Genomic DNA, 275,413 nt, shown 5'->3' with positions numbered 1-275,413 from the left:
GCCTTCATTGAAGAGACAGTTCGGTTTGCTGACCTGTTACACTATCAGGTGGTGTTTCTTTCCCACCGATGTTTTTCTTTTTAAGTCAAAGTCAACTTGGAGCAAATCGATCACTGAGTTGCACTTACTTAAGACAAAATCCAGTGTTAGTTGCTCTCCCCAGTTTCCTGCAAAGGGACCCTCGGGGCGGGGGAGCCAAGCTTCGGTGGAGCGGTAATCCCTCGCGGCGGAACCCCTCGCCCGGTGCCTCACGCCGCCGCACTCTTGCCCCGGCGTTCGCACGTTTGCAGCTGGGCAGCTCGGGATGCTCACGTTCACCCCGGTAGTGTCCCGAAAGTTTTGCGCGCCTGCAACCCCGCTCCGGCGGGGCCAGCCGGCCGCCAACGCTCGGCTTCGCGCCTTTCCGGGACAGAACGTTCCTTCCGATTCCGACCCCAGCGGGGCCCCCGGGGCTGAGTGTCGCCCCCTGGGGTGACTCACCGAGAGCTGCCGCCCACGCCGCAGTTCACTGCCTGCGCAAGCGTGCGCGGCGGAACCGACCTGAGCCCTCGTCCGAGACCAGCCTCGGCTCCCTCAGTAAATGCCTCCAAGTGTCCCGAGTCCCCGCAGCCCTACCCCGGGGCGGGTTCCCCTCTGTCCGGAGCACACTGAAAAAGCCAGCCTCCGGTTCGAAAATGTACCGGAGAGACAGCGATGACCCGAGAGGGTTCAGATAACCCCGAGGCCACCGTGGGACCGACGCGTCCCGGCTGTGCCCCGCGCCACCTCTTTGCAACTACCTTGCGCGCAAGACAGCTTCCTACAAAACTGCTCAGGGGGAAATCATCTCGGTAGAGGATTCTCCTGCTGCTTTTCTGTTCGCAGGGGGGGATTTCTTCCCAGCTTTTCTTTACCCCTGTCCCTGGGATGTTGTATTTGTTCTGCAGAAGTGACTTATTCGCCCTTAATTTTAAATTTCATCAGCTAATTGTTAACTTATTTAAACTTAGAAAACACGAGAATGCGTTTCTGAGCATTGGCCCGACCCTTTATTTTAGAAATGGAGGAGGGAAATGGTGTCTCCAAAGGGTGTGTCTTTAATAAATTATTATTATTGAGGGGGCTATGGATTTGCTGACTTTTGAAGATTTGGGGGGAGAAGGTGGTAGTGGTTTATGATTCGTGTGTTCGGGCGAATTGTAGCTCCCTGTGTGGCAAACTTCAGGCCTGGATGGGTGTGAATCTTACAGTTTTGTGTGTGGGTTGTTTTTTTTTTTAAGGATTTTGATACTCCTAATAAAAACGGTCTCTGTCCTGAGGGCTAGAGAAGCCCAGTGTAAAAGGAAAGTCGAGGATTACAAATCCAAGCCGCCGGATATATTTAGGGCTCTTCTTCCGGTGGTGAAAGGAGAGGGAGTGGGCATCGGAAATTGCCCGGAGTGTTCCGCAGAGCTGAGCACCCCAGAGCCAAGTGGCCGCCCGCGTCCACCCGGCGCGCGTTCAGCCCCCACCAGAACAATGGGGGAGTTTTCGGCGCTCCCAGCCGCGCGAGGTCGGCGGGTCTTCTGCGGCCTGAGCAGCGCCTGGGCTGTGACCCGACGTCTTGGCCCTTCCGTCCACTTGGCTGGTCGGTCCACTGGGCTCGGAATGCGCCCCGAAACCCCCATGCCTGCCTACCGCTACAGGCTCTGCCCTGGGCCAACGCCGGCTCTCCCACGCTCCCATTCTGCAGACGCGGAACCCGAGTCTCACCCCTGCTCAGAGCTAGTGGCGAAGCTGACCGTGAACCCAGTTTCAGCTCCTGTCCTTAAACATTGCTTAGCAGTGCTGGGCGGGGGGGAGGGAGGGGGCGCCCACGCACGAGCCAGGCCAGCAGCAAATCGCCGCCACCCACAACTGGAGAAAGGATTGCCTTTGGTCAAATTATTCAGAATGTTTGCATTCGGAAAACCTGGAAAGGAGCGAGTTCAATTTGAGCACCCTGGCATGGTTCATGTTTTATTTTGGTTGGTTTGTTTGGGATTACCTAATGGGGGGCTCACCTGGGGCCTCCGAGGGTTCTAACCTGGCCCCAAAAGGACAAGGCCGCCTCGGGGGGTCAGCCCCTTGTCCTTTTTCCCCCGGGCCCTGCTGCCAACGGCCAGCCAGGTGACCCAGACGTGTCATTCCCGGGCCCTAAAATTCCCCATCGGTAAAAGAGGGAGGACTTGAGCCAACAGATCGCCGCGGTGCTTTCCGCCTGAAGTTTCTCTGCTTCTGGCCTCGGGAAGGGAGGCGCCCGCAGCTGCTCCCTGCGGGGCCGGCACCGGAACCCGGACCTTCCTCCCCTCCCCGGCCTCCCCGTGCCCCCCCCCCCGATCCTCCCCTCCCCCACCCCCACCCCCACCCCCGCACCGCAGCAAGGCGGCCTCCCGGGGCTTCGCAGCTGCAAGCTCCTTTCCTCCTCCTCCAGCGGCGGCCGCGCCTCCAATGCCCGCCCGCCAGGGGGCGCTCTGACAGCCGCCGCGTGGCGGGAGGCGGAGATCGGCGGCCGCCGCGGCCCGCGGGTCACCCGGGCCCTCGGGAAAGTCTCCTTTCCCCTCCGCTTGGGCTTCCGCGGCGCCTCCTGGCGCGCCCAGGAGCTTCGGTGGCCTCCCAAGTCTCCGGGTGTCTAGGAGGCCGCGGCACCCCCCTCTCCTCCGCGGGTGGACGGCGCGGCTCTGCCCGCGGGGAGCTACCTGCCAGAGGCGGGCACCTGCCCAGCCCTGCGACAGCCGCTCGGCCAGGCGGAGGCGGGGTTCGAAATTCCCGGTAAGAGAGGCTGGAGGGCTTCGCCGGAGGAAGGAAGCGCTTCCCAGCGCGGCGCTCCCACTGCGCCTAGGGGAGCGCGAACTGGCCCAGCCTCGGTGGGAGCCAGCGGCCGCCGCTGGGGTGATTGCCAGGCGGCGGGTCATCGCAGTAAAGCGCCCGCGTGCAGGAAGAGCCCTCTGCAAATCACAGACGGTGATGGCTCTTATCTTACAGCTAAAAGAAGGTGGACCCCCAGACTGGTTCGGTGACCTGTGTCCTGGGGAGTCGAGGTTGTGTGCTGATTCTGCAACGCACCTTGCTCCGAGCCTGGAGGTTCCCTTGTCCTCTGGGGGGACGCTGGGGCAGGGATGGTGGGGAAACTGAGGCAGAGGTACTCGTGCCCCGGCTCCCTCTTGGCGGGGCCATCAGAGCCTGGCTGCTTCCCTCCCGGGAAGTCACGGGGAGGCCCTCTCCACACAGCCATGCTGTCACCAGGTCCTAGCACGGCTGTCCCCATCGCCTACTAGGGGGCCCAGGCACAGTGCTGTCCCGGTGTATTCTCGCCTCCTCCAGCATCTTTGTATGTAGTCCTTTTATTACAGGCCCCTCAAATTACCCAGTCGGGAGTGTGTCCTGTCTTTCCTGCCAGGCGCCCGGATACCATACACCAGAGCTGCGCCGCTTTCCCCAATCTGGTTCCCAACCATTTACTGGCTCTGCGACTTTGAGAAAGTTACACAACCCTTCTGAGCCCCGGTTCCACTGTCTGTCGTTGTGCTCTTCTGCAAATGCCTTGCGTCCCTCTCTTCCTCCGGTGTACTCTCCTGGCTATGGAAATCTTCCAAGGCCAATCCGGTCTTCAAGGTTTCTGGCCGGAGCCGCTGAGTTGCTGGAGGAAATCTTGCCACGGAGGTGACTGGACCTGCTGGATTTTCTCTCCGCAAACATACTACGGTCGCATTACAGGCATCTGCAACTCTCCTAAGTGTCTCCAGGAGGCCCACTTTGCCAAGAGACAGCATTTCTCCCACCTTCTTTGAGAACATTGATGCTAATGGGGGACTGCCTACATCGTCTCTCCACCAAACCTCCACACTGACCAACACCCACCCCAACCCCCTTCTTGCCTCTTGTCACAAAGGAGGAAGCTGCAGGCGAGCGGGGCACAGAGGTACCCCACTACTGCTCTGGATCTCAGCCGTTCCTGCCTCAAGGATGTCTCTTTCCCATCCCCTTGCCCGAGGCATCAGCCTCCCTTGTGGTCTTCACTGATGGGACCCCGAAGGCCCTCTCAGTGAAGGACACTCTGCCCCAGCTGCTGGTGTGCCGTGGACCCTTCTGGGACTGCAGACAACTGCGGTAGAGAGAAGCTAGCTGAACATCCCACTTCTTCCCAGGGTGGACACCATCCAGTGACGGGTGCAGGGGTAGAGACGTGCTCGTCCCAGCCAACCCAGACACCTCCGGAGGGCAATCTGAGCTCCAGAGCCACGTGTGGGGTCAGCAAAGGACACCGCACCTTTCTTCTACAGGCATTGGTCCCAAGAGTACTCCCTCAAAAATGTACTATACACAACCCGGCAGAACCCAACCTGTGTCCCTCCCTTCCTATGCTATGGTTCACATCAGCATCCAGACACATTCCTAGTTTTTTGCTCTTCTTCAAAGCCAAACACATGTACAGTTTCTACTTTCTCAGGTGGTATGCCTTCATTATTATGCTAGTTTCTTCTTTTTTTTAAATGATGGAAACATTTATACAAACACTGAAAAAATCAGATTTGTAAGGAATGCAAAATCAGGTATGACTCTCTGACCCCAAACCCCAAGTCACGCTCTCCAGAGGCCACACCTTTGCTAAATATTTTATGCAAATATAAGTATATATTACCCTGCCTTTGTTTGTTTGTTTGTTTGTTTAATGGCACGAAATAGTCACGTTCTGCCAAAATATGGGGGATCAATCCATATCCATTTTTGTGTTTGTGTGTTTTAAAATGCTAACTATAGATAACTTCTATTTAAAAGTAAGGAATTATTGAAGTAATAAATGTTTCTTTATCCCTGGGACTATGGTTTCCTAAAAGGCACCTCTAAAGTTAAGAAAAAACGCATACATTTGGAGTCATTTTTTTTAACAATGTGTTTTATTTATAGAGACGAGATTTATTTATTCACTCCTTGCTTTGAAACATGAGTGACTTAGCACACTTATACTTGTTTTCATCCCTGTAACTTAAAAAAAAGTTAACTAATGTATACTTTATTTTACTTTGCCAAGGTTGATAATTTGACACTTAACTGCAATTCCATAAATTGTCTGCTTTTCATTTTATTTTTATGTGACACAATGGAGCCAAGAAATCTGAAAGCTTCATTTTTTTTAAAAGATTTATTTATTTATTTTAGAGAGAGAGGGAGAGCATGGGGGGGAGAGGCAGAGGGAGAGAATCTTCCGGCAGACTCCATGCTGAGGGTGGAACCTGATGCAAGGCTCAATCCCACAACCCATGAGATCACGACCCAAGTGGAAACCAACAGTTGGACGCTTAACCAACTGAGCCACCCAGGTGTCCCAGTGAGAGCTTCATTTTTTATACATGTTACAGCTGATTGGAACTCATGGAGTAAATAGCTATTGTTGATGTTGTTTTGAAAATGTTCATGGATGCAGTACTTTTGACACCTTGAGAATGTCTATCCATTGCCTTTTTAGACTTGAAGAAAAAAATGTGTCTGGGTATAAAATTCTTGAGTTACACATTTTTTTTTCCACTTAGAATTTTATACTTGTTCTACTTTCTACTGGCATAGATTTTTGCTAGTTCATTCTTTGATAGTATCCATTCTGCAATTCAACACATCTCCTGCGTACTTTATCTCAGTCACTCTCTATGTTTTATTTGGCATATCCAATTTTTTTTAACTGTTTATTGGCATACCTTCATTGTCTAGTTTTTCTCCCTGAGCTCATGCTCTTCAAGGGTATCGGCTGATAATATGTAGCAAGGAAAGGACGAGTGTACCAGATGTTTATGAGGGAGTGCCGTTGGGAACAACATCTGTAGAAGGAAGGGGGTGGGGGGGCAGGCTTGGACAGAGGAAGAAGTCCAGCTCTGTTGCAAGTGCAGTGTCCTTTGCTGACCCCACGGGAAGCTCTGGAGCTTGGATTGCCCTCCAGAGATGCTGGGGTTGGCTGCGATGAACCAGGCTTTTACCCCTTTGGAAGGAAAGCTGGTTTATTTGAAACATCAAATCTATTCTTTGACCTCATTTGTTTTTCAGAAGCATCACATTCATAATTTTTTGTCATTGTAATTTTTTGAGAGTTTCGGAATTATTATTCTTACTCCTCACTTATTTAATTAATAGGCTTTATTTTTTAGAGCAGTTTTGTGTTGACGGAAAACCTGAGTGGAAAGTACAGAGCTCCCATTCATCTCCTCAGCACCCCTCCCACCCACGCTTTCCCCTAATATTAATATCTGGTGTTAGTTTGGTACATTGGTTACCTCTGATGAGCCGATATTGACACATTATTATTATGTAAAGTCCATAGTTTACATTAGGGTATAACATGCTTTGTGTCACACATTCAATGAGTTTTGACAAACGTGTGGCAACATGTACCGAAAACTATGGTGCCATACAGAAAATTTCACTGCCTGAAACACATCCATCTACTCGTCCCTCCCTCCTCTCAAGCTTCTGGTAACTGTGATCTTTTTGCTCTCTCCATAATTTTGTTTTTTCCAAAATATCGCATAGTTGGAACCACACAGCGTTGCTGTTTTAGATCGGATTCTTTCACTTAGCAATATGCATTTAAGATTTCTCCATGTCTTTTCATGGCTCAATAGGTCATTTCTTTTCATTGCTGAACAATATTCTGTCACATTTGGGTATCCAGTCACTGCTTGGACATCTTGATTGCTTCCAAGTTTTGGCAATTATAAATAAAGCTGTTATAAATATTCACGTGCAGATTTTGTGTGGGCATGATTTTCCAACTCATGTCATGTGGTGAGAATATGTTTATTTTTGTAAGAAACTACTGTTATGTCTCCCAAAAAGGTTGCATCATTTTGTATTTCCACCCACGATGCATGAGAGTTCCTGTTGCTCCATATCCTTGCCAGCATTTGGTGAGATCTACTCCTCACTTCTTTTTTTTTTTTAATTTTTTTATTGTTATGTTAATCCCCATACATTACATCATTAGTTTTAGATGTAGTGTTCCATGATTCATTGTTTGTGCATAACACCCAGTGCTCATGCAGAATGTGCCCTCCTCAATACCCATCACCAGGCTAACCCATCCTCCCACCTCCCTCCCCTCTAGAACCCTCAGTTTGTTTTTCTGAGTCCATCATCTCTCATGGTTCGTCTACCCCTCTGATTTCCCCCTTCATTCTTCCCCTCCTGCTACATTTACTCCTCACTTCTTAATAAGATTTCTAAAGTAATTCCTCTTGTGAGGTATGCTTTCTTTTTCTTTTTACTCCTTTTAAAATATATTCGTTTAAATTAGGAAATACCTCAAACATTGAAAAGCGAAGAAAACCGTATCAGAAACATCAATAACTCCACTATCTGGGTATTTTAGCATAATTTATCTTTTTAATAAAATATTATAGAGACAGTTGAGTTTTCTCCTTTTTATTTTAATTAATGACACAGTTAGGCTTAGTTTTATATTGTATTTTAGATTCTATTTTCCATCTTCTATTTTTGCTTTTTTTTCTCATCTCTGATCTTCTGTTGGATTTTCTACATTTTCTCCCCTTATTCTCTTATTGATTTGTAAATTATAGATTGAATATATACATAAAACCATTCTTTGGGGGGTTGTGGCCTTCAGGGAAACATGCCACCTGGTATTTTCCACAAATTCTCATGTTGTGCAGTCAATCTCTAGAACTTTTTTTTGTCTTGCAAAACTGAAACTCTATACTTACTAAATAATTCCCCATCCTCCTTCCCCAGCCGTTGGCAACTGTCATTCTACTTTCTGTCCCTATGAATTTGACTACTTTAGGTACCTCATGTGAGTAGACTCATGTAGTATTTGTCTTTTTGTGTCTGATTTATTTCATTCAGCATTATGTCCTCAAGGTTCATCCATGTTGTAGCAGGTGTCCGGATTTCCTACCTTTTTAAGGGTGAATAATATTCTGTTGCACCTACCACTTCCTGTTTATCCATTCATCCATGTGAGTTGTTTTTGCCTTTTGGCTATTATGAATAGTGCTGTGTTGATCTAGGGTATAGAAATATCTCTTTGAAACCTTCCTTTCAATTCTTTTGGCGATATATCCAGAAATGGAATTGCTGGACCATATGGAAATTCAGTGTTTAATTATTTGAGGAGCCGCCATACTGTTTCCCATAGCAGTTCCATCATTTTACATTCCTACCAACAGTGCACAAAGATTCCACTTTCTCTACATCCTTGTCAACACTTTTCTTTTTTTATAGTGGCCATCCTAATGGATGTGAGCTGGTATCTCAGTGTGGATCTTTTTATTTGCCTTTCACTGATAATCAGTGTGCCTTCACATATTTTTACTTACACTTGGGCCCAGTTTATAGGATAGCAGATTCATCTACAGGAACACAGACGAGGAATTGTCAACATTTAATTTTTCTTAAAGATTTATTTATTTGAGAGAGAGAGAACACGAGTGGGAGGGGCAGAGGAAGAGGGAGAGAGAATCCCAAGCAGACTCCACACTGAGTGTGGAGCCTGATGTGGGGCTTGACCCCAGGACCCTGAGATCATGACCCGAGCAGAAACCAAGAGTCGGATGCTCAACTGCTATGCCACCCAGGCACCCCACCTCAACATTTAATTTTAAAACTTGAACCAAAAATCTAGATTTCCTGTCAATGCCCCCACCCATCTGTATAAAATAGGAACTTTCTCCATTTCCACCATCATAGCTGTAAGGGCAGACAAATACCTGCGTGGATAGGTCCATACTGAAAATCGGCCATCAGAGACTGATGCTTCCTTCTCACAGAGAGAGCATGGCTAGAAACGTGGAAACCACACCCAAGAGTGCAAGTGCCCTATAGTAAATTGCTCAGGGAATTTAAAGAGCTTTTTGAAGTAGCAGGTGGTAGTTTGAGAGCCTTTGAACCAGATTGTACTCACTTATCGGCAAAAAGGAATCTTGTTTTTTTTGTTGTTGTTGTTGTTTTAAAGATTTTATTTATTTATTTGAGAGAGAGAGAATGAGAGAGAGCACATGAGAGAGGGGAGGGTCAGAGGGAGAAGCAGACTCCCTGCCGAGCAGGAAGCCCGATGCGGGACTCGATCCAGGGACTCCAGGATCATGACCTGAGCCGAAGGCAGTCGCTTAACCAACTGAGCCACCCAGGCGCCCCAGGAATCTTGTTGTTTTAATCAAAGAGAAAATCTACAGAACTATCTGGGGGCATCTTTGGTTCTCATAACCCATATCCTGAAGGTCTGCATGCACTTACCAGATATTTCAAAGTGATTCCTCTTAAAGTGGCAGGAAGTGATTGGCCGTAGCATTTGGTTGGCTTTTTGGAGTCATATGGGGATTTCTTTCAAACCAAACCCATTGAAATATAACTAGTGATCTCTTTGAACTCTTGAAATACATTCACCTGGAATGTTCTCTACAGTCAGGTGTTTGGTACCATTTTTGTGAGTGGTCACCATGTTCTCCAACCTGCTTGAGAAAAAAAAACACAAATGTACACTCTCCCATCCTCTGTTTCCCATCCAAAGTCTGCTGATTCCAGAGGTTTCCATACTATGCCTCTCTGCCCCTCGCTTCTCCCTAGTAATGTCACACCGTGTTCACTTTGCTATCGATGTGTCCCTCTCTTCCATGTCTGACCATTCTTTTCCTTCTTCTGCTCTTTCTTCCTCTGGAAATCACCTTTGTAACCTATTCTTCATTTTCAATCATTTTCAATTCCTGGCAGTCACCAAACAGGCTGAAGTAATAGACCAGAGAGTTTCCTGCTGTCATACAAGCTACACCCAGCTCCCTCACTTTGCTAAGTGCATTAGGGGAAAAAGTTGGCCATACAGGGAATGGCTTTTTTTCCTTTGGACTTCCATTAGCACTTTATGAATTTGTTAACTTTGAGCTTTTGGGAAACCTGCCTGAAATCAGGATGCCTGGTGCTTTTTGTGAAGACTGTGAGTGCGAAGTAGTGATGCTGACTTTCATAAGCCATCCATGAAAATTAGTTATGGCACTGAATGGTGGGCTTTATCTCCAGAGTGTCTCGCCCACCCTTTAAACTTCCACAGGCCATGGGCAGACTTTCAACTCCATTTCCATCTGCTAGGCACAAAAGCACAAACGTGATTCTACCAAAAAATGAGGTTGGTTTATAAAACCTGGAGCTGCCTCTCACTTGGTTGGTTTAAGACTTTGTCTGGAGGACGTTAACTGTGTTAAAAGTAACACACTGTATTGGAGTAAAAATGTTCTGCTGGGATTGCTTTTCTAGCCATTACCATTAAGTCAACTAACATTCAGCCCCCAGGCTCTGCTCTACCCGTCCAGATTGGTGTTGCTCACCAACACCAGTTTCAGCCTGCTCTCTCCCCACTCAGAGAGTCTCTATGGGTTTTAGTTGAACACACCTGTAGCTCTCAGCCTTGATTTCATCGGCAGGAAGAGTATTTGGCTCAGTCACCTGCCAACCCAGGGCTCAGAGAAAGCAATTCATTCATCTCTCTATGCCTCAGTTTCCATCTGTAAAATGGGGCTGCTAATGCCAAAGGTTTAGAGCAGTGCCAGACTTATGCCTCAATGGATGCTGGCTCTTCTTGCCATTACGTAAATGATCTCTGCACACGCTTCCCCTGCAATGCTCTCATCTCCACTGTGGCTCATGACATCCGGTGATTCTCAGGTAAGGAAGCGGGAAGAGAATCTTCAGAATCTCTGGGATCGGAAACACACTCAGACATTCTAATCTACCTCACTAGGAAGCTCCCACCCACTGTCCATGGACGTACGTCCATGAAAATCACTTGCCTGCAGGATAAATTTGAACTCCTGCTCCAGATACCTGCTCTGAAACTCAGTCAACAGGCCACCAGGACAGGTAAGACAATTGAGAGCATCCAAAGGAAATGGGAAGGCAGCACCCACCACCTCTGGGCTAGCATTTCCTGGTATTGTCAGATCTTCCCATTTTTTCCAACAAAGCTGGAAAATTGGATTTTTATGTGAAATTGCCTTCATTTTAAAGTGCTGTGATTTTAAATGTTACCCTTTTTGAAATAGAATTTGGAAAGAGCCCCGAGAGCCGTTAATCGTTGAGCCAGAAACAAGTATATTAGGGCCTCTGTAACTCCAGCTTCTAACCTCTGGTCTCTACAAACCCCTGTTCCTTCCAGATAGTTCCTGAAGACAAAGACAAAATGACAATGTTGGAGTTGAAGGGACTTCTGTGTGCACTGAGTCCAAGCATGCCCTTTTATGGAAGAAAGAGAATGCTGCTTTCCAACAACGTGAACTGACTTGCCCAAGGTCATCTAGACTTCAACAAAGAGGCCAAACAGACATGACCCTGACTGTCTCCATTCCACTACCCAAGAGGCTCCTGATCTAGGTCTGCCCTTAAGGGGGTGCACAGACCACTCCTGTGTTGTTCGTTTTCTTCTATTTGTACATATCCTAGTGCACCACCCTAGAAGTGGGACCAACTCTCCCACTTCTTTGTAAATCCTCCCTTCCCCTGACTCTGGTGCCTGCCACAATCTTAGACTGAGAGTAAGTGGCCAGTAAATTGTTGTTGCTCAAAGTAATTGAAGTAATTAAGCATGTGGGGTTATTGCATTAAACCAACAACCGACTTAATATGCATGGATGATGTCAGTTTGTGCTCTGCTTTAGATCCCTCAGATTCCAAAGTAAATGAGTTTTGGGATCCTTCACTAGCTCAACACCTTCATTCATTCATTCATTCATTCATTTGGCCTTTCTTGAGCCACTCCTTGGGCTAGGCACTGTGTTCACAACAGAAACAGAGTCCACACCTTCATATGGCTCACAGTCGGTAGAAGAATCTTGACAGTGTTAAGTGTAGATACTATAAACGTGTATATTCATTGCAAAAGAGAAAAAAACATACTAATTTAAACGTGAATTTGCAAAGTGAATTCATTTTTTTTTTTAAGATTTTATTTATTTATTTGCGAGAGAGAGAATGAGAGACAGAGAGCACGAGAGGGAAGAGGGCAGAGGGAGAAGCAGACCCCCTGCCGAGCAGGGAGCCCGATGCAGGACTCGATCCCAGGACTCCAGGATCATGACCTGAGCCGAAGGCAGTCGCTTAACCAACTGAGCCACCCAGGCGCCCCTGCAAAGTGAATTCAGATGGAAACCGAGACAGCTGCATACAAGGACTTTCTCTCCCTCTCCCCCAGCCCTCCAAGTCCTTTCTGGTAGCTCAGAGACAAATAGTTATTTCCTAAAGCAACTGAGGAAGCCCGAGTAATCCCTGCATGGCGAGATGGCATGATAGGAACAGAGATCCAGAAGGGGCCTTGAGGAAGGATTTGCTGACTTTTTAAAACAGCATTTTATGCCCTTCCATCTGCCTTTGGCTTTAATGATTCCAGAGCATAAACAAGGATACTGAGTAATGATTCAAACAGTTAGATACCATTGCATAATTCTAGAGAACATTTGTCTTAGTGAATCCAGGCTCAGGGGGTCTGATCTGGACACCTTGCAGAGCTCAGTTGGCATTCCACAGTTCCTTTGCTGGTTCACCTCATCTGCTTGGCCTTTAAGTGTTAGGTTTGAGGATTTGGGGCCCCCACCCCTTTTTTCTCTACATGGTCTCCCTAGGTGACCTCATTAAAACCATGGATTGGAATATCATCTATGCTTTGATGACTTCCAAGTTTATATCTGCAGCTCAGTCTTTTTTTTTTAATTTTATTTTAATTCTTGTATAGTTAACATACAGCGTTATATTAGTTTCAGGTGTACATTAGAGTGATTCAACACTTCCGTATATTATTCAGTGCTCATCAAGATAAGTGTACTCTTCATCCTCATGCCCTATTTCACTTGTCCCCCAACCCACCTCTCCTCTGGTGACCACCAGTGTTCTCTCTATAGTTAAGAGTCTGTTTTTTTGGTTTGTCCCTCTCTTTTTGACCTTTGTTCACTGTTTTGTTTCTTAAATTTCATATATGAGTGAAATCATATCATATTGGTCTTTCTATGAATGGCTTATCTCATTTAGCATTATACTCTCTAGATCCAGCCATGTTGTTGCAAATGGCAAGATTTTACTCTTTTTTATGGCCAAATAATATTCCATTGTATATATACACCATATCTTCTTTATCCATTCATCTGTCAATGGACACTTGTGCTAATTCCATATCTTGGTTATTGCAAATGATGCTGCAATAAACATAGGGTGCATGTATCCCTTCAAATTAGTGTTTTCCTATTCTTTGAATAAATACCCAGCAGTCTGATTCCTGGATTGTAGGGTAGTTCTATTTTTAATTTCTTGAGGAACCTCCAGACTCTTTTCCAGAGTGGCTGCACCAGTTTGCATTCCCACCAACAGTGCAAGAGGGTTCCTTTTTCTCCACATCCTCACCAACACTTGTTTCTTGAGCTTTTTTTATTTTACCCATTCTGACAGGTGTGAGGTGATATCTCATTATGGTTTTGATTTACATTTCCCTGATGATGAGTGATGCTGAGCATCTTTTCATGTGTCTGTTGACTGCCTGTATGTCTTCTTTGGAGAAATGTCTGTTCATGTCTTCTGCCCATTTTTAAACTGGATTATTTGTTTTTTTGTTTTTGGTGGGGTTTTTTGGATTTGAGTTGTATAAGTTCTTTATATATTTTGGATACTAACCCTTTATCGGATATGTCATTTGCAAATACCTTTTCCCATTCGGTAGGTTCTCTTTTAGTTTTGTTGATTGTTTCCTTTGCTGTGTAGAGGCTTTTTATTTTGATGTAGTCCCAATAGTTTATTTTTGCTTTTTGTTTCCCTTGCCTCAGGAGACATATCTAAAAAGATGTTGCTATGGCCAATGTCAGAGAAATTACTGCCTGTGCTCTCTTCTAGGATTTTTGTGGTTTCAGGTCTTACATTTAGGTACTTAATCCATTTTGAGTTTCTTTTTGTGTGTGGTGTAAGAAAGTGGTCCAGTTTCATTCTTTTGCATGTAGCTGCCCAGTTTCCCCAACACCATTTGTTGATGAAACTGTCTTTTTCCCATTGCATATTCTTACCTCTTTTTTTTTTAAGATTTTATTTATTTATTTGAGAGAGAGAATGAGAGAGAGAGAGCACATGAGAGGGGGGAGGGTCAGAGGGAGAAGCAGACTCCCTGCCAAGCAGGGAGCCCGATGCGGGACTCAATCCCGGGACTCCAGGTCATCCCGGGACTCCAGGATCATGACCTGAGCCGAAAGCAGTCGCTTAAACAACTGAGCCACCCAGGCGCCCGCATATTCTTATCTCTTTTACCAAAGATTAATTGACCACATAATTGTGGGTTTATTTCTGGGCTTTCTATTCTATTCCGTTGATCTCTGTCTGTTCCAGCTCAGTTGTCTCATCTCTGAGCCACAGTTTCATGTTCTACTCCCTACTCAACATTTCCATTTGGAGGTCTTACAGTTAAAGTGAACAGAGCCTAAGGGACCTGTGGGACACTATCCAGTGGATAAATCAACATCACATTATGGGAGCCCAAGAATGAGGAGAGAGAGAAAGAGAGAGAGAGATGAAGAGGCAGGAAGATTATGTGAAGAATTAAGAACCCAAACCAGCTCAAATTTGATGAAAGATCTGAGCATACAAAGCCAGGAAGCCCTATAAACTCCAAGTAGAGTAAACTCAGACTCACAGCAAGACATGTATCACATGATCTCACTGATATGAGGAATTCTTAATCTCAGAAAACAAACTGAAGGTTGCTGGAGTGGTGGGGGATGGGAGGGATGGGGTGGCTGGGTAATAGACACTGGGGAGGGTATGTGCTATGGTGAGCACTGTGAATTGTGCAAAATTGTTGAATCACAGATCTGTACTTCTGAAACAAATAATACATTATATGTTAAAAAAAGAAGAAGAAGAAGATAGTAGCAAGGGAAAAATGAAGAGGGGGAATCGTAGGGGGAGACGAACCATGAGAGACTACGGACTCTGAGAAACAAACTGAGGGTTCTAGAGGGGAGGGGGGTGGGAGGATGGGTTAGCCTGGTGGTGGGTATTGAGGAGGGCACGTATTGAATGGAACACTGGGTGTTATACGCAAACAATGAATCATGGAACACTACATCTAAAACTAATGATGTAATGTATGGTGACTAACATAACATAATAAAAATAAAATAAAATAAAAAAGACACATTATAATCAAACTGTCAAAAGCCAGAGACAAAGAAAACATCTTGAAAGCCACAGCAAGAGAGGAGAATCAACACATACAAGCAATCCTCAATAAGACCACTTGTTGATTTCTTCACAGAAACTTGGGACACCCGAAGGTGAGGAGATAATATATTTAAAGTGCTGGACAAAAACAATTGTCAAACAAGAACTCTATATCTGACAAGACTGACCTTCACAAATGAGGGAGAAATTAAAGCATTCTCAGACAAACTAAAGCTGAGAGAGTTTGTTAGCACTAGATGTGCTCTGTAAGAAATGCAAAGGAACTCTTTCAGATGGAAATGGAAGAATGCTGGAGGGTAACTTGGAGCTGTAGAAAGAAACAAAGAACTCTGATAAAGGTAAATACATGTGCAAATATAAAAGCCAGTATTATCGTAAGTTTGGTTGATAACTCCGATTTTTATTTTCTACATGATTTTTTAAAAAATACTTTATTTATTTATTTGACAGAGAGAGACACAGCGAGAGAGGGAACACAAGCAGGGGGAGTGGGAGAGGGAGAAGCAGGCTTCCCGCAGAGCAGGGAGCCCGATGTGGGACTCGATCCCAGGACCCTGAGATCACGACCTGAGCCGAAAGCAGACGCTTAATGACTGAGCCACGCAGGCACCCCATATTTTCTACATGATTTAAGAGACAAATGCATAAAAGTAAATATTTATGTTGTTGGACACACAATGTATAAAGGTGTAATTTGCAATATCCATAACAGAAAGAGGTGGAAAAAGAGCTGTATATTATATGCTATTGAAGTTAAGTTTATATCCATTAAAATTAGATTGTTATAATTAGAAAAATCAAACATAATGTCCTAATAACTCCAACAAAAATATCTACAGAATACACACAAAAGGAAATGAGAAGGAAAGGAAAATGTGTCACTACAAAAAAAATCAACTAAACACAAAAGAAGGTGGTAATAGAGGAAATGAGGGACAAAAAGCTATAAGAGATACAGAAAACAAATGCAAAGTGCCAGGAGTCCTTCCTCATCAGAAATTACTTTTAATGTAAGTGGATTAAACGATGTGATCAAAAGGCAGAGTGGATAAAGAAAACAGCATCCAAGTATATGCTGTCTACAGGAGATGCATATTAGACCTAAAGACACAAATAGATTGAAAGTTAAAAGTTGAAAAAAGATATTCTGTGCAAGTAGTAACCAAAAGGAGACAGCTGTTGTGGCCACACTATCATCAGACAAAATAGACTTTAAATCAAAACCTGTTACAAAGAAACAACAACAAAAAAGACATTACATATTGATTAAAGGGCCAGTTCATCAAGATAATATATATAACAATTATATTGATGGAATTGACAGGAGAAACAGATAATTCTAGTGATAGTCGGAGACTTCAATACCTCACTTTCAGTATGGATTGATCAATAAAGAAATAAGGGATCTGACCAACAACATAAACCAATTAGACCCAACAGACAGACAGAACACTCTACCCAATAACAGCAGAATATATATTTTTCCTAAAGAGCATGTGAAAGATTCTCTAAGAAAGACCATATGTTAAAGCCATAAAACAAAACATTTAAAAAGGTTAACATCACGCAAAGTATTTTTTTTCCATCACAATGGAATGAAACTAGAAGTCAATGGCAGAAGGAAAATAGGAAAACTCACAAATATGTGGAAATTAAATAACACGTTCTTAACAAATAGGTCAAAGAAGAAACAACAAGGGAAATTTAAGATACCTTGAGACAAATGAAAATGAAAAACAACATAGCAAAACTTATAGGATGCAGTGAAATTGTCCCTTATTAATATTGATGCAAAAACCCTCAATAAAATAATAGCAAGATAAATTTAGCAGCATATTAAGAGGACTGTACAACATGACCAAGTAGAATTTATTTCTGGAATGCAAGGATGATTCAACATATGAAAATGGATCAATGTAATACACCACATTAATATAATAAAGGGGAGAAAAACTCCTCATGACCATCTCAACTGATGCAAAAAAAATTGACAAAATTAAACACGCTTTCATGATAAAAAAACAAAAAAGTGAGAATAGAAGGGGCCTTCCTCAACATAATAAAGGCCATTTATGTAAAGCCCACAGGTAGCAGCATACTCGATGGTGAATGACCAAAACCTTTTTTCTAAAATCAGGAACTAGATAAAAAATGTCCATTTTCACATGTCTATTTAACATAGTATTGGAAGTCCTAAGCCAGAGCAACTAGACCAAAACAAATAAAAGTCACCCAAAATATAAAGGAAAAAGTACAATTATCCCTGTCCACAGATGAAAAAACCTTATATGGGAAAGAATCCTACAGATTCCACAAAAACATTGTTCGAGTGGATAAACACACCCAGCAGAGTTGCAGGATACGTAATCGACACTCAAAAATTGGTTGCATTTCTATATGCTAATGATGAACAATCCAAAAAAAAAAAAATTTAAAAAAAGCAATTCCATTTACGATATCAAAAAGAAAAAATACTTCAGAAAAAACTTCACCAAGGAAGTGAAAGACTTATAAACTGAAAGCTATAAAACATCACTAAAAGTAATTAAAGGAAGACAAATAAATAGAACATTTTGTGTTCATGACTTGGAAGATTTAATACTGTTAAGATGATAATTCTGCCCAAAGCATTCTACAGATTTTATGCAATCCCTATCAAAGCTCCAAAGGTATTTTTTTTTTTTGCATAAATAGAAAAATCTACCTTCAAATTCATGTAGCATCTCAAAGGACTCTAAGCAGCTAAAACAATCTTGAAAAGGAAGAATAAGTTTGGAGGAGTCAAACTTCCAGATTTCAAAATTTACTGCAAAGAAGTAATCAAAACAGTGTGGTGCTGACATAAAGAAAAACATATAGACCAATGGAATAGAACAGAGAGCCCAAGATAAACCCTCCCATATGTGGTCAGTTGATTTTCAATGTGGGTCCCACACCATTCAATGGGAAAGGACAATCTTTTCAACAAATAGTTATGAAAAAATGGATAACCACATGCAGAGAATGACATTGGACCCTTACATCACATACAAAAATTAACTCAAAATAGTTCAGAGGCTAACCTTAAAAGCTGAAACTATCGAACTATTAGAAGAAAACACTGGGGGAAAATCTTCATGACAATGGCTTTGGCAGTGATTTCTTGGACATGACACCAAAAGCACAGACAATGAAAGAAAATAGATAAATAGATACATCAGACTATATCAAAATTAAAAACTTTTGTGCATCAAAGGACACTATCAAGAGAATGAGAAGACAATTCATGGAATGGGATAAAATATTTGCAAGTCATATATCTGATGAGAATTGATATTCAGAACATATAAATAACTTCTAAAACTCAAGAACAAAAATACAAACAACCCACTTCGGAGAACAGTCAAGGTCTTGAATAGACATTCCTCCAAAGAAGATGTCCCAATGGCCGATAAGCACATGAAAAGATGCTCAGCATCATTAGTCACTGAGGAAAGACCAATCACAACCACAATGGGACCCTACTTCACACACATTATGATGGCTATTTTAAAACAAAAAACAAAATGGCGAGTAACAAGAGTTGGGGAGGATGTGGAGAAACCCAGACCCTCATGCATGGCTGTGGGAACGTCAAACAGTGCAGCTGCTTGTGAGAACACTTTGGCCGTTCCTCACAACACTGAACACAGAATTACCATACGATTCAGCAATTCCAATCCTAGATATATATCCCCCTAAAATGGAAAACAGGGTCTTGAACAGATATGTGTGTACTCGTGTTCACAGCAGCATTATTTATACAATCGCCAAAAGGTAGGAACAACCCAAGTGTCTATCAGCAGATGATGGCAAATTAATGGGGTGTAGACATGCAATGGACTATGACTCAGTCATCAAAGGGAATGAAGGTCTGACATCTGCTACAACATGGACGGACCTTGAAAACATTATGTCAAGTGAAATAAGCCAGACACAAAAAGACACATATTGCACAATTCACTTCTCTGGGGAGGCTAGAATAAGGCAAATTCATCAAGACAGAAAGTAGAATGGAAGTTACCAGGGACTGGGGGTAGGGAGGAATGGGGAGCTCGTGTTTAGTGGGCATTTCTGTTCTGGAAACGTTCTGGCAATGTTTTGGAAACAGACAGTGGTGATGGTTACACAGCATTGTGAACGTACTCCTAATTATACACTTAAAAATGATAAACGTGATAAATTTGACGCCCTTTTAACGATAATGAAGTGTTTCACTACAATGAGACAAGAAGTAGAAGGAAGAAGGTATCTATGGATCTACGACAGGACCGACACAGAGGAAGCCTCAGAGGACAGGAAAGCCTGGGATGGCGATGCTGGTGGAACACAGTGGCAAAGTGGGTTAAATGATCTGGGGAACGGCGCAATGGCGCAATGATGAAAAATGCCCCCACGTTTAGCGGGGGCTCCAGGGAGGTTAAGGGCAAAGCGGGTCGTGTTCCTTGAGCTCCCTTAGGCTGCAAGGGGTCAGGGTGTCCTCACTGGCTCAGGGGACAGGAGTTGGGTGTAAGGACCCCAAGTGCAGGGAGGTGCAGGACAGGAAGTACCCCTCACAGCCACCCACTGCCTCTCAAGATGGAAGCCCAGTTGCCCAATCAGGACTCCGGAAAACTGTCACCCTTACCCTGCCACGCCCCAGGAGTGCACCTGCAGCTGTCTCCTCTGGTCGTCTCTGTCTCTGTTGTCACACCACTGTCCTATCTGACTCTGCACCCGCCCCTCTCCCTACCTTGCAGCTGCTCCTTACCCTGTCCCCCTCCTCCATCACACAGCTCTGCACAGGGATCCTGGATGTTCCCATTGCGCACTATCCCTGCTGGGCAGGGCTGTCGTCCCAGCCCCCCTGGATGACAGGTCCCCATCACAGGACTTGGGGCAGCTTACAGATCTCTCAGTGCATCAGCCATGGTCTGTGCGACAAGCAAGTTCGTCCAAAAAGCAAGCAACTTACCTGAAGAGATGACCAGTACCAATTCCCGCTCAACAGAAACTTGGGGCATAGCCAGCTACAGTTGCAGTTTGATTCTTCTGGAAAACAAAGCTGGATGCTGGGAGTGAGGTGCTAACAAGATGTCTAAGAGGCACAGTCCCACTGAGGTGGGGATGGGCAGCAACGGGGACGTGAGGGGAGGCTCGGGGAGATGGCAGGTGTTACTTGGGTACTTCTAGAAGAGGCTGGGCAGGCTGGTGGGCAGGCTTGCTCACTGGCACATGAGCCTTCTCCAGAAGCGTGGCAGGGGGTCCACGGGAGCAGGGTGGGCTTTATCCATCTGCTCTCCACCTCTTATTTCCCACAGGTCAAGGTTCATCATCTGGGAGCTATTTCCTCACACCCCCAGATCCCGTCACCTGTCCCCTTGTTGACTGCAGGAAACCAGGGTCCCGGCCCTCCAGTGTGGCCTGGTTTTCCAATTTGAAACTGGAGAGATGCAGTGGTTTGAATGGGGGTCTCCCAAAAGATTTGTCCACCCAGCCCCTTGATTTGGAAAAGAGCTTTATTTGGAAGAGGGGTCTTTATAGATGCAAAGATGAGGTCATTCTGGGTTAGGGAGGGGCCCTAAGTCCAATGAGGAGCATCCTCTTAGAAGGCGGGGAGGAGACACAGAGGTCAAGGACGTGTGGAGACTCAGGCAGAGCTTGGAGTGAAGCTGCCACAAACCGAGGAAGGCCTGTAGCCACCAGAAGCTGGAGGAGGCAGGAAAGCCCCTCCCCAGCCATAAGAAATGCACACAAGAGAAAGAGGACAGTTGAGGAAATATTAGGTGATCAAATTTGTGTCCAATAGAACTGCTGTCTGGACCTGGGTGCGGGGAAGAGCAGGCGGTGGTAAGGACGCGGTCCCCTCGTGGGTGGCAGATGGGAAGTGGGGCTGGAAGTCAAGTGAGGCTGGGAGGCTGGGAGCCAAGAGATCAAAGGCAACTCCTGGCTCATTAAAAATGGATGTTGTCAATGAGGATTACTGGCCGGGATGTGAGGAGAAATGGAAGGCTAAATACAGGGTGGAGATGATCCCAGAGGTGGAGGTGAGTGCTGGTGAGAAGCGACTGTTGGTGGTGATTATTTGTCGAGCATTGGACAGAGGAGTGGCTTGAATTTCAGGTGACGGTAGCAGGAAGTGGCTGGGTGGCCGGCGCAGGTGTGGGTTCAGCTGGGAGAGCGAGGGGACAGAGTGTGACTATCCATTATCCTGGATGATACAAGGGAGTCCTAAGGAGATGAGTCCTTTTATGAGACAGGTGGAGAGAATTCGTTCAAACACACACACACACACACACACACACACATGATGTGACAAAGGAGGCGGAAATTGGAGTGATATGGCCATAAACCATAAACCAAGGGAAGCTGGTAGCCACCGGAAGCTGGGAGAAGCAAGGAGGGACTCTGCCCCCAGACTCTCCCAAGGAAGCACACCCCTGTGGACATCTTGATTTCAGCCCGGCGGTACTGACTTCATGCTTCCGACCTTCAGAACCGGGAGAACAAATTTCTGTTGTCTTAAGCCCCTAGTGTGGTGGGAATTGGCGACAGCAACCCTAGGAAACTAGGACACGTGGAGAGGGAATGAGGGCTGATGAGCTCCTGCATGGAGAGGAGCCAAAAGAATTTAGGGGGGTGTGTAGAGGAGAGGGAAGGGGGGATCGATCGTGTACGCGAGCATGTGCGTGTGTGCATGCGTGCGTGTGTGTGTGTGTATGGAGGTCTACACAGCACCTACACAGAAACAGAAAAGAGCCCAGATGCCTAGGATGAGTGTGTAAAGCAGACAAGGAAACCCAGCCAGACACTGACACGCAAACTCACACACACGCCCACACCCTACATTTCAGGCACTAGGATTCTGTTTTCCGTCTTCTTCTATTGCACAGCAACTGGCTGTACCTACACGAGGCCAAAGCCACTGGGCCATTCGACAAAATCATTAGACTAAAAGTTCAGTGAAGAAGCACAGCACAGAGCCAAGGATATGAATTATTTACTCCAGTCGTTCGCCCTGACTTCTGAAATGGCTAGGGATTGTTCCATCTTACAGACGGGGAGGCAGGCTCAGGGCTCGCAGAGGTGGTGACACATCTCCTCAGTCACACCGCTGAGTGGCAGACCAGAATTCAGATTTGGATCTGCCCGATTCCTCAATGCGTGATCACCCCATCATATGTGGACTACACAAATAGATGTGCTCTCCGAAGCTTTTTTTTTTTTAAAGCCTTTTTTTTTTTTTAAGATTTTTATTTATTTATTTGAGAGAGAGAGAATGAGAGACAGAGAGCATGAGAAGGAGGAAGGTCCGAGGGAGAAGCAGACTCCCCGCCGAGCAGGGAGCCCGACGCGGGATTCGATCCCGGGACTCCAGGATCATGACCTGAGCCGAAGGCAGTCGCCCAACCGACTGAGCCACCCAGGCGCCCTCTCCGAAGCTTTTGAAGGCAGCTGCCTGGGATAAAAAAGGCACTTGGAAAGAGCAGGGCAAAATTCTATTCAGAAACCACCTCCCGGGCTGCTTGGGTGGCTCAGTCGGTTAGGCATCGGTCTTCAGCTCAGGTCATGGTCCCAGGGTCCTGGGATCGAGCCCCGCATCCGGCTCCCTGCTCCGCGGGGAGCCTGCTTTACCCTCTCCCTCTGTCCCTCTTGCTTTCTCTCTCTAATAGATAAGTAACATCTTAAAAATATATATATTAAAAAAAAAAGAAACCACCTCCCCGATATTAGAGACAGCCTGATTTCTTCCCATGGCCTGATTTCTTTGGGGAATCCACGGACCCTCTGAAATTGTTGCAGAATTTTGTAGGTGTATGTTTGTTTTCTAGGCTGCAGGGGTCTTATCTCTTAGGGGAGTTTCAAAGTATGTTAATCTTCCTGCCCTAGACATAGGAAACCACGGCGGGGTTTATGAGTAACCATCAGGCTTTGTAAGTCTTGTAATAGCTGCCCATAATCCACAAATAAAGATGGCATTTTGGGGAGGAGTCTATAACATTTACATATACAATATGTTTGTTTTATGGGCGCCTAGGTGGCTCAGTTGGTTAAGCGACTGCCTTCGGCTCAGGTCATGATCCTGGAGTCCCGGGATCGAGTCCCGCATCGGGCTCCCTGCTCGGTGGGGAGTCTGCTTCTCCCTCTAACCCTTCCCCCTCTTGCGCTCTCTCTCTCACTCTCTCTCTCTCTCTAATAAATAAATTAAAAAAAAAAATCTTTAAAAAAAAAATATGTTTGTTTTATTTCTCAGCTTAGGCACCTTCTGTCCAGGCCGTTCTGGTCCCATGTAGGGAAGATATAAAGATATAAAAGACGCCCTCAAAAGCAAACGCAGAAGTGACCAAGTCATTCCCAATTACATAAAGACTTTCACAAAATTCCTTGAAGCCTGTGTCTACATTCCCAACTCATTTCACTGGAACTTTCTAAGACGCTAGGATCCCATTTTAGTGAAGTGGCAAAGGTTAATTAAAAGGGTGGCCTCATCTATATCAGAGAAGTGGAAACAAGCAAGGGAGAGAAAGCTTGATTTCAGAGTAAGGCATAGATTTTCTCCTTGCACCTTTGTTCTGCCCAAACCTATCTGCATTAGTCTCTGCTCTCCAGAGAAACAGAATTAACAGGATTGATTGACTGACTGATTGACTGACTGGTTGGATGATTGATTATAAGGGATTGGCTCATGCAGTTATGGAGACTAAGAAGTCTCAAGACCTGCAGTCCTGCAGTCCCAGATAGGCAAGCTAATGATCTAGCAGAGTCAACCAAATGGGTCCAGTGTGAGTCCAAAGTCCTGAGAAGAGGGAGAGCAGATGATGCAGGTTCTAGTCCGAGTCTGAGTCTGAAGGCAGAAGACCAACGTCCCTGCTCAAAGATAATCAGGCAGAGTACGAATTCTCACTCCACCTTTCTGTTCTACTCAGGCCTTCCACAGATTGAGTGAGCCCCACCCACACTGGGGAGGGCAATTTGCTTTACTCAGTATACGGATTCAAATGCTAATCTCATCTAGAAAGGCCCTCATAGACCCGCCCAGAATAATGTTCAACCAGATATCTGGACATCTGGTGACTCAGTCAAATTGACACATAAAATTAACCATCACATGATCTGTTTCTTTCCCCATCACTTTACCCTACTCTTCAGGCCCAGAGGAAGAGGGTCTCGTTCCTCTAAAGGGAACTACTCTTCCTGTCCTCATCCTTGTCCTTCAGCCCCTAAGCATCCTTGAGAGCTGCCTAAAGGAAGGGAAAGCAGGAAAAAGAAAAGTGCAATCTTCCAGGGAAGCTACAGCCCTCATGCAGAAAAAGGCTGCGGATGTTGGGAAGGTCAAGCAAAATTACAGATTGCAAATGATACTTTTGATAGATCAAAACTCATCAAATATGGAAGCAAAGATTCTCTGCAAGCAAACAACACAAAACGGCGTAAGCCCCCAAAGAAATCGATTGGCTCATGTAAGTGGAAAGTCCAAGGGAGACACGGTGGATTCAGGGGCTCGGGTAATGTCGTCAGGAACTAGCCTCTCGCCTTCTCTTTGCTCTGCTTTCATCGGCAGTGGCTACTTTCTGAGAGGCTGTGTCTCTCAGGGGACAAGATGGCAGCCAGCAATACCAGGCTTATATTCTTAAAAGTGCAATTCCAACAGCTCAGTTCAAAGTGTTAGGCTTGAATCACCTAGTCATGAGTCGGACCACACAACCAGTCCTGACCAGACCTCTTTGGCCAAGAGGATGCTGTGCTCCCACTGACCAAGCCTAGCTAACAGGTCACCTGTGGTACCTGGTGGAGAGTCAGCCTCATCCAAACCCTGCTGCCTGAGGGTAGAAGGGGGTGGTTCCACATAGAGAAGTCAGGGAGCTGTTAATGGAATGAAGGTGATGAATGGATGGCTTGGTGATGAAGATAACAAGATAATTTGCTATTTGAGAGTAATTCTAAGACAATGGTTCTCACTGCGGGGGAGGGCGTGGGGAGTGATTACCTCCCCCAGGGCACACTTGGCAATGTGTGGAAACATTTTTGGTTTTCACAACTGGGTAGTGTTACTGCCCCCTAGTGGGTGGAGGCTAGGGATGCTGCTAAAACCCTACGGTACATACAGTATAGGACATGCCCCCCCCACCTACAACCAAGAATTATTTGGCCCCAAACGCCAGTAATGCTGTGGATGAGAAAATCTGTTGGAGGGCTCGGAATGCAGCCAGGGCAGCTGAGACCCATCTCATCAGAAAAGAGAATGAGATTTCTGTCCACGTCCACTGAGCCTGTTTATGTCCTTGAGGATTATGAAAACCGGTTGGCCCTCCGAAATGGGAAAGGGGCCGGGATCCAACCCTGCTTCCTTAACTCTTGAGCTAAACTCCCAGCCCCATCCCTGTATCTCAGGCATTGCAATCATTGAGGTGACCATATTAGATCCAAAGCAATTGGGTGAAAAATCCTAGTGGACATCTTATAAATCAAGATTATAGGCAGTAGTTAAAACAGCAGATGGGGAGCACTGGCCTGTGATCTTGGGGAATATCAGCCAAGTGGCTCAGCATGCTCTATCAGTTCTCCCAGGCAGTGTTTGGAGGAGACTGCCTCCCCATCTGCACTTACCGTCTACTCGTCCATATTGGCTGGTAAAGGAGGGTGCCAGGGTCAGAGCTCCTGGAACCATTTCTTGGGGCTTCCAATGGTACCCTGTGGAAAGGCCATATGTTGCAGGGAGATAGTGAAGGACTGTATCATCCCCTTCATGTTGTCAATTAGGATGCTTTTGGCTGCTGAAGACTGAAATTGTTTTTTTTTTTTGAAATTGTTTTAAATAATAGGCAAGACATTATCTCAAATAACAAGGCGGGAGGTCCTACTTTGAATTTGCTGCAGGTTTTCTGCCTCTGCACTCCCTGGGACATTTGCAGGCATTCCATCCAGGTACCACATGCTCAGAGGAGGGGTGGCCCCTTGTCTTACAAACTAGGGGAGACCTTTCCCAGAAGCCACCTCGCCCACTCTCCTCATGTCTTATTGGCCAGGATCACATCACACACCCATTCTTAAGCCAATTCCATTCATTGCAGGTGAGGTGGGTTTGCAATGGTTGGGTCAAGAGCCTTATCACTTGGAGTAGAATGGATATAAGGTGTCTACCTAATGACCACTGCACCCATTTAGCAGTGGGTATATGCTACCCTTTGCAAACCAACGTTGTCCTCCCTGGCACGTGAGTAGCAGAGTCAGGATTTTATCTAAGAACCGGGTCTGTTGTTCTTGCTGAATCTTGTCTAAGATTATTATTATTATTTTTATGTATTTATTTATTTATTTTTAAGATTTTATTTATTTGTGAGAGAGAGAATGAGAGACAGAGAGCATGAGAGGGAGGAGGGTCAGAGGGAGAAGCAGACTCCCCGCTGAGCAGGGAGCCCGATGTGGGACTCGATCCCGGGACTCCAGGATCATGACCTGAGCCGAAGGCAGTCGCCTAACTAACTGAGCCACCCAGGCGCCCTTGTCTAAGATTATTTACAAGTCCGAGTCACAATGAGATTGGAGCATTATTTAGTTATGAATAAAGAACTAGCTTAGGGCACTTCACAAGGGGGAGGGGTGGGGACAGGCATTTCCTTTAATGGTGTCATATTTGTGAGCTCCTCAAGGATAGGCCTAAGTAGGATATGTAAGAATATCAGAGTTGAAAGGAACTTTAGATTTTGTATCAGATCTATATTTTCATCCGTCCAGCAAGTCTTTGGAAAATAGCCCCAAACTCTTGGCTTCCATAACCCCACGGGCTGACTTCCAAGGTATCAAAGCCAACATTTAACCAACCACTATACTATAACAAAGACTCCCAATGTCTCAACCAGAGATTGAAGGAGCCCTGCTCACTTTGACTTAGATAACTGATTCCACATTGTAGGGAGCGCTATTTGTAATATTCCACTCCAGGTACCAATGACCTTCTTCAGGAGCCATGAGAATTTATTAAGGAAAAAATGATAGCTAAGTTTTGGTATTTCAGGTACATTAAAAAAATGTAGAAACACAAATGAAAAAAACCAATGACCTTGAAGAAGAAGCAAGCACATTTAGGTGCAATCAGCTGTCCTTTATTCATTGTTTCTTATTACCAATCACGAAATAATCTAGGACTAATTTGGACTTTCTACCATGAAGTTAGACCCTTGCAGACTGTCGAGAGCTCTGTAATGCTTATCTGCTTGACACGAAATGTCCTTCAGGTAAATTTTCTTCTTTCAACTTTTTTAACTGACAAACTCCCTGTTAGCTCCATCCCAGTGAAGAGTCTTCCTATGAGCATCATGGGTACTTCCTCCAAGACTTTTAGCCTCTGCCCTTAGAAACAGTGGGTTATATGGGCTGGCCCCTTGGGGAGGCATTTTGAATAGAAGTAATGTGTGACATTTGTGAGCTGGAGCATTGGACTGCCAGTGGGAGACCTTCTAGGGCTTTCTTTCCCTTTGCTATAGTAATCAGCAACATTGAAGGAGGGGGCACCTCTCTCGGTCTGGGTGTCAGAGTTTAGGGACATGAGACAGAGCCCCCAGCTCACCTACAGTGTGCACAATGGTACCCTGTGGAAAGGCCATGTGTTGCAGGGAGATAGTGAAGGACTGTATCATTGGATAAAAGTGAACAAAATCACTTGAACAAAAAAATTTTTTAAGCACATTAAAAAAAAATAAACCAATAGCTTTTGGGGTTGCTTGTTACTGTGGTGTAAACTAGCCCATCCTAACTGAAACACTTCTCAAAGTCCTTTTGGTGCAATATCAGGAGAAACAAGGTCAGAGGAGGGGACAGAAAAGTTACATGGTCCCCATGTTCGCCCTCCGTCTGATCTTCTTCCCTTGATAAGAGCAGATGCGATTTGTGACCTGCTTCTGTACAGATTGTGGCAAAGGGGACGAGACGTCACTCCCGTGATAACCTGATGTCTTGTTTGTGAGGGGTTCTCCCTTGGTGGCTTTGAAGAAGGAAGCTGCCACCTTGTGAGTGGGTCTGTAGAGAAGGCCAGTGATGGGAGGAGGTGGGGGTGGCCTCTAGCCACCAAGAGCTGCCCCACTGACCCCAGTGCTAGAACCACAGAAGGAGAACTCTGTCAACAATCTGAGGGAGCTCGGAAGGTGACCTTTCTCCGGTGAAGCCTCTGAGGGGACCTGCCTGTGAGATCCTCAGGTGAGACCCTGAGCAGGGGACCCAGACACCCTGTGCCCCAACTGGTGACCCACAGAAATCAGAGACAGTAAATGGCGTGTTGTTTTAAGCTGCAAGTTTGTGGTAGCTTGTCAGGCAGTAACAGAAGACAAATGTACTCAATGAAAACAATTTTCTAGTCCGAAAATCCCCCACGCATTCAGTGTCATTCATTTGGTAACACGGTCTTGGGATCGACGATGGGCCTGGCATCGTCTGAGGGGCTTGGGATGGAAGGTGAACTAAACAAAGATGGTGCCCAAAGGCACATATCGTCCGGTGAGGAAAGGAATGGGTGAGGGAGACAGACAGCCCAGGACACATTGTGTTAGAGCACCCTGAGCGCTCTGGGGGACAGTAGGACCAGTGAGGGGACGGTGGTCGGTTAGTCCTGTGGCCGTCTGGAGAAGGAGAGTTGCAGTTGGGAGAACCATCTAGCAAAGACCCTCAGGCCCAAGTGAACCTGGCCTGCATGAAGATGGCAAGGGGGGCGAGGGAGGCTGGAGTGCAGGCTGCAAGGGAAGCGCACCGGGGGGTAGGTCAGAAGGGTCCTGGGGTGTTCATCGTGTAGGGCCTGGTGGGCCGTTTACTCTGGGGAACGACTGCAGGGTGCACGGTGGAGATGATTGAAAATGATCTCTCCAGCAGTGGTGATAACATAGACCATAGAAAGGCAAGGTCGGAAGGGAGACATTGGAGCACCCCCACCTGCCCAGCCAGAGATGCTGGTGACCATGACCATGCCAACAGAGAGAGGTGGCTGGATTCTGACTCCATCCTGAAGATCCAGTCGGCAGCATTTTCAGGAAAATTGGATACGGCAGATGAAGGAAGAGAGGAGGGTGTAAAGATTTTGGCGGAGCGAATGGGGAATGAAGCTCTGGGTGGGAAGATGTTGGTGGGGCGGGGAGATCAGGAGTCTGGTGGGGCGCGTTGGGTCTGCAGTGTGTCTTAGACATCTAAATGGAAATGCCTAGAGGCAGGTGGATAGACAAGCCTGGAATTAGCTAGAAAAGTCAACGCTGCAGAGACACCTTCAGGAGTCACTGGTGTATGGCTGGTGTTTCCAGCCGTGGGACTGCCTGGGATCACAAGGGGGTGAGGGGGGCAGGAAGAAGAGGGTCAGGGATTGAAGAAGAACCATCAGCCCAGGCTGACCTCGAGCACCCAGGGAAGCAGGAAGAAAGCCCAGCAGCCTTGGGGCTACCAGAAGCCAAGAGGAACAGAAAGCACGCAGCTGGGTCCAACGCTGCTAAGAGGTCGGGTCAGGTGAGGATGGAGGATGGAGGATGGAGAATTGCCCACTGGGTTTAGCAACGCGGAGGTCACGGGTCACCTTGACACCAGCGGTTACAACAGAGTGGTGGGGGCGGGAGCCTGGTGGGTGTAAGAGGTCACAGGGGGAATTGAAAACAGCAATTCCAGACGGTTCTCTCTCGAACTTTGCTGCGAAGGGGAGCAATGACACGGGAGGGCAGCCAGAAAAGGAAGTGGGGTCAGGAGGGGGTTTTTGTTTTGTTTTGTTTCCCTTTTAAACGGGAGATGTGGCGTGTTTGTGTGTTTGTGGAAGAGATCCTGCCGAGAATAGGGAATCCGTGTTGCAGGAAGGAGCAGGGAGGTTTTCTGGAGCAACGTCTGCGGAACAGAGGAGAGGGAATCAGATTAATGCACACACAGAAACCTGCCCGCGAGCCGACTCCCGGGAGAAGATGCTGGAAGGTGGGTGGTGAGTCAGACGTCCGTGGGTTGCTCACTTTCTCTGGGAGGCAGGGAGTGGGTTCATCAGCTGAGAGAGAAGTGGGGGAGGCTGGAGCTGGAGGACAGGGGAGAATGTGTGGACCGCACAGCTGAGAGGCAGTGAGGGGACCCAGGCGCCTCGAGGCCACGCCGAAGCCCGTGACCGTGAGCTGCCCTGAGGCCATCCGGGCGGGGGGGGGGGGCGGGCATCCTCTTCCAGTCACCTTCAGCGGCCAGGTGCAGGCGTGAGCATCTGGCTGACGTGCTCGCCAAGTGAGCACAATGAAATGCAAGGAGCACGGGAGCCAGGATGCAGGCCAAGGTGCGGATGGGACCCAGGTGAGGAGGGAGCACTAGCTCTTCATCTGAAGCAAGGAAGCCCAGCCACCCCAGCAGCCGCCCGTCGTGCGGGGTCTGCTTGGACTCCCGGCTCAACGGCCTGCCTGCCTCTCTGCATTCCGAGCTGCTCCGAAGCATCCTATTGAAGCTGGAATGGTCAGTTGGAATGGACGGTCCTGCCCCAGCGGCCTCCATCACAGGCCGCCCAGAAGCACGTGCACACGCACGGACTGACCGTGACGGACGGCACGTCAGCCACCAGAACAAGAGCTATTGGCTGGGGCCACCGGGCCTCTCAAGAGCCACAGCTGGTTCCAAATGATCAGCATGACTGCCCCGTGAAAATGCAAGCTGGGGCGAAGGCCAAAGTGAACGCACCAGTAGGGAGAGGGACGGGGCGGCGGGAGAGGGAGGAGGAAGTCAGGCTTGTGGTGGCGAGACCCCGAGAGCCCTGGGCTGGCTTGGGACCCCCGCAGACGGGGCCGGCCACCCTGACTTACTGCTGTGCCCGACAGCCAACGTATATTGATCTTTTCGACACTGGGGGGCTGCAGGCCTGTCACCGATAACGGTGGTCGTGAAGCGGCCTTCGCCTTGGAGCAGGTGTAGGGACCCGAAGGCACCATCCTCACGACCCTCCCTGCCCGGTCGCCGGCCACCACCCCCTCCCCGGACCTCTCCCGAGACACAGTGGCAGCTGATGGCAGATTAGAGTTGGCTAATTCTTTCCTTCCCCAGCGGTCCCGGCCGCCCGTGTGTGTCGGATAGTTGTCCGCTGGAGTGCCGGATGCACAAATACATATGTTAGGGCCTTTGATCTCCCACTACAGTGACATAGATTTATCCAATGTTTGCCTCTTTCTGCCTCTTTGAAAGGCTGATTTATAGGACCCGGCCTTTTCCTCCCTTCCTTTCTTGAAATATGAAGTGTTTGTGAATGGCCAAGGTAATATTTAATATCCTGCCAAAGAGGCTTTTGCACTTGCTAACAAATGAACTACATGCCCCGCCAAATGGCCCACATCTGTTTGGGCTCCTCTCTTGGGCTCAACAAATTAGCATTAAAATACCTCGCCCAGGGGGGATGCCAAGTGTCCCTTTCTAGCTGAGGGAGCAGGGACAATTCTGAGGGAGAGGGCCACTGCCCGGGGTGGGGGGGGGGGGAACGGGGAGCACTGCACGAGGCAGATGTTTTCCCCCTTTCCGAGGGTCTGGAGGGGGGAGTGGGTGCCTGTGGGGCGGTCAGACAGACCCCGGGCTGGCAGGGAGAGGCCTCACCCTCCGCTCCCTGCACATGCCCAGGGTTGGGGCCTCCGGGTGGTGGTTGGGGGGGAACTGTGAAAAATGGACTGGCTGGCTCGTTTCTGGCTCTTTGATCAGGAAGAGTTTTCCACAAACAATTCCTAAGAAAGCGGAAGTGTCTTCCAAGCAACATCTTATATAGAGAAGAAAGTGCCTAAAGGTGAAAGGTGCCCGTTAGGGTGTACTTTTCAGGCTCTGCCTCCCCCTGTTGGAGGGGGGCTGGCTTGGGAAATCCCAGCGGTGCGGCTGATTTGGTGTAAAGAACAGGTAGGGAGATAACCTGGGTTTCATCTCGTAAATGGCCTTGTGATAAACAACGACCTTAATCTGCACCTGCAAATAGGTATGGTCTTTCTTTCTTTCTTTTTTTTTTTTTTTTTAAGATTTTATTTATTTATTTGAGAGAATGAGATAGAGAGAGCATGAGAGGGGGGAGGGTCAGAGGGAGAAGCAGACCCCCCGCTGAGCAGGGAGCCCGATGCGGAACTCGATCCCGGGACTCCAGGATCATGACCTGAGCCGAAGGCAGTCGCTTAACCAACTGAGCCACCCAGTCGCCCCGGTATGGTCTTTCTTGACAGTGACTCCTGGACCGTAGATGTAATAGGGTCAGGACAACCATATCATAGGCAAAACCTTCAGTTTGCCTCTGTGGTGATGGGTGGGAGGGTCTATGGGTCTGCCCAGCACCTGGGCCCTGCCTTTGCTGGAACCCCTCCCCAAGGCCTGGGGGTTCTCTTTTGGGGCTCCAGCCATGGGCCCACTTCCTCAGTGCCCTGAGCCCAAAGTCTCCCTGAGGCCTAAACGAGAAGGTACTTCCCCTCTCTCAACCCCCTTCCTACCACATTTCCCAAACCTTCATCACGGGAGGGGATCACTGCCTCTGTACATGGTCTCGGATGGACTTGAACCAGGCTGAGTGGGCACAAGAATGGGGCACCTAATCAGGCCAATTAAGGCCAGGGTCTCAATACCAAGACTTCCGACTTCCTTCCTTCTTTTCTTTTTTTTTTTTTTTTTAAGATTTTATTTATTTATTTACAGAGAGAGAAAGGGAGAGAACACGAGCAGGGAGAGCGGCAGAGGAAGAAGCAGGATCCCTGCTGAGCAAGGAGCCCAATGCGGGACCCGATCCCAGGACACTGGGATCATGATGTGAGCAGAAGGGCAGACGCTTAACCGACTGAGCCCCGCAGGTGCCCCCCAAGACTTCCTTTCTTACTAGGTTTGGATAAGAAGTTTGGCACAAGTTAAGTAGTCAAAAAATATTTGTGACTAATAGGGGTTCCCACATCTTAAGGGGAGAGAGCTTGCCAAGAGCTGTGCCAACAGCAAGTAGAGGGAACAAACCACCTCCTGGATGGAGCCATGCCTGAAGCCAGCTTGCTTCTGGACCTTTCAACTACACGAACCAACCCATTTCTTCTCTTAATTAGGCCTGCCGCAGTTTCCTGTCACTTGTGACTGAGAGTCCAAACCGAGATGGAGGTTGGTTAATGGTTAACTGAGGAGGGCACGCTCTGCCAGGAAAGTAGCTGTGGATTTTTCTCCCAGTTAGTTCTGGATAGATCACCTGTATTTTAGAGATGAACAAGTGCCAAGTGGCAGCCTGAGGGGCGTGAACAAATGAATATACTGGTGGGTTATTTAGATTGGAGATTCTCAGAAGGGTGGGGAGAAGGAGAAGGTGCGGAGGAGGTGGGGGGGGGGGGGGAGGAGTTCCTGTTCCAGAACCTTTTGGGCAGAGGCACTGGACTGGAGGGGGGCGGGGGGCTGGGACCATGCTCTCAGCCCAAAGAAAATGCACATCGTCTTGAGCAAGCAGGTTCTTAGAGCGCACTGCGCCATCTCATGTAACTGCAGCTCAGCCTGGCCAAGAAGATTTTCTTTTTTTTTTTTTTAAAGATTTTATTTATTTATTTGAGAGAGAGAATGAGAGAGAGAGAGCATGAGACGGGGGAGGGTCAGAGGGAGAAGCAGACTCCCTGCCGAGCAGGGAGTCCGATGCGGGACTCGATCCCGGGACTCCAGGATCATGACCTGAGCCGAAGGCAGTCGCTTAACCAGCTGAGCCACCCAGGCGCCCCCAAGAAGATTTTCTTGAGGGTCAGGCAGCAGGGAGACTCCAGGCAGAGGCTCAGGCTGTCGGCGGTCCGCATGCCTGTGTGCATGAGGGGTGGGGGCAGGCTGAGGCAGTTGGGTCTTCCGCAGGAGGTCAGCACAGTGGTCAAGGTCATCAGTGAACGGCTCCCAAGCCTGGACCCCGGAATATCCCAGGATCTTCATTCTGCCGACCACCTGACTGGGACTGTGGTCTTGCTTCCCTCTGCCCCGCCTTTGCCCCCTTCCCTTGTCTGCCCAGGTTCAGACCCTTTATCCTCGGCTGGTCTCCCCAGTTCTCCCCGTCTCCTTTCCATGCCATGGCCGGAATTTTCTTTCTAAGGCACGAACCTGGCTTGCTCTCTTCCTGCTACCGTCGGTGGCTCCCCATTGCCCTTTAGGTGAAGACCATCCAAGCGCTCCGGGTCAGAAAGGGGGTGCCCCTGCAACTCCCACCTTGCCACTGCAGTCCCCTCGCCCTGCAAATCTCGAGTGGACCCCATGGGGTCAGGGACGGATCTGGGTTTGTCTCTCTATCCCGCATAAGGCCTGGTGCACAGCAAAATAGCACCCTGGGATATTTGTTAGCTCAGCCCACAAGCGACTGAATAGCTGTTGAGTTAACCCACCCGCTCTGGGTGGGGAGGTGCCTCTCCTCTCTCTTGATGCTTTATTTTGGTTTGTGTTTGTTTGTTGTAGCGGGAAGGGGTGTGTGGGGGGGTCTGGTTTGTGTTTTGCTGATGCCTCTTGGATTGTTTGTCCTGGTCACCTTGCCAGCTTGAGATGTTTGGGGTGGAGCGGGGTTACCCTCCCTGCTTCTGCCAGTCCCCAGCTCTGCACTGGGCTTTGCTTTAGTGAAAGGCGCTGTCTCCTAAGTAGTTTCGGGAGTTGCCCCAGCCCGCAGGGCCTGGCACCCCGTTTTCACCCACCCAATCCGGCCGACCCGCCTTCTTGACCGTCTCTGCGCTTGGGGCCCCCATTCTCTCGGCTCGCACTTGTCAGATGGGTCCCCCAGTGTATGAACCGGGTGGGGCTCCATTCATTTCAGCTGACCCGGGATGCAGGCTGGCTCTCTCTCACATGCCACAGGGTTAGCTGAGCTCACGGTTGCTGGGAAGGAGTCGAAACAGTGACTTTAGGGGAAGAAGGTAGCAAGACACTAAGTATTTGAAAAAGTAAAAAAAAAAAAAAAAAAAGAGGGAGGTGGGGGGGTGGAGAGAGAGAGAGAGAGAGAGAGAGTAATATTGACCAAGAAGTCCACTCGACTAAGGACACTGCTGCTGAGTACTTGAGCCAAGACAGCCCTGAAGACAGAGGAAGTGGTAAAAATGCACCGCAATTCGGAAAACAAAGACTGACTGAAATCAAGAAATGACAGTAACGTTGGGGTGCCTGGGTGGCTCAGTTGGCTCAGCGGCTGCCTTCGGCTCAGGTCATGATCCTGGGGTCCTGGGATCGAGCCCCACGTCTGGCTCCCTGCTCAGCAGAGAGCCTGCCTCTCCCTCTCCCTCTGCCTGCCACTCTGCCTATTTGTGCTCTCTCTTTCTCTGTCAAATAAATAAATAAAATCTTAAAAAAAAAAAAAAAAGAAAGAAATGACAGTAACGCATCTTGGTTCAACTCTGCTGAGCAGGAAGCTGCATCTGCCCCAGATTCAGTCCCACGGGGCAGGTGCCACTCTTCCCCACCCTCAAGGGCTGGTCCAGGACTCCAGCAGAGAGTCCTGTCCCTCCTCCAGCTCCGGCCACCGCCCCCAGAGCCACCCACTCCTTCCTTCCGTCACGGCCCACGGCTGGGGAAGCAGGGCACGGTCTCTAAACAGGTAAATACAACATGCAGGTTGCATACTGATGGGTCCTAAGGGAGACAGACACAGAGGGAATGGTGCTTGGCTGGGTGGCGGTCTCCAGTTAGAACATGCAAAGCCCAGAAATAACGTCGAAAACCCAAGCCGGAGGCCGCAGAGGAGGAGGGTGGTGGTCAGAGTCAGAGGACATTTTCCAGCCAGTGGCCTCCGCGATGGGTCGCTATGAGCAGTGACCCAGGCTGGGCCCATCGGAATGCAAGCTCGGGGAGGTCAGAGGCCGCCAGGCGCCTCGCCTCTCGGATGTTCTGTGATGTGCCTGGTGGGGCCCAGCGACCGTGGGACAGAACCTGAATTAGGAAGTGAGGGCCGGAGGTTCTTTGATCTAGAACATCCCTTCACATCTTCTATTTGGTTACGAAACTGTGGCCTGAAGATGCTGGGAAACTAATATATTTGAGTTTCCAACAAAGACTAAGCAAGTGTATTGGTCCTGCTTACTTCTACTCGAGGCAGATTAGCGGACAGAAAAGTACCTACAGTTTGCAGCTGACGGGAAAGACTCCAAAGGCAGCCTTCCAAGTGTCCATCCCGATGGCTGGACCCTGTTTATCTTCCTCTTGCCTTAGACGCCTGGTTGCTTGACACCACTAACTTGACCAGAAGGAGAGAATGTGCTCCCGGGAGAAGCAGAACCTTGTGGGTCATCCCCAGCGAGCCTCAAATTCCAAAGGAAGAACCAAGGCAACATCCCGATCTCCGTTCAAGTCAAACGAGCTGTTCTCTTGGAACGCGAGCATGTCCTTAGAAGGGACCCTCCTGCGGTCAGTTACAAGTATCCTATCACCTGGGGCGCGTCAGGGAGTCGGCGAGAGGTGGGTCTCAGGGACCCCAGCTCCAGCAGAAACAGAGGAGTGAGCCTCCTGTCACACCAGGGGCAGCAAGCAGGAAAAGCTTTGCTCTGCTCCCAGGATCGCCGCCTGGCAGAGAAGTGCTGGGTCCCCGCTGTTTTCCTAGCACAGCAGATAGGAGGGGAGGATGACGGCGGGGTGGGGAGAAACCAGGGTGAACTAGCGGGGGGAGATTCAGAGCCAAGCACGGCTCTCGGCAGTTTTGCCTTTTCTCTTCCAGAACGGGCGAATGGGGTGCTCAAAGCGCATGTATCGAAAGGTGTTTCTATGGAGCCCGTTTGTACGTTTGAAAGGACAAAAGTGGATCCTGGGAACAGGCAAAGCATTTCCCGGGCTTCCAGAGACAGAACCGTCGGTGAAATGTGGTTTTATCCTTATAACTGATAGAGTAGCTTTCCTGAAATTAAAGAAGACTGGTACAGTTTCCCCAGGGTCAGAAGGAATACTGTGCTAAGAAGCATGCTTTTAAAAAAATGTAATAATGGGGCGCCTGGGTGGCTCAGTCGGTTAAGCGACTGCCTTCGGCTCAGGTCATGATCCTGGAGTCCCGGGATCGAGTCCCGCATCGGGCTCCCTGCTCGGCTGGGGGTCTGCTTCGTCCTCCGACCCTATCCCCTCTCATGTGTTCTCTCTCTCTCATTCTCTCTCTCTCAAATAAATAAATAAAAATCTTTAAAAAAAAAATGTAATAATGAAGTGGCCGGACGTGTCCTTTTTCCCTTTCATTTGTTTGCTGTGTTCTAGAATAATCAGCCTCCCAGTGGAACCCCATTTCCTATCTCAAGCCCCTCCCGCCACCCGTGTGGCCCCTACCCCGTCAGGGCCCCTGGGGGCCTAGTCCTGTGCTTGCAGCCGAGTGGTCTGAAGCACCCGGATGAAAACTGATTAGTCCAGAGAGCATGTCCCAGGCTGTGCTCCTGACCACTAATTCAGGGGCGGGGTGGGAGGCGATCCCCGGGGAGGAGGGTCCTGCACTTGGGAAGGGTAGGCTTGGGAAGTACCAGGGGAAGCAAACAGAGATTTTTAAAATTTTTTACTTAACTTTGGGTCCCACGAGGCCATATTGCGTGCATGTCCTAAGTGACACCCCAAGGGAGTTGTTGTATAGGCAAGACTTCCCAAAGACACCCCATTAAAGAACAGGCTTCACTCACCTGGGTAATGCTGATGAGGAGCATGGAGTCCTTAGGAAAGGTGGTCAAGGTCAGGTGTGAAGAAATGAGGTGCCCCAGGCCTCCGGGTGAGTGAGCAACATCCTGGGGCCTGGGGGACGGCAGCCGGGTGGGGGGGCAGTCACTGGAGCTTGAAATCCACGTTCCACACTGTGACCTACCGGACAGGGGTTTGGGGAGGTGGGGGGGGAGTTTATCTGAGAACAGGGTGTCCTCAGGGAGGTGTGAGGCATGGCGGGAAATCCTCGAGGTGGCTTCACATCGAAGATCCCCGGAGAGAAAACTTGGTCTGAGTGTTGAGAAGCTCGAACTTCATTTGCCTGGTGGGGATGGTACGCAAGCCGTTGGTATTTTCCGAGCAGGAGAATGACAGGCCTAGGAGGCCCTGAGGATGATTTCTGTGGTGGTTTTGAAGGAAGAAGGGAGAGACTGGGGGATTCCAAACTGAAGGGAGGGTGAGGGTGGGTGGGTCATGGCCCTTCTTCTTCTTAATAATCATTAAGCTTATTATTCTTTGGAGTGGACAGGTATTAAAAATCAAGTGTGGGGGCGCCTGGGTGCCTCAGTCGGTTAAGCATCTGACTCTTGATTACGGCTCAGGTCATGATCTCGGGGTCTTGATATCGAGCCCCACATCGGGCTCCATGCTGGGCTGGGAGTCTGCTTGGGATTCTCTCCCTCTGCCCCTCCTCCTGCTCTTTCCCTCTCTCCCACTAAAATAATAATAATAGGGCGCCTGGGTGGCTCAGTTGGTTAAGCGACTGCCTTCGGCTCAGGTCATGATCCTGGAGTCCCGGGATCGAGTCCCGCATCGGGCTCCCTGCTCGGCAGGGAGCCTGCTTCTCCCTCTGACCCTTCCCCCTCTCATGTGCTCTCTGTCTCAAATAAATAAATAAAATCTTTAAAAAAAATAAAAAAAAAACCCCCAAAAATAAAATAATAATAATAAAAAAATCCAGTGGGTTCACTTCCACCACCTCGACACAGAAATGCTGACTGCGTTCTAATCGTCTGCTAGCTCATAAAAGTGAGTCAAGCGTTAGCAAGTCTGCCAGGACTGGTGCAAACTCCATACAAGGTGATTAAAGAAAGAACCTCGCACACGCTTCTGTTCTTACATACCAGTTTATTGGGGCGGGAAAAGAGAATGGAGGCATTTTACAAATTTGAAGGCTGCAACAAGGTGTCGATGTTCTTTGCAGACATTCCTATGCCATGTTCCCCACAGTCAAGAACCTGGAGACAGCCAAGAGGTAATATTGCAGATAAGTAGAAACAGGGGTCAGATGGTGCCTGCAGTCGCTTTAGAAATTTCTGAGAACAGGCACATTGCAGGACCGTCTGATTGTTGCTTAAACTCCCTGAAATGAGTTCCTACGGGGCAGTACAGTGCCCTGGAGATGGAGTAATGCAAACATCCTGTTAAGCATCAAGGCCTTCCGGCAAGTGGGGTTCGACAGCGGACTAGTGGCGTAGGTGAAGGACGGATGGAAGGAACCACAGGTGACTGAGGCCACACCTGGCTACAGGTTAACTCGAACAACTCCCGGAACCGGATGCACCCCCACCAGGAGTCCAGCCCAAGCCTCTGGCTCTTACAGCCATTGGATGTATGGGGGCTGATTTCTGAATTCAGAGGGTACCTGGAGAGAATTGTGTTTTTCACCAAAGGGACAAGAATGTGAGCTATGTGGCTGGTTAGACCGGCTCACCTTTTTTGGGCTTTCCCTCCCTGGTGGGCAGCAGGGGCCGGAGGGGGACAGTAACGGGTCAGAGGCAGATGGACCGTGGGTGTGAAGTCTAGCGCCACCCTTCCAGAAGGAAACGCTCCAGACACCTCCTGTATTTCAAGTGAACTATAAAGATGCCTTTGATTCCTTGGAGTTGTTGAAATGCGGATACGTAATGGGGGTGGGCCGGGGGCTGGCAGTCCTGCCCGAGATCCCCTAGGCAACCGTTTGGAATTCTCCCTTCGAAAGTCGGGCAGCAGTGCATCCTTGGTATTCTATTATTGTTTGGGGGAATATGTGGCTGAGAATATATGTGAGAAAAAGCTGGAGCCGGGGCCCCTGGCTCATTCACAGGGAGGGCGGCCAGTGCGCATGGCCTCCGACGTGGCCCTCCAGGGACCTGAGGACAGGACCACAGACAGAGTCCCAGTGCTCCCTGCGTCTGGCCAGGTGGGGAGTGTGTGTGTGCGTGTGTGTGGCCAGAAAAGGAAGAGGTACACTTGTACATCCACAGGAGGAAGAAGAAAAACAACAGAGGTGTTGGAGGAAGAAATATATAAAGACTCCTCAAGAGAAAAAGATTCTCTCTGTATTCATCACCTGAGCCAACCTATTTCTTATTTGGGGAGCGTTTTGGACGTTATCATTCAAAAAAAAAAAAAAAAAAATCGTCGGGCGATCACCGAGCACCAAATCATTTTACGATCTTGTACTAAAACCCAGCAATTTCCCATTCTGGAGCTCCAGAATTACCAAAATATTGTCTCAGCGCAAAGGGGAAAAAACCAAACAAACAGTGTGCGTCTCCCTGTACGTGTTTTTTGGTTTTGTTTTTCCCCCCACGCGCCCCCGGGGATTCAAGTCCGAGGCTCCCCCCCCGCACCGCCCGCAGCCGGGGGCCGCTTGCAGGTGAGCATGAGCAGCAGAAGCAAGGGCAGGTGCCACAGGCTGCAGAAGAACAGCTTCCGGGAGCTCTTCCGGTCCGCGTCCGTGTAGAACCGGAAGCCGAGGTAGGAAATGTACAGGTTGATGGGGAGGGAGACGACGGGGAAGGTCCACGTGGTGACCTGGAGGACGGGCGCCGCCGCCGCCAGCCCGATCAAGGCCAGGCAGTGGCGCAGGGCGACGCGCCGGCACAGGGCCGGGTGCGTGACCGACATCATGCAGTAGCCGCCGCGGGAGTAGTCTTCGCGGAGGCCCCAGCTCAGGGCGTTGAAGTGGGGGAACTGCCACGAGTAGAGGATCCCTCCCAGGAGAAAGGCTCCTGCATGCGGGTTGCGGGCGGAAAAGGGGGAGAGCAGAGAGAGGCGGTGGTCAGAGAGGCACAGAAGCATCCTTTCCGGCCCCGCGGTGCTCCCTCCGCATCTCCCGCGGCTCCCAGATCCCCTGCCAGTCTCTGTTCTCGCCTCTGCTTGTCCGGGTCAGCCTGGCACCGGAGACGAGCCTCCAGGACCCGCCGGCTTCCTCACCACCTCCCCCCTCCCCAGGACACTGAGCACCTGGGGCTCCCGTCCACGCGGTGCGCACCGCATGGTGACAACTCCAGAAGCCCCTGCACCGGCCGGGGGGACCTCCGTGGGAGGGCTTCGGCTCCCCTTGCGAGCGAGGCGCTTGGGGGGAGGCGCAGGGCCACGTCCCAAGCCGGCCTGGCCTCCTGGACAAGGTCCTTCCCCAGGGTGGCGGGCAGCTCCCTGCTCCCAAGGCCGTACTGAAGGTAGCTCGGGGCCCACGCTCAGCATCCTGGTTCGCGGTGGACTCCCAGCGCTTCCAGGGCAGGGGTCCAGCACATTCCACAGAGCCTGCACCACAGGGCAAGCAGGAGGTACCAAAACAGCATGTGTTCAGTAAATGGAGCGGCATAAGGGGACATGGTCCCTGAGCAGAACGAGAACTTGTCTGTGGCCTTGCAGGTTTTCGAGGAGGACGTATTAGGATCTCGAGCAGCATTTAGCCCCTCTGGCGCAGGGCCTCCCCTCACCCACGAGGGCGGGATGCAGGCTGCCACTCTGGAGCACCTACTAAGACAGAGACTTTCATGCAGTTTAGCTCATTTAATCCTGCCCACAGGCTGTTGGGTTTTATGCTCATTAAGTGAGCCAACACAGCTCAGAGGATGTTAAATTCTACAAAAAGAGGTAAAGGAGGGATTCAGAACAAGCCTCTCTGATGTGGAGACCAGCTCCCCTACCACATTAAGCCACCACCCCCAAGTCCTGACTGCAGGGCTGCTCATTCCCATGCAGGCGACGCCTTGCCCATTTACTCATGCACGGAGTGTTTGCTGAGCACCTCCCTGCCCATTTACTCATGCATGGAAGTGTTTGCTGAGCACCTACTACTAAGTGGCAAGCACTGTACCGGGCACTGGGGGTAGGATGGCGAGCACAAATCCACACGTGCCCCTCCTGGGGTGGGGGTGGGGGTTCACCACCGGGGCATTAGATCAAGAGCCACACTAGCGAATCTACATCACCACTCAGCAGCTGTGCAGGAAGAGTTCGTGCCATGAGGACACAGAACAAGACCCAGTTGAGGCGGGCAGAGGAGCCGTCTCTGAGGAAGGGACGTCGGAGCTGAGCTCTGCGGGATGAGTGACCTGGTCTCCTGGGGGCTGGCAGAGGGAGAGGTCGTCATGAAGGGGCAGGAAGATGCACAGTGTAGTCAGGGTATTAAAAGGAGATGAGAACATGTGTTAGGATTCATAGAACTGTCAATCGAAAGAAAAAAAGGTCAGCTGGCTGAATCATAATTTTAAAAAAATGTATCAAAATCAAAAAAGGAATCGAGTGTGGCTGGAGGGGTGGGTGGGGTCCCCAAGTCTGCAGACTGTGCTAAGTAAGTCCTGGTTTGATCCTAAATACAACAGGGAGCCATGGAGAGATGGTGACGTGTTTAAGGCTGTGTGAATGTGTGCACATGGACACACGTGCGTGTTGGGGGGTGGGGCGTGAAGAAAGGGCAGTGGTGTCACTTGACCAATCTGTGAAAGAATACACTGGAGGGACCCCGAGCAGGTAGGGGAGGCCTGACCAGAGGCTGAGATGAGAGGCGACAAGGGCTGGGATCAAGGTGATGACAGTGGGGTGGAAAGAGGACGGACCTGAGAGGCCTTCTGGAGGCCACATGACAGGGAGTGAGTGTGAAATAAGGAGGGGAGGGAGAGGGAGGTATCAAGACGGGCCCCGTGGAGATACCATTCCTTGAGATGACAAATAGGGGAGACAGGGAGGACAGCGCATGAGTGTGACCTTGAGTGTGTTCAGCCTGACACGCCTTTGGGACATCCAGATGGCAACCAGGGAATCGTGAAGAGGGGTCTGAGCCAGGATGTGTGTCTGGAAGCTACTCAGACCTGCGTCTACCACTGGGTAAACCCCGGTGTCCCATCATTACGTGCTCCTGTGTTTTCTGCTTGAATGCAAATTCCTGAAGGGAACATTCATTTTCCTCTGCATCTCTGGAGTAGAATATAGAAAGTGCTCGATGCCACCACAGTAGAGGGTCCCTCACACGCATCGGCGGGAACCCACGTGTACAAAGAAAGGCTTTACTAAAAGCCACCCGAGGTTGCTGTTTTCCAGTACTGATTTGTGAACCGACAGGGCCAACTACTAGGATTCTGCCTCCCCTCCCCCTTCCTCCCTCTTCTGGGATGCTCTGCCTCTATGCCTTGCTCCTGACACCCAAGTGCCTCCTGGGTCAGGGACCTGAGGGCTCACTAACCCACTGTGTCATCTACCCTGGCCAGCACCGGCCGGCACAGAGGTTGAAAATCTGTAACCACGGTCCTATTGCAGGTAATGAGCATCTTTTAAGCCCCTTGTCTGTGGGAATGTTCAGAGAAGGGTGGGGGGGGGGGTGCACTACTGCGAAAACAGAACTCAGCAGGCGAGAAGGCAGTTTAAATAATTCAGAATCGTGCAGAAAACCAAGCTGGGGCTTCCAAGGTCCTGCAGGGGCCCTGTGGTGCCCACGCCGAGGAGGATCAGAGGGACCGAGCCTCTCTTTTAATCTCTGATCTGTATTCCTCTACAGCACGGCCTGTGCAGCTACAATGGGGGAAGGCTTTCTCGTCCCCTCCCAGATAGAGTGGAGACTTTTACCCATATTGTTCGGGGCAGACACGCGCCCATTTCTGAATTCATTGCATCAGATGGTTGTGGCATAACAAGGAGAACTCGTGCGGGCTCAGACTCGGAGGACTGGGTCAGGTTTCCGATCCATTGATGGGGTCTTGTGGGTTCCATAAGTCTGTCGATTCCTTTACAGCCTTCCAAGATTACAAAATAACCAAGACTCGATGCGTGCATCCCTGTTCCGGTAGGGTTTCTGGCAAATCCCTCCAATCCATTTTAACCCAGTCTATAAATAACCTGATACGTATATATTTTAGTTCATGTAAACATAACTCCAATTTTCGTGGTAATAATGGAAGCAGCCACTGTTCGTGGACTCCATTCCCTTGGTGAATAGATGGAGGGTGTCTGCCATGTGCCAGGTGCCATTCCAGATGCTAACGGGCGGTGGGGAGCAAGACCGGGCCCTGCTGCAGGTCTGGAGGGAGAGACAGACAGGAGCACTTGTGACAGTAATGAGTGCTGTTTACAGTCAGAACAGGGCCACACGATGGGGTGGCTGGAGGCTCACGGCTCAGGGAAGACCTTCTCAAAGGCTGGCACCATGCCCCAACTAAGTGGAAAGCTCACCACTGGGCCACGCGGGCATCTATAGGCTGGATCAGGTGTCATGGGGGTGGCAGGCACCGATCCTCGTACTCAGGTGGGGAACACGGGGGACACACACAGGTGAGTGTGTTCACGGTGGAGGCACAAAGAGCTCTATTTGGAGCTATTTTGAGTTTGAGGTGCCTGCAAGACATCCCAGTTAAATGCCTTGTGGCAGTCACATGCCAGTCCTTGGGTGCAGGTATTATATGTACACTCATGCTCACAACCACCTTCCAGTGGGTGACATCACTCTCCTCTTACAGATGGAAAGATTCCTTAACGGGCCCACCCAGGGATATTCACATATACCAGCACCTTCTTTTAGGAGGATGTTGCCCCCCCCAAAAAATAAAAAAATAAAAAAATAAAAAATAAAAAATAGAAGGATAATGCTCCCACATCGACTGGTAACAGCGGACTGCTGGGCGCCCATTCAAATGTCCATGTTGCTGGGTAGAGACGGGGCTTGCTGGAAGGAGAAACTGCATTTGCCGGTTTATCGGGGGTCCTGGGACCTTTAAAAAAAGTTTGTTTCCATTAGGCACAGTCTCTGTCTCCACAGTGAGTACTGTGGAAAGGGGGAAAGGACAGAAGAAGGTTGGACTTCTCCTTTGTGTGCTGATGGGAAAGGAGATCATAAAGGACCAGTAAAGAGGGGGCGCTGTTAGATTCTCGGGGCCTTGGGGCACTTTTGAGGTCTTGAGCATGAGATAACGGGGAGCAACCGCTCACTGTTTGGGACCGGCCTCACACCCGAAGGGTCTGAACAGATTATGGGCCTCAGGGATGACAACCGGGGCATGGGGGGCGGGGTGGACAAGGCTGAGACGTGTCCTGGCAAGAGAAGACTCAGAACCGGGGGAGGGGAATCGGGTAAGCCAGGGCCCAGTAGCTCTTCTGCCGTTGTGTTTAAAAAGCTGAGGAAAAGCAAAGTCGGCCGGGAAACCAGGCTGGAAATGGTTAAAATGATCCAGGCCCCAATGTGGGCTCTTGCTCGCCTTTCTCAAAAGCCCGCTTTTTTGTGTGCCAACTGGAGTATTCTGTTTTGCTCAATATGCATTTTCGGTTATGCTTCTGCTTAAAATAACATAATTAAAAAAATCATTTTCATAAGAGTAGCATGCTGCTTTCTGTGCGAGAGGAAATTGGGTGTGGGTTTGGCTCATGTCACAAATGAAAGAGCTTTAGAAATCACAGCTTAGCCTTAATGGATTGTAATCAGAAAACCACCCCCCCCCCCACACGGTTCTACTTGCTCTTACAAAAGATGTAAAACAAATTGCTCTTTTCATCAAGATAAGGTGAACTGGAACAGGAAGACTTGGATTAATCCGGGGGCTGTGGTGGAACCCACCTTCCTTGTGGGGTAAGCACAGAGCACTCAGTTTACTGACTCAAAGGCCTGCGCTCAGCCTCCCCCACCCTCCCGCCCCCACCCCCGAGCAGTCTGCTGTTCCTGGGCCTGTCTTCTGAGACCCACGATGTGACGAGAGGTGCAGTGTGTTCTCAAGGTCCTCAGCTGGAGTCTGGCCAGGGAGGGAGACAACACGAAACGGGAGGACGGCCTCTGAAGATCACCTTAGGTGGATAGAGTGTGGGGGGAACAGAGGAGGAAGACCTAAGTCAGCCTTAGAGAGGTTGTGTGTAAGTGATGTGTAAGGCTAGGTGGGGCAAGGCTAACCAGTGTCTTCCTAGCGGCCCTGTGCAAATACATGCGTTTTTAAACCCTCTCAAAACATCTATCAATCATTTTTACACCATACGGACCGAGGGGCGGGGTGGGGGGGGAACCTCAACCACTGCCGCCTCTGCTTGGGTTGAGAAACACCTGTCCACAGCGCCCATCCATCATTTTGTTGGCAAACCAACCAGAGGCAGTTGCCAACCACATGGTTTCCCAAGAGGATGGAGACAGACATCTTCAAGTTGGAGCTCTGAGTCCCTGTGTGTGCTCTCCGAAAACAAAATTCCTTTTGAAACGGGGTGCAGTGGTTTCAGCTTGCTTCTTCTGCTGCCCAGTGGGCTCACGTTCAACCCCTTCCCGCCTCGACCCCAAACCCATTCATTGTCGTTCACTGCCCACCCATGGCCTTGGAAAAGACAAAGAAACAGCTCCAGTGAACCTCGGTGCGGGGCTGGGGAGGTCTGCCCTCCCCTGTACAATAGGCTCCCTCTAAATGTGGCCCTTGGTAGCTGGTCTGTTCCCAGGCTGGTTGTGTTTGTGCTCTCAGGGGTACATGGTTATGTAAACTGGGGGCTGGCTGGGGAGCAGAGCCAAACCCAAAGCTTCATGGTCACAGATTCCAAAGCTTTCCCTTTGAGGGTGAACACAAAGGAGCTTGTGAAACAGGTCGGCTTCCACTGTGTAATAGACTTCGATGGCGCTGGGCATAAAGGGAAGAGGGTGTGGGGGCCAGTTGATCAACTGCGCACTGACAAAAGGCAAGACTGCGGGTCCTCTGAAAATAGGGACCGGAGTAGGCAGTGACAGCTTGCCCTGGGAGAATTCTCTGGAAGTGACTCAGGATGACGAAGAGGCCCAGTGACCAGCACACAGGCTCCCTCCCTCCCTCACCGTGTTGCGCACCACCCACCGTCCCCGTCCTCTGCAGAGTCACCTGTCCCCACAGAGTCACCTGAGGCTTCTATCCGAAGGAAGCACAGAGCTCTTCTTCTTTTTTTAATCATTTCCCTATAGGGAAGTTTCGTTTGGGGCATCTGCAGGTTCTCTAAGAAATCCCAATGTTCGGGGTGCCTGGGTGGCTCTGTTGGTTAAGCGACTGCCTTCGGCTCAGGTCATGATCCTGGAGTCCCTGGATCGAGTCCCGCATCGGGCTCCCTGCTCGGCAGGGAGTCTGCTTCTCCCTCTGACCCTTCCCCCTCTCATGCTCTATCTCATTCTCTCTCTCAAAGAAATAAATAAAATCTTAAAAAAAAAAAAAAAAGAAATCCCAATGTTCTGTACTCCCCCAGCTCACATCTGAGGGCATTTCCGTCTTTCTTATCCCAATACTAATCTGTTCCCTGAACAGTATTGACTAAACGTGCATCTGGGGCCAGGCACCGTGTCTACCTGGCATTATCATTTCCCTCAGGAAGGCACCGGCCGGGCTCCCTAAAAGCCCTGATCAACTGGTCAACTTCGCGGCGCACACTTCCTTGGTCGTACCACAGGTGGCCTCCAATTATACCCAGTCTTGGGTCTAGCCACATACTTCTAGTACATTCTTTCTCAGCCTTTTGTGGGTTTTGTCTACGAAGAGCATAGGGCTCTAATATTGTTTGGTTTGCTAATATTCCCATGAAAATGTTCCTTGTTCACCCTGTCTTTAAAAATGTCATTTGTCTTAATTAATGCGACCCTCTGAGGCTAGTTAGGGAAAACAAATCTCACACAAAATGAACACAGACACTCACTTTCATTTCAAACTGAACCAGTGTTCTTAAGGAACTCTTTGAAAGTGCTTGGGTTCAACAGAGCCAGGTACTTAGGAAGACCTCGATAAATATTTGTTGAATGAGCGAGTGAATGGAACATTCCCTCTGTTCTATTCTCTCTTCTCATCCTGGAATAAAGGAGGTAAATATACTGAAACAGTATTTAACATTTTGTAGTTTACCAGCTGAGGCTAAAAAAAAAAAAACTCCTTCTCTTTTTTTGTTACTAAAACCATCCATCTGCCAAATGTCACTTCCCGATAAGGGCCCACGGCTGAGTCCTCATTTGTAACTGAATGTTGGCTGACATAATTAATGTTTACCACACAACAACATTTGAATTACAAACCCAAGGCAATTTACACATCAACTCTACAAGCCGGTCACCCTGGCCCATTCCACAAACTCCCAAAACCTGGGATTGGGTCAGATTGGGGGAAAATGACCAAATAGAATCAGAGCCTTTTTAAAGCCATGGGGGCGGTGGAGGGAGAGAGATTGAGAGAGGTGGCTTTGGCAGGGAGGAGGGGAAGTACTTTACCCCAAAGCCTCCAAGATAAACGAAGTCGTCCCTGGAGGTAAACACTGTTGAGAAGCCTAATGCGTGTGGCTCCAGGCCCGCTGGGAGCTGGGCTGTCTGCTCCCTGCACTTTATCTGCGGCGCCCCCGCCCCAAAGCGACCCCTTCCCCGGGCCCGTGCAGGTCACTTCTCCCCCTGTTGTCCTGGCCACACCGGGGGCCAGAAAGCAGCCCTCCTGGGTTTTTTATTTTTGCTGGTAAGCATTTTTAATGTTTTCTGCTAATAGCGGTTCAGCTTAAAAAAGAAGGCAAAGTAATTAGGCAGGTGGGAGAAAAGGCCTAACCCCGCGTCTCGGAGGGAAATGGACACAGGTACAGTCCCATTATGGTGATTACCTTTAAGGCCGACTGGCCGCAAACGGGGCTTTCTGAGCTAGGGCCCAGCCTGTGACAACACAGCCCCGCTGGGGACAAAAACCCCACCGCGCGCTGTTTGTGCAAAGCTAGCGCTTTCCAGCTCGAAGAGCATCAGCGGCGAAAGAGCAGATCTCAAGAACTCACATTGGTTTGGCTTTCCCGGTTTCTATCCGGTGATCGCTTGGCTCCCCTCCCACCCAAATCCGGCCTCCCTCTCCAAGTGTTGGGGTACCTATGGGGCGGGGCAGGCACACTCGCTCTGCACCCACGCCGCCCAGGGGGGCAGCTAGAACAATGAGAAAGGAGCCTGGGTGGCTCAGTGGGTTAAGCATCTGCCTTCGGCTTGGGTCATGATCCCAGCGTCCTGGGATCGAGTCCCGCACTGGGCTGCCTGCTCAGCGGGGAGCTTGCTTCTCCCTCTGCCTCAGCCCCTCCCCCTGCTTGTGCTCTCTCTCTCAAATAAATAAGTTTAAAAAAAAAAAAAAAAGAAAGGCTTTTTCACTGTCTGGTGAAGAAACAACAAAGTAGTTATGGGGGGGGGATCAGAACCCCATGGGATGTCCTTATGCTTATTTTAGGTTTTCGGTCTTGACTGGAGGACGGAAGGCAGCATAATCTCTCTCTTCAGGGCTCAGACCCTCTGGAGGTCTTAATTGGCCTTGTAGCCACCACAGAAACCACAAAACGATCTAGACGCTGAGAAGGGGGAAAAGTACTTTGGAACATTAACATTTCCTTACTCCGCAAGCGGTCTGGGATGCAAATCGTTTTCTAGGGCCACTTGTTTTTTATCTTTCTTCTCAACTAGATAGGTCTGGAGGCTGTAGGGTTTTCCATCGCCCATCCACCTCGAGCTGTTCCTCTCCAATCTTGCCGACCACCTTCCGGGCCCAGGAAGGGGCCTTTATGGAGGTTCCCATGGTCAGGGTGACTGAGGGACCAAAGGCATGGAAGGCACTCAGTGGAGTCGGCCCCCTTTTACACACACACCCCGCATCCACGCCCACCTGGAGGTTCACGGGCGTTCACAAGGTGCTCTTGGAAAGGAGGAGCTGATGGATGCTTCACTAAATACTTGAGGGGTGAAATGTGACTAGGGAAGGCAGGAGGGTGGAGGCCAGGCCTAGGATAGGTAGAGGCCTACTGGAGAGGGGGCAGGAGGAGACAGAAGGCACACAGGCTTGGGAGGACCAAGGAGGGCCCAGCAAAGTACTGCTTTCCAACACCACAGAGAACCCACCCACGGCCCACTGTTAAGATAAAACCCCAACTCCGGGCCCAGCTGCTCTCCTGCTTAAACCGCCAAGGGGTCTTTAGTGCCTTTCAATCAAGTCCGAATTCCTCAGTGCCCAGCACACAGTAGGTCCTCACTGATACCTGCACCAGGAAGCAGGCTGATGATCTGAGTGGGTGGTCTCCCTGCCTCTCCTCCACCCTCCTCTCTTCCTTCCTATCACTGCGGTTCAGTGGAGTACTCCAAAGACTTTTCTATTCATATGCTTCTCCAAAGTGATCACTCTTCAGAGGGTCAAAGACAAAACGATTTGGAGATACCACAGAAGGGAAACGTGTGGGGCCACATTTTTGCTCAGCGGGGCGCTCGCTTTCAAAGCAAGCATGTCCCCTGAGATAAGAACCCAGAGGAGAGACCTAACCTCTGTGGGTGTGTGCGTCTCAAATCATGCCATCTACCCACTCCCTCTGCCCAAATCCTGAGGTATTTCCAAGATATCCTGACAGCCAGAGCTCTCTCCCGTTCTGTCTTTTCAGGCTGGTGGTTCTTAAAGTGGTCCCTGGATCAGGGGCATTGGCATCACCTGGCAAGCTTGCTAGAAATGCAAGTTCTCAGGCCCAGGACCTGGGTTTTAGCAAGCCTGCCAGGTGATTCTGAGGTGCACTCAAATTTGATAACCACTGCTTTAGAATTTGTGGAGACCACAGGTGCAGTCTCCTTCGATGCCCTAGGATTTAAAGCACGAACTCACGAGGAAGATGGGACACACAGGTTCATAAGGACATCGATGTGTCCTTCTCGGCAGAACTGACAAATGAACTTTCCGCAAGGATGGAGACGCTCTTCTCTGTGCCACCCCTTCGGCAGCTCCTGGCCGTGTGTGGCCGTGAGCAGCTGAAATACGGCTCCTGGGACCGAAGAACTCGGTGTTTAAATTTATTTAGTTGACACTAAAACTTAAATAGCCACATGTGGCTAGTGGGTGTCCTAATGGATGGTACAGTTCTAGAAGGTGACAAAACTATATATATATATATAATCTTATTCAACCCAGTGTCTTAAAATCCCAGCGATATCAAGGTTGAAACTACATTCTCTCAGATTCTACCTTATTTCTTCGGATCACTTCCTCCTTTATAGGCCCTGGCACATAGCTGAGGCTCAATAAATATTTGGCAACTGACTTGGGATTAACCAAGTTTTGTCAGCTGTAAAATGGAAGGTACTTATTCACTGATTGACTGATTGATTCATTCGTTCATTCAATTTTAATCCAAGACTTGCTGCTTATCTCGAGTTTGCTCTAGCAAATTGTTTTGGACCTTTTTTGGGAAGCAGTTTAAAGCATTATGTAAAGTAACACTCTGTAAATCTGATGAGACTTCAGGTGTAGGACTGGACCCGGGGGTGAATTAGAATTCAGGAGGCAGTACACCAAGCCATAATTGTGTGCCCTGCCATGTGCCTCTAGGATTTGAAGAAAAAGGATGTAATAGAGGTCAACCTTCTTCAACCAACTTCTCTCTGTGGTGACACCAATCTGTTTCAGACGGCTCTGCCTGATGTCAGGGTCAGTTCGGGTAGGTGATGGGGTCTCATTTTTCAAGATAAACATGCATTTTTACTCTGCAACCTAAGTCTGGCCCTTAGCTATCCCTCATTAAGGAATCTGTATACAAATGATTGAATTTGGATTACAGAAAGACCATACCCCAAATTTAAAAAGTTTTTTAAAAATTTTAAGTATGACTATTAGCAGTTTAACCAAATCCACACCATCCCTGAACACGTAAGTGAGAAGACGTCTGCAAAGTTCTTTCTTTCTCTGGCCTCTGGGGATGCAACTCTACCCAACACACACTGAGGCTCAAAATCCTCTTGAGGGAACCGCCTGGGAGTACAATAAAGACCTCTAGCCCTCAGCAAGAATCTAGGTGACCGACAGATGACAGAGGTGACCAAGTTCAGCATGGTCCTGGACCAGACTGCCCCCACCTATCTTCAGTGACACCGGTCTCCGGGGCTGTCCTACTTGGCCCCAGCCCTGACTCCGTCTGGGAGTTCCCAGAGAGAAAAGGTAGTTTTGGGGGCCTGGTTCCTTTAGGCTGGGTTTGAGGAACCTGCATAAGGTTCTGGCACTCCTGGCAGGGTGTGGGGCCGTGTCCATCACATAGGCAGGTGACTTGGGGCACCACATTGCTGCACATGAGGGGTCGCTTTCAGGGGCCCCGCCTCGGACGTCTGGGCAATCACTAGAGAGTTCTGGAGAGGTACAGGAGGGGAGAACTAGGTTTTACTAGGGTAAAAAAACAGCTAGGGGCGACAGCCGTTTGGGTCAAGATTGGGGCTCCAGGCAGAACTAGGAGGAAGAATCTGACCAGGAATTTGGTGGTATGCAGGTGCAAACGAGGGGGGTAATTCAGACACCATCTAGTCTAGGGATATCAAACCCATGCTTCCCACCTTCTCCACCCTCCCCCAAGACAACCATCACTAAGAACCCAGCGGTCTTTCCCACCAAGACCTGGTAACAATTACAAACTGCTCAGAGTTTGCAAATCAATAAAATCTCAGGAGTTTTCTCGATCTGTTTGAATCCATCTACTGTACCAATGAGGAATACTTAATAACAACTCACTTAATCCTCATGACAACTCCATGAGAAGGGACCGCGTGGGAGAGGAGGAGACAGTAGCATACAGAAGCCCAGAACGTTCCAAAGGGCGCACGGCTGATGACAGGTGGAGCTGGGCTCCGAACCCGGGGGCACCCCTGCCCCGCAGCGCGGGTTCCCGACCACCGAGCCGCCACGGCTCCCACACGGACAAGATTCAGGCTTGGGGGCTTATCGCGGAGCAAACGAGCATGTACGGTCTAGAATATTTTATTTGTAGATTCATGAAACTCCAACATTTACAGGACATTCAAACCGTTCTCAGAGACGATCGTGCTAAAGGTGTAATCGCCTTGGTAAGCTTGCCAAGTCAGAGTGCAAGGGCTTTTATGAAAAGCTTCAGAAATGTGGCTTACGGGGCAATGGCTTATGGTCAACGCCTTTTGATCTCTCATGTGACAAATATGTACTTACATATATTGCAGGAAACCTCACCACTTCCTTCCTAAGTGTTGGTCAAAAACACTAATTACGTGGCTAATTAGACTGTGAGGCTTCCCTTACACCTGGTAAAAATGAGCTCTTTTCACCCCGCAAATTTCGTTGTGACACAGCACCAAAAAGCAGATGTGTTTCGAGGGTTTTACTGTAGGCACCATGAACAATTTAAGCAAATCATATAAAAGCAAATGAGAAACTCATGAAAGGGGGTCTGCTCCTCCACCAGGGGGTGAAGAGCCGAGGCAGGGAGCCGCCCACGACGGAGCGTCCGCTTCCAGAGGACAGCTGGAGGCCCCGTCCCAGACACGCCCCCCACCACGCCGGGACACCCCGAAGGAATCACCAGCCCCAACCTGATCCGTGATTTTTAGGTCCCTGCTTCTCATTCCACCTGTGCAGTCACGGCTTTTCCTTTGGCGTCTCCCCCCGACATTCCCCGCCCCGGAAAGCGCACGCTCGCCTGGAAGCCGGACGACACGGTCTCCCTTCCCTCTGCATTCGGAGTCAGCCCGCCGCGCAGAACGAGCGTCTTAATTCTGGAAGCCCGTCTGCCGAGACGCTGAGTACAGACTAACACCGAGCAGCACGCACCAGAGTCCGGAAGCGCCTCTGACTAGCACGCGCTCGCGCCCGCCGGCAGGGGGCGCCACGGAGGGCGTGGCTCGGGCGCCCCAAGCGGACACAGCAGATGCGACATACTCACCGGCGTCGAGGCTGCCGGTAGCCGCCGTCCAGCCCATGACCGGCGGGACGGCCCCGACCACGGCGCCCACCCACGTGTTGGCGATGCTGATCCTCTTCAACGGCGTGTAGCAGCAGGTATACAGGAAAATGTTGAAGACCCCCAGGGCTCCCGTGAGCGGGTTCACACCCCAGGTCAGGAGGGCGACTCCTGGGACAGCACAGCAGGTGGCGAAGGCCACAGCCAGCAACGGGCTGAAAGAGAGCAGCGAACACAGGGCAGTCACTGTCCAGTCCACTCAGGCGCGCGGCGCGCGGCCCGCGCCGTCCGAGCGAACCACCCGCCGGTCAGTGGCGGGGCCGGGCCGGCCTGCTGGCCCGCCCCGCTCCCGGCTACGCGGCATCCTCCCCGCGACACCTGAAATGGGGGGGATCGTGTCTGCAGGCGTTCTGGCTGTGGCTGTTGCAGCTGCCCGCCGGGGATGAAGTTAGCCAGTCGAGGTTAGACGGCCCTGCGCTGCACGCACGCTGGGCCCCTTCCTGGCTGCGGGGGGCGGGGCGGCACTCGGCTCCTCGGTGCCCCAGAGAGGGTGGACTGCTCTCCCCCACCGGCCCGAGTGAGGACAGACCCAGACCCGTGCCTGTTTGGCACAGAGTTCTGGGGTGCTTTTTTTTTTTTTAGGGTTTCATTTATTTATTTGAGAGAGAGAGCGCGCACAAGCCCGGGGAGGGGCAGAGGCAGAGGCAGAGGGAGAAGCAGGCTCCCCGCTGAGCAAGGAGCCCCATGCGGGGCTCATCCCAGGACCCTGAGATCACCACCCGAGCTGAAGGCAGACGCTTAACCGACTGAGCGCCCCAGGCACCCCAACACAGGGTTCCGTTTTACAGTTAACGAGAGGGACGTGACAGCTACAGATAAACCGCCCGCAACACAATACTGTAACATTTGGGCAGGAACGAGTGTCTTAATTCTGGAAGCCCTTCTGCCTGTGTATTTCTATTTTATTGAAAGACATCACCCAATTAGCAGTAATGGATAACGATCCTGTGTCTGGGTGCATCTATCTGTAATGAATGACAGGCTCAGCATGGGACCAGCGCGGTGCCAACAGCGAAACTCCAGGGGGCCGCTCCACGGTGACAGGGCACTTCCAGTGGAGTTTCTTTCCGTGCCACAGCTGGCTTCAGAGACGGGATTTTGAGGGGAGTCCTACGATATTATATACGCAGTGGTAACGGTCAAATACAACTCTCAACTGGCAGTGACGATTCTAAGACCCATTCTCATCACGGCCCACTTTTTAAGGTGGACTTTCTGTGCAATCTTGTGAAAGACTTTTTGAGAGCGTAGTTGAATCGGATCTAGAAGTTCCCAGTTATATGCATGTTTGTTTATTTGTTTATTTTTATTTTATTATTATTATTTTTTAAAGATTTATTTATTTGAGAGAGCGAGAATGAGAGACACAGAGCATGAGAGAGAGGAGGGCCAGAGGGGGAAGCAGACCCCCTGCCGAGCAGGGAGCCCGACGCGGGACTCGATCCAGGGACTCCAGGATCATGACCTGAGCCAAAGGCATCGCTCAACCGACTGAGCCACCCAGGCGCCCCTATTTTTATTTTTTTAAGTAGGTTCCATGACCAACGCCTTGGAACCCAACGTGGGGCTCCATCTCACAACCCTGAGATCAAGACCTGAGCTGAGATCAAGAGTCAGACACTTAACTGACTGAGCCACCCAGGCGCCCCTACTTATTCTTTCTTGAGAAACCCACGCAGGTCCCTCAAGCCTGCCTTCTCCTTATGGAGGCCATAATTCTGCCTCCGAGACAACTGCATGGGGCTCAACGAGTCCACTCGATCAGATCAGATCCTGTGGCCACCACCCCTGAAGATGGAACCCAGCAGAGGGGTAGTTTTGTTTTGTTTTTAAAGATTTTATTTATTTATTTGACAGAGCACAAGTAGGGGGAGCAGCAAGCAGAGGGAGAGGGAGAAGCAGGCTCCCCACTGAGCAGGGAGCCTGATGCAGGGCTCGATCCCAGCACCCTCGGATCATGACCTGCGCAGAAGGCTGACGTTTAACTGACTGAGCCCCCGGGGTGCCCCGCGAGGAGTTTTGATGGAGAAGAGAACATATGCTGATACATTGTTGCCGAGATGCTTGTTCAAGCATGCTCCATGTGAATGGTGAATTTCCACCTTGCCTCCTGGCTACCTCTTCTGGAGCACGGGGTCCCTCTTTCCCACTGCGGCAGTCGCTTGGGCCCCCTCGGACTTTCATCCTGCCTTGTCCTTCCAGTCCATCCCACCCTGACAACTCCCCCCAGTGCCTCTGCTCCTGCCAGAGAAAGCCCACGACCACACTAAGTGGCCCCATTCTCCAGATGAAAAATTGGGAGGATGGCTCTGTGCTGTTGTATCTCACCTATGCCCAGAAAAAGATGGCCAAAAAGCAGTGAAAATGTTACAACTGTTGTCCTTCTTGCAATAAGGTCATTTATAGCTTATAAGAACAGTTGTTTTGTTTTTTTTTCCTATGGGACTGTAAAAAAGCGAGTTTTATTTTGGGTGGGAGAAAAATGTGGCTCATAAACATTTTTATTTTTCCTGAATTGGACCTTGTGTTAAAAAAAAAAAAAAAAAAAAAAAAAGGTTGTTCGCTCCTTCTCCTAGGTCTGTGGAAGCCAGTTGGATTCAAAGGTATTAGTGTTATGAAAAGCCCTTTTAGAAAAGCACACATGAATTTAATTTATTGAGATAGGCAATTTCACATGGAAATTTAGTTTCTGACCCTTGTAGGCATCCCAGAAAATCATGAGGCTTAATTTTGGTGTTTCCATCAGTGTGCTCAGGGGCACGGATGGAAATTGGGGAGACTGACAAGCTACGTAAGGAAAAAGGAGGCTATTTACCCAGGTAGCCACGACCATCCCCAGCACCTGGAGGCTCAAGGGACACATTTTTCCTCCTGGTACAAGGAGGCCTGAATCGGTGAACTTCATGGTTTTCTCACATTATGGGCAAAGGTGCTCCAACTGCAAACTCTGTGACGTTTACTTTCCTGTGATGCTTTTGTTTTTCTAAAACATCTACTATAGAAGTAATATCTGTTCTTTTCAGAAAATTTGGAACTACTGAAGATTACAAATACAAAATTCTAAATTACTCAGTGAAACACACTGGTTTATATCTTCTTTGCCTTTTTTAAATGACATCTATTTAAAAAATAACAGAACATACTGAACTGTGTGTGGTTCTGTTCCCTTCTTTATTTCAGTATTTCTTAATAATTTCCCTGTGCCACTCAGAAGTCTTTTGTATCATCATCATTAATAGTACATAGTGGCCTACGTGGTGTATCTCTGGATATACCACGGTTAATTCAATCAACATACTCCTTCTGGACACTTCATATTTTTCCCTTTTTGAAATTAGAAATAATGTGGGCATAAAGATCTTACAGACAGACTACTGTTCATAGTTCTGATTAGGATAAATTCCGAGGATAAATTCTCAGACGTGAGATAGCTAAGCCAGATGACAGGCACATTTTTAGGGATCTGACTGGTACTGCCAGTCTATACTATACCCCAGAGGGTTTAGACCAGCTTACCCTCCCACCAGCACTACATGAGAAAGCCTATTTTTAGGAACTGTATCAACACTGGGTATGGCGTTAAAAACAAAACAGAAATTAACAAAGTAAAACATGTTTATTCAGATAGGATTATTCCCATTGCACAGACGAGAAACCAAGACTCAGGTGACCTTTAGACAGTGAGGCGGATGGGGTACTGCCCCCAATGTACAGTTGAAAATCCAGGGGCGCCTGGGCGGTGCAATCACTTACGCATCCGACTCTTGATTTTGGCTCAGGTCATGGGCTTAGGGTTGTGAAATCGAGCCCTGAGCTGGGCGCCAAGGTGGGCATGGAGCCTGCTTAAGATTCTCTCTCTCTCCCTCTCCTTCTGCCCCTCCCCCCACCACTAGCACACTCGCTCTAAAAATAAAAAAAATAAGAGAAAATCCACATGTAACTTTTGACTCCCCCCAAACTTAACTACTGATAGTGAGAACGGCAAGAGACCCCTTTTTGCTGTGATTCGCAATTTACTGGAGAGATGAACTGCTCATGCAGAGATGATTAGTGCCACATTTTTTTAAAGATTTTATTTATCTGAGAGAGAAAGTGAGAGATCATGAGCAGTGGGGAAGGATAGAGGGAGAAGCAGACGCCCCGCTGAGCAGGGAGCCCGATGCAGGACTTGATCCCAGGACCCTGGGATCATGACCTGAGCCAAAGGCAGACACTTAACTGACTGAGCCACACAGGCGCCCCTCGCCCAACCCCCCCAACGGCATTTTAGGTGGATGCTCGCAACACTTGAGCTCACCACAACTGCGATGAGAGGCGGTTAGGAAATTATTACAGCAGTTAATTTTATGTGGTTATGATTCGATACTTTTACATTTGTTTACCTTTCTCTCTACTCAAATGGCACCATGTGCACTCTGCAAATGTCCGTGTGGGTAAGTTTTTTTTTTTTTATTTTTTATTATTATGTTAATCCCCATACATTACATCATTAGTTTTAGATGAAGTGTTCCATGATTCATTGTTTGCGTATAACACCCAGTGCTCCATGCAGAACGTGCCCTCCTCAATACCCATCACCAGGCTAACCCATCCTCCCACTCCCTCCCCTCCAGAACCCTCAGTTTGTTTTTCAGAGTCCATTCTCTCATGGTTCCTCTCCTGTGTGGGTACATTTTGATAAATTTTAACTTTTTATAATTGATGTGTATATATTTATGATAGTATATGACAAAGTAGACTAGTATCTACATATCTGTATGTGTTCATGACATACCTAACTTTTCCATTTTTTTGAAATGTCTCTGCTACACGATTCGTCTGTTTTTTCAAATTGTTGCAAATCTCCAAAAAATTTTCTAAGAGATTTACTGAAAAAAACCTGCATGTATGTGGACCCGCGCAGTTCAAACCCATGTTGTTCAAGGGTCAACTACACAGGTGAAGTAACTTGGAAACAGGACCTGCACTCGGGACTTATTTGTTGGCTCATTCGTTTAATCCAACTGATAGGTGGGGGCACACGGCTGTAATACGACTTACTGATTCTCTGATTTCTTGGGTCTGCTGAGGGTCTGGGGCAGCTGGAGTCTTTAGGCTGTTGCCTTCCACTGGGAGCCACCTCCTATGGGTTTAGAAGCTCCTTTGGTTTACCCCGTTGTAGAAATAGCCTAACTAACCCATTGCACTTCCTGAGATGAAAACAATGGGGAGCACTATATTAAAAAAGAAAAAGAAAAAAAAAAAACCAAACCACAGACAGACCTAGGAGAGAATGTGGGCAGTAAGACAGACATGCTCCTTGTCCTGGGGGCACTTATTTAAAGTGAGACAGTTAAAAAGAAAGGCACTCTAGGACCACGAATGGACAGCGTGCGGGTGTCGGGGGTGGGCAGGGAAGGATTCTAGCAAGAAGTGCTGGGTGGGCGGGAGAGGGGCTGGAAGGATGGAGGGCAGTGTTTCAGGCAGAGGGCACAGCACAAGGGGTGGGGGTGGGGGTGTCAGAGAGCCCCGGGAAGGCCATGCTGAGACATCTACCTGAACATCGCCTCTGGGCAAATGCAGGGTCAAAAAAGATTTCTCTGCTTTTTCAACAAGGGAAGAAAATAATCAGATGTGATTTTCACAAGGACCCCTCTGCCTGCCGTTGAGGACCAGCAAAGACAGACAAGCATTTGCTCACCTCACGAGAGAAGTTTGTGTTAGGTATTTTCGAGGAAGAGAATGGCGAGCCTCCACTGCAAGCAGGAAGAGCACTAGCAATAGTGATGGTTCTGGGATGAAGAGAATGTGTCCCAAGTAGCCTCTGGGCTATTTTTTAAAGTCTGATTTACCATGAAATCTTTAGCAATCACGGGGATATTAAAGTGGCTTAAATTCAGCAGTTTTAATAAAGAGATCTCTTTTTTAAGATTTATTTATTTATTTGAGAGGGAGAGAGTGCATGCATGAGCAGGGGAAGGGCAGAGGGAGAGAAGCAGACTCTGTGCTGAGTGTGGAACCTGATGCACCACTCGATTTCACAACTGCGAGATCATGACCTGAGCCGAAATCAAGAGTCAGACACTTAACCCACTGAGCCACCCATGTGGCGCCACAAATTTAGCCATTTTAATAAAGAGATCTATTTCTGATGCAGAAAAGGATTAGTCAAGTGTGTTCCTTTCTCATCTCAGTTAAACACAACTATGATTTTCTGCCTTAGTATACATAAAAGCCTGGCTACATCTCAAAGACTTGAAGGATAATTTTGTTCAAGATCGACTTCTTGTTATTTTAGGTCAACGACTCAATATACTCTTCCTCCTAATCGGAGTGCTCAGCCCTTGATCAAAAAACCCATCTGTTCTCTCCCACTTCTGGATGGGTCTTGGAAAGTATCTCAAATCTGGAGACACACATACACACACACACACGTACATGCCCAGAGTTACTTCCCTTTCTATCATTCACTGTTTAAAAATTTTGCTTAAATTTTTTTCTTGAACATTTTTTCCCATTAGTCCTTTGGCTCCTTTTATCATCTAAATTCCTTAGCAGGTGGCTTCCATTTCAAGTGCTGCTCTGAGGCCTGATTTCTTGAAGCAAAACGAGAAGACAGGCCAGGCAGGCTTCCTTGGGGTTCCCTAGGTCGTGCTGGAACTCTCTGTGGTGGGGCCCGGGGTTCTGTCAGAGTGTGGTCCCCAGACCCACCCGAGCATCAGCATCACCTAGGGACTTGTAAGGGGTCCAGGTGACCTAGAGGCTTGCCAAAGACTGAGACTCGCCACTCTGCCATCACCAGGGTGGTGCTGTCCCATCTGGCCTACATCTGGCCAAGCCAACGGAGGCTGAGCCTACGGAAGGTCTCCATCTCCACTCCACCTCCATCACCAGGGTGGTGCTGTCCCATCTGGCCTACATCTGGCCAAGCCAACAGAGGCTGAGCCTACAGAAGGCCTCCATCTCCACTCCACCTCCATCACCAGGGTGGTGCTGTCCCATCTGGCCTCCATCTCCACTCCGCCTCCGGTGCTGCCTGCAGCTGGCCTGGGTGGGTCGCCCATTTCCCGCTGTCTTTTGATATATGTCTCCTGACATATTCTACGAGGAAAGAATACAGGGAAGCAGCCTAGCTGTTTGCAACTCACGGAGGAACTGTAGGTACATCCCTCTGCCCCATCCACCTTGATTTAACCTAGTCATGCTGCTAAGTGTTTTCACCACGACAAGGGTGAGATGAAGCAAGCACGTTGAAGTCTTGATGATCTTGTGGATTCTGGGTGACAAGTTTGCTGGGGTTCGCTGTACTATCTCTGCTATTGTGTCTCCCGGAACATTTTCATACCAAAAATGTTTTTAAAATGCGTTCATGTTCTTTTTGTAGTAATAGTATGACACTTTGGTTTCCATACCGGAGCAGAACTAACTAAGCATGGTGGACAGGAATCAGGTGGTCTGAGTTCAAGTTCTGATTTGCACTAGCTATGTAAAAGAGGGCAAATTATCTAACCTCTCTGATCCTTAGTGTCCTCAACTGTAAAATCGGGGGTGTCTTAGGGCTCTTTCGATGGCACGGTTGGAGCTCACATCAAAGTGGCTTACACAAAAAGGCTCAGGAACAAGACCACGGGGAAGGCAGGGGCTCTGGCTCATTGAGCTGTATGATCTTGAGCAAATTATTTAACCTGTTGGTCTTAGTTTCTTCATCTGTAGAACAGGAGGTACTTTAGAGTTAAAAATTAAATGCAGGAACGTAAATGAAGCACTTAGCACAGTGCTCACCAAATGAGCGCCCCGCATTCACGCGGTCTCTCATTCATTGATTACGATTTCTCTCACTGTTGGTACAGTCAGCCACTGTGCTAAGTGTGGGTATACAGCAGTGAACAAAACGGGGCGATGTTTAGCCCCAAAAGGAAGGTAGACGTTAAACAAATGCGAGTGCTATGAATTCTCAAACTGTAACATCGGCTACATGAAGAAGAACTGGCAAAATGAGACGGCATTATCTAAATAGGACAAAGGGAGAACTGAAGGTAAGCGCTGATAAACTTGCAGTAAATTGCTCCCCCAATTTAATTTTTTCAAACTTACGAAGACATACGGATACATATTAGAATATGAAAATAGATGTATATAGACTCAAGAATGCATCTCAATTGTGAGTTATAAAAGTACGATGGTTGTGTAGCATCTTTTTTTAAAAAGATTTAATTTATTTTTAAGAGAGAGAAAGAGAGTGAGCATGAGTAGGGGGAGAGGGAGAGGGAGAAGCAGGGTCCCCGCTGAGCAGGAAGCCCGCAGGAAGGCAGATGCTTAACCGACTGAGCCACCCAGGTGCCCTGTGTAGCATTTTCTAATAATAATTAAAATGGCAAAACTATTTTTATTTTCAATAACTTTAAGAATCTAACTTTAGGGGTGCCTGGGTGGCTCAGTCGTTAAGCGTCTGCCTTCGGCTCAGGTCATGATCCCAGGGTCCCCGCATCGGGCTCCCTGCTTCTCCCTCTCCCACTCCCCCTGCTTGTGTTCCCTCTCTCGCTGTGTCTCTCTCTGTCAAATAAATAATATCTTTAAGAAAAAAAAAAAGAATCTAACTCTATTGTATAAATCACAAAAAAATAAAATAAAATAAACCAGCACCAGGAAAAACTAAATGGATCACACGGAAAACATTTTTTTTTTCCCTTTCAAATGTTGGTGCTCTTGCATGTTTGCAACACTCTAATGGCCTTTATTAAGGAGAGGGAGTTCGTATCTCTGCAAATGGTTGTCACCAGAGATTACTGACACGGGAAAGATTAGCAAAGCAGATGAATGGGGTGTAATGGTATTGCAAACAATTTCTAATTTTCAATAAAACGGAATAAAGGGATGAATAAGGAAAACAGCACTATCGGGGGAGGGAGGAAGGTGGCAGAAAAAAGAATCTAGCCATTGAACTAAAACGATTTTTTCATATTCATTCACACAGGCAAATAGGTTCATGGCTCATGCAGAGAGGTGAGTGATGACTTATTTCCAAACTCACATCCAAAACTGAATTATATTTCAAATTGAGAATTATATTTCAAATTGAGATATTTTTCTACTGAGCATTAGCACACAGGTGGCCTTCTCCTTCTCCCTTTCCTGCCCAAGGCTACTCCTGAAAAGAAACAACAGACTAGAGGAAGGAGAATCTGTCCACACATTTCTATGAATTATTTATTCTTCCTTTAAAATACTGTATTTCTTTGTTTACTAAACACCAATCCTTAGTGGCTCTATTGAAGTGGAATTTTCTGTAGAAGTTGGGAACAAATGAGAAAAAAAATATGCAAGCTTTAATTTGATGACTATTGCACTTAATAAACGTAATTTAAATACTTGACTTTGAAATAATGTACCAGAGAGATGTGTTCTTTCTGTTTAAGTCATGTGTCGGAGAGGTCTACGAAATGTTACATTAAGTCAAGAAAGCTTTATACTGTAAGCAGCTTTGTAGGTAATTGGTTTACACAAAAATTAGTCTCATACTTCTTGGTCATTCTTCCAGAATAAATGGTTTTTAAATTACAAAATAACATCTCCTTCTTTAAAAGACAAAAGAAAACCCCAAACCTTAATCAAACCAAGCCAATTTAGCTTTAATTTCCTGTATAAATCCCACATTTGAGCTCTGACCTGAGTTTTGGGGGGAAAGTCTCTACAGGTAACTGTTTTGAAAATGTTTCCCCAGCATCTTAGTCAGGAGTTCTCTATTTCTGAACAAGACTCAAGTTACAGCTACCACAAGGACTGATGAAAATTCAGAATTTAAGGAACAGGTGAAGAAAAGGTGGAGACAAATCATATTTTAAAAGAAAAGAGTCAGCATCTGACTCTCGATTTTGGCTCAGGTCATGATCTCAGGGTCGTGGGATCGAGCCCCATGAGGGGCTCTGTGCTCAGCGGGGAGTCTGCTTGAGGACCCTCTCTCTCTCCTTCCACCTTCCCACCCCCGGCGTGCACTCTCTCTCTCAAATAAATAAATTCAAGAATAAGCATATATGTTTGGCATGACTGTAGTCAGGACGTGGGGCTGTGGCATTATATTAAGAAAAAAATTTCTCCCCCAAGGAAGAAAACGAAGCAGGTCTGAGCTGAATGAGTTTTGAAAATCAACTGCATCTTACTAATCTAGGAGGGAGATAAGCAAGGTAGGCAGGGGTGGGGGGAGTGAAGATGAGCCTTACTCACTGTTGATCTCTGAGATGCAATGCCACCTTCTAATTCAAGGATAAAGCAAATGGGGACTCTTGAGTTATGCTACCTCCATTCAGCCTAAATAAAGGATAACCCATTTGTATGAATTTTCAAGAAGTGATTTCTGTACTTTGATCCCGTCCATGGAAACCAAGTTTCTAGCGTAGGGGGTCCTGTCTCAGTGTATTTCTCAAACTCCTGAACTCCTCCACTACCCCCAGCTCCCGTAACACCTCAATAGTTTTCCTTTTTCCCGGTTGAGCCAGATGGTTTAATTTTCCTACCCCCTCCTCTCCCCTTTTTAATTTACAGGATTCTATTTCAAAAGCGGTTCTGTTCACCTCCGTAAAGTTAGGGTCACTGAATTTTAAGGAGTCTTTGGAAAGCGTTAATAAAACACAATTTATAAGAAGGGAGGGTAGGGAATAAAACTACCCATCCTGCAGCTCTGGAGAGTACCTGGAGGTGCATGCTACCCCCAGACGAAGGTGCAGGGGACTCTACCTCGGGCAGAGCTGCTCAGACCGGAGCCTGTGGCCTAGGGCAGTGTCTGCAGACGCAGGGACGTCCACAGGGACCAGGCTGGCGATGTTAAGGAGCAAAGGGGGCCTCCTTGAAGAAACAGGAGTGGTGACAAACAGTGGGAACTGGTCCTCAGGTCTGACCGGCACATACTATGTGGGAACGTGCAAAGAAGCCCAGAAACCTGGGGCTTTACGTTAGCATTTTCTGCTTTTTAAGTGCTGGCAACAGTAGAAATGCACAGCGGGCCAAACAAAAGAGGTCTTGTCAGGATCTGGCCTGTTGGCTGCCATTTTGCAATAAGCGGCCCAGTGAAAGTTCTCCGCCACCAAGTACAGATCGCTCATTCCACTGCCCTAGAGTTGACCCCTCCAGGACTTTCTTCAGTCTCTTGTGGCCATTTCTTTCCCAGCCTCTGAGATTCGGCCTCCACATCCAAACAAGTCCTCCAGGCACGTTTCCCCTCAGCCTGCTCTCCTTCCTGCCCCCCACCCCGGCCCACAGGTGGTCCTCATGCCCTTGGCTCTCACAGACATCTCAGTCCTTCAGTCCTCCCGCCCATCCCACCACATCCGAACTGCTTTAATGCCTGCACTCTGGACTATTCATCTTTCTGTTCCCCGTATCCAAGGCCAGCGCACCCCAAATGTTGGCTGAGACAGACCTTTACAAACCACGCACATGAAGGAACGAACACCGCCTTCAGACCACCCCCCATGTACCACCGGTCAAGGGGAATGGCGTTCCATCATGCCAGATCTTTTCACCTTGTCTCATTGGAGAAGAGAGATAAAGTGACAGCATGTGAGACTCACTGACTCCAGGTGATTAATGAAAGGTGTTGGCTCCTAGGACTTACTGCTCAAGTGGCCACAAGGGATTGACTGGGTTACTAGGATGTGATAGTTAACCCTTTGTATTTATATTTATGAAAATATCTGAATGTTTTTTGGTTATAAGATGGGACATGGGAACTGAAGACTCCCCCATCCCCAGGACGGCTGGCGAGAAATGGTCACAACTCACGATGCTTCAGAGTAACTGTAAATGCTTTCTTCTTCCTTAAAACAATGAGAGAAAGGAACGTTCCCTTCCAGAAAACACCAGGAAGCACAACGACGTGTGCAAAACCTTTCTGCAGACCCTTCATCCTGAGCGGTTCGTCATGTGGAATGATTTTCAGAACACAACTCTCTACCTTAGCACCACGATTATTAAGTTGAGACGAAATTTGTTCTTCCTGCCACTTCAAATGATTGGCTAACACTAAAAAAAAAGAAATTTCTATACTTATAAAATGTTTATGTTCTTATTACATTTGCAGTATATACACATCCAGAGACCCGTCATAACAATCCTTAGAAACTCTGCGGGGCGTTCGCCTGGCCTGGGTACTTGTCCACCGGACCAGCGGGCCTGGCTGATGAATAATATTCTCAGCTCCCCTGCAGCCTGCAAAATGTTTACATTTGCTTAAGTGCTTACTGGTAAAACCTTCAGTAAATTTGAAAAATGTCTCTTGTAAATCCCTATAATGCTTAAGCTAAACCCCGTTCTTTAAGTTAATAATGCCAACTAAACAACCCATTCATTTCACTTCGAAAACTCCATCTCCGTCATTTATTTAAACACCAGGTACTGTCCGACCCCGACCCCAAGTGTTTTCATTTGTCCTGTCTCGGTAACCTTTCAGTCCGCTCTTATCCTTCTCTCTCTCCCACCTGCAGCCCACACCTACAGCTTCCCAGTTATGGATCACCCTCGTCTGATCCATTAAGTTGAAAAGACGAACGTGGACATGCATTATTTTGCTGTTAGCATCACCAAGCTGCAAAATGGCTAATTCCAGGAGAGGTCATCAAAATACACATGTGTTTCAAAATAACAAGGAAGGAGGCTCGGCCCAGGCCTGCTTTCAGGAAGCTCTTTTGCTATCCAGGCTGTGCTTACCCGGACTTCCTTTTCCTGACCTCCCAGAGCCCTTCGTGTTTGTCCTGATTCCCTCGTTTCACTCAGTGCGTATTGGTGGGCTGTCTCGGCCGTCTGCAAAGCGTTTTATGCATCTGGCTAATTTTTTTACCCAGATTATAAGCCTTCTGAGCATTATAAAAACAGAACTTGCCAGTGCTGGTAACATTATCGGTAATCAATAAATTCTTAATGAATTGAATTAGACAAAGGAATTACTTAATTCTAAAATATACAGAAGAAACACTAGACCTTGACATTCTCAAGAACAATTCATTTGAGTTAGGATAGACCAGGAAAAAGGTTATGACTTAATAAAAAATACATGTTTAGGATACATTAGAAATTTAAGTCTGAGGGACCTCAAAATAGGTAGAGGGCCGATTAAAGGTGTCTGCAACCCTCTGTCTTCTCTGAAAACAAAGAGAACCTAAAACAGAAATGGAACCTTAACAGAACCTAAAAGAGAACCTAAAACCGAAATGGAACCTAAACAGAACCTAAAAGAGAACCTAAAACAGAAAACTCCGGCTTTGACAGAACCGGGCAACGCTCCCACAGACGAGCTGTCAAACACACGGAGGATGGCGAGGGAGGATGCGTACCTCTCCGGACGTGAGGCAAAACACAAGACTCAGGAAATATCAAATCTCTTATCTTCACGGAAAGAATTGGACATAAAGTGTATACACTGGGCATGGGGGAGGTGGGTCATATCTAGAAAGCAACAAAGCAGAATGAGTGCCTGAGATACACATCTGGCCAAGAGCAAGCTCAAGTTCAACGGAAGGAGTAGCCTTAGGTCCTCCGTGTGACTCCCCACTCCCCCCCACCCCCGCGCTTCACGGTCCCTGCATCCTCTTCCCTTGCCCCAGGGGACTGGACCCGGGATGACGCATCTGGCCCAAGCTTGGACAATCCTGTTTCCTCTCACAAGGCTTTGGGACGGGGCAGAGGACTCCACAGGGACACCCGGGGGGCTAAGGCTGAGGCTGCCATTTTGATGCTGAGTCTGTTCAAGGGAAAGTGGGATCAGAAGAGCCAAGGCACCGAGAGAGGAAAATGAAATTGGAAGTATAGAGAAAAGCAGACGTGGACAGTGAGTGAGGAAGCCAACCTGTCACTGAAGCCCTGAGGGAAGTCTGGCGATAAGGAGAGTAAGAGAAAAACTAGATGCAGCAGCTGATTTAGCAGACTTTCCTCCAAGACAGAAGGACCACGTGTCCAAATATGAAGTCAGAAGGAAGGGCCTCAATGGGGTGGCGGGGTTGGAAGAGGTATGAGAGAGACCCCAGGGAGAGTCTGAGCCCAGCACCTGCTCTCAGGTGAGCTGGTCTCTAGGTCTTTGAGCTTGGGGACTACCGGTAGAAACGGGGTCACAAGGGCCTCAGGGGTTCCCAACAACCGCCAAAAAACAGGTATCAGCTTCCACCAGCTATTATCTGCTATGGAAAAATACTTGGTCCTCCTAAGCAGAACTGAGGTGCACCTTAGGAAGAACTACTGGGGAACATCCCCTTCTAACCCCCCCCTTCCTCTGACCCCTCACCTTGGTCATCCTCAAACTACCAGATCCATTTAATCCAATTAGGACACACGTTGCAGGAAGTCAGGGAGCTCCAGTGAGTGGAAGGAGTTCTAGGGCGCTGGATACCTGTGACATGGAAGGGGGTGGAAGGACGGGAGACAGGAGGCTCAGAGGCGTCATGCTTCTTGGTTTTGCCCATGGCAAGTTCCTTTAACAACATGTGTCCCCAGATACTGGAGCTGTAGATTGCTCAGCCCCAGGGGAACAGAGGCAGTTGGCTCCAAGTTCACAAGGGATAAACTCTGTGGTGAGGCGCCACTCAGACCCCCAGGAACCACTCTCTCCAGATGTCCTCGGATGCAAACAGACATGCCAGAGTTCTCTAGCCAAAGGCACCAGGACTCCCGAGTTTAGCCACGAGCATCTGGGATGCTTCCTAAGTGATGTGATGTACAATGTGCTCAAATTCATCAAGTGGCCCCCAAGCCATTAAAGACTCTGATAAATAATTCTGCCGCAAAGCCCCAGGGCTGAAGTAAAAAGCACAGAAAGGCACGGGGTCAAATGTTTCCACAGGAATTACATTTGGTAAACGGAAGCTGCAAAAGGATGTTTCTATTAACCACCTGCAATTACTGTTAAGGCCCCACTGTTCTCTAGAACAGACAATCGGAGTAAATAATCCCTTCTTGTGGGCCTGCAAGAGTTAGGATGGACTTAAACATGTCATCTTAGTACTAAAAAAAAAAAAAGCCATCTTTCTATCCACTAGGACCACAGTTGATAAGGAAGACAGTCTTTCTTTTATTAATGGTGAGTGATAACTTTCGATATACAGACTCGGCATTTTATGCAGGCAATAAAAGAGATCATTAAAAGTACTGTCCTCTGTATCCTCTTTGGGAAAATGAGACAAATGATAGTATAATTTCACAGATTTTACCTTCATTAGATGGTATTGTAGTTGTAAAGACTTTCACCTTTTTTTTTTTAAAAGATTTTATTTATTTATTTGAGACAGAGAGAATGAGAGAGAGCACATGAGAGGGGGGAGGGTCAGAGGGAGAAGCAGACTCCCCGCCGAGCAGGGAGCCCGATGCGGGACTCGATCCAGGGACTCCAGGATCATGACCTGAGCCGAAGGCAGTCGCTTAACCAACTGAGCCACCCAGGCGCCCAAGACTTTCACCTTTGATTCTCAACACAACTGCGGAAAGTTTCTGTTGCCTAAAACGTAACGGGTATGCACATACTGTAACTGGCTCTTTCGAAAACCATCAATTGTCACTATTCCTCGTCTATTAAATGCACGCCAATGTCACTTTCTCCATCACCGGGAACAACGCAGATGAAGCCACGGTGGCCGCTCAGGGAACAGAGGGCAGGCAGTACTGAGGCTGGACATCAGACCCGTCACAGGACCGCATGCATTTTCAGGGTCTGGAGACACAGTGGGGCTGCCGTCTGTCTCCTTTATTTAGGTCAGCCCTATAGTGAAAATACATGATACTCAAAATTATCCTTCAGAATCCCCTGCAGCGATCCAGAAAGTGCATGCAAGGTTACGTATGTCCAATTCTGGGAAATAATGTCCACTCAAGTTCGAGAATCACTGAGTTCAACAAAAGGTGGGTTTATATTTAGATGGCTGGGCGCTCAGACCATTCAGCTTCTATGGCTCCCCGGGGGAGGAGAGATGGGGATTCCTAGAGAGGTCTGTTTCCCTGCGGGGTCTATTCCTTTCTGTCTAAACGTCGGGCACTGGCTCGCAGACTGAACAGCCATGTAGTTTTGCTGTGGTGGCTGGGAGCGCCTGACGGGACAGTGGGGCTACTACTTCTCTGGGGGTTTGGTTCTCATGTCTGCTTTGCTACTCTACTTCCTGATGGATTACATGGTGCCTGCCCGGAGGCTGCAGAATTTAAGAAAGGTGGAGATGCGTGCAGACAGGGGAGACCTTGTGGAAGAGAGAAAACTCGAGAAGGCAGGTGGAGGAACGGGAGGAACAGAGGCAGGGAGGCAGGGACGGGCGGGGTTTATCTGTGGGAGACCCGTGATCCACAGGAAAGACGGAAAGGCTTTGCAAAGCAGACACAATTCAAGTGAATTTGCAGGCAAGGGCGGCCAGCCTGCCTTCTGAATGGAGCAACAACAAACTTCACTTCCGCTGTGACCGCCCGGGTCCACGCCTCGTCCACTCCCCTGCGCCAGCAGCAGGGCTCTGCTCACTCTTGTGATGCTATGGTACATTCTACAGAGTTCTTTTAAACATATAAATGCAGTCACAGCGATTTCATAGTTAGGATTCATTTCCGGCGTCCCACTGCCCCCAGGATTCAAGCCAGACTTCTCACCGTGCTGTACTTCCAACCTCATCCCATAGCACTCTGCTCATTCTGGCCACTGTGGCCTCCATTCTCCTCACCGTGTCAGGCCCACCCTGACTGCCTGGGCTTTGCACCTGCCGCACTCTCTGCATCCTTACCCTTGGAGTCTCAACGCATATGCCACTTCCTCAAGAGCAGCGTCCCTCTACTTCTCCTTCTCAAAGGGTCTCCACCAATTGCTCTGTATTACCCGTTTATTTTCTTTGCACAGCTGATGGCCACCTAGAATGACCTTTTAAAACTTATTTGTTCACTGGTTTACTTTCTACCTCCCCCACTGGACCGTAATGAGGGCAGGAACCGGGTCATGTCAGCCATATTCCAGCATTTAGCCAGAGCCTAACACTCAGAGATGCTCAGCACATGGTTGTTGAAAAAGTAGTAACCACCACAGTGATGACCTAATGGTCATTCACCGTCTGCTTTAGAAGAAGGGTCGTGTTCTCATCTAACCCTGCGAGGTAAGGGCGTTATCCCCACTTTACAGAAGAGAATACCGCAGTTTACTACCATGCTCCCACCTGGTGGAGCAGGTAGAGAAGCTGGATTTTGAGTCCAGGCAGGGTGACCCCAACATCTTATGCTCTGCAATCTACATCAATATGATCCCCAGGGAAAACCAAGTGCCCTGAAAATCCAGTCATTTTGCACATAGTAAAATTCCCATGTTTCAGGCATATGGTTAGTTCTGAGTTCTGAAAAAGATGTACAATTGTGTAACCATCGCCACGATCAAGATACAGAATATTTCTGTCCCCTCACAAAGTTCCTTCATGCTCCTCTGTACTCAATCCCCTTCTTTCTCCCCCAATTCCCGGTCACCACTGATCTGATTTCTGTCCCCCAAGTTTTGGCTTTCCAAAATGTCATACACATGGAATCGTACAGTATGTAACCTCTGGTATCTTTTACTTACAATGCTTTTGAACTGTATCCACATCATCGTACCTATACACACTCACCAGCTGAGGGACAGTTAGGATGCTTTCAGTAATCACAAATTAAACTCTTACAAATACTCATGTACAGGTCTTTGTACGGACATTTATTTCCGGAGACACGCAGGGGTGGGGTTATATGGAAAATCTCGTTTTGCTTTATAGGAATCTGCCAGACTGTTTTACAAAAAGTAACTCTATCACTTTGTATTCACGCCAGCAACCCAGGAGGAGGCCGGTCATTCCACATCCTTGCCACCACTTGGTATTATTGTTTTAAAAATGGTAACTGTTTTCATAGGTGTGCAGTGCTGTCTCACTATGGTTTTCATCTGCATTTCCCCTAATGACTAGTGATACTGAAAACTTTATGTGTTTATTTGGTATCTGTATGTCTTCTTTATTTTTTTAAGTTTTATGTGTTTTACATTTCTTTATAAAGATTTTACTTGAGAAAAAAAGAGAAAGCGAGCATGAGCAGAGGGAGAGGGAGAAACAGATGCCCCTCTGAGCAGGGAGCCCGATGTGGGACCCGATCCCAGGACCCCGGGATCCTGACCTGAGCTGAAGGCAGATGAGCCACCCAGACACCCCCCTGTATGTCTTCTTTAGTGGAGTGTTTGTTTCAATGTTTTGTCCATGTTTTAATTGGGTTGTTTTCTTGTTAGTGGGTTTTAGGGACTGGGTATGTATTCTGGACACAAGATCCCCATGAGCTCCACGCTTTGCAAATATTTTCTCCCACTCTGCGGCTGGTCCAGTCATTTTCAGAAGTGTTTCTGGGAGAGCAAAAATTTTTATTTTGGTGAAGTCTAATTTACTTATTACTTTTTGTGCTTTTTGTGTTTCATGTAAGAATTCTTTGCCTAACTTCGGGCAGCCGGATTCTGTGTCTTGACCTTGCGTCTCATGCCCCCCGCTATATTTACTTGCTAGTTCTTGTAGCTTTTTTGTAGATTCATTTGAATTTTCCGTGTAAACCGTCACACTGCCCGTGAATGAAGAGTTCATTTCTTCCTTTCCAAGACACAGGCCTGTTGTTTCTTTTTCTTGTCTTGCGCTGCTGAAGAGCCCCAGCACAACGCAGACCACGGTCCAATCCCTACAAAACAGCCTTCACAATTTGGTGTGGCAGGCACGTTTTCTCAGCCTCCTTCCTGGCTTTGCTTCCTCACCATGCTCCTTCAAATCCTTCCCTCCGAGTCTGGCCAAGTCATTTATTTTTATCCTTAAACACGTATTTTGCCCTCCCTTCCTTGCATCTTTGCTCCTCATGCTCATCTTGCCTGGTATGGCCTTTGCTCTATTCTCCACCTATCCCATCCAAAGTCGGTTCGTCTGTCAAGGTCTACAGCCCACCCCCCACCCTCATGCTCACACTTTCTCCTCACTGATTGCTCACGCCTGTCCCAATGGCCTCCTCATCCCCTTGATGCCGTGTGCCAAGTATCCCCGTCTCAGAGTCTTCACTTCTGTGTTTCCCTCGCTTGGGAGGTCATTTCTATGTCTCTAACGTCTGTCCATCCGTCTGTCCATCGGTGCACCCATCCCTCATTAAGCAGCAGCAATCTGCCAGGTGTGATGGCCTGAATGCAGGCTCCGTGATGTGAGGGATTCTTGTCCACTTTGTTCCCTCTGGTATTGTGGCATTAAAAATAGGGGGAGAGGGCAGACTCCAGAGTGCTTCTGGGGGCTGGAAAGACACAGTCTAGCCCACAGTCGGATGAAGGGGGCGGGACAGAAAGTCTAGAGTGACTTACAGGCACCTGACTTTGGAATGTGAATGAACAAAAAGCCAGCGTGGGAGAGGAAGTGATGTACTGGGATATGTACTTGCGGAAGCTGAGAAGCCTCCGGAGGCACCCCAAAAGAGACTTTCAAAGGGTCTCCGCCCAGAAGAGCGGTCTGGGCCGGAGGTTTAGACAGTGTAGAGTGCAGTGTCTGCAGAGAAAGAATGAGATCAGAAGGAGGCTAGCGACCACCAATGAAGGTGCGGCCAGGGGAGGCAGGAATGGAAAGAACTCAAAAAAGAACAGGCTGGGGCAGCTTTTGCTCATCCTCTGGTTCTCAGCATCAAGACCTCACCCCTCCGCTAAGTCCACCCTGGACCTCCGTGGTCCGCAGCACAAAGGGTCAGGTTCTCCTCTTTGTGCTGCCACATCACCTGGCAGGTCCCTTCTGCCGCGCTGACCATTACATCTCCGGTGTCCAGTGCGGGGCCTGACTGGCAGGTGCATTCGGAGATACATTTATAGAGTAAACTGTACTTCTCACGGTGACAATTCGTGTCCTTACACAACTGGCCCGTCACCTCCTCCATGCCACCCTAAGAGAATGGAGAGCCCGTCATCCACCTCTTAGTAACCCTGGCAACCGGCACACCCCTCTACTGGGACAACCTTCTCTTACAAGCCGCCGCTGGGTGGTCACACAAACATGTACAACACCTGCCATGTTCTGAGGTCTCTCCCTCCCCACGTGTTTTGCTTCTTTCTCCCTAACCCTAGAAACTAACCTAAATTTCTTTTTTATGTTATTGCCTGATAAGTATTGGAATATTTACATTTTAAAGCAAATTCTGGAAACAGGTGAAATTTCTACAAATAACTCCTTTTTTTTTTTCCCTTGAGTTTTAAACCTTCTTCCCAACAATGCACATGTATTTGCATGATTTTATGGATCTTGTTGTTACCTGCACGGCGATGGCGTGAGATGAACAAGGCCGGAACCGCGATCCCTCCAGGAGGGAGAGGTGGCGGGGAAAGGTTAATTCAGTGACTTGCCCGAGCTTCGAGTCTGTTAGGTAACATTTTTCACTAGACCCTGACTACCATATGAAGAACATCTGAAGCCTGAAATGCCTTCCTATTATACAGATTTTTAAAAAAATTGCTGGTTAACTTTCTCCAGTCACCAAGTTAAAACTGGATCACACTGGATCTGACTTTCAACAAGAAGATAAACTTCTCTTGACATTTACCTTCATTACGTGACTTGCGGATTTGACTCCTTAGGTGAGTTGACTTGCCCTTCAATGTGAGTTCCTGACATGGGACATGAATTCTACGCTCTGTTCTCTGCCAGAGAATCAAAAGGGAGCTTGAAGCCCAACTCCCTCCTGACAAGTCATTCAGAACCATGACATTTTTGCCAGAAATGTCCATACCAGTTAGCTGACCTTATTTATCTTCTCTAATTTATAAACAAATGTAAAGACACCGAGTGTCATCTTTAAAAAGCTATTTAGAGGGGTATGTGTCACGGTGTGTATCTACAAACGGATTTAGACACAACATACTTTCCATTTATGTGCTTTTTTTCCCCTCCCCTAGTCAGAAAAAAAAAGCAACTGGAATTTATAGGAAATAGACTTAAAAATAAGGGACTTCTGTGAACATCAGAGCCATCCCCACCATCCCTTTATATCAGGTGGCACAGAGTCATCATCCAGCCTGGACATTATTGAGAGTGGGACGCCATCAGTAATTGTGGTGTAAAGCAGGACTGTCCTGGGCAAACCGGACAAATGGCCACTCCACCGCTAGCCCACTTCACCATCGTGTCGTGTGGCGGAGGTCATTCCCCACACTACCTGACACACAGGAGACTGGCACCTTCTCTCCTCTCTCTTTCATGGTCTCAGTTTAACCCCAGGATCAGGGCCCTGAGTGGCGGGATCAGTTGAGCGTCTGACCCTGGTTTTGGCTCAGGTTGTGATCTCAGGGTCATGGGATCGAGCCCCGTGTCAGGCTCCATGCTCAGCGCAGAGTCTGCTGTTGATTCTCTGTTTCCCTCTCCCTCTGCCCCTCCTCTCTTTCTCTCTCTCTCAAATAAATAAATAAACCTTTAATCCCTGGATCAAGCTGAACCACTAGAGATGCTCCTTAGGCCAGTATGTCTACCACGAGCTTCTTCCTCCCCACTTGCTTCAAGGAGATTCACTCTAAGCGGTTCTCACAGCAGGAGCCGTTCTTTGGTATTTTCCCCTGGCTTGTGCTGAGAGATGCCTTAGAAAATGATTTGCTTCCTCCATGGAAGTCACAGAGGATATTCTTCTAAGATCATCACCAAGTGTCCCATCTTATCTTTTAAGAATGGAGAGGCAGAAGTTCTGTCTCCCTAGAGTGGGGTTATCTTCTGATGGCCAAAGAGACTTTCGGAGACAGTTATGTGTAGTTGCTAAGAACTCAGGGCAGGGAGTCCAATGGAGTAGGCCAAATTTTGGTTCTGCCACTTCTCTGTAATACACGCAATGCTCACCCTTACGATAGAGCTGTGATTTCACCGGGAATGCAGAATGAAATCCACAGTTCACCCTTATTAACGAGGTGAACTGGAGAATCTTTCCTGGTTCTTACCATTTATCGCATATTCTATTTTCTTTTTTTTTTTTTTAAAGATTTTATTTATTTATTTGAGAGAGAGAATGAGAGAGAGAGAGCACATGAGAAGGGGGAGGGTCAGAGGGAGAAGCAGACTCCCTGCTGGGTAGGGAGTCCAATGCGGGACTCGATCCTGGGACTCCAGGATCATGACCTGAGCCGAAGGCAGTCGCTTAACCAACTGAGCCACCCAGGCGCCCGCATATTCTATTTTCTATAACCCTGATTTTCTATACACGTCTCTCTGCTTTGCTAAAATACAGTCTTACAATACCTCTAATCCTCTCTGGAATAAAGACTAAATTAAACAAGCAAAAAAGCACTTTCTTCTGGGTCAGCTCCACAAAGCTTTCAGTGCCCACCCACCCTAACATGTTTTTCTGGAAGAAACGACGAAAAGTTCAGAGAATGGCAGCCACACACGTGCACAGCTGTACTGATTTCCCGGGTTCTCAAAAAAACCCCAAAAAACCAGAACAAATAGTCCAGGCATGTTTCTTTCCTTAAGTGTATTTCTTTAACTCCTTAGAATATAATTTTATTTACTTCAGTAAAAATTTTCAAAATAAATTGTTAATCACCTAAAAAAATTAATGCTCTCTCTCTCTCTCTCTCTCTATATATATATTTTCCCCCCATAAATGCTCACATTATTTCGTTAGAATGGAGAGGGGCCAACCTAGGTACAAAGACGGAAACAGCTATCATCAGCAAAGACGTCCAAGGATTTCCTTCCCAGACCCGTCAATAATGTCGGGAACTTACACTTCACACACCAAACTGCAAAGTCTATGAAGTGGGAGAGATTCAATAAGGCAGATCAGCCCAAGTCAAGTGGGGCAGTAAATGCCAAATCGAGAATTTCAAAATAAACTGGCTGGGCTTTGCACTTAAATGCCCAATAGCCATTGTGAATGTCAGAACCACCAAAGCTGAGAAATTAATGCTAATGGATGGTCTATAAGACTTTCTACTATAACCCCCAAGGCCACCCAGTTATAAAATATCTGTGTAGTAATCATTTACTAGGTTATAATAAACCCTAAGTGGCGAGATATAAAGTCTTCAGTTTTTTTTGTTTTTTTTGTTTTTTTTTAAGATTTTATTTATTTATTTGACAGAGAGAGACACAGTGAGAGAGGGAACACAAGCAGTGGGAGTGAGAGAGGGAGAAAGAGGCTTCCTGCGGAGCATGGAGCCCAATGTGGGGCTCGATCCCAGGACCCTGGGATCATGACCTGAGCCGAAGGCAGACGCTTAACGACTGAGCCACCCAGGCGCCCCTTAAAGTCTTCAGTTTTAAAACTATGATTCTTAGGGCAAGATTTCTTCTGCCCCAGACTCAAGGAACATCTCCTTTTATCTGTTTAATAAAATACATCCCAGCTCTTCACATAAGTTGGAGTCCTTTTTTCAGCCCTAACATTTGCCCTTTTAGAGGCTATTTTAGGTAGCAATTAAGGTTTATTAGCATAGATGAGATTCTGCCCAGGTATTTCTTGCAAACAAAAGATGAAGGTACCGGTTGAACAAGACTAATGATTGTACGGCAGCCTCTTTCCTGTAAAGGATGGGCGTTGCCGATGCCAACCACAAGGTCGTGTGCGCCTCTCCCTGGAGGCACAGGTCGACTTGGCGTTCCTGGGTGCAGAAGGTGACCACACTGGGCAGAGGAAGATGAGATACGAGGACTATGGCAGGCCTTTATCTGATCATTAGATGCCTAAGGGCTACTTGCTGGGCTCGTCCACATTTCCCTCGGTTCTCGGGGGGGTGGGGGGGGTGGGGAGTGGGATTTCCCTGCAGGAAGGTGTAAGGACTTCCCAGTGATCTGACCAGAGGCATGGGCAGCTTCTAGCTTTTGAGTTGGGTGACGGAGCTTGTATTTGCTCTTCTAGAACAACTCCACCCAGATAAAAGTCCTTCTGACACTTCAAATAAAAACATAGCAGATGGCTCTATTTGTATCTCAAAAAAGGAAATCGACTATCAGTGGATATGAGATATCTGTTCTTACATGTTTTCATTACTCTTTGCAATATAATGGTATTTTAAAGAACTGAACGGCTCCGGACAGCTAATATTAAAAATCATTTTTACATAGACTTCTGACTCTACCTGCATTTGTTCCCTTTATGGTTTTACTGAATAGGTGTGATTACTTGATCCAAAGTTACCCCAATACATTTTAAGCTCCATCAGGGCACTGCTCGGAAATAGGAGAGGATTCACTGATTTAGAATCGTCAGTAAAACCATTTGGTTCTTTTTATTCTTCTTGGCTTATGATATCCACTGGATTTGAAAAAAAAAATTTTTTTTAAATGCCAGTTTTAAGGTCTCCAGGAAGTAAAATGTTTAATTATTAACCATTAGTGATATTAAAATATTTATATGCCTTTTAGTTCTACTTAATTGAATTCGATAGAAAGGAGAGTCATGGGGGTAGTGCTTTATTCGGCAGATAACAGCATTATCAGTTTGTCTGAAAAACTAAGGCTTCAGACAGATCTTTCTTTGGAGACCCTGTATGGATTCGTCTGAAATCATCTGTGTTAATGGAATGTTTTCATCCTCAGTCACTGCAAGTGAAACAAGTCCGTGTTTCAAAATGGAATTTCATAAAGAAATCCATTGCATGAGTTACTCCCACAACAGAACAGCAAATCTTAGATCCATTTTAAGTGCTCTGTAGTACATTTTGGGGAGAGTCGAAAAGTACTGCGCATACAGATCAACGTGTCCCTTTGGGAGGGTGTTACTTTCCCCTCACAACTCAGGGCAAAAGACTGGGACATGATTCAGGATAAACAAGCCAAGGAATGTTCTAGAAGGTGAAAGAGACTTCTATTCATGATTTTACCTGATTTGTCCACGAACGAGAGGTCTGTTCTTTGTCCTATTCATATTTGAATCAAACGGCACCTCAAAAAACTGCAAAAAGATCGAAAAAAAGAAGACGTTAATATAACATGAAACAATCTTCTTTTCTGCTTCAGTTGTATACTTTTGTCCACAGTAAATGTCATTTTAATTTTGATTGTACGAACTCATACTCTTGTCACTCAATGGAGGAAAATTCTCTGGAAGAGACATATTTAAAAATTATATGCAAAAGGGGAGCCTGAGTGGCCCAGTCAGTTAAGCATCTGCCTTCGGCTCAGGTCGTGATCCCAGGGTCCTGGGATTGGGCTCCCTGCTCAGTGGGGAGTCTGCGTCTCCCTCTGCCCCTCACCCCACTCGTGCTCTCTCTGTCTCTCAAATAAATAAATAAAATCTTTAAAAGAATTATAAGCATTAATTGTCTAGAATATGCGTGGTTCCACTTCGATCCACTCTGAAAACCACAGTTAAACATACAGTTGCTTCCTTCAGAGGAAGTTAATTGTTGCGGGTATAAAGCTTTCATGCTCTAGACGATTTCAGAACCTTGCACACACCCCCAAGCCTGTGAATCAACCAGTGGAAATGGGCCACTAAAGTCAAGAACCAGGGCTGAGGGATTAGGAGCCCTGATGAAACTACATAGCCAAGAAGGCGACACTGTGACTAGCGTAACTACCTCTCTCTGCCTGGGGCAGCTCCCCCTTTACCCCTGTGATCCCAGCATCATCAACAGCAACCTTCTCGCTCTCAAAAGCATCCCAATCTGGACGACACACTGGTATGGAAACCCTAACAATGAGGTACTGGATCTGCTCTCCAGAAATTCATACTCTAGGGGCGCCTGGGTGCCTCAGTCGTTAAGCGTCTGCCTTCGGCTCAGGTCAGGGTCCCAGGGTCCTGGGATCGAGCCCCGCATCGGGCTCCCTGCTTGGCGGGAGGCCTGCTTCTCCCTCTCCCACTCCCCCTGCTTGTGTTCCCTCTCTCGCTGTCTCTCTCTCTCTCCGTCAAAATAAATAAATAAAATCTTTAAAAAAAAAAAAGAAATTCATACTCTAACGTAGGGGTTGGCAAACTCATGGGCCACGTCCCACCTGCACCTGCTCCTGGTATGGCTCACAAGAAGGTAAGTTTTTTTTTTTTTTTACATTTTTTTTAATGACTGGAAAAATAAATCCAAAGCAGAAGAATATTCTGTGACATGTGAACATTATCCGAAGTCAGATTTCAGTGTCCATTAGCAGAGTTGTGTTGGAACTCATCCACACCCACTGTCTACGTCATGCTATGGTTGGCTCTCACACCCGAGGCTGGGTCAGGCAGTTGCAACAGAGACAGCATGGCCCACAAAATCTAAAATATTTACTCTCTGGCTCTTAACTGAAAAGGGTTTGCCAACCTTTAATCTAACGGAAAGACGAGGATACAGATGATTATAATAATGTGCCCAGCACAGTGAAAGGGAGATGTGCTAAAACGGGTTCTGAAGTAGCTGGGAGGCAGGCAGGGCAAACATCTTTCAAGCACTCCTAAACAGACTCCAAGACTCTGCAGGAGTCAGATGCTTTAAGGGGACTGGAGGGAAGAAAAGCGCAGTCTAGACGCAAGGGGGAACATACAGAAAGAAAGGCACGGGAGGCAGAAACCTCATGATACGCTCGAGTAGCTAGAAAGAGTTCAGGACAGCACAGAGGTTAAAGGTCCACCCAGGCTTTGCAGTGAGAGACGAGGGTTACATTTCAGCTTTACCAATGACTAGTGGCTATGTGACACTGTCTGAAAGCCCGTTTCCTCATCTGTAAAATGAGGGTTAATAACATGCAACTTGCCAGGTTAATGTGAGGATCAATAAGATATTGATATACAGCATTATGCTTGGCATGGACCAAGTGCTTAATAATGACACATTTAACTACCATTAGCATCAGGGTCACTGGATGGCTGGAAAGGAAGCTCCAGAGGTAGGTGAAGAGCCAGATCGTGGAGAGCTTCACATGCCACGCTAACACGCAGGAGATGCATTTTGGGCAGATCACTGTGACTGCCACTTGGAGGATGGTTTTGGCTGTTAATGGCCCGGGTGGCAGATGGTGAGGGCCTAACAAGGCTGTGGCAATGGAGATGGAGAGAAATCAACATCCTGCTTTACCCTCTAGCCCAACAGCCTTTTATTTTTATATTCTATTTTTTTTTAAAGATTTTATTTATTTATTTGAGAGAGAGAGAATGAGAGACCGAGAGCACGAGAGGGAAGAGGGTCAGAGGGAGAAGCAGACCCCCTGCCGAGCAGGGAGCCCGATGTGGGACTCGATCCTGGGACTCCGGATCATGACCTGAGCCGAAGGCAGTCGCTTAACCAACTGAGCCACCCAGGCGCCCCAGTGTATTCTAATTTTTTAAAAAAGATCTTATCTATTTATTTGAGAGAGAGAGAGCACAAGTGGGAGGCAGAGGCAAAGGGAGATGGAGAGGGAGAAGCAGGCTTCCCACTGAGCAGAGAGCCCCACGTGGGGCTCGATCCCAGGACCCCAATATCACGACCAGAGCGGAAGGCAGAGGCTTAACCGACTGAACCACACAGGCGCTCACCCAACAGCCTTTTAAAGTGTACAGTTTCACCAAGGGGGCCTGCCACTTTACATTCCTACTAGTAGTGTCTAAGAGCTCCACATCCAGACCCTTCGAGAACTCAGTTTTGGGTCATCTCCGGTGCCAAGAACTACAATCGTCTGAGGTGCTTGCCAAGGACAAAGGGAATATGGGATGGCTGGTAGAAAAAGGCAGTTATAAATACCAGCTGTGGCCCTGTGACCAGGGGCAGACACAAGGAATCTGAATACGTTTATTTTCATAGAATCATGTTTGTGTATGTAAACCTGTTTATTCCTCTCTCCCACTCTCCTACCACCGAACGTATGCCAACAGCATTTCACCTGGTGTCTCAGAATTCAGGCTGTACAACATCCAGGGGGACTGTGACCCAGCTTGAAGAGAGAGGAACATCACCCAAAGACACAGAAAGGACTAGTCAACTCTGGATTAGTGAACGTTGGGTTGAGGGATCATTTCATCCTGTTTGGCGTACACACGATTTTGCTATCGCCGTCTCTGGAAGCTAAGTTTGATCGAGACGTGTGCCCAAGGGCTAAGCTGACAAGGGGTGAACCACGCCGGCCGTTGGGTTTGTGCTGCGTCAGTTCAGTTACGGGAACCAGCCTGCCCCACCCCCGCCCCTGCACAACTGGACGTTCCGGAGAGCCACGGAGCCGGCCTGGGATTTGGAAGGTGCAACTGAAGTCTCACACTGCACAGCTGAGGGTCTGCTGGCTGCCCCGGCGGCCTGGGGGGGCACCGCGGCTGCAGCTTCTCCAGCTCCCACCAGCTCCCTGGGCAGCAGACAGTCCCTGAGCTCGTCCACCTCTCGTTCACACCGGGCCAAGGCTGTGGGTCGGTCCACGGAGAACTGCACGCGCTCTTCGGGAAGGCACCTGCGACACCCAGGCTGCGGAAGCAGCAAGACACAGACGCGTGTTCTGGTTCGTTCTGGCCAGTTTCAGCGCAGCCCGCAGACCTCGGTGGCTCCGCCCACCCCCGCCCCGCCCCGCCCCGCCCCGCCCCGCCCCGCCCCGCCCCGCCCTCCTCGCTGACAGCGCTGCTTACCTCGGCCCAGCACCAGGTACGGGCCCAGCAGCTTACCAGACAGCCTCACTCCCAGTCCTCATCGGCTTAATACCCCATAAAACATCCCTTCATCACTCACGGTGGTTCTGACCCGATCAAACCCCAGTACAGCCTTCTTCTCTGTTCCTCTCAACAGTGCCGCTATTTCAAAAGCATTTAACTGGGGCGCCTGGGTGGCTCAGTCGGTTGGGCGACTGCCTTCGGCTCGGGTCATGGTCCTGGAGTCCCGGGATCGGGTCCCGCATCGGGCTCCCTGCTCGGCGGGGAGTCTGCCTCTCCCTCTGACCCTCCCCCCTCTCATGTGCTCTCTGTCTCTCTCATTCTCTCTCTCAAATAAATAAATAAAATCTTTAAAAAAATAATAATAATAAAATAAAATAGATCTTTGGGCGCCTGGGTGGCTCAGTCGGTTGGGCGACTGCCTTCGGCTCGGGTCATGATCCTGGGGTCCCGGGATCGGGTCCCGCATCGGGCTCCCTGCTCAGGAGGGGGTCTGCTTCTCCCTCTGACCCTCCCCCCTCTCATGTGCTCTCTGTCTCTCTCATTCTCTCTCTCAAATAAATAAATAAAATCTTTAAAAAAATAATAATAATAAAATAAAATAGATCTTTGGGCGCCTGGGTGGCTCAGTCGGTTGGGCGACTGCCTTCGGCTCGGGTCACGATCCTGGAGTCCCGGGATCGGGTCCCGCATCGGGCTCCCCGCTCGGCGGGGAGTCTGCTTCTCCCTCTGACCCTCCCCCCTCTCATGTGCTCTCTGTCTCTCTCATTCTCTCTCTCAAATAAATAAATAAAATCTTTAAAAAAATAATAATAATAAAATAAAATAGATCTTTGGGCGCCTGGGTGGCTCAGTCGGTTGGGCGACTGCCTTCGGCTCGGGTCATGATCCTGGGGTCCCGGGATCGGGTCCCGCATCGGGCTCCCTGCTCAGGAGGGGGTCTGCTTCTCCCTCTGACCCTCCCCCCTCTCATGTGCTCTCTGTCTCTCTCATTCTCTCTCTCAAATAAATAAATAAAATCTTTAAAAAAATAATAATAATAAAATAAAATAGATCTTTGGGCGCCTGGGTGGCTCAGTCGGTTGGGCGACTGCCTTCGGCTCGGGTCATGGTCCTGGAGTCCCGGGATCGGGTCCCGCATCGGGCTCCCTGCTCGGCGGGGAGTCTGCTTCTCCCTCTGACCCTCCCCCCTCTCATGTGCTCTCTCTCTCTCATTCTCTCTGTCTCAAATAATAAATAAAATCTTAAAAAAAAAAAAATCTTAAAAAAATAAATAAAATAAATAAAATCTTAAAAAAAAAAAAAAAGAGGGCGCCTGGGTGGCTCAGTCGGTTGGGCAACTGCCTTCGGCTCAGGTCATGATCCCGGGGTCCCGGGATCGAGTCCCGCATCGGGCTCCCTGCTCGGCGGGGAGCCTGCTTCTCCCTCTCCCAGTCCCCCTGCAGTCCCTCTCCTGCAGTCTCTGTCAAATAAATAAATAAAATCTTAAAAAAAAAAAAAATCTTAAAAAAATAAAAAAAATAAATAAAATCTTAAAAAAAAAAAAAAAAAGAGGGCGCCTGGGTGGCTCAGTCGGTTGGGCGACTGCCTTCGGCTCAGGTCATGATCCTGGAGTCCCGGGATCGAGTCCCGCATCGGGCTCCCTGCTCAGCAGGGAGTCTGCTTCTCCCTCTGACCCTCGCCCCTCTCATGCTCTCTGTCTCTCATTCTCTCTCTCTCTCAAATAAATAAATAAAATCTTAAAAAAAAAAAAGAAAAGTATTTAACTTTTCAGGCGCCTGGGTGGCTCAGTCGTTAAGCGTCTGCCTTCGGCTCAGGTCATGATCCCAGGGTCCTGGGATCGAGCCCCGCATCGGGCTCCCTGCTCAGTGGGAAGCCTGCTTCTCCCTCTCCCACTCCCCCTGCTTGTGTTCCTGCTCTCGCAATCTCTCTCTCTCTGTGTCAAATAAATAAATAAAATCTTTAAAAAAAATAAAATAAAAAATAAAAAAATAAAAGTATTTAACTTTTCAATACGCTCATCTTATCTGGAGTTCTGAGTGACAGGCTTCCTGAGACACGTGCATCTATAATTCTTAATGTTTAAAGAGAGCTATGCAAATAGGCACAAGTTATTTATTCAATGAAGCATCAGGGCAAATGAATACATACATCTGTAGATTGTATTACATTCACTTTACAATGATTTATAAGTGTTAAAGAATTCTTTGCCCCCGAAAGTCTCTACTCTTTATTGAACTAGTTCAAGTTACATGTAATTAAAATGTTGTTTAAATTCCCTCCCTACCGCGACATTCAAACACATTCTATAGGTATTTGAAATAATCTTTCCTTCATAACCTATTAATTTAATTTCACAGGGGTAATGAGGATTCCAATTACAAACCGTGTTATTCAAATGCTGGTAAGGTGTTATCTAACCTAACACAGAAACTCTTATATAAATAAATATTTTGGCAGTTCTCAAGTCTTAGTTCAGGAACTGAATGAGTGATTTCATCTGAATGAAGAAAGGATACTAGCTTGTCAACGTTCCTGGCACGCCAGCCATCCAAAGATGGGAACTGGGGTCTAGAATGAACGAGAATGTGCAATCTAACTGCAGGTACCAGAACTTGGCAGGAGCGTCTGACTTTCATGAAGGCTTACATTTAGCAGGACGAGCAACTTCTGGGTAGAAAGACCATGCTAACCATGTGACCCAAGACCGATTGGTCATTTCAGTGAGCGCTCGACAATCCTTCCTAGCCCCAAGGGACCAGAGCTCAGTATGCCACTTGATTCCGTTTTTCATGCATTTTCTACAATGCTTTTCAGTTAGGTTTACTGTTTCCATTTAGATATTTAAAGCACATTTCCAAAACATAAAGTGTAGGATAGTTAGATGAGATATTTAAAGACTTTAGAACCTCCAGCTGGCTTAATCTACTCACATTTCGTTCCTGTGCTTTATAATAAGTTTTTCATAATGTTCTTATCATTTCGCTTGGCTCCAACTACTTCTGAGCAGTGAAGTGAGACTCTTGCAACTTGTGTTAAAACAAAATACAAATGCAGTATTGCTAGCCCTTAGAATATACTGTTCTGTTCCCTTTTCCATAGACCCTGACTACGTCGAATACCGGTAGAAGTAAAATATACCATAGTGAACACAATCTGGACAGCAGCTCAGGCCACACTGGTTCTCTCAGGGGCCAGGCTTGTACCCAACCTGCCTTTGGAAGGCTCTGCTCATTGGATCTCAAATGGCCGTATAACCCAGCATCCATACCTGGACACAGTGATTGGCTTACTGAGCGGGTATCTGATTCAAACTGGGCCACTGAGAATCTTTCCTCGGATTTCACAAACCAAAGCCCAGGAAAATACGTCCTCCCTTCTCTTAGGTTGTGGAGAAGAGACCCAACAGGGATTCCTGGGGTCAAGTTACCTCTGGCCCTTCACAGTTTCCCATCAACCCTGCATGGGACTGCACCTCTGGCCTCCAATGGCCTAATACATGACGACTGGAAAATATTTCAAATGTAGAGCAATGTATTACACAGAAGGGAATAATACTTTGCTTTTTCCTTCAGAAAACAACTTACTTTCCATTTATGCTTATTTTCAAAAACAAGTTTTTCAGTCCCCTTCCTAGTAAAAATCCAGCTGTCTTTTGGAATTCTTTTCATTTTAAACTTTTTCCTTTGTACTCAGCTGCCCTACCTCACCATCTTCCTTCCAATCAGTCATATACTCCCTCCTGCTTCTTCCCCTCCAGAGATCCTATATTCTGTTTTACCCCGAGGGCCCCTGGGGCAGCTAATGGTGGAAAGATAACTCAGAGTGGCACAAAGAGAAATAGAGCTTTCTCTCTGACAACCTGCTTTTAGGAATAACTAGATTTCGGGGCGCCTGGGTGGCTCAGATGGTTAAGTGTCTGCCTTTGGCTCAAGTCATGATCCCAGGAGCCCCGCACTGGGCTCCCTGCTCAGTGGGGAGTCTACTTATCCCTCTCCCTCTGCCATTCCCTTTGCTTGTGCTCTCTGGCTCGCTCTCTCTCTGTCAAATAAATAAAATAAAGTCTTAAAAAAACGAAAAGGAATGACTAGATTCTGTGTCAAATGTGCCACCATGATTCTGACTCTTTCCATCTCTTAAATGTGCTTGGCATATTCCTGCTTGCAGGCTCTTTCCATGGGGCAGCCAACACGGCACTGGCAGTCTTAGACTCCCATGTTCCTGGCAACCCAGGCAGAAAGCTGATTTCCTGACAGCTCTAAAAGAAAAGTCCAGAACGATCCTCATGGCTCGGGGTGGAGGGGACTATCCTATGAGCAGGGGAGGGGTGTTGGTGGAGAGAAACCACAATGCAGTATCTCCTTAAGCCGCAAATGTTATCTTCTCTATAGGAAAGGCAAATTCTATTACCAGAAAAAAGTAGGAAGATGTTAGGCAGACAGAAGCAGTGAAATTATTTATGACTCACGGTAAAACTAACAACCCCAAATCATTTCGTTTCACACGTCATCCTTAGAAAGTAACTTGCCTACGACAGAAAAGGTATTCCTAGCTTAAGCATCTGAAAGGCCTTAATCAATATGAATGCAATAATTTATATTAATCTGTGTCTTGTAATCAGTTTAGGAATCAATTTAATAGTTCTACTTAACACTATGGTAAACGGATCGTTGTTTTTTCCTCATACTCACATGCTGAAGATACGGGACATGCTCACACCAATGGATAAATATTTATTAGATGCCTATTAGGAGTTATTATACCATGCTTTCATATTAGTAATTATTACGACTCCAAAGAGATGATGCTCAGATATAAGATATACCTATTAATCTTCACAGATGATTTGTACTTACGATACTACCGAATTTCACGAGTGAAAATGACACAGATACCAAGAGTGGATAGAAATACAACCTGCCCCATGTGAGGAACTTCCCTATTCTTACTCTGATTAATTAAACCCTGTGCAAAAAGTAGATGTGTTCTAGAGATGACTGGAAGTCAGGCTCAGAAAATACTGACTTTGATAACAAGGCGCAACCTTTTCTTTCCCTACGTTGAGTCACGAGAGCAACATTCTTCCCGAGACTCAACTGAGAAACAAACAGGCGAACCTTGTCAGGAGGTTTGTTTTTCCATCTGTCTTGTCAAAGCTGTCAACAAGTGTTTGTCATTCCAATATGGCTCACAGCTTCCAAGATCCAAGATAATGTCTCAATCAATCTCAGACCAAGTTAAAAGGGATGCTGAAAAAAAAAAAAAAAGCACAGGGCGAGGCCCCTTATCCTGCAGGATTCCACAGGCCATTACTTTCGGCTTACAAATCAGCGAAGACCCCCAGTCAGCCATCCTCTTTGGCTGTTACCAATGCTCTGCCAGACCTAGAATAAACAAGTAAAGCAAGGCTCCTTGTTCCCATGGATTTTTCCCCAGGGGCAACTGCAGCAAGAAGTATACTTGTGCTCCGGTATTCCTCAGAAGTGGCTTTCCATCCCAGGTGGTGACGGGGGCAATGTGCTCCTATAAACATGTGACTCAAGCCATCTATCTCTTACTAAGCTGTATGTGAAGGCCTCACTCTTAAAGGAAAATAACAGGAAGGCCTAAAAGGTTACCTGGCACTTAGGAGAGACCCAAAGTACCACATCCTGTAAGTAACAAAACTCAGAACGTCTCATCAATTTCGACCAGCTTCAAAAACGGTATAGTAGGTCACCCCCTCCCCTGCCCGAGAGACCTCGATTTGTAACACTGCTTTCTGAAAAAACGTGGAAGGAAAATACATCAAAATATTTACAAGATTTGTCTCTGGGTAGAAAGATACGGGGTGATTTATTATCCTTTACCCTTCCGTATTTTACAATTGTCTATAAAGACCATGTGTTTTCTACTTAAGAAAAAAAAAGATAAAAAAATTCTGCATAAATGATAACAAATACATTATCTGGACAGACCCTCTTTAGGTTAACTAATAAAGAATTTCTGAACTGATGTAGCATAAAACCCACACTTACGGAGCCTTAGCCAATTAGAATCCTACCCCCCCCCCCGCCCCCGCCAAAGAATCACAGGACAAAATGTTGATCCTGAGCATTTCTCAAGTACACCCATTTCCCGCCGCATGGGCGCAGAGCCTCTCCCTGAATTCCGGTCCCCACTTCTTCTCTCCTAGGTTACAACAGCCTCCTAGCCACTTCCTGGTGCCAGTAGGGAGCCCTGGGACCAATTTTTCATGCAGGGGCCAAAGTCATCTTTCCAGACACAAGCCAGCCCGCAGGGGCTGCCACTGGCCACGGCTCTGCACTCCCCGCTCAGCCCTCGGAGCCACCTGTCCACCCGCGCCAGGCTGCAGGGCACCAGCTCCTCACTCCTCCCCGCCTGCGTGCTCAGCGGGCCCCAGGCTGCCTCTGCCACCGCCCCAGGATTTGCTGCATTGCCCCGCAGTTGGCTTTTCTCCGAGAGGGTGCTGGGGGGCCTGGGGGTGCGCTGGAAAGCCCGCCCTCCCCACCGCAAGTTCATGACCCCCGGTTTCACATGGCTCTTCCGCGCCTGGGCTGGCCCGCACGACCTCTCCCGCCAACTTGGCCTGCGCCTCTCCACAAGGAGGTTCCACGTCTGGCCGCTCTCGGGCATCCCCCGGTGCCTCCATCCACGCATGACATCTAACAAGACACTGTCGTTTCGTGCTCTCACCCCTGTGGACACAGGAGTGGACACACGCGGCCTCCTCTTCCACCCAGGCTGGCGATCCTGGTCCCTCCCACCTCCCAGGAAAGCTGTCCCATCAACTATCCCTTTTCTCTAGGGCATATTCAGCTTGCGGCATTTGGCTGGATTACCCCCATCTGTACCTAAACATGTTTAATTTCCCCCCAGCCCCACATACACCCTGATGTCACTACGTGACTCTAGCACAAGGTTAGCACCCGGAAGAGCGAGACAACGGTCTCTCTTCCTAGTGTTCGGGAAGCCTGGAGCCCACATCTGAGCCAGCGTGATCAGTAGCAGGGGGTGTCCAGGGTGAGTTAAGAGCCCTCCCAAACCTCCAAATAAGCTCAAAGGAATTTCTGCTCTAACAGCTGCCAAGGACTATAATCCCATCTTTGTAAAAAACCATTTTTAAAATAGTTTATTCTGAAGGCCAGTTGTGAAAAACAACAAATAAATGCACTAAAGCCCACTAAAGGCTATTGACATGAACAGACATTTAGATTGCAAAATTAAACACACACACACACACACACTTTTTTAAACTAGGGCTTAAAAGATGAGAAACTCTTTCCTCAACTAGTGTTATATACTTCATCCTACTCTAATATGGACACAAGGCTATCAGATTAATAAATCCTTGTGGATCCCTCCACAACCGTAAAACAAAATAGGCGTGCTTACTGACAACATGAACAGTGATAAAATAATATGACGAGAGCCTGACCTCGGAAACAGCCCCCTCAAATACGACAAAGAGTTTAAATGCCTTTCTTTAAAAAAAAAAAAGAAAAATGAGGACACGACCATTTTTAAAAGGCAAGAAATAAGCAAAATCATCTTTTCTAGGACTCCGTGGCAGGAGAAGGGTAGGATACTCAGGAAAGGAAAGGTTATACCGCACGCTGAGCAATAAAACTGGCAAGTCTACAGCGGCTGTATCATACATCTGGTCACAACGGGGCGAGGGGCTAGAGAAATCATTAAGCAATCTGAGAACTCCCCAACAAAGAAACTGTAAAATTCTGAACTATAAAGCAAAGGAAACACACTTAATCCCTCAGGAGTTGCAGTATGTATTTCAACTGGGTTATCCTTTTCCTCCTAAGGACACAGCGATACACCAGAACCTGCAATGATACAATATCTCCACTGTACGCATGTGGGCACAAAGCCAGTTTGCTCCAGCAACTCCTGGCACCTGTTGGTTTAATCATCGCATTGCTCTGCACAGCACAGAGAAAGGGGAGGGGGGAGCAAAAGGCAGGCAGCCGGGCGGGGGGGCGGGGTGGTGGTGGCGAGGAATGGGAAAAAAAATACATGTGCCGTCCATTCCGCCTGTTGGAGAATATATACCTTTGAAAAAACAGTTAACACGTTCTTTCTGTAAATTTTCAGTTAACATGTTGAAAGCTTAACACATTTCTTCTAAGATTACAGTTTATTTTTGAACTTCGGAGACTGTGCGACTGAAAAGGGAAAGGGTTTGGTTTGCTAGGAGACACCAACTTTCTTAGCAAATGTTATCTTAGCAAAGTGACTTGAGACCTCTCCTTTCCATGACCCTCCCTGCTCCTTCCACCTCTGAGAGTCGGTGATGGGGGAACACTTAAAATGGATTTCAACTTTAGCAAAATTCCTCTGCCGCCCGTTTCCCCCATGATCCTAATTTTCTTACCGATTCACTACAATTAGTTCAAAATGACTTCCTAAAAATCTTCATGTTTAAAGCAAGTGTAATATAAAATGTGCTTCTTTTATGAATTTCAGTTAAAAAAAACTGTATGGGGAATTAAAACAATGACTATAATGTCAAAATAATAATAAATAAATGATAAGAGAAATAACAATGCTGGCATCAAAGAATAAAAATAGCACATAAAATACACCGGGACATTTTCAAAGAGGGCTTAAGAAAGTGTTATACGGCAGTCACTAAGTGACATACTTCTGACAGATTTTACAATTGTTCCTGTTCCTGTATTCCCACTGTCTTCCCCTCTGCCTGATTTACTGGAAATGCCTTAATTCTGAGTCTGATACGTTCAGAATGTATGTCCAAATGCGGAGCCGGACCATCCGCACGGCAGAGGAGGTTCTAGCATCCCTCTGCTGAAAGCCATGGAACGGCTGAAAATTCCTCTGGTAGGGCCAGACCTTTGTTACACACAGTGCACAGGACATTGGGAAATATCCCAGAACCCTCAAAAGTTGAAGTATGTGGCTTCTTTTCTGAAAAGCCAAACAAAAACCCGTAATGCACCATAAACACGGTCACTGTGTTCTGAGAAGTGTCTACGCGCATGTACCACCTTCCAGAATGATCTGAAAATAACAAAGAGGTCAATCCACATACAAAATATTTCCAGTCCTCCTCCGATCGGGACCAAATTGGTAAAAATGTTTACTTTTCTAAGACATGTGGCTAAAAATTCCTACTTACTAGGAGCTGGTAAAAAAGAAAAGGTACAGTAAGGTTCAGAGATTCGTTCTGAGTTTTCAAGGGCAACTTCCTTTAAAAGTTTTCATTTAATGAATTAAAAATGACATAAAAAGAACTTAAATATTTCTAACTTTTCTGCCAAATATCAGTTGGACCCCAGAAAGCAGGCGGCGTTTCAAAATGCCTATGGATTACAGTAACTGATATGACTATGAATTTATTAGTAAGATTATACAGCTAGATAAGTGGCATTTGGTCCTCAATATTTAAAGAATTATAATAGATGTAATAATGGTGTATGGTGAAAGGCAGTATTAATGTACAGAATTGTTGAATCACTAGGTTGTACACCCGAAACTTACATAACACCCTATGTCAACTATGCTTCAATATAAAAAATTAAGCATTTTTAAAAATAAAGAATTACAACAGATTACATGCCCGTATAGCTCCTGTCTGCATCACAGTTTTCTGTCTCAGAGGCAATTTTTAGAATATTAGGAACACACACACACACACACACAATTTTCTATGTTCACACAACTACCTGTGTAAAGTAGCAATCGAATTTTCTGACAAATATGAGTTAAAGGGAGAGTGTTAATGTCTTAAAGAAATACTTCCAAACATGAAAGGTTTTAGTTTTACTGACTACATTTCTTTTGAGTTTCTTCTTAAATACACTAGTGGGAGGGCAGGTTTCCTAAGAGATGCCCGTCTTCCCTTTCTTACTCTTGTTAAGGGGAGACACAGGAAGCCCTGGATGGGCCCCAAACTAGCAACAATGATGGTAAAATAACAACGGATGAAAAGCTGGCTCTGGACTAAATTTTAAACAATATCCCAAGTCATGTTTTACAGATGAAGCATTTTAAAACTTAATTGAGGGCATTTCTAATGAGAGATGTCACTTTAGAAATGTCAAATGGCCCACAGTTCTCAATGCAATGCAATCTTTTTTTTTTTTTTTTAAGATTTTATTTATTTATTTGACAGAGAGACAGTGAGGGAGGGAACACAAGCAGGGGGAGTGAGAGAGGGAGAAGCAGGCTTCCTGCTGAGCAGGGAGCCCGATGCGGGGCTCCATCCCAGGGCCTGGGATCATGACCTGAGCCCAAGGCAGACACTTAACAACTGAGCCACCCAGGCACCCCAATGTAATGCAATCTTATATTTAAGAAAAAATCTTCCAGATCACGTACTGCTTCTCTTAAGGGAGACAGAGAAATTCTCAATTCGATGTGCCAGGATAAAACATTAAGTAACAACAACCACGATTGCTCCCACAAAATCCACAGCAAATAAAGGTAAACAGGCTCCTTATAATTAAATCTGTAATGATATAAAACGATGCTAGATAATAAATGTCTTTATAAGAAAATAGTCTGCAATGCCAAATTATCTAACCATTACTCCATTTAGCTTAGCCTATCCAGATGCCAGTGACTTTTATTCCATAGTAAGAATAGATAAATTAGCACTATAACTTATAATCAGGTTTGAAAAATCCTAGATAATATCCATGTGTGAGTTTTCAAAAGAATATATGAGGAACAGCAATAAAGCAGAATCTAGTTTAAATCAATTATTTTTTCAAAATGCTAAGTTAAGTATATTTGAGATATCATTTCCTTCATCATTTATCATAATGTGATGACTTAAAATTAATTCTATTAAAAGTTTTCTTTTAAAGAAAATACCACCGCAAGCGAAGGTTTTGAAAGCTGTGGGACCAAGAAACCAGATCTAATGCTGCAATTAAATGAAGAACAGGCTCACTGAAGATTATTGGCTGCATATATTACACATTTAATAATCTAAATTCTGTATGGTCTCATAACAGGTCAATGAGATTACTCTTAATATAAAAGCCTTAAAATTAAAAATAAAAACATAAGCAGGAATATGAAAACGAGAATATATTATTTTAATATCACTTATAAATGAAAAGGGAAAATGTTCTTTATAAGGGCCATGTGGAACTCTAGATTTAATGATTAATGCTTCACTCTAAATTTAATTATAAATTAATGGTTTAATTTATAGTTTACGATTTGTTTCAGAGTGGTGGGTCTATGGTTTTTTTGTTCTCTTTCTAAAGTTTTCTTTTATAATAAAAAAGGAGAGAAATAATAAACACAAAGACTAAATTACACAGATACATGTGGCTACATTCTTTAAAAAAGGATTTGCACATGGTTTGGGAATATTTTAAAGCATTAAATGTTACATCACATTTCCCAAACCACAAAAAATCTTTCAGGTTTTCCAAAAACACATTAGAAATGTAAAATGTTCACCACAAATGCTTTGGAAGGGGAGTTTGAGGGTGGAAGGTCCTTACAAAGATCACAGGTCAAAGAAACTTCTGGAAGAAGCTCCTTTTATAAAAGGTTTCTTCACTTTTAGGAACACTTTTCCAAAATGATATTTCCCAGAGCTTGATTTGTTTATGCGCAGCTGCAGCTTGCTAAGTCCACGTTTCTCAGAGTATTTGTTTTATGTTTATTATTACTGTAGCATGCTCTAGTTTGTTCAAGAACTTACAGACATTCAGACCGTGATCCAGTAAATGTTACAAGCTGAAACCATTTTTGATACTAAGTAATGGAGGTAACAAAGAGATCCTCCCTGGTTTAATAAGGCTTCAAATGTGCACATCTGTAGCTTTTCCACTTTCAGTCCTGAAGGCGATGAACAAAACGTGTAAGTTTGCAATCACTACATCCTTTAATAGCCGAGAAATCCCACTGGCTCATTTAGGCATAAAAAATGTAACTGGGCTATTTCATTTGAAACTTTCTTATGTAACTTCTATTATAAAATTATGAAACCTTTTATTTTGATGAGCTTTCTGCTGGAAAAAAACAGTGCACATTCACAGCTATGGATGTAGTGATGCAGGAAATAGATTTCGTATGGGGTAACCGGCAAGTCTGTTATGAACAAATAATTGACAGATCCCGGTGAATATTGTGAGCGTTCGTTAAAATGCTCGTAAAATGTCTCTCATGATCACCATTCACAGCTTTATCAAAGCAGATGAAAATCTATGGTTAGTTTTGTAATTGAATGAATATAACAGACAAGCAAAATACAGAGCACCGCTGGGACATGCCTTTTTTATGCTGATAAGGCTACAGCAATGCACTGATTCGTTTCTTAAATCAGGAACCATGTACTACTATTAGTTATTACGTACTGAGGGTTGACTGTTCCCACTCTGTATGAAGTGTTCTGTGCATTACCCACTATCTTGGTTAATCCTCACCACATTTCTGGTAGGTATGTAGTACCGTTATCAGCATTTGAAGGATGAGGGAAAGTAAAGTAATTAACCTAGGTCGTAAGGTTTGGGTTCGAACCCAGACAGTCTGACTCCAGAGTCCCTGTGCTTAATCAATACCCTATATGCTTGAGCAAGAGCCAAGAGCCAGCATGAGACTGTAAGGCAGTGAGAGACACAGACCCCGGCTCCAGCTCACAGCCTAGCTCAGGAGATAGGATACTTATGTACAATATAATAAGAGGCAGTATGATAGGATTCACAGAAATGCAGGTAATATCTGACCTGGGAAGTTCACGACTTGGTATGAAAAGAAGAAGTAAGATTATGGCATGTCCTATACAGTATGCCGATTTGTGGGTGTGTACTGAAAAAAGTTAGACAAGAGCTATAAACCAACATAGTATTACTGAGTGATGTTACTTCCTCTGCAAGGAAACTCTATTCCTGTGTCTCCTTTAATGATCATCTCTTTAAGAATAATAGTTGAAAGAACAGGAATCAGAGTATTGAGATTTACTTTATTTTAATGTAGAAAGATTGCTAGGTTGTAGAAATATGTTGAAATATATTATACTGAATTGCCTCTGTCATTCAAGAACATTCTGGAATTAAAAATCTCTGATAGAATTACAAAAAACAAGCCAACCAACCAACCAACAAAACAGAAAATAGGCAATTTCTTGAAGGACATGTCAATTGGTTTAGACTTACAAATTGCACTTAAAACTGAAAATAGCAATGATTTCCTAATTTGGAAGATTTTTCCCCCCAGAATGTTAGGACTCAAATCCTCCCTTCCCTTTGACACCCAATATAGTAGACGTTCCACTCCACCTTAATGCTATTTATTTATCCTCCCTTCATTATTTATCATTGCTGTGACGTATTTTAGAAAGTTCTTACGTTCTCACATAAGCATCCTAACTGTGCTGTTTTAATACTACCCATCCAATTTTCTGTATTAAAACATTAAATATGTAATAACTTGCACAGGGAGAATTACTTTTAATCTCTTCATTTCTACTCAGTGTTTTAAAAAGAGGTGTAAATATTTATTTACTTTCTTTCACTTAAGATACATTGATTTCCAAAAGGAGAATCGTGGGGTAAAAAAGTACAAATATTTTTGGATCTACCACTCAGACATATACATATACATATTTCACATATACTGTTAAAATCTAATATTTTTTTTCATTTAACACACATCAACTTCTTGTGTCATTAAACAGTATTTGGAAATGTGATTTTTAAGACATTGTCGAGCATTCCATTATCTGGAAAAAACACAGTTTACTTTAACCGAACCCATTTTTGAATGTTGAAATTCTGTCTCGTATATTTATAAAGTATTTGCATCCATTTCAGTAGCTTATTGAGAAAAAAATTCTAGAAATGTTAAGTGCTGGGTTGAAGGGAATTGGCATTTTTAAGAATTTTAAACTATGCTTCCCAGATTTCCCTCTAGAAAAATGGCCCCAATTTACACTCTGACCAGCAGTGAGGAGCCCCGCCTTGCAACATCCTCCCAAGCTGCAGGTAGAACAATTTAAGATAAAGAACAACCCAAGAACCTCTTTACGCATGGCTCATGCCCTCATGGAGCCTCAGAGAGCCTTCTTACTGATTTAAAAACAAAAGCCTGGGACGCCTGGGTGGTTCAGTCGGTTAAGCATCTGCCTTCCGCTCAGGTCATGACCCCAGGGTCCTGGGATGGAGCCCCAGAGCCCCCACATTGGGCTCCTTGCTCAGCCTGCTTCTCCCTCTGCCTGCAGCTTCCCCTGCTTGTGCTCTCTCTCTCTCTCTGACAAATAAATATTTTTTTTAAAAAAGCAAAAACCATAAATAAATAAAGTCTTAAAAAAAAAGCGAAAACCAAAGTTCTTAGGACAACTGAAGTAAACGTGAAGTTCAGATGATCTTAAATGAAAAATATAAACACAAATGAAAAGATTTCAACAGAGAATGTACACTAAACCCTACAACTTCGCTTCACAGACCATCTTTAGGTTGATAAAATGCTGATTGTTAAAACACAGCCATCAGCACATGCAAAGATCTGTACGAACAGACTACAATGGTACACATCCCTCTCTGTCCCCTTTCACTGTCCTTACTTCCTAACACCATCAGTCAAACCAGAGCTCTTGTTCTGCTAACCTCATAAATAAGATGACCAAAAAAAACAAAAAAAAAAACACCTAGCAGGAAAATGTTAAGAGATTCACTATAAGCTCTGATGTGTCCGTATTGGGAAAACAGGTAAATATGGTATCTAAATAACCAACGTCTCAACTGTGCTGTATGGCAAGAAATTTCCTAAAACATCAGTATGTCACAGCCAAGCCGAACGGAGAGGGCTACCCAAACCAGAGATGAATGAAAGCAAATGAAGACAAGGTATTTATAATTACCTAGCTTTTGAGAAACCCTTCTCTCAAATCCTATTCTTCAAAAGTTGAGCAAGCAAGTCACACCTCATTTTTCCATCCTCTCTGGGAAGTAAAATGTTGGCGTACAGATGAATTTTCTAGAGTCATGAAGTGATCTTCTGCTTTGAATAGCTACGTTTATAAAATTAAAATCAGTTTTTGATGGAAATGTTTCTAAAACTTCTCCCCGTTCTGAACTTTCAAAACAATTTACTGAGCATCACTTCACCTGAGCATCACTTCATCCAGGGACGCAGGATGCCCGCCTTCACGTGACACTGCTCTAACTCCTAAGCTGTTTAGAATAAATCACCTTTAGTTTTTCTTTGTTTTGGTGTTTGCTACTTTTTCCTTTCTCTCTACCTTCATCTCTAATCCATAACTTATTGCTTTCAATTACTTCTGTCATTACTTTACATTAAAATAAAAAAGGCTTGATGGAAAAACAACACAATCAGCCTAACTTGATTAAATGCAATTATAGAAGGTGGTGCTTTTAGGGCATCTGTCTGTCTCTATCCCTAGCTCTCTTCTTTACTGTACAAATACCTTTGCATTTCCCAAGTTCTTGGCCATAGGCTTGAAAAAAGATTTCAGCTGGAGGGCAGAGGTGTTACCGAGCTGTAACACTAATCTACAAATTCCAGTAAGTAAGCAGACTATGAAAAACAGTTAATTCCATATTTGAACAAAAATCTAGAAAATGAAAATGATGTTCTTTATACACAGGGAAAAACAGAAATATTTTACTGCCTTTACAAGTAGAATGCTGGATTATCTAAGGAAGTGTTTTTCAGAGTGTAGTGTGGGCGGCCACCTGCACCAAAACCCTCTGTGGTACTTAATTATAAATGCAAATCCCAAGGCCCCACCCAGAAGTTCTAGAAAGCAGAGTGGAGATGGGGAGCCTGCATTTTCAGTGACCCAGGTGATTCTTTATAGACAGTAAAATTTGAGAACTAATAATCTAATATATCTAAAATCAGTGATGTGTTTGCTAAATCAACCTTAACATGTTTTCATACCTAACAAAAATGGCTGCATTCGTTCCAAAGAAATTTTGTCATTGTGATATTGGTTAATTACCAAAATTACTGAGATTTCAACTTAATATAATCTATAGATGATTCTGATTTAAAAAATCCAAACAAAATCTGCCAACAGACCAATTAACTATACTGTACAGGAAAGCAAAGAGCATTCCGTATAGAATTTCATAAGATTCAACTATTCAAAAATGAACGGCTTTATCGTATGAATCTTTGTGCCCCCAAAGTAATAACAGAAATCTTACTATGTATTTATTAGGTTAACCTTAAAGATAATTTTTATGTGTATGGTTACGCACTGCTATTCTTTATTCAGAACAAAAGAAAAATAATGGTGCTGTGCTTTGGCCATGTGGATAGATGTAAAAAGCCTTTTCACACATGAGGAAGAGTCAATATCCGGGGTATGTATTTGCTAGAGTTCCACAGATGTTCCCACGGGGGAAAGTGTGGATAGGGACACATGGGCTCTCTCACTTCTTACAACGCACGCCCATCTATGATGATCTCAAAATAAAGAGTCCAATTTAAGAAACCACACACAATGTTTAATTTACTCACGTCTAGTCAAAGAACTACTACTCTGGAAGGCATACTTTTTGCTGGTAAGTTGAATGCACTGCTTTCTTAGCTTATGAATAAGCTAGCTGATTTCAAAATCCTCTCCGAGAGTGTACTATGCCACACATATTCTTTGGGAACAGGTCTGATCTCCTTTTTATGGGCTTGCTACCCCTTTTCGGAGGTGAAAACATCTGTGTCCTACACAGAGAACAAAATTAGGCATCTTACAGAGTGATTCCGTGCTGAAACACTATCTGACAAAGGAGGGTGCTTTTCATCTTCCAGTACGAACGACCATTAAGGTAGTTCTAAGACCCGGTTAATTTTTTTCCAGAAAACATTTTCTAACATAGAAGTTATTTACTGAAGCAAATGGAGATGGTAACTTTATTTTTTATCTCCTTTGTAGTCTTTAAGAGGACATTAACAAGCGTGTAAGTATTCCCATCAATAATATTCCTAAAGGTCAGAGTGTCAGGGACAACTCAGTGAAACATGAAAAACCATACTCTTTAAAGATCTATATGTAATGGATTTTGGAGAATCACTGCTTTTTCCTTCAGGCACTAACGTTTGTTGAATATGAAGACATTATGGAGTCTACATCATGAAGCCTTTAATCACAAGTAACTGAAGGATTATTATTAATATTTATGGTGTCAAAAGGAATTCCTTAACACCAAAGCAAAGAAGAACTAAAAAGAAGTCAGAAACACAGACCCAAAGAAACATTAGGGACACCAGAGTTCCTCTCTATAAAACGCAAGTCACTCAGTATCTCCGCTACTGAACGTATTTTACAAAAAGAAAAGATTTCTATATGATAACAGATAGTCTCACTTATGCCAACTCAGGCTAACACTTCACTAATTAAGGTTACACTGGAACTAATGAACAATTTTAATTGGAGATTTTTTTTTTAAAGGATGTTTCCTTAATTTCAATTATGATAAGAATTTCATGAATTTAGGTGTGCCTGGGTGGCTCAGTCGTTAAGCGTCTGCCTTCGGCTCAGGTCATGATCCCAGGGTCATGGGATCGAGCCCCGCATCGGGCTCCCTGCTCCGCGGGAAGCCTGCTTCTCCTTCTCCCACTCCCCCTGCTTGTGTTCCCTCTCTTGCTGTGGCTCTCTCTGTCAAGTAACTAAATAAAATCTTAAAAAAAATTTTTTTCATGAATTTAAACTTTACTAATTAGTCATTTTTCTCATCATCCATATTAAAATCAGGATGAAACTGATCTCTTTCTCTATAGTATCATTTCATAGTTCTTACAATATTTCATGCTGATAGTGATGGCAGGCATTTGAAATGCATGATAATCAAATGTTTAAGTATCTTCAAGTATCTTTTGTCAAGTACTTTATGTCACACATTGCATATAATTACAAATCATGTTTGTTAATTCAGTTAGTTACACTATTAGCTACAATGGGGTATACAAAAATAGACACAATACCCACACTCAAAGATTACTCCTAACAGTAAGAAACTCTTCAAGGACTTTATGATTTTAATTTGAAAAACAACAATATTGGATTTCTTCAGAAACAGTCCACAATTTGAACCTTTCACAAATCGTTAGTAGATTAACAGATAACCAGAGGCTCCCTCAAAGCTTCCTTTAGTGTATGAGTCACAAAAGTATTTTATTAACAATTCCCTTGTTTAGATGTAAACACACATTTTAAAATACTGTAATTATTTTTAAAAATACATTCAAGAGTTGTTACATTTTGATTTTTTGTTTTCATGAAGAGTACCAAAAGTACCTGCAGCCCAATCTAACTAAATGAACACAAAGCTTAATTACTACGATACAAAGTTTTAAAACAGCATTTCTAATAAAAAACTACTGATTAAATGGCTTATTTTTAATAAATTTGATGGAAATCCCAGGGAATTTTATAAAATCTACATTAACCCAACCTTTTCCTAGTTCCTTTGTAAAGAACTTGACAAACACCACACATCATCTCTATAAATAAGCTACCAAAGTTATATTACAAATTTTTAACTTAAAACTTTCAACAAAACCCTCAAAATTGATTTATACTGGTTCATTGAGGAATTAAATAAACCTAGAATGAACTACACTTATAAAAATAATGGTTAAAGTTCTAATCACACAATTCGTTCAACGTGATTAGATTATTAAATTTCTATAGTTAACAATGCACACTTCTTCTCTAATACTACCTAAGAATTTCTTATGCAATGATTTAACATCAGCATAAACACAGGAAAAATTCAAAATAACCAGGACTGTTTTTTGATATCGATGTTTCTTAAGCAACAGATTTCTTTTCCTCCTTCTCAAATAATTTAATGGGTTAGGAGGTTGACCTCCGTATATATACTACTGAAAATTTAACACTTTATAAACAAATAGTCCGCAACAGGTCTGTATATTTGTCAGACTAAAAAAAAACCATGTAAAGTGGTATTTTTTAAGATTAGGGGAAAACTACGGATAGAAAATACTTAGACACAAACCATTAGGCCCACACACTGCTGCCGTTATTCACTAAAATGCTTATAAACTCAAAGTGAGAGAAAGAGAATCAAAGAAAAGAGTATTTAGTAATATAATAAGGATCATACCTCTGTGTTGTATAAATTGATCCATCAGTTGTTTTACTTCAGATGAAGCGTTCTTAGGCAATAGATTTGAGCATCTACACTTACCCTCCTTCGCATTTAAAAATAACAAAATTACAGAACTTGGTTTCATATACGCATCCCGGGCACAAGCAATCGCACAGCTGTGGAGATCTACGTCTCAAATATCAAAAATTCCTGATATAATAAAACGGTGTAAACTTAAACCACCCATTTCTAATCCAATTACTTTATCTCCTCACCTCATCTGCAATGATTTCATGATGTTTGGGTAAAGAATGATGTGGCATTTTGTTCGTGATTAAATTCTAACGTAGAAAACGAAACCCAAGCAAAAGCCAATTTAAGTACTTTGACACAGATATAAAGAATAAAAATGCACATACTGAAAAGGAAAAGTCTAGTTACTAGGAAATCATAAACAACCCGCTTATTCATCACTTTATCATTTAATCCCCCAACTTCTTTTAGTCAGAAGATCCTCTAAATGAAAAGGACTCTGTCAAAGAGCTACTGGCCGTGGTTTCAGTCTCCTTCCTAATTACTTTCCACGCCCCATGAATGTCTGTATTGCCATATACACATCAACGTTCTTCAGGACACCGGGTTGGTCGGTTTCATAATACTCCCGTGCACGTGCTGGTCTCGGTAATAATAAGGGCTGCGGTATTGTCATTGAAGAGGAAAACTCTGCTTTATACTATTTCCTAATGATACTGCTTTCTAAATGATTTCCAGTCGGATATTTGAAATGGGATGTTTTGTCTGGCTTATTGGCTCCATCCAGTACGGTTCATGGTATAACCCGATCATCCGGTCACATTCGCTTATTTAAAACTGTTTCACAGTGCAAAGCCAGGGCCAGAACAAATCCCCCCACAGGGGACTCACCTTCCTCCCTGAAAATAAGTTGAGAATTGGAACCTCCCCCTTCCTACTCCCCTGGCTTTTGCTACCGGGTTCTGCCAGACACAGAGGTAGTTTTTTTTTTATTATTATTATGTTAATCACCATACATTACATCATTAGTTTTTGATGTAGCGTTCCATGATTCATTGTTTGTGCATAACACCCAGTGCTCCATGCAGAACGTGCCCTCCTCAATACCCATCACCAGGCTAACCCATCCTCCCACCTCCCTCCCCTCTAGAACCCTCGTTTGTTTTTCAGAGTCCATCGTCTCTCATGGTTCGTCTCCCCCTCCGATTTCCCCCCCTTCATTCTTCCCCTCCTGCTATCTTCTTCTTTTTTACTTTTTCTTAACATACATTGCATTATTTGTTTCAGAGGTACAGATCTGTGATTCAACAGTCTTGCACAATTCACAGCGCATGGAGGTAGTTTTAACATCTCTCTAGTGTCCCAGGAGAGGGGAAGAGTCGAAGAGGCAGAAGCTCCCTGTTGTGTACGACTCAAGCCAGGGAACACAGGGGAAACACAAGCCAAGGGAGGAGCATTTTGTGCTTCTGCAAATTGTTTCATAGGCTCCAGAACAGGATGATCATACCTGCCTCTCAAAGTTGTTGTGGGAACTGTGGAGGTAAAGCATCAGTGTCTGGCACGTACTAAGTGCTCAATGAAGGACTGCTGCTATTACCAGCCTGCATTTCCTTCAACAGCGTTTTAGTTGCGACCCACCTATTCTCATGGAACATTTTCAATCTTTCAGCCTCGCGGGCTTATGAATAAATGACCCTTAAATAGTATTTCACCGCTTACATAATGTTTTCACGTATATTATTTCACTTGAAAGTGCCTTTTCATAGACATGTTTTTATATAACCTTTAGGTAGAATGAGATGGGTAGGTGTGTGCCCCTTTTTGTTTCTCTGTATCATACCCTGTTTGGTTACTTCTAGGTTTTCCCTTGGGCTGAGGTTTAATTGCATAAAACTGAGGTCCTTTTTGCTAAAAAGGCTGTTGGTGCAATCTTCTTAACCACAACATGTGATACAGAGCAGGGGCAATTCAAAACATTTAGCAACTAGTATAGCAAGGGCATGGGGCGAATCCAAAGGGAGAGTGGCCCCCTGCTATCGCCACTCCTCTGGAGTCCGGGAGTCCTAAGAAAGTGGGGGAAGGAGGCAGCCTAGGGGTAGGAGCTATTTATCAACCCAATTTGAACAACGGGCAATGGGTGAATATCAGCCTTGTGCATAGGTTTTTGCCCCTGTGTTTAAATGGGACTATTCCACGGTACCAGAGGGATGTTAGAATGGGTTCTGAGAACTCATTGTCCTCATCTCATATACAGTCTTCAACGTCTGTATGTTCTCCTTGTACATTATGCATTTTAAATACACCTAAAGTGGCCTTCTGTGATATGAGTTCTAACTTTTGTACATCGGCTAACAAATAATAAATCTGAGCTATTACAGAGCTCGTCACATTTGAGTTTGGTAGTATTGCTTCTTTGGTCTCAATGATAGGACTGGTGAAATTATTTAAATATTTTATTGAGTCTTCTCTCGTCCCTGCAAAATGAGTAGATGAAAATCTACCAGCGATCAGACAAACTGCAAAGGAAAACCCATGCCTAGAGCCTGCAATCTTCGGGTTTTAGTTATTGGATTAAGCTGGGGGATGGTGTATTCGGTTGTGAAGGAAACATCTGAAATTGTGAAGCGCTGGGAAAATCCCAGCAATAGCGCACTGACTATTGTGTTTAATTACGGTACTGTAATTAAGACTTTAATGATAACCTTAAAGTTTGATGGGAGCTTTCAGAACCCCATCTTACAACAGGCAAAGTAGTCTGTTTATTCGTCATTTAATATATAAAACTTGGGTTTTCTTGGGCTTTAAGCAAGTTTCATGCTTTGTTTTCCAACTGCAAATCAGAGAAAATGGAAAAATAAAGAAAAAAGAAAAGAAAAACCATAGTACTGCTACTTATATATAAAGAGTTAATGTAGATCTCCACCTCCATATGGACTGTTTTGTAATACGCTCTTTTGCTTAGCAATATATAGTGAACGTCATTGGTGTTCAAATATATATACACAGATAGACCTACTTCATCATCTGTAATGGCTACAAAGTCATTCCTTCCATGGACACATCTTTTAGTTTTCTGTAAGCAGCTTTGTGCTTATTCCTCTGAATTATAGCAACTAATCGGACTTTCTCTACAATAAATTGCCATTTTTAAGATGCTTACAAACCAATGACCAGTTGGCCATTCATTTAAATGACTTGAATACATCCGAACAACACGTCACAAGGGAAATCCCAATAGTTCATTTATCTGACAAGAAGGTTATTAAGCATCTGTTGTGTGCCGCTGGGCATACAGTGGGGAGCTAAGTTCCTGATCTTAGGAAGAAGCTACCATTTAAGGAGGCAAACCACAGACCAGCCACTCTGGGAGGGCTCTTCGAACACAGCCCTGAGAATTCAGTTTTCAGCATTGGAAGAGTCCTCAAGGCTCTGGGAAGGTTCCTGGAAGATCTTATGTTTGGGGAGATGATGGGAGAGAAGAGGAGAGGAGGAGGAGGGAGGGATGGGGGCAGGACAATGAGGCAGGGAAAAACACAGCAAAGGAGGGAGGGAAAACAAACAAAGATGAACACAGTGAGGAAGAGGGCCACAAAGATGGGACGTGGCAAAGAGAGCGGTGACCACAGACACAATGGCCAAGAAGACAAAGACAGTGACACAGAAGATGGCAAGACGAAAGTTTTAAAAATTACACTTAAAAAAAAAAATTACAGACTTAATTCTCAGAAACAAGTTCTAAAGGGTAGATGTCAGAGGCCCCAGTTTCTATGTGAAAAAGCTGAGGGTCAACAAGATTTAAGTAGTTACGTAAACCATGTACCTAGTTAGTAAGCGGGGCTAGAATTTGAGCTCAGGCCTGTTCCACTCCCAAACCTGTGATCTGGACCAGTACATTCCCATATAGAGTCTCATCTATTACAAATAACTTAGAGGTTCCTGAGAATGTTTAATTGCCTACAAAGCTCCATTAACAGAGGCAGTGATTGGGCTTCGAATCCCCCAATCATTGACAGACAGGGCTCAGATTTTATCTTAAAGAGGTACAATCACACAACAATAATATATCTAGCGCCTTGACTTGTAAAAATATTTTACAAATATGGGAGCAGTGTTTTCCTAGGAAGAGTGGAATTATTCTGAAGGAAGCAGAATACAGAATACCTGGGGTACTTATTTTTCCAGCGTAATTTAACTGGGGACTAAAAACCTCCCATTTACATCCAAAGGATTTTCCTTCCTTGACTTGTGTTTCATTGAAACTCCAGGCGGCTGACTTCAGCACATCCCCTGTGTTCTCCTGGGAGGCAGGAGCCGCGAGAAGACACTAGGGCCCACAGGTATACACAACTGGGATTAAGGAGTATCACAAGCTAATTTATCTGGGTTTCTTCATATGTGACTGTAGAACTTCCTAGACCTGCTGACGCGCAGGCTGAAAAAGGAGAAGTAGGCTTGCAATCTTGATTTTTCAATAACCAGAAACAAAACTGTATTTGGCCGTGTTTCACCTAGTCTTCCCCGTCCTCTTGCTATCAGAGCTCCGCAGAGGGCGAATTTTCTATAGGTGTGCTTTTCAAGGTAAAGAGGTCTGTTTTGCTGGAGCACAGCCCTCTGCACTTTTGCTAACGGGACATGTAGCCAACAGGGCGTAATTAGAGTGCAATGAAGAAAATCATTGCGAGGAGATTATGAGTTTTCTCAAGAGGCCTTAAAGAAACAGAGGAAAAGCAAACAAATACTACAGAAGCTTGAACGAGCTCGTTTACCCATATAAGACAAAGTAAAAATAGCTCTACTCACAACAGCACTAAGAATAAGATCCCAGTAAAGATTACAAAAGAGGTAAATGCCACAGGAAGTTTTAAGCTGATTCAGACAGTATGTGTACAACCAGAAATCAAACAATGGAATTCAGGTAGGAGAAACTGAGAGCCTGAGTAAATAGTTCTTCATGGCAAGGGGCTCATCAGCTGAGGAAAGGTTCCATTATTTATACATGGCCGTAACAATATAAAAGTACTGTTTCATCAAAGGGAAGAAATTTCATTTCTGCAAACTAAAATTTAAGCATAATGTCCCTAGCAATAGCTTACATCTAAAGAAAAAGATTTATTTTTACTAATGCAAAACAGGTGTTTTAAAAAAAAATAAATATAGAAATACAGATTTTAGAAGCGTACCTTGAGATACGCTCTTCTTAAAGTAAAATGCTTTTGTTTAGATTTTGTGTGCTTGCTGTAACTCGGTCCAGCTGTACAATCATAAATCCCCCCATAATGTACTTAACTTCCCTCTCTCAAAGCACCCTGTTCCCCTCCACCAATACCCTTTTATTTAATTATCTAAATATTTGAGCTGAAAGCATTTTTACAAGAATCCATGCATGCAAAACAATTAGGGAATCCCTACAATATGCACACTCTATTAGGAGGATTCTGGATAATGTGTGTCCTAAGTCACCCAATTTTGATGGTTTATAGCGACCAAAAGAATATTTGAGAGAGAGTATATTTCTGAAATATAAAATAGAAGAACAAGAAACAGGTATTATAAGCAAGTCGTAACTGGAAACAAAAATACGTATCTGGTATTTAGCACTTTTTATTAATGAGTACAGGGATAGCTTTTGTCAAGTAAGCACTGTTTCCTTCCGATGTTCAAAGCTGACATTTTTATCTCGTAAGTATATAACTGAAAACATAAATAACAGCTGAAAATGCAAATGCTCAAAACTGCGGAGTTAAAATAGATAAAATGACGTAATTCCCTAATCCTTTTGAGTTTTAAATTCTACGCAGGAGCAGAAGATAGCTTGTTTTCCTATCTTTGCTTTTTACTAAGAATTCCATTGAGTGAAATTTGCTTATTAAACTATTAGAGGTACCAAAAAGAGTAAAATTAAACATAGAATGTCTACACTTAAAAAAAAAAAGATAAATCAGATTTATATACAGCATCTGCAACAAATTTGAGGTACTGGTAGGCCTTCAAGGTTCCATGCTGTAATTTAAAAACCACACATGCGTGCACAAACACATATATACAGAGTTAAAGATTCAAATTACTATTAAAAATGTACCTTTTGAAAAAATTAAAAACACTTCTGAAGGTGGTACTAACTTTGATGTGGCCATGTTACCAAAATGTTTTGGTACTTGAGAGCAAAAATAGTAACTTCTTAGTGGCATGTAATTAGTAGAAGAACATCTAAGCATGCAAAAAAAAATTATTTTTAAATACAGAATGACAGAGTAACAATATTAACATTTTTAATTTAAGCATAGGGCAAAACGTACAAATTCTCCGGGCAGCACATTCACATATGTACATAAAATTTTTATTTACTAGGACTCTCTAGCTCAATATTTTTTCTTCGTTTTTGACCTACATGACTCGAACAAGTAGAATGCATTTACTACATTTAAAGTTTTGTAAGTGATCTTAAAACTTCCTATGGGTAGGGAAAATTTAAACTGACTTCATCTTATTTTCACTTATAAACTTTAAGACTTTACATCAGAATATATCTTCCCTGTTCTTTGCCAGCGCTACATAAATATTTGAGAAAACCGAGGTACGAATAATAAATAGTGAGATATGCTTATTATTATGGCTGAGCTGTCGCCAACCCCACCAGAATGTCTCAATGCCCTAACTTGACTTAGTGGGAGCACCAGGGAAGTGGATATAGGAAAAATACTCTTCAAAAAATAATCTATTCAAAAACATTAAATTAAAAAAAAAAAAAAGAAGCATACTTCTACAGTAGAGAAGTTGGTTTAGTGAAGAAAGCAAATAGCTTAAATTTATACATTGCTCCATACTGAGTTAAAACTAACTCTCTTAAAAAGAGCCAAAGCTAATTCAAAAGTTTTACCACAGTCTTGGTCAAATTAAGCTATTTTCTTTCAAGATTATATTTCAAAGATTTAAATATGAAGCCTGGGACTTTTGGTCCTTTGCACCAAATCTATGATTCTATTATCTAAGGAAACATGAATTATAGTTATTAACAATTTATTTTTCTCTAAAGTTAAAAACAGACCAGAGACCAAATCAATATGATTTACCATATTTCAATAATGCTCACACTGATTAATACTTAAATATTTCCTTGTAATTTTTAAACACTAATAAAACATTACACAGCAATATATATATATTTTATATACATATATATTATATATATACGGTTTTAAGTCTGCAGGAGCCTGAGAGAATTAAATAAAACACCAAATTACCAAAAGCACATGACCAAGTTATCCCCATCACATGCCCCCACCCGGCTGACACCCCCCCACCTCCTCCCCAAACACACTCCTATCAATGAGCTTAACAAAAACATTTTCATCAAAATAAATAATAAGAAAAACAGAACAGTGACCACTGTCCCCATTAAACACAGTTCAATCGGATGGCTTGAAAACTGTATATATGGGAAAGTAAGAATCCCATTATTAAAATTTCAGCACATCTATACAGTCTGAAAGCTGCAGAGAAAAGTTAGTTTTCAGTTGTTAATTAGTGGTGGCAACGGGAGGTTTCTTAAAGCTGAATTTATTTTTAAAGTGTGCATTCTACATCTTTAAAACCGAGAAGAGGATTACAGAAATCAGAAACTTTTAAAAGTGTGTTTGAATGCAGTAATTCAAAAATTTATACCGAACCTTTTATTCAATGGCTTGACTAAAGGAATTTAAATTAGGGAGACCCAAACGGCTTCAGTTTAAATGGATATTGATGGAGAAGTAAACATTTGGGTACATTTTAAAATAAAGATGAAATGGTAAAGTGCCTTCAAGCTAAACGTATTTAAAATAATAAATAGCAGGTAATGAAAGACGGGATCCTTATAAGGAATGGGGGGGAAAAAAATCCCAGCAATGAATCAACACAAGGACCCTTATTAATCGCGGTGTTTTGTTGGAAGCATTTTTCTAATTGACACTGAATTAGCATTTACGATCCCAGAGAGAGTTCTCTGTGGCAAACACTTTAATGGGGGTTGTCTGATGGCTTTGGCGCGTATTAGAGGTGTAGCAAAACAGATTCAGAGAGCACGGTTAGCCGCAGCCATGCAAAAGCAGCACCACCAAAGAGCCCTCCTCGCCCACAGAACAGGCTCTGCGTGAAGCTCTTGCCCTTGACTAATACATTAGGTCCTCTAAAACAATACATTAATTATGCATTCACCGTGAGTTCAGACACTGTGCTTAATATGATTAGTGCTGCCGTCTACCCTACTTAAGTACTGACGTGTATTTTAAAGACTGAAAGTAAACTGGATGCCTTCTACTACCCAGAACATTAGCTGTGAAGTCTTCTCAGGGATCTTAGATACGAAAAAGATGAATACACATAGGCCTCAACCACTCCTACTTGTAGGAGTCCTGGTTCAGTTCTTTAAACCCATGGCATCTCCCTTTGTAAGCCGTTCTCAAATTTATTTGCCTCTCAAAGGAGCTGCATTTCATCCGCCGGCTCTGAATACTGGCCTCTGAGTATGTTTTAAATTTTACAATGTGGTTTTCAGGATTCAAGTAAAAATGTCTTTTTATTTTTATTATTATTATTTTTTTATTTATTTGACAGAAAGAGACACAGCGAGAGAGGGAACACAAGCAGGGAGAGTGGGGGAGGGAGAAGCAGGCTTCCCGCCGAGCAGGGAGCCCGATGCGGGGCTCGATCCCAGGACCCTGGGACCATGACCTGAGCCGAAGACAGACGCTTAACGACTGAGCCACCCAGGCGCCCAAAAATTTATTTTTCAACAGCCCCAGTGTGTCCCTCTCAGTGGCAGGGAAGGCCCTTGATACCGCACGAGGCTAATTCAGCGACGAGCAAATTTCACACTGCAAACGTTACAAATGGCACCTCAACTTCCTTTCTGGATGGTTGCAGGACTCCATAACATTTTTATTAATAAGATGACAATGGTGGGCAAGAAGGCCATGCTGTCCCTTCCTGTCAGCTGTGGGACTGCAGCCTTCTAATTCAGAGCCTCCATGAAATGTTCCAACTGGAGGTGACAGGGTAAAAACATTCCTGTAGCTATTTTACCAGCGCGCGTTCATCAGTGACAACCTGTGTAAACACATTTAAAGACGAAGTTCACATTTCATTGTTCACATTTCAGGGGGAGGAACCCAAGCGGCATCTCATAAATCAATTTGTCACCTGCTCTTACTGGCCATTCTCTATCTCGAATCGAAGTGAAAACAGATAATGCAAGAGGAAGAAGAAGATTTAAATAATTTTACACAAAAAGGAACATTTCCAAAATTGCAGGATATGCGTTTCAAGCCTAATTTATAAAATAATGGTGACTCGCCATGGAACAAATGATACCCAACACTTGCCACGGACTCGCACAGCATGAAAACACCTAACCCCCACCCATCCCTCCTTAGGGTGGGAACGAAGACTTTCACATTTCGACAGGTCGAGAAACCAAAGTGCAGGGGGGAAGCCGAGGAAGCTGAGGAGGGCTCTCTGCACTGGACCACCGAGGGCGAGAACATGACAGGTCATTTTTTCCCTCTTTATGTAATTCCCATAAGTAATCACCTAACAACCGGGTGTTATGAAATGAATACACCATCTTAATTATCAAGAGGCCCATTAACAAATTACATGTGCACATGAACTGTGAGAACAAATCCACACCAACAAAGAACAGCGGGACTAGCCCAGCACACCCGAGCTCTAATATTTGAACAGAATAAGAAAAATAACAGCCTTCAAATTGTCCTGTGGAAATTTTACTTTAACCTCTTAATTCCGTGTTAATGGAAATCAGGAAAAATCCAGAATGGGGCTTCTTGTGGACGATTCTTAGGAGAGGGCTCTCGTTCACGGCAACTATCCCCCACCTCTCTGTCCTGGGAGAAATGACAACGGAGGGTCATGAACCCTAAATACAGCTCTAAAGCGCGTGTTCACAATTCACAAAGTTTAGACGAAGCAGATCTTGCCAGTGCCAGAAAAGAGCTGCGTGCATCTAACAGAGTGGTCATCCTGCAATACTGGATGCAACAGCTAACCTATTTATAGCTGGGCTGAGCAGAAAGCAAGAGGCAGGTATCTGATTTATTCTTCAGAGACCCACTGTCACGCCACCTGAGTGAGAAATGTGAAACTAACCACCATGCAATCAACTGTAACTGTTGTAAACATTTTATCTGCTTTTAAGTAACAAGAGGCAAGCTTAGTTTCACAGCTGGGTACTACTAATAGGGAACACTGAGGCAAGGGAAAAGTACTTGATCCTGGATGCAAACATGTCTCTGTCTGAACATCATATGGTTTGACTTAAAACGGACTGATTAAAGATACTTAAACTACTCTTGCACATAAATTGTGCACACCTGTTGTTCTCATATTGGTCATATTGGCAGCCCCTCCATGCCCCTGTGAGCCTGAGAACATTGTACGTGGACAGAGAGCCTGCTCGCCGTTGCTTCACGGGGGAGGAGCCGGGATTTATTAATCAATTTCACAGTTTCTTTGGGAAACATTATTTACATTAAAATGTAATACCAAATAGACCACAGAAATAACATTTATGTTCTCCATTTAATGCCTTCCATTATAAACTGCCTTCCTAATTTTATGATTTGTGTAATTTTTTTCTTTTTAATCAGACAAATTAGTTTCATGTGTTTCCATCATGCTCCAGGCTACTTTATCCACAACTGGGGGGAAATCTGGAATTCTTAGAGAAAGTTTTAATTTTCACAGCTCACGCATCAACAATATTGCCTACATGAGTCCATTCTAGTCATATAATCTCAAGAAAATTATTCAGTTAATGCTGCTGAGAAGAGATTTGTGATCTGGAGATCCAGATTCATTACAGCAGACTCTGAATCCACAGCTTAAAGAGAAATTCTGGGAATCACTTCCCCAGATCAGAAGTCTACTGCGTGAGCCGACAGAAGAACCAGTAGGTTTAGTGATAGAAGAAACGGATTCTGAGTTTGAGCTTTGGTACAAGACTAGGCATTTGAACTCTGAGCCTCGGTTTCCTACTGTGCTCACTTGGTGACCCCACGTACCTCAACCTACTGTGCTCACTTGTGACCCCATGTACCTCAAAGATCTGCCACAGGACATAGCTCTGTAAACTGTGAAGTGCTTAGAAATGCAAGGCATTATAGTATTAGTCTCACTCCTCAGCTTCTCTCCACATCCTCTAAGACGTCCTTTGGTTCTACTGCTTAATGGACATGGCTTCAGCTCTCAAGCCCTTTCTCTTTTTTTCTCTATTTATTTCAAGATTTTATTTATTTATTTGAGAGGGAGAGAGAGAGCGAGCGAGCACGAATCCGAGGGAGGAGCAGAGGGAGAGAGAGAGAGGCAGGCTCCCCACTGAGCAGGGAGCCTGATGTGGGGCTCGATCCCAGGACCCTGGGATCATGAACTGAGCCGAAAGCAGACGCTTAACCAACTGAACCACCCAGGCGCCCCTCTCAAGCCCTTTTTCAACCAGGTCCACTCCACGTAGCGGCAACTCCCCCAGAGGCAAAATTATGAAAGGTATTAATTTAACGTGGTTTCCTGAAGCAATGGTATTTTGGCCAATGGATCAGTCCAGGACCAATGTCCAGTACCTTGGCTTCTGGGATGACTAAGGAACAGGGCGGTATATTTTATGGCAATGAGCAGGCCAAGTCTCTCCAGGATCACAGTGCCATTCACCACCTGGCAGGACCTCTTTCAGTTGGTCAAGGGCATTTTTCTTCCTCAGTCTCAACAAAGTCACTGCCACCCACCAAGACTTCAGTCAGCCTGGCACCTAGCAAAAGCTCAGGCTACTGCGAGGAGCTAGAATAGAGAGGCATGACAAGCCTTAAAGCATCATGCAGAAAACGTCACAGGAACAGGTGAAATCCAAAAATCTGATGGCAAAAGGAAGGGAAGAATCGGAACAGACGCACTGTGAGTGAAGGTTTGGTCAAACAAGGTTAGACATCAGGGGGGTACGTCGGAGTCCAGCCACAAAGAGCCCAAGAGTCATATAAAAACTGGAATGACTTCTAGCTCTGCAGTTTGCCCAAACGACCTTAGGCAAAGCACTTAACTTATCTGGGCATCCTTCTCCTTCATGGTCAAGTTGTGAAAACAATGCCTAGGAAGATAAAATCAGATGATGTATGTAAAGTGCCTTGTGACCTAAAGCGATGCTCTCTATTATCATCATCAAATGATTACGGTTATTTACAGAGTAGCTGAGCCAGAAGCAGGGGAAGCAGTGAGTCGCCCAAGGCACAAACCTGGAGGGCTTACCTGCGGTGAGCAGAGCCAAATGGGAAGTTCAAAGCATAACCCACTTGACTAGGAACCAGAAGATATAGGAGACTGGGAGGAGAGAGGACCACCTGGCCAGCGTGCAGATGCAGAGCCCGGGGGACTCCTTATGAAGGCACAGAGCGCTAATGCTGTTCCAGCAGAAGCAGGGACCGATCCAACGGAACCAATCTAGTAACAGATCAGATAGAAGGTGGAGGCAGATTATCAGGCATGTACCTGACAGAAGAGGGTCATGTGTGGACTGGAAAAGGGAGCAGCTCTCTATTTACAACTCTGATAATGGTAAGATTTCGACTTTGGTGAGATCAGGTTTCACAGGCTTCAAGGATGTCCAGAAAGACACATAGGAGTCTCCTCTTGCAAGAGACAGACCGCTGACTATCTCACCCAATCCTTCAGCAAATTGGACAAGTGTCAATAAAAAACGTCTAAGGGAGAAAAATCACCCAAAAGGAAGGATTGGAAGCAACAGGTTGGGTTTATTCTCCACGGATACTGCCACTGTCATCGGACCAGCAACTAAAGAAAGTTCCTGGTCCCACCACTACCACTGCAGAGCTTAAAGTAAGAGTAAGAATTTCTAAGAAATGATCATTAGCCAAGTTTGTTTCACTTGTAATACACCCAAATTCTAACATTTTTGAAATTTCTAGGTAGCAACAAGTTAGGGAATTAATTAATGGAATAAGCGAGAACTAGAAATTTAAATAGAAAGTTTGGCATTTCTAAAAAGAAAATACTTTTTTTTCAGTTTCATGAAAAACCACTGCTAATCCCTCTTCACAAAAGTCCCAGAGAAATACTTTCTCTCACCAGTCTTATTTATAATTGTATCAAATTTACTTGATTTTCACTCCTTAAAAAAAAAACTTTAACCGAAGAAACCATGATAAACTACAAAAAGTAGGCTAGCGTGGATTCAGAAAGACCACAGATAGCAGGTTGTATTTTGGTTTCACTGGGTGACAGTGACTGGTCAGAGGTGTTTGCACGCTGACGTGTTCTCGAAGAAGAGGACACGGATCACAGAATGCAGGCTGCCACCCAGGCCAACGTGTGCATCTGCATAGTAATAAAGTCAGAGCTCAAAGTCAATTAACTTTCTCAGAAGGAAGGCCCCCTTTTCCCCCTCAAATTCATTTCCTCTTCCTTATTATCACCATCATTTCTGAGTTTCCACTGCCTGCACTTGCAGGGACTGTGGTAATCATACCCTCCCGGGTCAACAGGCCTCCAGGCTTTTCCTATGTCAACGGCTCTTTATTTTCTCCTGAATTAAATCCGATCTCCTTCCAGGCAATTTTGACACTCAACAATATGGCTCCAGTCTTATGGCCAATTACTTCCTTTCTGCAACCTGACATTCTAGGTCCTTCCATACCATACACATGCATGTTTGCATATGTGCTTTCTAGCGCCCGTTTGGGCTCAGGTTATTTCTTCTGACCGAAACCACCTGATCATCTTCAAAATCAATGCACCCTCTCCTTTGGAAGCCTGCCCTAACTCTTTCCACCATCCAAGCCAGAGAGAATCTTTCTTCTATGATATCCTATATCGCTTCATTTCCCTTATTTACCTTCTATGCTCAACTGCGGTTACCTGTGTATACAGCTCACATCCCACTAGGCTGCAAGAGTAGAAATAATGTTCTATTTACCTGTCTCCAATGACAGCACATGATACAGGCAGATACTACTGTTACTGTCTCCATTTTACAGATGAAGAAACCAAAACACAGAAAGGCTAACTAATTTGCCCCATGTCACACACCTCGGCTCACAGCTGTGGTCTTAACCGTCATGCTATCCAGCTTCTCTATCAGGACACTGCCAACTGTTGGAACTCAGGATTATTTTCACTTTCATGTTGTTATTGGGCTGCTTAAAGCTGAAGTGGCTAAGCTGGGTCCATTACAGCAACGGGGCAAGGTACTAAGATATGAACCCCTAACCGTTAACCTTGCTTCCGGCTTAAGTTTCGCAATTTATTATTTTTTCCTCGTCATGGTTCTTAGAAAGTATCTGGGAATAAATATATATAGTTTTTTTTTAAATGGATGTCATATTCATTCCTATTCATAACAGAATTCAGATCATAAAGCATGAAATCAAAGGTGAGATGAAGTGCTGAGGCAGGCACAATATGAAAAGGGAGCTGGAAGATAACGAAGGAATAATTTTAAAACTATCATTACAGAACTAAAATCGGCACTAGAAATATTAAAGAACGAAATCCACCATGAAGAAAGTCAGTCATTGGCAGAGTGAGTGTGACACCATGCGCAGAATCCAGAAAGACAGACAGAGGAAAGGGAAACACGACCAACACCTGAACGGGAAGACGGAGTGTTACGGAGATCTTGATTCTCCACATCCTAACTTCTGTACTGCGGACGATCTAAGCTTTACAGATATGAAGCCGTCAGCTGGAGAGACCCAGCCTGGACAAGCCTGAGGACGCGATTCCAGACGGCGTGGTTTTCACTCGTCATTTCCCTGTGAAGTGTCCCACGCTCGCCGCTTCTGTGTCACCTCCTTCTTTTAATTCTTTCATTTTCTGATGGTCACACATCTGCCTGTATCGTGAGCAGCAGGTGGGACACTTCCAGCAGTGGGTCAAGAAATTAATTTACAAAAGCAGGGATTCGGGGAAGCTGCCTGGTCGGAGCCCTCGGGAGCTCACGCACAGATGCCAACACAGAGGAGCAGGAAGGGGACTCCTGTACTACCTACTGAGCGGCCTCTGTAGATGCCCCGAGTGTACCTGGTGGAGGTCACCTCATACACGCAGAACCAGGTGGGGAAGAACATGCCAGTGGCCAACAGCACCACGGTCAATGGGGGAAGACAGCGGGGTTCACTGGGCTGGTATACCTGCTCGTGACCTCTGGCTCCATTTGGCGGAGGACAGGGTCATCTACCACTCTGCCATGGGGATAACACACCGGCCACTTCATCACCCTCTGCCTCTCTTTCCAACCTGGCTTCTTTCCAACTCCTTAAAGTACCATGCACTTTGACCCCACGTGAATGACATCTTCTGGAATTCTGCCCCACTGTACCCATGGCCTCCGCATCCAACACACTATCAAAACAGCTCTTCCTAAGGATCACCAATGATCTCCTCATCACCATCTCCAAGAGACTTTCTTAGTCTCCAGCCCACTAACCTCTGGACAGCATTCTATACCACTGGCCACTGCCCTCCTCTTACTTATGCCCTTCTGCTTCTGTGGTACCCTGGTTTTCTTCCTGGCTTTCTTTTTTTTTTTTTTTTTTTAAGATTTTTAAAATTTATTTATTTGAGACAGAGAGAATGAGAGAGAGAGAGCACTTGAGAGGGGGGAGGGTCAGAGGCAGAAGCAGGCTCCCTGCTCGCGGGACTCGATCCAGGGACTCCAGGATCATGACCTGTGCCGAAGGCAGTCGCTTAACCAACTGAGCAACCCAGGCGCCCTCTTCCTGGCTTTCTTCTTAAGTGTCCTCTGCAAGGTCATCCTCTTCCACGTGCCATGAAATAGTGTGGCTCCTCAGGGCTGGGACTGAGCCAATTGACCTCACTCATGTCCGCAGCTACAATTACCACCTCTATGCAGATGACTCTTAAATTTCCATCTGCAACACATTTTTCTGTTCTGACTTCCAGACTCCATATATCCATCTGTCTACTTGACATTTCCTCTTGGCTACACTGAAGGCACATCAAACTCAACATTTCCAGACTGAACTCAACAGTCCTTCCAGCAAATCTAGGTCCTCTTTGAGTAGTGAAAGGTGGTATCACCATCCACTTGGTTTTACAAGCTACACTCCAAGAGTCATTCTTGACAACTTTTCTCCCCTTTTTCTCCACTGCTTATCAGTCTGTAAGGACTATTCATTATCTCTTAAAAATCTCTCAAATTTGCCCCCTCTAGCACCACCCTGGTGTAAGCTATCACCACCTCTTGCCTAGAGTGTGGCAAAGCCTCCTGGCTGTTCTGTGTCCATTCTGACTCAAATAACAAATTCAATCAGGTTATCTCTCACTGCTAACGCATGACAATGGCTCCCAAATGCTCTTCCAAAAAAAAAAAAAACTTAACATAGCCCCTAAGACCATACACCACACAGTCTGATCTCTGTCCACTTACGCAGCCTCATTTCCCTCCGTGTCCCCGTCCCTGCTTCTGTGCGTTCACAGTGCTCTCAGTATTCTAAACCACACTCCCTTCTGCCATGGGGCCTGTGCACGTTATTCACTCTGCCTAGAACCTTCTTCCTCCCTATTTGCCTGGTAAACTCAACTCATCTGTAGGATCTCAGCTCCAGCATCATTTCCATCACTTTTACCAACTCAAATAGTACCAGCAGTATCTCTCATTTGCAGCACTCACTAAAGCATCTTCTAATTTTCAAACGGTACTTGAGATTATTTAATTTCTGTCCGCCTCCTTACTCCCCAAGAGGCATTAGGTCCACTGAGAGGAAAGATCGTGTCTGTTTCTTGCTTACCGCTGTGAACGCCGTTGCCTAGTGACTGGTATATATAATAGGCGCTCAGCTGAAGACAAAATAGTAGAACATGAGTTGAATACATGAGCCAATTGCTTCACTAAAGCAAACATTAAGACTTCTACAAAATACAGGAAGTGGGACCGGGAGATAAAACACTTCAGGGCAGATGAACAGACTTTACCATCAAGATAGGTGGGAGAAATGTATGCACTGTGGCAAACCACAGGAGTGGAGAGGAGGATTGGAGCATCAAGCCCTGTAGCCTCAAGTAAATACTGCACCATCTGCAGGGGTGGAAAGGCCCACCCCTGAATATGCCTGAGGTCAAGGCTGAATAAAAGGAGAACAAAAACAGTGGGACTGACAGACGTCCCAACAGAAAAGGTGGGAAGCAGCGGAATGTAAATTCGAAAAAAATCCTACTAGGAACAAACAAAAAGTAAATTCTGGAAAGCATTTGTTTTTTACTCTCAATGCCATAAAAGAAGAACCAAAGGAAGATATGACCACATACTTGTATGGGAGAAAAAAAGCTGCCTGAGCGCAGGCAGGTATAAAAAGAAAATGGTTGAAAAATGAAACTATTTTAAATAAACTAAAAATTTAAGAGCTGACTAAGAAAGCTATGGAATGCTCTCAAAAATAAAAGGTATAAGCTCTAAATTTTAGCAATTGCATTTTACTAAAATATATAGCGTGAGCCAAGAGGACAAAATTGGCGTATTTGATTCTATGTGCTTTCCTCCCTTACATTTTAACGTTTCTGAAACTGGAATTCATCTTCACATTGATTAGGAGATCTAATGCTGTCCAGTGTTCTATTAGGACCTTCCTGTCCTTGAGTGATAGCAAATCTTAAAATCTAAATTAAGACTAAAATCTAAGAAACGCTCTTGGATAAGAAATAGTGAAAAGATACCTCTGAAACAAATAATACATTATGTGTTAAAAAATAATACATTATATGTTAAAAAAAAGAAAAAGAAGAAGATAGCAGGAAGGAAAAAATGAAGGGAGGGAATCGGAGGAGGAGACGAACCATGAGAGACGATGGACTCTGAGAAACAAACTGAGGGTTCTAGAGGGGAGGGGGGTGGGGGGATGGGTTAGCCTGGTGATGGGTATTAAAGAGGGACTGAATGGAGCACTGGGTGTTATACCCAAACAATGAATCATGGAACACTACATCAAAAACTAATGATGTAATGTATGGTGATTAACGTAACATAATAAAATAAAATAAATTAAAAAAATAATTGCAATAAAAAAAAGAAATAGTGCAAAGATGTCTACTTTCCTCAAATAAATTTAGTGATACAACACTGTTCTAATTAAAATCCCAATTTTTCTTTTTAAGGACTTCAAAACAATGATTCATCTGAAACAATAAACTGATGAGAAGCACCACAGAAGTCATGAAAAAGAAACGCACTGCAGGAAGCCTCGCTCTCACGGATATTCAAGTGTAGAGTAGAGATACACTACTTAACAGGGTGTGGTTCTGGAAACAGACATCAATCCAGAGTATATAGGAATATAGCTCTTACAAGAGTGGCATTTCTTCCTAGGATAAGAAGCTGACAATTCAAAACCAAAGCAAGTTAAGTCGTACCCCACAACCTATTTTTTAAAAGAATCCACACATTAAGATCTAAGGTCTTTCTAATTATTCTTCTCAAGGAAGAGGCCATCATAAAATGACAGTTTTGAATATTTAAAAATGTAAGGCTTGAACACAGGGGGGAGGGGTGCTGACCCCCAGCACAGCCAAAAATCCACCTTCAACTTGACTCCCCAGAAGCTTAACTGTGGACAGCTTACTGTTGACCAGAAGCCAACTTCTCCATGACATCAATAGTAGATGAACACATTCTGTATGTGGCATGTATTACGAACTGTATTCTTCTTCTCAAGACTTAAAAAAACAAAACGAGTTGCTAGTGTGAAGAAACAGAATCGGGGGCTGGGTGGCACAGTGTTCACATGGGCCTGGAGGGTTTCAGCAGAGGGGGGATGTGATCCCACTTATGTTTTAGAACATCACCCTGAATGTTGTGCTGAGAACCGATTGGAGAAGGCCAAGGCAGAAGGAGCCACACCAGTTAGGTGGTTATTACAATAACCCCGGTGAGGGGGACGCCTGGGTGGCTCAGTCGTTAAGCGTCTGCCTTCAGCTCAGGTCATGATCCCAGGGTCCTGGGATCGAGTCCCGCATCGGGCTCCCTGCTCAGCGGGGAGCCTGCTTCTCCCTCTGCTTGGCACTCCCCCTGCTTGTGCTCTCTCTCTCTCAAATAAATAAATAAAATCCTTAAAAAAAAAAAAAAAAAACCCAGGCAAGGGACAATAGTCCTGGTAATGTGAAGATTGTAAGAATCGGCTGGAGAGTTCAAACATCCTCCAGCCACTCCCCAGAACCCCTGCAGCTGTGCGCGCGCGCACGCACGGCATCACCATAATTTCCTGCAGGACTGAATGTGGAGTATGAAAGAACACTGGGGATCATGAAAGACTCCAAAGTCTCTGACCTGCAACCATCACATAGGATTGGTTAACAGGAGCTGAGAGGCAGTCAGAGCAGGTTCGAGGTAAAAGATCGGGAGTTTGGTTTCAGAAGTTACATTTCATTTTATTATGTTACGTTAATCACCATACACTACATCATTAGTTTTTGATGTAGTGTTCCATGATTCATTGTTTGCGTATAACACCCAGTGCTCCATTCAGTACGTGCCCTCTTTAATACCCATCACCAGGCTAACCCATCCCCCCACCCCCCTCCCCTCTAGAACCCTCAGTTTGTTTTTCAGAGTCCATAGTCTCTCATGGTTCATCTCCCCCTCCGATTCCCCCCCTTCATTTTCCCCTTCCTGCTATCTTTTTTTTTTTTTTTTTAACATATAATGTATTATTTGTTTCAGAGGTACAGGTCTGACAGAGGAGAGGAGGGTGGGGGTATGGGTGGAAAAGGTGAAGGGGATTAGGAGGACACTGATGGTGATGAGCACAGAGTCATGTATACGATGGCTGAATCATCAGATTGCACACCTGACACTAAAATAACACTGTTACTTATACATGAATAAAAAAATTAAAAAAAAAAAAAAGAAGTTACATTTCAGTTATCCTGCAGAAATCCAAGTGGAGCCATTGGGTAGATAGTAGGATATATGGAGAGTCTGGGTTTCTGTATCTCCCACCTAAGTTCTCTGTCTGTAATGACGTTTCTTTCTTTTTATTTTATTTTATTATTTTTTTTAAAGATTTTATTTATTGATTTGACAGAGAGAGAGCACAAGCAGAGGGAGCAGCAGAGGGAGAGGGAGAAGCCGACTCCCCGCTGAGCAGGGAGCCTGATGTGGGGCTCGATCCCAGGACCCTGGGACCATGACCTGAGCCGAAGGCAGACACTTAACGACTGACCACCCAGGCATCCCTGTAATGAAGTTTCTGACAAGGAAATGTATCACTGGCCTGTGTTTTCACTATTTGTCGTAATAACAGAGAACACATAACTCATAACAGTATCTCCAAATCACTTTGGAAGACCGATTAATGAAGAATAATTTTTAAAAACCTTCAAATGACAAAGGAGATGAAATTAATACACAATTTTGTTTAGTATCATGTGAAAGAACCTACTTTGCATCGTAGATAACTTTTACGCTTTTACGTCATTCACTTTAGCTTGATTTTATCTGCTTGCTTAGCATTACCCAATTTTAATTTCACTTGTTTTATTACGATCTCAATACTAATCCTTTCAAAAATGACTAATAAATTTCCCAGAAAATTTGCACAATGAATTATCTTCCTCTTTACCTTGTAAAATGTAATTTCATTTTTAAATAATAGCTTCCATGAAGTTAGAATAACAAAGGAACAATGTTTATTTAGGCCCTTTTAACCCCGGGAACTGGGAATATAGGTTCTCATTTGCTGACTCATTTTCCCATTCATTTATTCAACAGCCATTCACCGAGTGCCAGGGAGTTAGGTAAATAAAATATGTCCTTTTAGCCAAAGAGTGGCTCAGAGGCCAGTGGACCCTGCAGATCTGTAAAAACATAATGTGCTATTTAATAAATGTTGCAACGGAGAAACAGACGAGGAGCTCTGAGATCAGAGTAGAATGTGTCAAAATCCAGAAAAGGTTAAGCCCGGTGTAACACACAAATTTATGGAAAACAAGTGCTAAACAAATATTGGTTTAAGTGACCTTAGTGCAGAAGGTTAAATATAACTCACATGGGAATATTTCTGCGTTACACCACTTACTGATCTAATAACCAAACTTGAGAATGTTTTTGTGCTATACCACTTACTGATCTAATAACCAAACTTAAAGAATTTCCATCTTAGGTGTTTTCTACCGAACAACTAACAATTACACATGACTGTAGTTTTTCTACCAAATGACTGAACTGCACAGTATCCCTCAAACACCTAAGCGTGGCCAACTGAACGAGGAGGCCATTACACCGAGGTGGTTCTAATACCTTAATAGCTAGGACAGAAGCAAACCAAAACCTGAGCCTGTAACGCCTTAAGGTTAAGAAAGAAAAACCCAAGGGCAACCAATCACAAACAGCCAACTTTCCCAAATAAGGCAACCGCTTAAGCTACAGACAACAAATAATTTCCCAAATAATTTCCTTGCTTTGTTTCCCCCTCTCTTTCCTGGCTCCTGGCTCCTGGCTCCTGTCCGTAGGATGCTCCTAATCAATTCCGGTTTGGTGCTGCTGGATTAAAATCTATTGCTGCTCAAATACACTCTTCCAAGATTTTAAGATGCCTCAGTTTATCTTTTCGTACCTCGTTTATAGAGCAGCAGAGTGTCAATGTCACCTGCTGGCAGCTTGAGATACTTTGTAGTAAAACATCAACAGCCTATCCAGGAATATTTCTTTGATCAACGAATTATTAAAAATGAATGCTGAATTCCTTACTATTAGATTCCCCTATGCCGACACTTAGAAAGCAAATTAAGAATTCTACACCAATTACAATTTAGATTTCAACTTGACGGAAATGATAAAAGTAAGGGTGAAAAGCAACATGACAATGAAAACAAGGGTGACATGTTTAAATTGATTGGATTTTCTCTTCTTGCAAAAAAGAGCAGTGAGTGAAATTAATTGGCTGTCTAATTCAAGTTGATTTTCTGTTGCTGTTGTTGTTGTTGTTAAAAGTTCATGTGAATTTTTTTTTTTTTTTTTAAGATTTTATTTATTTATTTGAGAGAGAGAGCACAAGAGGGAGGAGCGGGAGAGGGAGAAGCAGACTCCCCACCGAGCAGGGAGCCTGACGCGGGACTCGATCCCGGGACTCCAGGATCATGACCTGAGCCGAAGGCAGTCGCTTAACCAACTGAGCCACCCAGGCGCCCTCATGTGAATTTTTTAAAACGATGCCTGGAAAATAATAAAAATACTTAGGATATCGCACTTAATGTGTGTGTAGGCATTTGCGGGGGAAGAAATGGGCTAATGAGGGGCAGGATGATTAAGAAATGTGGATGACTATTCAAATACTTAAGCCGAAAAATGTATGGATATGGAATGGCGTGAAATGTAAATGAACTTCAGGATCTGGTCTCTTAATTTGACAGCTATTTGACAACTGCGGGATGGAAAGCTGACCTCAGACAACTGCAAATAAATGAGAGACGATTAAGCCAAAGAATTTCACATGGAATGATACAATATACATTGTAGTAACTCCTCACAGGGGAATAGATCAATGCAGGCTGGGATTTTTATTGTCTTTGAAGGTACTGATACTCAATGGACTTAAATTTCACAAAGAGCTGTGTGTTACTCTATTACGATTAATGGCACTTTCTGAAACATAACGCGCCATCGGTGGAGAAATAATTGTAAACACATTTGAAGTTTCCAGGTGTTTCTTGAAGTAATTTTTACTTGACCCTCCTCGCCTTTACCTTTTGGATGCTAAAGCTTTACCATCCCCCCCCTTTTTTAATTTAAAAATAATGAGCTCCTCCATGGTACAGCTGGAGAAGCCACACATGGCCAAGAAAGCTAGCAGTTTAATCCACAAAGTACATTTCAGCATCCAGGGCTTGATTCTAAGGAAGCTACTGAGATAGTCTGTGCCTCACTCTTCTCGGCATGGTAACGATGAGAGAAAACCACATTTCACTATTTAATCATTAAGAATTCTATTTTCAGAAGGTAGATCTTTCTTCTTTTTTAAAAACAAAACTTTGGTAAATGCTGATAAATTATATAACCTATTTCGAAGGCCAGAACTGGGTGTGTGTGTGTGTGTGTGTGTGTGTGTGTTTGGCGGGGTGGTGGAGCGGGTCCTCCAGGCCAATTTTGTTTTTGTTGTTGAGCCAACATTTAACATTTAAAACTCAGGATATTTCACATGAAAGTCCAAGTGTCCAGCTTGTACTAAAGAAGCGGAGGTTCTAGCAATACGGGACCTGCATTTTGGGCCAATCATAGCAGCAGCTCCCCTTGCTCAGCTCACTCTCCCATTCATCAAGGCCACCACACAGCCCTAAAACAGCAAGTAAAACAGGTAAGGAAGAGAGCCGAGAGCATGTGTCTCTGAAAACGGAAAAAGTCACTGGGGGTGACTAAAATGAGTTCCTTGTGACCAGGGAATAGCTTTAAAAAAAAAAAAAATCTCATTTCTAAGGCTTGCCTATAATCACTTTCCAGCAAGGCTGCTCCCTACAAACACAATTACAGTCCTAGAAACTCAAGAGTCTGAGGGGGGTGGGAGGGAGGGTGGGATGGCTAGATCCGTCCCCAGGGAATTCCCGCCCCACCCCAGGAAGCCATCGATAGGAAGAACAAAGTGAGCAATGAGGGCCAAGCACAGGTCTCCAGGTTGGTCTCCGACCCGGCATCAATCCAGCTGACTCTTCCTCACGGGAGAGGTCAGGCGTCCCGTGTGCCGGAATGCACACCCCTCACCACAGTTGTAATTGGCATCTGTGTGATTTTTTGACTGATGCCTATTTCTCCCACCAAACAACAGGCAACAGTCATGACTCACGTATTCACTCATTCATACGTTGAGCTCCTACTGTACCCCAGACAATTTTCTAGGCACTGGGGAATGAACGATGGATAAAACCAGGTCTCTGCTCTCGCGGTGCTGACATTCTAGGAAACAGACAACAACCAGAAAGAATATGCCAGAGGAGAGGGACGGGAGGGTAGGGAAGGGAATGAGCAGGCAGAGGGCACAGGGACTGGCAAGACTGCAGCGGAGAGTTCTCGACGTCTAGGGGCTGGCAAGGAAACAGTCGGCTGGTGTGGGGAGAACAGGGTGCCAGAGGGAGAAGAATGGAGGCCGAGGCCAGAGCACCCACAATAAGGATGCAGGTTTTATTCTAGGCTGATCCATTCGCACTCCTGTGCCACAACCTTCGTTCCATTTGTCCAGTATCTTTATTTTCCCATCACAGAACACATCACAGATTTTAACACCACTGCGGCTCCACGGGTCCTGTCCTCTCGACTGTCCTTAAGTTTGCACCGCTCCCCTCCTCGCCCCCACTCGTTCACTTTCCTCTGTCAACCAGCAGCTTTATGGGGCCAGCCCTTCACACGCTTATTGTCTCCATCCCCTGCCAAAATCTCCTGGGAGCCACCGAGGGCTCGATTCATCTCCCCCTGGATATACCGGGAGAGAGCACAGCAAACCCGGAACCCACCCCCCAAATCCAAGCTGAATTATTATTTCCTTGCCAAGACTCATTCCTTCTTCCGGATCCCCTGCCTCATGGGATGGCCCTCTACCCATGTCCGAAATCGCCTCCACCTGTCTTTTCCTCACTAGAACCGACATCTGGTTATCGACTGGGCCCTTTCAACTCTGAGTCTCTCCTGATGATGCCCTTCAGGCTCTCAGGATCTTACCCACTTTGTTATCTGGATCGGTCTGTCCTCCAGCTTTGGTTCACAGAATGGCTAAACAAACTTTTAGAGAAAGCAAATCTCCCACCTCCCTTCCTCATTCAATAAATGTTTATAAATAAATAGTAATAATAATTAACATTAATTGCATGCTTACTAAGTACCAGGCCCTTCTCTAAGAACTAAACGTATCATTTCATTTTCTCACCAACCTCATCTGTCAGGCCAGAATAACTCGACTGTCCAAAGTCACAGGGCGAATAAGGGGCGGACACGGATCCTGCCCCGAGGCTGTCCTTGACCCCAGGTCCTTATTGGCCTCCTAGCAACTCCCCGGCGCCAGGCCCTGATTTGTGGATAAACAAACAGGGTCCCCGCCCTCGCTGAGCTTACAGTTGATCGCCGGAATGTCCACTTAAAACCACTACAAAGGAAAGCGGCATGGTGTGGTGCAGGGGGAAGAGATGACAGGTTGGAGGGTCAGGAAGTCTGTGCAGACCCTGATACGGTGGCACTGTCTGCTTTTACTTTCCACACACTCCTGTCCCCCGCTTGATACTTTCTTGTTAATATATTTATTGCACAACTCTTCTTCTTTTTTAAGATTTTATTTATTTACTGAACAGAGCGAGAGAGTGAGAGAGCATAAGCAGGGGTTGCTGCAGGCAGAGGGAGAAGCAGACTCCCTGTTGAGCAGGGAGCCCGATGCAGGACTCGATCCCGGGACTCCAGGATCATGACCTGAGCCGAAGGCAGTCGCTTAACCAACTGAGCCACCCAGGCGCCCCTATTGCCCAACTCTTGCTGTCCTATGTAAAACACCACGAGAGAAGAGATGTATCTGCGTGCCTAGCACTGTGCACCTGGCACGGACCAGGTGCTCAGGAAACGCATGTGGCTAGGTGACATTTTAGTGGAGATCCAGGCGGACCCTGTGATCTAAGGTGTGGGCCGTGGAAGGAGGAGAGGCTGGGGAAGAAACAGGCCACGCAGAGTCTGTCGGTCAAAGTTAGGACTGTCTTCTCTCTCCTTAGACTAACAGAAAGCCACTGGCCGTGTTATGGCCGTACTAACGCCTACCAGTGGCTGCCCAACATCTACAGGGTGAGTCTGGATGCTGGGCAGGCACGCAAGGCCCCGTATGACCTGTCCCGCTAACTTCTTAAGCCAAATCTCTCGTAGTATCCATGGCACCGTGGGCCTTGTTTCTGCTGCACTGTAATGTGTGCAGGTGCCCAAGAGATCTCCTATTCGTAAAATTTCACATGTGCTGTGTCTTTACTCAGGATGTTCTCTCTGCCTGGAAAGTTCTCCTCTCACACACATCTACCTGATAAACACCCACCTAACCTTCCTTCGGAGGCTCCGGTCCCTTCTCTGGGAAGCCGTCCTGACCTCACAGGTAGAAATGACCACTCCCTACGCCTTCTTTTCTACACCGAAAGCACTGCCTGTTTCTACGGCAGTACCAGCATATTTAATTGTTTTATTGTACTTACCTGGATGTCTGTCTTCCTCCACCAGTGGCAGCTTCTTCAGGGCAGGGACAGCTTTTTCCATCACTAGCAAAAGTCATCAATAAATGCGTGAGGATCCTTTCTGTAAGTAACTTTCAGGAAAAGGCCACCATACAGCATCAGCACTTGCTGCAACTTCAATGATGTCTTGCTTTCTGGTCTGAGGAGAATCGAAATTTCTTTCCAACAGGCAGGTAAACGTCGAGGGGATTTCAACAGCTTCTCCTGCCTCAATCATTTTAACCTGAACTACGCAGAATGAACAAAATTCTGTGCAAGTGAGAACGCGCCCAGTCACATTTTCCTGTCTTTCAAAGGCATTGAGGCCAAGTCTTCAAGCCTGAATGTTCACCAAGTACTTATGAAAAGGGTCTTTTTTTTTTTTTTTTTTTACTGTAACCTCACTTTACTTACCCCAGAGGTAGTTGGGATGGCTGAATATCTACCTGTTGAAAGACTTACCAACTGTTGCCCTTCTTGTGAGAAAACATATCAGACCTTGAATCAGGGGACTGCCTAACTGTCCAAGATTAACCGCACACTTATTTAAATAAGCTCTTTTGCTAGTCACTCGGTCCTTCACTCAAGAGTAAGTGAAAATCGTGGAGGGAATCCAGGCTCGGTACATTCTGTTCCTCACCAATACCCCGATTTTCAAATCCCCGAGTATTTTTACAAGAACTAAGAATCTGGCCTTAAGGTATTTTTAATTAGGAGAGGACAACAGTAACTTCAAAGTGGATGGATCTTTATGCACGGAGCTTCGGTGAGCTGCCCGTGGTTAATCCTCCTTACTCGGCTCACCTCATGACAATAGTGTGAACTACAGCACGTTCTAGACCATCGACCATACATGTGCCAAAAGCAATACCAGAATAACATTATTCAGATAAATTACTAATTTTTATTTCATTGTTAGTCTTCTTTCTTATAAGCTAGCAGGTAAATATCTTCTAGTCCAAAAGGAACCTCAGCTGGAATAAAAGCTAGACCTGCATATTATCTTAGTATTTTAAGGTTGCACCGTATATTTTAAGGCATAAGGACATTCTAGATTACAAGTATACATAAATCTTATTAACTACCAAGTTTTCTCTTTTGTTTCATCCTATCTCTACATTCCATCATTCAAATCCTTTAGAATTTCTTTGTTCCCTCTATGATCATTGCTTCCGGGAGAAATCTGGCATAGGATCTGAAGGAAATGCCAGAGTGAAATTTTCCTTAAGATTAATCACACAGGTAAGTAATTTCCCCTTCTTGCCAAACAATATTTTCTAAAACTGCTTAGAAATTCAATAAGACAGAACTGGGTGGTCGTGAAAATGTGAATTTTTAGGGTTTACTTAATCACTTACACACAACTTTTAAAGGTCTAACTGCTCACCTGAAGCAGTCTGGGGCTCTGTGACTGGCTGGAAATAGCAATACAAAGAATTCTCCAAAGCTGGTCTGGGTTAAAGAGCGTGGGTAGAACAATCTGTCCCACTGTCCATCCCAGACACCCCGATTCCTACTCCTGCTCCTTTCAAGTGTCTAGGAGCTCGGCAGGGAATTCAGAATCATCGAATGACTCTCAACTTTACAGTACAAATATCAAGGCATCAAAATTTTTCATGTATTAAACCTTAAAAGCAATTTGTCACCAAGTCAAAGAGAGTACGTATGAGATAAGGTAACGAACAAGTCTCCCGGGGAAAGGCCACACAGTCAGCTTCGAATCCATGTCATCAGCCCTCAGTCAGCTGGGAGTCCCCCTAACGGCGGGTAGGGCAGGGGGGAGTCTGTAGTTCACAGCAGAAGACAAACAGGCTACTGGGATTGAGAAGAACAGACTATCAGCAAAGGCAAAACATAACTAAGACTGAAAGAAAAAAAGAAAAAGAGAGAGAGAGAGAAAAGAACAGGACAGGGGCGCCTGGGTGGCTCAGTTGTTAAGCATCTGCCTTCAGCTCAGATAAGGATCCCAGAGTCCTGGGATCAAGCCCCAAATCAGGCTCCCTGCTCAGCGGGAAGCCTGCTTCTCCCTCTCCCACTCCCCCTGCTTGTGTTCCCTCTCTGGCTGTGTTTCTCTCTGTCAAATAAATAAATAAAATCTTTAAAAAAAGAAAAGAACAGGACAAAAAGAAAAGAGAGAGATCACTTGGGAAGAAACGGCTTGATTTCGTGTTGGAATGACATGGAGCCATCCAGGAAGGGGGCAAGTCTCTGAGTCCCCCAAACCAGGTTTAATCACGACATACTACCCAGAGACACAAGCCAAGAATCGTAACTTCAAAAATCCAAATTGGTATTATTTCCATTATGTCTCAGTTAAACATCTGCTGTTCGATTCATGACCCATTTTTACCAGCACTTCTTAGATTTACCAGAACCAACTACACCATTCCACAGCACCTACGAAATGGTAACCACACTTTCAAATGTGAAGAATTCAAACACAGGTAGATGCACACTCGAAAGAAGTGCGTACGTATATTCATACGCACACACACATATTACAGTTTGCAAGTAGAACCCAAGTCTCTCAGTGCACTGGAAAATTAACACATCTTCCCTTCCCATTCTGTCTTGAGACCCTAACGGGAGACAGCTGATGCATAACCAGATTCTGAAAGCATGGAGGATATGGGCTAAATACAGACCACATGTTCATATTAACATCAATAAAAACAACTACCGTTAATTGAGCACGTAGCTTTCCAAAGGCAAAGCGCATTAAATCCTCTGCTCGGAGTAGAGACGGCTCTATTACCATGCCCACAACGGCTCCTTCACCTCCAGCACTTAGTAGCAACGATGTCCGCAGTTAGGTTGGTAGAAGGAAGACTCGTATTAATGGGAATAACCCTATTCTGCAGTAGTGACTGGACCAGGACATGTCAATCGGGAGGAAAACACAGTGAACCTGGGGTCCGTGGTCCACAGGTTCTGCTCCCGATTTGACCATTTTCAGACATGTGATCAGTATTCTTCCACAAGACTGGAATAATGTCACCTCACGGAGATGTCATAAGAAGCAAAATAAATAAAATGAATTAAACAATGGCCAGTTAACATGGCGCGTAAATTACAAAATACTATCTACAAATCTATGTTCACATTATCATCGTCTCTGCATTTGCTGGCAAAACTTGACCTAGAGTTATTTTGGTTATGAATACCAATGCCAAACTCACTCTACCTTAGATGGATCATTCAGGAGAGGGGAATCAAATGCAATTTAGGAACTATTTGGGGTTATATAAATTCAGGAAGAGAAACTCCACATTTAAAGTGCGTTTTCTTTTGGACATTTTTCAGTAATGCTCATCATTTGTCTTATATAAAAAACATATTTAGTTGGAGACTCTTTCCCACATGCTATTCAAAGACTCTCGGCAGATCTGATCTAGTGCAGTAGCTAATGTGAATCATCTGAATAAGCCACAAGTTATGGACTTCAGAGGCCACTGAATGAATGCAAGTTGCCCACCGGTTAGAACATCAAAGTCAAACAAATTACAACATTCAGAGGAAAAGTATATTTCTCATATTGATTTTTCTTACACATAGGATGTTCTATGAATCACATCACTGATGTTTGCTAACATTGGTCTTATTCTCCTAGAATACGCCACCAAGTTTAATAACCACTTTTGTTCAACAAGGAAGATGAAAGTCAATTCCTATCGCTCAAGGCAGACTGCATAGTCAAAACAAAAGAGACATCACAGAAAGGGAGAATGGAGAAAGATGTATTCCGATATTAATCTCATATTCACTGGGAAAACAGAAAAATCTTTATCTGTTTCTCCTTTCAGAGTTTAAAAGGCTGTGAATTTTCTGTGGCCCTACCCACCCTATAATTCAGAGCTTTTTATCCAAAGCTCTTCCTTTTTACCTTATTTCAGCCATGAAAAGTCCCTCAAGTACTGTCAGTGTCAAACAAAAAAACACATCTCTTCTTGACCTTGCTTCATTCACACCTCTTGATCTCTTTCGTTTCCTTTCATAAAAACTCTTCAACATTCCCAGAGACACTAGAGCCTAGAGATAACATACCCTTATCAGCTTTACTTTCTAATTATAACCTACCTCGCAGATCTGAAAGTCTACTTATGTTTTGTGCCTTTCTTGTAATTTTCTCCAAAATAAAGTCCCTGGGTTCTTAGAGCTAAGTCTAGGTTATGAATTCATTCATCGTTCATTTGATCTTTCAAAAAAGCCATTTCGGGGGGGAGAGGGGAAATCCAATGAACCTAGACCTTAAGCAGATGAGTTGATATAAAATGCTTAGAACATTACTTGGCATATAGCAAGTGCTAAGTAAGTGTGAGCTGCGGTTATTATTATGATGAACACTTCTTGCTACTTTCCCCTGCTTCCCCCATCAATATTCCTTTATTCCCAACATGCCTTCCTTGGGAATTTCACCCTCCTGGCCTGCTACGTGCTTGTGGGGAAGAGGTGCTGGATGTACAAGATAAGTAAGTCGCAATCGTTGGTCTCACAGTTGAGAGTTTTCTAGGGAAGAGACACAGATGAAGAATTATATGGTGATACCACAAGGGCCTATTAACCGTGGTTAGAAAGTGATAGCCTGAAAGTACTGTCACATGGAAGAAGACACAATGAGCTCTCCCAGAGAGGAGAACTATGAGCAACAGGTTGGAGCTATGAGGACGCAGTCTCTGGCTCCGTAGGAGGAAGACATTTCCAATGGTCGTGCTGCCCACCTAGGGAACCAGCTACCTTGGCAATCAGTGATAACCGTGTAAGCAGTATCTGCCAGGGGTATTGTAAAAATGAAAGCAATCCAACACAAAAGAAATTGTGAACATTCTTTTTAAAGATTTTTTTTTTTTTTTTAAGATTTTATTTATTTATTTGAGACAGAATGAGAGAGAGAGAGAGCACATGAGAGGGGGGAGGGCCAGAGGCAGAAGCAGGCTCCCTGCCGAGCAGGGAGCCCAATGCGGGACTCGATCCAGGGACTCCAGGATCATGACCTGAGCCGAAGGCAGTCGCTTAACCAACTGAGCCACCCAGGCGCCCAGAAATTGTGAACATTCTTGAACGATTTACTAACAGAGGAACAGTGGAGAAGATTCTTTAAGCTCTGTTTTCTGTGTGTACACACAGCTCCACCATTCGGCCCAGCTGTGGATCCTGTCTGTGACTACAGTAACAGTGAAGGAGAGGCAGGCCAGGGGGCCCGGCCTGCAGTGAGGAAACCCCCACCTGCCCAGTCTGCACACGGGTGAGGAGAAAAGCCAGAACCCCAGGCCAGGTCTTTGGGTACAAAGGTGCTTTTACCACCTCTCATTTCGAGTAAAAGATTGAAGGCACAGGTGGGCTATGAATAGAGCCCATATAATTTCCTGCCCAAACTGGAACGGTGGAGAGGGGAAAAGGGGGCATTATTAATAATCACGCCAGGAACACAAGCATAAACCAGGACATATGGTCGACCCAGCTATCAGTGGGTAGTTACACAGAGAGAAATGTGAGCCAGAGAACGCCTGCGGCAGAAATCGGAGCCAGGATCTTGGGTAAAGATCTAAGAGTGAAATCAAAAGTAGAAATCATTAAAGCAGTGGTCCTCAATCAGGGGCGATTTGGTCCCCAGGGAACACTTGGCAATGTCTGAAGACATTTTCGGTTGTCACAACTCAGGGGTGTGTTACTAAGACCAGCTGGTGGGTAAAGACTAGGGATGCCAGGTGACACCCCACAAAGCACAGGACAGCCCCTCACAACAAAGTCAGCCAACCCATGCTGGCAAGAGGGCCACGGCTGAGAATCCCTATATTAAAAAGTAAAAGATCTGCCAGCACAAACATATGAAACGTCTGCACTTTGAAAGAAAACTGCGGAAAATATTCAGACCTTACGTGACAAAGAGTTAATAATCCGATCTGCACACATTAGAACGTACTGGAAACACAAAGGGCCAATGAACATTAAAAGCCTCCCCCACCAAAAACAAAAAACTCCACCTCTTAAGTAATCAAAACAACTTGAATTAAAAGGACGCACCTTGAGAGACGATGGACTCTGAAAAACAAACTGAGGGTTCTAGAGGGGAGGGGGGTGGGAGGATGGGTTAGCCTGGTGGTGGGTATTGAGGAGGGCACGTTCTGCATGGAGCACTGGGTGTTATGCACAAACAATGATCATGGAACACTACATCTAAAACTAATGATGTAATGTTTGGGGATTAACATAATAATTAAAATAAATAAATTAATTTAAAAAAAAAAAAAAGGACGCACCTAACGTTACCTGCAAATCTGGCACAGACTTCCTAACATGCAGTGTTGGGGATGAGCCCTTCACATGTGCCACATAGAAGCATATGGTGATTTAAAACAAGCAAACACACAAACAAAAGACCTTCCGGGAAGGAATTTCTCTGCACTTAACAATACATATCTTTTTTTTTAAAGATTTTATTTATTTATTTATTAGAGAGCGAGCGAGAGAGAAACAGCATGAGAGGGGAGAGGGTCAGAGGGAGAAGCAGGCTCCCCGCTGAGCTGGGAGCCCGATGTGGGACTCGATCCCAGGACCCTGGGATCATGACCTGAGCCGAAGGCAGTCGCTTAACCGACTGAGCCACCCAGGCGCCCAACAATACATATCTTGTTTGATTTTAACTTTTTATTTTATTTTTTTAAAAGATCTCTTTAAAGAGAGAGTAAGAGAGAGTGGGAACAGAGGAAGGGGGAGAGAGAATCTCAAGCAGACTCCACGCCGAGTGCAGAGCCCGGCACGGGGCTCAATCCCACAACCCTGAGATCATGACCCGAGCCGAAATCACGAATCAGACGCTTAACTGACTGAACCACCCAGGTCCCCCTTAAATTTTTATTTTAAAAACTACATATCCTTTAACACATGATTTTAGTAATTTATTGAAAGAAATAGCTAAGGACACATTCAAATACTTAGCTATAAGAATTTTGGCTCATCATTATTTACATGGGCAAAAGAGTGGAAATCCCTAAACCGTCAAATAAAGAGAGACTGATTAAACAAATCAAGGTATACCCATATACAATCATGTTATAGTGAATACTGACATGGGAAAGTGTTCATGATACATTACTTAAAGGAGAAAGTATACAGAAGCTATATGTATTATACATATAAATCATTTCTTTTTTTTTAAATGTTTTAATTGTTATGTTAATCCCCATACATTACATCATTAGTTTTAGATGTAGTGTTCCATGATTCATTGTTTGTGCATAACACCCAGTGCTCCATGCAGAACGTGCCCTCCTCAATACCCATCACCAGGCTAACTCAACCTCCCACCCCCCTCCCCTCTAGAACCCTCAGTTTGTTTTTCAGAGTCCATCGTCTCTCATGGTTCGTCTCCCCCTCCGATTTCCCCCCCTTCATTCTCCCCCTCCTGCTATCTTCTTTTTTTTTTTTCTTAACATATATTGCATTATTTGTTTCAGAGGTACAGATCTGAGATTCAACAGTCTTGCACAATTCACAGCGCTTACCAGAGCACATACCCTCCCCAGTGTCTATCACCCAGTCCCCCCATCCCTCCCACCCCACCCCCCACTCCAGCAACCCTCAGTTTGTTTCCTGAGATTAAGAATTCCTCATATCAGTGAGGTCATATGATACATGTCTTTCTCTGTTTGACTTATTTCGCTCAGCCTAATACCCTCCAGTTCCATCCATGTCGTTGCAAATGGCAAGATCTCATTCCTTTTTTTTTTTTTTTTTTTAAAGATTTTATTTACTTATTTGACAGAGAGAGACACAGCGAGAGAGGGAACACAAGCAGGGAGAGTGGGAGAGGGAGAAGCAGGCTCCCCGCAGAGCAGGGAGCCCGATGCGGGACTCGATCCCAGGACCTGAGCTGAAGGCAGTCGCTTAACCAACTGAGCCACCCAGGCACCCAAGATCTCATTCCTTTTGATGGCTGCATAATATTCCATTGTGTATATATATATATATATACCACCTCTTCTTTATCCATTCATCTGTCGATGGACATCTTGGCTCTTTCCACAGTTCGGCTATTGTGGACATTGCTGCTATAAACATCGGGGTGCACGTACCCCTTCGGATCCCTACTTTTGTATCTTTGGGGTAAATACCCAGTAGTGCAATTGCTGGATCATATGGTAGCTCTATTTTCAACTTTCTGAGGAACCTCCGTACTGTTTTCCAGAGTGGCTGCACCAGCTTGCATTCCCACCAACAGTGTAGGAGGGTTCCCCTTTCTCCACATCCCCGCCAACATCTGTCGTTTCCTGACTTGTTAATTTTAGCCATTCTGACTGGTGTGAGGTGGTATCTCATTGAGGTTCTGATTTGGATTTCCCTGATGCCGAGCGATATTGAGCACTTTTTCATGTGTCTGTTGGCCATTTGGATGTCTTCTTTGGAAAAATGTCTGTTCATGTTTTCTGCCCATTTCTTGATTGGATTGTTGAGTTTGATGAGTTCTTTATAGGTTTTGGATACTAGCCCTTTATCTGATATGTCAACATATAAATCATTTCTATGAGAAATTAACATATATGTGGCGATTGTGTGTGTATAAAAAAAAGCCTACAATAATACAAATCAAAATGTTAACAAGTGAATCTATTTGGCTGGTGGGATATAAGCACTACAAAGTCAGAGGTTTCCGTTTGTCCTCTGCTGTAATTCTGAAACACAGAGCAGTGCCTGGCACAAGGAAAACATAAAATAAAGAATGTTATTGTTATTTTTGCTTATTTATATTTTGTCACTGATCTGCAATGGAAATATTATTTGCATAACACATTTTTTTTAAATGTTGCTTTTAAAAAGAACATTGGGGGCGCCTAGGTGTCTTAGTCAGTTACGTGGCTGCCTCTGGCCCAGATAATGAATTCAGGGTCCTGGGATCGAGCCCCTCGTTGGGCTCCCTGCTCAGCAGAGTCTGCTTCTCCCTCTCCTTCTGTGCATGCTCTCTCTTTCTAACAAATAAATAAAATCTTAAAAAAAAAAAGAATAATTCAAAGCAAAACAGAATGTTTTACAAATAGAAATGGCAATAATGCCGCCTACCTCACAGGGTAGTAAGGTTTAAATAATAATTTATGTAAATATGCTTTGTAAACTCTAAAACACTGCATGAATGTCAACAATTAGTTATTTTGTTAAGACCCTACATTCCAAGTGAAATCAGTCTCATGTATGCTTTGGCTGGCAGCCCTCACCTCATCCACGTCACTTCTCCTATCTTGTCCTCTGAAAACACTTAGAAATGTGCGTGGTGGTTTCAGAAGCCCAAAGCTGGGACAACAGAGCACGGATTGCGAAAGTGGGGGCACCTCCATCAGGAGGAAGAGCAGGTCACCAATAAAATGGATCCTGCAGAAATGTATTTATTGACATCCACGCCTAACCTCTATTAAAAAAAAATCACGTAGGATGAGGAATACGAGAAAATGAAGAAATTACTTATGTAACATAAGTAAAACAATCCCAAATACAGTTGATTATAACAATATCTACTACGTCAAATACTCAATTATGCTGATTATTTTCTGACAAGTTCTTATCTTTTTCAATTTTTAAAATTCATTCCACTTGAATTTACTCAGCTTTTCACTCTGAGTCGCTTGTTTCTCAAGATTCGAGCAGTCGAAGCCGTCTACCACATTTTATCTTTCAGTTGCTAAATTTTATGGATGGCTTTCATCCTTGGAAGGCACACCCGCTTTCAGGCCTCACTATGGTTTCAAACGAAGCATGCATATATTTTACAAAACATGGATGTAATTCCTTCTTACGTTTTAATGTTAGTGGTTTCTAATATATATATATATATATATTTATGCACTAGTCATTACTTCATAAATCAGAAGCCGAAGCACATTTTCTCTCCCGAAAACAAATGTAGGAACTGTTTTTCAAAGCTTTATTTTTCCTACTTTCACAGAGAGATCACAGAAGTAGGGTACAAAGAAGAAGCACTCTAAATTAATAACAGCTAAAACAAGTATTTAAAAAATATGAAATGTTTTCCGAATCCTTTTATAAATGCAGACAGAAATTTTTTGTCTCCCACAGAACTCTGTTAGAAGCTGAAAACTTTTATCCATACCAACCACATATATGCATTCTTTAAGTTGGATACCAGCTCCCTAAGAAAACAGCAAGCTCTGGCTTTTCACCAGCAACTATTTCTTTATCTACCTGCTATTCAAAACTCACTTAAAGGTTTGTTGCCCAGTGCTCTTCGCTCTGCTTACACTAATTAAAGGCCCTAGTGAAAATGTTCTCACCTTCCTTTATTTTATGTGACTGCTTAATAATACTCGAACTAAAATCCTTCCAACAAAATTGAGAAAATATTGTAATTTGGGAAGCTTACCGTTACCATAACAACAGTGGAATTCAACAATGACGGTGACCATTGAGATGTTTAAGCACTGTGATGTTTCCAAAGGAAACTGGAGCCCAGGGTGAGTGGAAGGAGGCGATATGAGGAATACGAGAAAATGAAGAAATTAAGGGCCCATGTTACCCACAGCACTGAAGAAGCCTGCAGGGGATGAGCGACTGTGGAGCAGGACGTGGAGTGTTCCAAAGGAAGAAGCGGAGGGCTGAGTGAGTGAGTGCAGAACAGGACTAGGAAGCCGACCTAAGAAGGGAATGCTAACAGACAGAGGCAGACAATGCGATTTGTCGGTTCCAGAAAGAATCCCATCACGTCGTCTGGTTCTTCTCAGTAGTCTGAGATGCACAGACCCTAAATCACCCTTGTAGCCAATATACTTCCTACAGATGATAAAACAAAGCAGCCAAACGCATTTAGACTTTTAAAATTTCTAACACCTTAGCTTATGTTCAGTTTCTGGAAATTTCTGCTGAAATGTAAATCATTCCATTTTTTTCTCTCTAGATATTTTCTCTCTAGATATTTCCTGTCATCTAATGACAGGCCTTTTTTTCCATGATAAGATCTTGAACTACCTTTTTTTAGGGCGGGGGATGGGAGAGGGACGGCAGCTCAAACTCAAGGCAACTCTATTATTTTTTATAATGTTTGGGGACTTCTAAACCATTTGGTGCTTATTAGTTAGTTGTTGCTATTTTTCTAAATGTCTACACTTTCATTTTAAATTTTTATTTAAATCCATATAATTTAAGCAGGAGACAGCAGCTAGTGTCTCAAGGATAAGTACAGCTCTTCACCTGAAAAAAGGGGCCTGAAAACTAGAATGTGTTCCTCGCTTAATCTCATGATCTAGATTTATAACTAAATAAAAGTAATAATTTTAAAAATATTTTGAGAAATAGACCCAAAATAGCAACACAAATCCATTTTGCTTATATTGCTTTCTATTCAAAATTTCATTAAAAACATGTTCATTGTGAAACCAGGATTCTTCTCTTAGCCAAGCAACAAGGGAGGGGAGCAGAAGGAAGAACAGCTTGGAAGAGCTGCCCCGTGGTTTACAAGAGAGGACGGGATGGGACGGTACGTTTGGAGTGTGGCAGGATTAGTTGGACCTCCCTATAAGACTGTTTGGACATTAAAAATAGTAACAAAAAATAAACCTTATTTGAAATAGATCGATCCCTCCCCAAACAGCTGATTACACATTGTGAAAGCATAATGATTTGAGGCATCATCAAATTAAAATTCCCATATTTTACAGAATGCCAACTTATATATCCACTTGACCATGCTGTTTTCCTACTTGTAAGTTGAATTCCTGTTTTAAAACTGGGCCAACTCCTCGTGGGTGTTCTGGTGATGAAAACGACTTTCCTTAAGTTTTAGCCAAGACTTTTTCACTCTGGTATCTGACGAAAAAGGATGCGTGGGGGCACACACCACAATGACCAGGCAGGGGTAGGAGGAGAACTAATTTTTAGACAACTATTTTGATGTTTAAAATAAAAGGGGGACAAAACGATGCATTAAAAATAATATGCTAATTAATTTTTTAATATATTCTGTGATTCCACACACACCAAGTTTACTGAATACTGAATTACTGATTTTTTTAAAAAGCTGGATATGCTTGTTTAGAATATATTATTGGGGCACCTGGGTGGCGCAGTCAGTTGAGCGTCTGACTCTTGGCTTTGGCTCAGGTCGTGATCTCAGGGTCGTGAGACTGAGCCCCACATCGGGCTCCACACTCAGTGCGGAGTCGGCTTGGGATTCTCTCTCTCCTTCTGCCCGCCCCCCTCCCCGTGAAATAAATAAATAAATCTTAAAACAAATACATTGTTGTATATGTAAACACATGCAAACAAATCAAACCAAAGAAAGAAGAACACAGAAAATGATAAGCTCAGGGAAATGTGCATGAACCGGATGAGAGCAGAAAGTCTGACGGCTCTGAAACGCTTCTAACCCTGACTCCTGGTCAGTTGAAGCAGATACACGACCGCTCTCTCACCCGAAAACCATTCATCTCAAGAGATGAGACAGATCAGCTCTGCTACCCAGAGACCTCTACAGGAGACGCAGTGTCCCAAGTTCCTGGAACTTCTCCATCTGTATATGTGGTTTGGTAAGTCTTTTTTAAAAAAATGTGACAAATACCACAGTCTAGGAAAAAGGAGTAATACCACGATTGAGCTGAAAAGTGACCCACTCACCTGATTGATGGAGTTGGCGGCACAGGATGCAAGGCCTGTGCCCAGAGAAGTAAGCAGAAAGCAGGGCCAGTCAAAAGGTCCTGGGGCCAGTGCAAATCCGGCTGAAGTGGTGCTGACGACCAGAGCTGCAAGACAGAAGGAGAGCAGACATCTCATCACTGAAGCGCAGTCCGGACCATAAACGCCAAAACCCAGCCCTCTTCCATACAGACCAATCCATTTCATCGGTGACGCAAACTGCAGGCTAACCCTCTCTCACTAAAAAAATTAAAAAATTCTTTTCTGATTATCAAAATTCTATGTGTTCATTATAGAGAAATGCTAATTTTCCTTTAACGCCACTATATTCAAGAGGACCAAAAAAAAAAAAAAAAAAAAAATTGATGTTCCAGATCCAAGCATTCACTTATTCATTCACAAACACTTACTGAATACCTAATTCGTGATGGGTACTGTGCTGATCAGGCAGTATATGGGATAAAGGTCTGTAAGGGCTCCTTCCTGCTCTCAGGAACTCTACTTGACAGGGAGCTGAGAGTCATACATCAATAATTCTAACACAGGACAGCATATAATAAGTGTCCCAATTCTATGACAAGCTTCGGACCACCTGAGCAGAGGCTCACCTGTAGAGGATGATGATTCTGGGGTCCAGATAACGGTTAGAGGATGACCAGAAGGAGATGATAATCCTACAGCCACCAATGGGAACAGAGGGATAGAAGCAAAACCATGTAATTCAAGCATCTGCTAAGGCTGGTCCTTCCTTTAGGCCCTGGTCCTTCTTTGCTGGGGGTTTACAGAAGCTGACAGGTCCACACTGATACGGGGCTGTAGAAATTCACTGCAAAAGGATCACCAGTGGTAGGCTGATCGGAGAAGACTTCAAGAAGATGGCATTTAAGCTGGACCTTCAGGAGGGGAGGTAAGAAAAGGAGGAGAATGGTAGGGTGGGCGACATCACAGGTGGTTGGAGAGTTCCAAGAACAGGCACAGGGGCAAGAAAGACCAATGTCAGGAGTCTAAAGTAACCGGACTCCATCTGCCAGGATTTCAAACCAAACACGTAGGAAGCACTACTGAGTCTCTCGTCTCTTGCCCTGCTCGACATCCCATCGACTGCAGAGTATTGTGTTTCAAAACCCCCTCTAATGCCACCATCAAGCCCACTGACTCACAACCAGGGATGGTTCTGCCCCCTGGGGACACTGGGCAATGTCTGGAGACATATTTGGCTGTCATGCTGGAGGTGGGCAGACGCTGGCCAGGGATGCCTCTAAACATCCTCCAGCACGCAGGACAGCCCCCCACAACAAAGAATTTTCTGGCCCAGAATGTCAGGAGTGCTGAGGCTGAGAAACATGTCATCTAGTCCAAGCTATTATCTTGTCTGGACAATGGCAAGAGCCTGTCCCCTAAGTGACCTCCTTGCTTCCACCTTGCCTCTCTCCCAAATGATATTTTATTTTTCTTTATTTATTTATTAGATTTTTATTTATTTGACACAGAGAGAGAGAGAGCACGCTCACAAGCAGGAGGAGGGGCAGAGGGAGAAGCAGACTCGCCGCTGAGCAGGGAGTCTGATGTGGGGCTTGATTCCAGGACCCCAAGATCATGACCTTGAGCTGAAGGCCAACGCTTAACGGACTGAGCCACCCAGGCGCCCTGTTTTTTTATTTTGAGAGAGAGAAAGAGAGCACATGAGTGGGGGTGGGGTGGGAAGGGGAGGGGCAGAGGGAGAAGGAGAATCCCAAGCAGGCTCCAGGATTAGCACCAAGCCTGATGCGGGGCTCGATCTCACGACCCTGAGATCATGACCTGAGCTGAAATCAAGAGTTGGCGCTTAACCGACTGAGCCACCCAGGCGCCCCTCAAATATGACGTCTTAGGGAGGCCCTCCCCAGGCACTCCTTCGGGCAGGAGCTGACTACGTGGTTCACCACTAGACTTTCAGGTCAATGGCTATGCCAGGTCCGGAGGAAGGGACAGGGGAGGAAGAGTGGTGGCTGCCAGACGGCAGGGTCTCAAGCTGAGTAGTTTGCAAGTTGGTTGGCAGAGAGAGTCACTGACAGCCCAATGCAAGGATGTGACCTGTCACTGGAAGGTTAGCCTGGAAGCAGTGGGCACTGTGATTTACTACAGGCAGAGGGTTTTTCAGAGAAACAATTGGAGAGGCTCTACTGTTAATCCACTCTAAGGGTAGTAAAAGCAGGACTCAAATAGATATAAGGGCTATTGTTTTGTTTTGTTTTTTTTTAAAGATTTTATTTATTCATTTGAGAGAGAGAGAATGAGAGACAGAGAGCATGAGAGGGAGGAGAGTCAGGGGGAGAAGCAGACTCCCCGCCGAGCAGGGAGCCCGATGTGGGACTCGATCCCGGGACTCCAGGATCATGACCTGAGCCGAAGGTAGTCGCTTAACCAACTGAGCCACCCAGGCGCCCGATATAAGGGCTATTGTGATTGGTCACTTGTTAGGACTTGGTAATTGCAAGGAGAAAGACAAAACAAAATAACAACAAAAGAGGATAAAAGGTAAAGTGCTGCACCACAGGGTGACTTGGAGAAGCATTATAACAGTAACAGAAAGAAGTCCATCCCGGGAAAGGTGATCGAGCTGGCTGGTCTTTAGAAAATGTGCTGCTTTTGAAGAACCACAGGATATCCATGTAAAAATGTACAGAAAGTGACAGAAGATGAAACTGGAGCTCAGGAAAGAGCCTGGGGAGGCAGGAGGGAGGCATGAGGCTCTTGAGTCACTTGCCCAGAGACCATGGCTGAGCCCGAGGGAATGGACGAGATAATCAATGAAGTACGGTGGCAAGAAGTGTATAAAAAACGTCAGAACTTCGGGGCGCCTGGGTGGCTCAGTTCGGTAAGTGTCCGACTCTTGATTTCGGCTCAGGTCATGATCTCAGGGTTGTGAGTTCGAGGCCAGCCTCGGGCTCCGTGCTCACTGGGGAGTTGGCTTGCGTTTCTTTCCTTCTGCCCTCTCCCTGCTCGTGCTCACTCTCTCTAATACATAAATAAAATATTTTTTAAAAATGTCAGAACTTCGGGGCGCCTGGGTGGCTCAGTTGGTTAAGCGACTGCCTTCGGCTCAGGTCATGATCCTGGAGTCCCGGGATCGAGTCCCGCATCGGGCTCCCTGCTCGGCGGGGAGCCTGCTTCTCCCTCTGACCCTCCCCCCTCTCATGTGCTCTCTGTCTCTCATTCTCTCTGTCTCAAATAAATAAATAAAATCTTAAAAAAAAAAATGTCAGAACTTCACAGATGGGGGAAAAGGAAACCGTGTCACACCCAGACAAAGAACATCACAGGAGGATGAGGTGCAGTGATGGGACCCCAGGAAGCAGGACCAGAGGCACCACCACTGACAGCAGCAAGAAATGATCAGGAAACTGACCGCTCCTCCCAATGATCACGAATTGGTTGGCACGCCCTTCAATCTAGTTTTATCAGCAGCATATAGAAGCTCTTTCCTGTTTTACCATATGGACAAGCCCCTAATGTCTAGACTGGACACAGGTTTCTTGGCATTTCTGTGTTTCTTTGATTGGGCTCAATGACAACGTGCAAAGGTGACTTGAGTACATGTGTGTAGATGGTCACCTGAAACCAGAATATGTCCTTTGGCCAAAAAGTCCCTCCTTTAACGATGTCGTCCCCAAATGTGGTGTGCGTCCACATGTCCTGGGAGGACAAGTACAGGAATGGGCACGCAGGTTTGGATAAAAGGTTACAAAAAGGCAAGCAGCAGATTAGGACCTGAAGGCAAATAGGAGAAAAGAGGCAGCTGGCCTCGGCCAGGAAGCTTGCACGGCTCCCCCCTCCTGTCCTCGGCTCCGGGGGTGCAGCGTGCTCTGGCTCACATCCGGTACCACGAGGGGGGGCACAGCAGTCTCACCTAAGTCCAGACCAGCGAACAGCCACACGGAGACTTACACCTGGAAGAAAATGCCACGTGACTCCAGACTCGCCCACAGCCCTTGCAGATTCAAGTTAAGAGGACATTCTACCCACGCACGACAGGGAAAGAACGGCCCCTCACTTCACAGTCCACTGAGCCATACCTGCACTTATATAATGACTCCTAAGGAAGGCACCTGTTTTAGAGCAAACAAAACTCCTATTTTAGAATACTCAAAACAGCTCCCTTCTGTGAGGAGGCTTTTTCATTCTTTATAGATACACGCCATCAATCACCAAGCCTTGTGGATAGGCCGGTGTCCCAGAATGAGTCATCTTGCTTTGCACAACTCAAGAGCTCTCCAGAAAGGTCGGGCGACTCCTCACTTATCGCCGTGTGTGGTGACAAGCCAGGACTGGAAAAAAAAGGCTGGTAACACCCAGGTTACTTCTCAACTCAACCACTCAGGAAGACAGGTTGATGGTGTGTCACTGGGAGAATTGGAAGGAAAAGAGACAGGAGGGCTTTCCCTCTCAAAATGAACTAAGTAAATTGCTCCCACCCATGGAGTCAATCGGTTGAAATAATTTTTTTTTTTTTTAAGATTTATTTATTTGAGAGAGATAGAGTGAGAGGGAGAGTGCAGCAGGGAAGGGCAAGGCAGAGGGAGAGAGAGCATCCCAAGCAGACAGCCAGCTGAGCGTGGAGCCCGACACGGGGCTTGATCGCACAACCTGAGATCACGACTTGAGCCGAAATCAAGAGTTAGATGCTTCACCAACCGAGCCACCCAGGGCCCCTAAAATAATGCTTGACTCTATGGTAAAGCCTTGAACCTTAAACCAAAAGTAGACTATTTGTAAACAACTATGGGAGTTAAAAGAGCACAGAAAATGCATAATTATTTTCTCAATATAGAATTAGTAAAATCCAGAGTCACCAAAGTAACTTTAGCTATCTCTCAGTATCCATATCAACATTTTGTATTGTGTTTTATAAACAAATAAAAAGAAAGGGCAATTTCCACCGTAGTGGGAGAGACAGCACAACAATCACTGAACTGTCAAGATAAAAATGCTGCAAGAAGAAAATTCACTTCGTTTAAACCCAGAAAGGGTGTGTAGCTACATGAAAATAAAACTGTTAATTCAGGGGAGAAAGTATCTTGTTTTTCTTTTTACTTGCCCCAGAGTTTGACTGGGTGATGAACGATACAAAAAGCACATCAAATTTTGACTAACAGGTCAACTCGTAAGTTAAGAAGAGACAGAAAGTGATTTGCAAAAAACTGATAAAGGGAAAGGACTATGTTTTAGTAAGACCTAACAATGAGTCAGTCTGCAAAATGGAAACACTGCCTAATTTAAAACTGTACAAATTGTAATGTACATTAAAAACTGATCAGGACTATTATTATAATTATTATCATTGAGGAGGAAATCTGCATTTTGTAACACATTTAAACACTGAACTCTAACAAAGAATGTATTTATACTTACTTCATCAAGGCAATTAATTTAAAGAAAGAGGAAGGCAGAAAGGATTGATAAACTGTACAAGTAAAATTGACCAAAGCAATATTCTCATACAGCACTGCTAACAACTGTAATTAAACTTTTCATTGATTTCCTGGGATTCATTCTGCAACACCAGGATCTCATTAAAAGTGAGTGTAATATATTCTTTGATTAATAACACTTGAAATTATATTTTATTTGGTAATCTCATATTCTGTCCCTTCACATGTAAACATAAAATCAATGCTGCCAATGAAGCGTGACCCATCCGACAGAGGCCCAGGGGCACTGGACAGCAAGCCCTGGGATGACTCTGGAAGGAAGTCAAGGTGGAGGAATATGCCCACCCCCCATGAAGCCCGACCCACCACCATTCTCACTCCTGGGTGGGTGTCCAGCCAGTGAACCGCAAGCACCTGCATGCACAGAGGGTCAGCGGCAGTCCGTGAAGGTGCTTAGGATATAGGCAGTCCTGACTATGTGGCCCAAGCTCAGCTCAGCTGCAGCCCCACCAATCTCTTCCGAACCAGAAGGCCTGTCTTTTTTTTTTTTTTTTAAAGATTTTATTTACTTATTTGACAGAGAGAGACACAGCGAGAGAGGGAACACAAGCAGGGGGAGTAGGAGAGGGAGAAGCAGGCTTCCCGCGGAGCAAGGAGCCCGATGCGGGGCCTCGATCCCAGGACCCTGGGATCATGACCTGAGCCGAAGGCAGCCGCCTAACCGACTGAGCCACCCAGGCGCCCCCAGAAGGCCTGTCTTAAGACCCGCCAGGGCTGCCTTCTTCCAGAGCCCATCACTCACAGGAGTCAACAAATAGGTTCTCTTGTCTGCCCGCCTTCTCCAGAGAGAAGTTCTTACTTGCGTTCTGTATAATGTATATTTACTCTGAAACAGTCGCAAGTACACCTGTCCCACCGGGCTGGAAGAAAGCAAAAGTCCCTGATGGGAACTCCTAGGAGGGCCACATGGCAAGGAACTGGGAGGGCCCAGAGGAGCGGAGTCCAGGCCAACAGGTGGAGGGGAACAGCGAGCCTAGAAGAGAACCCCAGGTGAGAACCACAGCCCAGACCATTGTGCTGATTTCAAGCTGGTAAATAATAACCGTGTGCTGCTTTAAACTGCTAACTCGTGGGGCGCCTGGGTGGCTCAGTCGGTTAAGCTTCTGCCTTCGACTTGGGTCATGATCCCAGGGCCCTGGGATTGAGTCCCGCATCCGGCTCTTTGCTCAGTGCGGAGCCTGCTTCTCCCTCTCCCTCTGCCTGCCGCTCCCCCTGCTTGTACTCTCTGTCTGTGTCAAATAAATAAATAAAATCTTTAAAAAAATAAATAAATAAAATAAAAAAAAACCTGCTAAGTTGTGGTAACTTGCTTTGCAGTTGAAGAAAAGCAGCGCACGGGGCGCCTGGGTGGCTCAGTTGGTTAAGCGACTGCCTTCGGCTCAGGTCATGATCCTGGAGTCCCTGGATCGAGTCCCGCATCGGGCTCCCTGCTCGGCAGGGAGTCTGCTTCTCCCTCTGACCTCCTCCCTCTCATGCTCTCTGTCTCTCATTCTCTCTCTCTCAAATAAATAAATAAAATCTTTAAAAAAAAAAAAAGAAAAGCAGCGCACACCGTGAGGAGGGTGGCGTTTAGGAACGGCCAGTCTATCAACAAGGCAGAGAATGGATTGCAGTGGAGGGAAATTTACCCAGAGGACCGAGAAAAGGCTAGGGCAGTGCGCGGGGCGGGAGGCGGTGAGGGCCTGGGAAGGACAGCAATAGTACAGAGGTGTAGATAAGCGGTTTGAAGGCTCTGGCACAGGCCTTCTGTTGGGAATAGATGTTAAGTGGTCGCTTCTCTCTTCTCGAGTGACACCAAAGGACCCCTCTCTCAGCACAATCCTTCAATCACCCAAAGGCAACGATCCCACCATCTTGGTTTCCCCAAGCTAAGTGTCCCTAGGGACCAACAACTCTTGACTTCCGACTCTTGTCCACGCCATTCGACACCTTTAAGAGACACACTAGTGTTTCACTGTAGCAAAACCCTGAAGTACAGTGCCCAGCAAATAGGGACTTAGTAAGTGGCGCTCTTGGTAATTCTTGAAATGTGCTTTCTAGAATTCTAGGTGAAACAGGTCTCTGGCCACTAAGCTTAGACTTAACATTTCAAAGCACTGCCTTAAGGAACTTGGAGACAACAGAACACTGCCTACAAGCTCCGCATGCCTCTATGTTGTGACCCCAGTTACTTCTCTGTGGCTCCCGGGGAGTGACTGGAGAGCAGTCCTTTCATAAATGTGGACTAAAAATGATAAACAGTAAAAAACAAAACTTACGTTTGTGAAGCACGTTACAGTGCCAAAGTACTTTTATGTGTATTTAAAGCTCGGAAGCCCTCACTTCAAAAAAAAAGGGAGGGTGTGGATAACTCAGGGACATGGGAAGAAACCATGAAACTTTCACTTATATTTGACTTTAATTATTTTAAAACACACACATTATGCTTATCTTAAAATGAACACAGTGCATTGGTACAAGAACATGAATTTCGTTTACAAATAACTCTTCACTTTTCTGCTGTATGTGACATTCATACACAATAGCATAAACATTATAAACATACGTTATGTGCACGAGAGGAAGGAGGGAGGGAAGGAGGGAGGGAAGGAAGGAAGGAAGATTTTTTTAAAGGCTCAGTACCTTGAGAACTACTGGTCTTTGAGCATAAGCATAATGAAGTCACTTTATTTCCCGAGATCATCAGTTAAAAATAACTGTAAGGATGGTCTTAGAAAACTGGTCATCTACAAACTGATTTTATCTCTCTTTTAAAACCTCCTTTTTTTTTTTTTAGCATGGGCTCCTGAAGAATTAAATTAAAAACAAAATTCCAATAAATCAATTTGGATAATTATCAACTCTGGTAAAAGATTTAGTCAACAGATTAAAACCCCTGGCTAGATTAGAGTTTGAGATTCTCTACAGATTTCAAATTATCCTTGTGATCTATTATATCTCATTATCCCTGAGAGCGGATACCATGCAATTCTGGAATCCAAATCCTACAAACTTGAGACATATTCTCTTTAAAGCTCTTGCATGTACAAAGCTGACAGGAACGGGCAGTTAATGAACCTGTACGTGGTTTTGCTTATGCGTGGGTCCAAGCAATGGAATCAGTTTTGCTGGCTGATCTCAAGGTTCAAAACGATGTAACTTAATTAAGAGGCAGGAATTAAGTCCCTTCTGATTTTAAAATGAGCGGGTAGTTTTTACTTAATAGCTGTACTTAAGATTTCCTCCTCTCTCTTCATTTCTATTAACAGCTTAAGCTTCAAATGATTCAATTTCTTTTTTTTTTTATTAAGATTTTATTTATTTATTTGACAGAGAGATAGAGAGCACAAGTAGGCAGAGTGGCAGGCAGAGGGAGAGGGAGAAGCAGGTTCCCCGCTGAGCAGGGAGCCCGATGCGGGGCTCGATCCCAGGACCCTGGGATCAAGACCTGAGCCGAAGGCAGACGCTTAACCCACTGAACCACCCAGGCGCCCCTAAATGATTCAATTTCTAATATAAGTGAGTGTTTTAGGCTTCCTGGCTTGGCAGCCGTCTGCAAACCTCTTGACAGTCCTCTCACCAACACACATATCAAAGAAGGTGGTAATTCTTCTGCTTATTGCTAAATTCAGATGAAAAGTCAGCTGATGAGAGACAAGGTATTTTTCTGCTCAGCCACATTAAAGGATATCAATCAGGGGTAACTGATTACAAACCATAACCACTTCTGGTTAAAAGATAAGACTTTTTATAGAGATTTTGAATAACACAGCTGCAAAATTAAGAACTTACGGGGCCTTCCTGTTTCCCTCTGTCTTTTTTTCCATATATTTAATGACCAAAGCCAGTCCAAGAAAATCCTGGGACCAAATTAAAGCTCATACTTCAAATTGATTGAGCAATACTGTTACCAAAATGAAACATTTAAGTATGGTCCCCAAGGCAATTCACCAGGAAGCATTTGGTTTGCATTTACAGTCAGCATTCAGAAAAGGGAAATGAAATATCTATCAGGTCTGTTTAAATAAATACATAAATTAAACCTGTTTATATCTAAGTTAATAATGCAACACTGAATGAGATCCCAAGATTGTTCTCTGAATTAGTTTTTCCTTGAACCATCTAAGCTTTTCTATTTTGTCATCCTATTTCTAGGGTTTTTCCTCCCTTTTCAATAAAGAAATATTTCTTCTTAATATACTTAATAAACAACACTTTACAACCTTTGTAATTAACTAGAAAACTTTTCCATAAAACAGATGCACATTAAACTTTTAAAAAGTGTAACTCTGTCTTTTGAAAAATGAGTTTGGCAAGAAGGGACTGTTAGTTGAGTTTTTCTCACTTTCATCTCAAAACTGTTGGTCAGTGTCCAGACAGCAGATATTTTACGATAAACCTTTAAAACAAAGAACTAAGATTAAGTGTTCATTTAAATTATCATTCTGACTTTGACAGGATTTAGTGTTTGAATCTACATTTGAATATTTTTTGCCACACAGGTTAACGGGTCAATAAAATGGGCCTCTCACTTGTTCTTTGTATCTGGACCTAAATGCATACATATGTCTATTAAAGCATCATGATCTTCTTTTGCACGGAAAAATTTCGTTTGCTCCTAGTGATTAGTTATGCAATAATGCCAGCTGTGTCATTAATCTAGGTGTTCAAGACAACTTTCTAGAGTGAAGACTCTTAGAAATACTTTTAAGATAATCAACAAATGAAGAATTCCCTTAACGACGCGGTTGTCCCTTTAAGTGAAACTGACTTTGCCAGCTCTCAGATGACTCATTGATAATCTTTATGATCACTACCTATCTGTAAGACAAAAAAAAAAAAAGTCTCTTAGCTGGGGACTAGATTAAAGCACAGTAGAGTCCTCGAAAGGCCCCTCTGAGCTTCCAAGCTCTCACAAGTCCCATGAACTTTCTGGGTAACACAGTAGGGCTATCTTCCATCCCACAGTTATGCTGAGTACAAAATAAGGTAGCAGGTTAAAAACTTCAGTACAGAATGACAACAGGTGAAAGCGACAGTGTAAAAAGCAGGCCCAGGGACTACCAAGCACAGTCGCCTAAAGTCACCTGGTTCAGGTACAACAATTTCCAGGCACCATAAAGCATTCGACTACTCCAGTAGAGTAAAATAATCGATTACTTGTAATTAAAAGGCTAAACTGTTCAAAATTCCGCAGGTGATGGCAACAACAACAAAAACCACAAAGCGTAAATACAGATAAAAATGCACCCCTGTGAGGTGCCTGGGTGGCTCAGTTGGTTAAGCACTTGCCTTTGGCTCAGGTTGGGCTCTGTGCTCAGTGGGGAGTCTGCTTCTCCCTCTTTGCACCACCCTCCCCCCACGCTCATGCTCTCTCTCGCATGAGGAGGAACCGGGTGTGAATGCAGACCCAGCCTGAAGGCGTTTATGGAGACGAGGCCTGGAAATCTGTGTGATAACCAGCACTCCAAGGCTCTCCATGGCGAATGAAGGGAGGCTCTCTAGGCTGCCGGTGGACTTGGGCAGGAAGCAAACTGAGCCAGATGCCAAAGCCCTCGGTGCCTGTGAGGGCGCAACTCAGAAGTCGGGAGAGGAGCTGCGTGGCCCCCACCGGGCTTGTTCCCTCCGGGAAGGCTCGAGTCTGGCTCCCCTTTGTGGCATGGTCCCGGCCCGACAGCTCCCTGGTCTCCAAATGTGCACGGGACGATCAAGACGACAGGGGAAGGCTGCTGACGCATCGGTAGACCTCCACCACCACCCCTGGGAAAGTCAACGTCACGTTGGCAAGCCGGCCCTTGCCGAAATACTCTAGGTACGAAGTGCATGTGCGCGGTGGTGGTCCCCGGGCGGACTATGGGGCGGCATTGGGTTTTCTTGGGGAAACTGGACCGTGGAAAGGCAGGCAGCCCTACATCCTCTTCCTGAGGGGCTACGCTGAGTAATGAGACAGCCCAGCGGCTACTGGCAGTTGATGGGGCTGGATTTTAGATGCCCACTTCTGTAAGAATTATGCCAGACTTTACAACCTCCCTTGCGGCTGGAGGTAGCCACTTTGTACCGTACCAGCCAGTGAGACCTAAGGGGAAGTCCCCATCAAGACCTTTCCTTCCCAAATAAAAAGGCAAAGTCTTGTAAGGAGGTTTCTGCCTTTCTATAGAGTCCCTCTTCTTCATTCTTTCGGCCTGGAGTGCAGCATGACGATGGAGGGATGGCAGCCATTCTGGGGTCTTGAGAACAAAAGCCAAAGCAAGTAACGGCAGCCAAAAGGAGGAGCCGGGTATGTTGACAACATCCTTCAGCACTAGCTCTAGACTCATAGTTTCGCACTCCTCTAAACAAGAGAAAAATAAACACTTTATTTGTTTAAGTCACTGTTCTTCCAAGTTTTCAGTTACCTGCAGCTGAGCCCATTCTCAACCTTGTTTATTTTTTTCTTGTTTCTCTTCTTTAAATTTGTCGATATATTTTTTAAAGATTTTATTTATTTATTTGAGAGAGAGGGAGAGGGAGAAGCAGACTCCCCACTGAGCAGGGAGCCCAACTCAGGGCTCGATCCCAGGACCCTGAGATCATGACCTGAGCAGAAATCAAGGGCTGAGCCATCCAGGCACCCCAAATTTGTCAATATTTTTTGAGAATGATTATCATCCGCACCAAATTTATCTTTATGTTCCTCTGGCATCTACCATAGCATCTTATACTTACAATCAATTTAATCAACATCGACCTGATATAATAAAACAATTAAATCATCAGAAAACAGAATAGCCCAGATACATGTATTTTTCATCTAACTTAGAACGTTGGCTAAGGCATCTTCATGGCCCAACCCCTACCAGAAACCAACTGAATGAATGAATAAAACTAAAAACCAGAGAAAAACCTGCATCAGCAATAAACTAGGCAGAGAGGATATACTAAAACCCTCAAGAAATATTTGTTAAGTATAGCACAGAGGAAACTCAACTGAAGACAGTTGCTGAGAGATGACTTACTACTTTCGTTATATGAGTGGCAAAAAATTAGAGTACCTAAGTACCAACTAGTAAGGAAATAGACAAATACAGGAAATGTATTCCTAATATGGAGAGGTAGGGAGCCAGGGACAGAGGGCAGGGGGGACCACGGGCAGGATGGGCCCACTCTGTGCAAAGTCCCTTCCCCATCCCAGCAGGAATATTTATGGAGGCAGCCACGTCAGAGTTAGAAGCAGAGAAAAGTGGTCACACCAAAAAGAAAGCTGGGCCTTGCCTTGACATCCTTCTCACTGAGACAAGGCAGAAACATTCCAGCGCATCGAATCCAGGTCGCACGACACCCACTAACACCACGCCCTGGCGGGGGGGGGGTATTCTTCAGCTCAGCAGGCAGCAGCACCAGAGAAAAGGCCAGGCATGGCCAAGAGAAGAGGCAGACTACACTAAGAACCAGACTTGGGGAGCAAGACACTGGCGCTGTGATTTCAAAAACACCGTGCAAACGCCTTTCAAGAAAAAGTTCCCTCGCTGGTAGCTAGCTCCCTCTGCTTCTCCTCAGGCCACAGGAACTTTACATGGATCATGTAAACCGATAAATTCCATCCTCCAACTTAAAACGCAAGAGAAGTCCAACACTGCCAAGTTAAACCGTTAGGGGATGAAGAACTAGCCAACCGTGCATTCCTTCAATCAATCCATAGTGAGCACCTACTATGTGCCAGGCATTGCCTGAGGCACGGAGGGCAGAGGAACATGCGAACGAACAAAATGCTTGTCCTCCTGGACGTTACACTCTTTTGGGGGGGGTGGCTACTGTCGGGAATAGTCGTCTTCACTTAGGAATGGATTAAGATGAAAAGAGGTAAAATGGGCCAAATGGAAGCTTTAAAAAAAGGATTCTACAACATAAAAGGAAAAAAAAATAGCATGGAAGAAAAAAAGGTTAAATATATTTCTGAAGAAGATGCACTACAGGACCAGCAGACTATAAGCTCCCCCACAGAAGTCTGACCCAGGAGCAGGGCCTGAGTGGGGGGCCCTCACCCCACTCTACCCCAGACACTTGGAAGGGCACACCTGGGGCATAACAGGGACTCTGTGAATAGCAGGAGGATGAGTAGACAAAGCAGAAAAAACAAACCCCATGAAACAGAATAAAAGGGCTCAGAAAAGGATACAGAAACAAACTGCCATTAGCAGAACGTTCGAAGTCAGGAGTGGTAATAAAAAGCAGACAGCAGCAAATCAAATCAGTGCTGAACATAACACACTTCACGGGCTCCTTCTGAACGAAGATGAAACTACAATGAGGAGAGCAAGGGGAGGGAAGAATAAAGCTGCAATTACACCACAGAATGAAATAATTGGTATAAATATGAAAAAGGAGACAACCTGATCACCACTTGATTGACTACCTGAAAAACTCAAGAAATAATCAACTGAAAATATGATTTTTACTATTTCAAAATCATCAGTAAGACTAGTCTATTCAAAGAAAACTGTAAAACTTGAGAGACATAAAAGATTTGGATAAATGAGGATGTACACTGTAAAGATCTCAATTCATCCCAAAATTAATCTGTAAACATGCAGAAATACCAATTAAAATACTAACAGAATTTTGGGGGTTAAGGGCAATGAGGTTTGTCCACCAGGGACAGAATTTCACAAATTCTTAATTGTGTGAGTATGACATTCAACACTGGTTAATGACTTATTAAAAACTGGGTATCTCCACCTTATACCATTGGCTGTAAAACATTTCCTGTAAGGGAAATATTTAAATGAAAATATAAAATCATAAAGTTAAAAATACAGATATAAACACTCCAGTGCCATTTTTCACCCACCAAATAGGTAGAGTTATTTCTAAAAGTATATTAATATCTAGCATTCATTGGTGGAAGGTACAGAGAGTTGGTTAATCTGGTAACAGCACAGACTGGTGGAACTTTTCTCGAGAGAAATCTGCCAGAAAAAATAAAAACTTCCAGAGTCTGCATAGCCTTTGATTCAGCAAGGCTCCCTGGAGGCGCCTACTGTAGGAAAATGGCCACAGATATTACAGCACCATTTGTAATAATAAAAACTGAAAACAATCTAAAGGGAATAGGTGGTAAATAAATTATGATATGGCCATGCAACAGCATGCTATCTATCCATTAAAAGCAAAAGTATCCTGGGCGCCTGGCGGCTCAGTCAGTTAAGCGTCTGCCTTTGGCTCAGGTCGTGATCCCATGGTCCAAAGATGGAGTCCCACGTCAGGCTCCCTGCTCAGCGGGGAGTCTGCTTCTCCCTCTTCCTCTGCTCCTCCCCACTCTGCTTGTTTTCTCTCTCTCTCTCAAATAAACAAAATCTTTAAAAGAAATAAAATAATAAAAGCAAAAGTGCATGTCTAAGGCTCTTTCAGAAATAAATGTGTATAAGGACAGATGTACAATGATATTAAAAATCATTATTACTAGTAGTAAAAGCTACAGACTACCTAAATATCAATTAAAAAGGAAACGGTTCAATAAATTCAATGCACACCATGGAGTACAAGCAACCTTAAAAAAAATAGGAGGCAGATTTAACTATAGGGATGAGGAAGCTTGTCTGTGACACACTATTGAGGGCAGAAAGCAAATAACTGAACAAAATGTGTATTATGACCCCATTTTTATAAAACAAACACATCAGGGGCGCCTGGGTGGCTCAGTCATTAAGCGTCTGCCTTCGGCTCAGGTCATCATCCCAGGGTCCTGGGATCGAGCCCCGCATCGGGCTCCCTGCTCGGCGGGAAGCCTGCTTCTCCCTCTCCCACTCCCCCTGCTTGTGTTCCCTCTCTCGCTGTGTCTCTCTGTCAAATAAATAAATAAAATCTTTAAAAAAAAAAAACACATCAGAAACTATGTATGCATTAATATAATACAGTATAATATAATATATATAACATGTAACGTAACACGGAGATAATTAACCTTTCTTGAACCTTTACCGTATGCTAGGTTCAGTACTCAATTATTTACCTGTGTTATCTCACATAATCTTGACAACAAGCCCATGAGGTAGGATTATCCCTATTTTACAGATGAAGAAAAACTCAGGCTTACAGAGATGAAAATGTGTCCATCGTCACAAAGTCAATAAATGGTAGAGCAGGGACTGCAGCCCAGCCAGCCTGAGTCCAGAGGCTGTGCTGTTCATACTAAGATTCACAGAGTGGGGGCACCTGGGTGGCTCAGTCGGTTAAGCGGCTGCCTTTGGCTCAGGTCCTGACCCCAGGGTCCTGGGATCGAGCCCCACGTCGGGCTCCCTGCTCGGTGGAGAGTCTGCTTCTCCCTCTCCCTCTGCCTGCCTCTCTGCCTACTTGTGCTATCTCTTTGTCAAATAAATAAATAAAATCTTAAAAAAAAAAAAGATTCACAGAGTGCACAGAAGGGGTTCAAACACTGTGTGCAAAACAGTTACCTGCAGAGGCCAAAGGGGACCTTTTTATATTACATGTTTTCTTTGTAAGAAAACACTACTTTTATAACTTAAAATTAAGTCACCAAAAACAGGGTAAACATACTGACGCAAAACATATGCATAGAGTAATATTTTACAAAAAATATAAAAAGCATTTACTTTGTGATCTTACATTTGTGTAAGAAGTAAACATGTATGAATAGGATGTATAGAAAAAAAATTCTAGAGTATGCCAAAGTCATCAAAATGCTTATTACTTTGAAAGGCAGAAATTAAGGGGAGATTACATTCTTTTCATTTTTGCTTATCTGTATTTTCCATTTTGTTTTCTAAAAGTAAACAATTAATAAAGATACTATTTTAACATTTATAAGCATGTCATTATTAAGGCAATTATTTCAAAATATGAATGAAAAGTCAGGAAATCGTAATTCTACTCAATCAATATAAAGATTCGTTATACAGCATCTGAGAGCCAAAGACTGAAATGTACTTTTAAAAACAATAAAATTGTATCCTCTATTCTTGTGAGGTTTTTTCCTTTTAATAAAAAGCATTCTAGGCTCTAGGGGGAAAAAAATCTATACACTGATAGACTGTAGTTTGTATCAGTCCTGTCAAGAGCATAATTACTGGTTCTAACAAACAATCTATTTTCGTGTTCTGGTCTCAGAAAGTATGCTGTAGCTTTTTAGTACAGATGTTATTCGGGGGCGGGGGGGGGAGAAAAAAAAAACCTGCTTTTTATTGACCCATATTAAGTATAAACGCAGTTGAGTCACCAAAGCCTCTTATGATCCTCACCCCAATAAAATTTCTCTAACCCAGTGTGGTCCTTGCAACAAACTCCAAAAACATATTGTAAATAGTTCAGTTGGCAAGAGAAACTCAAGGGAGACATTATTATTGCTTCTTTATAAATTCAGTCTTACTTCCTTTCACAGAAAAAAAAAAATCCTTAAATGGTATAGCACCAGCAAACATTTGGCTCAGATCCTGGCACGAATGTCAAGGCATCCATCTGCTGCTACCCTGATATCCTACAAACGGAACAAGTAGGATCACTGTATGGCCCTTCACTTATTCTACAGTTAATTATCCTTGGTAATATTACAGCTATAAACCAAGGGAGGCAAAGAAAGGCTAGTTCCATAAAAGTGATCGCTGACTCTCAGATTATTTCTGCCTCGGCTATCATTAGCTATAAATGAATTGCCCAAGATGTTAAGAGTCCGAAAGAAATCAATTGATAGATACCAGGGATTTTCTTAAAGAAAAAAAATCCTGCTGACTCCAAGGCATGTGTGAATTCAAGTAATAAACTAAAGAGGGAGGTAAAAGGTCAAATAAGGGGGTAGGGGTCACCCAAAGGGTGCTGCCTCTTTAAATGGAATAAGCAGAAGGAAATGACTTTAATTCAATTAGTTCATCCAGAAACCTGGGGCAGGGAATATAGAAAATGATATGAGGGGAAATTTACTGCCCTGGGACTTCTCCATCTGTGGTTGCAGCGGAGGCTGTTGCTCCCATTTTCCTCGGTGCATCTTGCTTTGCATCCATCTCTTGTGTGGTCCAGATCCTGCCCAGCTGGCTCTTCCTGCAGGGCTGCTCTGGCTCTCACTGGGTCAGTGCCCCCCACATCCAGCCAGACCACGGCGTCTGCGACCGGCACTCTTCCTGCCCAACACCTACTTCACTTGCTTGAAGGGTGGTCCAGGACCACCTGCATCAGATCATCTGGTGTGCTTGTCAGAAATGCAGATCTCTGGGTCCTGTCCCAGGCCTACAGGACCAGGATCCCTGGGGACGGCGGCCAGGAAGTGTCGTGTGAACACGAGTGCACTGTATGCTCATTAGCACACTGACGTGAGGGAACCGCTGAGTCAATGCACATGCTCTAACACGTTATGTACTGTTAAATGAGCAATTGGATCATTGCCTTAGATTTCAGTCACCATGTTTTAAATATCAACCCCTGCAGCTGGAATGCCTGTTCTGATATATAACACCGTAAGGTACATAAAAGGAAAAGCATGGGGGCGCCTGGGTGGCTCAGTTGGTTAAGCGACTGCCTTCGGCTCAGGTCATGATCCTGGAGTCCCTGGATTGAGTCCCCGCATCGGGCTCCCTGCTCGGCAGGGAGCCTGCTTCTCCCTCTGACCCTCCCCCCTCCCTCTCATGTGCTCTCTCTCTCTCATTCTCTCTCTCACAAATAAATAAATAAAATCTTTAAAAAAAAAAAAAAAGGAAAAGCATGACAACAGCCAGGATGAAGGACAGGAAGGTGTGGCCTCCCTCCAAAAAAAAAAAAAAAAAAGGATCCTAAACCAATTACCATACTTTCCTTCTGTTCCCAAAGAAGCAAGCACTCTGAAAATAAACCTTAAGGAATTACTTTAAATGAATCATTTCAAGTACCTCATTTAAGGCTCTAAGAAGAGGAAACACTGACAATTATTTCCTGATTTAGCAGTCAAGGCAACACTGACTTCCTACTGGGCAAATAAAATAACTTTCTGGCCAGCCATCTTAGTAGACCTCTAGCATTTAAGTGTTGATCACTTCCTTGGGGTGGCTGGCTGGCTCAGTTGGGAGAGCATGCGACTCGTGATCTCAGGGTTGTGAGTTCAAGCCCCATGTTGGGAGTGCAGTCTACTTAAAAAAGAAAAGAAAACGTTCATCACTTCCTTTATGAGCCGTGTCTTCTCTTTTGGGTTCTGTGACTAAGCCCTTTCCTGTTTGCTTTCTCTGACTGTTTAGTTCTTTGCAGGCTCCGTTACACACTCTACCCAATCCTTAAAAGGGGATGCACCCCAAATGACCTTGGTCTTCTGGTCACTACACACCAACCGCAGACTTCCACAGCTTCGTGGCTGGCGCCACGCTGAAGACCCCTCAGTCTTGCAGCCCAACGTTCTATCTGAGCTCTTGTCTTCCATGGCCAACTGCCCACTGAACCTCACCACCGGGATATTCCAGTGGCAGCTCAAAATCCACGAGTCCGAAACTGAACTCATCTCCCCCCAGACCTGTTTCTTCCTTCAGTGTTCACACTCTTCAGCCTCACGCTACCACTGATCCATATCAGAAAGCTGCAAGTTTTTCTAGAGCAGGGATAAACATCTCAAACTCAAAATGCCTGTGGCAGCACCTAGGTAACAAATTTATCTTTTAAGAGACAAGTGTACGTATAGCTCTTAACCTATCACTTTCTATGTAGTTTGCAAATTTTATCCCATTTAACAGAACCCTTTGAAGTAGATATCATTAGCTAGTTTACAGGTGGGTAAACCGAGGCACACAGAGTTGTGGTTTTTACTTTTTTTATGGAACTTGCTCAAGGTCACTCAACTAGTAAGAGCCAGGATCTGAATGCAGGGACTCTGGCCCACAGGTCACCACACTCTGCTCTCTCTGAGAGAAGTGGGTCAGGTGTAGGATAATAAGGAGCACACGGCCCAGAGAACTGGAGAACGCTTGCTTCGTGGCAGCCAGACTCTTTGCGGCTCTGTGTCCTAACCTTTTATTTCAGGCCTCCCAGCACTCCCCCACCTCTCCGTAAGGTTCTGCTCATTCTGCTGCCTCAGTCTCTCTCTCCCCTCTCCTCCTGACACACCACAGCCTTAGTGCAGCCCAAGTCATGTCTCAACTGACCGCCACTGGTGTGCTGGCCATCACGCTTGCCTCTCACTGGCCCGTGCTTGACAGCTGGGCTCAGCAGGTTCTTCCCTCTAAAGGGCCAGAGAGGAAGTGTTCCAGGTTTTCCAGGCTGTAAGTTTTCTATCACAGTCACTCAGCTCCATCACCTATGCAGCATGACCTCACCACAGAACAAATGGATATGGCTGTGTTCCAACAAAACTTTATTTCCAAAAACAGGTACCCCTGGCTCAATGATGCTGCTACCACAGATCTCTTAATCAATCCTACTCCTCCTTCTGCGGAACTAGATTCGACATGGTCCCCAAACCTTAGAGAGTATGATAAAAATAGAAAAGTACTAGGGAAAAACATGAGTGAATGCTTTTATAACCACGGGGCAGAAAAAAATCTTTCTAAGCATTAAAAAAAACAAACAACTAATAAATAATTTGAATACATAAAAGTTAAATATTTCAGTGGGGCAAAACAAAACAACAAAACATCACAAAAAAATATCAGTAAGAAATGATGGAGGGTATAAGAAACAATAGAAGAAGGGCGCCTGGGTGGCTCAGTTGGTTAAGCGACTGCCTTCGGCTCAGGTCATGATCCCGGAGTCCTGGGATCGAGTCCCGCATCGGGCTCCCTGCTCGGCAGGGAGTCTGCTTCTCCCTCTGCCCTCTTCCCTCTCGTGCTCTCTGTCTCTCATTCTCTCTCTCTCAAATAAATAAATAAAATCTTAAAAAAAAAAAAGAATAGAAGAAAAAATACAAATGATCAAAATAGAGAAAAAGATGCTAAATCCCATCATGACTTAAAATATGAAACGTAACACACATAAAAATCCTTTTCCATTATCTTAGAGGAAAAACCAGTAGAGACTACTTATGCATAAGCACAGAATACGGAGGGAATCAGATTCCCACATGCTGGAAACACCCTGCATGTTTAGCCGGAGAGGGTTAGGTAGGCAAACAATGGCAGTTCTACCTAACGGAAGGGTATGCAGTGGTAAATACTGTCAGTGAAAGCTATACTGTTAAGAGAAAGTGGCAAGCTGTAGGACCGTGTGTGTGTTTGTGTGTGTGTGCACGTGCGTGTGTGTGTGTGTGTGTGTGTGTGTATGGGTAATGATCTTATTTCCATTAAAATGTACAACCATATCCATGGCTTTAGATCTGCCTATTTATATACATATAGAAGAGGCTACATTTCAAGCAGGGGTTTTATCTAGAATGGCCGGAAAGCGTACTTTTTCAGTTTTAGATACATGCTTCTGTATTATTTGAATTTTCGCTGCAATAAGTTTATAATAATCAGGTACTAATTAAGCCACTTAAAAGAATATTTGAGACAGGGCGCCTGGGTGGCTCAGTTGGTTGGGTGACTGCCTTCGGCTCAGGTCATGATCCTGGAATCCCTGGATCGAGTCCCGCATCGGGCTCCCTGCTCGGCAGGGAGTCTGCTTCTCCCTCTGACCCTCCCTCCTCTCATGTGCTCTCTCTCTCTCATTCTCCCTCTCAAATAAATAAATAGAATCTTTTAAAAAAAAAAAAAGAGTATTTGAGACAGAACACAAAGTGATTGTGTGTTCCTCCGAAGAACCTTCCAGAACTTCCCGCTGCTCGGGCGTAGGAGCCAAACTCCCCAGCATGAAATGCGTGCCGACGTGGTACTGTGGCCCCGCCTAACCCTTCAAACCCTCAGCGAGCGTCTCCTCCGTGTCACAGGCAGGTCCAGCTCAACGACTCCTAGCATCCGCGGTTTTCGGAATGTGCCAGGATGCATCCGGCTTCTTTGCCTCTGCAAAGCCTTCTCCCTCTGCTTACAATCCTTGCCTTCTGCACCTAGTGAACACTCACTCAGCTCCAGCCCCTTCACAGGCAGAAACAACACTCGCTTCCCGGGGTCCCCACTCTGCCTTACCACATACAACTGCTACAACACCCGTGACACCTACTGCCCTAAACATGGACATAGTACGAATGATAGTATTAATAATAGCTAATAAAGCACCTACAAGGTGCTGGGCACACGAGTGTCTCACATGCATTATCTCATTTAATCCTCACAATGAGGCATTAGAATGAGTACCATCATCTCTATCTTACAGATAAAGAAACTAGGGCACTCTAAGGTTAATGACCCAAGATCACAAAGGTTACTAGAAGTTCAGGGATTGAAATGCAGAGGTATCTGACCACAGCTGTTTTATTTGTATGTATGTGTACGCCTACAAAATCCCCCCTCCACCAGATGACCGGCTTCCTCTTGAGGAAAGAAATCACGTATCTCCGTATCTTCAGCATCTTGCACAAAGGTACAACAAGGTAGACACCCAACAAATACTGAAGGGAGGCCAGCTCCTAGTATCATCTAGTTCCACCCACTACACAACGCAGGACTCCCTTCCACTTCCCTCAAAGATGATCTGCTTCCACCTGGATGGTTCCAATGACAAGGACCACTTCCTCACGAGGCAGCCCATTTCCCATCCCATTGTTCTCCTGAGAGCTCTCCGTGCTGCTGGACATGCAATCTCCTCGTTCTGCCCTCTCGACTGGACATCAGCAGCACTGTCCCTTTAAACCAGAGGAGCTACAGCTAACTGAACATGGCCACTCTCCCTTCCATTGCCTTCTTTCTCCCTCCTCCCTTCTCTCTCTCAAGCCAAATAATCTCGTTCCCCAAGGGACAGGGTTTCTATATCCCCTCTTCCTAGCAGTTGTCCTATTCTGGACGACTTCAATTTGTCATGTTTCCTCTTCCAAATGAGAAGCACTGGACTCCAAGACTACAAGTACTAAACACGGAGATGGCAGGATTTTTGGTCTGGAACATCTTAGGGGAAGATGCATTAAATAGACAAGCAAACGTTTACCTGTAATTATTTGGAAACTAACCTCTGAGGTGCTCCCTGTGTCAGGCCTGCTGCTGGGTACTTCGAATGCATTATGTGATTTAACTCTTAGAGGATTTATTATTGTTCCTACTCTACAGGTGAGGAAGTTGTCTCCACAAGGCTGAGAAACTGCCCAAAGGCTCCCGTGACTAGTAAATGTCCTAGCCAGGATCTGAACTCAAGTTCTGCTGGACCTCAAAGCCATACTCCAAGTTTTGAGAGGGAGACTCGGGCCAAGAGCAGGCAAGAGAAGGCTTAATGGAGAACTCTTGAAAGGCTCTAACTGGATATAAAAGAGGCAGACCGGTCTCCCATGGAGGCAGGAGGGATGGGTATGGTGGATGGAAGGCCTAGCCTAACTGGCAGGACAGGGTAGGGGACAGGGTTGGGAGAGAAAGTCTATTTACAGGGAAGAGTTTGATCACTCCAGATCACAACTTTCCTCTAAAGCCAGGCAGAGCTGAGGCAGGAGGCAATACGGAAGGAGCAGACTCTTGAGTAGGTAAGGAATATGTGAAAGCAATGTTTTAGGAAAGTTGGTATAGCAGGAGGAGAGAGGCAGAGACAACAGCTGGGAGCTGCTGTAGCGACCAGAGGGCTCCTATGTGTTGGATCTCAGCTAGGACGGCAGCTTCAGAAACGGGGATGAGCAATCTCACGGGTGTTACAAAAGACGCCAGTGCTAACACCTGGATGTTGGACTAGAGATGAAGGGAGACTGGAGAGCAAAGAATTAAGGATGATGCTAAGGTTTCCCGACTGGGGGAAGCAAAGAATGCTGGTATTACCGCCAGGAATGGGACAGTGAGAGAGAAGCAGTCTGCAGAGTGAGAGGCGGATGCGGACATGAACACACGGTCAACGATGGTGCACACAAAGCAAGCATCTCCTGCTGTTGACAGAGGTCAATTCTGCTGCCTTCAGACTGAGAGGACTCGTTTTTGGGGTGACATCCTTACGATCGTACCTGTAGTCATTCTTACCATGTCGGCAACATGATACACCACTTGTATAAATGACAAAAGATAACTTTTCATTGAAATGTGGTGATTCCTTGCTCAGCTACCATAACTTTCAAGGATGCCACCTGGAATTAGCCTCACTGTTCTGGAGTTACACTAATAAGTCTTACTATGATTCTTCTATCTGGCAAACTCCCTATGCCTGTTTTCTAACCCCCCCCACAACCCCCCCAAAAGATTTTCTTTAAGTGACTTTGGTCACTGAGGAAAGAAGTTACCTGCTTCACCTCCTTTTACCTTGGATTTCAGGCTCAACTGTCTTGAAAAACACACACACACACACACACACACCAATCTTTCCCTGGTCTTCTCTACTCTCCAAAGCCTCTCGTCTCATTGTTCATTTCCCAATTTTGACTCAGTAACATTGCTTTCCATTTCTTTCCTCAAAAAATACCTGGTTTAAGGGGCGCCTGGGTGGCTCAGTCGTTAAGCGTCTGCCTTTGGCTCAGGGCATGATCCCAGGGTCCTGGTATCGAGCCCCAAATCGGGCTCCCTGCCCCGCGGGAAGCCTGCTTTTCCCTCTCCCACTCCCCCTGCTTGTGTTCCCTCTCTCGCTGTCTCTCTCTGTCAAATAAATAAATAAAATCTTTTAAAAAAGAAAAATACCTGGTTTAACTTTATTATTCCCCTGCTGTATTTCTTCTCCCTATTCTCGTCCAAGAAGAAACGGAGAGAAGGGGTCTTCAAGCTGCAGGATGACCCAGAACATACCTTCTGAACACAGTCAGCCCAGAATAAGCTACTTCTAAGTTTAGCTGTGAGATGGCGTGATGACCATAAAACTTTGCCTGACTCACCGGACGGCTGTGACAACCGAATGACATAATTATGGGTTAATACCCAATGCATACAATAAAATTTGGTACAGTTTGCTAGGCTGAGGCTATACAATCTGGTTCCAGACCTTTTTTCCAGAGATGCACTCTAAATCCCCACATGCCTGGGACAATCCCAGAGGCCCTACAAGAAGCAAAACACAGCGATGCGCTCGGAGAGCCAGTGGCCACAGGCGTGCAGACCTTTTTGTTTTCAGAACTCAAACAGAACTCATTACCCCACTGCCATCTTTAAAAGATAGTAGGCGTTAAGAACACAAAAGACAAGGATGTAAGCAGGATAAGCATTCTACTTTAATTACAAGTAAAAAAGACTAATTTTAGTACAATATATTTACTGCAAAACTATTTACAGTTCTGTGTAAACAGAATTCAGAAAAGTTGATTTTGAATCCCAATTAAATCGAAGAGAGAAAAAAAATACTACTAGAGGATCAGTAGTTTCAAGATATTCCTTTTGGTGCTGTAATAAAATTGGCATTTCGCTTAACTAAAAACAAAGTTTCAAGTAAGAAGCTAACTGCATCAGAAAAACAAAGTACCTGTGAGCTTGATTTTGGAGAGCCGTGCCAAAATTCCCGGCAAATCGTCCAGCTGCAACTTCATCTCTTTCCAGCGCTTTTCATCCTTCGCCTCTTTCCCTGCATCTAGCGAGCCTTCAATTACGGATGCTGATTCCAGTTCGAGCAATTCTTTTTCATTTGGCTTTCTGGATAACGGGAGGCTGGGGGGTGGAAGAGGTCTCATTTCACAGATTTCTGCTTTGGCTTGACCCAAAGATGTTTTCTCGAGGAAAGGAGATGCCACAGGTTCTGGCTTCCGTTTTACTTGCTGGTTGAGGCTTCTGTTCAGTTGTGTGACATACTAAACAAGGAAAGTACAGTTACTATACACCCAAGGCCCAAAGTGCTCTTACACCGCTGTTGGGTAACTCCTCCCATCAGCCTGTTACAGTACTTGAAGGATTTTCCTATACCTTTGTAAATACATGCTGAATTAATGAATATTCAAGTGTTTGTTACATGGAAATCACTACATTAAGAGGTACAGAGAACATAACCGACACCTCGGTGATGGTTTTTAATTCTATGGTTTAGAAAATCCTGGACATTTAAGTTCCTTGAATGAAAAATAAATTTCTTATTCCCTCCAGCATGATCTCCAACATGATCCCCACCAAATACAGTGAAAAAATGTTCTAACATCAAGAGCCCAAGACAACCTGTTGATTTTCCACGTTTCTAGGCAAAAAGGGCAGAGAGGGGCTCGGCAGTAGGGTATAATTCAGGGCTCAGTTACGTTAGAGCACTGTGTGTGTGGAAAGAATGCGAGCTTTACAGTCCGACAGTCTCTATCGCTTACTAGCAAGCAGCAGTTAACTATTACTAACGTAGTGAGGCACTGTGTAGTTTTACATAATATAGACCTTCATAGTTTATAAAGTATATATCTTATTTGTGCTTTTTAAAAGCTATTTAAGAAGCCGGATCATTATGAGTATCTCTTTCTTTAACTTACAGAAGAGAAAACTAAGGCTCAGAAATAAAGTGACAGAGTCAACAACCAGTTAGTTGTAACTGACAAGAGTCAACAATCAGTTAGTTATAAGTGGCCCTGGTCCTCCGAGCCACCTGCTCTGGTAACCAGTTAAGTGATTTTTCTGTTGTATCACAAAGACTTGAAATTACATACACTAGTTCTAGAAAGGAATTACGAACTCATGAATGAACCCAGAATTCTGTGCACATAAGGCGTTATACATACTTGAGTTTCTCTTCTAAATACCCATTACCCTTGATCCCCAAGGTAAGAAATCTGAACATTTCTGGAAATGCAAATCCCTTATCAAAATAATGAGTTTCATTAAGATTTTAAGTTAATTTTACATTTTAAGTTAAAGTGGGCATTCTAAGTTAAAAAAAGAGAAGTGTCAAATCAGATTTGAGATTATGAACTTGCTAATTGTTCACGCTTGCATAATTATGAGTTTTTAACTATCTCCATTCTATACTTTTCTATTTAAGGGCAAATGTCCTCACTGGTAATTAGGAATAAGCTACCATGTTGCCCACAATATCATGGAGCCAACCTAGAGGACCAGGATGTAGGAGTAATGCCCACTATAAAATGCCTAGCAAATTCTAAAAACTCAGTTTGCTACAAAAACTACTCAGAGGTGCATGCATTTAAAAGACTTTTAGATGCACTGCTGATGTAGGAAAACGGGAAGGTCACACTGTTAAAGAAATTATTTCTGTATCATTGATATATTCACAGAACTTCAAAGAATTTAAAGAGATGTATGATAACAGCTCAGCTTTTCCTAATTTTCTCCTAGGTAAAATATGCCAGAAGTTTTCAATCTTTCTCCAAACTTAATCAGTAAGTTCAAGATCATACTTTTAACATCCAATGCCAGGACTATTCTGGTTTTTGTTAAGAATAATCAAAACAAGGAATTAAAGTTTTGGATAAATGCCAAAAGGACACTAAATAAAAGTCGTTTTCAAGCGGTACTTCTTACAACTCTTCTTTTAATAGGAATTTCTCAAATTCCCTCATACAAAGAAAGTAAAGGCAGACAGCAGCAGAGTGAGGATGGTCTTCTGAACATACCATGCGCCTGAGGAAGGACAAGTGCTGAAATGTAATCCACTGCTTATTGACATTCCTGAAAAGATGCACGAATGTGTGAGAGGATTCCTGCATAGCTCTTCTTTCTAGATACCAGACACATCCTCCTACCCAACCTGTATAGAGAAAAGGGAAAGGTTCACGTGATTAGTGCTTCTCACCAAATGCTGACTGCGTCTACCCAGAAGCAAAGCCGGCCACCACCATAAGCAACAGCACATGTGAGGGGTCAGAACTCTGACCGGATTTGTGAATCACTGCCACATATCCCCTTGATTCACTAAGCGTAAATTCTTCAGCAGGGATAGGGCAATTTTGCATTTCGGGATCATTATACTTTTATTATATGAAGTGCTGAAATGACCACAATGTAGATCGTTTTGAGAAAAATAATAAAACAATCAGTTCAGGGGCGCCTGGGTGGCTCAGTTGGTTAAGCGACTGCCTTCGGCTCAGGTCGTGATCCTGGAGTCCTGGGATCGAGTCCCGCATCGGGCTCCCTGCTCGGCGGGGAGCCTGCTTCTCCCTCTGACCCTCCCCCCTCTCATGCTCTCTGTCTCTCATTCTCTCTCTCACAAATAAATAAAATCTTAAAATAAAATAAAATAAAACAATCAGTTCAGTCACTTTTAAAATAGTGGAAAATGAGAAACACAGGTTTTTTCAGTAAGTGACAGTAAACTGGAAAATACATTTCAGATTAATACTTTGGCCATGTTGGGTAAGACAACTAACCAAAAGAGAGGGGAAACAGTCCTCAGTGAAGTTTGGCTCTATCAATCTAGGCAGGAAGAAGCAAAAGAGCTGTGGTCTGAATTTGGCTTTTAATCAAACCAAACCTTCGCTCAAATAATAATCCAATGCTTCCGTGTAAGGCCATGTAAGTGATGGTCCCATGGCTTCCATGACCCAAAATATTTCTCATTCTCCACCACCTTCACTCATCTTCTCTTGCTGTGTCTGGCCACTTTAAGACAATCGTGTCCCACTCATACTGTCCCCAAGCAAATGCAATTATAGGGTAATTCCTAAGCTTTGACTCATTTCCAGGGTCATCAAGCCTACTGCCCAATTGCTCTCCTATTATCTCCACACGGATGGGTTGTATTCAATGGGTTTTCTCTGGGAAGGCCAGGATAGACATTACTCGGCCAGACACGTACGCGTAACTGATCACTCTCCACTAAGCACACCACACATTTTCACAATTTGTTCATCTTTGTTGATGCTTCCCTCCTGGCTGTGTCTTGCCTCCACTCTCTGCTTGTCAAATTTTCAAAGTCTCTTTTCAACCACTCTGTCACTTTATACTCTTTTTTATGGCACTTCTTACTGCCAATTGTTTCCATTTGTTTCCACCATCATAGTTTTGGGTTCCTTGATGGCAGAGATTCTCCACTCACCTCCAATACAAAAGCTGACAGAGTGCTTTCTCTGCAACACAGAGATCATGTTTGCCGCCTAGATTTTCTACATAATTTACTTGGAAGCATCAGTGCCCCTCAGAATACATGGCAATTATCGTAGACCGGAGATAAGTCACTTCTTCACTGGAATCATACTCTCCAACCTCAGTTATTTATGAAATGCTTATTTTCCGTATACGGGAATATGCGTTGCCTGCATATGCATAGTACAGGAGGGAATAAGCACTGACATCAGTCCTCTGAAATCTCCTTTCAAGTGAGTCCTGATACTCAAGGGTTTGCTTGTTTTGTTTGACGGTGTACAATTTTCCTTCTTTTGCCTGACATTATTCTTTGGGAAGATAGGATTTTAATATTAAAAGATTATGTCGGGGCGCCTGGGTGGCTCAGTTGGTTAAGCATCTGCCTTCGGCTCAGGTCATGATCCCGGGGTCCTGGGGTTGAGCACCCCCACCCCTGTGAGCTACCTGCTCAGTGGGTAGTCTGTTTCTCCCTCTCCTTCTGCCCCTCCCCCTGCTTGTGTGAGTGTGCACACTCTCTTTCTCTTCAAATAAATAAATACAATAAAAAAAATACATAAAAGATTACATCAAAAAACATCAAAGTTTTATTGTTTGGGCCTTAATTTCAAAACCAGTTTTGAGGTCATTTGGTCCTATGAGAAATACAAGTTGCTGGGAGGGAAAGAACCACCTTGGAAAATATCTCTCAAGGTTAAGTGGGTCAAACTGAGATTTTACAGAAAAGTAGTAAGGAAAAAAAGAAACCAGCTGGAAACTGCACTTTTAAATGATGAAAACACTTCATTTAGTCAAAACATGTCCCATTTCTATGAATCAGTGCCTAGAAATTGAAAGACATTTCAGCCCTGGATAACAAACGTAGGTTTGAAGATACCCAGAGCTTACAAGAGTTACATTAAAAATCTGGAAACGTGACCATATCCACCATTCAACGTCACACTGAGTCACAATGGTAGAGCTTTTAAAATGTAGTGCACAGACGTGTAACTGTAGGTTCTGAATTTCTTTTAATGGCAATAAAATACTTTGCATTTTTAGAAGCAAAAGCAGACACAACCACCAGATACCTAATATAGTCACACTCTGACTTTCTTCCACCCCTTCCGCCACGGTGCTTCCCTATCAGGTCTTGTAATGATCTTTCAAGCGGATCATAGCAGGTTGTACAGACCACTTACTAGCAGATTTTTTGGGCAATTGTGTTCACCGTTTCAGGAAGCTAAACTGTCTTCGTACCAGCACTGAAAAGACCGATCCAGCTGCAAACCATATGCAGCCCACTTACTAGAACTGGGGAACTCTGAGCAGTGAAGTGAAACTGTTCTTACAGGAAGCTGCAAGTATGGGACTGAAAGGCAGAAGAGCAGCTAGGCTGAGGAATGCACACTGGAAAAACCTCCATACAGAGGTAGCAATTCAAGCACTAAGAAAGGATGAGCTCTCTGAGAATCAGTGCCGAGGGTCATGATCAAAGAACACTCACAGTCAGGGATGACAGAAAAAAGAATCACAGACCTTTTTAAAAAAACTTTTCATTATGAAAAATTTCAGTCATAGACAATAACCTAAGAATACAATGAGCTCCCAGTACTTATTCCCCAGCTTCAACAATTATTAAAATATGGCCAATCTTGTTTCATCTATACTCCCTCCCACTTCCCACTCTCCTCCCCTTTTTTTGAACCAGAAGGGACTTTGAGCTCATCTGGTTCAACTGCCTCATTTTACAGAAAAGTAAACTCAACTCCAGAAAACACAAATGATATGCCCTGAGATTACACAGCCAAAAGAGACCCATAAAATAATAATATGATAAGAGAAAAGGAAGAAAGGAGTTTCACAGAGTCACTGTGATCAACATCGCTAGGCACTGCAGAGAGAGCTTGTGAAAGGTGAGGCCTAATGGCGGGATTTGACCAAAAAAAGAGTCCCTGGCTTCTGCTACCCATCTCCATCCAATTCAGACCACCAGCAACACATTCCTCACACAGCCATTTGTTATCATCAAAACTACCGAGGGCAAAACAATTCCCAGCCTCCTCTTTAACATTTCTTTAATTAATCTCTGTAATGAATGGACAAATTGGATTAATGGACAAACAATTATTAAGAGTGAACAGTACAAAGGGCACCTGGGTGGCTCAGTTGTTAAGCGTCTGCCTTCGGCTCAGGTCATGATCCCAGGGTCCTGGGATCGAGTCCCGCATCGGGCTCCCTGCTCCGCGGGAAGCCTGCTTCTCCCTCTCCCACTCCCCCTGCTTGTGTTCCCTCTCTCGCTGTGTCTCTCTCTGTCAAATGGATAGATAAGATCTTTAAAAAAAAAAAAAAAAAGAGTGAACAGTACAGACCAGGTACCATTTTGGGCCCTAGGGGCACAGAGACCAGCCAGACAGGAACTGTCCTAACCTTCACAGGGTTGGGAGACACACATAATAAACCTGTATATAAATAAACAATTAAGTGGCGCCTGGAGGGCTCAAGGCATGATCCCTGGGGTCCTGGGATCCGGCCCTGCATGGGGCTCCCTGCCTCCCTCCACCCATGCTCGCTCTAAGAAATAAAATCTTAAAAAAAAAAAAAAAAGAAAACAAAAACAATTACAGACTATGCTAACCATGGGGAAAGACATACGGGTGATGTGAGAAAAGAGCAGCAGGGGGGGTCTACCTTAAATAGGGTGGGGTCAGGGTAGGCATCTCTGAAAAGGTGCCACCTGAGCGGAGACCTAGCCACGGAAGCACCTACCACCTTTACCATGCAGTCGTCACAGGGCCTTCAAATGGGAGGATGATATCAGGGCCCACGCTGATGGTGGAAAGCCAAAAGCTTGAGGGGGACTGTGGCCCACCATCTATAGTTATCATCCCCTGCGTCCTTTTATCTTCATCGTGACATCACCATTGTCAGCACCACCCCTTGTATTGGAACAAGGTTTCCGAGTGAGGGCAGAGCGCTCGCCAGTCCTCACGAGGGGGCTTACAAGTAACTCACACTCGTAACTAGGAACTGGGGCTCTGAGAAACCCAGACACTCGTGGGGCCCCAAGGTCTACTCGATCCTCTCCACCAGCCTCCACTCGCAAAACCGAAAGCAGCACCGCACACCACGGCCCCGGGGGAGGGGGACGGAGGCGGTGCGGACCACCGGGGCCACACCGCAGGACTAGCCCCTAGCTCCACGGCGTCTTCACTTCATGCTGCTCCAGAGGTCACTTCCCCCCACCGGTGCCCAGCCGACCTCGCCAAGGGCTCCCAAGGTTGCAGCCAGCCGGAACCACGGCGTTGCACGTGGCAGCTAGATGAGAATCTTCCCGAAGTCGTGCCCGAGGACGGGTGCCGTACCTGTCAGGAGGCGTGAGGAAAGAGTGTGCGGGGATGCGGCCATAACGCAAGAGTCCGGCCGCTCCCCGGGATCCCCGTGTCCTCCTCTCTCTTCACCGGCTGCTGGGGGCCGCCATCTTCCTTCCCCGCCCCCGTGGGAGCGGAGCCGCTTCCGGTGCGTCACTTCCGGCGGGCAAGACGCGGAAGGAAAGGATTGTGGCTGGAGGTGTTCGCCGCCGGGCGGGCGGGAGAGTGCGGGGCTGGAGGGCGGGAGCCTGAGGTTCTTTCGAGAAACGCGAGGAGCGCGGTGTGGCTGAATCTTCCCGGAGAAGAGGCCGCGCCGCCGTCCCCAGAGGTTTCCCTGCGTCCTCCGGCCGGATCCCGGTGACCTCGTGCGAGGAGCCGGGCGGGGCTGCGGGCTCCGCGCGCTTCAGTTTTTAAAGTCCGTTTGGGGGGACGCTTCTTGCAGACTGAATCGTCAAGAGAAAATGGTTCTTGGGACGATGCCTCCACCTTCCAGTGTGGTCGGTGGCAGCTTTACTCTGTTGGCTATCAAGTGGGAGGACCGGTGGCCTCGGGGTTGCTTGTCCCTGAGCCACCCCGGGGAGTGGAGTCCTCAGAGTCTGTCTCGGGATGTAGCAGGTGCGTGTGCTGGCTGGTTTCGGGCTCTGCTGAGAGGGCTGTATTCGAGTCCTCACTTCACCTCTGGCCTCCTGACCTGCTTGAGCAGATGACATGAGCTCCCCGAACCTCATTACCCAGCTGTGCAACGGGGATGATAGCATCTATGTTATGAGATGGGTCGAGAGAATTAAATGAGGGCTCTCTAGTGGGTAGCCGGGCACCAACTATATATAGGCTCTGAAAGTGATCATTAGTGTCGTGACTTCTAGAGCAGATCTCAGAAGCCCTTCCTTCCTCTTTTTTTTTTTTTTTTTTTTAATGTAGGAGTTTCACAAGTAAAAGGACACTGAAGAAGAAGGATGCAGCTTTTGGAAAAGAGAGAAAGAGGTAACTGCGTTCTATAAGGGGGATATGCGTCTTCATTGATAAGGTGATAGCCGATTTGGTTCACCTCCGCTAACATTGCTAGACGCAGGATAGGAAGAGTACGATTCTCCCCAAATGTGAGAGCTTACGCCGTGCTCCCAATGGGGGGGTGGGGGTAGGAGAGGTTCAGTTAACAGAGTCAGCGAGAGGGGGTAATGTAAAAGGTATTGCAAAAATGTGGATAACAATTCTCACTGGGTCAGGGAAGGCTGCAGAGATTTGAACTCTGCTCAGTTGGAGGACAGTAGATTTTTCCTGCAGATCAGGAAAAGGACACTCCATGAAGAGAAAAATGGCATTAAATACTGCGTGAAAAGTTTTCAAACTCATACCTTATTGTGTGCTTTTATAAACATTTGATGTTTATATCCATAGCAAGTCTTTATGAATTAACACGTTGAGGCTCAGAGTTTTCAGTGATCTGCCCACTCTTCTCCTAGCTGCTTGAGTTCCAGAACCAAGACCAGAACCCCTGATACCTGTTCTTTCCACCATATCGTACAGCCTTATTCACCTGAGCATCTTGAAGTGTAACAGTTTCTGTGATTTATAAAACACGGTATTTCAACCTTGGCTGTCTGTCAGAATCACCCAGAGGGCTTCCAAAATTACAGATGCCTAAGCCACTTACCGACCAATTAAATCAGAAGGGGTGTGGAATGGAAGGAAGAGACCTGTAATTTTCTTTTTAATGTACCACAGGTGATTTCGGTACACAGAACTGAGAATTACTGGATTTCAGCTTTTTTTTTTTTTTTTTAACTTGACAACACAGCTATGTCTAAAAGATTGATTAACATGAATGTTATATTTCATATACTCAGAAAATACAAATTCCCAAGTGCTCTTGGTTTATGATAGACAAGGTGTTGAATAGACATGTTCCTCTTTGGCTAACAGATTTTTCCTTCATTTTAAATCCTTTCCAAAAATGGGGGCAGGGTATGATCAAGTGCACAAATTAATGCATAAGTTTTTATTTATTTACTTAATTATTTATTATCTTTTTAAAAAAGATTTTATTTATTAGAGAGGGAGAACAAGCAGGGGGAGTGGCCGGCAGAGGGAGAGGGAGAAGCAGGCTCCCCACTGAGCAAGGAGCCCGAAATGGGGCTCGATCCCAGGACCCCGGGATCATGACCCGAGCCAAAGGCAGACACACACCTAACCGACTAAGCCACCCAGATGCCCCAGTTTATTGAGAGAAACCAGAGCAAATGTTTTTTGTGAGACATGGCCTAAAAGATGACTACATCCTGGTGTGATTGGTCAGGAAGTGCATTCATCTATCTAAATGTTTGTAATTAAGTTACCCCAGGTCACTAGTCTCAAAGCATACTCTTCTGAGAAGTAATCCCCAGAGGTACTTCTGGAGAGAACAGGGTTACATGCCTGTGCACAATGATTTGGCCACCCATAGCTGCAAGTGAAGCTGTCCCAAATCACATCGAAGTAATGTTAAACCTGGGGAACAAGTAAGGAATGGATTTTGGGTAAGCAACTAAAATAGTCTGCCACAGGGGCACCTGGGTGGCTCAGTTGGTTGGGTATCTGACTCTTGATTTCAGCTTAGGTTGTGACCTCAGGGTTGTGAGATCAAGCCCCGCGTCAGGCTCCGTGATTAAGATTCTCTCTCTCCCTCCTGCCTCTGCCCCACTCAGGCTTTCTCTCTCTCTAAGAGTCTGGCACAATTTTGTTGGACCTGCTGTTTAGCAAACATTTTGAACACAACCCATTTTGTGAAATGCCATGAAAACCTGGGAAATGGTAGCCTAACACACACGAACAAACAGTTTGGGGGATTGGAATATGTTTGTGTCGACAATTTTTACTTACTCTAAGGTGAATCAGACTTCCTGATTTGAAACTATCATGTTTCATTAGACTTACTTTTACTGGACAGGTTTCTTTAGAAAACACCATGTAGAAACCCTGACCTTTACAGTGTCGCTTAATGGGACTTGCAGAGGTAGGCCTCAGACATCCATAGAGCTCGACCTTTTCATTTCATATATTTGGAAAGTGAGGTCCAGAGAAGCTAATTTACTCTAAGTGGTAGAACCTCCTCTCCAGACACCCAGGCCAGCCTTTTTCTGTCTCATTATAGTCTCTATCTCATCCCTTACTCTACCTGTAGTAACTCTGCTCGTAAAATGACGTAGGTGTGGATGTTACCAGGTGTGCCGCTAAGAGCCCAGCTTTTGGAAGGATGGTCAAAGAGATTAAATTATTGGGTTTCAGGCACCTGAGTGGCCCAGCCGGTTGGGCGTCTGCCTTTGGCCCGGGTCATGATCCAAGGGTCCTGGGATCGAGCCCCGAATGGGGCTCATTGCTCAGCGGGGAGCCTGCTTCTCCCTCTCCCTCTGCTTGCTGCTCCCTCTGCTTGTGCTCATGCTCTTTCTTTCTTGTCAAATAAATAAATACAATCTTAAAAAAATAATACTGAGTTCGACTTCCCATCTTTGGATTCAGTCTTCTGAGATTTCTGGTCTTCGGATTTTCTTCTCTCGGAATCTACTGCCATTACCTATCACCTTTGATGGTTCTTCTGGTCCCGTGACTTTTGGGAGTGGGTGGAGACAAGACAGGCCTAGGTACGTTCCTTGCCTGAGAGAGGTCTCCTGCTTTGAAAGGGGCCCAGAAGAAGGGTGGATGCTCAGACTCCTAGTTCGATGGGCTCCCACCAGGTCTAGCTCTGCTCACCGGAGTTAGAGCTTCCACATAAGCGGATGTGTCCAGAACCTTGATGTAATCGTAAACAATGGCTTTTAAAGAGGGCACATACTGAATGGAGCACTGGGTATTATGCGCAAACAATGGATCATGGAACACTACATCAAAAACTAATGATGTAATGTACGGTGATTAACGAGCTGCCCTCGTCTTCCTTTGGAGGCTTAGTAAAGGTGAACTGCTGCTCACCTAGAGTAGGCACTCAGGTGTGAGGAAGCGTGGAGTATTTCAGGACCCTGCCTTTGGCCGTCTGTCTCTACATGACAGCGGCACCGAGCTGATCATGCCGGTTCTTGAAGTGTTAGAAGAGCCGTACCCCAGGCTCAGCTGCTGCCTCCGGAGTGGAGAGGCCTGGGAGGGAGGTGCGCAGAGCCATAGGCAGCCCCACAGCAGATGGGAGGAGGGAGCCCCTTCTCCCTGTCCCAGCCTTGCTGCAGTGCCATCCCTTATTGGCAGAGCTAACCCCTGAGCCTGCAGGAGTGGGGTTTGCCAGCTCCCAGCTCCAGCACCACTAAGACCAGCCTACAGGGTAGATTCAGAGCCAGGGCAGAGAAACGGCTGCGAGTTCTCTTTGAATAGATGTTCCACTCAAAGTGTGCAGCTTAGAGGTTACAAATCAGCCTCCTATGAGCTTGAAATCAGTTCCTCTGACCTGCTAATAGTTCCTCCGGGGTAGCTGGTAACATCAGGATAGGATCTGAGTCTAAGGTCATGCCAGTCAGATCCAACACCTCAGCTGTAACCAGCTGCACTTTGGGATCTGTAACCGGCTGCACTTTTCCCTCTCAACTCCCAGGGATGCTTCCATACATGAGTTTTGGGATACCAGAAGAGAAAAGTGCAGAATGCAGAAAAAAGGAAAAAGCAGCAGGGAGATGCCTGATAGGAAATTCTGTCCACTGACATGGCCTTCTGCCTTCTTAAATAACGTTCTAATTTTGTGAAGAGAAGCAAGATGCCCAGTCCCAGGAGGGGAATCCTGATCGCCTTCGGTCAATCAGAGTAATCTTGGTCACATTTCCCAGAGTTAACTCCGGAGATGGCCACATTACACAGTCTGGCTCAAAAGATAGGAGTAATTTTGTTTACTGCTGAAAAAAAACAGGCATACCAAGGAAGGTGCTTTCTTTCTTTTTTTTTTTTTTTCTTTTATTTATTTATTTATTTTTCAACAGAGAGCGAGACAGGAAACACAAGCAGGGGGAGTGGGAGAGGGAGAAGCAGGCCTCCTGCTGAGCAGGGAGCCTGATGCGGGACTCGATCCCAGGACGCCAGGATCATGACCTGAGCCGAAGGCAGACGCTCAACGACTGAGCCACCCAGGCGACCAGGAAGGTGCCTTCTTGGCCCTTTCCCTTTCATTCTCAGGAAGCAGGGCTGAGAATATAATTCCCGGCCCTGAGGCAGCCATATCTGCAGCTATGAAGTGACAAGTTTGAGGACAAGAAAACAGGCAGTGGGAGGCAGGGTGGAAGAAACAGAGCCCAGTTTTGGGGTGAAATTGTTGAGCCAGGGGCGCCTGGGTGGCTCAGCTGGATAAGGGTCTGCCTTCGGCTCAGGTCATGATCCCGGGGTCCTGGATTGAGCCCCATATCGCACACCCTGCTCAGTGGGTAGCCTGCTTCTTCTCCCTCTCCCTCTCCCACTCCCCCTGCTTGTGTTCCCTCTCTCTCTCTCTCTCTTTCAAATAAATAAAATCTTTAAAAACTAAAAAAAAATTGTTGAGCCACTGCCCCAAGTCTGGAATGTCCATTGCAGACATATTGCTACAAGCATATTGTTATACTTGAGCTACTGTGTCGTTTCCTGTTCTTCGCATCCTGGATGATCAATTCGACGAGTAGGACAGGGGAGTTAAGCAAACTGGCATTGCAGTTTGCTGAGGACAGATGACGTGGAGAAACAACTGGAATCATGTCAGATATCCGAAAAGCATGTCCTGTTCAACAAAAAATAAAATTTGAATATGGTGACTGTTTCTAATTCGATATAAATCCACAGTGGTTTAAATAACACCAAAATAAAAGAAGCCGTTTTGTGCAGATGCGTTTCCTGTCCTTTTGCTTGTTGTTTTCTGTGCGCCTGACTCCTTTGATGATGTCAAAATTCCTGCTTCCCCACATCAGGAAAGCATTCCTTTCCTGGTCCCCTCCTCGGCATCCTAGGGCCTAGTGGGAGAATATAATGAAATGTTCCAAGAGTAGCAGGAAACAAATCCTTTGGGGCACTATTCATTGAGAAAATCATAACCCACTGAGAGCATCCTTAAACACACATTTTCTATTAGCTACTAGCAACTCTTAAAAATGGTTCTTACGTATTTTGGTTAGGTGACCTGTCAATATTATGAAAATAGAGAATTCCAAGATACAAGGAGACCTGCTAAAGGCAAATTAATAAGAATCCCAAAGAAGTTATTCTCACAACAATTATTCATTTATAAGCTACCAGGAAAGCATGGACATCACATCTTTTGTAAAATGAGTTACCAATTTTAGGGGTGCCTGGGTGGCTCAGTCAGTTAAGTGTCTGCCTTCGGCTCAGGTCAAGATCCCAGGGTCCTGGGATCGAGCCCTGCATTGGGCCCCGCATCGGGCTCCCTGCTCAGCAGGAAGCCTGCTTCTCCCTCTCCCGCTCCCCCTGCTTGTGTTCCTTCTCTCTCTCTGTCAAATCAAATCAATCAATCAATAAAATCAGTTACTAATTCTTATCTGTGGACTTTCCTTCTCCCTGCATTTTTACCTTTAAGGCAGTCAAGAGCAGAAAATGAAGATGTTGTTACCTTTTTTGAAATAAAGATCAACGCATGTTTGCAAAAACATGTCATTGATTTAGTACCTCCTGTGTATTAAATGTTTTGTTGCAGCATCTCATTCACTTCTACAAGAACCCCAATATGTGTTATTCCCATTTTCAGATGAGAAGAGCTTGAGACCATCAGAGGTTAAATAGTTTTCCTCAAGTTCACGCAGCTTGAAAGTAAGTGCCACAACTAGAATTTAAACCTTTCTAATTCCATGTGTTCTTAATCCAATCCTGGACTGTCTCCCATATTTTATATATTATGGAGCCCTCATTATCTGGTGTTTTTTCATACCAGTCTAGAGTTTCACATTTCATCAAACTAGTGAAGTTCTTGAAGTTCAGCCTCAAAAAACTACTTGATTTTACATTTTCTGACTTGGGTTCAATTTCCTTTGACCTCGGTTTCCATATTTATAGAACAGGAATACTAATACCAGGTCTACCACTTAAATTACATTGCACTTTCAATACTTAATGAGAATTCACGTCTGGACACCTTCAAATAATATTCATTCTGGAGGTCTACCTAAGACCTACTGAATCAAAAAATCTTTGGGGGTGGGCCTGGGAATCCAGTTAATGACTTTGTTATTTTATAAAAATCATATAAGCTTTGTATTAAAAATGTCAGGAGGACAGAAAAAGAAAGCATTTCCAGGAGAGAGAGCTACCCAAGGAAGGCAATGGGGGAGTGGGGAGGGAGATGATGATATAACCTATTTATTAGATTCTCCCTGTGTGCCAGAAGTTACGTATCTTGTCCCATCTCATCACGTTTCACCTTCTCAGCAGTCTTCTAACAAATTATTATCCACATTTTGTAGATAAAGTAATTGAAGTTCATAGTCTTTGGGAAATCTGTATTCATTTCCCAGAGCTTCCATAACGAACTGTTGGCTTAAAACAGTTGTGTATTGTCTCCCAGTTATGGAGGCCGGAAGTTTGAAATCAAGTTCTCAGCAGGGGCCACGTTCCTTCTGAAGCCTCTAGGGGAGGACCTTCCTTGCCTCTTTCAGCTTCCGACTGACCGCTCCAGGCATTCCATTCCTTGGCTTGTGGCAGTGAAACTCCACTCTCTGCCTCTGTTTTCATGTGGCCGTCGTCCTTCTGTGTCTATGTCTGTGTCTTCACATGGTGTTCAATGTGTGCGTGTGTCCAATCTCCCTTTTCTTATAAGAACACGAGTCATTGGATGAGGGCCCACCCTAATGACCTCATCTTCATTTGATTACATCGGCAAAGACCCTGCTTCCAAGTAAGGTCATGTTCATGGATACTGGGGAAAAGGACTTCGACCTATCTTTTTGGGCGACACAGTTTGACCCATAACACTGCCCCAGATACAGTGGCTGTTGACGTGTGGAACTAGGTTCAAACTTAGGTGATGCCAGGGTCTCTCCCCTTGGCCTGTCAGCCAGGACACATACCATCTCACCGAATGCACAGGGGAAATTTTAAAGCAATGCCTTGAGAAAGGGGAGAAAAATCTTGCAACTATTCCGTAAAAATTTATTTACAAGAGGACAAAACTTTGGGTTGGTCTCAGACATTTCCTCTGCAACAGTTAGATGCCAAATGACTCCACAGGGTTTTGAGGTGGAAAAAGTTATGGGCTAAGAACTTGATACTCAGCGATTTGTCTTTCAGTGCGACAGGCGGACGTTCTCAGAAACGCAAGGGCTCAGAAAATATTCCACTTGTTGAAAAACTATTTGAAGATACATTCCAGTGGCTCACAGGGTTTGGGATTATATAGACCACAAAACATTTCAAAAATAATTCAGAAACCAACACAGCATTGCCAACTTTTAACCTTGTAAAGGCGTTTAAAACAAATCAAACTACCATCTAGTGTACATAGAATTGCTCCATAAAAGATCGTTTTAATGCCAAAAATATTAAAAGGGTATAATCTGATAGCTATTTAAATTGAATAGTTTTGCTTTATGAAAAAGAAAATACTCATACGTGATATATTTGACCCCAGAGTTAGTGAAGAACTTTTTTCACAGATAAGATCTCATTCATGAATGGGTGTTTGAAAAGCAGGAACTGACAGGAACACAGGGAAGGACATCAACTGAGTGCTGGCTAGCATTCGTGATTTATGCAACTGAGGGAAAAATATTATTTGAAACTGACCGTAATCATTTCCATTTTCTAAGGAAAGTTTCAGTGGGAAAATAAATCTTGGGAGCGCTACTCCCTTCCACATGCAGAGGATGGTGGAGGGTAGAGAAGGAGATAACTTGCTCCCTCACTCAACATCTGGGTTTCCACTTAGTTTTTCCAAGTTCTCATGAAAATATTCATGAAAGGACCACTAGTCTAAAATGATGGCTTGCACTCACACATTTAATTAATTCTCCCCCGCCCCCCAGATTTTCCATGAAAAGAACATGTGTGCATGTGAAATCAGGGGTTAGTGCCCACTTGGCTAGAATTTCTAAGAACTCCTGCCATTTAGAGTATATAGGTGAAACCAGATTGAGAAAAGAGCCCATCAGTCCATGATTCATGACACAGAAAGGGCGAGACTCACGTCCGGAGAATGAGAGGTGGGGGGCCACAAAGCAAAATTCAACCAATCCCTCCCTCCCCGGACTTATAGCTAGAGGGCCCGGGAGCCAGGACAAACAATCTGGGAGTGAGTGTATCAGGTACAGACACAGAGGCTGCTTGATGCATTCACTCACCTTTCTACTTGGCATGAGTTGCTCGGCTCAGGAAAGGAGGGCAGCAGCAAGAGGGGCTTAACACAGAGGAAGTGGGGTCTGCTGCCCCTGCAGCTTGGGTGAGTGTGAGCTAGAACTGCAATCCCCAAGAGAAGCTTTTAGGCAGGGCGGTGAAGTTCCTACTTTATATCTGTCCCCTTCCTCACCGGCTAGGCGAATGGAGATCCTATCCCTATCCGGTAGAAATTAAAATTATATATAGAGCTACCCTATGACCCAGCAATTGCACTCCTGGGTATTTACCCCAAAGACACAGACGTAGTGAAAAGAAGGGCCATATGCACCCCAATGTTCATAGCAGAATTGTCCGCAATAGCCAAACTGTGGAAGGAGCTGAGATGCCCTTCAACAGATGAATGGATAAAGAAGATGTGGTCCATATATACAATGGAATATTATTCAGCCATCAGGAAGGATGAATACCCAACTTTTACATCAACATGGATGGAACTGGAGGAGATTATGCTGAGTGAAAGAAGTCAAGCAGAGAAAGACAATTATCATATGGTTTCACTTATTTGTGGAACATAAGGAATAGCATGGAGGACATTAGGAGAAGGAAGGGAAAAATGAAAGGGGGGAAATCAGAGGGAGAGATGAACTATGAGAGACTATGGACTCTGAGAAACAAACTGAGGGTGTTGGGGGGGGTGTGGGGATGGGTTAGCCCAGTGATGGGTATTGAGAAGGGCACGTACTGCATGGATCACTGGGTGTTATACGAAAACAATGAAGTGTGGCTCATTACATCAAAAACTAATGATGTATTGTGTGGTGACTAACATAATAAAATAAAATTAAAAAAAAAGAAATTAACATTACGGCGAATGAAAACGCAACTGATTCCCTTATCACAATAACAAGGGACAGGTCAATACTTACTGAGGAAGGAAGTTGCAACCTTTCCTAAGGGACTATACTGTGGTAACAAAATAAATCTGCAAACCTGTGTAGCTTGACACAAACCAAAGGTTTCTGTCTTGCTCACTTAAAGCTTGACGCAGGCTGGGTGACTTCAAGATTGCCATCCTCCAGGCAGTGACTTAAGGATCTAAGCTGGTTCCACCTTGTGATTTTGACTCCACCACTCTCAAGATGTGGCCTCTATGGTCATCACCTTAGCGGAAGAGAGAGTGAAAGACTCACATATGCTCTTAATTCCCTCTAATCGGAAATGGTAAATGTCTCTTATGTTCCCAGCTCATGGCTCAGAACTAATCGGATGGCCCCACCCAACATAACTATAATGTATGAAAAGACATACCATCTTTCTGTATTAGGAGAAATAATAATTGTCCTGCTGTTAATTCTCTCCAATATAATCTATGGCTGTAACATAATCCTAATGAAGTGCCTAATAAAATGATTCCAGAGTGTTTCAGGAAGAATAAACCAGGAGGAATAGCAAAGAAAAGTCAGGATGGAATGGAATGGAATGGAATAAGATAGGGCTCCCCATTAAGGTATTATAACATAGTGGAAAGGGCCCAAGAGCTAAAATAATTTGGTGGTACTTGCCCAAGAATAGATAGCAAGATCATTGAAAAAGAATGAGAAGTCTGAGAACAGACCAAAGACTATATAAGTATTTCACGTATTAAATAAGGGAGATACATTAAATCAGTATGGAAAAGAGTGCTTATTTAAATTTAAATTCCAGTTTTTATTATTTAAGTTTTTATTTAAATTCCAGTTTGTTAACATACAGTGTAATATTAGTTTCAGGTGTACAATATAGTGATTCAACCCAGTGCTCATCACAACAAGTAAGAGTGCTTATATTAAAAACAGTGTAGGGGAGTGCCTGGGTGGCTCAGTTGGTTAAGCGTCTGCCTTCAGTTCAGGTTATGATCTCAGGGTCCTGGGATCAAGCCCCATGTCGGGCTCTCCTCTCAGCGGTGAGTCTGCTTCTCCCTCTCCCTCTGTGATCTCTCTCACTTTCACTCTCTCTCAAATAAATAAAATCTTTAAAAAAATATAAAAATAAAAACAGGATAGGGACCACTGAATTATCCCTTGGGAGAAAAAATGTCATGTCTATTTCTCACACTATTCTCTGAAATTTATTTTGGGTGGATTAAAATTTTTAAATGAGTTAATAGAAGAAAATATAAACTTGGGAAGGGTAGTCTAAGTACAACTTAAATCACAGAATCCATAAAGAGAAAATATATGCATTTTTTAACCTAAAAATTTAAAACTTTTCTGTGTTCCAAAGAGCAAATCAAGTTAAAAGGCAATCAAAAATGAGTAAAGAAATTGCATCGCATAAGACAGACAAGGAAATACCACTGTTAAAATGTGAACAGCCTTAAAGATAAATACTAAATGCAAATACATATAAAAACTATACCAACAGAGAAGAAGATAATATAATTTTCAATAAACATGATAGGGCTCCTGGGTGGCTCAGTCATTAAGAGTCTGCCTTCGGCTCGGGTCATGGTCCCGCGGTCCTGGGATCAAGTCCCCCATTGGGCTCCCTGCTCGCGGGGGGCCTGCTTCTCCCTCTCCCGCTCCCCTGCTTGTGTTCCCTCTCTCGCCGTGTCTCTCTCTCTTAAATAAATAAATAAAATCTAAAAAAAAAAAAAATAAATAAATAAACATGATAAAACTTCAATATCATTAATGTAAGAGAAGTACAAATTCCAAGAAAAAAAAAGTGATATAGTGCTCTACCTATTGAATTGGCAAAGATAAAAAAAAAGAATAATCATCACTCAGTGCTGTTAGAGTCTAGGATGATGAAGGAACAGTGTATATTGTATATTGTATATTCTCTCTGGAAAGTGGTTTGTATTAGAAGCCTCAAAAAGTTCTAATCTGTGCATTCTACTTCAAAGGATTTATCCTGAGGAAATAATGGTGGATTTGTAGAAAGAATTATCTATTAAAATATTTATCCAAGCTCAGTTTCAGGAACAAAAATGTGAGAGCAGCCTGAGTATTCAGTTCTTGGTAAATATCCAATAATATGTCTTGACTGAATAAATTGTTTTATGTCCATATGTGCAGACATTGTAAATATTGTTGTAAAGGTTGTTTATAGGCATTAAAATGTTCATAGGCTCTTTTTGAATGAACAATGCAAGTTACCTACAGTATGTTCCTATTTTAATTCTGAAGAGTTTATATATGCATTAAAAATTCTAGAAGTGTATGTTCAAAATTAGCAGTGGTTCCTTCTGGTTGGTAGAATTAAGGCAATTTTAAATATTCCTTTTGATTGTATTTTAAAACACATTATACAATAAGCATGCCTTAATTTTAAAAATGGACAAGGTAGAGGGGAAAATAATTGTGGGACCCCTGGAGGGCCCCCTGCCAAGATCCAGAACGTGGATCAACAAAAGAAATAACTGTTTTGCCCTTATGGCTCCCTAAAAACACATAGTTCAGAGTTGGCTGCATACTTTGTGGTAGCTTTGTATTCCCAGGGCTGAGTTTTGCAAACAAGCTTAGCAAAGTACAGCATGTGCCCCTTCAGGTGGTTTTTGAGCTCCTCAGGTATGAGTAACACTAGCTCATTTATCTTTGGATGAGTTTGTGTGGAGGGCTGAGGTGTTGACAGAGCCTGAGCTGAGAACAATGTTTATTTATATCTGCACACAATAATTCATGTCTCTCTAAATGTAGGAGTCTCTCCTAATTTGCTCACAGTTTGCAAACATTTGCTGTTCTCTCCACTGGTGATCCCTCGTTTGGTTTGGCTGGGCTTGAGCAAATGGTGAGGAACATGACAGTAAATGTTGCTGAATGCTGTAATTCATTCATGGAAAGGGAACATTTGCTTATACTGATATATGCTGGAAACGCTGAGATCTCTAGACTTGTGTTTTGCACCTTGACAACTAATTAATATCTGCAGGGTTTGTTCTGGAAGATGTTTTTGACTCTGTGTGTGTGTGTGTGTGTGTGTGTGGCCAGTTGGGGTCCTCCACAATGTCCTGGTTAGGTGCTGAGTCTTTTGCTGAGCCTATGGAATACCTTTACAGAATGAAAATTCCTATAAGCCTAGGTTTACTATGGAAACTTTCAAATATGTAAAAAGCAAAGAAATTCGTATAATGACCCTCCTCAAATATGGGTAGGGGTAATTGCTTCAGCAACCATCAACGCATGGCCAGTCTTATTTTCTTTATAATCCCAACCACCCTCCCACACCAACTGTTAAATGCTGCTGAGGTGGAGTTCAAGTCAGAAGTCTTAGACTCTAATAAGTAACTGTGAATTGTAGGGTGAGAAAGAACAGAGCAGAGGAGTTGGGAATCAGATAGACCTGATCTGAATTCAGGCCTAACCACTACAATTTGCTGGTTGATTGATCTTAGGCCATTGGACTTTTCTGACCTTCCTCTGTAAAATGGAATTATAGTGTATAATTTATAGGACAACTAAGTTAAACGCATGGTACCTGTAAAGTACCAAGCACCATTCTTTGTATCCAGCAGGTACTTATTATTTTATTACTCTTTCAATTCCTCTCTCTAGAGTAGAACATCTAAAGTATAGAAAGTCCTCTACAATATTAAAGTTCCCAAATAGGCCAATGAAGAGTCATGACCCACTTGCTGAGGTCATTAGTCACGAATGAGTACCTTTTGAGAGTAAAATCTGCAACTGGCCATTATATTTAGCATAAGCTGCTGCCTTCTCAGTGTAAATGGTGAATACATGCATACCAACATTATCCAAAATTTCACCAACATTGGCCTGAACGAATGAAAGGAAATCCCCCCATTAGCTAGCCATTTATTTGGGTTAATTCTATAGACACAAACAAGGCAATCACTGTTCTCATTAGCCGAGTCAATGAGGTTTTCAGCCTTGGTTGTCAACCTTTCAGCAAGGAAATGCAAAACAGAGCATGTACTCAGTGGGAAGCTAGGGTGTTAGGGAAGGTAGGAAGCCTGAGAAGCTACTTCTCAGGGTGGTTTGACCTACAAATGAATTGAGGTGGGGTGAGGTTGGGGTGCAGGGACAGTGGGGCTTTGAATAGCTGGGGATATGGGAGCATGATTTGCCTGGATAATGTGTGCTGAATAGGAATAAAAGTCACTGAACTTGGCCCCAAGGAATACCATGGATAAATGTTAACATGTATTCCATTCTGGTTCAGGATCTGTGTGAACACAGTGAAAACTTCTAGCTCAAAATCAAGAGTAAGATATTTTGGAAGAGGCCCATTCATTTCTTAACCATTCTTCTGATTTCTGATTTCTGATCTGAAGCAAGTCACTCTGCCCTAATAAGTATTCTTCTTATCATCTTGGCTTTGAGAAATGGGTTTGTCGCTCGTGTTGAAAGGATATATGTGTTATTAATTGTGCTTGTGGTTGCCACAGAAATGTGCTACTTAGATCTCCTTCGAGGAAGAACCTGCCGTTCACCTGTAAGGAGTGCAGTTAGCTGACAGCCTCCGATGCTAACACCTTCAGGATCCAACCCAGCTTTTGAGCTGACACCATATTCTTTCTATTTTTTTTTTAAGATTTTATTTATTTATTAGAGAGAGAACGCACACTGAGCTAGGAGGAGAGGGAGAAGGAGTTTCCCTTGAGCAAGGAGCCCAATGCAGGGCCTGATCCCAGGACCATGGGATCATGACCTGAGTAGAAGGCGGACGCTTAACTGACTGAGCCACCCAGGCACCCCCACCATATTCCTTCTAGAAATGTCCCAACCAGCGACTAAGCATGGTGTGAGTACTAGGGCTTGGCCATTTCTGCTGGATGTGGGGCTCTTCCAGGGCTCCCCATTGGATTAACCTAACCCTTGTCAAATCTGTATCATAATCTGAGGCTTTCCCTGGGCGTCCTGCTTCCCTCCTCTTTCTTCCTGAGAGTCAGATCTCCATCAGAATCTCTAAGTTTTCTCTGTCCAATTCTGCTTCCTGCCCCTTTTATTTTTCACAGGTATCCCACCCCTTCCACTAACCAGCTTGCAATCCTAACTCCGTTTCAGAGGATCCACCTGACACGGGTGGTATGACACCTGCCTTCCAAAATTACAAGGAACTATCTCATTTAGAAACAAGATAGTAGCAGACTCCAAACGTAAATGCTTAAATTGCAAAAGTTTATGCCATGTGCAAAAACAGCCATATTTTTAAAAAAATAACTTCGCGTGGTGATAGTATTCTTTCATCCTGGATCTAACATTTCAAAGTTTTCCTTACAAGCCCCATATTTCCCTTGGCCATGTCTTTTGTGACCAATTAGATGATGACATTATTCCTTCCTGGCCTTCTTTCCGGAATGAAGACTATGATTCTTTCATTCTACCCTTATCAATCAGTGCCTTGACCTTTTAACTTTTCCAAGTATGCACTTCTTGAAGGTTTTCAAAAGTTTTCTTTAAAGTGATGTCTTACATAGAATCAAGACAAGAAAAGTCTCTGTGTTGAAGTTATCTGAGTCCACGTGTCATATTCATTATCTAGTTCAGCTCTGAGTTAACATTTATTTATAGGGGCTCAGTATCCATTAGGAATTATACTTTGCTGCTAATAGTGTCCCGAATAAAGTAGTTTTAAAAATAGAAAATTTACAGAAATCCAGAATGCGATGACTTTGTGAAGTCAACTTCAAGCCGTACGAAACTACATATCCCAGAATCCCCTTTCCTGTATGTCCCTGGTTAGAGTGGGTCACAGGGAGGTTCTTTGGGAGGTTTTGGGAGAAGACCCACGGCCGCCATTTTGTAGCTCACACATGTTATCACTTATTTGCTGGCTCACCTCGGTGGTGTGAGGCAATCACCTGGGCCCACAGTTCCACTTTTTCTTGGATCCTCCTTTCGCTTCTTGGATGCCTGGGTCAAGTATAGGTATTTAGCTCCATGATAAGAGTCCCCAGTTTCTAAGGGATGTTTACACCTCTCAGGTCAGAGTCAGTAAGATCTACCGTGGGTTCAGTCTGTCCCAAGGACTCCAGATTGTGCTTGTGTGTTCCCCCTTGTTCTTCTCTTTCACCTCATATCCATCTTTCCTTCTCAACTGTGTGCAGCTTCCAGCATCAGGGTCAAAGACAACAGCCTTACTTATGAAATACTGCTTAACCAGCGCCTACAATTAGTCGAGGTCCAGTCTTTGTCACAGAACACATACACACACACACACATACACACACATCTTAGTGATTCTGCTTCTCTGATGGAAACTTACCTGATACACAGTAGACAACCCAACTTTGGAATGGCGGTCCCATCCAATCGTGAGGGACTCAGCCCCCTTGTCTTCTAGCTCAACCACCCTTATTACAAGAGCTTCAATCCTCAAGATCCCAAGGTAGAGACCTCATACGGCAGTCATCATTTTCTGTTCCAGGAAAAAGAAGGGGAAGAAGAAAAAGCCAAAAAAGGGGGGCTTTCCCCCCATGTTTCACTCAACAACCACCATTTACATCCTTCCTCTTTTTCCCCCAAATTCAAGAGCAGTCGAGAAGTGGAGTTGTTTAATGTGGTCACTTCTGAGGATTTCAATTACCAAGAAAATGAGACATGGATGGTGGAAAGTTGAATGTCCATCTCTGCCAGGGATGGGAAAGGGGTGTAGCCCCAAACTTGGGAACATGAAATCCCGAAGTCTAAACTACATCTCTGTGTACCTTCAAGGAGCAGCTAATGGAATAGAGTAGAAGAGCAGGGCATAACATGGACTCCATATAAGTGTGCAATGGAAATTAGATGTCTAAGACTGATGTGGAGGACCGGAAATAATTTCTGGGCAGTTTTTGTAAAGGGGAGGATACACTTACCTGGGCAAAGTTTTCTGGAAGAGGTCACTTTACACCCTGATTTCAAGAAGTTTAAGGATGTAGCAGAGTGGAAAGACTCTTGGGGATGACGAGAATGTGGCAGGGGGTGGGGGTGGGGGACCGAAGAAAACAAAAATAAAAATAAAACATTTCTGATTTGAAGTTGGTGATGAATGGATGCTAGTGACGATTGTTTTGAATGGCGTACTTTCGATTTCAGGGCCTGTGTCTGAATCTGGATGCACATGAGATGTGCATTTCTGTAAAAATGAAAAGTAATGTGGATTTTTCCTTGTTTTCGACTTGTAAACCAGAAAGATTTTTGTTGTTGTTGTTGCTGTATACGGAAGACTTTTAAACAGAACACATTTTTTAAAAATCCATATTAGAAAAAATATATATATCTTAATTCAGAAACAAACTTTATAACACTTCTCAAGACTTTTCCAGGACTGTCCCCTTCAAATAATAACTAGGGCAAATCTGGTATAAAGGCTGGAGAGCTGAAGAAAGTTTAGAAGAGGAGCCAAATAGGAAAATTACTGTATTAATTTTTTTCATTCATTTCTTCCAACTATTGCTTCATAGGGAAGAATGCCAGAGACCTTTATTTACCATGCCTGTATTTATTTACCACGCTGCTGCTTTTAAAATGGGTCAAGATGTCCTATTTTGTTTTAAACATCTTTTTTTAAATACAATTATGCTTTTCCATTTGGGCTCAAAACTAGTTTGTTTCTTTAAAATGAGAAGACAAACACGGTGAGCTTAGGTAACTTAAGATGCTTTAAGCATCGACAAAATAATCGGTACGTCACACAGATTATGAATTTATCCACAAACTATGAAATATTTGAGCTATTAGAAAACTTTGTCTAGCATGTAAGGATGTGTTCAGGATATCTCCACTATTTAGTATCAGAAAAATCTGAATTTGCTTAAGAATTCCTTAAATGTTGTTTTAGGAATTACACAGTTTAAAAAAAACACACACACACAAGAAACCAAAAATGTTTTTCTAAGGAACTACATCGTTTGCCAAGTTAAGAAATATGCACTTAGTGCTGATTAAAAGCATGATGTTATGTAGTATTAGAAATCTCCGTCTCAGAATAAACAGTGGTGCCTGACTGGGCAGAAGAAAGTGTAGCAGGTGTAACTCTCAGCCTACAAATACAGGGAAGCAAGAAATGTATCCTCTTTTATTCAGTTTATTTCCTTTTTCCTGTAACCACTTACCTTGTAGCCCAAGCTTCTATTCTACCATGATGGAGGAAATGTAGACTCAATCAATTCTGGGTCCACTGTCCTTTGCACTGTCCCCCCAGTCCCCCCAAATACTGGTAAGCTTATCTAATAAGAAGGTGGACATTTGTCAGGGGGAGGAGTGACAGGTCAGAGAAAAGCAGGTATTCATCATTTGGATTCTGGTTACGATTTTGGTTTTTTCCAGTGAGGCTCTTCTGTCCGTGCTCTCTCCTTCCTCCATTTCCTTGTCTGTGAAGTTCACAGTGGAGCTGTTTCTCCATCCTTCTGCAAGGCGCCTTGTGACGCAGCAGTTTCTTTGCTGTTCCTGCAAGATGTGATGTTGCCTCTGCCTAGATATGTCCCATAACCATTTCTTCTCTTCAGTCTTCCTGTCTTCCCAGGAATCTACATGGGGATTGCAAATCTAACTCCTCTCCTTACCTCCTGACCTTCCTGGGCCCGATTTAAGCGCAGGAAGAGAGCCTCTTGCTCAGGAACCACCCTCTCCCTAGGTCTCTGTGCAAATCAGAAAAAGGCACCCATCTGGATGGTCCAAATAGGAAACAGTGTGCCCTGTGGGTGGATGAAGCCATGCAGACTTACTGCTTGGTGAGCAGAAGTACCTTTGTGCAAAGAAAAAGGCCTCCTTCTTCTGGCGGAGGGGTGAGGGGAGAGGGTTAGAAATAGAACGGACATCCCTCACCCACAATCTCATTGCTTCTCCCATCACAGGGAAGGAAATTTTCCAAAATCTGTGCTTTTGGAATACAGGTATTTGAAGCTCAATAGCCAGAAACAGATTCCTTTTTCTTTCCTTTTTTCCCCCCGTTATAATACGTCACTTCTCTAAGGCTAACAACCTAGAGTCACGTCTGCTGCATTAATGTGTGTGTGTGTGTTATGGGGGGAGAGGGGAGCCGGTAAGGCAAAATCTGCCTTTTTATTTTTGGAAATAAACTGGATAAAAGAGGATACATTTCTTGCTTCCCTGTATTTGTAGGCTGAGAGTTACACCTGCTACACTTTCTTCTGCCCAGTCAGGCACCACCTTCCAGGCAGTTGGAATTCTAATCTGGCAAAGAGAAAGGATACATTTCTTTTCTCCCTTCATCCAGGACTGAAACATTTGGAAGGGAATGAAAACAACTCTGACAGAAGCCATCGCAACTTTCTGTGCAAGGCAAACACAGATTCTCCCCGTGTCAGGTGGGGTCAGCGGAACCATCAGCATGCATTTGGCCAATAGTTCTAAATTAGGGAATGGGATCAATTAGCCCCATGGAAGTTGCCTCGTGGACGTGAGTACCTGTGGGGAATGAGATATACGTGAAACCCACCCTAACAGCTCTCAATAGTTCATAACATGGTAATGCATTTTGTTTATTTTTCCCATGTTTTATGGTCAACACAATTAATAATCTTGCTCTCGTCAAGGATTACGATGAATGAGTCCAGCAACAGGGGAATACGTACCTGACTGTGATTATTTTCAGATTTTGAGGGAAATAGGCAGATTCTGCCAGAAGTTTATCCCTGTGACAGACTTGGAAGCATGTGTAAGTCTCATAATTCCGTTTTTGCACTGGATTAGGCTCAAAGAAGCATGTGCATATCCTGAGATTATTTTTGTAAAGAGTAAGAAAATAAAGCTTCGAAAACACATGCGACTTGTAAAAAAAACACCTGCTTGTTATGTTGCCAGTCCATGACAACGCTCACAAGTGAATAGGCACGTTTTCACTGGTTCTTCAGCTACTTGATGCCCAGCTCAAACTTCTGGAAAGATATGCAAATGTTTATATCAGTGTTTCTCATCCTTCAAATGCATATGAACCCCCTGGGGAATTTTTTTTTTAATTAGTTAATTTTTAAGATTTTATTTATTCATTTGAGAGAGAGAGACAGAGATAGCGAGAGACAGCACGAGCAGGGAGGAGAGGGAGAAGCAGATTCCCCGCTGAGCAGGGAGCCTGACGTGGGGCTCGATCCCAGGACCCTGGGAACATGACCTGAGCCGAAGGCAGATGCTTAACCGACTGAGCCACCCAGGTGCGCCCCACTCCCCCTGGGGGAATTTATTATACAGATTGTGATTCAGTAGGTCTGGGGTTGGGGTTCGAATTTCTGCATTTCTGACAGACGTCTTGGTGATGCCAAGGCTCCTGGATGGTGGACCACACTTTCAGTAGCAGGGTTTTATATGGTTAGAAGATTAACAGTGTTGCTTCACTGGGAATTCCAGGTGATCTCAGGTTGGCCTCCTTCTCTATCTCACCCACCCTGGCTCCAGTGGGTGGGGCCTCTCCTGGTGCTAGGAGGGGGTTGTGCATCTTAGTAGGTCTGGGATGCTATCGAGTCAGTGGTGCTCTGAGTATGTGAAGTGGCCCACGTATCAGGCTTGTTCTATGTCTGGAGGACTTAGTGCATTCAGGGTCATTACTTTCTGGAGTAGTCAATTTGGATCCTTATTGGGTTTAAAATATATCCGGGCTGGGCCACGTCTCTGGTGAGATACCTGTATCAGGGGTGGTCATTGTGTCCAGCCTCTCAGTCTATTGAATGTTTAATACGTCTGGGCCATTGTTGTCAGTCCACCTGCCTTGGTCAAGTTTTTGGCCTTTGTATTCATCCTGCACTACGTCATAAGCCTGACAAAGGCCATATAGCTAGCTCTCAAAGTCAGGACTGCAGACCAGGGGTGCATTTTGCAAACCTTTCTGGCTCAGCCAATCTGCAAAAGGAGTCATCCTCAGCCTCTTAGAAGAAGTCTGACTCAGCTCTTGCTCATTATCCATGTCTAGTCCCACAGCAGATATTCCACACAAGAAAAGATGCCTCCAGGGAGCCTCAAGAAAGTGTCACCTTTGCCAGATACCAGCCTGGGTCAAAGGGCTCCCCCACTTTCTCTCTCTAAAATAAGCCAACAAATATAGCAACAACCCTCTCCTACCTCCTGTCCGTAGGCTTTTTCCTAGTAGGGAAAGTTAAGAAAAGCATGGAGCTCTGCCCTGCCCTCAGGCCCTGTCCCCGGGTATCAATTTCCCCATCAGTAAAATGGGGAGGGTAGTTCTGACTTGCGGGATTTGGGGGAGGGTTAAATGATGTCTCATGTGGATTGACTTGTGTGCACAGGGTAAAATAATAAAGGACGACAATTAATGTCTTTTAGCTATAATGAAAGAAGCATAAAGTGAAAAAAGGCTGAAGAAGCACATAGTGAAAACAAGGCTCAGCAGAACTGTAGGGAAGCATAACTAAGTTTTGCATGGAGAGCGACCGTATAATTTATTGTCCAAACTGGAATGCTTTTGAACGCTATCCTATATTTAGCTATTAGTGACTATATATGGCAATATGACAGATGTAAGCAGACCCTCAGCAGGATGCATCCTTCCCCAATTTATATATATTTAAGTTTAAAAAAATCTGTAGTCCATATTCTCCAAGAAAACTGGAGAGGTCATTGCTCATTTACCAAAAACAATCTGACATGAGGAAAGAATCAGATAAAAAGTAAAAAGTGAACTAAAAATGATTACTAAACGTCAATAGAAACAGGGAACGGGAGACTGGAGAGTACAGAAAATGAAATAAGTGACTTAGGGGAAAAGTTCAAGTTCTCTGAGAACTCATAGACAGAAAAAAATGAAGATTTTCTGAAAAAAATATATAAGAAATGGTGCTATCACAATTGGACGTCCATACGCAAAAGAAATGAATCTAGACACAGACTTTACCCCTTTCACAAAAATTAACTTGAAATAGAGCATAGATCTACACAAAAAATGCCCAACTGTAAAACTCCTAGAAGACACAGAGGAGAAAGCCTAGGCCACCTTGCATTTGGTGATGACTTCTTTGGATATAACACCATTTAGGAAGTTCTGCTTTACAAAAAAGACACAGTGAAGAGCATGAGAAGACCAGCCCCAGACTGGGAGGAAATCTTTGCAAAACATGTATCAGTTAAAGGACTGGTGTTCAAGATTCAAAAAGAACTCTTAAAACTGAAAAATAAGGAAACAACCCATTAAGGGGCGCCTGGGTGGCTCAGTTGGTTAAGCAACCGACCCTTGATTTCAGCTCAGGTCATGATCTCAGGGTTGTGGGATCAAGCCCTGCATCAGGCTCCATGCTCAGTGCAGAGTCTGCTTAAGATTCTCTCTCTCTCTCCCTCTGCCCCTCCCCCTGCTCGTGCTCTCTTTCTCTCTAAAATAAAATCTTGAAAAAAAAAAAAGAAAACAACCCATTAAAAATGAGCCAAAGATATGAACAGATCCCTCAGCAAAGAAGATACACAGGTGGCAAATCAATTTATGAAAAGATGTGCCACACCATATGTGAGTGGGGACATGTAAATAAAACAATGAGATCCCACTACCCACCTTTCAGAATAGCCAAAATTCAGTATACTGGTAGCATAAAATTCTGGTGACAATGTGGAAGATTGGGAGCTCTTACTCATTGCTGGTGAAAATGCAAAATGATACAACTACTTTAAAAGACAGCTTGGCGGGCGCCTGGGTGGCTCAGTCGTTAAGCGTCTGCCTTCGGCTCAGGTCATGATCCCAGCGTCCTGGGATCGAGTCCCACATCGGGCTCCCTGCTCAGCAGGAAGCCTGCTTCTCCCTCTCCCACTCCCCCTGCTTGTGTTCCTGCTCTCGCTATGTCTCTCTCTGTCAAATAAATAAATAAAAAATCTTAAAAAAAAAAATAAAATATAAAAAAAATAAAAGACAGCTTGGCAGTTCCTTACAGAAGCAAATACATTCTTACCAGATGATCCAGCAATTGTGCTCCTTGGTATTTACACAAATGAGCTGAAAACTTATGTTCCCATAAACACCTGCACGCAGATGTTAGGAGAAGCTTTATTCGTAACTGCCAAGTCTTGGAGGCGACCAAGATGTCCTTCAGTAGGTGAATGGATAAACAAACTGTGGTCCATCTGGACAAAGAATATTACTAAGCAATAAAAAAAATAATAAAGAGCTGTCAAGCCATGAAAAGACATAGAGGAAACTTAAAAGCACATTGCTAAGGGAAAGAAGCCAATCTGAAGGGGCAACATACTTTATGATATGACATTGTGGGGAAGCTAAAACTATGGAGACAGTTAAAAATTCAGGAATTGCCAGGGGTTAGGGGCGTTTGAGGGAGGGATGAATAAGTAGAGTACGGGAGATTTTTAGGGAAGTGAAATTATTATTCTGCAATTCACTGTATGGGTGAATGCGTGCCATTATGTATTTATCAAAAGCCCATAGAATGTAGGGGCATCTAGGTGGCTCAGTCAGTTAAGCATCTGCTCAGGGGGAGCCTGCTTCTCCCTCCCTATCTGCCTTTCCCCCCACCCCGCTTGTGCTCTCTCTCTCTCTCGTGCTCGCTCTCTCAAGTAAATAAATAAAATCTTTAAAAAAAAAAAACCCTATAGAATGCAGTACAACAAGAGTGAACCCAAATGTAAACTATAGACTTCAGTTAGTAATAATGTATTGATTTGGGCTCACAGATTGTAAGAAATAAGCACCCCAACTCAAGATTCTTTTTCTCTCAGTTTTTTTTCCCTGAAAACCTAAAACTGCTTTAAAAAGTCTATTAATTTTAGCAATATATGAAGAGTTATAGAAGAGAGATGCTCTGAAGAGAAAATCAAGAAATTTCATATATACACAAAAGTACTTCTGGTAAGAAAGAACAAAGCAGGCAAAAAGAAGCAATAATGAAAAATTATGCATGATTTTTTTCAAAACCAGAAAAAGATTTAGATATTTAAATGAAAGGACAAAATTAACGTCAGGCAAATTTGGTGCAAAGAGACCTAGGTTATCTGAATTAAAGTTTTTTAATTTCAAGGAATTTAAATGTAATGGGAAAAAATTAGGGATCATTTTTTCTTCCCTGCAAAAATAAATACCAGAAGAAAATGAAGATTAAAATATAATTCTGCAGGGGAAAAAAGGTAACCTAAGTATTTTATATCAAGCCAGTATGGTTTTGTTTTTTTTTTAAGATTTATTTATTTATTTGAGAGAGATAGAGCATGAGCAGGGGAAGGGGCAGAGGGAGAGAGAGACTCTCAAGCAGACTCCACACTGAGCACAGAGCCCAAGGTGGGGCTTGATCCCACAACCCTGAGATCACGACCTGAGCTGAAACCAAGAGTCAGACGTTTAACTTACTGAGCCACCCAGGCACCCCAAGCCAGTATAGTTTTATGTGCAAATGCCACAGAGGCATTCTTAGATATATTTGGGGACTCATAAAATACACCTCATGTTACGCCTGTCCTGAAAAAAAAAAATGACCTGAAAATGTCCTGCTCACTGGAAATAAATTACAACGAAGACTTCAAGAATAAGAGAATATTGCATGAAAAAATGGTGATGTATAATGAAAACATAAAAAAAAGTTGATGTTTAAGTAATCATTGTTACTGTGATCAAGAAGCAGTGTAAACAAAAAGAACAAATCTTTAAAGAGACTACACACTATATCAGGAAATATTTACAAATACTGATCATATTAGAAGCCACAAACTTTCCAATAAATCCCAAATCATAGGAATTATACAGGCCCCAAATGCAAGAAAACTTAAAAGTTTTAGCACAAGCATAAACACACAAGAAATAAAACTTCTTGGCAATTTAAAATTTTCTTGAATAACCTGCGACAAAGAAGAAATCAAAACAGCAATTTCGGGCTGCTTAGAAAATACTAGCAATTTTGAGATTATATATCACAATTAATCAGATGTGGATTAAGCTGTACTTAGAGATAAATTTATTACCTTAAGTACAATGAGAATAACTGAACTAAGAGTTCAATTCCACTCATCCTTTTTTTTTCTTTTTTAAGATTTTATCTATTTCTAAGAGTGAGAGAGAAAGAGTAGGAGCAGAAGGAGAAGGAGAAGCAGACTCCGTGCTGAGTGCTGAAGCCTGACTCGGGGCTTGATCCCAGGACCCTGAGATCAGGACCTGAGCCAAAACCAAGAGTCAGGCACTTAACTGACTGAGCCACCCAGGGACCTCCAATTCAGCTCATCTTTTAGGATGCTTTTCACAGCTCTGCTGTTTTTTGGTTGTGACTGATTAATGAGAGCAAACCTGTTTTACCTCCTATTTTCTGCTAATCTTTTCCCACAGATGCTTGGATGTTTATGGCTATTCTTGCTTTTTTGCTCAAACTAAAATTCTGGAACATCACCTAGAAGGTGCTTTTCAAGTGCTGATTGGCCAGCACGCAATGAGGACTTCTGACATCATCTCCCACTGAAATTAAACAGAAAATGATATTGTCCAGTCAGTTTAAATAAAATGAGACAGGTAATGTTTTTCTTTTTTTCTTTCTTTTTTTTTTTTTTAAACTGCTGTTGAGTCTAGAAGAACTTTTAATGTCTATATGGACATATCTCTATACAAGTTGCCTAGCTGAGCAAGGCCTTATTCAGTTAATAAATGCGTTTTAGTGCTTGCATTTCCTGCTGCTTGCATGGTTCCTGGTGCTCGCTGTGTCAAAGTTCTGTAGGTGTGGGCACATTTAACCCAATGAAATTGTATGTGTAAAAACGTACGGTTTTCACTTGCGGAACTATCAATTATAAAAAAAAAAAATATTTTTGCTAAAAAACAAATACTATTGGGATACAGTATTTGGAACTGGAACTCAATGAGGGAATTTGCAGGTTTGCTTCTCCTAGTCCTCATCATGTTCTTATGGAATATGCATTGTGATGGTAAAGGGGGGGGTGAGCAAAGAGGGACATAATAACCTTTATAAACTATCAATGTTTATCCCTTGGAACTGGGTTTGAGAGATCACCTCATCTTCTAGGATGACAGTGGCCATTATAAAGGCAATAGCATTTTCTAAACTTGCAGGCTTTGGCGGTCTCTCTTTTATATTTCCTTGAGCCCTAGAGAGGCCGCAGGAGAGAGAGAGTAGGAGCAGAGGGAGGAGAAGCAGACTCCGTGCTGAGCGCCGTAATGGAAGGACCCTCACTCTAGGACAGTCACCAAAGAACCAGAATTTCATAGTGGCATTATTGACAAGTCAAAAGAGGATCTGAGCCTATTAAGAGGGAGTACATCATTAGAAATAGGGACATTTCTTTTAAAACTAAAAAATCTTTTATGTATACTACTAGTTTTAAAAAAGAGCCACAGTATTTTCTTTTATAGACAGAAATGCATTGTAAATAGCCACAGAAATATAGCCACAGAAATGTCACCTTAATGGGAATAGCCTCCTAAGAGCAGAATATTGCACACTTTTGGTATTTTGAAAGAAAATAATTTAATATTGCACCTGATCTTTTTAAACTGAGATTGTTTTCAAAGTGTCCTCAAAATTCATAATCTCCTGTACCCATAGGAGAGTTATCAGATACTAGGAACACGTTAACTAATAGCTTTATCATAAAATTCTATGCCCTTTGTTCTAACTTCATCATTTATCTGGGAAATGCTTTGAAGATAATTTTCCTTTGCTACATTAAAAAAGTCCTACAGTGCAAGATAAAGGGAATAATGGCTTGCTTTTGGATGAATCTGAGTAGTTTGTTTGTTTATTTATTTATTTATTTATTTATTTATTTTTAAAGATTTTATTTATTCATTTGAGACACAGAGATACAGAGAGAGAGAGAGAGCATGAGCAGTGGGAGAGGCAGAGGGAGAGGGAGAAGCAGACTCCCGGCCGAGCCAGGAGCCCGATGTGGGGCTCGATCCCAGGACCCCGGGATCATGACCTGAGCTGAAGGCAGACGCTTAACCATCTGAGCCACCCAGGCGCCCCTTTTTTTTTTTTAAGATTTTATTTATTTATCAGAGAGAGAGAGAGACAGAGGCAGGCAGAGGGAGAAGCAGGCTCCTTGCTGAGCAAGGAGCCCGATGTGGGACTCGATCCCAGGACCCTGGGATCATGACCTGAGCCGAAGGCAGAGGCTTAACCGACTGAGCCACCCAGGCGTCCCGAATCTGAGTAGTTTATATTAGAAGGCTAAAGGGTGGGAATTTTTGAAAAATCAGAATTATCTAGCTTGCCTTTGGTGTGCTTAGATCATTCGCATGCGAAGTTTTCACTCATCCATTGATTGATTCGTTCATTTATTCCTTTACTCCTTTATCAATTTAGCCAATGAAGTGCCTAGGCATTTGTCCTGAGCTCATGAAAGCGTCAAGACATACTCTTAGGGAGATTTCTGGGTAGTGAGAGATACAAACAGTGCTGTTAGGGCTGAATCTGGGGGCTATGAGAACATAGAGGAGGAACCACAACCCCATCCACAAGGAGGGGGATTACAGCCAAGGGAACGGGAGGAAAATCACAGCAGAACTCCAAACACAAGTAGGGTTTAAGCAGGTGAAGGGAACAGGATGTGAGGGCAGCAAGAAGAGGGAGGAGAGCCTGGAGGCATATCTAGAGATTCAGAAGGAGCCCTCGATGACAGGGGTGTAGTGGGAGGGGTAGTAGAGGAGGTAGGGGAGAAGTGAGTCTTGAAAGGAAGGAAGGGTCCAAATCTTTTTTTTTTTTTTTTTTAAAGATTTTATTTATTTATTTGAGAGAGAGAGAATGAGAGAGAGCACATGAGAGGGGGGAGGGCAGAGGGAGAAGCAGACCCCCTGCCGAGCAGGGAGCCCGATGCGGGACTCAATCCCGGGACTCCAGGATCATGACCTGAGCCGAAGGCAGTCGCCCAACCAACTGAGCCACCCAGGCGCCCGGAAGGGTCCAAATCTTGAAGGTCTTTCCATGTCTAACAGTTTGGATTTTATCCTTACAGCAGTGAAGAGCTGTTGAAGGGTTCTAAATAGCAGAGCAATGTAATCAAATTTGTTTTAGGAAGACAATTCTAAATGCAGAATGAAAAAGTAATGTGTAATACAGTGAGAATTTTATTTTATTTTTTATTTATTTATTTATTTATTTTTAAAAGATTTTTTATTTATTTATTTGAGAGAGAGAACGAGAGAGAGAGAGCATGAGAGGGGGGAGGGTCAGAGGGAGAAGCAGACTCCCCGCCGAGCAGGGAGCCCGATGCGGGACTCGATCCCGGGACTCCAGGATCATGACCTGAGCCGAAGGCAGACGCTTAACCATCTGAGCCACCCAGGCGCCCTACAGTGAGAATTTTAACAGGAAAACCAGTCAGGGGACTGTTAAAGCGATCCAGAGAAGAGATTCCAGGTAAGATCCGGGTAAGAGACACCAGTGGCATCAACTGGAGTGTTGGTGTGGGTGATGGATGTCAGGTAGAATTGACAGGGCTTGGCACAGATGGCTTAGGAGGTGTAGGAGAGGGAGGGGTCCAAGATGGCCCCATGCTTGTGGTTTGGACCTCTGTGCAGATTGTGGTTCCATTCACTGAGGAGAAAGGAACACGGGAAGCACTGAAGGTTTGATAGTGGGAGGGAGAGAAGACAGTGAACTCTGTTTTGGACCATCTCTCGTTGATAATTGGAGATGATTTCCATTGGGCAGGTGGGTGTGCAGATCTCAAGTGGACCAGAATAAAACCACAGCAATGAATAATCAAATCCCTTCTGGGGAGTGCTCGGCATAACAGGGCCCAGAACAGACACTAGAATGAAGAATGTGTCTGGTGGCGGGGGAGGGGGCGGTCAGCAGAAGAAAAACCTATAACCCAAAGAATGTGTGAAGTAACACCACAAGGATGTAATCAGAAAAACCCAGAAAATGAAAAATTCTGCAGACCTTTAGATTATATGACAATTATGAGACATTAAACCCAAATGCAGAGTGTGAATCTTGTTTAAACAAACTAAAAAAACACAACAACTTATGAGTAATTGGAGAAATTTAAACACTTCCTGGCTATTTGAGGAGGCATTAGTGTTAATTTTTTCAGTATGAGAAGGCTACTGTGGTTGTGTGTGTTTTTTTTAATTGCTTTTGTTCTATTTTTTATTGTGGTAAAACACACATTAACAAAATTTACCAACTCAACCATCTTTAAGTGTACAGTTCATTGGCAATAGATGAATTTATAATGTTGTGCAACCATCACCACCATTGATGTCCACAGCTCTTTTGATCTTGGAAAACTGAAACTCTGTACCCATTGAACACTAATCTCCCACTTCCTCCTTCTTCCCAGCCCCTGGCGACTCCCATTCTCCTTTCTGTCTCTATAATTTTGACTAAGTTTGTCATATGCGCAGAATCATAGAGTATTTGTCTTTTCGTGGTTGGCTTATTTCACTTAGCATAATGTGCTTATATTTTTTTCACAAAAATAAGATCTTTTAGAGATGCATACAGAAATATTCACAGATACAATGATGTGATGTCTGACTGAGATTTACCGCAAAATAATCTTGTGGGAGCAGATGGTGGGGGAGTGATTATGGTATAAATGAGATCAGAATGGCCATGTATCGATAATTGTTGAAGCTAGATGGTGGGTACATGGGGATTCACTCCGTTCTATTTTTGTGTATATTTGGGATTTTTCTTTTTTCTTTTCTTTTTTTTTTTTTAAGATTTTATTTATTTATTTGACAGAGAGAGACACAGCGAGAGAGGGAACACAAGCAGGGGGAGTGGGAGAGGGAGAAGCAGGCTTCCCACGGACAAGGAGCCCGATGTGGGGCTCGATCCCAGGACCCTGAGATCATGACCTGAGCCGAAGGCAGGCGCTTAACGACTGAGCCACCCAGGCGCCCCTATTTGGGGTTTTTCATAACGGAAGTTGAAAAAGAATGTTCTCCCCTACCCCCACCCCACCATGGCCAAACTTAAATAGAACTTTTTTTCCCAAATGAAATCTCACGTGGAAATTTAGGCTACAAAGTATGGGTGGAAGGATAGCTGTCCTTATATAGCTAAGGCTTTGAACCCAGAGCCTATAGCTCTGAATTCCTTGAAACCTCCTCACCCTGCCTCTTGGCTTTCCCAAATTCTAGTTCTTTCTCAGGACACTGCTGGTAAATAGATTGGCATGTACGGAAGTAGGTAGGGAGTAACAGTATTGCCTATTATACGCTTCAACTTTCTCTTCATGTCTTTCTCAAGAGACAATGAGCATATGGACAATACTGTACATCATATTTCCCTTGAAATAGTCATGTGAGTTCCCTAGATTTCTTTCAATATCAGGTTTAGGTATTTCTTTAGGTATCATGTTTAGTAGCGAAGACCTGTTCTGCGACCGTCACCGCTTAAACTGGAGAAAAACACACTGCATTTCTGTCACACGGAAAATAATTTCTCGAACACGTTTTACTTTTAAACGTAGCCTTAGGTAGTAAATTTTAATGTCCAGGAAAGATAAAGATGGACTGTTAAAAAATAAGAAATTAACACAGTACAGTGCAATTAACTAAACTAGATGCATTATTCGGATTTCCCCAGTCTTTCCACTCATGTCCTTTCTCTACTCTGGGACTCAATCCAGAATGCCACATTGCATTTAGCTATCATGTACCCTCAGTCTCCACCAATTTATGACAGTTTCTCCATCTTTCCCTGTCTTTCATGGTCTTGACACTGAAACGTGTTCATTTAAAAATCAACGTAGTAACACCTTGCTCCAGGATCGCAGGATTCCATGAAAAGTGGGGGGCAGACAGCCCTTGCAAACAGTAATCTGTCTGATGGAGAGAAAGTTTTAGAAGCTGAAACACCCCCTTTATACTTTGTAGCTTCTTTTATCCTCCACCTGCCTTTCCCCTCTTCTGTCCGATCCAGTCAAACTCTCCCAGTTGGGATTCAGTGGAAATGACAATCCTCTATTAATGAAGAGCTTCTATTTACAGGCCGTGTTGGTACTTGCTGGTTTTTACAGGGGAAAATGGAATCCTCAGCCTTAGAGAAAGGCTTTCAAGTGGTTTTATGCAGAAGGCCACGACTTGGCCCTTCTGTATTTCGTAGCACACCAACCATGGACCTGGTGCTTGAGATGCCTCTTTTAACACCAGGGTTGCTGAACCACTCATACTTTTATATAAAAAAAATACTACAACAAAACACAAAACAAACCTGACTTAGCTAGTGGGAGCTGCTGCTTTATTGATGCATTTGCTTTATGGTCTAAAATGGGGTTTTAATAAATTTATGCTCTGGTAGACACATTCGGAGCTGAAGTATTTTATATCTGGGTTGCTGCTTTCCTGCCAAGACTTAGCACTCTTCATCTCCCTCAGGGTCCCCATGAAGGCAAAATGCACACTTATCACTACTTAGATTCCTCCTTGCCTTGGGCGCTCTCTCCATAAATACCAAAATGTATTACATCAAGTGTGAACAGGTCAACTTGCTCTCCACCATCTCTGTGGTGGCTTTCTTTTCCTCAGTAAATTTAAAGATAAACTATCAAATCAGATATCACTATACTCCCATGCAAATACAACGAAGACTCATTAATCTAGACTCCACTAATTCCAGGTCTATGACAATCATTCATAAACGGTAAAATGCTTTAAGTAAAAAATTGGGCATGATGTCTTTCTGGATGAATTTTCAGCTTGCTCAAGGGTAAAGTAAATCTGTTCAGATGTCGGTTGCTATTTCAAAAGAAGGATTGATCTTATGAAATTAAAGGTTTTTCTAATGTACTTTAGGATCTAGAGATTTTTGTGTGGAAAAGGATTCTGATATTTTATGTATTACAGAGTGATGGTACAATTTATTACTTGACTGATAATAGGTACCATCTTTGAACATAATGGGACCACTTCTTTAAAACTGATGTATAATTTAGAATTTTTACTGTCAAACGAACTTTTTCCCCAACTGTAGTATAAGCTCCTTGAATTTAAGGATCATGCATTTCCATATTTTTTTGTATCCCTAGCCTACTTGCTCAATCGCTGCCTCATCACAGGGCTCATAAAAGTGCCTTACACAGAGGAAATGCTTAGTGAAAGGTTTTCCCCAAGTATTATGACACTTGATTATTCTGAATATGTGGATTCAAACCATTTTAAAGCAGTTAGAGGTGCTCTTGTTAGTTTCTTATTTATCTAGATTGAAAAAAATCTCTTCAAATTTTTTGCTTTATATTTTCAAAAGAGTATGCCATCAGGATGACTTGACGGCATGTGCCAAGGAATCAAGCTGAAATGGCCTAAACAAAGAAGAAAATTTATTATCTCATATTATAAGAAGTTTAGGGTAGACTGGCTAATAGGTTGATTAATTTAGAAAGTCAACAATAACATCCAGAGCCTATTTTCGCTGTGACAGCTAAAGCCCGACATCCTTCATTGTTGAAAGGCGGCTGCAAGGGTTATAGCCAAGATGTCCCCACAGCAGTGTCCCCAGACTAGAGAGGGGCCCTCATTTCTTCTGTCCCTATCCAGAAGCTCCCCCAAAGGCTTCCCTTCATGTTACATTCCGTTCCTATACTGGTCACGGGCAAGCGGAATGAATTCCTTGGGTGCGTGTAGACCAATGAAGATTCACCCGTAGGCCAAAATAGGCCCAATCTCTGGAAAACATTTGGCTGCTCAAAGCATAAAAGTGATGTTGTGATATATAAGAAATATACTGTGGTCATCTGGGTGAAGTGTGTTTGGTTTTCCTCCATAGTCCCTGGCTCACAGAGTCCCAAACCCTTGGAATTCTCTAATTGCTGAGAGTTGGTAAGGTGTCTTTTTATATTAATGAGGTAACTTTAAGGGTGGCCATACCTAAGGATGGTGGATGGTTTCCAGGAGAACCAACCCTGTGATTAGAAGGCTGGAACTTTCAGTCCCATTCCCAGACCGCTGGGCAGGAGGTTCAATCAGTCAGTGGCCAGTGACTTAGTCAATCATGACTATGTAATGAAGCCTCCTTAAAAACCCAAGGGAGGGGCACCTGGGTGGCTCAGTTGGTTGGGCTCCTGCCTCTTGATTTCTGCTCAGGTCAGGATCTCAGCGTCCTGGGATAGAGCCCTGCATCAGGCTCTGCGTTCAGCATGGAGTCTGTTTGTCCTTCTCCCTCTGCTCCTCCCCCACTGCTGTCTCTCTCTCTCTCATTCTCTCTCTTTCAAATAAGTAAATAAATAAAATCTTAAAAAAAAAAAAAAAAAAAAAACCAAGAGGGAAGCTCCTTTGTTTGGGACCTCCTCTTCTGTATGTCTTCATCCGGCTATAGGTTCATATCCTTTAATGAACTTGCCAATGTGAGAAATTGTTTCCCTGAGTTCTGTGAGCTGCCTTAGCAAATTAATCACGTTTAAGGTTACTGGAACCTCCCATCTGTAGCTGGTCATCCAGAAGCACAGGTAACAGCCTGAGGTTTGTGGTTGGCATCTAAAGTGGGGGATGTGGAACAGTCTTATAGGACTGAAGCCCTTCTTCACCTGTGGGGTCTGATGCTCTCTCTGGGTAGATAGTGTCAGAATTGAGCTGAATTCTCAGACACCTGATCCGTGGCTAAGACTTGGTTGGTATCACGTGTGGGGGAACCACTCCTCACCCTCACATTGGAATTGGGTCCAGGAACACAAGAATAAGCAAGTCTGGCACTGCTGGTAAGAAAGAGGTTGGTAATAACCATTGGGTACAGATAATAATGTCTGCTACAAGCCATATGTCTTACTAGGGAAAACTGGGTGGGTGCCGTGTAGGTCTGTGTTTTTTCTTTTGTTTGCCTTTGTCTCTTTCATTAGTAAGAGTTGCTCACATTCCTCCTTGTGGCTTTCCTCCTTGATAACATAACTTAGGTTTTGTTCAGGTACAAGGGGTAATAGGCTAAAAGAAGATAATTCCAGTCCTAGGTGATGAATTAGTGATGAGTCTTAAAACAGTCATGGTAACCCCAGTTCCATTTGCCAATGAATGGTTTAGGGAAAGTCCAGTGACCCAGTTCTGGTCCTGGAGATGGAAAAGAAATTCTCTTGAGTAGGCTTCTGGAAAAGATTTTTCTACCTGATAACATGGCAGGTGAGCAGGGGGTCTGCTCCCCTGACTTGTTTCCTGCCTTTGAGCTTGGTTGCGAAGAAGACATGATGCAGAGTTGCTGCAAGCATCTCACGACCTTGAGTGGAATATTCCTGACATACAGGACAACAGAACAGAGAGGCAGAAAGGGTCTGAGTGTTGTGGATGTTGCTGAGCATTTGAATCAACCTGGGACTACTTTCCTTCAGACTTCTCCTTAATGAGATAACAATAAACCCCCAGGATTTAAGATTTAGATAGCTATTGCTCCGTGTTACTGAAAGCACTCTGACAGATGGATCATCTTCTTCCTAGGACTGTAGCTGCAAAGCCCTTTATTGTGATATGTGTACATAAAGAACATAAAAGTTTTCTTTCTTTAAAAAATTTTTTTTGTTGTTAAGTAGGCTGCACACCCAACGTAGAGTCCAACGTGGGACTTGAACTCATGATCCTGAGACCAAGACCTGAGCTGAGATCAAGAGTCAGATGCTTAACCAACTGAGCCACCCAGGCACCCCAAATTTCCTTTCTTTTTAAGAAATAATAGCTGGTCTCCCTGGGGCAAAAAGACAAACAGCAAACATATACGTATACATAATTGAGGCTCAATAAATGTTCATTGAAAAAAATGAATAAATGTTCTACAAGTTTACTATAATAATTCCCTCAGGAAACATTTTTTGGATACTTATATAAACTAACATTATTTCTTTGGCACTTGCAGGAACTCTGGGTTTATGTCCTCCCTAGAAACTGCATTTCTGCACATTTTTCTGCAACTTTGAGATCTCGGATGTTCTTGGAAAGAATTACTTGTAACTCCCATGGCTTTTCTTTCTTTAATTGTGAACTTTGTAACTTGTTGTTACTAGCATTTGGCTGTCAAACACTTGTCCAAAAATATGTTTCCACAATAATTTCCTCTCACAGTATCCAATAAACAAGGCAGCTTAAACATTTCTCCATAATATTCCACAGACCATTCATCTTTTTACTTACATAAAACTTTTAATATATGAAGGATTTGAAATACACAGCAAAGCCCAGAAAGTTATCTGACAAAAAATCATGTGCTAAGTACCCTTGGCCTCATACTCATATTAGATTCAGGCTTAATATATGTTAACGTAGCCATATTTCCTTAGAGATAAAGCTATAGATTTACCTCTGTCACTTCTCTTTCCCTCCCATTAGTGGTAACCATTGTCTTGATGATGATGGTAATGACAATGGAGATGACGATGACGATGATGATGATGATGGTAATAAAAGCAGCAAATGTACTGGATGCTCGCCATTATTCTAAGCACTTTGCATACATTAGCTCCTTTAATGCCCACTGTAGACATATGACGCTGATACTATTATCATCCCCCATTTGATAGTTGAGGAGAAGAAGAAAGAGTGGCTAAATAACTTGCCCAAGACCATATAGCTGGTAACCTTGATTCCAACCCAGGCAATTTAGGTTTACTGTTATTGCTGTGTATCAGTATGTACTTTCTCTAAATACATATGCAGCCATAATAAATATACATTGGGTTTTTTTATATTTAGAAAAATATGATAACACTTGTGTTTTTTCCCCTAGTTTTTTGTTATTACAAGCCATGTTGCAATGAACAGTCTTTGCATGTACTGCTCTATGGCAAACATCTAGAAGCCAAATTTCTGGTTGGAAGAACATCATCAACACTTTTTTTTCTTTAAGTTATTCCAGAATTGTTCTTCAAAATAGTTTTACCAATTTGCAGCTGTATAAGGCTTCCCATTTTCCAGTAGCCTCACCCGTTCTTGGAATTGGATGTATTGATTATTGGCTATTGATTTTTGCCAACCTGATAGGTATGGATGGTATTTCATTCTAATTTACACTTTCTTTGATTACTAGATAGGTTAAAACATCTTTTTGTATGTTCATTTGTGTTTCTTTTTTTTTCTTGGATTGTCTTGCTTGATTTTTAAGGAATTCTATTATATTCTGATTATATAAAGTTAGTTATATGGGTTGTAAACACCTTCCCGCAGTAGCTATATGCTTCCTTTTTGCCATTGTCCTGGTACACAGAGTTCCTTTAGTTTAATATAATTATATTTACAATATTTCTTTCCTCAATATGGCTTTTGCTTTTGTTACCATAAATCATATGACAGGATGCAGATGTCATCAAGATATTCTCCTACATATTTAAAAATACATGTGCTGCTGAAGTGAGCACACTATATTTTCCTTTTAAGTTTTGATTTTCACATTTATGTGATTTTTGTGCATGATATGGAGGTAGATATCCAATTTTACCCTTTTGCATACGAATAGTTGGATTTCTCTTTTCCATATGGTGATGTCTGAGCATCATTTATTGAATGCTTTCATTCTTTGCCCAGTGATTTACAATGCCATCTCTGTCATATTCCAAATTTCCATAGCTAAGTGGTTCTATTTCTAAGCTCTCTATTCCCTGTGGCAATATTGCACTGTTTAAATTACTATAGCTTTATGATGAATACCAATATTCAAAAGGATAACTCCCTTTTTCTTTTCCTCCTCCTCTTTCTGAAGCCTCCGCCCGTCCTTTTTCTTTGCAATTTTCTAGCTTTTTCTTGTCAGGTCTTTGAAAAACCCTACTGAGATTTTTATTGAAAAAATATTGAATTTATAGGTAAATTGGGGGAAAATTGCAATCTTTAAAATGCTGAACCCTCCCATCCATGAATATAGTAAATCCTTTTTTTCTTTCCCCCTTCAATAAGGTTTTGTGGCTTTCTCCATAAAAATCTTACACACCATTTGTTAGATTTATTTCTGGGCACCTTAAAAGCTTTTATTGCCATGGTTAATAATGTCCTTTAAAAATAACTATTGATTTTTGTAATATTGATTTCTAGCAACTCATTAAACTTTCTTATTAGTGCAAATATTTATTTGTAGATTCTCTTGGATATTCTGTATAAACACATTGTGTATGTACCAATTACATTACCCTCTTCTTCTCAATCTAGCCTTTTGTATCTATTGCGCTTTTCAAAATCGAGATATAATTACCGAACAATGAAGTGCACAGACCTTAATTATTCAGTTCAATTAGCTTTGACAACTGTATACACTTGTATAATCAACACCCCAATCAGGGCATAGAACACAGTTCATCACTCCAAATCCAAAAAGCTTCCTTCCTGCAGTCAATCCCTAACAGCAGTTGATTTGCAGGCAACCAACAGTCAGGTTTTTGCAGCTATCAGTTAATGTTTCCTATTCTGGAAATTTCTATAAATGGAATCATATGGTATATTTTATTTTGAGTTTGGCTGCTTTTGCACAGCATACTGTTATTTTAAGATTCATCCATGTCATCGCCAGCTCCAGCTATACTGAACAGTATTCCATTGTGTGGATAGTCCATAACTTGTTTACCTCTTCTCCTGTTGATAGACATCTGGGTTGCTTTGAATTTTTGGCTGTTATGAATAATGTTGCTATGAACATTTCAATCTTTAACTTTTTCTTTTATTTTCTTATTTTGTTAGCTAGTACCTACATATAACATCAAAAGCAGAATAAGGGGGTATTCTTATGTTTTTAACATTAGTGATTTTGATATTTGCAGTGGGTTTTTGAAAGATGTCCTTTTAAGTTAACAGAGTTCCCATCTATTCTTACTTTATTTAAGAGGATTTATTTATTTAGGGGAAGTATATTCAGATTAATCAGGAATGATTTTGAATTGTATTAAATGCTTTTTCTGCATCTATTGAAATGATTTTTCTCTTTTAACCTGTTAATGTGATGACTATATTAATTGATCATCAAAGGGATTTTTTTTACATTCTTGAATAAATCTTAATTAGCAACGAGTTATGAAATTGCACTGCCAGATTTTTAAAATAATAAGCTATGTCATACACTTGTCTCTTTGTTCGTGTATGAAAGTGGCCTACGGTTTTTCTTTCCAGTTTTGTTTCAAGGTTTAATGGCCTCATAAAATGAGCTGGATAGCTTTCTTTCTTCTTCTATTTTTCTGAAGCAATTTTATGATATTAAAGTTATCCATTTCTTGAAGGCAGAACTTACCTGTAAAACCAACCAGGCTTGGCGATTGTGTTTGTGTGAGCTAAGGGAGAGCCACAGCAGGGGCAAAAAGGGATTCATTCTGTTTCTTTGATAGTAACATGTGTGCTCACATTTTATACTTTGAGTCGGTTTTGTTGTTAGTATTTTTCCAGAAAATTCCCCTTTTAATCTAAGTTTTCAAGCTTGTTGGCATCATTTATATTTATCTCTTATTTTTCTACTACGTCTCTTACATTCTTTCTATTCAGAGCACTGTTTATTTTTATTTTAATTTCTCTTCTTTTGATCATGTTAGCCAGATGTTTGCCTAGTTAATTTGTTTTCCAAAAGAGCCATTTTCCCCCCTTTTGTTAATCTTCTTGACTGTGTCTTTGTTTGTAATGTTATTAACTTCTGCTCTTATCTTTATTATTTCCTTCCTTCTAATTCTTTTGGATTTACTCTCCTGTTCTTTTTCTAACCTTTGATTTAGATACTAAGTAAAATCACTTTCAACCTTTCTTCTTTGTTTAATATATGCATTTGAAGATATATTTCAATTGTTTACAGTGGTATGCCAGAACCAACTGTAGCTAGCTCATACTGGTTTGTGAGAGTTGATTGTGTGTATTTCTTTCCAATTTTACCCTTCATGTTGATAGCTTGAAATAGACCTGGTGGGATATTTATACTACAGATGTTGGCAAATGCTGCACAACTACTTCCCCCATCCCCACCCCTCAACCAACATACACACACACACCCCCCAATCCAGAGAACCTGTTGGAAAACATTTATCAGGACACCTCTTGCTGTTTTCCAGATTCAGTATTTAGTGTTTGTATTAAGATTTGGTTAAATTGCATTATTTCTTCTTTACTCATTGGTTGCTTAGAAATATTTTTTAGAATTTCCAAGCATATTAAGTCATTTTTTTTGTTGTTGATTTTTAATTTTATTGTTCTGTAGTCTGTAGGATACCAATTCTTTGTTATTTGTTGGGACTTGGTTGGTAGCATATGATAAGGTCAGTTTATTTAAAATATTCCATGTGTACTTGAAAATGTGTGTTCTTTAATTCTCAGGACTCTACATCCATCCCTTTGATCGGCTTAATTGTGTTGTCCATGTTGTTTCTACCATTACCAAGTTTTGTGTCTTGTGTCTTGCTTAATCTGTCAATTCTGAGAAAGGAATATTAAAAATCTTCCCCTGTATTGATTCATAAATTTCTTTTTGTTTTTCATCCATTCTTGCTTTATATGTCTTGAGGTTAAATTGTTAGGTACATATATGATTACCACAACTTTCTGATAAATTTTTCCTTTTATTAAGGAAAATTTATTTTTATTAATATGTAGTGCTCTCTTTATCCTCAACATTGTCTTTTGCCTTAATTATTCTTTTATCTGATACTTACGTCAAATGATGGCCTTTTTTTAGTTAATATTTTCCTGGTATATATCTTTCCATCCTCTATCATTCACTTTTTCAATATATTTTAGATATATCTTTGATAAACAGTACATACCCCAATTTTTTCCTGATACAAGTTTTTAAATATTGTAATTAATAAGAGAATCTTTACATTCAGCATCATTGATCAGGTTTTTCTTTAGGTTCTGCCGTCTCCTTTACTTGATGACTAGGTTTTCAATATCATTATGATAATAATTATTATTATTTATATGAAATATTTCATACATGTAGATAAGAGTAGAGACCAGTATAGATAATAACAAACTCTGTGTACCCAGTATCCAGCTCTATCAAATTTTAACATGATACCACATTTATTTCAAAACTTTCTTTTTAGGGTGACTATGTACTTTATTCCCTTATTTTTGATCTTCTCTTTGGAAATTATAAATTCTATTCCTATTTATCATAGCATCAGCTTTTAGCTTGTTAACATGCATCCATGACTTGACAAAAGACAGGGACCTCAGAATGCTTTAATTCCAATTGCTGTCACCCATCCAACTTGCATATTATGCTTTGCTAGTATTTTATTTTTAAATGACACCCTCCTAATTATTCATTATTTCTATTTTTTATATTTTGAGTCAATGTTTATTTAGCTTTACTAAGTATGTACTTTGCCCCATGGTGAGCGTATTATTTTTTGCTTCTTCTCCTAGTGGCAAACACTAATAACCCCTTCTCACTTTACTTCACCCTCACCCTTCAATGTAGCTGATAGAATTCTGAGTTGCTGATTATTTTCCCTCAGTACTTTGAAGCTATTATTCCATGTCTTCCAGCCTCTAACGTTACTGTTAAAAATTTCATTGCCATTTAAGTGGTTGTTCTGTTATTGATAATTTATTCCCCCCCTGCCACCGGATAGTTTGGTTTCCTTAGATTTTATATAATTTCACCGCAATGGATCTAAATGTAGTTTATTTTTATTTATTATGCTTAGACTTACTGCTCTTCTTTAATGTGAAGATTCATTTTTTTTAATCAAATCTAGATAATTCTAAGATATTCTCATTATGAACACTGTTTCTTCTGAATTCTTCCCCATCTTTATTCTCTCTTTCTGGCATTCCTATTAGATATACATTGGAGTTTTTCAATTTGTAGTCCATGTCTTTTAACTTCTCTTTAAAATTTTTTGTCTTCTAACATCTTTCAATCTGTGTTCTGCGCAGTCTACCCAGATTTGGCCTCCAGTGCATTAATTCTTTTTCTACCTCTCACTTCTGTATCATTTAATACCTTTATTCATTCATGTCATATTGTACTCTCTTTTGGGTTATTTTTCAATTATTTTGTATTTTGGGACTTCAGTTCTTATGCTTCCTATTTTTGTTGACTTTCATTCACAATGAATAATTTCCTTGTGCACTTTGTAATTTAGGATTATAAGAGAGACTTTATTTTTCTTTGGGAATCTGGGCAGCCTGAGTAGTCAAAGAATCCCTCCAGTGTGTTTTTGTTTGCTTCTCCTGAACACCCCAGAGCTAGCACCAGCCCAAGAGCAATTTTATGTTACTTTTTGGCTCAAGGATTTCCCACACCATGAATGCAGTGTGGAGCAAGCGCTAAACACACAGGCCTGGTATGTTGAGTTTCCATGGAAGAATTGTTTATTGATTTAGCTTTCTAATTTTCCAGCTAGTGTCATGGCTGAGACAACTTCCATATTGTCTCTCTGGACTAGTGGGCAACGTTTATTAGTCGCAGTTTTCACTGAGTTAGCAATCCATCAAAGGTTGAATTCCCAAGTAACCAGATTAGATAACTCCTCCCAATGACAAGACCATCAGCTCATGCACATATGCTATGACCCTCCACTCTCTGCTAGGAAGGCAGTTATGAAAACAAATCACTCCAGACATCTATGTCAAACAGTATGACCGACTTGAGGCTCTGGCCAATTGTTCCTTTGAACACAACAAAATGCTAGTTAAAATGCAATCAAATTTTTAAAAAGCTTCTACTGATAAACTGCTATAAAAATAAGGATTCCTTAGAAGCCAAATTAAGTGAATGTAGAGACCCACAGGGATGAGTAGAATACTCACAAATATATACTGAATCCTGGTGACCTTAAGCTTTTGTTCTCACAGCTTCAAGGAGCAGAAGACAGAGTATAGAGGCTGCCCAAGATGCAGGATATAATTGGCGTTCCCATCGTAGAGCTGGGGCTCCCAAAGGTTACCATGTAAAACTGAACTAGAAATAATTTGACATCCAAGGGACATCCAGAAAAATTCCCGGTCTTGAAATTGTTTGCTGAGTAAAAGAAAAAATTTCCGCATTGAATCCACGTCTCTTCCCATTTATTTCTCACACCAATCTGTGGCCCAAATTGGTACTAACTGGAATCTGCAAAATTCTTAGGCCTATAATTTGATTTAAAGTGATCTTGGGTTGTTTGTGCTCTCTGGCATCTGGAAGACACAAAAATAAGTCCTCTATGAAGGATTTCTCTGAAGGAACCCACCTTTAAACCATACCTCAAAAAAATTCCCATGGAAGAACTTCCAAAAGATACTAATTTATGTAAGAAATGCCCAAATAACAATGAAACAAGTTACCATGAGTGAGAGGCAGCAGAAAGTATAGACACCAATATCAAACACAAAAAAGATTTCATAGATGTTGGAGCTGTCGAAGATAGATTATAAAGTAGGCATATCTAAAGAAATCAAGAAGACATTAAAGAGACAAGAGACTATAAAGATGATCAAGCAGATTTGAAAAATACCATAATCAAAATTTTAAAACTCACTGTATTAACAGCAGATAAGACCCAGCAGAAGAGAGAACTAGTGAGCTAGAAAATAGATTTAAAGAAATGCTAGACTACAGTACAGAGGTAAAAAGAGATAGAAAAATATTTACTCAGAATTCCAGAAGGAGAGGAGAGAAAGAAAAGGAGAAAGGGGAGCATCAATATTTGAACAGATAGACAGTAGACAAAAAAGTGACCATAATGGACGAAAGATACCAATTTGAGATCCGGGAGGTCAAACAAGTTCCAAAAAGGGATATGCAAGAAGACATGCCAAACCTGGGCACATCATAATCAAACTGCAGAACATGGAAGGTCAAAGACAAGATCTTAAGTGAAGCCACAGAGAAAACATGGATCACCTATGAAGAAGGCGCTCTTTAGACTGATACCTGTCTTTTCAACAGCAGCAGTAGAAGCCATAGGTCAGTGAAATCTTCTCTTTAATATTAGTCAAATTAGATGATGAAGTGGGTCTCATAGGAGGAGTAGGGTGAGGAAGAGCACTTCAGGTAGAGACACATCTTGCAAGGACTTCTGTGATGCTGGAGCAGGGGCATTGTGAGGGGGAACAATGTGGTCAGACAAGTGGGTAGAAACTCACATGGCATCCTAAGAATTTGGACCATAGCTATGGACTATCTGAATTCTTTGAGGGACTTTAAATTTTTTTTTTTAAGATTTTATTTATTTATTTGAGAGAGAGAGAATGAGAGAGAGCACATGAGAGGGGGGAGGGTCGGAGGGAGAAGCAGACTCCCTGCAGAGCAGGGAGCCCGATGCGGGACTCGATCCAGGGACTCCAGGATCATGACCTGAGCCGAAGGCAGTCGCTTAACCAACTGAGCCACCCAGGCGCCCCTTTGAGGGACTTTAAGTAGGGCAACAGTGCCGGCTAATCCATGGGGAGTGTGCTGACCATGCTGACTTCTCATGTTTCTTGTCCTTATAATGAGACTGACTTCTCTCTCTCTCTCTCTCTCTCTTTTTAAAGATTTTATTTATTTATTTATTTGAGACAGTGAGCGAGAGAGTGAGTGAGAGAGTACCAGCAGGGGGAGCTGCAGATGGAGTAGCAGGTTCCCCGCTGAGTGGGGAGCCCAACATGGGGCTTGATCTCAGGACCCTGGGATCATGACCTGAGCCGAAGGCAGACGCTTAACAAATTGAGCCACCCAGGTGCCCCAAGAGTGACTTCTTATAATATATGGCGTCCATCTAGATTGACTACAAGGAGAGTGTGTGCAGATCAAGCTGATGTATTTGTGCTCTAAACGACAGTTAAGTCAGGAAGCTGGCATTCTGAGGTCCACCTTGGTCTCATGTGTTCTTAGGGCTCAGTCTCCCCTGGGCATTGACATGAGCAAGATTCTGCTCCTGCAAAGCATAAATAATTCAGTGATTCCCAAGCCTGGTTGAGCTTCAGAATGTTTTGGAGAGTTTTAGAAGAATGAATGTAACAGGTACAAATGTCAGCTTACAAACTGTGGTATGAAAAAAAAAGTGACTCATTTTTCTACAGTTCAACCTAAATTTGTATTTGGGGCTTTCATTCTGTTAGGGGACTGTCAGTTCATGACATCTCCCTCCCCAAGGGTTCCTCTAAGTTCTGATGGATTGATGAAGCACATTAGGAGTCAAGGCTTTGTATCTATCAGTCGTCACTGACATCCAGCAACCCCCTGCTTCTCGGTCATTGGTTTAACTTGAGTAACCAAAAATATTTTCCTCAATTCTAGTTCCAAGTGCATTCTTGGGTGGCAACAAGCTCATCCACTGCTTGGATGTACCAACACACCATACAAGAAAAAACTGGGGAGAGATCTAAAGCTTCTCTTCCTAGACATTCCACACCCCAATTTCTACTCTGAATTTTGCTGCATCTCCATATTCCATCCAAGTAATAAGACCTGTGTCTTCCCTGATCAAAGATTCTATAGGTTATTTTTAGATTTCTTTCTCTTTCCCTAGGACTCTGTCCTAGGACGAGGACCAGGGCCCTTTTCTCTGAAGCTCATCCATGTCTATTCCCTCTGGAAGAACTGGATGCCTCTACTCTGTTTTACATGATAGGGGTCCTCAAATATGAAAATAATCAGAGTAAGAAGCATCTTTGAGTGCCTGTTATTCACTAGGTACTTTGTGTACATTATCTCTTAGTCGATTTGATAGAGGACAAAACTAAAGCTTGGAGTGGTTAAGTGACTTACCACTGGTTTCATAAATAATGGAGCTGGGATCAGAGCTGAGGTCTGTCTGACTCCAGGGTCCATGTTCTAAACCTGCCCTGATTTCTTAATCTTACTCTTAACCTCTTTTTTTTTTTTTAAGGTTTATTTATTTATTTGAGAGAGAGAGAGCATGTGAGTGGGGTGAGGGATAGAGGAAGAGGGAGAGAATCCCAAACAGACTCCTTGCTGAGTGTGGAGACTGATGAGGGGCTCGATCTCATGACCCTGAGATCACAATCTGAGCTGAAACCAAGAGTCAGACATTCAACTGACTGAGCCACCCAAGTTCCCTGTCTCTTAATGTCTTAATCTTCAATCTTACCTTCTTTAAGAGAGTCACATGGGGTTGTGTCTCTTATTTGAGCTATCACCATGCCCTTTGGGTATTTTAATCTTAGCATTTGCCACAATGTATTGAAATTACTGATGTACCTCCTAATGAGATCTCTCCAGAGCCCAACACCACCAGAGGCACCATGCCTGGTCCACAGTAGGAATGTTTGTTGATCTGATACAAAGTTTCTTCTACTGTTACTTATCTGTTCTGTTACCACCCTGTGTGCCTTTTGTTGGTCCCATTGCTGGAGAAGCTGGGATGTTCTGAGCTACCGAGAGAGATATGACCTTGGCAAGCAAAACCACATGAAATTGGGATTTGGGGGGTAGTTGGAGACTGTTAAATCTGTGACCTGTGAAAGAGATCTAAGATCTGTTAAATCTGAAATCGGCCACCATGAGAAGTGCCTCGTTGATTCTAGTCTGATTCATTAGGATGTGTTTGGATCCTCGAGAGTGGGGAAGCACCTTGCTTCTCACTGCATTTTATCTTTGTGAACATTGGCATAGGACACCCATTCAAAAACTTGATAAGTAAATGCATGAACTGGATGTTTTGTGTCTTCCCAAATTCATATGTTGAAATTCTAATGCCTGATGTGATGGTACTAGAAGGTGGGGCCTTTGGGAGGTCCTTAGATCCTGAGGGTGGTGCCCTCATGAATGGGATTAGTGTCCTTATAAAAGAGGCTCCAGAGAGCTCCTTCGCCCCTCCCCACCATGCAGGCACACGATGAGAAGGTGGCTATGACCCAGGACGAGGGCCCTCACCAGTAGACTACCATACTGGTGCCTTGATCTTGGACCTCCCAGCCCCAGAACTGGGAGAAATACATTTCTGCTATTCATAAGCCACCCGGCTTGTGGAATTTTGTTACAGCAGCCTGGACGAAGACAACACAGAAAAAAGAAACCCAATCTTTGTTTGATTGAATGCTATTAATTTAGAAGCTGATTTTTTTTTTCTAACCATATACAGTAAAACCTGGCACATTATTAAATCCAGGTAAGTAAAAAATCAAAATAATTCCTGTCAAAATCTCAACTCTTATTTCAATTTGAAATTTTTTTTTAAATCAAATCAATAGAGGCACATGATTATTGAAAAGTTGCATCGTACTTTTAGTGAAAACTGCCACATCCCATCTGTAAGTCCCAGTACTTGCTTTCAATCCTTTTATGATTTATTCTGGTATATATCTCTAAATACTATTTTGATCCTGTTACTTATTGACTTTGGAGACATTATCTATTGACTTTCTTCTACAGGAGGAGAGAATTTAACCTTCTTACACCAGCTGCATATACCTGGCCCCTCCCATTTTCTGTAGTATGGTTACATCATACTTGTTGTTGATATAAGTGGTCAGTGTTTGCATTAATAAGGATTTCCAAATATTATTCACAGCTGATCCAAGTTGCACATTAAAGCAATTTTTGTTTTCCCTAGAGTTTATAATCATCTCATATTGTTGCTTGCTTAGTTTTGTTGACACCTATCACTAATTATACCAAACTTTCAAGTTGAACTACAAAACTTTATTTGACTGGGCAGATACAGTGAGTGATTCTTACTTGATCATCTTGGTCTTAAAAGTCAACTTTATTAAAAAAAAAAAAGTCAACTTTATTTTCAGTGCATAAATATTATTTTTGTTTTGTTTTAATGAAAGTGGAATCATGCCTTAGTAAAAACCTCTGTTTATGCTAAGCAATACAGTCATAAGCATCTCTGATGACTAAAGCATCCTATTTAGTGAATGCATAATATTCTACCGCATGAACACACCATAATCCATTAAGCTAATTGCCGATTGCGACACATGTATGCAGTTTTCAATTTTTTACTTTTATAAACAATCCTGAGATTCACATTCCTGAAGCTCCATTTTGCCTAATTATTTCCCAAGATAAATTCTAAGTGTAGAATTGCTGGGTCTAATGATGTATAGATTATGAAGAATTTGATGCATATTTTCCTCTAGAAATCGTGCCAAATTTGAGCAATATTGCCCATTCTAGGCTCTATCATCTTAAACATTTTGTCAATTTTAGTTGTTGTCTATTTTCATGCTACTTCATCCTTCTTTAGCATTTCTTCAACAGCCAATGATGCTGTGTGTGTCTTCATATGCTAAGGTGATAGTCTGGTTTTTATATTTTGTGAATTGTCTGTTTATATTCCTTGTTCATTTTACTATCAGGCAGGCTTACTCCTACTGTTCCCTTGTGTAACCTCGTCACTGTAGTTTGGCGTCTCCACCTTGTCAGACTTATTCTTTGCCTTCGAGCTCTTCCAGGAATATTCTTCATGCTGTGCTCACGATGCATGTCCCAATCCACCCACCCATATATGTCTCTAATGTTTGTTGAGTACCTACTGCAGTCTTCAAGGGACTGTAAACACAGTAGAACAAACCAGTGGCATGGCTCTTATGAGACTTAACCTTTTAGAAGGGGAAGGAAGATAATAAACAAATAATCAGAAAACAATTAAAAAGATCAGACAGTAAGTGTTAGAGAGAGGGGGTAAAACCAGGTACCACACTAGGGGATAATGGAGGGAGGGGGCGTCTTTAGATTTACAGCTAAAACCTCTGAGGAGATTGCCTTGAGCCTGGTGTCTCTCTGTGACATAGGGGAGCTAACCTTCTAAAGAGCAACATTCCAGGAAGAGGAAATAGCCAGGTAAAGCTGGCTGGCTGATTTGAAATAGAAGGGTCCTTTAAGGTAAAGTCTCAGTTCTATGAGATTATTTGAACCATTTTGGCCCATCGTACACACTTTTTGATTTCATATAATCCTCATTGTCTGAGCTAATTATTTGTCACTTGTGTAATTCACAGTCTCACATCGTTAATTTATCTTAGGTTTATTCCATTTTCTTCTTTCCCAGATAAGTCTAAGAGCCTGTGAGGGTTTAAGGACTGTCTCTACTACGTATCCAACGTGCCTACATTATCTGGTATATGCTAGATACTAAATACGTACATTTACGGTTAATATATAAAATTAGAATCTTGGCTATTTGCCATAGGACTGTAATTCAGTTTTCAAAATCCTGTGAAAGAGCCATGGCATATGAGATCCTTGATTCAAACAGGCTAGAAACAAAGAAAGCCTCTTCATTGCAGAATGGGAAATTAAATAGAAAGTGAAGGCATTTGCTTTCTTCTTGATGAGACTTTTACAAGGGAGTCTGTCAATGAAAGAGAAAAATCTAGGTACAAAATACGATTTAGGTAACTTGTATTTGAAAGGGAGTGGGCCACTACCACATGTGAGCAAGTGTGTGTGTGTGTGTGTGTGTGTGTGTGTGTAGAATTTATTTAGTATCCTCTATATGCTCTAGCTCATGCTGGGGAAAAATGGAAAGGAAATTGGCCAATGAAAGAAATCTGTTTCTCATCTTCAAAGATTGTACAGTCTATTGGGGAAGAATAAAAACCAAATACCTAGAACTCATAAAATTGCCAAAACCCCCTAGAAACTTAAGAAATTCATGCACTAATGTAATCAATACTATACTTAAGAACTCACAAGTGCTAAGCATGAGGGATAAAGAAACAGATGGTTTATTATAAAGGCAATGGCAGAAGACTAATTGCAGACAGAGATTGTACATGTGTGTCTGTGTGGGTGTGTGCACTTTTGTATATTGGAGACACGGGAACTAGAATTCTAACTAATTTCCTCCCAATAACCTTTTTTATGATTCAATCTGTTATTTGTGTCTCAGTGAATGATTTCCTGGTTCTCACAACTCCAGGTGTAATAACCCAGAAACCCAGAGACAAAGGTCCAGAGAAAAGGAAGCACAAAACCCACAATGTTTTCAGTACAGTGAAGTGCAGATATGTTAAAGGCTCCCAGCCAGAGAAGGAAGATCACTGAGTTCCAGAAACATTTAAGAAAGTTTTGGATTATTGGACTTGTAAACTGTTAAGGATCGGTAAATGCCAAGCTGGGTCAATCAAGGGATTCCATAAGTGAAAAGAGAGAAAGATTGCGTGGAAGAAGGAGAATAAGAACATCTTTGGCACAAACAATTATGGTAACAACACTCTTACGTCTGAATTAGCAGCTCACCTCCAGAATTTAAGACCATGAGCAACTTATTCAACCTCACCATGCTTCTCTTTTCTCATCTGTAGAATGGGGATTCACTTAACCACAAGTCTTTAAAGACTTCCTGTCCATCTTACATGGATGAGACGGAGTTCTTCCCTTTCGAAGTGTGCCTTTTTGCAGACACCTTACACACCAGACGTCTCAAATGCTACCATAATTGATATTTTTTGTGTGGGCGTCTTATGGTTGCTCAGGCATTGAGGACAATGATTGTGTCCTATTAATTTCTGTACCTTTACTGTATTCACCTTGCACCTTCTGCGCAGTAAATACTCAAGAGATTAAAAACAAATTTGTTGAATAAATGGACGCACTCCATGGGAGGTTTGTTTCGGGTCTGAGTGGTTGAGGAGAGGCAGTGAATAGTTCCTTCCAGACTTTTCTCTAGATTTTTCCTGCCATACCCTGCCTCCCCCAACCCCTCAGCTGGACACAGAGCAAGTCTGTGTTTAGAGTAATGTGTTTTAAAGGTCACATTTATTAGCAAATAGCTGTGTTTATAAACTTAGCTTGACAAAAAAAAGAAGGAGCTTTTGAAATTAATACTATTTGCTGAAACTAGAACCAAGTTCACTCCACAGTGCATACCGAGTCTGGTTATGGAAATGTGCCGTCAAGGTGGCTTTCACAACCTTATACTCCTCCTCACCCACTCTTTTTATTTTTTGCAACTCATTTTTTTTTTTAGAGCTTGACTGGATTTTCAGGCTGGAATTTATCTGTTTTCATGACATTTTGCTTTGAGAAGTTTACCGAATGAAGGTGATGGGAGACTCAGAACCTAGTTCGATCTTAACCTGTCCAGCTCAGCCACACTATAGGCCCCTAGTTTACCTTCTCGTCACACTCTGGGAGACTGGTCCTGGTCCTGTGGGGTCCCCTGCAAGCCCCCTCCCATCTCCTGAGATGTCGGTGGCCTGCATTTCTAATACAGAAAAAAAATGCTGGGTCAGAAGCTGGGAAGAGGTACTTTCTGATATGCATGGTGCAGCTCCACATTCCAGCTCCACAGAGAGAAGACTCTAGGCAGAAGATGGCCCCAGGAGCAAAAATTCATCTGAGGTGGAGATTAACCCAAACCAGAGACTTCTTACAAGAAGAGAGCATTGCACCTCCAGAACGTGCAACTCTTAGTTGCTAAGACAGGGATCCAAGAGAATGGACAGTGTGGAATAATTATCTAATGATTCTGCCTGGAGATGTCAAGATGCCTACTCCAAAATTGGAATGAAATGTACAGGAGTTGACCATGACAGATGATTGAACTCAGTTCTGTGAGGAGAGGAGAGGATTTCAGACCATTTTCCAGAGTGGGAGAGGGCACATAATTGTGCCAAGTGAGGGGCTCCCCTTAGGGAGATTAGTGATGAGCTCAAGCTACATGGGGTCTGAGGCTGTTCTATCCGCCTTTGGTGAGAGAAACAGATAGTAAATAATGATGATAAATGAGTATTCTTTCAAAGTACTCACTTGGGGAGGCTCTACTCCCTCCCCCCGCCAAAGTGTCTCAAAATGCTTAAAGAATTCCACTTTGGGATTGCTTCTGAGATAGTTTATGTTTTCTGTTTCATCACTCTACAGTTGCACCTCATTTTTAACCCCAAAATAGTTTCCTGCTTGATCAACCACTTTATTCATCAGAATTGGCTCTGGATGACTTTTGGTTGTTTCCAGAAATGAAATTCGTCCTCAAAAGTGAAAGATTACGTTATTGAGTCTCCTTAAGAAAGGTGACTTCAACTCTGAAGAACTCAAGAGGAGTTCCAGATATATTTTGGTATTGAAAAAATTTGTCTCATTATCTTGCTGCCCAATCTCATACGTTTTCATGTCTTCTTCTTGAATATTGTTTTGGAGATGAAACCCAGACCTGTATAAACTAGTCTAAGTGCATTGATCTTTGAGTTGTGCCCAATCTAGCCATCAGTAATTACATTTTTGACTCTACAATATCTCTTTGAAAATAAAAGAAAGAAGAGAGGAAAGATAGACGTAAGAGAAAAATAGAAGTACATATAATTAAATCATAAAAGAGTCATAGATACTACCTTGTGCTACTTGGTAGGCTCTGCAAGGATTGTGTGCATTCTGAGTGTTAGTAGGTAACATTTAGCTTGGTTTTCTGCATGTGTACTACAGTAATGTTTATTGTAGAAAATTAGGGGGAAAAGGCAAAAGAAAGAGGATTTAAAATTATTTCTAATTTTGCTAACCATAGGTAACTGATTTAGATTTTTCATTTCTCTAGCCTATTCTGGATGGATTGTTCATTTTGGGGCAGATTTAAGTCATTACTTTTTTGTTTTTTGCTTGTTTATTTATTTATTTAAAGATTTTATTTATTTGGGAGAGAGAGCATGAGTGGGGGGGCAGAAGGAGAGGGACAAGCAGGCTCCCCATTGAGCATGGAGCCCCGACCCTGGGCTGATCCCAGTAACCCTGAGGACATGACCTGAGCCGAAGTCAGACGCTCAACCAACTGAACCACCCAGGTGCCCTTGTTTTTTACTTGTTTATAAAAAAAAAAAAATAAGATACGCATAGAAACTTCCATAAAAAATGTAAATAGAGTGAATTGTGCTAACCACTCTTCAACTCCCACCTCCTTTCCCACCATCCAGATTTTTGCAAAATTCATTTTTTGGGGTGGTGGTTCATCATATTTTTATTTTCTGAGGCAAACGTAATTTTTGCTTTTCTTCTCTGTTACTATCAGTATTGCATCATGGGTTTTTATTTACTCACGTGCAATCATTCCTTTTGATGCTCAAATCATCCTAAATATGGCCAGTGGGACCTTCTTCAAGCAGTTCCCATGACCTTTTCGCAGGATCCCATCAACAAGAACCCTCCGCTTTCTGACCTGGTGAGATTTCATAGGCTTACCTTGGGGGCTAAACTGCTCTGACCAGTTCTCTAAGAAACGCTGCTTTCTGTTAGTGAATAGCGGGCTTTAGAAATCAAGACCTGGGCACTGCACATACTTTGCTCGTCAGGCGCTAGTGTTCCAAGTTCTTGGGGGACACAATTGGGGGAAATACACACGTATACCTTGTATGGGTAGTTTGGGAAGAGCACACTCTTTATTTCTCCATTACTCACCTATTCACAGTGCTTCTGGAAGACCCACCCGTCAAGCAGTTCTCTGCAGAGCTCCCTGGTGTCCTATAATTCGCTTCAATGCAGACACTGTCTACTTGGATCAGCATTAGATCCCACAAGTTAAGGGCTCAGTTCCACAGGACTGCCCCTCACTTCAGACAGCAATCCCAAGTCACCAGTCACCACCCGTACCTCTGACTAACCAGCTGTAAATAGGACTTCCCACAACCCCCTCCTTGTATTTGATACTTTGCTAGGATGGCTCACAGAACTCAGGGAAATACGTTTACTTTTTTTTTTTTTAAATAAAGGATATAATAAAGGCTATGAACGAAGAGCCAGATGAAGGGATATACAGGGCAAGATCCAGAAGTATTCCAAGTGAAAGATTTCTTATCCTCATGGAGTTAGGGTGCGCCACCCTCCCCGCGTGTAGATGTGTTCACTGACCTGACAGTTCCAGGTACTTTCAGGATTTTTCTGGAAGTTTCATTGTGCAGCCATCATGGATCATTAACTCCATCTCCAGCCTTTCTCCCCTTACCAGGGGACAGGAGATGGGACTGATAGTTCCAAGCATCTCATCCTGGCCTGGTCTTTCTGGCACCCAGTTCCATCCTGAAGCCATTCCAGAGCCCCCAAGAGTCCCCTCATTGGAACAAAAGACACTCCTATCCCTCCGAAAATTATTATAAGGGTTTTAGGAGCTCTGTGCCAAGAGCCAGGGGCAGAGACCAATTTATAGATATTGTGTTACTTGATAGGGTTCATCTTGGCATTCCAAATTCAAATTTAGCATTTCCGTTTTTCTTAAATTCTTTGATTTTATATTTGGATCTCTTCTATATCCAGCCTCTGTGTGTGTGTGTATGTGTGTGTGTTGGATATTCTTGGCAATTTACAGAAATGATCACTGAATAGGTGGAAAGTTCTGGATAGGAAGCAAAACAATGTTTTTATGGCAACAAGCCCACACTGGTGTGGGAAAATGTTTGGGGTGAATGTGGGAGGTCCAGATTATCTTACCACAAATAATCGGATAGCGAAGAAGGCTCTCTTGGTGACAGGCCTCGTGTGGATTAAGAAGACCCAATTCCTGGGCCTCGAGTGCCTACCTATGGAGCTCCAGATGATGATCTCATCAACTTAGTGGACCACATCTCTGACCTGCAGAGACACAGGTCAGTCTGTCTGTCAGTTTGGTGCTTCAGACGCCAACCGCAAACCACGGGCCTCCTGTTCTTCGAGTGGCTCTAAATAGATTCCCATGACCCCCTCCTCAGTTTCCATAATTTGGCAGAATGGCTCACAGAACTCAGGGAAACATTCTGCTTGGGTCTGTTGATTTATTATAAAGGATACAAATGAACAAGCAAATGGAAGAGACATCCAGGGGAAGGAGGAGGAGACACACAGAGCTCCCGGGCCCTCTCTGAGCACCCCACCTTCCTGACGGTTCCATGGGCCCACCAACCAAAAGTTCTCCAAACCTTGTAGTTCAGAGGTTTTTACAGAGGTTTGCTTAAGCAGTCGCAATTGATTAAATCCCTTACTATTATTACAAAAATAACTTTCATCTCCCAGATACCACGAAAGGGTCCTAGGGTTGCCCCAGGGGTGACTAGACCACACTCAGAGCCACTGGCCTAGAGAAAAGTGCAGTGGAGACAGCACTGGAAATTATAGGTTACGGTTTTATGATTTTTTGGCCTGATCTTTACGATATTGCACTTAGAAACGGATCCTCCAATGCACTGTTAAATAGAAGCTAATTTTGTAAAAGTTTGCAGAAGTTAAAAATTGTCCTAATTCATCTTCAGAACTCTAAATTCTTATATATAACGGCCACTCAACATCTGCACTTGGATGTCTAATAGACATTTCAAACTCAACTTGTCCAGAACTGATCTCCTGCTCTTTCTCCCCATAAATCTCCCCTCCTGTGGCATTTCCTATTTAGTTCATCATTATAGCTGCTCAGGCACAAAACCCTGGATTTATTTTTGACTCCCTCCTGGAATTACTTTGGCCCAAGCCACCAGCATCTCTCACTTCAGTTCCTCTTACCTGATCTCTCTGCTCTTAGCCTCCTCACCCTAAACCCCTTAGTTCATTCGTAGCATAACAGCCACGGTGATACTTTTGACACCTAAGACCATGCAATTTTCTGCTTAAAATGATATGATGGTGACTCCTTTCATTCAGAGTCGAAGCTGACAGCTTAAAATGCCTTTAAGGTCTTACCTAATCCCCCATTGTTTCCCCTTAGGCCACCAATCACTCCCAGCTCTCTCCCAATTCTGCTCTGGCCACAGTGACTTCTCTCTGTTCCTCGAACTCACCAGACATGCTTCTGCCCCAGGACCTTCGCCCTGGCAGTCCCCTCCAACTGGAATGCTTTTCTCCCCAATCTAGTCTAACCCCTTCATTTTCCAGACTCTGCTCGGATGGAACCTTCTCACTGTGTTCTCTACTCTGACTATTCTATTTAAAATTGCAAGTCCCAGGGCACTTGGGTGGCTCAGTTGGTTAAGCATCTGCCTTGGGCTCAGGTCATGATCCCAGGGTCCTGAGATCGAGCCCCGCATCGGGCTCCCTTCTCAGCGGGGAGTCCTCTTCTCCCTCTGCCTCTGCCTGCCACACCCCTGCTTGTTGCTCTCGCTCTCTCAAATAAATAAATGAACAAAATCTTCTAAAAAAATCAAATAAAATTGCAAGTCCCACTTCCTATGTTGGAATGTCTGTCTCCCCCTTACCATGTTCTGCTTTTTCTTTCTCCCTACCCCCAACACCATAGCATTTATACCTTTCTATTTATTTTGTTATTGTCTGTTGTCTATTGTCTATCTTGTGCCACTAGAATGTCAGTTCCACAGGTCAGAGATTCTTGTCAGTTTTCTGTCACTGGTGTACCCAAGAACTCAGAATACTGTCTGGCATGTAGTAGACACCCAATAAACACTTGTTAAATAAATGACTACATGGATATGCAAATGCCTTTTTTTTTTTTAGATTTTATTTATTTATTTGAGAGAGAGAGAGTGAGCGAGAGAGAGACAGCAAGCGAGCAGGGGCAGAGGGAGAGGAAGAAGCAGACCCCCCGCTGAGCAGGGAGCCTGACGCTGGACTCGATCCCAGGACCCCAGGATCATGGCCTGATCCAAAGGCAGACCCTTCACCGACTGAGCCACCCAGGCGCCCCACAAATGGCTTTAAAAAGTAGGGTGCCTGAAATATCTGAGGTTGTGATTCAATTAAGACCAATCATCAGGAATTTTTTGAGAGTATTAATAATCAAAACTCTTTCCACTGCAAGTGCCAACAATTCAACAAACCCTGCAGAACGAAAAAGAGAGAAAGAGCGAAAAAGAAAGAAAGACCATTTGATTATAAGAGAAAGCTTCAGGCATGGCTGGATCCAGGGCTTCAAATAGTGCCATCAGGATCCCGTCTCTTCACTTTCCTTCTCCTCTGTTTTACTCCCAGGCAGCTTCTCCCTTTATGGTGGGTAAATCTCTACGTTTTTATGTTACCATCTGCACCACCCCACGAGAAAGAAAATGGCATTTATTGGGTGTTCTTTCTCCTAAGCTTTCAGTGGGCACAGCAAGGGAATGTATATATTCATCTGTATTTATTCCAACGTCTATGTCTATAAATTGAAAACAACGTGTTTACTCTGATCCCTCCAATTCCGATCCAACAGCATGGGGTTTATTCTAGCTTTCTCTCTTTCCCCATATGTGTACATCCACATCCTTTCTCTGACAGTGAGAACCGAGGCCCCCGTTTCCTTCCTTTATTTACTCATTTGATCAATGTTTTTGAATGTGACCATTTCCCCCTCCCCCCGAGTCTGCCTGGGAATGCCCACCTCACCCTGCTTGAACTCTGACTCCCCTTTGTGATGGTTCTCTCCTTGCCTGTTGGGGCTGACTTCCCATGCTAAGCTGCCCTATGAACAGGTGCTCTCCTCACCCTGCTGGGGTGATTCCCCATGCCTGGCTGCCCCCAATGGGGACCCCCTCCTCCCAGCTTTGACCCTGAGTCCCCACGCATGCATATAAGTCCTCCACATCCTGATGGGTCCCTAACACCCACCATCAGGCTCAGACACCCCAGGCCAGGCCATCACTTTGCAGGGACACCCTCGTCACCCTGCTGGGACTCTGACACCCTTGGGCCGCTGTGTATCCCTTCCCTCCCTGCAGAGATGCTGACCCCTGTTCTGTCCCACACAACGGCTTTAAGGCTGAATTGTTCAGGAAGGGCGGGGAGTGAGCAGAAGCGCCTTTATCTTTATGTCAATCACGCCAAGAGTCTCAGGATTCCTGGGCTGTCACCATCTTTGGGACTTGAATGCCCACATGGCTCCATGGTCAATGAGACAACTTGCGGTCACCCCTCATGCAAAATCGTCTCTGCTTTCGCTCATGTGTTTTCTTCCTGGCACCTCTCACCGTCCGACTTGGTGGATGCACTTAACATTGCCTGCACTCAGAGCTGTGCCTGGCACGTAGAAGCCTCAAGGAGTGTTAGTTAATGAACGAGTCCAACAAGAGATCCGTTCCACGTGGACAGAGAGGCTCGGAGTCCGCTACCGAGGGAGGGTGCCGTGGGGTCCTCCTGGGGCCCCCGGAGGCTTGTGTGCCCTTCATCGAGACATCCTCGCAGGTGGCACCTCTCCGGCCCCGTCCAGCACCAGTGACTTACGGGAGCGGACAGACAAGGAAGTATAGTTAGCATTCATTCATTGCTTATGTTGTACAGGTTGTCCAAACTAATGAAATTTTATGACAGACGGGCAACGACCAGCTTCCTGGTGTTATTTATCTTTCTCGCTTCTGGCTGGGAGCACTGGGTGATTTTTCATTTACATTTAAAAGTGCCAAGATGACTAAGCGCGATTCGCCTCCTCAGAAAACTAGCAAATTGTATCAATGCACAAATGTAATTAATAATCATCAGGCATGAGAAATGAGGAGCAGTTAAGCAGGATAGTCTATCTTTCCAGTTTCCTTCCTCTGCCTGCTCAGTTCAGCCAGTTCCCAAACTCCAGGGACATACATCATGGGTGCCCCTCCCCCCCTTCATTGTTCCTATCTGATAGCCAATATTTGCAATGACAAACAAAAGGTTCTTGTGACTGGTGACATGAGTTCCCATGGCTCAGTGGATTTATTTGAAGCAGGCTCCGAGGGATGATGCAAATAGATGTAACACCTAGAGGGGAGAAAGATGAAAACAATCTATTGGAAGAGGGGCTCGAGGTCTCGGGAGACAGGTTAATTCTAGAGTGACAAGACTCAAGATTGTGAGACCCTGTTCGTATAACCAAGAGACACCTGCAGACCCAATGAATCATAACAACCCAAACCTGTGATCTGTCCATGCTTCGAACAATTCTTTTGTACACGTCACCTTGTCCTCTTATGTCCTCATCCCTGCCTTAGGTTATCTGCACTTCCCTTGCCCTTGGCCCCACCTGTGAATGCCAGGATCTTTAGCCTCTGCGATTCTCGGCTCTCCACAGATGACTCTTGGGGGGGTCTTTAGAGGTACCTTACATGTGTTCACGAATAAATGCTTAGTTCTTGTGCACCATCTACGTTATTATGATGATGATTTTTTTTTGGCTTTTCTGCTGGCCCCATTGGGTTCCAATGAGCTGTGTTTTTAAGGCACCAAAACAACAGCCCCACGTCCTCTGGAGCCCTTTGATGCCAAAGGCATTTCTCATTCTGTGGAGTCTGGGGGATGCTTCCTCTCCATTTCCAGTGTTTTAACAGAGACTTTTAAATTGTGCTATTTGTGTTCCGATGCCTTCTAGATTTTTTTTTTTTTTTTTTTTTTTTAGCAAACAGGCCTTGGGAAAGGAGACAAAGCTGAAAGGCAGACATTATGCTCTACTCGAAAACCAAGCCCCGACTGCCATGACTAAAGGCTTTGTGAGGGGGCCAAGCTTTTCTGCTCACCTTTTCTGCCTCAGGATGGGCTATGTCCCAGAGGGCTCCTGCAGGCTTTATGCACCTTGGCACAGGGAAGGCCAGACGTGTCCCGACATGCGGGTCTCCCAGCAGTTGCTCAGGCTCCAAATAGGACTCTTGATTCAAAGGTGTACTTATAGAGAGTCTGCTCGGTGCTCAGTGTTGTAGAGCTTTCTGGAAGGCCAGTCAGACACAGGGCTTGCCCTCAAGGACTTTTTTTATCCTAACAGGCATGTAGCAAATAATCAAATGGTAGGGAGAAGTATAAATAAGCACCCCAGAGAGGTAGAGGTGAGGAGGTACAGAGAATGGGGTAAAGAGGAGCGCGATCTCCGCAGAGTCTCAACAGGAACGGCCTCGTGGAGGTTGAATGTGAACGGAGCCTTGAGACATATGAACACGTAGAGGAAGTGAATGTAAAAGGTGTTCCAGGAAGAGGGGGCAGCAGGAGCAAGAGGTGATGTTCCCAGCATTACGCAAGAGAATGGCCAGGCGTACACTGTTGGAAGGCGTACACTTTTGGGGAGATGAAGGTGGAAAGTGGGGGACAGATTGCATCCAGGAGATCCTTGACCAGCAGGTTGAGTCATCTGTGTCTTGTTTTATACGCAGCAAAATATACCAAACTGAGATAATATACCAGCCGGGGCTATGAAAAGCCATGGAACAGACAAGCGTGTTTCTGGATCAGGTAGGCTCACCTGGATCAGTGAATGTCAGGGGAATAGGAGACATCGGGACAGATGGATCAGTGGCAGTAGCAGCCGATGTGGGTACTGAGAATGGAGCAGGACAAGTTGAAAATAAGGACATGACGGGTCTGAGAGAGGGGGTAGACACAGGGGGTGAGGGAAGAGAGGAATCTAAGAAAAGCTAAGCATGAGCCATTGGGAAGAGAGAGCATGACGTGCAAGAGGCAGTGTGGGGTTTTTTTGGGGTTTTTTTGGCGGCATCATGATGGATTCACATCTTCCAGACTACTTTGTAAGGTGCCTAGGAGACAATGATTTCCATTTTAGAGGCAAGAAAATTATGGCAGAAAGCAGTAAGTGGTATGTCTGTGTTCACATGCTACCGGGCAGAACTGACTCTTAGACCCAGACTTTGGGATTTAAAACCTCTGCTCTTTTCCTCTTATATACCTGCACAAGGGGCTATATAGAGAGGATGGTAGAAAAAGGAATGAAAAAAACCAAAAAAGATGAGTAGTAAGGAATTATGCTATTAGTGACAAAACCCAGCACGTTGTAACAGTTCTCTGGAGAACCATCAGGCAAATGAACTCTCTTAATCCAATCGGGTAAGAAATTTCCTGGGCATGTGGATCCATAATCCCCTATAAATCCCCTAAAAGGAGAGTCTAATAAGAAATCGACTCCAGTGAAAAACAAACTAGAGGTAATAATTGTGCAGAGACACTTATAATTGTGCATTCCGCCCCCTGGATTACAGGCTGTCCTCTAATAAAAGCCATGGAATCCATAATAGAAATTGCTTCACCCCAAAACTTCTGGAAGGTCCACGTGTTCACAACTGGGACCTTAAATAACAGACCTATTGCTCTTGGTTATCTTCGGTGATAACCAGCTGCTTCTGAAAACATCCGTTTTCTGAGAATTTGGATTCAGTCATGGTCTGTTTTACATTTGGGAACGAGGTGCTGGTGTGTTGTTTTTCTCTTCAGCTGGTGAGGAGGAGAGGTGGGAAAGCCTAGGCCTGCCAATGTCCTATTTGTCTTTCTGTTTGTTGTTGCGACTGGCCTCGTTAGATCAGGCGAGAGCTGCCAACATTTATAACTTCGGCTTTTCCAATTAAAGTTCTACTGAAAAGCTTACTCCTCTCTTCTCACTCCCTCGGCAGGAATGTGCTCTCATAACAGAGGCATCTGCCCCCTAGACTAACCTTTCTTGAAACCAGATAAACAAAGTAATACTAATAAAAATATCCATCTGTGCTTAAAGATAAATAGAGCATTAATATACCAAACTGAGATCTGGATTCTTTTGGAGTCAGCTTTAATGATATTAGACATCTGTTCCAGCTTGCTCCTCACTTGTTTCCCATGTGCACATTCATTTAAGAAAACAATGGGAAAGGGGTTTGTCTGGGGGACGTGGGAGCGCCACCTGACCACTGTCCTTTTCAGAGGCAACCTCCCCGATGGAGGTCTTGATCATTTGGCACACTCTTCGGTTTCATCATGGATTTTTAAGCGCCATGATCTTTCTTCATTTTTATTTTCAGATGCCTGAAAGCAAATTTAATCATTTATAACGGTAAGCAGAATTGTCAAGTAGACCAGATGTATGAACACCGGCATGGTCATGGCGGCCGTGCTCTTTCTGAAGCCAAGATGTGAGAGCATCCAGGAAGCGTCTGAAGACATCCGTTTATAGGGAGAGAGCACCAGGTCCGGCCTGCGAAGAGGGGAGGATGATCGTTTCTTTCTAAGAATTGTGTGTGGAAGGTAGAAACCAGCCTCTCCGTGTTCCTTTATAACATTGTTAACACTGGAGAAGCCTTGCAGGCAAGGTGCCATTGTGGGAAGACAGTCTCCACTTAAGGGCAGACCCGTTGACCTTGGTTTCTTAGATTTGGCACTAACTGCAAAGGGATGTGGGAGTCAATGGGGTGAGGGCCAAGATGGGAACGTCCGGGGGGCATTTACAATTGTTACAATGATGGGGGGGGTGTTACTGACGTTTAGTGCCTGAAGACCAAGGATGCCCAGGTATAGCAATGTATGGGGCAATCTTGCACAGCAAAAGCGAGTCCCAAACGTGGATGACATAGTATTGACAAGCATCGACATTTTTTAAATAGCGAAAATGTTTTTTTTTTCAAACAAAAATCTTACACAGAACCCCCAACATATAAAACATATTAAAGAAGAGCTATCATTCCCAAAGGAGGGGAAGTCCCTGAAACACTTCTAGGGCGCTCGGCTTAAGAGCCACTCTTCTTGGGGCGCCTGGGTGGCTCAGTCGGTTAAGCAGCTGACTCTTGGTTTCGGCTCAGGTCATGATGTCAGGGTGGTGGGATCGAGCCCCGAGTTGGGCTCCACGCTCGGCACAGAGTCTGCTTGAGATCCTCTTCCTCTCTGTCCCTCCCCGACTCTCTCTCTCTCTCTCTCTCTCTCAATAACTAAATAACTAAACAAATAAATAAATAAGTAAAATATGGGGCACCTGGATGGCTCAGTTGGTTAAGCGTCTGCCTTCGGCTCAGGTCATGATCCCAGGGTCCTGGGATCGAGTCCTGCATTGGGCTCCCTGCTCAGTGAGGAGTCTGCTTCTCCCTCTGCCTGCTGCACCCCCTGCTTGTACTCTCACTCTCGCTCTCTCTCTGGTAAATAAATAAATAAAATCTAAAAAAGTCAAATCAAATCAAATCTTTAAGAAAAAAAAAAGAACCACTCTTCTAGGTGCTACCCAAAGGTCATACAGTTCTAATAATCTGTCTGGTTGTGCAACATGCTAAGAATTGAGTGATTTAAAAAAAAAACTTTTTTTTTAAACAATAATTTTGCTCCCTTCAACATTTTATATGCAAGTATTTAAACATATATAGAAAAATGGAAAGAACTGTAAACACCCATGTACCCACCACTTAGATTCTATAATTGCCAATGTGTTGTACTTTTGGTCTCCTCCCGGGTCTGTCCATATGCACTGATTCATTCATCTTCTTTTTAAATTCCTTTCAAAGTGAGTTGCAGACATCAGTATAGTTCATCCCTAATACTTCAGCATGCAGTTCAAACATTCACTAGAGTTCAGTATTTGTTGATAGTCCTTTTGAGGGGGTCGAATTTATACACAGAGAAGTGAATACATCTAGTATACAGTTTGGCAAGCTTTAAAAAATATAATTATATAGCTCAAACCCTTATCAGGAAATAAAGCCCTGAAAGATATTATATCTGGAAGTTTCCCCATGGCCCTTCCCAGCTAGCATGCCCCCCTCCATCCCCTGGTTCCTGACAACTGCTGTTCTAATTTTTTTTTTCCACCATAGATGAGCTTTTACCCATTTCCAGGGCTTCATATGAATTGAATCCTGGTTTAAGCACTCTAGGTGAGTGACTTCTTTCGGAGAGCATAATGCTTCTAAGACTCACCCATATCATTGCTTTTATCAGTAGTTCCTTCCTTTTAATCCAGTGGGTGGTGGTTTTGGGCTACAGACTGAAGAACACTTTGACTTCAGTGATTCATGATCTGACACTTCAGCACCAGGCCACTCTTGTTATTTCTAGTAGTATTAGCTTTGTCTAAACACCAGCAAACAATCTGTCGGTGGAGTTCGTTCAGTCAAACAAGCTGAGTTTGCTGGAGAGAATCATTATGACTGGCATCTGACTGGACAGGGCAATGGTAATCAGGAGGCTTGTGGTCCATTAGGAACACCTCTCTCTTCTACAGCCCGCAACCCTGAACTCTGGGCTGGATCCTTCACTCCCCTCTATTTTTTTTTACATTGTGGTAAAACATATATAACATAAAACTGACCATTTTAACCATTTTTTTGTGTGCAGTTTAGTAACATTAAGTATTCTCACATTGTGATATAACCACCATTCCCATCCATCTCCAGAATGTTTTCATCATCCCAAACTGGAACTCTGTCCCAGTGAAACACTAATTTCCCATTCCACATCCCACAGCCTCAGGCAACCACCATTCTGCTTTCTGGCTCTATTAATTCAACTACTTTACACGTCTCATATCAGTGTAATCAAACAGTATTTGTCCTCTTGGGACTGGCTTATTTCACTCAGCACAATGTCCTCGGAGTTCACCCATGTTGGAGCAGGTGTCAGAACGTCCTTCCTTTTTGCGGCTGAATAATATTCCATTGTTTGCCCATAGCGTATTTTGTTTATCCATTTATCTGTTGATGTGTGTTTGGGTCATTTCCACCTACTGTGAATAACACAGCTGTGAGCAGAGATGTACACATATCTCTTCCAGTCCTTGCTTCCAATTCTTCTCTGCCATCCTTCAACCCCACCTGCTGTCATCATGGTCCACACTGAACACTTGCTCAGATCCCTCCCTGCTTTCCTCCCTCAGTGCCTTACCCTGTGTCAGGCAGCCACCAAACCTCCCTCACGTGGCTCCTCCCCCAGTATCACCCCCCACAGCTTCCTCCTTGCAGCTCTCTCCACAGCCTCTCTTGGCCGGTCCTCTACCCGACATTTTCTTCACCTCACAGTGCAGCCAGTGAGCTTTCGAAGGCAATTCTGATCCTATCCTCTCCATGTTTGAACTCTCCAGTGGCTCCTGATTATGCCTGGAACACTCTCTCTGCTCTCCTGATGTTCTAACCCCTTGTCCTTTAGGACTCGTTGTAGACACCGCTTCTTCCGAGAAGCCTTCTCTTTGGGCACCCATGACAAGGGGAGGTGTGCCCCTCACATCCTTCCATGGCAGCCCGAGGGAGGTGGTTTTATCACCGGAGGTAAGTACGTTCCAAGCGTACACCACATGCTACAATATCCTGAGTGTAAACACAGATCGCAACCACACAAGGTCCAACAGCCAGGTTGAACCTGGCCAATCGTGTCGGAAAACCTGACCTCTAAAACTTTGGGAGAGCTTGTGCTGTAGTTCCAGAGAGATGCTGATAAACCAGCTTTCCTGAAAAAGTTAAAAAAAAAAAAAAAAAGCCCTGATTTGTGGTATTTGCTGATTTCTGTGGTGTTAATTCTCCCCTCCTGGTCAATTTCAAGCCGCCATCATGAGGTTACTGGACACAGAGTTGGGAAGAGATGTGTGGCCGGCATGACTGGCCCTGGGATACCATCCCAACGGTTGTCTCCCCAAACCCTTAAATTCTGCCAGAAAGAACAAATCCGTTGTTTCTATCAGATTCTTTCAATTCTCTACACTGGTTGTCCACTTCCAGTTTATTTTCTATGAACTCTTTTCTGTTAAAAAAAATCACCCCCTCTTGGGCGCCTGGGTGGCTCAGTCGGTTAAGCGACTGCCTTCGGCTCAGGTCATGATCCTGGAGTCCCGGGATTGAGTCCCGCATCGGGCTCCCTGCTCAGCGGGGAGTCTGCTTCTCCCTCTGACCCACCTCCCTCTCATGCTCTCTGTCTCTCATTTCTCTCGCAAATAAATAAAATCTTAAAAAAAAAAAAATCACCCCCCCATCGTCAGAAGTGCTAAGGAATATGTTAAAATATATGGGCGGCATGTGCAGCGCAAGATAATAACAGAGCCAGCATTTATTAAATGCTTACTGGGTACCAAGTACCGGGTACTGTCCTCTCCATGTGTTTTTCCTGTTAATCCTCATCATCCTCTGAGGTAGGCATCATTATATTCCCGCTGTACAGAGGTGGAAACTGAGTCCCGGAGAGATTACAATATCTTGCAGAAGGTCACTCAGAGCTGAGACTGGAACTTGCTTCCATCTGATGTGCAAATCCACACCACGGCAGATCACTTCAAGGGAGAGGAGGGGCTAGAAGGGCAAGGCAAAGGGAAGGAAAGTTAGCTGTTCAGAAAACACTCCATCAGAATATTGTCACCATCGTTTCTTGTCTTCCTCATTGCTCCTTAAGCTTCATTGGTAGCAAACTACATGGTGGCACCATTTTCTTCTCCTTGCCTCAGTTCCTCCTGTCACCTGGCTGAGGGTTTCTTGAACTCCAGGGCCTGTCCATGGACACAAGGGGAGGCTGGTTCTCATCACCACGGGCTTGGCCTATGCTACACTGATCTTCCTGCTCTTTGTTTCCCTCTGGTGCCTGACACAGTGCCAGGAACATACACATTGAGTGAAATAATGAACCCATATATTTTTGCCTATCAGGCAATTTGATTTTGAATCAGGGGAGATTTCACTGAGGCGAGAAAAGGTGGGGCATTTGAACGAACGTCGCCATCAACAACAACACAGTATCTTTGGGAGAAGATGCAGACTTGGTGCTGGGTCCCGGGCCTGGCTTTTGTGTTTATTTCACGTGTGAGTGACTATGGGTATGTTACTTCACTTCTTTTTTTTTTTTTTTTTTAAGATTTTATTTATTTATTTGAGACAGAATGAGAGAGAGCACATGAGAGGGGGGAGGGTCAGAGGGAGAAGCGGGCTCCCCGCCGAGCAGGGAGCCCGATGTGGGACTCGATCCAGGGACTCCAGGATCATGACCTGAGCTGAAGGCAGTCGCTCAACCAACTGAGCCATCCAGGCGCCCCTGTTACTTCACTTCTTGCAATTCCAGTTTCCTCATCTAGAAAAAGGCATTGCATCATTTGTTTTATAGATATTTAGTGAGAACCACCACGTGTCAGAGACTGTCCCAGCTGTTGGGGAAATGGTAGTGGGCCAGACAAAGGCCTTGGCCTGTGGTGCTTACACTGCGGACAAAATCAAATACTGATTTGAGGGCTCTCTGCTCGGCAGGGAGTCTGCTTCTCCCTCTGACCCTCCTCCCTCTCATGCTCTCTGTCTCTCATTCTCGCTCTCTCTCAAATAAATAAATAAAATCTTTAAAAAAAAAAAAAAGAAAGAAATTAAAAAAAAAAAATACTGATTTGAGTAATAATGTATCAGGCACTGATAAGGCCCAGGAGGAAAAAGAAAGCAAGGAAAGGGGGCAGGGAGTGATTGGAGGTGCTTTGTAAGGGTGTGGTCAGGTGTGGCACTTCGGAGGGGTGACGTTTGATGTTCAAATGCTGAGGGAAGTGAGGGGAAACCCATGTGGGCTCTTTCCTTCCTTCTTTCCTTCCTTTCTTCCTTCCACCTCCTTTCTTCCTTCCTTCCTAGCCTCCCTCCCTCCCTCTCTCCCTCCCTTCCTCCCTTCCTCCCTTCCTCCCTCCCTTCTTTTCTTCCTCTATTTTTTTAAGATGTATTTATTTATTTGAGAGAGAGAGAGTGTGTGTGTGCCTGTGCAAGTAGGGGGAGGGGCAGAAGGCAAGTGAGAGAGAATCCCAAGCACACTCTCCACTGAGTGCAGGGCCGGATGTGCAGCTCTATCCCAGGACCCTGAGATCATGACCTGAGCTGAAATCAAGAGTCTGATGCTCAACCGACTGAGCCACCCAGGCGCCCCTCATTCTATTTTTAAATTCTATTAAAATATACATAACACAAAATTTCCCATTTTAACCTTTTTTAAGAGTATAGTTCTGTAGCATTAAATGCCTTCACATCATTGTGCAAGTGTCAGGACCATCCATCTCTAGAACCTCTTTCATTTTCCAAACTGAAACTCTGTCCCTTTTAAATGCTAACTCCCCATTCCCCTATACCCCCAGGAGGGTAACCACCCTTCTACTTTCTGCCTCCACGAATTTGACTAATCTAGTTACCTCCTAGAAATGGAATGGTGACTGACTGACTTCGCTCAGCATAATGACCTTGAGGTTCATCTAGATTGTAGCATGGGTCAAAATTTCTAAGGTTGGATAATAGTCCATTGTATGTATATACCACGTTTTCTTTATCCATTCCTTTGTTGGCAGACATTTAGACAATTTCCACATCTTGGCTACTATGAATAATGCTGCAGTGAACACAGGAGTGCAAATATCTGTTTGAGTCTCTGTTTTCAATTCTTTGGGGTATATGTTTACCCGGAAATGGGATAGTTAGATTGTACAGAAGTTCCATTTTTCATTTTCAAGGAACTGCCATACTGTTTTCCACAGTGGCAATGCCATTTTACCTTCCTACAACAGTGCATAAGGGTTCCAATTTCTCCACGTCATGGAGAATGTTTGTTATTTTCTGTTTACCTCAATAATAGCCATCTTACTGGGTGTGAAGTGGAATCTCTTTGTCGTTTGGATTTGCATTTCTTTAATGATTAGTGGCGTTGAGCATTGCTCCATGAAGATTTTAGGATTTTACACGAAGAACTTTCTAACAGGCAACTAATGTAGAACTGACATGATCAAGGCCCAGATGGAAGACCACATCTGATTTGGGGGCCCTGGTAAGGAGTTTGAGTTTGCCTCTGGGTGGGATGGGAACCTCCGGAGGCTTTGGAGCAGGGGCGTAGCATGATCTGACTTATATTTTAAATGGATTTCATTCTGGCTTTCTGACCACGCATTTTTTTTTCTTCTTTTTTCCAATGGGGCATCGTCTGGGACTAATTATCCACTGAACACACTTAGCAGCAGTATTTATCATCATCATAAAAACACACAGTGGGTAAAGAGATTTGCGCTTTACAGAACGCCTCCTCATACATCATCTTGTTCAATTCTTGGGGCAGTTTGTGTAGCCTCCTGTCTCCTTAGTCACTGGGCATTTTAGGAGTCTGGGTGTGCCCCTCATGATCAGAAAAGAGATTTAAAACCTGGCTCCGGCAATAACTTACTGATGGTGGAGTTTTCTGGAAATTAGCCCATCTGTTTATAGCTAAGCCACAGTTGCCTGCGCGGAATCACCCATGGGCAATCCCCACTTTTTCTTTAAACAGCATTCATCGGATTCTTTGACACTATGACTTTTTCTTAGTGGGCTAGTCATTGTCACTGCTCCTTTCTTCATCAAGGACTCCTGAAGATTCTACTCCATCTCAATGAGCTTTAGAGACTCTTTCACTGGGTTTTAGTGGTTCTTCCTCTGGGAAAACTCAAATTCATTCATTTGTTCATTCATTCATTCATTCACCCACTGTGTAATTAATAATTAATTAATAATTACGATAGTAACTATAGTAAACACTGGAGACACAATGGTGAACAAAGAGAGATGGTCTCTGGTGCCTTGGGTCTGGGGAAGTTAGACAGATGGACCAGGCATAAGGGATAAAGGCAAGGAGTGGGCATGAGTGGAAGAGGCACTCCACACCCCTGGGAAATAGACACACACACAAGGGCACATGCTCTGTGATCCTGGCATTTAGAAGAGAGGGTTGCTTGGGAAGACCTGGCTTTCTTTCAAAGTCCTGCTGGCAGCCACCTAACGAGCAAGCTCATTCCTCTGTGGACTGAGACCCAAGACCTAGTTAACCACAGAGAACATCCTGCAGGACAAAGGATGGCCACTTGGGACAAACGTGCTTTTCATCTGGCAGAAGTAAATAACCTAAATTTAAGGCAAGAGTCCAGAATTCCAATAGTCACATTGTCCCAAGAATGCAAAGACCTAGTCAGTTTTTATCATGCCATCTAACTGTCCTTTCTGGTCAGGTCTCACCTGCAGGACTGGGTGACCAGGGCTGGTGGATACTGGGTGCCTCAGTGATTGGACAATGACCTCTAAGGCACAAAGAACTTTCCTTATTTCCCTCTCCCCATGGGCTTGACATGTTTTAGTGGGGGCGTCAGATGGATGGGGAAGCTTTGTACGATACCTTAGCCTTCAATGGGAAATCCCATTAAAAGACAGAAGAGCAGCTCAGCATCAGTCAGCTGTGAGTTCATTCATTTCTCTCTCTCTCTCTCCCTTTTTATTTATTTATTTTTTTACAGATTTTATTTATATGAGAGAGAGAACGAGAGCGCGTGCATGCATGCAGAGGGGCAGAAGGAGAGGGAGAAGCAGACTCCTTGATGAGCAGAGATCCTGATGCAGGACTGGATCCCAGGACCCTGGGATCATGACCTGAGCCGAAGGCAAATGCTTAATCGACTGAGCCACCCAAGCACCCTGAGTTCATTCATTTCTCAGCAAACATTCATTGAGCACCTACTTTGTGTCAGGTGTTGTTCGGATGCTGGGAAAAATAAAGAATTCTCTCCTCTCGTGGAGCTTACATTCTCTCCGTCAAGAAGACAGTTGAAAAAAAAAGAGTAAGGAAATAGATAAACCAAGAAAAGAATTTAGAGCTCGAGAGCTGTGAAGAAAATAGGACAAGGTCATAGGGACAGAATGGGGAATGCAGATTCTCCTAGATGGATTTCTGAACCAGGCTTCAAGACAAGGATGGGAGTGCAAGCAGTTTATTGGGGAAGTCATTCCAGAAAAGACCAGGAGAGGAGTGGAGAAGTGAGACAGAGTAGGGAATGAGTAGAGGGTGTGATGCCGAACAAGTGACTATGTGGGCACCTGGGGATCCAGTGTAGACTCTGTGCCTCAGAGTTATCCCAGCTGTGGGGCAAGGGTGCTAGGAATAAATAGATTGAAGGCTGCTCCTAGGGCCATTGAATCACTGGCATGTCACCAGCCTGACTTGCCTCAGGGCAGAGTGGGCTCTGGTGGTCAGAAGCCTCACGTGGAGTCACAGATGCTGGGGTCTGGAGTCAAGCCACGTGCATGGCCGGTGCTGACCAGGACAACATTGGGACGACATCGCTGGCCTCCATTCCCTAGACTAATGACCAGCAAGAGGTAGCCATGGAGAGCTCTGGGCAAAGAACATTATGGCAAAGGGAACAGCATGTGCAAAGACTGAAGGGGACTGATCTTCCAGCTGTGCTGGGGGTGAAGTTGGGGATAGGCAGGCAGGGCCCCAGGTTTATGGCAAGGAGGTAGACATCATTCTAAGTGCAATGGGAAACCCACGGAGAATTCTTGCAGGGCAGATCTACTTTACTTTTCACCCCATCTTCTTCATGGGATCATGTTTTAGTGGTGCTAGAAGGGATTGGCCACTAAGAGGAAGGGTAAAACAGCATCTTGGAGGCAGCTTGGAGCATAGAAAGCAGACTCTAGGACAATGAGGACAAACACTGCCCAGTTCAGAGCTGTGGGAAGGGCCTCTCTTTTGTAGTGCATTCTGCTTTAAAGTGAAAGCAACCCAGGCAGGGACCCTGGTTTATTTTGAGGATGGCCAAGCCTTGAAGAAGAAGAACAATTAGATAGTAAAAGGATTGGAAAACGGGGAGTTTCCAGTGGCCATTTCTTTGTGTCACTTGTGATGCATTTTGACAAAGTGTGAAGCAGGGAAAAAGCCACAAGATTGCAGGGCTGCCTGGCTCAGCTCGGCAGAGCAGCTAACAGTGGTTGCTTGCACACAACGGGGTCTGCTCCTCCAGTTATGAATTTGGAACCGAAGCATGCAAAAAGAGATTACAGTTTAGCATTCACTGCATGCATTCAGTGAAAAATGAGACTGTCATGCAGGCTGGGACTCAATCTGCAAGGGAATGCATGGACACAGGAGCCCTGGTGGCTGAGTTTGGGCGATGGGTAGAAATGCCCAGGCTGGAGGCTCAGGGTTCCAATAGCTTTGGGTGAGAATTTCTTCTTTTTTGGCTATTAATTCCATCCTTCCTTGTATCTCTGACCCCATGAGATTTCTCCCTCCTTCCTTCCCTCCTTCCTTCCTTTCTCTTCCTTCCTTCCTTCTTTCCTTCCTTCCTTCTTTTCTTTTCTTTCTTTCTTTCTTTCTTTCTTTCTTTCTTTCTTTCTTTCTTTCTTTCTTTCTTTCTTTCTTTCTTTCTTTCTTTCTTTCTTTCTTTCTTTCTTCTTTCTTTCTTTCTTTTCTTTCTTTCCTTTCCTCCTGCCTAGTCTCCATTAGAAATGTGTCACCTGGGTTTCAAAATTAGGTGGACAAAATGAAGAAGGCCCTGTCAGTTCTGGACTGAGGGAAGGGGAAGGCATTCAATGTATCAGAACCAAGATGGTACCTTAGAATTAGGTAAAAAATTTTTTGGAGACATTAAGAATCATCCAATCAAAACTCTTCTTTCTAGAATGAGAAAACAGAGGCCCAGAGAAGCTAAGTGACTTTCTCAGGTTCCCACGGCCTCCTGGTTGGCAGACCCAAGGTCAGAGCCTAAATGTGCTGACTTTCATGCCAAGACTCATTCTGTGACACCCACAGACTTATTGTCCTTTATTTGTGGGGAAGCTTGAGTTACTGGCAGAGATTATTCAGAGCCACAGACAGCTGAAGCCTTGGTCTGCTACTAAGCTTTGCTCCTTCCCAGATGCCAGGGCCTTGGAAGGAACATCCATGACTCGTTGTCTCCACTCTTTCCTTGGTGCAGCATGATTGCCATGCCTCAGTCTTGGCACTGGGATTGCAAGGGAGGGGGCTGTGGCCTCGGGAGAGGGGTCCCTACCCTAAGGAGATGACTGGTGGTCTGGTAAGCAAAGTATTTGTAGAGGCAGTAAGTGGAATGGTTAAGACTAATCTTCCAGAACCAGACTTCCCAGGTGTTCACCTCAGCTCTGCCTCTTACTAGCTGTGTGAACTTGGACAATTTATTTCAGCTTCCATCTGTAAAGCAAGGATGCATGGACACGCATCTGTGTTAGCTATCTATTGCTGAGTAACAAGATTGCTGTACACCTCACAGCTTAAGACAACACACATTTATTATCTCACAGTTTCTAGGGGTCAGGATCTGGGCATCGCTCAGCTGAGTCCTCTTCACAGAGGCAGTGTCTGCTGGGGATGAGGTCTCATCTGACACTCAACCGAGGAAGGATCCACTTCTGAGCTCATTGCGGGTGTCAACAAAATGTATTTCTTGTGATTGTGGGACAAAGGTCTTCATTTTCTTGTTGGCTATTAACCAAAGGCCACCCTTGGTTCCTTGCCATGTGGACCCCAGTGTGGCCTCTTGCTTTCTCAGAACCAACCAGGGACACAGAGAGGCTCTGGCAAGTCAGGCAGTACTATGTAACATGATCATGTCCCCTTTGCTGTGTTCTGTTGATTAGGAATAAGTCACATGTCCTGCCCACCACTCAAAGGTGGAGTTGGATGATTACTTAAAGGTATGGACACCAAGAATTGGGGGACCTGAGACCACCTTTAGAGTCTGTCCACCACAGTGTCTCAAAAGGTTATTGTGAGGAGTTAAGTGTGTTAATATACATCAAGCTCTTTGAAGAGGACCCTTACCCAGGAAGTACATGACTGTTGGTTGTGGGGAAGGTCATGTTATCATCATCAGGAGGAATGCCTCTTCACTTGTACTTCCCGTTGAGAAATCTTTTAATGAATGGCCTTTAGGGAACCCGGGAGGACACAATTCAATTTAAGCAAACACCTACAATAGTTAGCAAATAAAATAGATCTAATAACATTTCTAATTTAATTTTATTTTCTTAGTTGGAGGCTCCATGATGAGTGGGAAATATACAAAGTTTGACTTCTGAAAAGCTATGTAATTTTTTACACGAACGTTGGCTGTCCTTCTTACCTTCTTCTTAAACTAGACTACAGTCGATGGCAAACCTCATCCAAAGTACCTTGAAGTATGAGCTAATGATGCTTGCAAACTTTCAAGATTAGAAAGACACTTTATTGCTTATTTCTTATTTATCCTAACCTTTTGCTTATTTCTTATTTATCCCAACCAATTTATTCTCACTTTTTTATGTAATTATGAGGTTTAAATATTAGAAAACTATGTAAAGTAATATAATTGCCACTGTTTTTACTTTTTTATTGAGGTGTAATTGACATATGGCCTTATATTAGTTTCAGGTGTACAACATAATGATTTGATATTTGTATATATTGTGAATTGATCATCACAATAAGTCTAGTTAAGGTCCCTCATAATACAGAGTTACGAATTTTTTTCTTGTGATGAAAACTTTTAAGACCTATTCTCTTAGCAACTTTCAAATTTGTAATACGGTTTTATTAACTATAATCACCATGCTGTACATGACATCCCCGGGCCTTACTTATGTTATAACTGGAAGCTTATAGTTTTTGACCCTCTGTACCCATTTCATCCCTTCACCCCCACCAGCACCTCATCTGCTCTTTGTATCTATGAGTTTTGTTTTGTTTTTAGATTCCACATATAAGTGATATCATATGGTATTTGTCTTTCTCTGTCTGACCTGTCATTTAGCATAATGCCTCCAGATCCATGCATTTTGTCACAGTCCAAACTATTTTCGGTTGTAGTACCCCATTGGTTAAAAATATCTTACTATGCATCTCCAATGTATGCATCTTTATTTATATTATAAGACATGTGCAGAATAGAAATTACAAAAGGTTGGGATAAATAAGAAATAAGCAATAAAGTGTCTTTCTAATCTTGAAAGTTTGCAAGCATCATTAGCTCATACTTCAAGGTACTTTGGATGAGGTTTGCCATCGACTGTAGTGGATGTACATTCATATTTCAAACTTTCGTCAGATCTAATTAGCCCCATTCTTTTTGTTTTTTTCCTCATCGGGTGGCTGACTGGGAGATCAAATAGCAAGGGGAGAATGGACTGCCTGTCTCTTGCTGCCGAGAGGCCACGTTATCACTGTATCTTCAATTCTAATGTCTTTGCAAGAATCCTTCTTAAGCTGCTGGTCTGTGTCATAAGAGTTGGTTTAGATTAAATAAATCATGTAGTCATTAAATTAATTATACGGGTCTCACATAAACGGATATGTCACAGTCTGCTTAAAGTATCAGTGAGGGAGGACACCTCTTCAGTCTGCCCTCTACCTCTTCCTGTGGTGGACCCGTGTGTCCCGTGAGACATGCACCACCTCACATGGAGACCACTTAAGGGTGCTTGAGAAAATCTATATATTAGAAAATTAGGAAAACTTAATTTCTTTTTTTTCTTTTTATAATTCTAATGTATTGTTTTTATCCATCAATGCATCTTCTTATATCCCCCTCGGGAGCTGTGCACACAATTTGGAGACCCCTTTTATGTATCACACCACACAAGTTTGTTTTCTTGTAGACTGATTTTTGGCTTTGTATAGATGTGTCTGGAATCTCCTGTCCGTCTCAGGTTGGTGGAGCTTCTGGCATGCTCACGCCGTGCCTATGGTAAAACCGCCCCATGGTGTTGCCAGGTGGCTCTGAGCTCCTACCCTGGAAGTGTTTTAGCAGAGTCCACAAAAGTTGGCGAATGTGCCTGGGCCAGGGACTGTGAGGGACCGTCTCGCACAACCTTTCTGAGAGGAAAAAGTGCTGACAGCACCAGCAGCCTGCAGGAGCTCTCTGTCATCCTTGTAAACAGGGTCGAGCTGGCCTGCTTTATCTCTCTGTGCACAATGTAGATTTAATAGGAAGTGCCTCAGAATCGTTGCTGCTAGGTTGAGTCTCCAAAGGAATTAGGGATAACAGTTTAATAACTGCAGAAAGAGCTTAGGCGCTTTGCTGTGTCGGGTGTATCTGAGTTAGCTACTGAAAAATGAACTTGGGACATTAAACCCTTTTATCACTCAGATAGCGCAATATGGGGAAAATCCATTCCTTGGCAGGGGATGAGTTTACCAGCTTCTGAAGGGGGTGTGTGTTTGAATATGATAGGGAAGGGAGCATTTGACAGAGTGATAGGTGGATCAAAAGACAAATGAATTCTTTGAGTTAAATAAGAGCTTTAAATTATCTGGCTTTGAACTGTTTCACCATCAGCAGAACGTGCTACATGGAAAGCCAGCCTGTCTTTCCAAGGTCTGTGGAAGGCACAGGGGTCTCAATCTGCTAATGCTGCATTTTAAAGGAGCAAGCAGTGTTAGGGCAGATGGCTCAGGCTGGGGAGGCAAGATAAATGTCGATTTAGCTCGGCAGTGGAGTCGCTCTTGCTAACTTATTCACCCAGAAGCCTGAAGAAAATAAGAGATTTGGACATAGCTGGCTCCCCTCATATTAGTTAGGTGGGCTGGAAGTCATCCATGCAGACTGAGGCTAGATAAATCAGGTTAGCTTAGCCCATTGGTTTCCAAATTTGGATCCATGGAATCCCATCAGAGTTTACCTTCTATGGAAGACTGAAGCATGGTCACAAATTCTATCCATTCCTGTGTTCATCTCCTTGCAATGTACCACTACAAACCCTTTCACCAGGAGGTGGAAACTGTTTCTCTGCTCTTGGAAACTGGGTTGGATATGTGACTTGCCTTGGCCAGTGGGACACTATCAATTGTGAGAAAAGCCAAGGCTTGATAATCATTTGTGCCTTAGGGCTTGCCCTCCTAAGGCTCTTGGAAGCTATGAGCAGCCCAAGTCTGTCTATGGCATGATAAGTAGTTGTCATCTCAACCAGCAAAACCCTGTAAGTAGAGCTGCCTAGCTGATAGATGGCAGATTGCCAATGCAGGAATGACCCCAGCTGAGAACTGGTTAGCAGAGCCCAACCCAACTTGCTGACTCCCCGAAACATCAGCTAAATGAATGGCCATCGTCTGAAGTCATTAGTTTTGGGTGGTATGCAGCAAAAACTACAGGCTGAACAAGGGGGGCTGGGGGCAATATTCAAGCCCTCAAATTCGATTTCACATGGAGCAGCTCTGATTTGTTTACTCTTTCCTTTAAGCTCTTGTTTGAACACTGCTAAGGGGGTGTTGGAAGGGGGAGAGGGAAGAGAGAGCCTTTGCCTTATTCTAGAGTATGCCAGAATATTCCTGTTCCTGGTGAATGAGCCTTGAGCCAAATGATCTGAAGCTTCTGCTTCTGGTTTTGTAGTTTAGAAGCTGGGAAACGTTTCTAGGGAAGCCTGATCTGTCCCACCATCCCCTGAAACCATTCCTTTGTCATTCAAAGTGCCACACATCTGGCCATCTCCTCTTAGGGTCAGTTTTTGAAAAGCACAGACCCTTGATTTTTTTCTCACTAAAAGTAAAACTTTGGCCTTTCCAGTGCTGGCATTCGTTATTCCCATAGTCATACGGTGCTGCTGCACATGCCTTAAGATAAGATTTGCTCTTGAGGAGGAAGGCGGGAGTTAGACTTCTTTTTGGAAGAAGTAAACCAAAAGAAAGGTACAACCTTAGGGGTCTCTAGACAAGGGAGACGGAAATCCAATCTTCACTCAGTTTCTTCTTGCACAGGTGCTCCATCTTTCCATCAGCCTTTAGAATTATTACATGATTAGGTATAATGGACATGAATAACTTTTTCCCAAACTCCATTTTTCCTCCTTCTCCTAATAGTGCCCCGCTTTTCCTTTGGGTTCCTTCCTTCCTTCCTTCCATTGCACACAGTCTTAGTGGGACTGTGGTTCCAGGTGCCTATTCATCCCTGATCAAGATGGGCGTGTGGTCCAAGCTATGCCAATTCCATGCTCTCATCTAAGGGTTTGAAAATTACATAAATGACATGAGACTGAGCGTGGTTGCAGCTGATTTATACTATCGGAGACACTCTGATGAACCTTTCAGTCTGCTTTTATTTTTATACAGCCTGCATTCCATCCTGAAATCCCTGATCTCCTGGAAATCATACCACCATAGTAACACCATCCATCTGGGTACCTGATAAACCTCCAAATGGTCTCTACTTCCGTCTTTCTTCTCCTCATCCCGTCTCCAACTAGTTACCCACATTTGTTAATTCTACAACTACAGGATGTCTTATGTCCCTCCCCAGATGTTCATCCTTCTTGCTATCGCCCTATTTCTGGTCCTCCTTGTGATTTACCTCAATGAAAGGAATAGCTTCTTAATTGTGTTCCTGCCTCTAGCACTCCCATACTCCTTTATATGGCTACCACTTGTCTTCATTAAAGGGAGGCAAAATCACCTCCCTCCCAACATGGCCACCCGTCACATTGAATAAAGCCTGAGCATTTTGTCATGGGATTGCAGTCACACTGTAAGAAGCCTGGTATGTGGCTGCTGCTGGCTTTGGTTCAGCACCTCAGTGAAGTTAGAGATGCCAACGCTGTCATTCCTTTTGCCTCCCCCCCATAGTCCCAAGGTAGTTACCCTAACACCAGGTGTCGCATCCAGAATACACAATCTAGGCAAGAAGAAGGGGAAAGAAGAGGTGTTGCCAGCCACATGTGTCCCCATCAATGGGGAAGAGTAAGAGCCTTTCCAGAAGTCCTCAGCAAGCTTCTTCAAAGAAAAATAAAGCCAGAGCTTCTCTCACCTCTAGAATGAAGGTGGGCAAGGAAGAAGGGGGCTGAACCCAGGAGTAACATTGGAGAAATGAGAGTATCTGCTGCTCTCCTTCCCACAGCATCTCACAAGGATTGTTATTGCTCTGTCATTTTATTAACATAGAAATATACTGTCATAATAAAATATCAACTGTGTGCAGAAAGTGAGTGCCAAGACCATCCCAATACATTAACTGTAATACAGACATTATGAATATTAGAAGACACAAGGATGGCGTAGACCGTAATCATCAGAGAAGATTGTACTAAAGGTGGGTCTTGAGCTGAGCCAGGGAAGCCTTTAAAATCCCCAGCTCTCAGAGGATTTACAGTCTGCAGTGAGGTAAGTGTAACACACATCAGAAAAGAGCGAGCAAGGCAACTCGTAAATAAGCCCTAAAACCAGAGGGCACAGATGAAGTGTTACAGAAATTAAGAGGGGAGAGAATTAAGGATTAAATCTTGTCTCAATTTATTTCATTTCCACTGCCTTAGTGTTGGACATACAATGTCTGTCCTTTCAGGTGGTGGGAATTGCATTGAAGTTTTGGGGAATGGTGCCTATAATGTCATCTGGCTACATGGCGTTGACCAAGAGGCTCCTTATTTCTCTTGCTCTGCCTCTTCTGGTCCGGCAGGCATTTCCATAACTTCCATGCCACTCCAGGGTGTATGTGGCCCTTTTTGCATCTCCATTACTGAGGCAGGTTCCGGGAAACTCTACATGACTACATGTCTACCCTGACACACCATGCAACCTTTTCTCCCCTAGGAACTTCCTGCCTCCATGGTTCTTCCTGGAAAAGGAGGCACACGATGCCTCTGTCCTTCCAACTCACTGCCTGTTTAGAGATTTTTACTTCTCTCTGAAATCTCTCGGGGTGCATTGCCCTTCCCCCATCCCCCGACACAATCTGGAATTCAACAGTGTGGTCAAACATTTCAACGATCCTCACATCCAAACAGAAACATTATGTTTTATGAAAAAAAAAAAAAGTTTTAATGTGACACATTTTAAATACACAGAAAACTATAGAGAGAATAGCAATGAATCCTCATGAACCTACGTTACATGCTATCTGTTACTAACATCCCTCTACTCTTGAAAAATGGTTGTGCCTTTATCTTCACAGATGAAGTATCTTGAAGCAAAAGCTAATTTTTTTTTCCCCTCCTGGTGAAATTTTAGTGAAATTTGGCTTTGTGTCTAGGCTCAGAAATCAATTTAACGGAAATGATTTTCAAGAGAATTCCTTTTAGACAAGGCTACTAATTCATTTCCTGACACCAGCTCACTGAAGAAAGCAGAGCTTCCTGCTTTTCCTGCCTATCTGTACAGGGGCCCGGGGTAGATGTCGCTCTTTTCCCCCTCAGTGTCCCTCTCTATGAAGTGGTTGTAATGCGACTTGGCTCCGAGGCCAACCAGGTAGCATTCTCCTGCATCAGGGACTCCTCAGAGACCATTATATGTAATCACGGGGTGTCACCGGCATGACATGAATGATTATGCAAAACTCTATGCCCAATTTCCAAGTGGCTCCACAATTTGACAAAATGATGTGGCCATTTGTGAAATGCAAGCAAATGGGAGGAAATGGAGGCTATAGGATTTCTGCAGAAGTGACAGACTCATCCAAGAGCAAGAGCTCTTCCATTCGACAAATCATACGAGGCAAGAAATTTTTACCCTGAATGAACCAGCCTTAGAAAGCATGAGTTTATGCCCAGCTGTCACGGGGAAATCTTTTGAATTCATTCTAACCGGAGGTGGCACAGCCAACCTGGGCTCATTTGGGGTTGGGTGAAATTGGGCCTGTCCCTCACGCTCATGGGAAGCAGTTCAAGGTGGGAATAGGCTGCTCCCGAGCTCCCCAGCAGCTGAGCACAAAATGGACACGCATACACCTATGAACTTTGTCACTGCACACACAGACTCATGCTACGTGGCTGGCATCCCCAGGGCTCACCCACCATGGGGAGAGTGTGTTTTTATTCCCACACTCCAGACCTAAGAGTAATTCTAAGGGAAGACTGTAGAAGGAAGATGGTGTAGAAGGTGTAGAAGGAAGAAGGTGTAGAAGGAAGATGGACCATCAGATACAGCTAGCCTTAGTTGGTCTCCTTTTCTAAGCCACTTCATACACATGTTCAAGAAGGTGCATACTCTGTTACGTGCGGGGCAAAGTCAGGAGAATAGCATTCCTTAATGGCAACCCGCTAGTCGCTCATCAAGTGCATCAGGGAGAGATCGACTTTGGTACAGCAAAATCTGGACTGGTAGCTGGGAGTCGGTTATGAAGTGTTTCTGTGACTCTTGACACATTATTGAGCATCTCTGGGCCTCAGTTTTCTTATCTATAAATAAGACCACTAGAGCGGGTGATGCTGCTGGCGTCTTTCTGAAATTTAGAACATGAGCACTCTGTGTTTCTAGACTACTTAATATGTCCTTTCTCGATTCGGCTAGTGAGGATTTCCTAGGCAGGACCACTATTGATGTAAGTAGTGACACGGATTTAAATAAGAAAAGTAAAGACAAGAAGACAAAAACCACATGGGAAGGAATTCTCTCGGTGTTGACAACCCCTTCCCTTCCTTTGTGTTCCAAGTTTGATGTACAAGTTGAAAGAGTCATTGTTTGCACCTCCCATCATTGGCTCTTTAGTGGACTTTTGGGGAGGAGAGCTTCTGGAAGGTTACATGTCTTGCTCTGAGTCACAGCTACTGAGTGGCTGAGCTGCCGGCACATGGCAGATTCCTTAGAAGACTTCTGTGGAGGGTGACTCAGAGTTGTCTCTTGTCCTAGACAATAAGCAAACCCTTCATCAATGACTGGCAAAATGCTCTAGCTTGATAAAATTCATCCGTCACTGTGTAGACACAGTCTACTCACCACCCACCTGCTCCAACCTTCCAAATCTAGGACCTCTGTCTCCCATTTTATCTTTCATGGTATCAAGGTTAAATAGGACTATGAGAAGGATGGAACCATCCCCTGCCTTTTGCATGTTTCAAGGTCCGAGGTGTGACCATGCCCTCTAATTACAGCACCCACCCATGTGGGAGACGGACTCTAGATCACCTTTGGGGTCCTTTAGATGTTCCTGTAAAGCTCTAACTATAGGGAACAAAATGTGGTTTCTTTTCGGTTGTGACCAGGGGGCTGGTCGTGCTCAATGGCATGTGGCTTTAATTAATCTTCAGCACTTGAATTTAAGCCAGCTGAATGAAGACTCCTAGACCAGGGTTGGGTTAATTTGGAGATGTTGGTCAATTTTCGGATGCTCACCACGAGCTGAGAGTTTTCAAGTGAGCTTCTTTTGTGTGACCATAAATGCCACTAGTCCGAGTAGGAGGAGTAGGGAAAGCAAGTGACTTGATAACATCTTTAGAAACCAAGTAACAAGCCATTAGGAGGACTAACAATAAATAAATGCATTTTCCATTCAGTGTCTCTGTGGCAATCCAGACGAGCATATGACTAGGAAAATGTAATGAAAGCAATTGTAACTCTTTCAGTGGAGAGGTAATTACAGTGTAGGGCTGCCTGACTGATGAAAATTACACTGCTTATAATAAATTGCCACACAGCTAAGTCTTTTCTGAAGTCCTTAGTATGATTTGTGTTTGTGCACTTACTTAAAACATCAGGGAACAATTTATAAACATGAGCCTTTTTGGACACTGCCAGGATCGGCATTTACGATTAGAGAGCCTGTTTAAGGTTTCCTGATTTATAGAGGATAGATCATATTTTCCCGACACTCTCATGGTCAATTACAGACCTGCATGGTGCATTTGGTAACTTAAAAGCAAATTTAATCTTTTTCTTTCTTTCTTTCTTTCTTTCTCTCTCTCTCTCTCTCTCTCTCTCTCTCTCTCTCTCTTTTTTTTGATATTTGTGAGCTTGCCAATTTAAGAAAACATTTTCTTTTAGATTGAGGAGAAAGAGGTTTCAAAGACAACTTCCTGTCGATGGTATTGATGGAGGTGGGGAGCAAAACCATGCCTTGTTTGTCTTCTTCCAATAGAAACATGAGGCACTTCCATATGGAAATAAAAAGCACCAGGCTGAGTCCCCGAGTCCCCAAGCCCTTGTCAAAGGAAAGTTCAAGAAGGCCAACTCTCTTTGGTGTCAATGCCTTTCAGACCATGAGACCCATTATGGTCCATTGGCAAGAACATGGGATTGGAAGTCACAGGGCACAGATTCTAAGCCCCACTGTATAATTAACTAGCTTTGTGAGCTTGGACAAATCACTAAGTCTTTCTGGGTTTTCGTTTTCTCATCTTTCAAATGAGGGTTGGACTAATTGGGGCCTGGGTCCCTTTGGATGAAAGATCGATGATTCTGTCTCAGGGGTTCTCAACCATAGTTGTACATCAGAAACCCCTCTTACAGATACTCAAGGCCAAGCCCCACTCCTGATTAATTAAGTCATGAGATCTGGGGGTGGGTATTTATATATTAAAAAAAAATAAAAAACACTATACAGGTGATGCTAATGGGAAGCTGTGGTTGAAAGCTCTGCTTTATCCGTTTGAGATTTCTGAAAGCCTGATGACTAGAAGCAGGAGAGACTATGCCAAGAGAACACATTGCCTGGTCCTTTCTCAGCAGTTCTAAGAACGAAATCAACTTCTGCCATCCTAACTGAAACAATGCCCAGGACCCACTGCTCCCTATTCTTGGACTTCTTTCACCTTGGAACATTTCTGAAGATAAGCAGGTGGAGTGGGTGGGGTTGAGAGGCATCCTAGGATAGGTTTTGGGCAGCTATAAATGTAAACTGGTTTCCACTGGAACCTAAGGAAGAGTAGTTTCAGCATTTTACATATCAGAAGCTAGAGATCCCCAGTGAAAACCAGACAGTCCAGGAGCTCAGCTGGGCTGAGCCACTGAGTATTCAGCAGCTGTGATTTTCCTGCCAACTACCGTCTTCCTGTGAATCCCAAGGGAAGTTATGCAGTGGTAGACTGGAGTCCACTTAACAGTGGCTCAGTGGAGTCAATGGTGGATGTCTTTACCCAGTCTTGCATTTAGTGACATCACACTGGTAGCTTGAATTCAGCCATGGTGGGAGTATTTACACAGCAGAAATTGGCAAATGATGCACCTCAGTACCCCTCCCCACTTAAATCAGTTGTTAAACATTTTTCACCACACCGCTAAAATGAAGTGTTTAGATGATCCTCTTCTGCCCTGGCAGCTGGGACCTTTTCATGATCTACTGGGAAGAAAAAAGCCCAAAGTAAATATTTATACGTTAGCTTTTACCTCTTGCTTGCAGGTTGTTACACATTGGGAAGGCAGCAGGGCTGTGTTTTGTGAGGGTTGAGCTGTATGAAGTTGCCCGAGAGGGCGCTGTTAACCTTAAAAGAAATGGAAAGCCTGGTCTTTTCCATGGATGAATTCAGTTTTAATGGGGAGATCTGACAGCCACGGCTGAAGCCTAGAACAGTGGTTGTCCACTCGTGGTCCTTGGACCAGCTAAGTAGTAGCATCACTTGGGAACTTGCTAGAAATACAAATTCTCAGGTCTCCCCTCAGACCTACTGAATCAGAAACTCTGGGGTGGGGCTCAGCACTCTGCTTTAACAAGCCTGCCAAGTGATTCTGATGCAAGCTGAACTTTTGAGAACTAATGTTCTAAACAGATGCACAGGAGGCCATAAAATGATGTAAAGATTCTACAATGGCAGAGTTGAACAGTTGTGACTCAGATCATCTGGCCCAAAGCACCTCAAATATTTACTCTCTGGCCCCCAGCCGCTCTGCTTTGGCCCACTGCACACACACACACAGAGTGCTCCCCTGCAAAATTTATAGAACGTTAGTCATCATTACCTCTTGAAGGAGTTGGCATTACCTGCTGTCACCTGTTCCTCACCTCCTACTCTCGCCTCAAAGCTCTGGCACTTTTCATTCCCCCAAAACTACTATTTCCCAGATGTTTGAAAACCTTATTATTGCTCAATTCAAGAGACACTTTTGAAAATCCTTAACTGCCTCTCCTTTTTTTTTTTTTTTTTTGCATTATTTGCTACAATTGATCATTACCTCCATTCTGAAACTTTCTCTTTTATTAGCCTCTCTGACACTTCCCTATACTTACTTGGTCTTCTCCTCTTTCGGGGACTCTTTCTTCCTTCACTGCCCGGGAAGGGAAATCACAAGAAGGTCATGTCTATGAAGCCTCAGAAGAGAGTCCTTGGAGAAGAAAGGTCAATGGTTTCGCAAGCTGCTCTTGGCCACGTCCCATGCCAGTTGAAAAGGCTCATTTCTCTGGGTTTGGCCCAAGCCCTTGCCAACATTACACATTTGTGCTGGTGAATTCACTCATGCTGAAGCCTTCATTGACCATCTTATTCAGAATTGTACACCCAGAGATCCTACTTCTCATGGGTATCTTCAGTTAACCATTCCACGAGCACCTCAAACTCAACATGTCTCCCCTGGAAAACACCATCTCCGCTCAGGGGATCACCTTCTCTTTCACTGTTCCCACCAGGGTGCGTGGGAACCCCTTTCCACTTGCTCAAGTTAAAAAATGAAACTGTCTTCACAGGCTCTCAGCCCCCAGCCACAAACAGACCATGAATATGTTTTTTGGAGCAAAAGTCACTTACCTCTTTTTGCTCTCAGCTTTAAAATGAGTCACAAACTCAATGCCTTCAAGATCTAGGAAAGAAAAAAAAAAAAAGACATAATAACAGTGGGGACCGTGGCACAATGGAGAGGCTACATTTCCCCACCCCCACCCCCCACCAGGTATGTAAATTATTTAAATTTCAAATTCTGTTTTGGCCAAATACAATGCACCTGCAAGCCAAATTATCTCTCAGGCCCCAGCTTGTGACCCCAATTACAACAATTTAAGGCCCCCCCTCCATGCAAGAGGTAAATTACAAAAAACTGAGCTCATAATATACATGCCATTTCGTTAACCATCTGGTAAGCTTCAAGTCTTATGAATATTTTCCGATGGCATCCCTTTATATCACTCCAAGGGATGTGGATTTTATTTGAAGTTGTCTTGACATAAAATGATTCGTAAGGGCTGCATAGTAGGTATGTGTAATACTTTATTAAAGAATTACCCTTTATTTACCCCAAAGATACAAAAGTAGGGATCCGAAGGGGTACGTGCACCCCGATGTTTATAGCAGCAATGTCCACAATAGCCAAACTGTGGAAAGAGCCAAGATGTCCATCGACAGATGAATGGATAAAGAAGAGGTGGTATATATATACAATGGAATATTATGCAGCCATCAAAAGGAATGAGATCTTGCCATTTGCAACGACGTGGATGGAACTGGAGGGTATTATGTTGAGTGAAATAAGTCAAACAGAGAAAGACATGTATCATATGATCTCACTGATATGAGGAATTTTTAATTGCAGGAAACAAACTGAGTGTTGTTGGAGTGGGGGTTGGGGTGGGAGGGATGGGGGGACTGGGTGATAGACACTGGGGAGGGTATGTGCTCTGGTAAGCGCTGTGAATTGTGCAAGACTGTTGAATCTCAGATCTGTACCTCTGAAACAAATAATGCAATATATGTTAAGGAAAAAAAAAAGAAGAAGAAGAAGGTAGCGGGAGGGGAAGAATGAAGCGGGGGAAATCGGAGGGGTAGACGAACCATGAGAGACGATGGACTCTGAAAAACAAACAGGGTTCTAGAGGGGAGGGGGGTGGGAGGATGGGTTAGCCTGGTGATGGGTATTGAGGAGGGCACATTCTGCATGGAGCACTGGGTGTTGTGCACAAACAATGAATCATGGAACACTTCATCTAAAACTAATGTTGTAATGTATGGGGATTAACATAAGAATAAAAAAATGAAAAAAAAAAAAAAGAATTACCCTTTGCATGGACATTTAGATTCTTACTGGATATTTTCCCTACACACTCAGCATGTCTAAAATGAAAGTCACCTCCTTTATAAATATTTCCAGAAGACCAAATCTTTAGAATTGGAGGGATCGTATGTTATGTGTATACATGAATCTGACACATCTGCTAACTTAAGCTTTAGAAAAGCTGTTCCAATTTGTATCCTCATCAGGCTGATTTGAGAGTACCCAGTGTCTTATGAAACATTGCATATTCTCATTCAAGAACTATCTTATTTAATTTAATAGGCAAAAAGGCATGTCCTTGCTTCCATTTCTTTGCCTACTGGTGAAGCTGAACACCTGTCTTGTGTCAGGTCTTCTGGAAATAGACCTGAGGTAGATTGGCTTCAGTGTGTCTGTTGGGGAGCAATCCTGGAGATACCACCTGAAAGTGTGAGCAGAACAGGACTGGGCAGAAGAGAGGCTGAGCTATAAACTGGGCTGCCTTTGGAGTTGTCTTGACTTGAAGCAAGGGGTCTATCCTTTGCAGCCCCTCGTTTGACCAGTCGCTGGGTGTGGGCCAGGGGAGGGACTGCATCTTGGGAGAGACAACTACCTTTGCGGGAGGGAAGTGTAGAAAGGGATTCAGCGAGAGCCCCAGGCAACCAACATTCCCAGGGGCTGGGTTCTGTTGGCTGGACAGACTACATCACCCTCCACCCTGAACGCTTTTTCATATTAACAGACACAGGATCTGGCATGGACTAGGCATAAAGATTTGTTGCATAAACCACTGAATTTCTTTTCTTTTGTTCATGCCTTGTGCCCATTTTTTTTCTGTTGCCATATTTATCTTTTTTCCCTCTCATTTCTTTGCAAAGTGCTACTTGCATTTTAAAATATTAACTCTTCATCGTATAGTAAAATAGTCTCTCCTTTTGCCTCCTGCCTTTCAATTTCATTAGTTTCATTTCAGTGATATATATTTTTTTTCAAATTTTTATATGGTTCTATTTATCCATCCTTTCCCTTTTTGCTTGCATGTTTTGTAAATCTTAACAATCCCCAGATCAGAGAATGCTCACTTCTCTGTATTTTTTTTTCCAGGTTCTTTTTAGGTTTTATTTCTTACATTTAACTCTTCGGCGCATCTGGAAATTATTTTGGTTTAAAGCATGAGGTAGAGATCTAACTTAATTTTTTTTCCTAGGAAGATCCCTTTATATCACTCCAAGGGATGTGGATTTTATTTGAAAGTTGATGGGGAGCCCCCAAACAAAGCCGGGTGGGGACAGCAATGTGATCAGGTTTGCTGTAGTGGAGGGCTTACAGCCCTGTGGCACCTGGATATGCGCAGATGGTTTTGGGTAGTGGGCCTTCCTGCCTCTCCCATCACACTGTGTATGGCTTTCTCCACCTTCCTGGAAGGCTGGCTTTGCCTTTCAATGATTAAAGCGGGATCCACCGACACTTCAGGAATGCATCAGAGAAACCCATCATGAATTTGCTACAATTCAGCACTTGCCAGAAGCTGGCTGGAGACATTTGATGTGTGTAAGAGAGCATTGAGGGCTCATGTTAAACATCCATTCATCTACATTCTTTGAGCTCAAGTCTGGTATTGAGTTAGCTCTTCAGAAAGCCATGTGTCTGGTGCGTATTATCTTAGTTCCCTTCAGAAACACTTCCACTCTGTTAAGATTTAATGTTATTTCCCTAGCTTTTATCTAAGGGACATGCAAGAAACCACCACTTTGAGAACCTTGCTGTATCTTTCATAAAAACACATGAGACAATTCACAAACTGAGGGTTCTAGAGGGGAGGGGGGTGGGAGATGGGTTAGCCTGGTGATGGGGATTAAAGAGGGCACATTCTGCACGGAGCACTGGGTGTTATTCGCAAACAATGAATCATGGAACACTACATCTAAAACTAATGATGTAATGTATGGTGATCAACATAACAATAAAAAATTAAAAAAAAAACACATGGGAGCGGGGTTCGGTTTTTCTTTACTGGAGGAAAATATTTTACATGTGTTTTAAGATGAAAATTTATCTCAAATTATTGGAATTTATAACCGACAAACGTGCGAATTAACGTTCAGAGGACTTGTTGGAGAACTTTAGAGAGGTATCCTGAAAATTAAGTGAGCCCTGTCTTTATCAGTTTGGGGTGCTCTAACAAAATACCACAGGCTGAGTGTCTTAAACAACAAACATTTAATTCTCACAGTTCTGGAAGCTGGGAAGTCCAAGATCAAGGTGCTGGCAGATTTGGGATCTGGTGAGAGCCCACTTTCTGGTTGACAGGCAGCCATCTTCTCATTGTCTGTTCACATGACTAAGAGAAGAATTCTCTCTCTCCTGTTATCTTCTAATAAAGGGCATTTGTGAGGGCTCCACCCTCATGACCTAACCGCTCCCCAAAGGCCCACCTCCAAATACCATCAAATTGGGGGATGGTATTTCAACATATACATTTTAGGGAGACACACACATTCGGTCCATAACAAGCCCTTTGGACGAATTCTAATAAAGAATCCCAGAATTTGCTCCTGACTTACATGAGCTGGGTCTGATCAGAAAGCAAAGGGGTCCTGTCTTGGTGGAGGTCAAAGGGTCCGCCTGCCCCATCTTACTCGACCTTCCTAACTTTTAAGGAATCCTGACTCCATCTTGACTGGTTGCATCCCTTTTGATCCCAGAGTAGCCTGTCCTGTCTCATAGGCATTTTGCAAAGTGATGTAATTCCTTGTTCCCTCACTAACGCCCCTTCTAGGGCTCGAGCTCTGAGAGGGCGGGCCTGTCTCATCCACTCTTCTCTCCTCAGTGGCTGGCAGCAGACCTGGTCCATACTGTAGTAGGTGTGTAGTGAGCATTTGTCAAATAAGTGAGTGGAGCATGAGGTTGAGGACTGCATGCACAGGGGTCCAGACATGGAACTCTGGACTCCAATTAAAAAGAAAAATGACCAAAGACATTTTCAGAGTTCCTTGGGATCAGTCAAATGTTTTTTTAATGTGATTTCATTCCTGTATTCCTTCATTCATTTTCTCATTCTTTTTAAATTCACCTGTGAAGTAAATTTTTTTTTTTTTTGAGTACCCATTCTGTGCCAGCTACTAGGTAGGAAGCTTATTTGAAATCTCAAACACAGGGGTCAGCAAACTAAGTCCCATGGGCCACATCTGGCCCACTGCTTGCTTCCACATGGCTCCTGAGATAATAGCTTTTACCTGTTTAAATGGTTTTTACAAAATTAAAAGAAGAATAATATTCGTGACTCATCAGATTTAGAGGAAATTCAAATTTTAGTTGTCCACTAGTACATTTTTTTTTAAAGATTTTATTTATTTATTTGGCACAGAGAGAGAGCCAGAGAGCACAAGCAGGGGGAATGGCAGAGGGAGAGGGAGAAGCAGGCTCCCCACTGAGCAGGGAGCCCGATGCGGGGCTCGATCCTAGGACCCTGGGATCATGACCTGAGCTGAAGGCAGACGCTTAACCATCTGAGCCACCCGGGCGCCCTTAGTACATTTTTTTTTTAAAGATTTTTATTTATTTATTTGAGAGAGAGAGCACACAAGCAGGCAGAGAGGCAGAGGGAGAGGGAGAAACAGGCTAACTGCTAAGCAGGGAGCCCAACACGGGGCTTGATCCCAGGATCATGACCTGAGCCAAAGGCAGACACTTAACTGACTGAGCCACCCAGGTGCCCCCACTACTACATTTTTATTAGAAAAAAAGCCAGGTTCACTTGTTTACATATGCTGTCTAGGGCTGCTTTCACAGGATGTGTGATTAATTTGACGTGTCAACTTGACTGGGCTAAGGGATGCCCAGATAACTGGTAAAACATTATTTCAAGCTGTTTCTGTGAAGGTGTTTCTGGGGGAGATGGATGCTTGATTCAATAGACTGAGTAAAAGATCACCTTCACCAATGTGGGCGGATATCATCCAATCTTTTGGGGGCCCGAATGCAACAAAAAAGGTAAAGGAAGGGTGAATTCCCTCTCTCCCTTGAGATGGAATGTCCATATTCTCCTGCCTTCTTCAGATTCAGACTGAATTATACTCCCAGTTTGCAGATGGTAGAGTGTGGGACTGCTTAACCCCCATAACCGTATGAGCCAACTCCCATAATAAACCTCCTCTAGATATCTCTGTATCTTTAGATAGATAGATGATGGATAGATGATAGATTAGATAGGTAGATAGAAGACAGATTAGATAGATGATAGATCGATCGATAGATATAGATAGATAGATAGATAGATAGATAGATAGATAGATAGATAGATGATTCTACTGCTTCTATTTCTCTGGAGAACACTGACTAATACCCAGGACCATGGCAGAGCTGAGTGGTTCTGACAGAAACTGTGTGGCTCATAAAGCCTAAAGTATTTATTCTCTGGCTCTCTGTAGGAAAAGTTTGCTGGCCCCCGCTCTAACACACAGAATGCACACTCAAAACACAAGGCACGCGCCCCTGATGTCCTGATTTTAAATGATGAGGGTACAATGACAGAGAAGGGCCAGCTAGGGCCAGGATCATCTCCAGGCAACGGTGGTGTGTGGATACCATGAGTCAGATAAGCAATGGGGCAGGAGTAAGTGAGATAGCTAGTGCAGCCCTGGCAAGCACAAGATCAAGTTCAAGAAGGTAACTGAGGCACAAATGGTCATGGAGACCGTAAGGGTCTAGGTAAGCACGTTTTCCACCGTGAGAGGCGGAGGATCAGCCTAACCAAGGCAGCGAAGGAAGCACCATGTCATTCCTATGGCAGAAGCTGCTGTTTGCTCACCCGTTTCTCTGGGCATGCGTGAGTGAGCAAGGCTCACAGGGCGTGCTTGCAGGTAGGGTGAACATTCCAGGGTGCAGCCTGGACACCCAGTAGAGCTGGACCAAAGTCAGGGGTTGGGGTATGGGGCGCGTCTCTTGGCAGGTTCACTCACTGCCAGGGTAGAGGGAGGGACTTCCTGGAAAGATACCAAAGCTCAAATTCACAACCCAAGGGAATGGATTGAAGCTATTAACAAGTGCTTCCACAGTCAGGATTGCTGAGTACTTATCTTCTTGGCATCTGAATGCACTAATGCAAACATGGAATATATGTTGCAAGAAGGGGAAAAAATAACAAGGCGGCACCCATTTCCACTCTTGATTTCAAACAACGTCACTTTATATGGCGACAACCTGCAATTTCTTAGGGGAAGTCTTGCTGTAAAGTGAGCTGACATTCCTTTGCGATGGGAGGGAGAATAAAAATCTCATCAATGCTTTGGGGTAGGATATTGATTTTCGTTCCATCTCTCCCTGGCAGATCAAGAAAACTGAGTTAGGCATGTTAATGGAGTAGAAGCCAGAAGGTTAAATATGGGTGGTTCTGCACCATTAACCTCAGGGAACTGTCAAGATGCTTCATTTTCATATTGGTGTCGTCCAACTACTCCTTTAAATAAGAGGGAGCTGGGACTGACAGCCTCAATTTCTTAAGGCAGGAATTTTAAGGCCATTGTGTATTTTTATTCGTTAATGGATTTATTCTGCTTAAATATTCAGAAAAAGGAAAGCACAGCTCCTTATAGAATATGGGTTCTGCCAGAGACTTCTTTAAAACGTAGAACATTAAGCAAATTGATGGACTCTTTTAATATTTAGGAAGTTATGTAAAAGCAGGGAATGGGAAATGAAGACATTTTTATTCGAATGGAAAAAAAAAAAAAAACCAGAGAAACCACAAAGAAATATTTTTTTAAGTGGCTTAGTCTGTCTTTTGTCTCCTTCCTGTTGTAATCAGGGAAAGAAAAGAAAGAAGCCAGGACATGTCTACTCCACACCACCTTCCTTCCCTCCCTCTGCCTTGAGGGAAGAGGATAAACAAGACCTTGTGTTCTCCAGAAGGTCACTTCAGTTACGAGAGTCCGCGAGATGCAGCCTGGATCTTAGGAAAAGAACTTGGTTTGTATAACTCAGTCTGATCTCTGCTCTGATCCACCACTTACTGTCTACAAATAACTTAATTTAGTCCATTCTAGCTTCTGGTCTAGGGATTTCTAGCTCTGTCCAGTCAAAGCCCTTTATCTGAGTTTCCTTCCCTCTTCCCTGCTGTTGCTGATCAACAAAGCACCTGTCTCAGCCAGGTGTTGAGTCTGAGAGGAGAGATGTCCTGTTTGAAGGCCTCTTGTAACTCTCCCTTTGTCATCAGCAGCTGCTGCCCTCATGGGGTCTTTTTCTCCATTTGGCACAGAAGGGACCTTTGGGGGGAGGGGGTGGGTGGCATACCCAATTGCAGTGTAGAGGCTTGGCATGGATGCTTCTGCCCAGATGCAGCCTCATATCTGGCAAGGAGCCCAATACATGACTTTGATGCATTTCCTTTCATTGGCCAGGCAACTTCCAAGGGCTGGTCAGAGCAACCTTTCAGCTACTTTCTGCCCCTCGGAAAATTTTGAGCTCCCCCTCATACCATTCCCAGTCCACAGACAACTGCGGTCCATTTGACTCTCTCATATTTAAATAGACCATCCGCCTCCTTTTTAAATTTTTTGCCCAGGGCTGCCACTTTCAAATAACAGCTGAGAGTCAGCATGTCAGCCTTCCTTCCTTCACATGCCCCGGAACTTTGAGGGGATCCTTCTTCTCCTCTCTCCTCCCGACTTTGCCCACCTTCCATCTTGCTTATCACTCTTTTTTTTTTTTCTTGCATTTTCCATCCTCTCCAATTGAAGTTTGTTTTTTTAAATTTCCTATTATTGGTTTTCATCTATTCTCCCATAATTTTTGTTTCACAATCAAGAATAGGGTTTTTGGTTTTGTTTTTTTTTGACCTAGAAATTCACTTCTGGCATCTTTGCTGTTGGCAGGTTTCTTTGCCAGGTGGGGTGGGTCCAGGCTACCAGAGAGGTGGAGGGAGCAGAATGAGGTTCATTCAGTGAACACCTCCCATGTCCAGGGACTCTCCTGGGATCTTTTAATAAATTAATTTTTGCACAAAAGAACAAATTGATGGGATTACAGGATATCTTGTTTCTGTCTTGACATATACTTAGCAAGATAGGATGAGTAATATTTTTGAAGTGCTGGCCCAAATGCAGTCCTTTGGTTGAGCACTGTAGCTGGTCAATTGCTTTGCAGGGTACACCCAGCAACCAATTTCTGTCTTTCCTACCACTACCTCTTCCGACCTGTTTTGTTCCCATGTTTTTCCCTGCCTCTGGCTGAAATCCCAGAAAGTTCCCAGAGTTTTCTGGCTACTTTTCTTTGTGTAATAATGATAATACAACCCAGGCCACTCTAACATCAAAACTCTGGGCTCTTCTTCAATTGAAAAGTTCTTCCCTCCCTCTGCTTGCGCCCATCTGGCTTGGAAGTCTGAGGCAGGAGAAGAGACACGTCCAGCTTCTTCCCCATTTCCTCTCACTGCCTCCTCTTGAGTTCCCTAGCCGGGGTGATGCTGTTTTACCAGGCGTTGGTATGCTTCAGCTGTGTCTCAATGAGCACTTTGGCTTCTTTCTTGTGCCATGTAGTTTTGGAGAGTTCCTTTAGAATCCTTACCTGCTGCTGAGGTCTGCTACCTGCAGTTCCATTGATTAGGTGATACCTTATTTACCTAACTACTAAGACTCCCTCAACCCCTGGCTTTTGTTGGGTCACCTCTATTGGGGTCACCTTGCTCCTCTAGGTTTCTTGGGCAGGGTCCATTTGAAAATGACTTATGGCCAACTCCTTTCCCATAAGCTCATGGGACCCAAAGCAACATGGACACATCCTTAGCAAACGGAGATGGCAGACTATGCCTAATGCAGCTGTCTTTTGCTCTCCTGCCATCACTGGGCTCCTCCCACTATTTCTTCTTCAAGTATGAGGCAACTACCAGCCCATGTTGCCCCAAATTCTATGGGAAAAAATCAAGCCTCTGAGTTTTTCTCCTGAAGTTCCCATCATGGCTTAAGAGGAGGGAGGAGCATTTTATTTCTCTGTCCCTTGGGTAAGAGAACAGAAACATTGCCCTCTGGAAACAAAGTTTTATATGTTCATCTTACTCCTTAATCTTCTGAGCCTCCCATTAATAACCTTGGGTGGGTGATGGGATGATGCAGGCATATGAATTTTGGGCCACCTCTTATATAAGTCTTGCATAAACAGTCTAGCACCTCACCATAAAAAGGAGAGTGGGTGGTGCTTGGCACCTATTCTTCTTGTCCTTGGACGTCTTTGCTGAAATTTATGAAATAGCAGGAAAAATCTTTCTCTCCCTTGTTAGACTGTCCTAAGAAGCAGTTGCTTATGTATAAGCTTCTTGTCCTACAAAAAAGAGCACCTGATTCCAAGTCTCACTTGATACCAATTGAGGACCAGCCCAATGATACACCCTCACATTGGCTCTTCTGCCCCTCCCTGGCTCACTCCCTTTTTTCCTCACCCCTGTCCCCTGGTGTTGTGGTACTTGCTTAGAAGACATAAGCCTGTGCTTTGGGCTCTGCTTTCTGGGGAAGCCAGGCAAATATGACCAGCAAGTGAAAAACTGCTAGATGGTGGGGAGAACACAAGGTGGAAAAGGAAATATGGTTCTTCTCAAATTTGTTGAGCCTTTGGAAATACATGTTGGGTTAACCACAGCTGAGAGGAGGAACAATGACTGGAAAGCGTCTCCCTAGACCAGTCTTAGGACATCTATGGTGCCTCCCTCTATTGTTTCCTTGACTGGGCCACTAATCCATTTCTTGCTCATGATCTGGGTTGTAACAAGGACTTGAGGAAATAAGGGCTCTTCTTGGGAAGATCAAAAGTCTTCATTGGGAAATACGTGATCACAGAGATGGCATCTCTTCCTTAAATCTCTCTACTTAGTTCCCAACCCATAGTGAGCTAATAAGTCCCTTAGACAGAGAGAAAGACCACTGAAGATCAATTGTTCTCTGCTTTTTGCTCTTTGTCTTTCTAGGCTAATGGGGGTAGCTATGAATGTACTTTTTTTTTTTTTTTTTTTAACTCCTGGCTCTTTTATCCATTCTATACTACAGGTCACTTCTTAACTTTCCACTAAGTAGGAGTCAAAAAGTACATAAGAAAGAAGTCTGCCGTGTTCAAGGTTAATTAACTTTGCATTAAAACAGGTATATGAGCACCCACGCATTCTCAAACACACAGACACCCATCTATCCACATTCTTGGATAAATATTCTCTTATTAAAAGTAGCTGAAACTCTGGGGAAATGAACTGATGTTATAAAGAAAAAAAAATTGTGTTGGCCGTGGCCCTGAGATAAGCATCAGCTATAGATTTGAATCATGCTGGGAGGAACGCACTTCCCGCTGGGAGTAGTAAAACCATGGCAGCTCTGGCATCTTGCCCAGAGGCACTGTCTCCTGATGCCTTGTGTTGGGATTCTGTTCAGAGATTCTTGATGTCCCATTCTTAACAGCAGACATGATGTTTTGATTAAGTCCAAACAAGAAGACTGAACGATTATCTAAGGAATTTGGTACTATCTCTAGTACTACTGGGCGATGTTTTGACCTCCACAAAGGCTCTATCATCCCTTGATTTGTTTCAAGTCGGCATCTCATTAGCCGTGAGTGCAGATCCAAGTTGTGTCAGACAACCAAGACAGAGACTATTTCCATCATCCATCTTTAACTTAAAGAGCATAATTTAATAGTGAAGAGTTAGCAAGTCTGTGGCTCACAGATTTTGTGAGTCTCTCAAGGTGTAGCAGGAGAAGAAGCAGAAATGGATAAAAGAAGAGTAATAGAAGCATCAGAGAGCATATGGGAATGGTCAGGAAAAATGGGGGACCGTTCTCAGTCTGTCCCGAACTAGCAAAATAACTTTGGCCACATGACCTTCAACTTTTGGGGGCCTAGAGCTTACTTATCTGAAAAGTGAAAAGACTGAGATTGACCAGGGATTAGATACTCAAATGCCTACAGAGTCACTCACATGGATGGGGTGCCCAGGTGGGGTATATGCAAGTACACTGTGGGAGCAATATGGATGGTTCTGAACAGCAAAGCATGCCCTGCTTTGTGAACTTTGGAGCCCATCCCACCCCACCTGTTTTCTAAAGAGAGCAACTGACGCTCAGCTTTAACCTATAGTTGCCATGAAGGAATACAGACTCGATGATATCAGGTGTTTTCATTTGCAGAGAAATTAGAAATCCAGCTTTTTATGTGAAATCCCCCAATTTTTAAAAGCCAACTTAAATTACTCACACACATTGTATTGACCAGTCAAAACATGTCTACGCTATACCTAATTTTTGGAACACTACTTGTGGATCTCTGAACTAGATTAACATTTTTGAAGTGTGTTCCTGTAGAGTAGATGAGTAGATGCTAATAGATGGAACTGACAAAAAGAAAAAAAAAAAGGAAAGAAAGAAAGAGAAAGAAAAAAAAGGGGGTTAAATAAGTTTTGAAAACCCTGGGTTAAACTAATTAAATATGTTTCTTTACTGTAGGGCTTGTCAGGGCCTTTAATATTCTAAGGCTATGCTGTTCAATATGGCAGCCACTAGACGCATGTGGCTATTGAGGGCTTGAAATATGGCTCTCTCTACTGAGATATGCTGTCAATTAAAATACACACCAGATTTCACAGATTTAGTATAAAAAAATGTAAAATATCTCATTAATAATTTTTATATTGATTGCGTGTTTGAATATTAATATTTTTGATATATGGGGTTACATAAAAATATTATTAAACTTAAATTTATTTTTTTAAATGTGGCTCTCTGAATATTTTAAATTACAAATGTAACTCACATTATAATTCTCCTGGACAGAACTGGTCTAATGTATCCTGTGATCATCCAAGAGATGGACAGAGTATGAGCATTTCCAAAATTTATTTGACTTCAGATTCTTTTCATTCAGGGAGCAACTCATGAAACTAGTATTTCATGGGATATACTATTCTGAGATGAAGGAGCAGCATTGCCCTTGACCTCCCAGACTTCACCCATTTCTTCCTTAATTTTAAAAACACTTTATTCAATTTATTAATGAATTATAATTTATATCAATTTATCAACATACTATAAAATACATCCAATTTGATGAGCTTTGACAAATGAATACACCTACACAACCATCACCACAATCAAGACAAAGAATATTTCCATCATCCTAAAACATCCTTTTGAATTTTTTTGTTTTGTTTTGTTTTGTTTTAGTTAATCCCCACCTCTCAACATGCAGCTGGTGTGACCATCAGTCTGCTTTCTCCTCCTGGTCTTTTGACCTCTGATTTTTTTTTTCTCTCTCTCTCTCCCTTCCTCCCACCATTTGGGTCGAATACAGTCATTCCAACTAGAAGACAGTCATGTCTGGGAGGTCACAGAATCTTTTCTTACACAGGTTTTTTCATCTCCATTTTGGATCTGGGCTTTTTCAGCCACTCTAAACTGCTCCATTAGCTCTTGGTGACATAGCTTCCTGGAGCGTTTCCTGGTATCCGTCGGTCTGATCACAGTTTCTATTGAGTCAGATCCAATTCCTTCCAAAGGGGTAAATCAGCCAGGTAGCAAGAAACCAGATAATATGCCTTATGTATTATGAGAAAATAAGCTTCTAGAGCCTAGAATCTTGACTATGTGGTATAAGCTTGGTTCAATCCCTTGTTCAATTTCCACTGGGCAATTGTGATGGGTGAGCCAGTCTCTGCCACAGATGAGAGAGGTGGGTGGAAAGTGTTAAGGCAATGAAAAAGTGAGAAAAGGAGTCAGGGCAGAAGGAAGTCAAGGAAATGGTACAGCAGTTCTCAGTATGGCCCGAACATTAGAATTCCCCTTGGAGCTTTGAAAATGTAATCGATGTTCAGGCTAAACTTTAGAGACTCTAATTTCATTGGCTTTATATTAAAATTTTAAAATATGACCAGTCTTAAGATCCACAAGCACAGTGAGATCTACCCAATTTTTCTATCTTGGTGAATCATCCATAGGGATCTTCTTAGATTTAGAACTTTGGCCAGAACTTGGCTTGTGACCTCCCAGACTTCATGTGGAGACAGTTGGCAGAACAGCCATCCTATGATGGGTTCTTGGGATGAGTTCAGGCAAAAATAAGACCAGGACAAAATCTGTCCAATGGTGTCTAGATAGTGGTGCTGCCCCCCAAACTGATCCTGACATAGGACTCATCCCACTTTCTTCCCCTTACAACCAAGGGCCAGTAACAAGAGGAGAATATGCCTCTGCATATCCCTGGGGTAGAGGGAGAGTGTACCATAGGCAAAATTATTAAGGAAAGAGTAGATATTTACAGGGAAACTGTAGATAGCTCATCATGGCTGCAGTATAAAGTTTGGAGATGTGGCAAGTGACCATGTTAGACAGGGAAACAGCTGGGCAGGGATCTTGGGCGCCATGCAAGTGGATTCACATTTTATCCTGGGGAGGTGATGAGGCCATTACAAACTTTGCACTTGTGAGTCAAGGGTCCAAAATAATGGCGAGCAAGCCTGCTCTGACCAGAGGGACTAGAAAAGAGGTGGTTGGCATGGTCTAGTTCTTTATTATGGTCATGAATATCCATTTTCCCGCTCCAAGGCTATACTGGAAGAAGCCCCCACACCTGAGGAAGACAGTCTGATGCCTGGTTCTTTCTAGTCCTTAGAATTCCCGCCACAGCATTAGGACCACGCTGGAAACCTGGTGAGAGGCCAGGTTATGCTTTGAGTTGTTTGGGGCAGCAAAGCACCACTGAGGATTTAGAAGCCCCAGGACCATGGGCATTCTGGGTGGTGGTGCCTCATGGTGGTGCAAATCTCTGAACAGAGCATTTGTTTCAAAACTCTACTAAGACCTTTTACAATAAAATGCCAGCATTTGTAGTTGAGGGTTATTTCCACCATGGGCAGCTATATATGAATTCTAACAGGGCTGCCATTGCTCCCAGCCACCTTTTTTCATCTTGACTTATCACTTTCAATTTGAGTCACACAGGAAATCAGTCCGGTATTTTTGAATTTACTTCAATTTATCATGAAAGGGATGAAAGCATCCTTATTATAGTGAAACTTCATCTTTTTGTGACCCCAACACTGCACGGAGGCACTGACCTGATTCTCCTTCCTTGGCTCCAATTGTCTGTTGCCTGTTTCCAAACCTCAAATCCCACACAGAGGATTAAGATCTGCCGCAGGCTCTGGAGGAATTTACAAAAGAGGTATTTTCAACACTCACTTCTGTAAATTCTGGAACATTTGGTAAGAATCTATTCATTACCTTATAGTAGCACCTCATAAAGTTGCCCTGGAATCCAGATCTGGCCCCTGAGAAGTGTCAGTGAGAATGGTTTCTTCAAGGGAGCTTTTACTAAACAGACCTCTGGCTCTTCCCTGAGCTGGTTGTGTCTGCGAGGGAGCCATCTCTTGCATGGCTCATCTCTTCCTCTCGCAGATGGTCTGGAATTGGCAATGATCACAGCCATTTTCCCCGTCGCTCCCCCATAGACAGGAAGCCTCTCCATGAGATGCAAAGGCTCTCTGCATTTCTTTAATAAAAGAATCACGTATGGAGTGAGACCACAAATATTGCTGCATCTGTGTTACTCCTGCAAAGGAGGCTGACCAGTTATTACTTCTTATTCTAACTGACATGAACTCAGAAATGTCTTTGCACTTAAACCTGTGTTGGATCCATGGACGTTCAGGTCCTGGGATGGGCTGGCAGAAATCTTAAGGGCAGCAGAGGCATATTATTGAGCAGAAGTACAGGTCCTCCAAGGGACTCATGGGACCCTAACAGCCTTTGTAGCTCTGTCTGGACCACTCATTAAAGGCTTCCAAAATTTTCTGAACTTGCTACTTGGTTAAAGCCTTTGGACACTGATCCCAGAGGGCCACACAAACTGACTCTTGCTTTCCCTTAGATTTGGCCTCGCTTCTGTAGACACCTTGTGCCCAGTATCCGCCTGCCTCCATGTCTGTCCAACTTTACTCTCCTAAAGATTTGGTGATTTCTCCTCATCTCTTACCTCGTCCCCCACTGCATTCTTGTGTTGGGTGTTTTAGAGCAATGAGTACCCAACTCTTCCTTTAAGCAATCCTTCCTTGAGATCCAATTTCTGCAGATGCTGAATATGTAAGCCAATGCAGACTTAAAAGCCTCCTTGACCCTAATGTGTTTCAGATTTACCAATAGATTACCAATTTTAATCACATGTTTACAACATCTAGGATATGCCCTAGAGTATTCTGTGTACTACCTAGATTCAGAATTAGAAGGTTTGGTGGTTAGGCGACTGCCTTCGGCTCAGGTCATGATCCTGGAGTCCCGGGATCGAGTCCCACATCAGGCTCCCTGCTCAGCAGGGAGTCTGCTTCTCCCTCTGACCCTCCTCCCTCTCATGCTCTCTGTCTCTCATTCTCTCTCTCGCAAATAAATAAAATCTTAAAAAAAAGGGGGGGGGCGCCTGGGTGGCTCAGTTGGTTAGAATTAGAAGGTTTGGGGTTCAGTCTGGGAATCTGCATTCCAAGTGTCCCTGGTGATTCTGATGTAGGATTTTAAGTGTCTCATGAATTAAATTTTTAAAGAAATTTGGACCATGTTTTGAGAGACACTGTCATATGGTCTTAAAATACTATAGTTTAAAAAAAATACTGCTTAAGAGGATGGTTTGCATACGACTCACAGGGTTTGACCCAATTACAAAGTGCACTAGGAGGGAAGGTGCTGTATCCCCAGGTTCTATCATAATGCTGACATAGAATAAGCATTCAGGAAATCTTTTTTGGGTGGATAAATGAAAAATTAAGTTAATGAATGAGTGAATGAATTCTAATGTCTTTCACTTTGCCTTGTGGCTTCCCACTACTACAATTCCTTAGTATAACTTGGATTCATGTCCCAATCTTAGGGAGAGGTGAGATGCAAATAAAATCTGAAAGATATTTTCATTAAAAACTTGTAAGACATCAGGAATGTAACAGCATTGCTTAGCCATTTATGTAATAAATGGGGTGAGAAGCATTCTCTCTTGTTGTGCTGGGAATACAGAGCTGCTTTGATGTCCAGAGGGCAAGTGATCCTTTGAATTCTCCAAGCCTTACCTACCTGCAGGAGTGGATGTGAAGCTGAGTGGTGAGATGCAAGCAGCGTTGGCCAGCAGCAGGTGGCTGGCCAGTGGATAAAGGGCACAGTGGCAAAGTGCCTTTGTTGCCCCTTCCATGCAGTAGAAGACTCAGAATTGTATATCACCAAAGAGTTCTTACAGAGCGGAAGAGAAAGGATTGGCAGGCACCATGTGGTAAATGATGTGACAATTTGTGAGCTATTTCTGGACATTCCTTGTAATAAATGATGAAGTCTTGGCAGAAAACTAAGGCAGTGCTTCTTAAACTTTAGTGTACACCTGGGGATCTTGCAGCTTTTGATTTAATGGGTCTGGGGTGGGGATTGAACTTCTGAATTTCTAAGGAGCTCCCAGGTGATGCTAATGCTACTGGTCCGTGGACCACAGTTTGAGTAGCAAGAATCTAAAGAAATTATAATTTAAGGTGATGATAAGAGCCAATGAAGTAAAGGTTCTTTCTATTAATAGGGTGCCATGAGTATGCCCACATCGGTACTGTTTGGGGAAAATCTAGATGATATTTATGAGTGAGATGTAAATTCAGTGTCAGGAGAACTTACCAAAACAGGTGTAACAATCTACCAAGGGCCCTGACGGACAACATTCTTGAAGAGAGAAGTATTTGGGGGTGGTTTTCTGAACATCTTAGCAGAACCAATATGGGGGAATGCTCTCTCTAGAAGAGGATAGGAATTGTAAAAAAAGAAAAAGAGAACAAGCATTTGGCTGTCTTTCCCATCCTGATTCCTTTTGTTGTCAAAAATACGCAGTGTCGAGGCACCTGGGTGGCTCAGTCATTAAGAGTCTTCCTTTGGCTCGGGTCATGATCCCAGGGTCCTGGAATTGAGCCTGATCGAGCTTCACATTGGGCTCCCTGCTCGATGGGAAGCCTGCTTCTCCCTCTCCCACTCCCCCTGCTTGTGTTCCCTCTCTAGCTGTCTCTCTCTCTGTCAAATAAATAAATAAAATCTTAAAAAAAAAACAAAACAGAATACGCAGTGTCAGACCAGAGAGGTGAATAGGGGGCATGCGTTGTGTTGGTGGGAGTTTGGAGCTAGAGTGGTGGCTGTTTGTTTACAAAATGGTTATGTGTTAAAAACTCATCCAGTTATACAATTTAAATTGGTGCAGCTTATTGCACATAAATTATGCCTCAGTGAAATGATAAAGCCCGTATTCAGCGTTTCCATTATAACTATGTCAATCTTGTTCACTTTGAAGCTGAATATTTTGCTATTCCTGTATTTCCTTTTCTATATGCATTTTTATTTTGCATAGAGTTAATCATTGCTTTTTTTATTTGTGAAGTTTTCCTTGAGCCTATGATGGTCTTCCAACATTTCTAAAGTTCTGTACAATGTTTCTCAGCACAAATTTCCACATGAAAAGAAGAACCTGTCAAATAATCATTTTCTATTCTTTTACTGGAGGACATTTCTCCTCAAACCATCCATCCTCATACCGTAACAGGGATTGGAAAAATTTGTTAAAGTTTTATTTATCATTTTGGGTGGGGGGGGGCAGAGGGAGAGAATCTCAAGCAGAGTGCAGAGCCCAAAGTGGGGCTCAATCTCACAACCCCGAAATCATGACCTGAGCCAAAATCAAGAGTCAGATGCTTAACTGACTGAGCCACACAGGTGTCCCAGGGATTGGAATTTTTAAGTTATTTTCCAGCCACATGCTATTCTGCATCTTTCTTTCATCAATTCCTTGGGACTTGCCTTCATTTCTCTTTCAAATATTGAATCCTCTCTGTCCTAACTTCTTCACTTTTGGTATACCACATCTTCTAGTAGTTTTCTTAGAAATGGCACAAATTGATGTACTATATGTTGGCTAATTAAATTTAAATTAAAAAAAATTTTTTAAAGGCACAAAAGAAAATACTTTCTTTTTATAGATTTTTGAATGTCTGAAAATGTCTGTGTTCTACTCTTATGCTTGACCGATAGTTTGGCTGGGTATGGAATTCTAAGTTGGAAATAATTTTCAATTTAAAAAAATGAAGGTATTGTTCCATTACTGTGTTTGAGGAATCTGATGTGATTTTATTCTCGAATCTTGAAATAGAACTTTTCTGCCTCTCTGGCAACTCTTCAGATCTTCTCTGGCATTCTAAAATTTCACAGAAATGTGCCTTAATGTTGATAGTTTTCACTTATTGTGTGGGTACTTTGAGGGCCTTCTTAATTTGGTGATTCATGTCATTTAGCTCTGGGGAATTTTGTGTATTATTAATTCGATACGTTTTTTTCATATTCTTGGCATTCCTAACTGTTGGTTGTTAGACCTCTTGGGTCAACCTTCTAATTTTCTCTCTCTTTTTTTTTTTTTCTAATTTTCTTTTCTATCCTATTTTCCTTCTAATTTCTTTATTTCTTTTATTTTTCAGAGAGATTTCCAATTTTATCTTCCAATACTTTATAAAAAATTTACCTGGAAAAAAATTAATCATCAGTAAAACTTTTTGGTTTTATAATTTGAAAAATAGTATTCTTATTTTGTTTTATTTTATTTTGTCTTCTCTCTGGAAGAAAGCTTCGTGATGTCAAAATTTTTTTTTTTTTAATCTGTTTTGGTCACTACTATATCGCTTATATGTAGAAAAATGTTTGGCACACTATTTTTTTTTTTTAAAGATTTTATTTATTTATTTGAGAGAGAGAATGAGAGAGAGCACATGAGAGGGGGGAGGGTCAGAGGGAGAAGCAGACTCCCTGCTGAGCAGAGAGCCTGATGCGGGACTCGATCCAGGGACTCCAGGATCATGACCTGAGCCGAAGGCAGTCGCCCAACCAACTGAGCCACCCAGGCGCCCTCTTTGGCACACTATTAACACTCAGTAAACATGTGTTTAATAAATGAATGGGCCTCTCTGGAGATATGAATTAGAGTTTCTCTGAAGCTGTTTCTTGAGCCCTGCATTGTCTGTATTGTTTGTTCTGGTCTCTGCCTTTTATGCTAGAAATTTTCTTCAAATGTCAGAGGACCTTTTGCTGTCTGTTAATTTTTGAAAATGAAGCTGGTTTTAAGTAAGAAGTGCTTGGAGTTTGCTCCACCCCCAAGCCCTGCAGCCTCACTGGATCAGGCTCATAGGGCTTAACAAGCGATGAGTTTCCCTCTTGGACCAGTTGGTTTTTTAAATCAGTGACACTATATATTAGCATCTACAGATATTTACTATTGGGGTTTTTAGTTTCTTGAGAGAATAATATCCTCATTTACTAACTTACTTATATATTTTGGGGGGAGACGAGGGCTAGGAAAAAGTATGGTGTGGTGAATAAACCTAACTATTGGTCAGAGGAGGACTAGGAGTCTCCCTGTTTTTACTTAATCCCCCTGATATGACCCTAGGCCAAAGAAGTTATACATTATAGCCAGTTGGTCAAATCCAGGACACCACCTGTTTTTATAATTAAAATTGTATTGGTACACAGACACACTCGTTTGTATAAGTATTATCTATGGCTGATTTTGTGCTACCATGTCACAGAGATCATATGGCTATGAGGCCTAAAATATTTACTATATGGATCTTTACTGAAAAAAAATATTT

The 275,413-nt window shown here is 44.1% G+C and overlaps 1 protein-coding gene across 4 annotated transcripts; it reads right to left on the bottom strand.

Moving 5' to 3' along the window:
* Positions 1-38,861: 38,861 nt before the first annotated feature.
* LOC123854503 (protoheme IX farnesyltransferase, mitochondrial) lies at positions 38,862-172,063 on the bottom strand. Of its 4 annotated transcripts, none has more exons than XM_064583260.1 (8): positions 171,903-172,062; positions 167,094-167,227; positions 165,020-165,341; positions 140,801-140,866; positions 140,175-140,299; positions 78,527-78,597; positions 53,656-53,888; positions 38,862-40,766 (listed from the first exon to the last, which is right to left on the bottom strand). In XM_064583260.1, exons 1-8 carry the CDS (start codon positions 171,943-171,945, stop codon positions 40,360-40,362), a joined length of 1,401 nt encoding a protein of 466 aa, XP_064439330.1. In that variant the 5' UTR covers positions 171,946-172,062; the 3' UTR covers positions 38,862-40,359. The 4 variants fall into 4 exon arrangements, with proteins under 4 accessions (XP_064439330.1, XP_045745778.1, XP_064439331.1 ...); XM_064583261.1 differs by lacking the exon at positions 38,862-40,766 and adding an exon at positions 40,773-44,744 and having other exon boundaries at positions 171,903-172,063; XM_064583262.1 differs by lacking the exon at positions 38,862-40,766 and adding an exon at positions 45,623-45,807 and having other exon boundaries at positions 171,903-172,063.
* Between the last annotated feature and the right edge of the window lie 103,350 nt (positions 172,064-275,413).

The sequence above is a fragment of the Mirounga angustirostris genome, unplaced genomic scaffold (assembly GCF_029215605.1).
Source record: "Mirounga angustirostris isolate CCGP_5_RB_7025 unplaced genomic scaffold, mMirAng1.0.hap1 SCAF_17, whole genome shotgun sequence".
Classification (NCBI taxonomy): domain Eukaryota; kingdom Metazoa; phylum Chordata; class Mammalia; order Carnivora; family Phocidae; genus Mirounga; species Mirounga angustirostris.
Note: the sequence above shows the minus strand (reverse complement) of the source record. Positions and strands in the feature narration are given on the sequence as shown.

Bases quoted from the DNA above. Each gene is read 5' to 3' on its own strand.
- LOC123854503 (XM_064583260.1), bottom strand. From the start codon at position 171,945: ATGGCCGCATCCCCGCACACTCTTTCCTCACGCCTCCTGACAG. The intron at 78,598-140,174 runs GTGAGTGGGTCA...ATCTTTTTGCAG, and splicing joins CCGCCAACTCCATCAATCAG to TTTTTTGAGGTGCCGTTTGA. The intron at 40,767-53,655 runs GTGAGTATGTCG...ACCCGCATGCAG, and splicing joins TACCGGCAGCCTCGACGCCG to GAGCCTTTCTCCTGGGAGGG.